General features: G+C 37.9%; 1 protein-coding gene across 1 annotated transcript; it reads right to left on the bottom strand.

Moving 5' to 3' along the window:
• Window positions 1-107,067: 107,067 nt before the first annotated feature.
• ahr2 (aryl hydrocarbon receptor 2) lies at window positions 107,068-267,037 on the bottom strand. The gene is made up of 11 exons (XM_088930166.1): window positions 266,715-267,037; window positions 239,042-239,229; window positions 140,393-140,505; window positions 129,597-129,686; window positions 120,578-120,698; window positions 119,150-119,295; window positions 117,700-117,902; window positions 116,729-116,838; window positions 115,044-115,185; window positions 112,348-114,439; window positions 107,068-111,267 (listed from the first exon to the last, which is right to left on the bottom strand). The coding sequence occupies exons 1-11, from the start codon at window positions 266,771-266,773 to the stop codon at window positions 111,199-111,201; spliced, it is 3,333 nt and encodes a 1,110-aa protein (XP_088786292.1). The 5' UTR covers window positions 266,774-267,037; the 3' UTR covers window positions 107,068-111,198.
• Between the last annotated feature and the right edge of the window lie 14,061 nt (window positions 267,038-281,098).

Here is a 281,098-nt window from a genome sequence, read left to right as displayed (position 1 = left end):
CATTGCGAAGCGAGGTTTTTACAACACTAGATTTGATCAGATATGAACATTTTCTTCACGTCTTAGCATCGTAATTCGTCCATGTATTAGCGTGATTTTTATTTTCGTTTTTATGTGGGTCGGTGCCTTAGTAAAATTGTCTACATTACTGCTTTGTTCTTAGTTTTTGTGCTGGTTAACCGTGTTTTTTTATCATTTTATTGTAACACGGATAAAGGTATTTAGGGATAATTTAACGCCAGTCAACTACGTTATAAAAAACGTAGTCACATCCCAATCTGTTGAGATTTACAAAAAAATGAAGTACCCGTATTTTTAAAATATTTCAAGCCTTGGACACAAAGGGGCATACGACTGTGAAGTAACTGGTTTATTTTATGGAATATATTTTAAATCTAATTTATTTAAAATAACGAACCACGCTCATATTAGATCAAATCGTGAAATGAATGTTACAAGATAATGGGAATAATTGAAACCACCGGGAAAATTGTAACTCGGTTTCGAGAAAAAACTTTCCAGCAATATAAATTAAATGTAAGGCACTATGTAGGACTATCACTGTATAAGGGAGTATCTACTGAGAACATTTGAAAATCCACACAAACTTGCACTTAACCAAACTCAACAACAATTACATATTTTTCGCGTTTATGGTTATACTGTTACAAAAGCAGGAGCAATACCTATGCGGGAAAAGAGGCTAAATATTTGTGTTTTAAGACGATTAACTGGCGAAAATTGTTATTAATGAATTAGGTTATCAATTGAAGGGTTATTTTTAATCAAGACTCCTGTTGTCTTAGTAATTAATTTTATTGTAACATTTATAAATATTGTTTACAAAATTAAACAAACTGAAACTACAAACGCTATTTTCTTCAGTTCAGGCCATGACAAAATATTCATATGTAAGAAAGAAGGCCCTGTTTTGCCTTAACATGTGTTATCAATTACACTGAATTACATTATACTCCAGTGGTGCTTCTGTGGAGGAGTGCACAAATCCTTTAGGAAACCAAATGACTTCTGGCATAAGTATTGAATATTCCCATTAAATATCAGTGGGATACGCTTCAGTTTCGTTTCATAGCTAAGCATTGACACAACATAAAGAATTTAGCCTAAATATAATCTCTTGATTATATTTTATATTAGCAGAAAGAAGCAATAAGGAATACACCCATTTAACATCAGTATGTTTGGCCAGAGTAAATCAATGCATGTGTGTTCTACTGATAACCTTCTTTAAGGAGGTTAAAGTGTTTGTAAACGTATTTCTCTAATTTAAACCTGAAACAGAGTTTTAGAGATTCTTTCATTTAACACCATTATGTTAATGGCCTGAAAACAGAACAAAACAAGGCCCTGCTTGCATGAACACATACATAAAAATATAAGTCTTAAAAGAGAAGACATATATCTGGTGTCCTTTATTGTTATCTGTTTGGTGATCCTTTCTGACGAATTATTGTTCACATAAATAATTTTTTTGTGTAAATAGAAGGTTGTGCTACTGTGCGTTATTGGTATGAATTTACTTACTGAAATATGCTTGTGCAAATGTGTTGAAATCAAATAATCTTAACCAAACATATGTCTGGCATCAATTTAATGTTGATCTATAGAAAATCTGCTGTCTTAAGTAATGCACATTTCTGATATGTTTTTGTATTTTAAAACATTTGCTTATTTTTTCACATTCTTATGTTTTCATCTTATGGTAGATTTATTTCAGCCTTTAAAATCTTTTTATTTCATTTAGTCTAATATACTATTCACTACATTTAATCAATCACTTATTCTAAAAATTTTATGGTTAAGAGTGGTTTGGAACTATCCAGTCTGTGCTAATTCATGAAGAGAAAAAATACCTTAAACTATTTATTTGGGTATTTATGGAATTTTACATCCTTGATTTGTAGTTTATTGTTTATTTGCTTAGGCATCTATGTCTACATGTGAATACAGTAGAATAATATAAACACCCTGTTCATAAGTATTCCATGCAATTTCCAAATTACATTGAGAGTCTGAGAAAAACATTAGTACCACTAATGTTAAAGGTTTTATTTGAGAACTGAGAGATCACAGGTTCTGCATAAACAGCTGTGTCTTGACAAGCCACAAAGGTGGTCAGAAACTGAGCAATTCTGATTTCAGGGGGCAATTTGTTAAACCACAGGGGGGCGAGGGTGTATAAGTCTGGTTGAAGAGTAGGAACAGCAGAGAGGGTGAGGGGTGTGCAGGGAACGTTAAACGAAAGATGATCAGTAGCAAAGTAATTGAGAATACAAAGCAAGAACTGGAACCTTGAATTAGATACGTATAGAAATTATGAGCCATTGTAGAGACTGGAATAATGAAGCAGCATGAGAAAAATGAGAAAGAGAGAAGTCAAAGTAAACATTCTTAAATTCTGAAAGAGTTGGAATAGGTAAATAGCAATGGCAGTTACAATTTTCTAGGCAGGAGCCAAAGAGAGAAGAAAAAAGGGAAAAGGGTCAGATTTTAAAAAGCTGGGTTTAAGGTGAATGGAAGTGCATACAAGCAGTATTTATTATCCTACAAGTATTTAGGGGTACACCTGGATGTTAAGCTGGAATGGACTGTTAACACTGACAACCTGTACAAGAAAGGTCAGAGCCGACTCTATTTACTTAGGAGGCTCATGTCCTTAGGTGTATGTGGAACACTGCTACACATTTATTATGAATCAGTGGTGGCAGTGGCCATCTTCTACACTGTTGTGTGCTGGGGCAGCAGCATCATGGCAAGAGATGTAAATAGACTCAATAAACTCATCAAGAAGGCTGGCTCTGTGTTGGGGCTGAGCCTTGACCCCCTGGAGGTGGTGGTGGAGAGGAGAATGCTGACCAAGCTCACAGCCATCATGAACAACGCCTCTCATCCGCTACACGGGACTGTTATTAGGCAGCGGAGCACTTTTAGTAACAGACTGCTCCAGCTACGGTGTCCAAGGGAACGTTTCTGCAGGTCCTTCCTCCCGGCGGCTGTCAGGGTGTATAACACTGCCCTAGGCTAGGACTGCTAGCCCTTCATCTGCTCATCTATGGATAGCATGTTGCATTATTGTACTTTTTGTACACTGCATTAATTTACTATTTATAGTGTGGTACTTTCAATCTGTATATACTTATTCACATTTTGCACATACGTTATTGTTTTACAGTGACTATGAGCATATTTTGCAAACACCTAACTCTATATTTTATTTCATATTGCTGTATTTATTTTATTTTAAGTTTTAGTCTACTCTGATGTCTGTTTTTGCTTGTCTTGGGCTGGGCCGCTGTAACACCTCAATTTCCTTTCAGAATCAATAAAGTCTTATCTATCTATACAAAATCCAAGCAGATAGCACCCTGTAACTTGAACCTGTGTGCTATGAAGCATCAATGCAAACCACTATGCCACCATTCTGCCCATAATATTTTATAATCCATGAAAATACATAATGTGATTCAGTATTAATACAGATAATTCACTTTTAGTATATCTACAGGAGTATTTTTCTGCAAATCATTGAAGCCTATGTAGCAATCAAATGTAGCAATCAAATGAGCAAGAAAGGCCAAGTGGTCTATGTACATTGTAATCTTTCTTCTATTTTTATTTGTGACAATATGTTTTCCCATGCTCTCCCATTCGTGACTCTTCCAAGAATATATTTGTGATAATTTAGTATGCATAAGCAGAAAAAACAGAGAACCATGAAGCCTATATATTGTAGAAAGTGCAACTTGAAAATAGGTGGGGAATGGCAAAACATTACTCCATTACTTTTTGCTTTTATGACTAAAGGGAAAGGTAATGATTCAAATATACAGTAGGCCAGCCAGCAAGAGGTTTTCATGAAACAACTATCAATGCAAACTAGAGGAAGTATTTCAGCCATTGTTTCTCATTTTGTAGTTTAGTAGCTAAGTAAAACTTTAATTTAATCCAGCTGTGTTTTTAAAAGTGCACACAGTTTAAGCCTCAACTACTAGGCTGGAAAGCTCACAACTTGTTATTTAAAAGTGTTTTCTATTCTTCTTCACTTAATAAATCCACTTTTAGTTTCTGGCTATAACTATGTGTCCTTGTTTCATTACTAAGTGTGAAGTAGCACCTTGGGTTAATCCTATTTATAAAATCTGTGGGTATGTACCCCTTAGAATCCTGTATACTTCAGTCTGATCTTCTTTTCAAATCTAGACTGAGAAGATTTAGTTCTGTTTCTATGTGTATATTCTGAGACCTGGAATATTTCTTGTTTCTGTTTCTTAAATTTTTTTATAAACTATAATATTCTTTTTATGGTATTGTAAAAATCTGACTGTGGCCTGGTCATTACACTTAACGTGGCTTAAGTGCATTTTAAATAAACAACTACTGTTGTATGTGACATCTCAGGAATAACTGAAGGAAGGGATAATGTTATCAGGAATAGCCACTGTGCCATAAGTGGAACCATTTTCTATGAGTCCAATATAATTGGTAATGGTTACTCATAAACTTCATAAACACCAACTCATAGTAATAATATAGGGTGACCATAACTGGACTAGACTGTGAATACTCTGTAACACTGCTGGAATTTGGGACACTCTGGGGGAAGCATCTTGTGTGTGTCTTCTTTCAGTGTTCTCTAGAAATAGATGTTTATTTTACAAATTAAACTCATCTCAACTCACACTGAACAGCTCTGTAACTCCTTGCATCCCTATAATATGGTGATCAAAACTGAACACAATATTATAAGTGAACCCATGTCTGCAATCTGAAGCTCATGTCCCAAATATTGTGAATGTGTATTATTCATACTTACTTATTCATATTTTCCAGATGGCCATTACAACGAAGCTTGGAGTTTAGTTGTCAAATAGTTGGTGACTCATTGTAGTGTACAAACAGTTGCTTCTTGGGACTTTGAAGACTATTTTGGTATATGACAACTGCCATGTTTCAAGTCATTTGGTCTAGCAGTTCCTAAGACAGTAGTAGAAAAAAAGCTTCCTCCATGTTTGAACTGTAGGAGGAAACTGGAGCACCCAGCAAAAGCCCATATATACAGTACATAGGGCCAACATACAAACACCACACAGAGAGCAGCCCAGGAATTGAACCAAGGGCCCCAACACCAGGAAGCAGCAATGCTAACCATTATGTTACCTGATTGTTCCATGCTATAGTCTTGAAATAAAAAAAATATATTTTGTATTTGTGATGACATTTTTGTGATAAACATTACAAAAAAGTGTAAATGGTAAATTCACACAGATTAGTCCTACCGATTCTGGCAGTAGGCTAATGACTACCGTTAACTTTTAATTTGCCAATTTTAACTAATTTCAGTGTCAGTCCAGTGTAATTTTTATGTGCAAAATATTAAGTTCTGGCACCCACTACTTGAGGAAATATCTTGCTGTCAGAACTTATCAAAAAGATCTGGAGGTCCCCAAACACATTGAAATAATTCTAATGTTCAAGTATAATTTTTACAAAGACCCCCTCTCTCCCCTACCTCTAGATTTGCTTTGATCTACATTTTTTATTTCCTTGCATGCACATAATGTGTATACAGCATGCTTTTTTTGGCAAAGACAACATGCAAATGTAAATATTTACTCTGCTAATGCTTACATTTACAGTACGATGATAAATAAAAATGCTCAAACATTCTAACAGACAAGGACTTCTTGCTTTCTGTAACAAATCCTGAGACTAAATATTAAAAAGGATTATTCAATGGAATTATTAAATAAACATTTAGATTAAGTTAAATTATTAAAAATACAAATGACCAGACTCTTCCCCATCTTCTGAGGGGTGAATGTTTTGCTTGTATTTAAAAAAAAAAACACAAGACACATTTAAGCACATGGCTATAAAAAAGAAATCTATTAAATGTGAAATTGAGATTCTTATACCATAACTTAAATTCTTGGTTAATTTCTTGGTAGAAAAGAGCTGACTTCAAATATGACCTGTACTAAGGAAACCACCCAATTTTTACCATCTGCATCCTGTAAACTTCAGATCAGTAGAGTAATTACACTTTGACAGTACTCTAAGGAAATTAATTATATTCATGTTTTTTTATATTTTAAAATTATTTTAATTTCTCTAATATTTTCACTAATCCAGTTAGAGTTGCCTATAACAAACAGGCTTGTATCTGAGAATTTGCACTAGACAGAAATGACTTATACACATATAAAGATCCTTAGATGATAAAAAGAGCAAGATTTCCCTTACAGGATGTTAACATTTTACTCTCCATGACATCAAGAATGGGTGGGCCTGATGTTATCTATTCAGTTAACCTTTGATGCTCAAATTAAGACTCGTTTTTTCATTCTTTTCTTCTTTCACATGTTCCCTTCTTGTTGCAGCTATGCAATCAGTGCCACGCTACTTTTGTGGGTTTGACTTGGGTACCCTGAGGTACATTTCAATGTGATAGACAAAATATAATTGTAAGTAGAAAAAAGTATGAACCATAAACCATGGCAGTGCAAATATAGCTATGTTTTCAAGTAGTGAAGTTGTTTCTAATCAAAGCAGAAAGCATTTTTGTTATATTGCGATGCAAATGAAATATTTGATGAAAAAATGCTACACAACAACTGTTTTTAGAATTTTAATTAAATCAAATCCTCTGTCTCTAGAACTTAAAGGTAACATCTTATAAATGTTAATTTGTTCTTATACATAATACATTGTATTCTAAATGTATTTAAATTAATCATCTTAATAATGTTTTTTCCTTTTTTAAAATGACAGAGGAAGTAGCCCCCTTATTTAACTACAAGGCAGATTGCTTTCCTGCCCTCAAGATTTTTTTTGTTAAATCTTTCTGTTTTTTGTTCTTCTCTCCAGGACATTTGGCTGGAGAATTGCTAGTGATGTAATGCAAGACTCCCAAACTACCCAAGGAGTCCTCTGTGGGAGGCCAGTGAGTGGGTTGTTATACAGTTCAGTCAGCAAAGTCTGTACCTTTTCCACAATATCCATACATGGTAAACATAGGGATCCAATGAGGAAGAAGGAAGAAGTTCCTGGTAGACAAAGTGCAGTCTTGCATTTTTTCACTCTGAGTTACTTTGTGGAGGGGACTCACTTCATCTGCCTCTGACCTGTCTAACAAACAAGGCTGTTTTTTTGAAGTACACAGAAGATAAGGCAGAGAATTGAGTAATTGTTTAGTCATTTAAACTAAAGGGAGGAGTGGGGTTCAGAAATGAATCACACAGTCCCAATGCTGAATTAAATGTAATTAATAGAAGCACTAGGGTTTGTATATCTACTTTTTAAAATATAGCTGTGTCTACAAGTCATGAAGACTTTGGTTTATTGTATCATCCACAAAACTAAAACTACAATTTCCACCAATATAGCAGATGCATTTTTCAAATATACAACTATGAAGCTCTTTTTTAATCAAAAAATGAGATAACCTAACTATTGGAAAAAATGTTGGAATTTTACTGAGGATGTATTACTACCTATAACATATATTATCTGGTACAAATATGCTGTACAAAAAAGTACATCTTTTAGGAAACAACAAACTGGAAAACTGAAATGATTTGATTACAGTTGCTTTATAGAACTGAATAACTTGCTGCAGTCCCATCGGATGAACAGATACCATATTTGGATTATTTAGGATCTAAGGGATAATTTAAATTTATTGAGGTCTGGTTATGACGAACTGAAGTTCATCCATTCAGTTATTCATAGTTTTCAAAAAAAGTTTTAAAGTGTATTAACATACCGTATCTAATGTTTATGAATATCATAAATAATAAGATTGCAGATATTTAAACTGTAAAAACAAAGGGTGGCACAGTGATGCAGTGGTTAGCATTGCTGTTTTGCAGTGTGGGAACCTTGGGTTTAATCTCTGTGGAGTTTACATAGGCTTTTGCTGGATGCTTCAGTTAAGATAAATGTATAGATTCTTTATATCTTTGTGGAGCATATAGTTCTTAATGCATACCACTAAGAAACTTGTGGTCTATATAGGGACAACGTTTTTTCTGAAGCATGAAGCAAAACTGTTGCAGAAATTGTGAGATTAATATGCTTTGATTTGAGAATCTTCAAAATTATAAAGTTGCATTGGGATCTGAGTGTAGAACCAGTTAATTGACAATAGCATTACTTGCTACAAACCAGTAACATTTCCGTTTTCCATTTCCATTTTTTTAGACTTCACGTTTGCTGGTGTAAGTGTTTTTTGTGGACCAGCAGATGTCATTCTTCCCTATGGGCAAGAATTCCATACCAAATAGGAGCAGTGTTATCTAATGGAGGGAACATCATAGTGCTGTGTGTAGTTTTGCATCAAAAGAGCAGTAGACAGCCGTGCGCAGTTTCAGTCTTTATTGAGCTCATATACATTTGGCAACACAGCATGGTTCCCAACTCTCATACAGTATAGATACAGTACATGTGATAATGTGAGGTTCATTTAACACAATAGGTGTTTTTGTACTGTTTTTTTAAATGTGACTGAGGTTTGTTTCACACTTCAGGTCTTTGTCCTGTTCTTTGAGGTTTATGACTTCTACTCTTAACACTTTGTAGGAGGAAATTAGTTGCTGCAGCTGTTAACACAAATAAGCTTTCTTTAACATACCTTTTATAGTACTGGCTTTACAAGGCTATGTTAACAGATTCCGGCAATTATTCTAATACCTTCTGTAGTGTAATTATACTGTTTACATTGTAACCTTGAAATGTGTAAGATGTATATATGCCCCATTTCAATACCAGAAATTATCCCTTTAAACAACTTAGCACAGTGGGAGTTTGTAACTGTATTTGCCAGAAAGATTGGGCTTAGTTGTGAACTAATGAGTCACTGGGACAAATGCATTTCAAATAATTTAAACAAAGCACCCATTTTTCAGCAATCAGTTGTGCCTTTACAAGTCAGTGCTAAACTACAGAAGTGGAATGCAGCTAACCACTCATAAGAACATAAAAGCATAAGAATGGTCACAAATGAGAGGCCATTTGGCCTTTTCTAGCTTATTTGGCTTTTTGTTTCTGATTGAACCAAACTAGTCATTCCTTAAAAGAAGCCAGAATATCAGTTTAGAGAATCTGAGAATGCCCCCCAGCTTTTTATGCACTCTTCCTAAACATTGCTCAAGATGAGGCAGTTACCCCACCCTGTGTGATCCACTTACAGCTGTGCTGCCTACACTTGAGGTTTTCCTTATAAACTACCCTAAACATACCTTGACTCATGCCCACAAGTAATACATTGCTGTAATAACTGAAACAAAAAATGCAGTTTCATTCTGAGAATTTAAAATCATGAAAACTGTTTGTTCTCAGAATCAAAACCTGCCATCAGTAACAAATTACGATATTGTATATGTTAACTTTTTTATTTCAGCATTATTTTACATCAATCAACAGTTTTCCAGTTTTTAAGTTTAATTTATAAATGATATGTACATATTTGTTTATATTTGATTTGTTTATAAATGTCTATCAATATGCATTCACTGGTAGATTATGTGAATCACAACATTATATTATTTTAATTAATCAAAATAGTGTAAAAACCATGTAAGGTAGAAAACTATTTTTTTAAATTATATTTTAAGATCATAAAATTTATTCTGTTGGAAACTTTTTTAAATCACAAATTATGAAACGAGGGTCATGTATGGGGTATTTTAGTTATGACAAAAAATGGCCAGGAGAAAAAGAAAGCATTGGGAATTTTTACCATAGACTATTATATAGATTCATATAAAATGCATTATACACACAAGACTTATTTTACCCAGCTTCATGTAATATATGAGTCTGCTTAAGTCTGATGTTGACTTTTTTAAAAAAAGAAAACAACATACAGCAAACATACAGATACAGCTCAGAGATAAAACTATACAAGTATCCCCAAATTTATCCAAAAGCAGTGCCCTCATTGGCATCCTTGGTAAAGATAAGCAAGAAAGGCTATGAAAAAATGTCTTTGTTGTTTATCAGCTTGATCTTACACTGAAAATATGAGAGAAATCTCACCTTTCAGTGAGGTAAAATTACTCAAAGAAAAACAAAATCCTTATAAAAAATTAACATTTTTCTCAAAAACATGTGTCACAATTATTGACACCCCTAGAAATTCCTATGAACAAAATCTAATCGACATATATTCCCATCTATATTTTACCTTTTACTCACACCTGAGTCTTTAGGAACTCTTAAGTGGTCATCCATGACTTTGTGTTTCACCGGTGTATAAATGTTAGGTGACATGCAGGCCAAACACCCTCAGTCATCCATCAACATAGGGAAGATCAGAGAATACACAAATGAAATGAGATTTATGAAAAGTTGACCTTCATAAATCAGGCAATGGCTATAAAAAATAGGTTCAAACCTGAAAATACCCTTCTCCACTATGAGGGCAATAATTAAGAAGTTTCAAACAACTGGAGCTGTGATGAACCTGTCCGGAAGAGAACACAAGTGTATTTGGCCCCCATACACAGTGAGGAGGATGGTTTAAGATGGTTTAAAACTTTCTCTGAGGATCAAAGTTGGACAATTGCATCCTGGGGTCACCAAAACTACGATTAGACACAACCTCCATGCCAACAAACTATATGGAAGGCTTGCCAGAAGAAAGCCTCTGTTGTCATTAAACCACAAATGTAAGCGCCTGGAGTTCACTAAACATCACTGGAACTTTGATTGGAACTGGGTTCTATGGTCAGATGAGACAAAAATAGAGCTTTTTTGCAACAAACACCAGAGGTGGGTTTGGCATAAAAAGAGTCAAGGTCAAGCAGAAAATAACCTAATCCCCACTGTGAAGTATTGTGGTGGATCTGTTGTAGGGCTGTTTTTCTTCCAAAGCCCTGGGGAATCTTGTTAGGATACTGTACATGGCATTATGGACTCCATCAAAATACCAGGAGGTTTTAGATCAAAATCTGGCTGCCTCTGCCAGGAGGCGAAGACTGGGTCTTGGTTGGATCTTCCAGCAGGACAATGATCCAAATCATACCTCCAGATGCACACAAAAATGGTTCAGTGACCACAGAATCAAGATTTTGCATTGGCTATCCCAGTTCACTGACCTAAACCTCATTGAAACCCTGTGGGTTAAGCTGAAGAGGAGAGTCCACAAATGAGGACCAAGGACTCTGAAAGATCTGGAGAGATTATTTATGGAGGAATGTTCTCAGATTCCTTTATATGTGTTCTCCCACCTCATCCAGCATTATAAGAGAAGACTCAGTGCTGTTATCTTGGTCAATAAATGTGAATGGTTTGGAGCTGACAATGCCGTTGTCAATGGATCAGCTCCATACCTCAGATGCAATAGAAAATGTGTCATTTTGAAAGTGTGTGTTTCTGGTCATTCTCAAATAAAAGTGCAAAAATCTCTTGATTTCTGAAGAATAGCTCTGCCAAGTGTTTCATAAAACAAATTAATTTAATTTGTGCAGGTAACTTAATTAATTGGACACAATGTCTTGGTATAAGCCTTAGATGCCATAAATTGTACAAAAATATAGAACAAATGTATTGTGGTCCTTCAATAGCTCAGATAATCTAAAAATAATCTAATTACAGCTAAACACATTGTGGACAATTTAACCTAATCAAGTGGGGGCACCTTTCTGTATAATCAAGATACTTTTAAGACATAATGTTACCAAATTCTATAACATTTGCAATTCACATCTTATTGCACTACTCAAAGCCTAAACAGACAATCTGAGAACAATGAATAAAATCTGAAATGTTTGCCTAGCTGCAGACAGCTTGGCAAGCCAAAAGCAGATAAAACAAACGATCAAAGGTTTTTTTTTTGGTTATTTACTCTGGTTAATTAACTTTTTGGTATGTTATTCTTCATCATTATGTCCTAAAATACAACACAAAGCACAAAGACAGAATAAAGGACAGAAAGTAATCAGAAGGAAGCTTGTACCATATGAGAGGACTAGGTTCTGATTAGTCTCGGAGACAAGATTCTGGCTAAGTAATCTGAATTTAGTTTTAGAAAGTTTGCTGTCCTATTTATTTTAGGAAATTATTATTTCCTTTATTGTGGAATCACACTAAAAATGACCTCTCTTAATTTGTTAATACATTTGTCTAAGTTTTATTACTATTTCACGAGAGAGCCAAAGCAAGCAATCAGCCAGCAATGTTCCAGAGAATACAAAGAACTCATGCCATTTCTCACATGCTTTAAATTGTTACCCACTGCTTGGGTACATTTTAACATTTTAGTTTCCCACTCCCCCTATTTTGTAACAATATATTAGTTTTCTGTATGATAGAAAATGTAATGGCTCTCAAGGATCTTAGATATAATGTACATACCTCCTTGAGAATATTTCATACATATGTACAAAAAGATAGGCAGTGAAGCTTCATATGTGCAACACAGACAAAAGAAAAAACAGATAAAAATCATTGGCTGGGTTTCTAGTGTTAAAAATAAAAAGCAAACTGTGAAGGAATTCAGTTTGAGAATTGCATACTGAAGTGCTAACATTTGTCACTTGAAAATCAACCCTCAGTGAGAGACATTTTTTTTTTGATAGTGGCAAATGAATAGCCATGGAAAAACAGGAATAGTATCGGTGGACCAGAGACACCAAGTACAAAAACAAAATCCATATCAATAGGCTAGTGTGGTGACAAGGGTAGCTGCTCTCTAGGAGCTCTGACTCGCAGAGAAGATATCCACGATTGAAGTATTGTACACAGTGTTTGCACAAATGATCAAATCAAGATTAAATCAAAGCAAACAATCAACCAGCAATTTCACATTTTAAACCTTTACTCACCTATTACTTGAAGGTTTCCCTTTGCGTAGATGCAAAAAACCTGTAGAAAACAGTTGTATTTTTATTAATGTTTCTCTTGATCTAAGCTCCTGTATCAAATTATTTTAATTTTTGGGGTAGTGCCAAACCCAAATCTAATGTTAAATATAAAATGGGTCTTTCCTATATTTTTTCTGAAGTAATTAAAATACTTTTTTCAGCAAGATCCTAGCAAACAAACAAGCAAGATGGACCCTATGATCTACTAGATATGGAACCACTCAGGAAACAGAAGTTGATTAATTCTGCTTGATGTTTAATTAAGTTCTAGCCTACACTGCTTTTCATGTTCATGTTTTCTAACCACTACCTATGAAAATTTGATGTTTGCATTAACACAATAACTAGTTTTAGTTTATTAATTATTATAAGTTTAGTTTAATAAATAATTATTGATACATTTTCTGTTAACTTAAAGAGGTTCACAAGATGCATGTCCCAATATTCAAAACCTTTGTATGTCTTTTGTTTTTTTCTTTACATCAACCTTCTTTCCCATGCCACTGTACAATGATGAAATGGCCTGGTTTACTATTTTGCTACTACTTTACTGCCCTCTAGAATGGTTTTCCAGAGAAAGAAATATAAATAAAATAGAAAAAACAGAAAATTACTCTAGTCTGGGAGAGGGAAGAAATCAAATAAGAAATTAAGCAGTTCTCACATGACATTGCAGTTACTGAAAATCCACGGTGAAGTAGTCACATCAGTGGTAGTGAGGTAAAACCAACTACCAAACAAGCTAAAAGAATTAAATAGTCTCCTTCATCTGTACCTCTTCTTATGCTCTTAAAAATGGGACAGGGTTGACCCTGCCATCTCAGATTAGGACTATCCCAACAGACTCCTTGGGTTAATGTGGCTAGGTTCCCCTGGAACTAATCTGATTCAAGGTATTGGTGTCATGTTGGTGACCATAGCTGTCCATAGACACTTGTCCATAGCTGATGACTGCATTCCTTATTGTTAGAACTTGCTTTACAATTTTTTTTCTCGACTGAAGCCATTCCTTGGTGCTTGTTTAATTAACTAGCCATTTGTTTTTTTATTTTTGCATATAAGATACTGTATATACTGTACATATCTCACTGTGAATGTGAAACAGCCAAACAAACCGATCCCAGACTTTAAAAGTTATGATATTTAAAACACATATTAATTTACAAGAATTGGACAAATGGAGTTAATATATAACAGACCAATTTTTAAATTGTACCTGGTTAAATAGAGTACCTCCACTTGTTATTGAATACATAGTGAGATCACATGCCTTCTTTAATTTTCTGTGAACAATCTGGTGGTTGAGAAATAATTGAACAAGCATTTAATACACATGGATTTGTTAAATACACACAAGACACAGAACGCACAAACTTTTATTTAATATCACATATTAGTGTCCACACGTACCATTGGAGTGAGCTACAGAGCCCATAGTACCATGTTCAACTTATACTCACTGAATTAGTGACACTAATAAAACCCTAATGTACTCATAGACTTAAATCTTTATAAAGGAAAAACATGTTTATTTTGAATTCAGTAATGCTTTCGTACTGCTGCTGTATATTTTGAACTACACGCCAAACATTGAACCCCATACAAAATGCATGTAAATACATAAAAGTGGCATACTTTGATAGGATACTTTGTCAGGAATGGCATTAAATAACTCGACATATATGAAAAGTACTCCTTTTCTAAATTTATTATGAGCACATTTGGAGGAAGCTATCTGTAAGCCCTCAGTCCAATTTCTTTACCTCCTGCTCCTTATTTCTTCTAAACTGCCTATCCTTTGGGTCTCCTTTTTTATGTAAACTACTGGGTACATGAGCTGACTGGTCTGCACTGGATAATTCCAGTTCCCAAGGATATGGAGTCATCTAGTCTCCTCTCAGCTGGGAGTGCTATCTGATAAGATTACTTCTGTTGTGCAAACACACATCAACCTATATCTTCCCACTCCCAGCTAGCAATTCTGATTACTCTTAAATGCCAGAGCAGCTCAATCAAGGAATCAACCAATCAATTTGGTACAGTGCCCTTTGCAAAACTTTGCTACAGAGCACTTTATAAATTTACAGCAACTGCAAGGCAATAAAATAATCAATGAAGATCCAATATTAGGAGCAAATGACCTGTACATCCAATATCTTTATACCTAGAGCATAGCAGTAGTAAAATGATAATAAAGTAATATATTCAATGCATCTGTCGTAGAAAGCCTGTATTTACTATAATACCCTGCATTTGAATAGCAGTTTTCATTGCGTGGCCTCACAAAGTACTCTGTTAACCTACTTTATCAACTTGTGAGGGGCAGCACCCATTTTACATCAGCAGCCCCTTAGAAAGCAGACCAAACCATAATAAAAGTTACAAATAAAATGAACTTATTCCACCCATGAGTATCTCTTGCCAGTAGCAAACTCATCCAAGGATTTCTTCCAATCATTTTTTAAGGGCTAATGCTTAGAAAAATATGGTAATTTAACTTGTTCCTGATTCCCACAACACATACAATGTGTTGCATTGTTTCAGAAATAATGGAGGCAAAAATAGCAGTTGTTTTCGTTTCCATTATTTCTGTTTTTCATTCTACCTTCTGAAAATAAAAGGTGTTCTTACACCATTCTACAGGAAAGTGTACAGTGGTAACAGATTAATGTAGCACTAATGGCAAATGTGTCTTTTTGCCCAAAGCTGAAGTATAATTCTGAAATATCTAACTCTATAACTCCATATCATTCAGTTTGCTAGAATCGTCAGGATACCAAAATCTCAGCAGAATCATAAGACAAAATACACAATGGTATAAGGTACAAATAAAGGTTACAGAATTCTAAAGCAGATGTTCTAAGATGGATGAATATATTAGTTTATTTTTACACTCCTGTATTCCCCGGAGCCAGTTGCACGACATTGCAGATATCTTGAGGTCCATTAAATCTGTTTGGGTTAGTATTTCCATTCTTACAAATAGTACCTTTGGGTTTAATAATCACAAGCAAACGTAGTTAGGACACCAGTTCTGTGCCTCATGTGAACAACTGCACCCACTACAGCACAGTGCCCTCTGTGACCATGCTGGGGTTTTGGTTTGTAATTTCTAATCTGGTGGGAATTGTGCCACATACTGTTTCACTGACAATACTTCCAACAGTAACCTTATTTTCCTTAAATCACTTTCACAAACAAGAGATACAATGATACAGTGCTCTCCTAAATCAGAGTTGTGTGCTGTCTGTATTTGTCTGTATCTTTATCACTATAGTGTCAAGGGGGAGCCTATCCTGGTAAGCAACAGAAGCAAGTCAGGATACACACTGGACGGGATGCCCAATGCACAGCACACACAGACAAAAACACACATACTCACACTAGGGCCAATGTTCCCAGAAGCCAATTAACCGATGAGTTGGACCCTACCATAAGGCCCATCTCAGGCTCTCTATTGCGTATTTTTATGAATGACAATTTTTATTTGATTCATTTAACATATTTGCAGGTTTTAACAATTTGTAGCATCTGATGAAGGAATTATTGAATGTTGTAGCAAGTTTCATAGTCTGACACACAGGCAACATTAATTTCCAGAAAAAGTCATTAAACCTCCTGCAGTAAGGAACACACTTGGTATAGTTGGTTTGGTATTTCTTACCAAAAAAGATGGGGAGCTCAGAGGATGCATCTAAATGTGTGTATATCATACTACATAACTAAACCTGTGCTCATATACTTTATTTTCTCTTTCATAAAAAAATGATATTTTTAAAAAATATTTTTATAATCAAAGTTTTTTTAATATTTAAGTTGCTATTCCTATTCCAGCATAGACACAAAAATGTTTTTCTTCAGCAAGAAGGACAACAAGCCATGCAGTTTTGATAATTTATTCTTTAGTTCATTTTATTCTCCCAACATCTGCAGTATGTCATACACCACTAGAACTTGGCTTTTTCCTGGAAAAAGCATTTTCCAGATGTTGAAAAACTCAAACCACAAGGAGCATTTGTGGGAAGCTGCCTTATAATTCCATTAAGGACTATAGGGATGAATTGAAATAAAAATGCTTTTAATTTTTACCTCTGTAATGTGTTGAAATAATTAAATAAATAACATAATAAATCAATTAAAACTTCCTATAACCTTATATAGCTGACCTCTATATGCATCAAAGAATTAAGTGATACAACTATTTTTTAATTTCAGTTATAAAATTGCTCTTTATTTATTGATTAAGGATTTTTGTTGATTAATAGGTTATATACACAAATTACTATACACATTCAAACCAAATAAACAAAAACAAAGCGGTAAATAGATTATTACTATAAAAAAATGTAAAAGTTCGTCAGTCAGGTAGTGAATTTCAAAAACATATTCAAACAACTAGACCAATAAACTTTCAAAACGACTCGGGAATAAAGTTGTATAAATGCACAGATTCGGAGAAAGGTGTAGGGTGGTGATTTGTCAGAATCCAAGTGCAAGAGCCCTGAGAGTGAAAAGTGAAAGGTGAGAATGAGATAATTGATTACTTAGCAGCAGGGCTAATCAGGCCAGGCTGGTCAGTAATGGGGAGGACAATCCCAGGAGAAGCTAACTGCATTCCTGCTGAAAAAAGGCTGCTAAAACACAGCCTGTTGTAAAAAGCGAGACTCCTTAAAAAGAAACAGAAAGGGATAAAAGGTCAGCCCTCAGAAGTGTCGGGTGCAGAACATAAGAGTCGACGAGGTGGCCAGTGAAAAGAGAATGCAATATAGTGCAATAAAGTGCTGGCTAGAATCTAAGACTGCTGTGTCAGGCGATGCGCAGTGCAGTCTAGAGGCTGAAGCTGGTGTACCAGGTGAGGCTGAGAGCTGACTTGGAGCTGAAGCTGGTACACTGGGCAACACTGAGAGCTGAGGCTGCTGCACAGAGCAAAGGTGCGCCAGGCAAGGCTGGAGCTGAAAACTGCTGCGCAAAGTGAGGGCTGGCTTGGTGCGCCAGGTGACATTGAAGCAGTGGCTAGTGTTCTGCGTAACAGTGGAGCTAAAAATACTGCACATAGTGAAGTGCAGGCTTGAGGAAGAAACTGCAGCACAGCCCGTGGGTCAGAAAAAATGAAGGGAGGCTTGGAAATGGAGAAACCGAATAGCGAGACTACAAAAAAAAAAGGGATCAAACAGTTTTCAGGGCAGTCATGAAGCTGCAACTTCCGTACAGAGTAAAGACTGTCTAGCTCAGCATAGAGATGTGAAGAGTGCAGTAGTGAAAATCTGGGGTGAAGTGAAAAAAAGACAAAGTGCCGTCCAAGCCGTGCCTCGGCTTTATATAGAAAAGTGGAAATTGAATAATAAACTAAACGAAAAGATGATCCGGTCAGAGCAGCAAACCTTGGAAAACCATGGGCCCTTATGAGAATTTGATGGTTTCCCATGTCATAAAATAAAAAAATAAATAAAGATCCATCATATATCTTTAAGCATGGTAAAGCTGATTGTTAAAAAGTGCCCAAAAACTGAGTAGCCAGGTAAGGAGGAAACTGTTTAGGGAAGCCACTGTGAGGCCAGCATTGATTTTGAAAGAATTACAGAGTTCAATTGCTTAGATGGGAGAAAATGAACCTGGTTCAACAATATCTTGGTCACTCCACAATGGAGGCTTGTATAGAACTGTAATGAAACATCTCAAATTCTGCATGAGTTTTGCAAAAAAGCATTTGATTGATACTAAAAATGTGCCAAAAGGTTCATGTTCTAAATGGAAAAAAGGAAAAATGTGTGGTCTAAATGGAAAATGTTACACCTGTTTCATATCCCATGTAGTGCCTAACCCAATCCACATGAAAGAACGTAACAGACATGAAAGAACATAAGATACTGATAGGTAGGTGGATGCTGCACACTGGTGGTGGTGGAGGTGATCCCCATTACCTGTAAAAAGCTTTGAGTGGAGTGTTCAGAAAAGCGCTATATAAGTGTAAGAAATTATTAATTATTATTAGTAGCAGTATTATTATTATGATGATTATACACCATCCCTACTGTCAAACATTGTATTGTCCTTCAGGAAAATTTACAGTTGCAGATTGTCTTGCATTTGCAGTAGCTCACCTGCCATTATGTTTAAAGGCTAAATTGGCACTGAGAACACAAATCATTTTCATCCATTTATGGAAAATTTATGCAGATCACCATGTGCCAATGTGATGACCTTTGGCCTTCCAGTACATGGCCTATTCCTCACAGAGGCAGTTTCCTGGTTTCTCTGGTCTGCTGATTGTTGAAGCAGAGCATCACAGCTTCTCTCACACATACTGTAGGCTGCCACACTTAAAGAAAGCAAAGTGATCTTCATTGTTTCATTGCTCGGGTAAAGTTTAGTTATACTTTTTAAATTATTGCTTAAAGTTCTGCTTTATTTATGGCTATTTATACAAATGCTTAACCAATTAATTTACCTTAATCAAATTCCAGGCACCTGGTGTTTTAATGAGAATGCATCGTAAGCGTGGTATTTTGTTATTTCAAATAACAATACTTGGAACACTTTTAATCGTAAATCAACACCTGTACATAAATATTAAAATAAAGCTAACATAACATTATGTATGTGCCCATGGTTCTTTTATTGTAAATATAGATAGTTGCACTTTCATTGTTTAGTACATATTTTCTACATTTTGTTTGAATGAAAAATTCAAACTTGCTCTACTAAAATGATCATTTTATCTCTCGCACACACTTTATAACATTTATTATTTTATTCTTATTATTATGTTCTTGTATAACTAAATATAACATTTGTGTGAACTGGAAGTTTGTACTTATTGCACTTTAAAGGAATTGAGACAGCAGCTTTTTCACTGGGGTAAAGTCTGTCCTCATAATCATTGTTCACATGGAATAAATGCTGGAGGCTGTGAAATTAATTACAGGAATTTTTTAATATGTTCATGCATAGTAGATTTGGCAGTAAAAGAGAGTCACAAATGGCAATTACTAATCTAAAAATATTTTCTTGGTGAAACATTTTTAAAGTCTTCTTGTAAAGTCTGATGTATGGCAGGATTACTCATTCATTCCTGTCTAGACTGTCTGTAATTATGTAATGTTCATGTTTGGCTGTGCAGAGGTAAGAAGGACACATTTTGTTTCTCCTCTCTGTTTGAATATCCTATTGCAGCTGGTGGTAATTTTAATCATTGGTGTAAAGTTGAGTTTCAGTTTGTTGTGAAAGAGAAATAAATACAACAAGGGTTCTTTGATTAAAAAGCAAAGCATTTCATGAACCTCACCACAAAGGTGAATTTGAATGGTGTCTGAAAGTTTTTCTGAGGTTTTGGAAAACAAATCTTCATATTAAGAAAAAAGAAAATAAAAGTCTCAGTAGGAAAATAAATGTCAGAATTATTGTAACTGTTTGCTAAGAAGTCTACCTAAGCTGGTTTGTTTAAACAGCAGGTCTTTTTTAGAGACTTCCTGACCTTTCAAGTTAATTGAATCAAGAGAGTTTTCGGTTATTTAAAATAAAGTTCTGCTTTCATTGGTAAGAAAAGGTTCAGTTACCACTTTGAGGAATTAAATTAGAATATACATTGACCACTTATCCTTTTCTAAACTGGCATTGCTTCTGAGTATTATAATGCTAATTTTAAATATTTTAAAAAGAGATTTAAAAATTCTTGACAATTCTGTCATTATTATTTATATATGTTAATTGTATTTGATTATTTTGTCATTACCCAAATTATTAACTATTCATATTATTATTTATTAAAAGAGGAAACACAAAGGACAAAGGGGGGTAGGACACCCTGACACCTGGTCACCTATATACAATCAGTTCAATGGGTATCAGCAACTTGTTTATATCTACCCTTCCTCTGTAAGTAACTGGACATTCCCAACCCTTATTCAAGTCATGGAGTTCTGGGCAGAGGGAGGCAAAGAGGAAAGAGCAAAGAGCAAAAAATAATATAATAAAAAAGGGTGAGCTTAGGAGTGGAACACTTGGATGTTATCTTCTTCCTCCCTATCCTGTATTTGTTTCAGAAAGCAGGGTAGGGGAAGTATAATGGAAAATATTATTTGGGACTGTCTGTGCTAAAAAGCAATTCTCCCCATGTTCACATAAGTTTCCTGCCACAGTCTATAGACATACTGGTAGTTTAACCTGCTCTGGAAAAATTGACCCTGGTGTGAGTGTGCATGTGTTTTTCGTGTGTGTGCAAAGTAGCATCCCATCCAGGGGGTATCCTGACTTGTGGATAAAACAGAATATGAATGGATGGATTTCTTTTGCACGTTCCTTGTGAATCACCTTGTTTTTTCTTTTATGTTTTGATAAATAATTGTGGTGGCTCCAGGGCCACTGCTAGCCCATATGGCGCCTTTCTGCAAATTAGAAAAAGGCGCCCCTTCCTCAAGTATTTTTTTTTAGTTAGTATATTATTTATTTCTCAATAATAACAATTATAACAAACATAAAGTCATTCTGTATAAATTATACAAATCAAATTATCAGAATAATTAGGAACTCAAAGTTACTAGGATATAATAATTTGTTATAAAATACACGTCTTGCTTTGATGGAAATGAAATGCTTTATGACAGTTTAAATGCTTACTTGCTCCAATATCTCATTTTCTATAGAAACGGTCACTAGATTTGACAGTCTTTCATGTGACATTGTAGATCTTGAGTAGTTTTTTATACATTTTAATTTGGAGAAGCTACATTCTCCACTGGCGACCGATATTTGCAAAGTTAAATATATTCTGAGAGCTACAAAAGTATTCGGAAATGTGTCCGGTAAATTACTGCTGCATATATTGCAATACTTCAACAGGAGTCATACTAGATTTTAAAAAACAACTTAAGGTTTTTAGTTCCTCGTACTTCGATGTTCAATATCACATTCCTTACAATGATCATCAGTGAATTTCAATTGTAAATTTTTACATCGCTGCAGTAGTTCACATTCATTATAATTCTTCAAATTACATATGTCACCCAGAAAACTGAAAAGGCCGTGATATTCTTTCAGTATGGTAAACCTTTCTTTTAAAGATGACATTGTTGTATCCAATATAGAAAAAAAGAAATTGCTTTTGAAATTTAGTTTTAAATTTACAGAATGACAACAACAATAAATAAACATAATACACAAGATAAAACACAATTACAATATACAGAGGAGACCGTGGATGGTGGTACTAAGAAAGCAGAGGGGTGAAGAATGAAACCAGTTAAGTAAAGGCTTTTCTAAAGAAGAAGGTTTTGAGTGTGGATTTGAAGGAGTTTAGAGAAGGTGACTCTCTGATATCCTTGGGCAGAGAGTTCCAGAGCTTGGGGGCATAACAGGAGAAGGCCCTGTCACCCATACAATGTAGACGGGCTTGGGGGGACAGTAAGGAGACCAGAATTAGAAAAGTGAAGGTTGTGAGGTGGGGAGTAGGGCGATAATAGTTCACAGGTACTGAGGTGCCAAGCCATGCAGAGCCTTATAGGTGAGCATGAGGATTTTAAAGTCCACACGGAATTTGACAGGAAGCCAGTGCAAGGACTTAAGGATAGGAGTAATGTGATCACTTGCACTAGACCTGGTCAGGATTCTGGCTGCTGAATTTTGGACATACTGCAGTTTGTTCAAAGTAGATTTAGATACCCCAGCGAGTAGAGCATTACAGTAGTCAATTTGAGAGAACACAAATGTGTTGATCAGCTTTTCAGCCTCAGTTAGTGATAGCATAGGGCTATCATAGCATAGGGTAGTCTAGCGATATTTCTGAGGTGAAAAAAAGATGTTTTGACAATATGCTGCACATGTGGGTCGAATGTTAAGCCAGAATCGAATATACTGTAACCCCAAGGTTTTTCAATTTAGACTGAAGCTCAAGTACAGAACCATTTACAGATAGGCTTTGATTGGCTTGAATTGGCTTTACGAAGTTGATGGGGGGTGCCAATAAGCATGAATTCAGTCTTGTCACAGTTAAGATGAAGGAAATTTTGAGTCATCCAAGTTTTTGTGTAAGAGATGCAATTAGATAGAATAGAGACAGCCACATCAGTGTCAGGTTTGGTATGGATGTATATTTGAGTATCATCAGCGTAGAAATGATAGCTGAGGCAATGTGATCTTAAAAGCTGACCAAGTGGAAACATGTAAATGCTGAAGAGCAAGGGGCCCCGTACTGAGCCCTGAGGAACACCAGACTTAACAAGACTAATTTCAGACCTATACCCATTAAGAGAGACAAAGTGACAGTGATCAGTGAGCTAAGACTTGAACCATTTGAGAGCAGTATCAGACACTCCAAACCCAGTCTCAAGATGAGATAGTAAGATGTCATGGTCAACAGTGTCAAAAGCAGCACTGAGATCAAGAAGGATGAGTATAGAAAGAGAACCAGAATCAGAAGCTCATTAGTGACTTTGATCAGGGCAGTTTCTGTGCTGTGATATTGACGGAAGCCAGATTGGAGGGTTTCGAAAAGGTTATTTGTCATGAAGTGGTTATGTAACTGAAATGTGACAGCATGTTATAGAATTTTTGCAAGAAACGGTAAGTTGGAGATGGGGCGAAAATTGTTAAGATTGTCAAGAGCCATGTTAGGCTTTTTTGGCATGAACCAGAAAAGTTGGATAAGGAGGAAGGAGGTATGGAAATGATATGCATAGTGGAGAGAATGTGATGCTGGATATTGTCGATCTTGGAGCTAAAAAAATCTAAGAATGTGTTGCAAAGTTGCAATGAGGCAGGTAATGTGGTGGGGTAGTTTGGCTTTAGCAAGCTGTTGATGCTGAAGAAAAGATGTCTGGGGTTGTTATGGTGCTTTTCAATGATGTGAGAGAAGTAGGTGGATCTAGCAGACTCTAGTAACCTTATATTCAGACAAGTAATCTCTCCAAGCCTGATAATGTACATTTAGGCCAGAAAGATGCCACCTACACTCAAGTCTGCGAGAGGCTGCCTTAATAGATTGCAGAGGGTCGATGTACCAGGGGGCAGGTTGGTGGAGATAGTTAAAGCTTTTAAAGGAGCAAAGGTGTCAAGGGTAGATAAAATTGCACTGTCAAGTAACTGTATTTTGTCCTCTAGAGAGTCAGAGGAAGAGAAACAAGATAAGGAGGACAGAACAGAATTTGCAAACCTTGGGTGATCAATTGATCGCCAGTTGCAGAAATGTACAGAGCGTGAGGGGGAAGTGTTAGAAACAGGTAATTCATAGATGGTTTTGGTTCATAGATGAGCTGATCGTGGGATTTGTAGTTGAAATGAGTCTTCTTCCTCCCTTTTCGAGTATTTTCTACATTGGAGAAGTTGGTGTCAATGTCAAGAGACTCTGCAATTTGTTTAGCATCAATAATATATTTTTTGTAAACATCATCTCTTTGTTCTTCTTCAAAGAATTTCTTAATCACTTCGATGCTTTCAAGGGCATTATGTACATTGAATTTTGGTTCCTGCATCATTTTGCTTACAACATTAATTTTACTTAAAAACATGCTAAATTAGTACAGAGCAAATAAATTTAAAAGTGGATATTTTCGAAAGTATACCTTTGGCTTGCGTTTTTCTAGAATCTATATCTTTATTGATATCATCAACAATTTCTAAATGAGCATTGCATACTGCCTCTAATTGAGTTTTTAGTGGAATGATGGCATCAACTCAACTTTCTCATCGCATATTCGACAATGGTTTCAAATTTATGTTTGGTAAATGTTTTTTCAATATATAGATGTTGTTAAATCAACAAGGTCTTTCGATTATCGAACTTGTTCCTTCCGCGTAAGTTGAAGCGGAACGATATATATTGGCCCTGTTAGTGTCACGGATGTCGGAAGGGACAAACCGTGGAGAGGCAGGAGAGCGAAAAAGACCCTATGCGAGGCGGCGGAACGGGGAGTTAGCCCGGGGTCGGTAGTGCAAAGAGTTTTGGACTGCCGTATAGAAACCTATGCCCTCAGGTAGCGGACGTGGGGCGACCTGGTGCTAGGCGGGTCTCAGGACATCCGAACGTCAATGCCGAGCCAGGCAGAATAAGTGACCCGTAAATATATAGCCCAAGGAAAGAGGGAAACCGGAAGGACAGCAAAGCAGGAAACTAGGGACAGGACAGAGTAGGAGCGCCCTCTGGCTGCAGAGGGCGTGACAGTTAGAACAAGACACTTTACTTCCATCTGTTGGAAAAATGTCGTAATATACTGATTTTGTTAGAACAAGAAACTTTACTGCCATCTGCCCGAAAATTGTCATAATAAATAAATATACAAATTGCCCATCTTTGGAGTCAACACAGTTATAATAAAAATAGGAAAATGTTCTAAATAATAAAGACATCTATGATGTGAATGGCATTCCCTTGGATGTGGTGCCCTTGTGCAGTGCACAACCTGAACCGGTCTTGGGTGGCTCAATGGAATAAATACTGTAATTATGTACCATACCTATCTTGTACTGGTCGGTGTATTAGTGGTTCTGAAGGATCAAATGAATCTGTAAGGGGAGTAGAGTCCTGGCAACTTGTCATATTGTTATATGGCATAGCTGGCTATAGAACATGCATATGGTTGTTGCTGCTATTACACTATGACAGTTGTAAACCCAATCTCAGCTTATTCTTCATTATTGTGTGTGTACAGTCTTTCACAATGATACATAATAACAAAAAATAACCCTAAAATAGGATCCTTGTGAAAGTTCAGGACTAACACCAAGAGTTACAAAATTTTCCATTAAAAAATATTTTAATCCCAAACTATAAAATGTACCCTGCTGACGTTTATCCCTATCTGAATTTTGTTGTGGGGGAGGATACATCATCGATGGGAGGCCAGTGTACATATAATACAGAATTGTTACATTCAAACAGGCTTGCCTGGGGTATGTATGGTTGGATACTTTAATAAACCTGGATAGATTATAGGTCTTCCTCAAAATTATTCTGTTTTACTCCATTAAAGAATGTCTGTGTTGAATACATTAGCTGTATTTTCAGTACTTCTTTCCTGATCCAGTCTTCATTGATTAAAGGGTAAAGTATGAACATTACAGCAACCTCGGATATGGCATTCTGTAGTTGGTGCATATATCAAATTATAACTGAAAATAACCTTTTAATTTTGACCTGCACAGGTGGAGTCATAGTATCTATTTGGGTGTGGATGTTATCTGCTGAATTTGAATTTGCTGGTGTGGGGGATGGACAGAAGAAACCACTGAGTAATGTTGGACACTTAGGGGCAAGGAGATGAGAGAAGTAGGGGTTGAAGGGGAAGAGCACTAGGGCTGAAGGTGCCAAAAGTGATTATTTTTATGTATAGGGGGACAGAGGTTAAAAAAGAGTGGAAATTAGATGAACATTTAGAAAAGAATAAACCTGACGTCTGAGGCTAGTGGAGTGAGGTTTGGAAAGGTAGTCACCAGAGGGCAAAAGAGTCTGGTTATAGTTGAAAACATTTTGTTTTAGATGATAAGGAGAAACAGACAAGCATAAAGCAATGGAAATGGTCAAGACATTAGGAGGTCCAGCAGGTGGAGGCATGGGCACTCCAGTGGACTCCATGCCCACACAGTTCACAGTCTATGCAGAAGATGAATGTGAAGTACAAAAGGGGGCTAACATATGTTTTTTTTTAAATATAGGAAATGATGTCTGGAATCACAACAACTGGGGAGAATTGAACTTACAACTTTCATTGTAAACTCCATAAGTACCATAATTTCAGCATTTCTCTCCCTCCTCCCTTTGGTCATTGGGCCAAAATTGATTCTTTAATTAGGAGGTTCTTGTGACCAGTTTCACATCAGGTTTAACTCTCTGTCTACAAAAAATGGATGGTTTCTATACCAAAATTAAATTGCGATCTGTCAGAGTCTGGCTAAACCAGTGTCTTTTGCATCATGAGAACATGATGAAGAAAACAATCACAACACCGCAAAGTGTCAGACAGCTGCTTGGAAATAAAGGCTGAATCCATAGCTTAAGGCTGTAGCATGGCTGTGTGCTGAAGGCAGCTGTGTGGAGGGTTAGTGGCCAGAATCCAAGCTTGTGAGCATGTGTGTCTTCAGGCATTTTCAGTGAATTAAAGGGGAGGCTAAGCCAGAACTCCAGACTGATAATCACTCGGCCCGAGTTTTCCACTTCATGGGAGAGCAGTTATATCTCATGGGAATGTCGCAGTCTCCTGGGGCAACCAAGGGCTGTGAGCCACCACCTGCCCAGGAGTAACACTGTGACTGAGGGAAGTTTTATTTACAGACCTCAAAAACATGTTCTGATCTCCTCATTATGACTATCAATGCATATCAAGTAGAAATCTTCAGGATATTGGAAAAACGCATCATGCACGGCATGAAATTCTATTGCAACAAAACATAGCAATTTGGTAACAATGCTCTATGGCTAAGTATTTGTGGTCTAACAAAGGCATTAACAGTCTTAAAGATGTTTACTGTAGATTAAGCATGGGTTTATTAATTTCAAAGAGTTTATGTCACATTTTAATGGACCAGGATCTATATATCTTACATTCTGTTGTGCCTTATGTGGTAATTTGAGTCCTTATGTAGCAGTCTAATTGATTAGAATGCATTCTAGTATTATATATTTAAGTAGGTTGCTGTGTCAGCATGTTTAGTCTGTAAAGGAACAAGTAAAGGTTAATTCCATGCTGAAAAGAGAAGAAAAGAAGAACATGTTTCAGCTGTGGAGCCTCCTTCTGGTGTGAGCACAACTATCAAACATAGAGAATTTAAGATTCCTTCTCATACTTATTCCTTACCTTACCTACATACTATTCCCACTGAAATACAATCACACCTTTACCTATAACCACCCCAATTGCAAATCCCCATATTTCAGTCACTTTCAAAATTTATTTCAGACATTTTATCAGACATTGTCACAACATTCAAACACATAATTTACCACAGATATATATTTTTTCCTTGTGAGATTATAACTGTAAATGTTTTGTTTGTACATGAAACAAGTACATGTAATGCAGTTCATTTGTAGCACATAGCTCATCCATTTCATCTGTATATATATGCATGTACTGTATAACCCATTTTATATTTTATGTTCAACTGGGGAGAATCAAGGATATTATTTTCACTTTCTTTGTAATGTTTCTGTTTTAGCTAGATTTTAATGTTTAAAGTACAATTGTCAGTGTAATAAATGCTCAGTATTTATTATACTGACAAATACTGACATTATGTAATGTTATTCTCACTTGAAAATATCAGGAACTTTGACGTTCTGCTAACAGCCAAATAACAGTCACAGTCATTTGCAAGACCTCGCAAGACCTCGTGGTGCAACGGTAGTGCATCTGACTCCAGATCAGAAGGTTGTGTGTTCAAATCATGTTGAGGTCAGCCTCCTTTGGGTGGAGCAGTGGCCTTGTGGCTAAGGATCTGCACCTGTGGCTAGATGGCTGCAGGTTCAAATTCTGCAGCTGGCAGAGGAATCCTACTCCGTTGGGCTCCTGAGTAAGGGCCTTAACCCCAACTGCTCTGGGGTGCTGTACAATGGCAGACCCTCTGCTCTGCCCTCAAGCTTCTCTCTCCCTGTCTGTGTGCCTCATGGAGAGCAAGCTGGGGTATGTGAAAAGACAATTCCTGATGCAAGAAATTGTAAAGGGTTAATAAAGTGATATTATTGTTGTTGTTATTATTATTATTATTTCACATAATCTTCAGTATATAATTGCTTTTAAAAACAACTTTAATAGTGTAAGTTTACATAATTGTCCAATTTACTTGTTTGATATTCCCACTTTTGATTTTGCATTTCCTCCTGTTTCTGATTGAGGCAACAAACTATATTTGTTATTTACTGAATAATTCATGTGTTTACCACTGTTATATGGAAGCCTCCATCAGTAGAATTTCCAGAATGTAGATCATACATTCATAAGTTCAAAACCAAATGTTACTATATATAATTGTGAAGCTTAAAAATTCTAAATTTTAAAAGAAATTAAATAAGAGAAAGTTCTACATTATGAGCATACTGTTTTTTATATATGCTTGTATGCTATTTTCTTATGGTGCTACTGATCACCTTTGTTCACTCAGTATTTGTTTGCTTTCCTTCCCTGTACTGTTTACAGGGAAGACATTGATAGTCTTTAGAGATTCCATGTATGCACTAGTTTTGAATTCACTGAAGATATTATCAAGTGACTTTTAGTCTGTCAATGATACATAGTCTGCTGTTATTTTAACCATTTCTCAGTGCAGTGTTTAGAGCATTCATTAAATGTTAGGTATAGAGAAATATTTACTGTTAAAGTATAAGCTCATAAATCAACTGTCTTCAAATTATTTTTTCTTCACTTCCCTTATACTGAATTGTGGATCTCAAACAATTAATTATTAATGCCTTTTGGAATACTCAGTGCATTTATCTTACAAAGGGTGGTTTTTCTGAAGAGAGAAGAGAACTGTACAAAAAAATCAATGTATTACCTGGAGAAAGCTATCAAACTGGCAAAACACAAATACAAAGAAAAACAACTCAAAGCACATGTGGCAAGGCTTGCAGGCTGTCAAGAACTTTAAAGCTATAGTTCTTGACAAGCTATATATAAGCTATATATTATATATATTATAGTGGAATTTCCTGTCGATGTATCACTACCAGATGAACTGAACACCTTCTACACTCACTATGAAGCTCAGAGCACTGAGCCCGCTGTCAAGGCTCTCAGCGAACCAGGGGTGTTTGTGCTACAGCTCTCAAAATAAGAGGTGTGAAGAGCCTTTATGAGAGTGAAAACCCACAAAGCAGCCAGCCCAGATGATGTTTCACCTCATGTCCTTATGGCCTGTCCAGGTCAGTTATCTCCTGTATACTTGTACAGTATATAGACATTTTTTACCTCTCTCTGTCCCTGTCAGTTGTACCAAAGTGCTTTAAGATAATCACAAGTGTTCCACTGCCCAAGAAGATCAAGTGAACGTGTTTGAATGATTACCACCCAGTGGCAGTCACTTCTATGGTTATGACAAGTTTTATTATATATAAATTGCAGTATCCCACACTCCTTCGACCCACTTCATTTTAACTCTCAAATAGGTCAGATGATGATGCTATATCTCTAGCAGTATGTACAGCCTTTAAATATCTAGACAGGCAGGGCAGCTCTGTTAGAATGCTATTTATAGATTACAGCTTGGGCTTCAACACAATTGTTCCGACCAAGCTGGTTTCCAAAACTCTGGAATATGGGCTTATACAACTCCATCTTCATCTGGACACTGGATTTCCTGACAGACAGAGCTAAGGTGGTTAAAATTGGCAACAGTACAGTACAATACAGAAGTGTTTCTATAAATCTAGGTACAATTGACTTGTATCAACATTTGTTGTATCAACATTTCCAACTTCAAAGCAAAGGGATATTTGGCTGAGATGTAGGGTGTCCAAACTGAGTTCAGTTTATTGTCATATGCACAAGTGAAGTGAAGTTCACATTGCCATGTATGCTCAAATACAAAGACATTGAAGGAATCACCAAAAACATAAACACAGTACAGAAGCAGCAACAACAAGATAATAACATACAAGTTAAAAAACTTGGACAAGCAATTTGAGAAAAAAACATCAATGTGTCCCCTTGGTAGGTTTAGAGTTCAGTAATCTTATGCTCCTATAACACTTACCACAGGGAAGGGGGAGAAAAGTGAGAAACCAGGATGACTACATTAAGCAATTAGTGATGAAGGTACCCAGGAGCTTGAAGCTGCTAACCATCTCTACAGCCACCCCTGTAGAATAGGGAATATATGAATAGGGAATAGTGGTCCCCACCCTGCTTTCTAAAATCGTTTACCAGCTCTTTAGTTTTTGCTGACATTAAGGGAGAGATTCAGTGATCAAAGCAATTGTAAACTTTACCCTGGGTTACCTTAGTTGACAAAGTTCAGGGTAAATGATTAAGTGTCAATCAACAGTCCAGAAAAACACCATCTAAAAGGATGGTGAAGCAGAGGAAAGGGGGAAAAAGGAAGAAGAGACAGAAAGACAAAAAGCGAGAGGGCCTTGTTCCAGATCACCTGGAAAGACCAGATTGGAGCTAAGTATTTGAACCTTAAGAGAGCTTTTCTGTGTTTTTTAGGGAACTTATTTCCTGTGTAAAGAATCCTTGGTTAAAAAAGGCTATATTCTATTTAGTTTAGAAGGCAGTTTATATCTTCTTTTGGTCTTTGTAGGTGTTATTTAAGAATTGAAAACTTGGTAGCAGTTTTTCTTGGTGGTTGGGATGTTAGGCTTCCGGGAAGCCGTATTTGTAAATTTGTACTTAAAGTAACCTGTGTGTTTGTATGCACGTAATTGACTGTGTGTATTGTCATTATTAATAAATATTGGTTTAATGCATGTCCGAATAATTACTCTTTTCACAAAAGCTGTGCTGAGACCAAAGAATTCAGGTACCTCTAATTATACCACCAGTTTGGGTATATTCTTTTCAAAATCATTTACAAGTTGGAGGTTATAATTATTAAAATTACATGTTGATTAATCCACTCAGTCATTCATTTTCTGATTTTCTCCATTTTTGTAACCCCCAAATTTGTAACAATATCACCTGTACAGTGATCCTAGATACTGGAGATCCCCAAGGCTGCTGTCTCAGTCCAAGGCTGTCTCAGTCCTTGTTCACCTATGACTTTACAGCATTTACACAGCAACCACATTATTAAGCTCACTGATGACACCACAGTTATTTTGTTGACAAGCAACAAGGATGTGTGTACATACTGTATAGGAGTAAGGTGGAGCATCTGACAAGGTGGTGCCATGACAACAACCTGGCCATGAATGCCAACAAGACAAAATAAGTCATTGTCTTCTCCCTGTTGTATATACTTCCCAGAAGGAGTCATGCCACAATCTGTATCAAAGGCACAACAGAAAACTGTCAGCTGCTTCAGATTCTGCCAACTTGGCTTGGTCTCAAAACATGTAAAGCAGTCTGAAAAAGGAACAATAGCACCTCCACTCTCTGCAGTGGAACATTCCTAAAGAAATGTGGTATGGGAAAGCAGCTTTGAAGCAGCATGAACTTTTACAGAAGTACCATAGAAAGTGTCTTAACCAGTGGTATAACTGTATGGTATGGCAATACTACCATACAGATGCAGCCATTCAAAACGAGCAAGGTACACTGCGGTAAAACACTACGTGTCATATCACATCATACCGTATCATACCGCGGTTATGATAATGGTATCCGGAATCGGCACCAGGTGGAGCTAATAAAGCTTAACCTCTCATGTACAGCATTTGGGCTGTCGCCAGAAAACGCCCGGTTTCGAATGCCGGTCACTGCAGAGGGACAATCTTTTTCCAATTAAGAATTTAAGTTGTATACTCTTTAGACTTTTAATAATTTTAAACTGTGTATTACAGCATGTTAATCATTAAACATTAAAAAGTCGGTATATTTAATAAAAGCAAGATTGCTCAGTTGGACAAAAGTACACAACCTTCCACCTTCATCATAAATAATTTAATTACTCATAAATATTTTAAGTTAAATTAAGTGATGGTACTATGATTAAGGATTTCTTTGTGAAATTCTTTAAGTTAAACAAAGGAGTTATTTTTACAATTGGCACTCTGAGATTCTGACTTATTTAACTCCTCTCATCAGCTGCCTAAATGACTACTGCCCTGTTGCACTCACATCAGTTATCATGAAGTGCTTTGAGCGGTTGGTCAAAGCATACATCACCTCCTCACTGCCTGGCACCCTAGACCCACTGCAATTTGCATACCGCCAGAAGAGGTCAACAGAAGATGCTATTGCCACTGCTCTCCATACTGCCCTCTCACACCTGGATAAGAAAGGAACATATGTGAGAATGCTGTTTGTTGATTACAGCTCAGCATTCAATACCATAGTGCCCTCAAAGCTCGTCATCAAGCTCCAGGACCTGGGACTGAACACCTCCCTCTGTAATTGGATCCTGGACTTCTTGACGGAACATCCACAGATGGTGAAGGTGGGCACCAACATATCCTCTACCCTAACTCTAAACACTGGATCCCCCAATGCTGCGTGCTTAGTCCTGTCCTCTACTCCTTATTTACCCATGACTGTGTCACCAGGCATAACTCAAACTCCATCATCAAGTTTGCAGACGATACAACAGTCATTGGCCTGATCACAGATGGTGAGGAGTCTGCATACAAGGAGGAGGTTGAAACCCTGGCAGTATGGTGCCAGGAGAACAACCTCTCTCTGAACATCAGTAAGACTAAGGAGATGATTGTGGACTATAGGAAACAACAGGGAGGAGACCACACACCTATTTACATCAATGGGACTGCAGTGGAGAGGGTCAGCAGTTTTAAGTTCCTGGGAGTTAACATCTCAGAGGATTTAACCTGGACCCACCACACCAACACCATGGTCAAGACAGCAGCGCCTGTTCTTTCTCCGCAGGCTAAAGAAGTTTGGCATGCCATCACATATCCAGGCCAACTTCTACAGGTGCACTATTGAGAGCATCCTGACTGGTTGCATCACTGCCTGGTATGGGAATTGCTCCGCCCGGGATCGCAAAGTATTGCAGAGGGTGGTGAAGTCACCGCAGCTTATCACCATCTATGAGCTACCAAGCATCCTGGAGATCTACTCAGCTAGATGTCTGAAGAAGGTCAGGTCCATTCTCAAGGACCCCAGTCATCCCATTCACAAACTGTTTTCCCTCCTACCATCCGGTAAACGGTACCAAAGCATTCGGTCCAAGTCCAACAGACTATGGAACAGCTTCTACGTCCAGGCAATAAGACTGCTAAATAGCAAACCTGTAGCTCCTTAGCAAATCACCTGTAATGGCTACATGGGCACACAATTCTCCCTATATTCAGCATAACTGCACTACATGTATATATTGCATACACCATGGACACATAACAGCTCTACTCACATTGAGTTTTATTCAATTTAAAAAATGTAACCTCAATTTTGTGATTTTTGTGTTTTTGTGAATTTTTGTGATTTTTGTGATTCTTGTAATTTTTGTGAGCTCGCAGAAAAAGACATTTCATTGCCAGCAACTACTGCTGCACGCCGTATTGTTGTGCATTTGATAAATAAACTTTGATTTGATTTGATTTTTGATTTGATTTGATTTTAGCTGAAACGGTTAAAGAAATAATGCAGTAGTTATATTTTTTGGAATGAGTTTGTTTTATTAACAGACACTCCGACTCACACCTGTGTTGTACAGTGATATAGACATGGGTAATGTGATCCCCATTAAACAATGTGCTTATCACACAAATCCTGCTAAACTAGAAATTAGACACAAGAAGAGTATTATTGGACAATTATTGTTGTGCGGCTCCGGCAGAATTTCACTGTAAACTGACGAGTTATAGAGGACACACATTGTGTATCGCCTCATTTTACACTTGTAAGAACATTACAATGTTAATGCAACATGTAAGATATTATTAATAAGCTTTAAAATCTGAAGCTGTTAACTCTACTTCACACCTGTATGTCAAGATCATGGTTTCAAAACAAAAAAACATCAAACCTTTGATTGGATGAGAACATCATGATTGTTTCATAAGGATGTGAAATGTGACAATTTGTTAGTTAACATCAGGAGAAAAAAAATTGTTTTTTTATTTATTTGTGGCTACTGCAGTGGCTTGCAATGGCTGGATAATTAACACTTTCCAATTCTCTAAAGCTTTCTCAGTCAAGTACAAGAATTCACCTAGGGCAGTGGTTCTCAAACGTTTTGGACCAAGTACCACCCCTGATCAAACCAAAGCATCCAAGTACCACCTACAAGTCATTTTCTCATAGGAACCCCAGTGTCACGGACGTCCAAAGGGACTAACCGTGGAGAGCAGGAGAGCGGAAAAAGACCCATATGCGGCGGAACGGGAAAAAGGCCCGGGCTCGTTAGTGCAAAGAGTTCAGAAACCTATGCCCTCAGGTAGCGGACGTGGGGCGACCTGGTGCTAGGCGGGTCTCAGGACATCCGAACGTCAATGCTGAGCGAAGGCAGAGTGCAAGACCCGGAGATATATAGCCCAAGGGAAAGAGAGGGACCGGAAGGGCAGCAGGCAGGAAACTAGGGACAGGACAGAGTAGGAGCGCCCTCTGGCTGCAGAAGGCGTGACACCCAGAAATTCTCAATGACCAACATGAGCACGTGCGCACAAGCACTCACATACACATATAATAAATATTATAATAATAAACTTTATTTGATATGGTGCCTTTAAAGGTAGCTTCTTAAAGCGCTTTACAGAAAAAAAACAGGAACAACAAATAAAAATAAACAATAAAAAAGCACCATTTCAGTGAGAGGGGTTTACCTGTTTAGTCGAGCAAAGCAGATGTGAATTCATTTTCGAGCCTTGATACAATTCACAACATAGTCTAACAGATTTTACATATGCAGCCATTCAAAATGCGCGGGCGATACCGCATTATTTTCCGGTACGCTGTACGCAGTCTACCGCGAGTTACCGGTAAATACCGCAAGTTACCGGTAAATACCGCTAGCAAAATAATAGTATCCGGAATTTCCGCAAGGTGGAGCTAATAAAGCTCAACCTCTCATGTTTGAGCTGTAGCCATCAAAGTCTTTAACGAAGATATTACTAATAGTATTAATAATAAATGACCTTGGACAAGCTGTAAACTCAAAGTATTGCCCTGGTCCACATTCTTTTTTTCATTGACCGTCTTTGTAAAAGTAACACCACAGCATTTCGCAACCACGCATTTTTTTCCAATCATGCAAAGTACAGTAATTTTTGAGAATCGATTCACCATGCCTTTCACATGCTCATAAAAGAGATTGATTTAGGAACATAAACATATTACCGTATGCAAGTATGCAAACTATACTGTATACAGTATGTATATGTATATTTAATGTCTTAACTGTGCCCGTTTAAGTATTGAATATTTATATGGAATTTTACCACTGAAGGGAAATCTTAGTGCCTGAGCATAAAAAGAATAGGAGCATACTGCAACGCGTGTGAAGGCCATAAACGATATTAATTTTGGAACATAAACATACAGTATATGGCTGGTCTCGGTACTTTAAAGAAAACATACACGAAACATGGTTTCATTATGACCAGAATCGGTCTTGAGATATTTTTAACTTGATTTACAGTATTTGAGAGGTATGTCTTGACACCGATACTATGTAAATACTGCTCACGTACTGTGTATGTTTCTAGGTTTATATTATGCATTTCATACGGTCAAATTACTTTTGAGCAACTGATAAGAAGCGCGAAACGGTATGCCCAGGGCGTTTTAGTTTCGTTTTGTGCGGGGACTGCTTTAACTATATCGCCGTGGATTGATTAGAGATATCAAGTACATACAAGTCATATTTTAAATGTTGTAGTTCGTCTTGTAAAAATGTTACGAGAACATCATCTGTCAACAATTACACAGGTTCTGTTTCCATATTGCGGATTTTGGTTACGTAATATTATTTTCTAATTTCACGTTGTGAATATATGATTTGGGCAAACAGAGCCGCAAAGAAGTACATTATGGGTTGTTGGGTTTTTTTGCAGTTTTATCTAGAACAAGCGATCCTTAAACCTTTGTCTGATTCTTGTGAAACTATCCACATGACAGTTACCTACAGTAGGAGTTGACTTCAGTGATGTCACTGATGGGATGTTTCTAAAAATCCATCCTCTGTAAAACGTCTTCTCTAGTTGTCCTGCATATGTATTCGCTAATGAAGCTGTGTGTTCTGAGCCTGGTTCTCTACATTTCTGTATGAACCAGCTTAGAGGGCTAAAGACAGCTAAATGACTTTATTTTTTAACAAACATTTCTTTGAAAAAATGAAACTCTTCCCTTGGTCAGAGATTAAATAAAACCTCACTCGCACCAAACAAATTTATATTTCTAAATATCACAACATGATCGAATTTAAGTCTTTTTAATAACAATGAATAGTCACCTATGCGTTACAAAATAAACATTTATATTGATTTGAATCGCGTTTTGATTTAAATCGTAAACGCGTGTTTAAATATATGTGTTTAAAGGCGATACACTGTATAAAAGCGCTGATTCTTATGGAATGTGTTCCGCCGGGGATTCAAAAAATTTATTTTTTTTAATCGCGTATCTAAGGAAAATTGCAGTATAACTTTGTTCATGCACAAACAGTGGCATGTTACATTATAATTTGGGTGTCTCCTCTTGCAAGAAAGCTCTAAATTGCATTTTGAGTGCGGTTTTTGACTTTTTCTAAATTGCAACCCATAAATAAAGCTGATACAGTTTAGACTTACTGTATTCTAAACTATATTACAACAGCACATTGGACAATACAACGTAAATTGCAAAAATGCACTTGGAATCTGTCCAAGCCCTACTACGAAAATTATTTAAACTGCGACACTTATCATTCATCTTTAAATAAACTTTATTTTATATAGCATTTTAAGCGATTAGGTAATTAGATTGCTCATAAACCTAATTGCTTTTTCTACATAAACACAGCGTGATTGCTCTCTGAAAATGCTTTTCCTTTATATTTAGGCTCAGATTTCAACTATAGATCGTATTATTATAAACTTTCTTGGAAAAATGTCTTTTATGTAAACCATGTTTGCTATTAATTCATTTAGGGCTAAAATACGTTCATTGTCTTCCAATCGAGTCGAGTTGACATTGGAAGCTTGCCACGCCCGGACTGTTACACCAACGCATTAGCATGTTAAAGCGATTTCATTGAGGAGCCTAGCTACTAGTTAACACTGTACTTCCTACTTTGAAAATACCTGTGAAACCGGTTTAATTCGTCACAGCCAGCACTCCGGCAGAAAGGGGGTTGTACTCGCTAATGTCCGATGACATACAAGTGGAAAGATTACAGATTTTAATCGTCTTTTCTGAACCAGGGAAAATCTGATCATGTTTCTCTATAACAATAATAAAAAACGTTATTTTACATATCACCTTTAAAAGTGGCATCTCAAAACAATACAGTAGATGTAAACCACAGATTACAAGGTAAATACCCAGACAAACGCAAACGCGTTTTTAATAAAATGCTTTCATTCATTCAACAGAGAGAGAGAGCGTAAAACCTGGGTGTAACAGCTGTTCCTTTTTCTGATCACTCGCTCTCTGAGATACATGGGAATCCAGGCTTTTTTTTTATCAACGCTTTCTTTTCCCTATACCAGATCTTATGGAACCACTTCAGAAGGGTATCAGCCAGTCAGATTCCAGGAATCGGTACTTTAAAGGAAAAATACACACCGGTATTCCATTTCTCCCTAAACATTTTAAGCATCGAAGTATTTAACTAACATGTGAAATAGCGTGTGAAAAAGTGGTAGTTTTAAGCTTTTCTGCTAATATACTATGGAATCGCGTATCTAAAGAATTTAATAACGATATGATTATATTCGTGTACTGCGACAGGGCTGTGTAGGGCTGTTTCGCCTCTCTCTTCATGCGACTGTACCAGGAAGAGGATTTCTTTCTATTCGAAACGTGTATTTTAAAAGTTTAAGAAGTAAAAACCTTACAGCGTACACAGATTTCTAAACTGATCAGGATCGTTATCTTTGTCTTATGCATAATAATGTTCACCACTCTGTCCAGCAAATTAATAATAAACTTTATTTTATATAGCGTTTTAAACGAATAAGTAATTAGATTGCTCATAAACCTAATCACTTGCTTTTTCTTTTTATTTAGGCTCAGATTTCAACTATAGATCGTATTATTAATAACCATAATAACAACCAACCAACAAAAACAACCATATAAACATAATACCAACCAAAAACATAGATAAAAACCACAATACAAAATCAAATATATCAAACCATTATACCCTCGCAAATTCCTCCAATTATCATAATCCCGCCCCTTATGCAAAACCAAACCCTCCTCCCATCCCAGTTTATCCTCTTTATCATAAACAAAATCCACCTCAATTTTCAACATAAAGCATTACACAAAATCAATACCTCAACACTCCATACTCAACAACGATAATTCACAAACAGCATGTAACTCCACATTCCCAGACAGACCTTATTTCCATAGCCCCGCCCCTTATGCAAAACCAACATCCCTCCCCTGTTCTCTCTCTCCCCTGGCGTTTGTAATCGTTTTTATTTTCAAATAAATTTTAGCAAAGTCATGTATTTTAAAAATCTTAAGATTTTTATATTTATGTCTTTATTTAGTGGTTTCATTAGTGACAAAGGCTAAACTTTCTTGGAAAAATGTCTTTTATGTAAACCATGTTTGCTATTAATTCATTCAGGGCTAAAATATGTTCATTGTCTTCAAATGAAAGAAGGGTTCCTTTCGCCATGGTCGGGTTGAAATTAGAAGCTTGCCACGCCCGGACTGTAACACCAACGTATTAGCATGTTAAAGCGATTTCACTGAGGAGCCTAGCCTTTCTTAACTAGCACTGTACTTACTGGGTTTTTGAGGGGGGGGAGGTGTCTTTCGCTGTGAAACCAGTTCAGAAAAAAGACGATTAAATTTAATAAACGATTAAGGGTATTTACCTTGTAATCTGTGGTTTACATCTACTGTATTGTTTTGAGATGCCACTTTTAAAGGTGATATGTAAAATAAAGTTTTTTATTATTGTTATAGAGAAACATGATCAGATTTTCCCTGGTTCAGAAAAAAGACGATTAAAATCTGTAATTTTTGCACTTGTACAGTATGTCATCGGAAAATACAATCAGTTTCTGCTTTGTGTAAGGATGGTTTCAAAAAGTAATCTAAGTGGTGAGAAAGCTGTGCTCCTCAAAGCGCTTTACAGGATAAAAACAATAACAACAATAGTGGCTGGGCGAACGATTTTTTTTATAGAAATACAAAATGAGATACTGTATAATGACGTGCATGAACAAAGTTATACTGCTATTTTCCTTAGATACGCGATTTAAAAAAATAAATTTTTTGAATCCCCAGCGGAACACATTCCATAAGAATCAGCGCTTTTATATATCGCCTTTAAACACATATATTTAAACACGCGTTTACGATTTAAATCAAAACGCGATTCAAAACAATATACAGTAAATGTTTATTTTGTAACGCATAGGTGACTATTCATTGTTATTAAAAAGACTTAAATCCGATCATGTTGTGATATTTAGAAATATAAATTTGTTTGGTGCGAGTGAGGTTTTATTTAATCTCGTTTCATTTTTTCAAAGAAATGTTTGTTAAAAAATAAAGTCATAGTTCCATGGGATTCGATCACAGAGCGTGTGACATGGGAGTCAGGAACCTAACCCAGTCACATGCAGAGTGCTGAAAAAGCACTACAGAAACATTATCGACAGGCAATGTACAGCGTGTACTATTCTTGTGTTGCGGTACATGAATATAATTATATCGTTATTAATTTCGTTAGATACGCGATTCCATATTATATTCCCTTTTAATCAAATTCTAAAAGTATGCTTGTTGACTCCGGTATCACGTTAGTTAAAGACTTCGATGCTTAAAATGTTTAGGGAGAAATGGAATACTGGTGTGTATTTTTTCTTTAAAGTACCAAGACCAGCCATATACTGTATGTTTATGTTCCAAAATTAATATCGTTTATGGCCTTCACACAGCTACTAAGATTTCCCTTCAGTAGTAAAATTCAATATCTACAACGGGCACAGCAAAGACGTTTACTGTTAGTCTTTCTACGACAGACCAACGGACCACGAGTGCCCCTGTCGGTCAACCAATCACGTACCGCGGTACCAAGCATCATCTTGCGTCACAATGCGCGACGCCACCTGCGGTAAGTGTCTGTAACGCGCACTTTGAATGGCTGCATCTGTAAATTGTCAGGCATTTTCTTGACGGCAAAGGTCTCGCAGTGGATGTTGCAATGCGTCCATTCATTTCTAAAGCAACCTCTCTAATTCGTGCACCTACACCGCTGTGTTGGCTTGTCATCGCTCTAGCACTGTCCGTATAAACTCCGACGCGTTTTATCCAGTCGATGCCATTCTCTTCGATAAATTCATTCAGAAGCTGAAATATGTGCTCTCCTGTAGTTCCTGTTGGTAGCGGCTTACAGAACAGAAAGTCCTTGTGGGACGTACCCTCAAACTCGTATCTAACGGAAATGAGCGAATTGGCCCAATCAACTACAGACTCATCTAATTGCAGTGAAAAGCATCTGATCATCTTAACGCGCTCTATCAGCGTACTTTTGATATCATCCGCCATTTCAATAATTCTATGAGTGACTGTGTCTTTCAGAGGGGACAGCAGGTAGAGCTGTTTAGCAGCTTTTTCTCCACACATAATACGTGTCAGCTCCCTTGCCAACGGTAAATAAGGTTCTTCAAAAATAGTGTGGGGCTTACCTGCTTTAGCAATCTGGAAGCTTGCATTTTTACCCGTTTCCCTTTCAGGAGTCTGTTTCAGAAGTTAAAAGAAGTTTTATTTTATGCGCATGGGAGCGAAACACAGGGATGCTCGGTGTATTTTTCTGAAATTAACCTAGAACAGTTCTTAAATATTTTTCTGTTATCTATCACGCTTTCCTGTGCTCACAATATTACCAGCGTTCGTAGCACGCATTTCTATGCATTCCTGTGTTTACAACATTGGCATTGTTCCAAAATCACGCACATTCTCCTACCTCTCTATTTTTTTTAGATAAGTTTTTTAAATACAATTGGTCACTTACAGTACGTTTGTAGCACGCATTCCTATAGAGTGGTATAGAATTACATTGTAGCTCTGTGTCCACTCAAGTATTAGCGCGTGCTGTATTGTAGTACATAGGCTGCGTGTTCGACACGTATTAAAATAGAAAATATGAAAACCCGTCCCAATTTTTCAGCGCACACAACAAAGTTCCAGGGTCATATGGCGTACCAGCTGGCGGTGTACCACAGTTTGAGAACCACTGACCTAGGGAACTGTGTAAGCATGCTTAGGCAGCAAAAGATCGGCTGAAGAGGGAAGAAAACGCTTTCAGAGAAAACAATGTTTCAGGTGTGAAGAATACAGATTCCCAGTTCAATTGCAGCCTAAACCTTTCCCCACACACGCCGCCCCCACTGCGATTAGAATATACACAAAGCACTGAAAACTTTGCAGTAGATGATAAGGTGTTTCGCAGACGTAGGGATAGCACTGTAACGCATACGGCCGACAGGCACTGTGTAAGAGCCGGCTTACCAGAGCGGTGACGTCACCACCCTTCCCTGTAATAGCAGGACCATAGCCGCTGGGCTGGGGAGAGATCTCTTTAGCTCACCAGGCTGGGTCCCTGTTGAGTGACGCCGGAGGCCTGGGTTTGCGTCCCCGACGGTGCGGGGCCGACCTGTGTAGGCAGCAGGCAAGGGCGCCCACCTGAACCCTGTTGCGTTACATTGGTGTCAGAGTGGGATGGGATAGCCCTTCGCCGAGGACAGCGAGTTAAGCGGGGGAGAGTGTAATGCATACGGGCGACAGGCACTGTGTCAGAGCCGACTTACCAGAGTGGTGATGTCACCGCCCTTCCCTGTAATAGCAGGACCATAGCCGCTGGGCTGTGGAGAGATCTCTCTTTAGCTCACCGGGCTGGGTCCCTGTTGAGTGATGCTGGAGTCCTGGGTTCGAGCCCTCAACGGTGAGGGGCCAACCTGATGCGGCAAGGGCGCCCACCTGAACCCCGTTGCGTTACAGTAAGTAATTCTGGCTTTATGAACTCACACCTGGGATTCGATTAATTTAAAATAAGTTTTTTTTTTAAACTGCAAAAAGTATTAGATCTTGTTTATATTAAAGTGATATCACTGGGCAGTGGTGGATGGTGCACTATTTTGTCAGCAACCTGCTAATCTGCTTAACACAATTTTATTTCTATATGGAACGCGTGTTGCATTTACAAAAAATGTTTCAAATATTTAAGAAGTAAAAAGAACTTACAGCTTACCTAACCTACAGTATCGAAAAACGAATGTTAAGAAAAACAGGACATTTTATTGCTGTTTGCCTTATATTTATTCTAAAAAATGAAATAAAAAATAAGATACAATGACCAGTTCCTGTTAAACTCAAACATTGTGTGACTTTAAAATCTGTAAAAAATGGTTTAGATAGCAGAAAGTCACCTTGCTCTTACAAGCAGCTCTGTTAAGCACGGTTTGTGTTAACACAACACAACTTTGTCTGTCAGTGAAAAAAATACCGTGGACACTTTTCTTCCCTCCATATTCTTATGTGAAAGTAGAATAGGCGAACCTTTCAATGAAACATGTTCCTTTCGCCCAAGACTGGCAGGAAACAGTCGAAACTCGCCACACCCAGACTGATAACTCGATCAACCTTTTTTTAATAGCCTTGCAAATATGTTCACACTTTAGGATATACACTCAACCCGCCACAGGTGTCACATTTACTGTACATGTCAAACCAGTTGCTTTCCGTTGCAGATGCGCTTTTATGCTCAGCTGCTAAAATTTCCCTTTAGTTGTAAAATTCCATATAAATAATCAATATTAAGGGGGTTAAAACATGCACAGTAAAGAGATTAAATGATTAAATCGTTTCACTAACAACCAATGCACCACGAGTTAATTTTGTCAGTGAAAAAAAAAATGACCGCGGGCACTATTCCTTCCCCGCAGGTTGTTTAAAAAAACTCTCAATAGGCTAATCCTTCGGTCATTCTCTCTGATGCAGTAAATCAACTGGTCAGGTGACTGAGGGTGACTGACATTATTTCCCACGGTATTGTGTGGAATGTAGTTTTGACAAGAACCTCCATCTTGTCTCCATCACTCTCTCACAATTCATCATCCGTGAAGGAATCAAATTAAAAATAAAACGTGTTTTGCAAAGAAAGTGGATTGTCATGTCAAACCAGTTGCTTTCCGTTGCAGATGCGCTTCCGTTGTGATATTTTTTTCTTCATAGTCTCCGCTTTATCACATATACAGTATGCCTTTTCCAGAGACATTTTCATTGTTGATAACTATGTGGAGAGAGCATGTAGATTCCAAAACACTCTACGGCAGCAGAAGTTAGCCATTTCCTGCTCGAAAACGAATGTGTTCCCAAAAGCATATACTGTACAATTATCGCAACATTTGCAAACATTCCCGATACATAACCACGCTATGTACTCTACATTGTTCTATTTTATACCGTGACAGGAGAATACACACTGTATTAATTATTGCTGCTGCGCTTCGAGCTTTGAGTCGCCTACTTCTTTGACTAGCTTGCAGAAAGTCATTGCCCTTCCCTCTCCCTGCCTCACCTGTTCCCATTTTTAACCATTGTGTACGAATCGCAGCGGGTTGCAGGCTGTGTCATTTGTTCACAAAGTTATTGACATCTGAAACATCGTGTCTCATAAACAGATATTTTAATAAGCAAAGCTTATGAAAACTAAAAAAAATACTGAAAAAGATACAAGAAGATTTAAATTATTCTTATTAAATTAATGCTGTTAATAATGACCAGACACATTATTCTAGTTTCAGTGGTATTTTTAATACCGCTTTGTTATTCTCGATTCTAATTACAACATATACCATTTCGTTTTAAGGCTTGAGGCGTCTGTTAAATTGCCCCACTGAATAAAGTGTTTTGAATTAAACCGTTTGAACAGTTGACAGTATTCACGTTAGCTAATTCATATTTATATTTCATTATAATATAACTTAACATTGAATATGTTATACTATATATACAAAAAACATGTTCATATAGTGTACATAATACTTCATCATGCGTGAATGAGTCAAATTAAAAATAAAACGTGTTTACAAAGAAAGTGGATTACAATAATACTAATAGCTATATAAGTACATATATTTAGATCCTTAAATTAATATTGTTATTAATTTCTTTAGATACGCGATTCCATATTATATTCCCTATTAATCAAATTCTAAAAAGTATGAGTTTTTTTACTGCGATAACGAGCGCAAATATTCATATATTCAACTTTTACAACTTTTCCAAAATAAGCACAGTATGGAACCGAATGAAAGACTTTGATGCTTAAAATATTTAGGAAGAGAGTGGAATACTGGTGTGTATTTTTTTATGTAAACTACCAATACCAGGCATATACAGTTTACTGTAAACACGTAAAACTCCTAATAATCCCCGTCTATGAATTGGCTTCATTACTCTGCTCTCCTCCCCACTGATAGCTGATGTGTGGTGAGCGTTCTGGCGCACTATGGCTGCCGTCGCATCATCCAGGTGGATGCTGCACATTGGTGGTGGCTGAGGGGAGTCCCCATTACCTGTAAAGCACTTTGAGTGGAGTGTCCAGAAAAGCGCTATATACGTGTAAGCAATTATTATTATTATTATTATTATTACATAATATGTTTATGTTCCTAAATTAATATTGTTTATGATCTTCAGACACGTTATGCTCCTCTTCTTTTTATGCTCAGCTACTAAAATTTCCCTTTAGTTGTAAAATTCCATATATATATTCAATATTAAGCAGATTGAAACATGCACAGTAAAGAAATTAAATGATTAAATTGTTTCACTAACAACCAATGCACCACGAGTGCCCCTCTCGGTCATTTTGGCCAGCCAATCACGTACTGCGGTACAACGCGGTGAACTATAATTTTGCGTGATACGGGGCAGTACTGTGCATTTTGAGTGGCTGTATCTGTGGATGTGTGCTGAATCCGAAAATGTGTTTCAATTGACCCGTAGTGACAGGCTTGGTCTTACTAAACTGCCGGGATATGTTGAAATCAAGCTACATGTGTTATGCTTGTTTAGGGACTGACTCATGTCCTATAGTCGTGTCCTGTCAATCAGTCCCATGTTTTTCCAATCAAACAGCCAATCTATCTCTTGGTCAGTTTAACAAGCTGCCTGTCTAAGGCAGCTAGCTTCGCTGTGTCAATGCTCTGTCGTTGAGCTTCACAGCATTCGATCACTCAAACGCGTTGCCCTATTTTCCTTTTTCTAATGTTTTTTTATTATTAAACAAATTATCTCTGTTTTTTTCCATCAGAACAGTGTCAAAGTGGAAAATCTTTTAGCCAGTGTAATTACCATTCACTGCTAGCTGTGCCTTTTTTTGCCTGGTGGCAATTTCAGCTTTCAAACTGTCTTTTCAATTTCTAGCTAAGAGTCTGTATCATTTTTACTTCAAAATTTCTTAATTTAATTCTTCCCTTCAGCTCCCTTACTGTATCCCTGGCAGTTATTTCTAGAACTCATCCTTCTCATTTTCAGCTGCCTGCACCCTCTCTCTCTTCATAACTGAATAAGCTCCCTGAATCTGCACTTGGGCTCCAACCTTTCTCCACACTGAATTTTCATTTAAACTTCAGCCACAGCATAACAATATGTTGGTAAAGTTGCTGCTAAGGAATTAGGACTAGCTTTGATTTGTGCTTAGGATTTACTCATAAAAGCCTTCTTTCAAGATTTACTCAATAGTACAGCACCCTCATCAGGCGTGGATGGGGCACTGAGTGGACAAGCAATGGGGCTGGTGATGTCAGCCTCAGGAGTGCATGATGGGATAGATGAGAACCTGTCTGGAATAGTGGGGAGATATCAGGGGCATTAACTCCTGGGACTTGAGGGGGAAGGACAGAGGTTTCTGTTCATCCCTCACACCTGAAGAAGGCCCCACGGCCAAAACGTTGTTTTCTTTCTTCTCTTTTTTTCAGCATGGAATAAACATATTATGTTCATGTTGTGCTTGTGTGACTGTTCTATTTTTCCCCATCCTGATTTGTGATCTCGGGTTCCTACCCTGATCTGCCTGGCCTGTATTAGTGAGGACCTTAACACCATATTGCAGCCATTTTATTCTTATTGGCTAGGGAGAGCAGTCCTTTTAAAGATATTTGTTTTATGCTTTTTTGATTAATAAAAGAGTATAGGTGTGTTCCTATAAAACCTTGCAAAAACAAACAATAAAAATAACAGGCCTTTTTAGGGGCACACCACTCAAAACCTAACCAAAGCTTTACCAAATTTAATCATTTCCAGAATAAAAATGTTAGCACGGTTTAAAAACCTCTCCATTTGAATCATATAACAAAAAACTCACAAAATAACCACACATAGCAACATGAAACACAGAAGCCGCGGTCAACTGGCACACTGCTTACAGACTGCAGACTCTCTTGCCTAGTGTCGTCTGACACAATCTAGCTAGGTATCACGCAACTCATACATGCTGTGTGCATGAACAACTGGTTTTGCTTGTAATAAATTGACTAATAATAATAATAATAATTTGGCTGGCAATACCTGTGACACCCCTGACTGACAATGGCACCTCCCCAAGGTGGCGTGATGCACAGTTTGGAACCACTGTGGTAAAATGGTCGTGCGCCATGTAATGGCAAGAATAATGAAATGTTAGAAATGTAGCACCAAACAAAGTGCAATATGGCGAATATTGACTCATTTATTTTTTATCTCAAGGGCCGGTTAAAACTGGCAGCCAATATCGAATGCCTGTATGAGCTGCATACCCGAGTTTTCCCACTTCGGTCCAGAAAGAACTAGCCCTCAAAGCCTTTTTAAAGTCTCTGACCCCAGAGGGACTGCACAGGCATGTGCACCAGGAAAAGCCAGCCTTGTTACAGCAGGCCTTGGATATTGAAATTGAGGCCCTGCTTATGGAGGTGGGCATGGACAGGCAGAAGTGCATGCCCCAGGAAGGGTTGATAGCCAAGGGAACACCGAAACTGAGACATACCAGTAGCAGAGGTGGAGAAGGAATTGTGAGCATATTCCGCCCAGGAGAGTAGGGAAACCCAGTTGTCCTGCATGGTAGAGATGTAATCTCTTAGAAAAGTCTGAAGTTCTTGATTGGTACGTTCTGTTTGCCCATGAGCTTGTGGGTGGTATGTGGAGGTCAAGGAAACTAAGGCTCCAAGAGATTTACAGAAGGCATGCCAGAACTTGGAAACAAACTGAGGACCCCGATCCGAGATGTCCTCGGGAATTCCATGGAGTCTGAAAACATGCTGAATGAAAAGGCTGGCCAGTTCCTGGGTGGTGGGCAAAGACGGCAGGGGAACAAAATTAGCAGATTTCAAGAACCGGTCGATGATGACTAGGACGGTGGTGCAACCCTGGCTGATGGGGAGGTCAGTGACAAAGTCCACCGAGAGGTGGTTCCAGGGGTGCTCCGGATTGGGTATAGGCTAAAGCAATCCAGGGGTCTTAGTGCGAGGAGTCTTGATTCGGGCACAGATAGTGCATGCACGGACGTAGTCACCAATGTCCTTCTGAATTGTAGACCACCAGAAGTCTCTAGAAACCACCTCAAGAATGGGTTTGATGCTGGGGTGTCCTGCAAAGCAGGAGTCATGTGCCCATCGAAGGACTGCGGACCTGACTGAGTTGACCACATAAAGTCTGTCCAGGGGATACTGCTTGGGGTACAGTGTGGATCTCCAGGGCGCGTCTTACTGTCTGTTCAATATCCCATCTATAAGGGATAAGAGTGTTGTACCCCATTGTGCCTCCAATCGGTGTCTCAATTGTTCAAGCGCCAACTTGATGGCTAGGAGTTCACGATCTCTGACATCGTAGTTCATCTCAGCCGCAGTCAACTTTTTAGAGAAAAAGCACAAGGGTGTAGGATGCCTTTGGCCCCGTGGCGCTGAGAGAGAACGGCCCTGACACCATGGCCCGAGGCATCAACTTCAACAACAAAAGGAAGGGTGGGATCTGGGTATTTCAGAAGAGGAGCAGAGGTAAAAAGGTCCTTTAAGCATCCGAGGGCGTCATCGGCTTGAGGGGTCCATTTACCCTGTTGCGGGCCCTTCTGTGTGAGGGCCGTAATAGGAGCCACTACCGAACTAAAATTACGAATAAACCTCCTATAAAAGCTTGTGAAACCCAGAAAACGTTGTACCTGTCTTAGGGTTTTTGGAGTTGGCCAATCTGTAATTGCAGCAATCTTGCTTTGGTCCATCATGACCCCTTGTGGTGACAGGATATAGCCCAGGAATTGGATTTTGGATACATGAAAAATGCATTTTTCCTTCTTAACATAGAGCTTGTGATGAATCAGGCGAGACAGGACCTCCCTTACATGAGAGATATGTTTCTGTAGGTTAGTAGAGAAAATCAAGATATCATCAAGATACACAAGGAGGCATTTCTGAATGAGATCTCAAAAAATATCATTCATAAAAGACTGAAAGGCCGCAGGTGCATTCACAAGACCAAAAGGCATGACAAGATACTCATAATGTCCATGAGTTGTTAGAAAGGCAATCTTCCAATCATCCCCCTCCCGTATTCTAATTAGATTGTATGCCCCCCGGAAAACCAGCTTGGTAAAAATTGTAGTACCCCGAACAGATTCTAAAGCTGAAGGAATGAGTGGGAGGGGATAGCGGTTCTATCAATGCAAGGACGGAGGCCACCGTCATTCTTCCCTACAAAAAAAAATCCTGCACAAGCTGGAGAGGAAGAGGGGCATATGAAACCTTCTTAAATGCCTCCTGGATGTATTTTTTCAGGGCCTCTGACTCCCCATGTGAAAGGGGGAAAATTCTCCCCTTTGGGGCAAAACACCCGGTAGGAAATCGATGGCACATTCACAAGCCCTGTGAGGGTGGGGGGGGGGACAGTGCCCTTTGTTTGCTGAAGGCCTCAGATGGATCAGAGTAACATGCAGGAATGTCAGGAGAGCTACCTGGAGAGAGTTTAACGAGGCGTTAAACACTGAGGACCCCAAGCTAGCAACTCACCCCTAGTCCAGGAAAACTGAGGATCATGTTTTTGTAACCATGGGAACCCCAAGACCAGAGGGTGGTGTGGTGTTTCCAGGAGGTAAAATTGTATAAGTTCCTGATGAAGGGCACCGACCTGAAAAGACAATGGTGAGGTCTGTCAACTAATGACACCCAGGGAAACAGGGGATCCATCGAGGGTCTGCACACGAAGAGGGGGTCGAACAGGGATAAAGGGAATATTCCAGGAACAAGCCAAGGAGACGTCTAGGAAATTTCCGGCGGCCCCTGAATCGATAAAAGCTAGAAGGTCAAGTTTAGACGAGCCCCAAGGGAGGGAAGCGGGAACAGACAAGGCATTAAAAGAGGTAGGGAAATGTTGACTGCGTCCCACCTGTGAACTGGGCTTAGATAGGGGGCGCCGTGGAAGGCGGGAGGGACAGTCCGAACAGTAATATCCTAGATGACCACAATAAAAACAGCAATTCTCCCATATGTGTAACTCTTGTGCAGAGTGAGGTGGGAGTAAGCGATCTCCATAAGCTCCGGGGGGGCGAGGGTTAAACCGGGAGAAGTAAGGGCAGGAAGTTGAGTAGGTGCAGAAAGGTTCCGTTAGTCTCCGTCCTCCCCTTCGGCGAAGGCTGTCATCCAATTTGATCACTAAGGAAACTATTTCCTTGAAGGACTTTCCTCTTAGAGGCAATAGAAACAGATTGTCTTTAACTTCTTCCAAGAGTCCTTGCTTAAAAAGGGGGATCAAGACCTCATCATCCCAGGACAGCTCCGCCGCAATGACCCAGAATTCCAGTGCGTAGTCCGCCACCGACCTCTTGCCCTGCCTCAAAGCCATCAGTCTGGAAGGTGCATCCTGAGACGGGGAGGGGTGGTGAAATACGGTTCTCAAGGTCTCTTGAAAAAGATTAAAATCTGAAATTTCAGGAGCTTATCGGTCTAAGAGCACAGTTGCCCATTCCAGAGCTCTTCCAGAACAAAGGGAGACAATAAAAGCTACCTTAGCCAAGGGAGAAAAAAATTCTTCTGGATGTAAGCGAAAAACCATTAAGCACTGAGCTAAAAAGCCCCTACACTTGCTAGGATTTCCGTCAGACTTTCCGTGGTGATAAACGGTACTACTCAAGAAGAATGGGAAGCTGCAGGGGGGGGCGGGAATGTCCTTCGGTAGCACTAGTGGGACTGCCGCTGCAACTGCCTCTGCAGGGGCAGGTGCCGCTGCTGCGGCTGGCTGTGTTGACATATTAGGCAGGTGAGCAGTAACGCCGTGAATCTCAACACTTTCTGTGGGGTCCATATTAAGGGCTCAGTATTCTGTTAAGAATTAGTAGTGAGGACCCTGTGCAGAAAACCAGGGTGATCTCCAGAGGCGTAGTCAATAGAACAATCTGAGGTCCTAAAGCTGAAGATAGACAAGCTGGTGCAAAAGTACAAACCAGAAGCAAAGCCGTAAACCATGAGGAAGCTGAGAGTTGAAACCAGAACGAGAATCAAAATACCAAAACCAAAAAACCAAGAGACGTAGTCAAAAAACAAGCCAGGATCAGGAAGCCAAAAACCATGTAGTAAATAATTGTGAGAATCGAGGTAGCTCTAGCCAGGAAGAACCCTAATACTGAGCACGGTGGAGAGTGTGAGGCAGCATTAAATAGGCAGGGGTAAATGGGCTAATTGGGAACAGTGCTGGAATGTGAGGTGGAATACTGATTCCTCCGGGGGCGTGGCATAACAACTGGCCTACCATTTGTCATTTGGGGAGCATCACTGTGTGTCCCAAGGATGATCCCCTCCTCCAGGGTCTGCTTGGCAGCTGGTCAGTCACCGGAAGAAGCGCCATCAGGGGTGCAGTGCTCACGCCCCCAGAATCAACCAACAGCCTGCCAGATCGGCAGCACTGGGAGCGATGCCAGGGGGCCCAGCACTCGCACCCCCCTGAAGCAAATGACCACCTACTATTCTGGCAGCACAGACAGCACCATCCCCAACCCTCACTGGTTTCTGCAGGGTTCCCTGGGGACATGAGCAGCCCACATTGGAAGGCTCTCTGTACCCCAGCTCTTGGGGAAACCCCCAGTGGAGCCTCTATAGAATAGGGGGCAGGGCTGGGGCTTTCAGCAGACAAGATAGGCAGTGCAGGAGCTTTTTCAATGCAGCTGTCTGGGACTGCAGCAGCAGCTGCAGGAGTTGTTGGCTGAAAATGTGGACTTGTTTGCAGCAAGGGATGAGGACTGCACTCAAATGGGCCTGGTGTCTTCATGACTTCTACACTGGGGAAGCCCATCCGTATTCTACACCAAACCCATCCGTATTCCCCCCCGTCGCATGCCCTTTGCAAAGAGAGCTGTAGCAGATCAAAGAGATGGCAACTGCTGGGGTTACTGGACCATCAAACAGCCCTTGGTTTTTTCCAGTTGTCCTCATCAAGAAGAAGGACGGGACGGGACGGGACGTGACGGTTTTGTGTGAATTACAAGAAGCTGAACAGCATCACCTGGAAGGACCCCTACCCTCTTCCCTGGATCGATGACACCCTGGATTGCCTTGCATCTCCGTAGCAGTTATTGGCAGGTAGAGCTCACTTTGGAAGCTCGTGCCAGGACTGCTTTCTCACTGGGGCAGGGACTGTGGCAGTTCACAGTAATGCCCTGTGGATTGTGCAATGCCCCTGCCAACTTCGAGTGCCTGCTGGAGATGCTAGCATCTGTTCCCCAGTCCCTTATACTGTAATATTTAAATATTGATAAGAGTTGATTTAGGCATACTTTTTACTAAAGTAGTTCTGGATGTTAACTTTTGCTTTTACTTTATTACAGTTTTTTCATAGTACAGTATTTTGACTAACATAACACATTTGAATACTTTACACACTCTGTCTTCTACAACAGAGTTTATAACAGATGCATAGAGAGAGAAGCCTCATGATTAAATCCCAGCAGGAGCAGGGCATCATATTACTGCCATGGCTAACAAACATATTTTCATTCCTGTTACACTGGCACATTGTAGTTTTGGAGCCAAATAAACAGGTAACAAATTAGAAGACACATTTATTCTATCCCTCCATCCCTCCCCTCCAGGGAGCCTAGCCATTTGTCTTGTATATGACTGTGCCATTTGTATTGCTAGATGGCATAGTCATATACAAGGCAGTAAATAATTCTTGTTTGAGGGGTCACCTCACTGTGACACAGGTATTCTCTTTAATCTTTTCAGAAGAATGTGTGTGAAGTGAACGTGCTGTGACAGACCTGAAACGCAGGCATATTGGCACAATGCTGGCACGATTACTTACTTTGAAATTAGTGCTTAGACTACATTTAGTCTATGGTGATTTTTGACTGAAATAATATGTCAAACCTCACTCTGACAGTTATATTGTATAAGAAAAAAATCATTATGATGTAAAAGTAATAATTCAATGACGTGATCGCAGAATGTGTCTGTAAAACTTAATTTTTAACAGAACGATTGAATTTAACCTGAGAAGTACCACTATCTTTTTAGAAGCACTGAAAAGAGCTATAAAAAGACAATACAATAAAATGTACACATTTCCAACAGGTTTTCTTTTCACCTCAAGAGCAACTTTCTTTTAAGAACGTTGCTTTTGAACTACAGTGCAGTAAGAAATACCAGTCATTATGTTATGTAACATAGATTCAACTGATTTCAGAATGTTTGTGTAATTGTGCACTTCTCACCAAAAAATCTTTATCCTGCAAAGTAAATCTCTTTTCATAGCCATTGCTTCAACCTGAGAAGAATTTCTGTTGCACAATATCACCCAAATCAGTGTTTTATGGAAAAAGGTAATTATATTTTATAAGCAACTACAAGAAAGTGATATCATTGTGGAAGATGTATAAGTGCATAATTGAAGCAGAAAAATTGCTTTTATCCTGTTGAGAAGGTCTTTACGAACTTTGTACATACTTTTTCTGCTGACCCTGCAGTATTTTATAAGGTAGACATGAAAACCTGTTTTGAACTGGAATGGAGGAATGCTGGAAGAAAAGGGCTATTATGTAATTCTATACTGTATTGTATAGGGATGCATTCTACAAAAGTAACCAATCGTACTAAAAGACTCTTTGGCAAATACGGAAGGGAAAGATGAGCATGATTCTGGAATGCTGCCAATCTGAAAAGCACAGGGAAGCATGATAGATAACAGAAAAAATATTTAAGAACTGTTTTAGTTTAATTGCGTTGAGAAAAATACATCTCTGTGTGTTTCACTCCAATAAGCATTAAATAAATAATTCTTTTAACTTCTGAGATGGACTCCTAACTGTCTTTTAAGGGGAAGCAGAAAAAATTATCCAACAATTGGCATCACGAACTGGATTCTTAATTAGGGTAAGTACCTTGGATTTATTAGTCGTCTTTGTTTCATCCCATTACAGGAGAAATCTTTTAACAGATGAAAAAAGTGCTCCAGGCAGTATAAGGAAACCAAGGTTTCTGGCCGAGGCCAGGTTGTTTGTGTCTGAGGGGGGACCAGATCAGTTCTCGAAGGTAGTGGCTCAAGACACAGCCAGGTTTTCTGGTAGTAGGATTTTTTTGAAAGGGCACTATGTACTAAGTTGACCCAGGTAGTTCATAACATAGCTGCAAAGCAATTTTGGAAACTCTACCATCTCACACATGCAGACCGCAGAAATATTGGAAAAACACAATGGGATACTAAAAAAATCCTGTTTCTTTTCGCATTTACGAATTTGCTTTGCATAAAAAAGAAAAATAATGGTCTTACAATTATTGGTCAATACAATTTTTAAATTAATATTTCTAACCTTTTTAAATATGTGGCTTGAAAGACAGGTTGAATCTTTAAATGTCCCTTGATTTGCATATTTATTTAAGAAGGTGCAATGAGAAACTGATTTCTTCTTCAGATTTAAAAAAGGACACAGCTACAAAATATTAAGATGTATTTGTTAAAGCCTTTTTAAGAACATGCAATTGTTTTCTAATGTTAGCTTTTTTAGGCTAAACCCACAACTCTTCTGTTTAATGTATAACATTGGAGACAAATTAAATTTTCCTGTTCACACAAACACACAGAGGACACTGGTATTAACTGCAAAATCAACTGCCCCCCCCCCCCCAGGCAAACACAGAAGCAGCCTTGCAGACATTTTTATCTATGCAGCAGTAACAGAGTGTCTGAATCTTTGACACGGTTTAACTGCAGGTCAAAGTCGCCGCACATGATCACCTGAAAAAGAAGACTATATCTCAGGAATGAAAGCAGCTGGGAAACTACTTTCAATTACACAAACTGGCATAAATGGAGCACTAACGAATGAGACTGGTTCAGTTCTCCTACGACATTGCTGAGTGACATTGCGGCCTCGAAAAAATAAATTCCTATATCTTGCTAAAGAAGACAGCACAAATGTTACTTTCAATGGCACAAATATGGCTCTAACAAATGCAGAGGGTTTTCTTTATCCATTTCAGCTAAATGAGGGGAATCAAATCAGTCAGAATCTCGGAGTGCCAACTGTAAAAATAACCCTTCTTCCCCCCTTTGTTTAACTTTAAGAATTTAGCAAAGAATTAATCAGAAAACCATCACTTAATTTATCCAGATACACAAATTCACACCAGAGCCAACAGCAAGCTATAATAGTGGACTATTTTTATGTATTCACTATATAAGAAACAAACAAAAGTAATACTCTGATCACGCTTTGAATCATTGGGTGCAGTGCTTTGTCCATTACCACTACAAGGACAATACGTTTTTTAAAAAGAAATGGATGTCAAAATGTTTTCGAAATGTCCACCTGTGATATTTTAGCTGCTTAGTTATGTCACGCCCAGTACACCTAGAGGGCGCTCTACTTCTCTCCTGTTCCTAGTTCCCTGTGATTATTCATGCCTTTCTGGTGTGTCTTGTTGTGTAGCCTATTTACTTCCTGCTTCTGCTCTGCTCCTCCCTCAGTATTGAGGTTTGGATGTCCTGAGACCTGCCTAGCACCTATCACCAAATTATTAAAAATCTAAAGAGTATACAACTTAAATTCTTTATTGGAAAAATATTGTCCCTCTGCAGCGACCTGGATTCGAAACCGGGCATTTTCTGGCGACAGCTCAAATGCTGTATATGAGACGTTAAGCTTTATTAGCTCCACCTGGCGGTTTTACAAGGTGATTCCAGATATTATCATTACACGTGGTGTGATGCGTTATGATGCGCCATGCCTACCGCGTTTTGACGCAGCATACTTCGTGCATTTTGAATGGTTGGATCTGTACAATTGTAATTAGAAAGTTTAATTATCACTCAAAGGAAAAAAATCACAAATCTGATAACATTCTATTAACAAGCATCAGTCTTTATTGCATAATCTAATGTATATTGACAACCAGAGAGGTCGAAAATCAAATATAAGAAATGATTGTGCAATAAAAGGTAAATAATAAATTATCTTAAACAGAGACAACTTATCAGGGTAACACTTTATAATAAATGGAGTTTTTAATGAAAGTTCGGGAGGAATGAAGGCAGCCGCGCTCATTCGACACAGCTGCTGCAATTCTCACTAATCCTGACGTAAGCAACCGGTCTCCATAAATATCAAACGTCACCCTCTCCTCTTCCTCGTTCGTTTTCTGCATGGTTTGTTTTCGCCTAGCTCGAATCCGTGCTCCCTTCTCATGGATCTACAAATCCGCCGCTCCGATGAAGACCTTTTCTGCAGCGCAGGAGACTCTCCTACCCCTCTCGTCTAGTCCTCCCCCCACTGCTCCCCTCACCTCCGTCTCATCGCCTCCTTCAGCCGCTGTGCCACATCAGCGCCGCTCATCTCCCAGCCAGTCCTCACAAGATCCAACTCCTCGCCAAAGACTGCGTTCCGCCGTCGTAGTCCCTCTCTCATTACAAACCCAGCCTTCCCGTTCCTCCACGGCAAAGTCTCCAAATAACCCCCGCTTCTATCGAGGATGTCCCTGCCGCCGCGCTTCACGCACATTGGCTCCCCCTTCTCCCAGATCATCTCTCGCGATTTCCAACCGGACCGTAGCAAGCCTCCAGAGGATACTTCGAAAACATGGAGTCCATTTTAAAAGAAACACTTCCAAAAAAAAAAAAAGCTCTGTTTTCCCTGTACTTAACCACAGTCTACACAAGGAAACATCAGCTCCACAGCTTCCCCCGGCGCCCTCTGATGACATCACCCGCGCCGCCGCCACTCATCCTAACGTGAGGACCCCGAGGCCGCCCGCTCCTCTGCCTGTCGCGTCTTCTGTCTTGTCTTGTCCTGATATATCCGTGTCTGTGTCTCTTCCCCAAGCAATCCATTCCTCTGCTGAACAACTGCACCTAGCCTCTTCCACCCAGCCTCCTCCCCTAAACTCCTTGCTGCCGAGTCTAAGGCCCCAGGCTCACGCCCCTCCCCACCCCCTTCTCTGCTTAATCTAATTTCTGCACTCTCCTCTGTCTCTACCTCCGGCGTCCAACACGGCTCAAGCTCCGCCAGCTTGGTGCCTTCGGCCCTGGTTTCTTTTCTTTCGGCCCCTGCTGCTGTCTCCACGGCCCGAAGGCCAGCTAGTAAACGACCCCCAGCTCAGCCAGCAGGCCCTTACTCTCCCCCTGGCGTCCAAGACGACTCAGCAGCCTCCTCAGTCCTTCACGCAGCCTTCGCCCCTGCTTCAATTCCTCAACAGTCTTCGGCTTCCATATCCCAAGCCACCGAGCTTCAGGCCCCAGATCCGTCAAACTCCTCCTACCACAATCTGCTTTCCACCCTTCTTCCCTCCTCATCTTCCCCCTTCCCCAGTGTCCAACACGGCATCCGTCATCCCATGCCTTCGGCCCTGGATTCCAATCTCCCCTTTACTAAGAACAGCCGTTCCTCTCCCAGCTCCTCCTAACACACTAAAGTTTAGTCCTCCTCCCATTCCCTTTTTACTCGGGCAGCAAATTCTGAAGTGCAGACGTCAATCTAGCTCACCTTCTCTCTTCCTCCACTTACAACTCCGATTCTAGAACAGTCGTCTGGGGCTCGATTTCCGTTACTCTCAAATCTTCTGACCCTCACTCTGCTTCAGTCCTTCGAATTTCCGACTTCTGCTTGGCTTTCAGCATTTTCCATGACATCACGTGCTCCGTCTTTCCCCAACGTCGTCAGGAACTCGACAATTACATGCACAGCATCCCCGATCTATCTGTCCTTTTCGAGGGCTCCCTGTTCTACGATACCCATAAGCAGTTCTTGGCTGAGGCCGCTGCCCGCCTACTCCAACGGAACCAGCGCACCTACTGGGGAGCCCTCGATATGCGGCCCTTCCATGCTCGCTCCACCTTCAGCATTCCCAAAAGACTACTGGCTTTTCCGTCTACCCGAATCGACATCCCGGCTCTTGCTTCCGGCATGCTCCGTCACCCCGACCCCTCTTCCACCCACATCTTACTCAACGGCCTTTCCTTCGGATTCTCACCAAGCCCGTGCACACTTCCTTCTTCCTCCGTCTTTTGCAAAAATTTGCAATCTGCCACCACCGATCCCCAGTCCATTGATTCCTTGCTAGCATCCAAAGTCGAGAATGGTTTCATGATCGGCCCACTTGACTCTCCCCCATTCCCTGCATACCACATCAATCCCATTGGTATAGCGGTCCGTCCAGGTGCCTGGCTCGCTAAGGCCGACATCTCCAGTGCCGTTAAAGTTATGCCTCCCGACCCAGACCTCTGACACCTCTTCGGAGTTCATTGGCGGAACAAGTTCTTCGCAGTCCGCCTTGCCTTCGGACGTAGGAGTAGCCCAAAAAATTTTCGGTACCTTAGCCAAAGCTCTCGGCTGGATCCCCTTGAATAACTATAAGCTTCCTTTTCTCGTCCACCTTCTCGATGATTTCCTTACCATAGACTTTCCTCACACCCCACCTGCAAGAGCCTCCTCCACACTTATTTCCGTTTCAGGAAACTAGGGGTACCCCTTGCCACGGACACAACAACTGGCCCCTCTCATATAATCCAATTCCTCGGGATCACCCTCAATTCCATCAATTTCTCCGCTTCCCTGCCTCGCGACAAAATTGACAGGATCCAGATGTATATCTCTACCTATTCTTCCGCCAAATTTTGCACAAAGAGGGAACTTCTCTCTCCGCTCGGCCACCTCAATTACGCCATGCGTATCATTCCTCAAGGATGGTCTAGCTTCTTGACCTCGCCTCTTCCGTGCCCTCTCTTTACCACCACGTAAGCCCTTCAGCCGACTGCAAATCCGAGCTCAGGCTTTGGCAGCTTCTCTTGGCCAACTGGAATGGCATATCTCTCTTCTACGATGACCTCCTCTCTGACACCGAGGATATCCAGCTTTTCACAGACGCAGCCCCCTCAGTCGGTTTCGGAGGCTATTACAAAGGCCAATGGTTTGCGGCCCCTTGGCCTCCCGAATTCTCTCCAATCCCTCTCGCCAACCAGTCCTTGTTAGAAATATTTCGAATTGTCGTTGCTGCTTCTCTTTGGGGCCAGAATTGGAAACAAAAACCGTCCTCATCCATTCAGCCATCCATGCAGTAGTTCATATAATCAACAAAGGAAGGTCTTCATCCCAATCCATCATGAAATTCCTCTGCCACCTTAAATGGATTTCTCTCACACATCAATTCATCCGCGTAGCTGCTCACATTCCAGGCCACCTTAATGAGATAGCTGATTCTCTCTCTCGCTTTCAATTCAGGAACTTGGCACCAGATGCAAGACCGAACCCGTGCACAGTACCTCCCTATTCGGAACTCACGTTCCTCTGAATCATCCTTTCCATTGCTATCTCCAGCTGGCCCAGCAAACTATCCTCTTAGGGATCGCCCCTCGAACTCTCAATTCTTACTCCACTGCCTGGAAGGGCTTCCAATCCTTACACCCCTCCGCGAACATAAAATTCCCTTCTTTCGACATTCTCACCGTATCATCCTTCGTTTGCTATCATAGAAACTCACTCAAGGTACGAGCATCCACCACCAAAGTATACCTGTGCGGCATCCACTTCTTCCGTAAACTCCTTTTCGGCACAATCTGTCCATCCCTTATCCACCCTCAAATTACTCTCCTTGAAGGCTTTCAGCGGCTTGAAAAACCACTTCCAAACCTACGCGCACCACTTACCTCAGACATCCTTGAATCCTGCATCTACGTTGTCAGGTTGGGTTACCACTCACCCTGGGTCGACCGCCCTCTTGAATCTTTATTCTTGTTAGCCTTCTTTATCTTCCTAAGGTGCTCCGAAATTACCACTAATTCCACATCCTTCGATCCTTCTTCTCAACCCTGCTTATCTGACATCTCCATCTTATCTTCCGAGACACTGACCTTCTATCTCAAGAAAAGCAAAACCGACCAACTCAGATCCGCCACTCTCATCTATTATTTCAAACTCTGTTCCTACATAAGCCCTTACGAGCCTCTATCCCATTACGCACATCTTCGCACCTCTGCCGGAGCTTCGCCTACTGCCCCTCTGTTCGCAAACGAGAAGGGCCGTATCGTGATACCCTCCTAAACAATTCTCCGGGCCCTCCTTTAGATCAGGGGCCACATCCTCCGCCGCTCGCCAAGGCATACCCAAGTATCTCATCAAGCAACTCGGCCGTTGATCCTCCGAGGCTTACCATGCGTACATTAAAACTAACCCCGGTATCCTCAAGCAGTCACTTTCTCTCCTCGGCTGAATTGGCCCGATAATCTTTTGTTTTTGTTTTTCTGCACTTGGGGGTCCTATCCTCCTAACTTTCATTAATAAGTCATTAGCAAACATTATATAATGCTTAATAGATCATTAGTTCATGTACATTCATATAGTTATAAATGTCATTAAGTGATCATTCATATCTCATGTGTTTTTAAACATTTACAAATGATTTAACAAATGGCTAATAAAGAATTTTTTCAGTAACACATTATTCATGTTGACAAATCATTTTGTTAATGTCTAGCTGATTAGTAATGTTTTTAAAGACCAGTTACACCTGTTTTATTTATCATATACAAGTTTGTTGTTCATGAGTTGTACAGTCTGTAAAACTAGCTATTTCATGTTTCTGCCTACTTTGTAACATTGAAAGAATTTATGCAGGCTTTTGCACTTTACATCATAACATGTCATTTATTCATTAGTTGTAGATCTTTTTGCAGTACCCAATCTAAAGTTGAAACTATTCATCCATTGTAAAGGTTTATAAACCTTGTAGATCGTTGTAGATCTTTTCGCAGTACCTAATCTAAAGTTGAAACTATTCATCCATTGTAAAGGTTTTCTATCAAGTACATTTATAGGCATTGGGCTTTGAGCTGACAAACTTTGTGCCTTGGTGAGAGAGCAATGTGTCCTAAGGAGTCGTTGGTTAATAAGTTTAGTTGTATGCTTGCAACAGACATTAATGACAAAAAGAATAACCCATTTTAAACCAAAAACATCAGGTTTATTGCCTCAATGACAGATTTATGATAAAACATGACCGTACTGTGTGTTACCAACAAAGCATAGTTTTTTTAGCAAAAATATTTTACAGCTTTTCCTTGATCTTAAATCATTTTATCAACATATCACAATTGCAAGGAACACCAAAATATATATCTGTAAAATGTATTTTTCCCTAAAAATATTTAACAGAATATATGCTGACACACATACAGATACTCAAAACACAAAATAAATATTATGAATTAATAATGAACAGTCTTTATCAGCTGTTGTTAGATGTAGTGATCCTAATCAAACTTTCCTAGTGTATGCAACAATATTATTTTGGTGAAATTAGACTAAATTAGTTTAGTGCAAGTAAATGTGTGTGTAAGAATGAATAAACTAGTCTCTAGACCAGTGGTTTTAACCTGTGGGCCGCGTTCTTCCAGTGGGGGGTGTGACTGACGTGACTGTCATTTAGCACAATTATACAGTACAGATGCAGCCATTCGAAACAAGCGGGGTATGCTGCGGTATAACACGGTGGGCGTGTCACAGTATACCGCATCATGCCATATGCAAATTAGATTATGTTAATAGTATCCGGAATCACCTTGTAAAACCGCCAGGTGGAGCTAATAAAGGTTAACCTCTCCTGTACAGCATTTGAGCTGTCACCAGAAAACGTCGGTTTCGAATCCTGATCACTGCCGAGGGACAATCTTTATTCAATTAAGAATTTAAGTTGTATACTCTTTAGACTTTTAAATTTAAACAGTGTATTACAGCATGATAATCATTAAACATAAAAAAGGCGGTATATTTTATAAAAGCAAGATTGTTCTGTTGGACAAAAGTACACAACCTACCACCTTTATCATAAATATTTTAATTATGCAGGAATATTTTATGCATCAAAGTCTTTACCGAAGATATTACTAATAGTATTAATAATGAATGACCTTGGACAAGCTGTAAGCTCAAAGTATTACCCTGGTCCACATTCTTTGTAACCGTCTTTGTAAACGAAAATAGTTTATTTTTTCATTGACAAAAAGTAACACCACAGCATTTAGTTGATCCGATCATGCATTCGTTTCCAATCATACAAAGTAATTATTGAGAATCTCCGATTCACCTTGCCTTTCACATGCTGATAAACGATATTAATTTAGGAACATAAACATATTACTGTATGTAAACTGTACTGTATATTGCTGGTCTTGGTAGTTTAAAGAAAAAATACACACCAGTATTCCATTTCTCCCTAAACATTTTAAGCATCAAAGTCTTACATTGTTGTTATTTGGGAAATGTTTTTACGTGCTCCTTCTGACCATATTAGGATTATATACTTTGCGAAAAGTGATAGTCTTTTAACCTTTTCTGTGAATTTGCTTGTTATCTAACAAATGCATACTTTTAGAATTTGATTAACAGGGAATATAATATGGAATTGCGTATCTAAACAAATTAATAACGATATAATTATATTCATGTACTGTCTGGCGGAATAAACTGAAGAGGTTAGTTAATGCGACACGGAATTATTAAGAATTATCACCTCTTTTTACACTTGAGAACAAATGAGAACATTCCACTCAGTGGGCGGTGCATTGTTATCTCAATCACCTGCTAATTCCTTTTACACCACTGGACGACAAGAGAATGTGACTGTACTGTATCTGTACAGAATGTGTGTTTCAATCAATACAGTAATTGATTAAAATCGCAATCGCGTGTTTAATTAAATGCCTTTTTTGATTCACAATCTGAAAATGAAAACCGCGGTAAAGTCACCTTGAATGTAAAAAAACGATTTTGGCACGCCTGTAGCATTTTCACGAAACCTCCTAGAGTTGTGAGAACACTTGCTTTGTGTATAAAGTACATTGTGAATGTTTTCACAGCCTTCACTTTGTCGTTTTTATGCCATTTTTTTGACCACGCACAAATATTCCTATGTCCATATCTTCGCAAGGGAATCAGTGTGAATTTTAATACTAATTAAATGACCGCGGGCACTTTCCACCCCCTCTACATTCTCAGAGTAGAACAGACTAACCTTCTAATGAAAGACGGTCCACCCCACACGGACAGGAAGTGTCCACAGGCACTTAAACTTAATATGGTCAGTAACAGTAAACAGTAACATGGTCAGAAGGAGCACGTACAAACGTTTCCAAAATAACCACATGTAAGACTCTGATGCTTAAAATGTTTAGGGAGAAAGTGGAATACTGGTGTGTATTTTTTCTTTAAACTACCAATACCAGCCATATACAGTCTGTAACGTAGGAATTTCTATATGTCTTTATTTAGTGGTTACATTAGTGACAAAGGCTAAACTTTTAGCTTCAGTAACGCGTATGCCATATGGCATACATGTTTGTTTTGGGTTTTGCTTGTTCACATATCTCCCCTTTTTATAAAGCGACATGGTTGAAAACTGTTCCAGAGCCATTGTTGTTTCATCAGTGAATAGAACATCATGAAATGCCTCTCCCTGTTCAATCCACTGGAAAAAAGAAAAGGAGCATAAAGCGTCTTATGGTCATAAACGATATTCATTTAGGAACAGCATCAGAGATATGTTTTTAACTGCACTGCATCGGAGAGAATACCATAGTGTGTTTTTTTTGTACTCCCTGGCGGAAACTGGCTTCCATAAGAATCAGTATGGCTCAGAGATTAAATAAAACTTCACTCGCACCAAACAAATGTATATTTCTAAATATCACAACATGATAGAATTTAAGTCATTTTAATAACAATGAATAGTCACCTATGCGTTACAATATAAACATTTATATTGATTTAAATCGCGTTTAAATCGCCTTTATTTAAAACCCATAAATAAAGCTGATACTGTTTAGACTTTTAATTATTTAAAACTGTATTACAGCAGCACAATGCACAATGCAACATAAATCGCTATCTTTGTCTTCTGTGTAATAATGTTCACCTCTCTGTCCAGCAAATTAACAATAGTAATAATAATGAACTTTATTGTATATGGCGCCTTTAAAGGTGGCTCCTCAAAGCGCTTTACAGGTTAAAAACAATAACAACAATACTGTTAGGCTGGGCAAACGATTTTTTTTTTTAAGAAATACAAAATGAGATATAATGATGTGTTCCGGCTTAGACATTAACGAAGAGCATAACACGTGGGCGGCGTAGTGGTCGGCTCTGGCTTTCCCATCTACTGTATACCGATACACTGCAAGTACAACCCCCCTCTCTGCGGGAGTGCTGGCTGTGACAAATTAAACCGGTTTCACAGGTATTTTCAAAGTAGAAGGGGGCGAGATTTCCAGCGAAAGACACCTCCCCCCTCAAAAACCCAGTAAGTACAGTACTTACTAGTTAAGAAAGCTAGGCTCCTCAATGAAATCGCTTTAACATGCTAATGCGCTGGTGTAACAGTCCGGGCGTGGCAAGCTTCTAATGTCAACCCGACTACGGCGGAAGGAACCCTTCTTTCATTGGAAGACAATGAACATATTCTAGCCCTAAATGAATTAATAGCAAACATAGTTTACATAAAAGACATTTTTCCAAGAAAGTTTAGTCTTTGTCACTAATGAAACCACTAAATAAAGACATAAATATAGAAATCTTAAGATTTTTAAAATACATGACTTTGCTAAAATTTATTTAAAAATAAAAACGATTACAAACGCCAGCGGAGAGAGAGAACAGGGGAGGGATGTTGGTTTTGCATAAAGGGCGGGGCTATTGAAATGAGGTCTATTTGGGAATGTGGAGTTACATGTTCTGGCTGTTTGTGAATTATCGTTGTTGAGTATGGAGTGTGGGGTATTGATTTTGTGTAATGCTTTATGTTGAAAATTGAGGTGGATTTTGTTTATGATAAAGAGGATAAACTGGGATGGGAGGAGGGTTTGGTTTTGCATAAGGGGCGGGATTATGATAATTGGATGAATTTGAGAGAGTTTAATGGTTTGATATATTTGATTTTGTATTGTGGTTGTTATCTATGTTTTTGGTTGGTATTATGTTTATATGGTTGTTTTTATTGGTTGGTCGTTATCATGGTTATTAATAATACGATCTATAGTTTAAATCTGAGCCTAAATAAAAAGAAAAAGCATTTTCAGAGAGCAATTACGCTGTGTTTATGTAGAACAAGTGATTAGGTTTATGAGCAATCTAATTACTTATTAGTTTAAAACGCTATATAAAATAAAGTTTATTATTAATTTGCTGGACAGAGTGGTGAACATTATTATGCATAAGAAAAAGATAACGATTTACGTTAAAAGACATTTAATTAAACACGGGTTTGTGATTTAAATGGGAATGGGGGTGACGGGAACTCTTAATCTAAATAAAAATAAAATAAATAAAACAGGTTTCGATAGTTAATAACCACTTTTTATGCACGAAACACGGGTGATTTTTCTTCCTCCTGATCAGTTTAGAAATCTGTGTACGCTGTAAGGTTTTTACTTCCTAATTAAACTTTTAAAATACACGTTTCGAATAGAAAGAAATCCTCTTCCTGGTACAGTATGTATAGCAAACCAGCACGTCTTTTTTCTCCAATCAGAGGGGTGTCAGATGGTGTCAGCCAATCACCATTCTGAAGCCCTACCATAATCTCTGGTATAGGGAGACCCAAGAATTCTGTCCGATAGTTTATGTAGATAGATGATAGATACTTTTATTGATCCCGTGAGGGAAATAAAGTAAATCATTTTCATTTTAGTAAATTATTAAGCGCTCGGTTAAAAGCAAAGGAGATTGTCTGTTATAGTGGACATAAAAACAAGAGTTTGCTGCGGCGTTATTGGAAACCCAAATTTAACAAAAAATCGCTGGCATTATATCCTAGAAGACACAGACCGGCGCCAGACCGGGAGAATGCCCGCAGCGTAAAAGAAAATGCCTGATGAACTAGGGATTGGACAGTTTCCAAGTGCTTGTACAATCAATGGAAATGTTCAAATAAATGTGCAAAAGAAATAAACAAAATAATAATTTATTTCTTTATCATATTGGCTAGCTAATGTCCTCTCTTTGCTAGTTAGTGGCTGTGTTTCTGCGTTGGGTAGCAACGGGTGACTGTTCTCAGGCGGAAGATGTAAACAGCTTAATTTTCGTGTTAAATAATTTTTTTAAATTAAAATTAATTCTATACAGCAATCGCATATTTGGGTACCGTTTCATAAAACTTTCATGCTTAAAATGTTTAGGGAGAAATGGAAGACTGGTGTGTATTTTTTCTTTAAACAACCAAGACCAGCCATACACAGTACAGTTTACGTACATACAGTAATGTTTATGTTCCTAAATTAATATCGTTTATGACCTTCAGATGCGTTATGCTCCTCTTCTTTTTATGCTCAGCTACTAAAATTTCCCTTTAGTGGTAAAATTCCATATAAATATTCAATACTAAGCGGATTAAAATGTGCACAGTAAAGAGATTAAATGATTAAATCTTTTCACTACCAGCCAATGCACCACGAGTGCCCCTGTCGGTCATTTTGGCCAGCCAATCACTTACCGCGGTGCCCTGCGGTGGCTTGTGGGTAGTTTACCGTACCGCGGGTTTGTACCATGCATTTTGAGTGGCTGCATCTGTATGTGACATGACAACATAGCTAATGCAGAATGTAGGATAACTGCCTAATTACCCTTCATATCATGGATACGTGGCTTGCATTTGGTTCTCTTACGAGGAAAGACACAGAGGAAGGCCCATCATCAAGCAGAGAAACTGCTTCAGTGTCTCATAACCCAAAATCCAAACCCAAACTAAAAAAGAAAATATAGCAGGGAGTACCTGGCTCTGCACTCTACGTGCGTGGGAACTGTGAACGAGCTGCTGCCGCTGTGTGTTGTGTGCTCTGAAATGTTATCAATTTTTTCAATGTAAAGCAGTGACGTTTTTTATGTCCAAAGTAAAATAGAAGCCACAATAAAGAAACTGGAAATGTGGGTCAAACTTATAGACCAGTAAAACCTACGACTCATTTGAAAATTCTGTCAGATTTTCTAACAAAAGAACAAATGCGACTACCAGCGTCTGTCACAAAGTTAATTACAGAGCACATGCAAAGATTGAGGACCCAACTACGTGACTACTTCCCGGCTTCAGATGTTCGGTTAAGCTGGATTGAAAATCCTTTTGTAAACCTATGCGAAGATCCTCTCTTAAGTTTGAGCACACAGGACCAGATAGCCTTGTGGACCTATCCTGTGACAGTGCTTTAAAATTGATTTTTTTCACATAAATTCTTAACAAATTTTTGGCTTTATGTTACTTCGGAGTATCCTGATCTTTCGGCCAAAACAGTGAGATATATACATACATACAACATATCCTTGTAAAAACTGGATTTTCTGCGCTGGTGGCACTAAAGACCAAATACAGGAGTAAGCTTAATGTTGAGCCAGACCTCCGCTGCAGCTTTCCTCTCTGCAGCCCGACATTCAGCATTTGGTATCTGTCGTCAATAGCATGGTGCGTATGTTTACTGCCAGGTTAGATGTAGGCTATTGAGCAACTGTGTATTCATGCGTCCACTGGAAAATCTATGTGTTGAATAGAATGTAATGGATGGGGAGTTATCTGCTTCTGTTTTATTGCTGCTCCCTTGCCAGTCTCTCTGTCTCTCATCCATGGGTCTCTGATGCCCACGGAACTTTCAACCAATGAACGACCGTAGTTCCTCCAGGTAAAACAAGTGAACTATGGTCGGAACTGTGGACAGCTGAATCTCAGGATTCAGGACTAGCGCTACATCAGGAACGAACCGGTCTTCTTCCTGTCTAAAGAGTGTGACCTGCTTGAACCCGTACACTCTTTTCTCATTGCACAAACAATCTCATCTGCTAGTTTCAGCCAGAACTAACTAGTCGGTCTTCAGAGAGCCTACTTCCAGAGCATCGCAGCAGGAATCTTTCCCTCCTTCTCTCCTTCTCTCTCGTTGAAAAAGCACTGCCTGGCACCGGGCCAGAGAACGCCGACTGGACACAGCAACAAGCCTGCAACTGTTTCTTTGTGTCCGCGGGAGATCTGAATCCACATAGATTGGATGAGTATTCAACCTTCTGCATTACAGCTCGAGAATTCAATTGTTACCTCAACGCCAGTTGATATCAATTTAATTCCTATGAGTGATGTACTTGCTTTTGAGTATCTAGTGTAGAAGTTGTAATCCAAGTTCATTTACGAAACGGTCTAAATGAATGGTATACTGAATGTGTGTCCCTCTTGGTTTGTAACTCTTCGTGATTTAATATATACCTTTTTTATTCTGCTAACTCTCACGATAAGATCTGTTATGTTTATATGCACATTTTATGTATTTATAAATGTACTGTCGTGTATTAGCGTCTGTGTGTCTGCGTTGCTGAGTATCCCGCTGGGTCGGTCTTCTAATAGCCATCAAAGAATCATTTTGTAACTTACTACAACAATTAATAATTGTCCCAGTAAATGCACAAAACCCCTACATTTATTGGTGCCTCGTGAGAGGATGCCTACAACATCCACCTGTAACAGGTGTTACCAGAACTGCATACAGAGTCAGCTATTATCAACAATGTTCAAAATGCTACAAAACGTCATTTTCAGCTCAAATAAACACTTCTCTGCACCATTTTTCATCCATATGTAACTAGTGTTACCAGAACTGTATACAGTCAGACATTACCAACAATATTCATAATGCTCCAAAACGTCATTTTCAGCTCAAATAAACGCTTTTCTGTACCATTTTTCATCCATATGTAACTAACGTTACCAGAACTGTATACAGAGTCAGCTATTGTCAACAATGTTCAGAATGCTCCAAAACGTCATTTTCAGCTCAAATAAACACTTTTCTGCACCGTTTTATACCCCAATGTAACTAGTGTTTCCAGAACTGTATACAGAGTCAGCTATTACCAACAATATTCAGAATGCTACAAAACGTCATTTTCAGGTTAATTAAACGCTTTTCTGCACCGTTTCACATCCACCAGTAGCTATTGTTACCAGAACTGCATACGGAGTCAGCTATTATCAACAATGTTCAGAATGCTATAAATCAGAATTTTCAGCTCAAAGAAACGCTTTTCTGCACCATTTTATGTCCCAATGTAACTGTGGCTAAGGATCTGCGCCTGTGGCTGGAAGGTTGCCGGTTCAAATCCCGCGGCCGGCAGAGGAATTCTACTCCGTTGGGCCCCTGAGCAAGGCCATTAACCCCAACTGCTCCAGGGGCGCCGTACAATGGCTGACCCTGCGCTCTGACCCCCAGCTTCTCTCCCTGGCTGTGTGTCTGTGTCTCATGGAGTAAAGCTGGGGTATGCGAAAAGACGAATTCCTAATGCGAGAAATTGTATAGGGCTAATAAAGAAACATTACCATTAACTACTGTAGCGTTTCCAGAACTGTATACAGAGTCAGCTATTATTAACAATGTTCAGAATGCTATAAATCGTAATTTTCAGCTCAAATAAACGCTTTTCTGCACCGTTTTATATGCCAATGTAACAGGTGTTACCAGAACTGTATACAGAGTTAGCTATTATCAACAATGTTCATAATGGTACAAAACGTCATTTTCAGTTGAAATAAACGCTTTATTGGACCAGTTTACATCTACCTCTAACATGAGTTACCACAACTCGATACAGAGTCAGCTATTATCAACAATGTTCAGAATGCTACAAAACGTCATTTTCAGCTCAAATAAACACTTTTCTGCACCATTTTATTTCCCAATGTAACTAGTGTTTCCAGAACTGTATACAGAGTCAGCTATTATCAACAATGTTCCTTATGGTACAAAACGTCATTTTCAGCTTAAATAAACGCTTTTCTGCACCGTTTCACATCCACCAGTAACTAGTGTTACCAGAACTGCATACAGAGTCGGCTATTACCAACAATGTTCCTAATGGTACAAAACGTCACTTTCAGCTCAAATAAACCCTTTTCTGCACCGTTTTATATCCCAATGTAACTAGTGTTTCCAGAACTGTATACAGTCAGCTATTATCAACAATGTTCAGAATGCTAGAAAACGTCATTTTCAGCTCAAAGAAACGCTTCTCTGCACCGTTTTATATCCCAATTTAACTATTGTAACCAGAACTGTATACAGAGTCAGCTATTATCAACAATGTACAGAATGCTTAAAAACTTCATTTTCAGCTTAAATAAACAATTTTCTGCACAGTTTTACATCTGCCTGTAACAGGAGTTACCAGAATTGCATATAGAGTCAGCTATTATTAACAATGTTCCGAATGCTATTAAACGTTATTTTCAGCTAAAATAAACACTTCTCTGCACCATTTTTCATCCATATCTAACTAGTGTTTCCAGAACTGTATACAGAGACAGCTATTATCAACAATGTTCAGAATGCTACAAAACATCATTTTCAGCTCAAATAAACGCTTTTCTACACCGTTTTATATCCCAATGTAACAGGTGTTAACAGAACTGTATACAGAGTCAGCTTTTACCAACAATGTTCAGAATGCTAGAAAACGTCATTTTCAGCTCAAAGAAATGCTTTTCTGCACTGTGTTATATCCAAATGTAGCTAGTGTTACCAAAGCTACTGCCTCTGTCTCACAGTGAGGCTCCACTGGGCTCTGCTTCTCTGTTTTCAAGGACATTCAGGAAACCAGAAATAAAAAGTGTGAACACACATGTCTCTGAAAGTGCAACGTAAGAAATATATAAGGCTATAATGACCATGTCAGAAAACTTGAAGCACATGAACTATTTTAAGATTTTATCATTTCATGGGTCTGGACATCTTAAGAGGACACATTATTGTCCTTAATAAGAAATAAAACAGATTTTCTGAGGATAATCCTCTAGGAATGCGCCACATACTGCAGATCTGAAGTAACGGTAGGTAATTCAGGAGTTTGTAATTCCAAGTGGAGTGAATTGATCACAAGGAAGCAGATCACTGAATGGACACTCTTCAGAGAAAGGAACAAATTATCTGATGATCAGTTTAGGACTAAGAAAAGGACCTGAGGATTAGGAAGAATGTGATCTGACAGGAATGAGATTCTGCTCATCTATTGCTGTGGGTGTTTTCGGATATGTGTGGAGGTGTCACTACTGTTAAGGAGATGTGGGCCAGAGGTGAATGGGGGGTTACCTGGTGATTCTCCCTGCTTGTCCTGAGGGGCTGTAGAAGGTCCTGACTGCAGGCTCTCCTGCAAGCTCATCTGCAGGGCTGCAGCCAGGAGCTCTTCTTCACTGAGCCCCTCTAACAACCTGTACAGACAGCATTGAGAGTGTGAGCTCTGCTCTCAAGCAGACCGACAGGTCAGGTGCTTTCTCCCCAGAGTTACAGCACACAAAGCTCTATCTGCTCTATGTCACTTGCCAGTGGTAATATTTCACTAGTCTCCATGTACTCAGTCTGGAGTTTATGTACTGGGCTATAAATTTACTATAATTATATCAAGTTCCATAACCCAATAATGGGCATATTGGCAACTGTAAAGGAAGTGCAGGATACAAACTTCAATACAGTGCACTACACTACTACCACTACAATAAAAACTAAAAGATTAAAGTATACACTGTTGAAGTGTGAGCATGCAGTGGAAGAAACTGCAAGAATTGTGTTATTCTGCAACATAATATCTTACAGTATATCTTAGAGTCTCATAATGTCTTAGAGCTGGATTTTACACTCCACTGACACAGCTGCTCTGTGCTGCAGACAGTGTGACACTGTGACTATAGTTCACTGCTCATTGTTTCTGGGCCGAAGAGGGACTCGCACTGTGGGCTCTGCTCTCCAGTCCAGAGCACGGGGAAGCTGGACACCACAGCTGCAGTGGGCTTGAGTGGTCAAGCCGCTGGGTATGACCACTGGATCCTCCAGCTTGCTGTTGTACTGCAGCGTGGTGTCGTACCTGAACCTCTTTAAGTGCAGGATCAGCACTCTGCTCAGCAGAGGAAGAGGAAGAGGGACAGAGGGAATATCAGTGAAGAAGCACAGGTACAAGATGCCCTCTGGGTGATGCGGAATTGTCCTGAGGGGCCTTGAATGAGTGTGGTGTTGGATGTATACTTGCAGATGAAACATAATAACAATATGTTATTATTAACATATTAATAATAAAGGTATATATTAGTGATAAAAAAATAAAAAAGTTAATTCTGATATTTGCATACGTTAACGTTACTGGTTGGATAAAAAATAAACTGCACAAAGTTTGGGTTAAAGAGGAAACAGGCACTTCAGTGCACTTTTATTAGTCCCAGTCCCAGTCCCAGTCCCAGGTGTGGATCTCCCTCCTCTTCACCTCACACACCTGCTGACGAGACACAGTGCATTTAAATAGGAGGAGCTCAGCTGTCAGGTTTGAGGACAACAACCCACAGCTGGCTCCTCTTAGTCCATGACCGACACTGACTGCCTGTCACAGTTCAGCACCGATCATACACTAACAAGTCATAAACATTTCGTTAGAGCAATGAATCTGCTTGTAAAACCAATCAGTCAGTACCTGTGCGTGTAGAAGAGGATATACGCATTCCTCTCTCCAGCCTTCAGCACAGACAGCTCATCTGTCCTCCTCACCCTCTGGTCATTAAATTGGAGCCATGTCTGCTCCGCGATGTTAAAAACATCACTAATGTAATGACCTGCAGAGACACAGAGAGATGAGGCTTTTCTCATCAGTGAGACATTATTACACATCACATCACATTTGTAAAGATTTCGTCCTGTTCCCCCTTGTTCTCCTGTTTCCCATTCTGTCTGACCTGAGACACAACCTTAACAGGTCAGAACTATGTCTGTCACCAAATCCAGGGTCCCTGAAGATGCTGAGCTCCCTATACATTGTGCAAGGATGGGTCATTGCAGGACCACACTGTCCTCACCGATATTGTGTCCCTAACATCTCTGTCTGATGTTCTTGTACACACAACAGCAGGAAGCTCCTCAGATAACTGCACTGCTCATAAACGCTGTTTCTCATGTGATAACAGGTCGGGTTTTTGAATTTGTCTTACCAGAGGTGGAAGTTCTCCCAACATGGCTGAGGACACCGACGAACTGATAGTTTGTTGATGGTTCCCCGTTCTGAAACAAACACAGTAAGCAGGGTGAGTGACATTTCACCACTGCCTCACTTGGGCTGCATTCTACAATCTCTTCAATCCTCTTTTCTTCTCTTCATAAACCTAAACTCTCACTCATCTCTCTGTTCTCTTTCAAAGACCCCATCTCTCACTGACTCCAACACAAACTCTTGTCACTCTCTCTGAGCTTCTGTCTGAGTCTGCCCTCATGTTCTCCCTGCTGCCTCTATCTCTCTCCCTCCCCTTCCTCACCAGCTGCTGTCTGTGCTGAGCTACTGCCTCAGCCTCACAGTGAGGTTCCACTGGGCTCTGCTTCTCTGTTTTCAAGGACATTCAGGAAACCAGAAATAAAAAGTGTGAACACACATGTCTCTGAAAGTGATACTTAAGAAATATATATGGATATAATGACCATGTCAGAAAACTTGAAGCAGATATTATAAATATTATATTATAAATATCAGCAACTATTTTAAGATTTTATCATTTCATGTGTCTGGACATCTTAAGAGGACACATTATTGTCCTTAATAATAAATGAAAGAGATTTTCTGAGGATAATCCTCTTAGAATGTGCCACATACTGTTGATTTGAACTAATGGCAGGTAATTCAGGAGTTTGTAATTCCAAGTGGAGTGAATTGATCACAAGGAAGCAGATCACTGAATGGACACTCTTCAGAGAAAGGAACAAATTATCTGATGATCAGTTTAGGACTAAGAAAAGGACCTGAGGATTAGGAAGAATGTGATCTGACAGGAATGAGATTCTGCTCATCTATTGCTGTGGGTGTTTTCGGATATGTGTGGAGGTGTCACTACTGTTAAGGAGATGTGGGCCAGAGGTGAATGGGGGGTTACCTGGTGATTCTCCCTGCTTGTCCTGAGGGGCTGTAGAAGGTCCTGACTGCAGGCTCTCCTGCAAGCTCATCTGCAGGGCTGCAGCCAGGAGCTCTTCTTCACTGAGCCCCTCTAACAACCTGTACAGACAGCATTGAGAGTGTGAGCTCTGCTCTCAAGCAGACCGACAGGTCAGGTGCTTTCTCCCCAGAGTTACAGCACACAAAGCTCTATCTGCTCTATGTCACTTGCCAGTGGTAATATTTCACTAGTCTCCATGTACTCAGTCTGGAGTTTATGTACTGGGCTATAAATTTACTATAATTATATCAAGTTCCATAACCCAATAATGGGCATATTGGCAACTGTAAAGGAAGTGCAGGATACAAACTTCAATACAGTGCACTACACTACTACCACTACAATAAAAACTAAAAGATTAAAGTATACACTGTTGAAGTGTGAGCATGCAGTGGAAGAAACTGCAAGAATTGTGTTATTCTGCAACATAATATCTTACAGTATATCTTAGAGTCTCATAATGTCTTAGAGCTGGATTTTACACTCCACTGACACAGCTGCTCTGTGCTGCAGACAGTGTGACACTGTGACTATAGTTCACTGCTCATTGTTTCTGGGCCGAAGAGGGACTCGCACTGTGGGCTCTGCTCTCCAGTCCAGAGCACGGGGAAGCTGGACACCACAGCTGCAGTGGGCTTGAGTGGTCAAGCCGCTGGGTATGACCACTGGATCCTCCAGCTTGCTGTTGTACTGCAGCGTGGTGTCATACCTGAACCTCTTTAAGTGCAGGATCAGCACTCTGCTCAGGAGAGGAAGAGGGACAGAGGGAATATCAGTGAAGAAGCACAATTCACTCCAGTTATATGACACACTCTCATGATTGCAACAGTGCAGCAATTTACTCTTTATTCACATTCTTTCAGTCCAGAATGACCACTAGAGAGTCTCAGCTGTCATTTCCTATGAGCCTAGTGTGCTGTAGATGGGAAACTGGCTTCCATGCTGCTGCACATAAAGATCAGTCAATGCAGAGTGAATCAGTTACACAGTAACGTCTCTGACACTGGTGTGGGCTTGTGAGCTGCACGCAGACCTACCTGGGCAGTGTGCTGAAGCTTGAGGTGACAGAGGCCAGCTGTCCTGAGCAGCTCTGACACCTCCGCTCAATCTCTACATCCTGGACGAAGGAAGAGACATTGTCTATGATCAGCTGAGACAACCTAGTCGAGGTCACAATTTCGAGAGACCCACTTATGTTCAGACTGAATAACATGTTGAAGCTCGGATTAGGACTGATTCACATGATAGCTTTAAAAGCTGGGAATTTAACATGGAGAAAACAAAGAAGGCTACAATTTCAGTGATACAATCAGGATGTGACACCAGCCAGACTTGAAGAAAACATATAAATAAATAACTGTACACCCTGTATAGCCAGATAGTATTAGATAGTAAGATTAGATTTAAGAAAAAAAATTAAATCTTTGCAGAAATCAGGATGTAGAATAAAAATGCAACATTAGAGCCTGAGGCTTTATCATTGCTTAGAGTTTCCACACACATATTCTATGAAGATACAGTGAACTTCACTTGTGCTGAATCAATCTTATTTCTTCTCTCTCTGACACAAAACCCACGTTCTTCTCTGATCCTGCCCCTAAACCATGATGCCTGTCTCATGAGGCACATGTTAAAAAGCCCCGTGTTAGTCCCGTTGAGCGTCGAGACTGACCCTGAAGTAGAGGTCCAGGCAGTCCTGGATGGAGCCCAGCGGGAGGAGGTCCAGAGACAGGTGGTGAAACACCTCTGTCCTGGTGGCTTGAGTTCCACAGCTTTCAGAGAACAGAGAGGCAGACATGTGACCCATTACTCCAAACACTTCCAATTTCCTTTCAAGGCCAAAATCAACTCTGATTACTAAGACTGACTTGTAGCTCTTTTCCTGAGAAACTGACCTCATGCAGGTGTGTTTCTGCTGGAGCTGAAACTCAAAATTTGCCACCACAGGACAGGTGAAAAATGGAGGCATTTCACCCCCTCTGGCTGGGTGCCCTGGGCACTGAGCAGCCGTCGGGCCCAGGCCAGATTCAGCCCCTCTCCCTCCTCCTTCAGCTGAGACAGGCAGTGGCTCAGGAACTCATGAGCATCCTGCAGTGAGAGAGCTGTGTGTTAGGGAGACACCAGCTCTGCTGTGAAGGAGACCTACAGCCTACCTGAGCAGAGGTCTTTCCTGTCGTGTGTTTATCAACTGTGTGTGCCAGCCCTCCACTACAGGATCCAATTCTGGTGAAGCCTAACAGTATAAATGGGGTTTGGGAGACGAATTGCCCACACAGGCAAATTACAGAGACTGGTTAATCTGGCCAGCATGTCTGTTGGAAGTGAACTGAATCCAGATCACATTGGTGCCACCAGCTGCACAACAGCACTGCCCAGTAGAGCACTGTGTTTTCTTCAAAGCCTTGCCTGAAACTAGAATCAGGAAGCATTTAGATCAGTTTAACTCTGTGGATATTTTTTGAGGTTTTAGTAGTGGAATACATTCTGTGGATTATTCAGGTGCGTTTCAATGTCTAATATATGTGACAGAGTGATAAATGTCTTAGTTTCGCAGCTCTCACTTGTTGCCTGTCTCCACTGAACTCCTCGTGAGCAGCTGAGATGACTGTTTTAATGCATCTCAGCTGCTCCTCCTTCTGACTCAGGCTGCTCTGGTTCCTCCCTGCAAGCAGGTGAGCAAACGACATGCAAGGAAGAGAACAGTCTGGACACTCCTCAACACAGCAGAACAGAGGCAAGTCAGTGGACTAGAGGAGCACAGGTCAGTATTGGCGAACAGGAGGAAAACTAAGACACATGATCTGAACAACAGGTTCAATTTACATCTTTGTTTTCCACTGGAAGTTATAATTTTCACGGTAAGAAGGACTTGTGTGACCTCGCAAGTTTATATTTTTTTCTAGTCCGTCTCGGTCTCTTTAAGCTGCTTCCCCCAGCCCTGGGCTCCAGTACCTGAGCAGCCAAATCTGGGGCATCGTGTCCCAGCTGTGCCCCTCCCTCAGGATGTTGTTGGAGAAGGACGGTAGGCCAGAGAGACACTGCAGGGTAGCGTTCGTATAACAGCTGTTTCCCAGGTTGGGGAACCTGTGGACAGAAGGACAGGGTCAACTGAGGAAGTCCTGGGACAGGCTGGAGTCTGAGCTGCACTAAGGGGACCTGGAGCTGCCCTGTTCCTTCACTCCCTGCTGCAGCAGACACTGCAAAGCACTCTGGGCACTTCCTGTCATGTGTTCCTCATATTATTAAAGTATGATTCTCACAGTTTGAAATATTATCGGTTTTGAATAGTGGATATTAAAAAATGGGATCCTAGCTAGATCAGGAAGAAGATGTCAGTCAATCAAGCTAGATTTCTGAATATATTCTTCACTAAATGTCCCTCGTTGCAGTTCTGCAAGATGTTATTACTTTTATCGGCCATTGCTTGCTGGTGGAAGTAAGCTCACTTATAAAAATCAAGGCACTCAGGAGAGAAGCAACACTGGTCATGGCTTCTTGTGATGAGTGTGTGAATCCGCAGCTGGAACTGTCTGAACGGGCGGGTCCTTACCCCAGGAGCTGGGTGGTCTCTCTCAAGGGCGCTCTGACGCTGAGAGGAGGCGCTGTCTTATCCGAGGCGGGAGAGCAGCACACGACACTGAAGCTGGAAAGGAACAGCATGTGTTCACAGTGACCAGGAAACAGCTCACAGTGTAAACTGACATCATGAAATATTATTTCTTACAATGATTGGAAAGGAATCACTGAGACCTTCTGACTTTCTCATGAGTGCGGCACCAAGAGCTCAGTCAGCTCTTTTGGTTGAAACGAACGTTTTGTACCTGTCCAGTGAGGAAGAGGGCTGCTGGTCTCTGCCCCCTCCTAAAAAAAAGAAAGCAAAACAGAAATTGTGGAACCTGAAGTAGAATTTAAAGACATGAAAGACATTCTTCACACATACTACTGGGCTGCACAGTGTGCAGACAGAAGGACAGGACATAGAGACCTAGACCTGAGCTGCTCTTCTTCTCAGTGTGCTGCTGCTCACCACCTGGGGGCGCCCTGTCAGCACTCCTGCTACTGACACAACACAGGAAACACAGCAGTTAGAGCTCAGGCTGTGACTATCAGTCTCACACATTGGTACTGCATGAGGAGCAGGGCATTAATTACCTTTCTCAACATATCAAATATTTTAAAACCTCAAGTGCATAAAACATGGTTTAGCTGGAAATGGAGATTATTTTAGAGTTTACTGAATTCCTCCAGGAGCTATGACTTAAGATTTTAAGGTCTTTGCATTTATTATGCAGCATTTATTTATACCTATGATTGTTCTTATACAGAGGAGTATAACAGTAGAAGACATGCCTGTTGTGAGCTGTGAGAGTTTGTGACCCAGAAAGCTCTGTGTCAGGCAGGCCAGGAGAAGAGGTCCTGGGGCTGGTCTTCTCCTGGACCTGACGCCCATCAGCAGCTCCTACTTTGTCAGGAGAAGACTGCTGGGTGCTGCTGGGGCTGTTTGAGAACAGAGTGGAGACACTGGGGTCAGTAAAGGCAAGGGAGGATGATCTGGGAATGATGCTCTTCCCATCATCACTAACAGGAGATAGAAAGTCTAGAATAAAGCACTTCAGGTAAGATGATGAGGGTCATTGATAAAAAAACCCACTTTTCTTTGCAAGGACAGCAAGAAATATACAATAGCAGTCAGCTAAACATTGACATTACAGTTGGGCTTCGCTGTAATATAACAACAGAAATAAACCTTCTAGACTATGACAATGGTTGGTGATAGTTAGGACTGACGACATGATCTTGCAACAGTGATTTATTGACACTGGAAAAAATCTGGACAATTGGCTTCAGTAAGTAGAGGGGTTTGACCATTCCCACTGAGATCATGGAGCTGTTATCTGTGAGCTGCTCAGTACCTGTGTTGGGGGAGCTCAGTCTGGACCACACAGGAGACCTCCTCTCCCTGGCTGTAAGGTCGTGTGTCCAGCTGTCCCTTCTGCTGGGCCCCAGGGTCCCCAGTGCTGTCTGGGGTCCCAGCTGTGGACACTGGCTCCACCTTACCTGACCTTACAGCACATCTGCCTTTCTTCCTGTGTGGTGTTTTGCCCCCCTCACAGGCTTTCTGGGGTCGAGTCTGAAAAGACCATGAACACACCTCAGTCAGAATAACCCTCCTCTTACCCACTGCAGCTCACTCTCCACTTTGTGTTGACCCTTCATACTCAGAGGACTCAGAGAGCAGAGAGGAGCTCTACAGAGAGCTGCAGAGGAAGGCTCAGGCATCATCTCCACCCCCCCTACCCAGGATTTGTTGACAGTACTGGGCTATAAGTTCCAACAGTAATTTATTCGTGACACCTCTAATCTGCAGGTTGCCTCTTACATGACATTATGATATACAGCAGTTTACCATGGCCACTAAACATCGTAAGTCTGAGAAATCTTGCACTGTATGTCGGCCATTTCTTTAATATTCTAATACATTTCAACATTAACCATACAAATACCCAGCGTTAACAAGAAGTGATACTTCAAACAGAATAATCAACAATTATTTATGAGTAGGAAACACATGGCATATATCTGAAACTTTTATAAGTGCAGTCCTTGAAACAATATATTTCAGTAACTACAATAAAAAGAAATCTACAGTTTTTCAGTTTCATATAGCAGTGTAACAGAAAAGTAGATTTCAAACCCACTGTTATTCAATTTTAGTCTCCATACGAGATTAAAACGTATTATTTGTATGTTCTGACTCATGAACTCATAAGTATAACTCATAAGTATATAATAATTAGATCAAAATCGAAAAACTGAAAACATACCTTCCGAAAGCACCAAGAAAAACATCCACAACACGGCATTGTGTTCTTGCAGTTAATGAGCTTTGATGCTTTAATGGGCAGAAATAACTAGCGGGCAGGTATTATGACATCATCAGGGTGATGTCAACATTGGTTGCTGTGGGTAACCCTGGAGTCGCCCGACATTTAAAAACAATATTGTGTAGTAATCTGAAATTAATGCATATTTAGAAACACTGACAGCAAATGTCGAGTGTTTCAAGGCTATTAGGACATTTTCGGACAGAATAATGAGCAGCGCCTGCACTCGATTTCAAAATACGCAATATACAATTTGTTAATGCACTGCCAACACATGCAGAGTTGACCAGTTAGAGCAATAATATCTATATACGTGAATGAACCGATCGGATTGAATATAAATAGCCGATCATTCACTGAGGGGTAGTTGTCACGCCCTGGAACCAGCCTACTAATTAGGATAAGTAGTTCAAGTAGGTAGCTGCGTCAGCATGCGTAGGCTGCAGAGGAACAAGTAAAGGTTTATTCCCTGCTGAAAAGAGAAGAGAGAAAACACATTTCGGCCGTGGAGCCTTCTCCACACCTGAAGAAGGCTCCACGGCCGAAACGTTGTGTTTTCTCTCTGCTCTTTTCAGCATGAAATAAACCTATTACTTGTTACTAATTCGGATAATCTGGTTGTTGGTACGAAGCAGTATTGAGTACATACTGTACTGTAAGTATACAGAAATAAGTAGAACAAGCGGTTCAGTACTGTATTAAAATCAATTTGAACATGAAAAAGAGGACACCCTGAGGAACTTTCCTATCGCCTTCTCTGGGAAGGGGGTGGGGATGGAGAGGGTTTTCAAAATATCCCACGTTTTATGTTCATTGGTAAATCTACCTGCATATCAGGTATTAGTAAAGAAGAGGTCTGTGCTTGTAAATAATAATGTCTAATAATTACTAAGATTTTTCACTGGCTTACCTCCTTAGTTGTGTAGAACTTTACTTTTCTTCCCGTTGAAGTGCCAAAGCATATTTCTCTGTAGATGGGATTTCTCTCGGCAGTGGTTGATTACCCTGAAGATGTTTAACTGTGTGAAATGCACAAGTCCCCTCGGCTGCAGTAACAGTAGGCTGGGGAAACGTTCCGAGGTCAAATTCTTCCAGCACGGGGGTACATTTAAAGCGGAGACGACGGCACCGAAATTTTTTGGCGCGCCTTCTCTTTAAAGCCCTGGCCAAATATGAAGACAGTACGTACAGTTATAATTCAAACGGAATTAAAAACTACACATCCCAGTTACCATGGTGGTGCTTGTGATCATTGCGTTTAACCAATGAAACAGGGCGAAAAATCAGTCACATGACTATGGGGCAGAGTTTCGAAAGCTTAACCTATCAGCAACAAAGCGAAATTTACACGATAGGCTACCTCAAACTGTCAGTTACACGACTGTGTATGTCGCTTAAGCCACTCCTATTTGGCATTTTAGTTATGGAGGCGAGAAGACGCCCCCCCCCCCCACCCCTCTGGGTCCGTGATTTGTCGCCATCTTTAACTGTTCCGTGTCCGAGCCGTAGTAGCTACGCGTACGAAATAAAGTTCATCCCAGCTATAAAACATATATATTTTTGTGGTAAGAGGGAGCAAAACATCAGTATTTACTGCTATTAATTACTGTACGATTTATAGTTGAAATCTGAGCCTAAATATAAAGTTAAAATCTCGACAAAGCAATGTAGGAAATACAGAGAAAATAAATCCTTTCTGACATCTAAAATCAGTTTCGATCAAGGTCTCTAAAACGAACAAGAAAAAGAGGATTTTCGGAGGGCAATTACGCTGTGTTTATATAGAATAAGTGATTTATGAACAATCTAATTTCTTGTTCGTTTAAAACTGAAATGTCAGCTGCAAAAGATCGCACCAGAAACAGCACTCTCTCTGCCTGTCATAGACGTTCAGGAAAGGCTGAATGAAGTCATGTCAAGTACAATAATTCGGTGATCAATAATAACAGTTGTAGGACAAGAAACAAAAGATAGTGAAAACTTAAGCTTTTTAAGGCTAAAACTCAAATTCATTCTACAAATTAAGGCAAATGAAAATTCAGGACGTTAAAGTGCTAGAGGTGTAAAAACTACAAAAATGCACATGAGCAAAAAGTTTTAGAAATGGAGGAGATGTTGCTTTGAAATAAGCAAACAGAAAAAAAGCCATGACTATAGTGCAGAAGAGGGATGCAGGAACACTTGCTTAGATATACAAAAAAATCACAAAAAGGTGTATGTTACAAAAGAACATGCAAACATGTTCATCATGTACATGAACATGTACATCAATTTCCCTTCGCGATCAATAGTTTTATCTATAAACATGAAACAGAGTGAGGAATCAGAAAATTAGCATGCATAAAAAACAGCAATTCTGTCAGTGAGCCCTAAATGAATTAATAGCAACCATGGTTTCATGGAGGGCTTCTCAGATAGTTGGGCATTCAGGTAGATTGCCAGATGAAAGGATTTGTAAACATATTTTGTTAAAGCAAGTCAGTTTTTTTCCACAACACATAAAATAAATTTTTCCAAGAAAGTTTAGCCTTTGTCACTAATGAAACCACTAAATAAAGACATAAATATAGAAATCTTAAGATTTTTTTTATTCAATGTTGGTAGCAGGATGAACTGTCAGGTTGAGCTAAGTGTATGTTTTGTCGCAGAGTTGCTGCAAGATGTTAACAGTGAAAAAAGGTATTTAGAAATGAGTTATTTCAAGAAGAAAATTTTCAGAATAATTGCAAATCTAGCAGGATAGAGAAAGCACAGAAAACAGGCAGTTAGATTGATCAGATTAGTATGAAAAGTCATTTAGCAAAGGGAATGAGAAGAGTGACAAACTAGTATACTTTAGATCTTTTTTTCTGAACCAGGGAAAATCTGATCATGTTTCTCTATAACAATAATAAAAAACTTTATTTTATATACCACCTTTAAAAGTGGCATCTCAAAGCAATACAGTAGATGTAAAAACAGATAAAAGGACCACAGATTACAAAGTAAAGGGTACGTGACTGATATCACTGGGAATACAAATTGAGAGCTCTGGGGTGCAGCTAGAGAAGACCCTGTCACCTACAGAATGTAGATGTTCTTGAGGACAGCTAGAAGACCAGAGTCAGACGGACAAAGGTGGGGAGTAGACAGATAATAAGCCATATACTGTAAGTACTGAATGAGGATGAGGATTTTGAAGTTGACTCGAAACCTGATAGGTAACCAGTGCAAGGACTTGAAAACAGGTGTAATGCATCCCTGATAGGATTCTCGCTGTCATATTCTGAACATATTGAAGATTGCTCAGTGTGGATTTAATTTCCCCAGTGAACAGGATGTGCATTTATTAATTCTAGAAAAAAAGCCTTTCTTGATTTCTCTAGTTCCCTTTAAAATAAACTATTATTCCACAATGCAGAGTATTACATGGCCAGTATTTACACATGATATTTGTGATTTAAAGAAATTAACACAAGCAGCTTTTGGAGATTTAAGTGTTGGCTGAGTTATTGCAGGATAAAAGACTAGAGATGTTGGTAAGAAGAAGATAATTTTAGGAAAGCTGGGGAATACACTGATAACAAGAACACTTCCTAATGGGGTTAGGCATACTTTTGATGAAGATGATGAAGTTAACAGACTGTATGTTTACATAGATACTGAAATGAGGATTGTATTTTAGATTTTGTGTAGTTGCTAGCATTGAACTGTGTGTTGGATGCACATGAATTGAAGTAATGGGCAAACATAGCTGATGCGGATCCACAGAGCCAGCATATTAAGATGTTTATAATTAGAGGCAATTTGTTTAAATAACTAGGTATGGATACTGATGTGCAAGAGAGGTGGAAAGGCTGTTTCCTTAAGCTTCCTTATGTTTTGGAGTGCGAGAGGGAGTCATATCACACATATGGAGAAAACCCATGTAACCCAGAGAGAACATGCAAACCCCACACACACAGGATGGCAGGAATTGAACCTAGGACCCCAGTGCTGCAAGATAGCAATGCTAACCACTTCGCCACCATTATAAATGGATGGATATCTTAGTTATCTTTCTAGTTCACAGGTTTGCATGCATAATTTAATTTTGAAAGCCACTGAGACATCAGGCACTACTGTTGTATTTATGAAAAAGAAACAAAACAAAAAGCATACTAACAACTGTGCCATCCTACTCCTTAGTTAATACATTTTATTATTCATAAACAGTTAACATTGTTAGCAAAATATTTTGAATTATATTTAACCCTATTTTTTCTTTAGTTTCGTATTTAACTTATTATATGATAGTCAGATTTAATGTATATTTGAACAATGAAAATATATTTTTACAAGATGCGGGGGAAAGTGCAATAACTTATTACAGTGCTAAATTTAATATTATTGATTGCTAATAGTTTATGCTAACACCTAACTTTCTTAATTAGATGTATTTAAAACAGTGAACTAAGTGTAACATACCATTCAGATATACAATCGAGAATAGTTTTGTGGTGTTTGTATGGATGAAACGTTTCTAAAATGTGTAACAAAATTAAAGACGATTAAAATCTGTAATCTTTCCACTTGTAATGTCATTAGACAGAACAACAAGTTTCTGCTTTGTCTGAGGATGGTATCAAAAAATAGTCTAAGTGGTGAGAAAGTTGTGCTTAATGATAATTAAGGGACTTAAAAGTAAAAAGAGATGGTTCATATTGCTTGATTATTTTAAAAACTAAGTTATAAGTGCAGACGCGATTGGTGCCATAAGCGCTCCAGGCAGTAGAACGTTCGTTCTGTACTGCTGAGCTCCGCGCCTCCTCCCTCTCTCGGTGCCGCGCCCCTCTCTGACGGAGCGCAGTGGGCGGTACGCTGTTTTCAGAGCCTCTGATTGGGAAAAAAAGACCTGCTGATCAGTTTCACACACCAGGAAGAGAAAAGAATGGGATTTTTTCTCTTCGAAACGTGTGTTGTCTTTATGAAATTCGTGTATTTTAAACATTTAATTAAGAAGTAAAAACCTTACAGCGTACACAAAGATTCTGAGCTGATCACGAGGAAGAAAAATCACCCATTTTTCGCGCATAAAAAGTGGTTTTTAACTCTCGAAACCCGTTTTTATAGGTTTTAAAGTCGTGCGATGTCTAAGTTAAGCAGGAACACATCATTATATCTCATTTTTTATTTCTTTTTAAAAAAAATAAAAATCGTTTGCCCAGCCTAGTAACAGTACCGTCTGTTTTGCTGCCAGATTTGACAAAATATTGGTTGACGAATTCTCTCCTCGAATTACCTTCTTGTGTTTGTGTGAGTCAACATGAGCTTGCAAGTCAAGTACACCTTTATTTGCCACGGAGACAAAAGTACCAGGCTTACACACCAAACATTCAGCTTCCCAGTCTTCTCTGCCACTTCGAAAACACTGAAAATTAGTTCTGCTGTGAAGCGAGTGAAGAAACTCTCCGTCTCTCTTTCTAACCTTCTCATCTACTATCCTTAAACTTTTTGTTAATTATTCTTCATTTTTAAATAAAATGGGGTGGAATTCTCGGACATTTTTGGATATTTGAAAATTCCCCCCGGACGGAGATATAAGGATCAAAATGTCCAGGGAAATCCGGACATACGGTAACGCTAATTAAGCGGCATAATGGATCTCCTGGGAAAGATCCGAGTATAGTAGAAGTTTATTACTGAAATAAGAGCGTTACTCCGGAATAATTTGACGCGTTAGTCTCTGGGAAATGTAACTGTTGCACTTCAGGCATGAGGAGAAGTGTCCATCCAGGCCCAACACATGAATTGAGGTTCCTGTAAATCAGTAAATTGACAAAGACTGATGATTAAAGCTGCTCTATATCACCGCAGGTCGACCGTTATATGTTCACTTTTCAGCTGCCGCTCACGCGCTTGTGTGAAAAGCAGCCTCGCTCGCGCCCCCTGCTGGCGGGTCACTGAAACAGCGGTCGGTTCACACGGACACGCGTGTTGATTGTGACTGAACACGGTACTTAATTAGATTAATTTGACCTTTCCGAATGACATAATATTCAACTACAATACAATTCCATCGACTATACAATAGACCTTCGTCGCATGAAGTAATGGTTCCTCAGTATTTCACCGCTTAATACACCTTCTGTTATGTGTCTTGTCAGATCCTTAGCTGTTTGTTATCACTATAGAATCATTTGTAAATGCGAAGTGAATTGGCTGCTTCTTGCTGAGCTCTGGCAGTCTGCAGTTATTTCTCATTAAGAGCTAGTGGACAAACAGCAGGCTGATGTCCGGGCTCATTATTCCATATATACACAGAGTGTATTAAGCAGAGAGAATACACAGAGAGAGATAAACAGCCCGTTGAGGGGAACAAATTCAGCAAAACGCAGAAAGAAACGGGAGGCTCAGTCACTTTAAGTCTGTGTGTATACTTCTTTATTGCGAAGGTCTCCACACTGCTGGTACTCAGGGGGAGCAGGGATATTGAGGACAAGGGATACAGTGTGTTAAATGTGTAATTTCATATAGTTCAGTGTAAGGGTATATTAATGAAAACACTCTTAAGGGGTCTTTTCAGAAGTTATTGATGTGATGATGTGATCTAATCAATGGGAATAATGTTCATTGCAGTAAAAGTAATACAAACGTTAATTCTGATATTTGCATATGTTAATGTTACTGGTTGGATAAAAAATGAACAGCACAAAGTTTGGGTTAAAGAGCAAACAGGCACTTCCGTGCGCTTTTATTATATAGTCCCAGTCCCAGTCCCAGGTGTGGATCTCCCTCCTCTTCACCTCACACACCTGCTGACGAGACACAGTGCATTTAAATAGGAGGAGCTCAGCTGTCAGGTGTGAGGACAACAACCCACAGCTGGCTCCTCTTAGGACATGACCGACACTGACTGCCTGTCACAGTTCAGTATTGATCCTACATTAACAAGTCATAAACATTTCGTTAGAGCAATGAATCTGCTTGTAAAACCAACCAGTCTGTACCTGTGCGTGAAGAAGAGGATATACGCATTGCTTAAGATTTTAAGGTCTTTGCATTTATTATGCAGCATTTATTTATACCTATGATTGTTCTTATACAGAGGAGTATAACAGTAGAAGACATGCCTGTTGTGAGCTGTGAGAGTTTGTGACCCAGAAAGCTCTGTGTCAGGCAGGCCAGGAGAAGAGGTCCTGGGGCTGGTCTTCTCCTGGACCTGACACCCATCAGCAGCTCATACTCTGTCAGGAGAAGACTGCTGGGCGCTGCTGGGGCTGTTTGAGAACAGAGTGGAGACACTGGGGTCAGTAAAGGGCAGAGGAAGATGATGGGAAGATGATGGGAAGAGCATCATTCCCAGATCATCACTAACAGGAGATAGAAAGTCTAGAATAAAGCACTTCAGGTAAGACGATGAGGGTCATTGATAATAAAACCCACTTTTCTTTGCAAGGACAGCAAGAAATATACAATTGCAATCAGCTAAACGTTGACATTACAGTTGGGCTTCGCTGTAATATAACAACAGAAATAAACCTTCTAGACTATGACAATGGTTGGTGATAGTTAGGACTGACGATATGATCTTGCAACAGTGATTAATTGACACTTGAATAAATCTGGACAATTGGCTTCAGTAAGTAGAGGGGTTTGACTCCATTCCCACTGAGATCATGGAGCTGTTATCTGTGAGCTGCTCAGTACCTGTGTTGGGGGAGCTCAGTCTGGACCACACAGGAGACCTCCTCTCCCTGGCTGTAAGGTTGTGTGTCCAGCTGTCCCTTCTGCTGGGCCCCAGGGTCCAGTGCTCTCTGGGGTCCCAGCTGTGGACACCTTCCCTGACCTTACAGCCCCTCTGCCTTTCTTCCTATGTGGTGTTTTGCTCCCCTCACAGGTTTTCTGGGGTCGAGTCTGAAAAGACCATGAACACACCTCAGTCAGAATAACCCTCCTCTTACCCACTCCAGCTCACTCTCCACTTTGTGTTGACCCTTCATACTCAGAGGGCTCAGAGAGCAGAGAGGAGCTCTACAGAGAGTACAGAGTCTCTGCAGAGTCAAAAACACTGAAACAAATAACGTTAAATAATGTTAACATGGTGAATAAAGATTGTATATTGTATAGATCAGTGGTTCTCAAACTCTCAGCGGAGCACTGCCAGCTGGTATGCCATATGACCCTGGAACTTTGTTGTGTGCACTGAAAAATCAGGACAGGTTTTCATATTTTCTATTTTAATACGTGTCGAATACGCAGCCCACGTACTACGATACAGCGCGCGCTAATACTTGAGTGGACACAGAGCTACAATGTAATTCTATACCACTCTATAAGAATGCGTGCTATGAAGTGACCAATTGTATTTAAAAAAAAGCTATCTCCAGCAAATAGGGAGGTAGGAGAATGTGTGTGATTTTGGAACAATGTCAATGTTGTAAGCAAGGGAAAGCATAGTAATGCGTGCTACGAACGCTGGTAATCTTGTGAACACAAGAAAACGTGATAGATAACAGAAAAATATTAAAGAACTGTTCTAGGTTAATTTGAGAAAAATACACCGAGCGGCCCTGTGTTTCGCTTCCATGCGCTAGAGCGATGACATGCCGACACAGCGATGTAGGTGCACAAATTAGAGAGGTTGGTTTAGAAATGAATGGACGCATTGCAACATCCACCGCGAGACCTTTGTCGTCAAGAAAATGCCTGACAAATTAAAATCTAACTCCAAGCTGGAAAGAAAAGACAACGTGTCTCCTCAATAAATCTTCAGTTTACAGACTGTCCAAGGTCATTTAGTATGAATAATATCTTCCATATCGCATTAAAATTGGAACGTTTTTTACAAGTGTAAATCCACCTGTTTTCAAACCGCTTTATCCAGGACAGGTAACAGTTTCACCCTCCCCCTTCCCTCTGCCTGTCTGACCTGTTCCCATTTTTAACCATTCTGTGTCTGAATCGCAGCGGGTGAGAGAGTAGGAAGAGACAGAAAAAAACTGAACCCTGGTTTTCTGATAGTCAGAAGGCTTCAACTGATGCCTAAAAAATATAGCATAATGCCGTCTCGCGTTATGAAGTCACTTGCACCTGGGAGCCGCTTTATTCAAACTAAGGTTTCTAAAAATTCAACCAGGTACTAGATACTGTTTAAATAAAAGCTGTGAAATGTTTCACATATCGTGATCTTTAAATCTGTAGGTTGCAAGCTCTGTGTCATTCACGTTTTTATTTCATTATTAATATCACTTAACATTGAATATGAAAAACACAAAAAACTTTAATATACTGCACATAATATTTACTATTCTACTTTTTAAAAAGTCTTTGTTAGAAGAAAAGCTTGTGCCCGAACCGGGATCGCTTACATAGAAGCCCTGTTGGCAAGCGGGCTGCTCGGAAACACAGATGAGACGAGCAGATTAAAAGCGTTTCGAAAGGAATCACGCGTGAATGAGTCAAATTAAAAATAAAACATGTTTACAAAGAAAGTGGATTACAGTAATACTACCAGCTATATAAAATCATATATTTAGATCATTAATATTGATATTAATTTCTTTAGATAAGCAATTCCATATTACATTCCCTATTAAGGGGATTCTAAAAAGTATTGAGGTTTTTTACTGCGATAACAAGCGCAAGTATTCATAGAAAAGGTTAATCACTTAACTCACTTAACTCTGAACGTTTTGTGATATATACAAAAAAACTCTAAAATGGCGAAAATATTTACTATTTTAGTTTTTCAAAGAAATGTTTATTTGTTAAAAGAAAACTCATGCTGAGAGCTGGGTTCAAACCCCCAACCTCCAGCATGCAAGACACACACCCAACCCATTAAACCAACACGCTGCTTAACAATTTAAGCTGTAGCTGAGAACGGCAGGAAAAAGTTTCCAAGTAATCGCGGGTGAATGAGTCAATCTGATGCAGATGTTTACAAAGCAAGTGTACTCCTGTGATAATGTGAGCTATATGAACATAATTATATTGTAATTAATTTCTTTAGAAACGCGATTACATATTACAGATGCAGCCATTCAAAGCTCGGGGTACAAAACCGTTCCGCACGCATCTATGTATGAGCCACCGCGGCGTACTGCGGTATGTGACTGGCTAGCCAAAATGACCGACAGGGGCACTAGTGATGCAAATGATTAAAAAGATTTAATCATTTAATCTCTTTACTGTACACATTTTAATCCGCTTAGTATAGAATATTTATATGGAATTTTACAACTAAAGCTGGTCTTGGTAGTTTAAAGAAAAAAATACACACCAGTATTCCATTTCTCCCTAAACATTTTAAGCATCAAAGTCTTACATGTGGTTATTTCGGAAATGTTTTTTCATGTTCCTTCTGAGCATATTAAGTTTATATACTTTGTGAAAAGTGATGATGTTTTAACCTTTTCTGCAAATACGCTCGTTAGTAAACAAAAGCATACTTTTAGAATTTGATTAATAGGGAATATAATATGGAATCGCGTATGTAAAGAAATTAATAACAATATAATTATATTCATGTACTGTAGCACAAAAAGTAGTATAAGACTTTCTGTTGATATGTGTACAGCTGTTTCACTTGTCAGATGACTGTGTCAGTGGCGTGATAGCTTAAGTGACTGACTTATAACCCTGAGATTGGTGTTCAAATCCAGTTATTGCCACAAGTTTTCTTTTAACGAATAAACATTTCTTTGAAAAACTAAAATAGCAATAGCAAAATAGCACTATTATGAACACTCTATTGACTTTTTTGTATTTCTAAATATCACAATCATGTTCGAATCATGTGCAACGTGCAACAGTACATGAATATAGTTATACCATTATTTATTTAGATACGTGAATCCATATTATATTCCCTATTAATAAAATTCTAAAATTATGCTTTTGTTTAATCCGATAACAAGCGTATTTGCAGAAAAGGTTTAAACGATCAATTTTCACAAAGTATATAAACGTACAGTAATATGGTCAGAAGGAGCACGTATAAACATTTGGAAATAACCACATGTAAGACTTTGGTGCTTAAAATGTTTAGGGAGAAATGGAATACTGGTGGGTATTTTTTCTTTAAAATACCAATACCAGCAATATACAGTTTACATAATATGCTTATGTTCCTAAATTAATATCGTTTATGACCTTCAGATGCATTATGCTCCTATTCTTTTTATGCTTAGCTACTAAAACTTCCCTTCAGTGGTAAAATTCCATATAAATATTAAATACTAAGCAGATTAAAATGTGCACAGTAAAGAGATTAAATTATTAAATCTTTTCACTACCGACCAATGCACCACAAGTGCCCCTGTCGGTCATTTTGGCCAGTGAATCACATATCGCGGTACGCCGCGGTGGTTTGTGGGTAGATGCGTGCGGTATGGGTTTGTACCGCGAACTCTGAAAGGCATTTGTATACTCGACACTCCAGAGATGTCACATTTTACTGTACATGTCAAACTGGTTGCTGTCTATTGCAGATGTGCTCTCACGGAGACTTTTTTTCCTTATAGCACTTTACACTTAGTTTAAACTACTGAGTGAAATAGGTTTAATACAGGTGGGTAGCCGTGGACAGCATGCGTAGGCTGCAAAGGAACAAGTAATAGGTTTATTCCATGCTTAAAAGAGAAGAAAGACAACACAACGTTTCAGCCGTTTCAGGCTGCGCTGTTCTGCTTCCTATGGTGATATACGGGTTTTTCGCACAAAGACAAACATGCGGTATGATGTCGTATATTGCGCCAGGCCCACCACGTTTTAGAACAGCATGCCATGCTCATTTTGAACGGCTGGATTTTTCCTACTGGAATTGCACTCTTCTAGGACAAACAAATTTCTTCATTAAGTTATTTATAATATGCTTAGCTAATTATAAAGGAAATTATTGGCATTACCTTCCTACTTAAAACCATACGTTATGGTTTGGTTTCACCAATACCCCTCAACAGCTTTTTGGACTCCAATTAACAGCGAATTAGTAATATTACAGCCCTACAATGAGTGAAATGATACAATAAGAACAATCACTGAACCTGATAAATGTCACATCAATACTTTTTAATGTGTTAGAAATTTCATAGATGTGCTCTAAAGAATGTTCTACTGGACAGAATATACCACCACAACAGAAACATACACATGTTCTAAAATGTACAGAAATGTGTTTACATGAAGGAAAAGGTGGAAAAACACAAATAAGGCATAAGGGAAAGTTTGAAAAAATAATTACTTACTAATTATTAATTATTATCTCTCCATTAAATGTTGGATCAAGATTTCTAAGCATGTGACATCATAGAAGACCCTGTTAGAAGACCGTGTTACCATGTCGCCGATGATGTCACTCAAAGAGTCTTGAAGACGACAGTTGTATTAATCTGCTTCTCAGTCTGAACATGGAGCTGCAATCGGAAACACACTGAGCTGTTTGCAGTGTTCCCCTTGTCAATGTACAAAGCCTGAGAGAGAAGAGAAACAGGAGGGCAGGAGGAGCCTGGGTCAAGAGGACTCCTGAAACAACACAGGGGGACAAAAGAGACTCTGCTGCCAACAGCCTAGCTTGGCTGAGTCACTGTCGAGCCTCAGAAATTAAGCCCGCCTGTGGTGGAACGTATAACACAAATAAGATCCAGCAACAGGAGAAAGAGAAAAACAATGACCAGGAACTTTCACCAACTAAGGAACAGGAACAAGAGATGCCGAACCTCACTGTGCCTCCAGAATCTCTGACGGAACTGAAGGACAGGCCTGGGCCTCTACAGGAACCTAGGCTAGAGGAAAACTCCACCCCCTCTCAACTCTCACTGCACAGACTGCTCGGAGAAGGACAGCCCAGGAATCAAACTGAGGACACAAAAGACAATCAGCAGGAAAATGAGCAACAAGTCATGGCTGACAATGACAGTAAATTAAAAGAAGAACGCACGATGAAGATTGAGGATAGGGATGAGGACGAAACTCCTAAAGAAAATCTGGACAAGGGAAACAAAGCACTAAAGAAGGCAGAAGAGAAAGAGCTGGAAACTACGCATAACAATGAAACACAAAAAGAACAAGATAGGCTACAACCTGAAAATGCTTCCAGGGATGAGGATGATATCAAAAAGGACATAGTAACACCTTGTCCAGCCAAGGACAATTCAAAGTCTGAAGCTGAAGACAAGTTCAGCCTAATTCCTTTGCTAGACTTCAATCTTGAAAGCAGAAGACAAATGAATGACTGGACACTTGAGTGCTTTTACCTATCACCCACACAAACACACGGTACAGGGACAACAGTGGACAACATGAGAGGGGACTGTGAAAAGACAACACAAGGACTGCCAGAGCAAAACACAGAACACCCTAGAGACAGCTCTGAGGATGACATGAAGAGACACAAGACAGGAATGGAGAAGGAGGTGGAGAGAAGTGAGGCAGAACTAACTGTCATCAACCAACAAAAAAAAGTAATAGACTCTGGAAAAGAAATTGCAATGCCAAACACAGAAGAGGACATAATTCAGGACAGGATTCAACAAGAAACATTTGCAGAATACACAAATTCAGCTTTGTGTGGAACAGACACTGAAAGAACAACATCAAGTCCATCTGAAGCCCCACCTGTGAAGCAGCAATTCCTGACCACTGCAGAACCTCACAGCTCTGCACCTGACACAGAGGACCATGCTCACCTGAGAGGACAGAAGGGCCACACAAATGGAGCCCTGAGAGATGAAGGGCTAAGAAATACAGAAATACAAAACAGACACGAGCCTGAAAAGGAAGAGACAGGGGAGGAAAAAGTGGAAGCCATACATAACACTGAAACAGAAAGGGAAGAAAATAAGCAACATGATGGAAAAGGTACCAGCGGAGTGGAGGAGACAGAAAAAACAAAGAGCCAGTCAACAGGAAAATATGACAGCTGTGACAAAAATGACAAAAAGGTGAGGAGAGTGTGTTAGCAGAATGTAAAGAAGTGACACTCATCAGAACTGAGCCCATGATGTTGCCTGGAACACAGATACAGGGAACAGTCTGCACTCCTGGAACTTCACAGAGCCCCGTTCCTGCCACACTGCACCTTCACCCACAAGAAATACAGAGCGGGGAGAAAACCCACAAAGCAGACGAAAAACTGTGGATGGAAGATGCACAAAGTGCACTAGACACGCAACATGAAGACATTAAAGAGGACAAAGACACAGAAAAACAAAACGAAGAACACGTCAAGTTTAAGATACAAGAGAAATCATTAGCGACACAAGAGAACAATCTACACATTGCTGCACCTTATCCCCCAAAGATACAATCACAGTCTCCAGCAGAAGGCAAACTCAGCCAACATGCTTTCTCAGACTACAGTCTTGGAAGGAGAAGCCTCATCTGTTCCAGAAGGCAAAGGAATGACTTGAGAGCTGAGGGCTTTTTCCTATTGCCTACAGAGACAGAAGGCAGAGAACTGACAGTGGAGTACACGACACAGGACTCTGAAATAAAGGACAGCGCTGAGGATGACATGAAGAAACATAAGACAGGAATGGAGAAGGAGGTGGGGAGAAGTGGGTCAGAACGAACTGGCATCAGCCAAAAGAAAACAGTAATAGTTCTAAATCTAATGCAAAACACGGTGGAGGACATAGTTAAGGATGGGTTTCAGGAAGAAAATTCTGAAGTAAACACAAATTCAGCTGTGTGTGAAACAGACACTCAAAGAAGGACACCAAGTCCATCTGAAGCCCCACCTGTGCAGCAGCAATTCCTGACCACTGCTGAACCTCACAGCTCTGCACCTGACACAGAGGACCAAGCTCACCTGAGAGGACAGGAGGGACACACAAATGGAGCCCCCAGCACACCTCCCACAGCCCTGAGAGACGAAGGGCTAAGAAATACAGAAACACAAAACAGACACGAGCCTGAAAAGAAAGAGGAGAAAAAGGAGGCAGAGGAGAAAGACGTGGAAGCCATACATAACACTGAAACAGAAAGGGAAGAAAATAAGCAGCAGAGCCCCGTTCCTGCCACACTGCACCTTCACCCACAAGAAATACAGAGCGGGGAGAAAACTGAGGATGACAGGGTGTTCCAAAACCACCAAGTAGACAAAAAACTGTGGATGGAAGATGCACAAAGTCCGCTAGACACGCAACATGAAGACATTAAAGAGGACAAAGACACAGAAAAACAAAACAAAGAACACGTCAAGTTTAAGATACAAGAGAAATCATTAGCGACACAAGAGAACAATCTACACATTGTTGCACCTTATCCCCCAAAGATACAATCACAGTCTCCAGCAGAAGGCAAACTCAGCCACTTGCTGTCTCAGACTACAGTCTTGGAAGGAGAAGCCTCATCTGTTCCAGAAGGCAAAGGAATGACTGGAGAGCTGAGGGCTTTTTCCTATTGCCTACAGAGACAGAAGGCAGAGGACTGACAGTGGAGTACACGACACAGGACTCTGAAATAAAGGACAGCGCTGAGGATGACATGAAGAAACACAAGACAGGAATGGAGAAGGAGGTGGGGAGAAGTGGGTCAGAACGAACTGGCATCAGCCAAAAGAAAACAGTAATAGTTCTAATTCTAATGCAAAACACAGTGGAGGACATAGTAAAGGATGGGTTTCAGGAAGAAAATTCTGAAGTAAACACAAATTCAGCTGTGTGTGAATCAGACACTCAAAGAAGGACACCAAGTCCATCTGAAGCCCCACCTGTGCAGCAGGAATTCCTGACCACTGGAAAACCTCACAGCTCTGCACCTGACACAGAGGACCAAGCTCATCTGAGAGGACAGGAGGGACACACAAATGGAGCCCCCAGCACACCTCCCACAGCCCTGAGAGACGAAGGGCAAAGAAATACAGAAACACAAAACAGGCACAAGACTGAAAAGGAAGAGGAGAAAAAGAAAGAGAAACAGAAGACAGAGGAGGAAGAAGTGGAACCCATGCATAGCCATGCATGCCATGAAACACAAAAGGAAGAAAATAAGCAACATGATAGAAATGGTACCAGCGGAGTGGAGGAGACAGAAAAAACAAAGAGCCAGTCAACAGGAAAATATGACGGCTGTCACAAAAATGACAAAGGTGAGGAGAGTGTGTTAGCAGAATGTAAGGAAGTGACACTCAACAGAACTGAGCCAATGATGTTGCCTGGAACACAGATACAGGGAACAGTCTGCACTCCTGGAACTTCACAGAGCCCTGTTCCTGCCACACTGCACCTTCACCCACAAGAAATACAGAGCGGGGAGAAAACTGAGGACGACAGGATGTTCCAAACCCACCAAGTAGACAAAAAACTGTGGATGGAAGATGCACAAAGTGCAGCAGGCAGTGAACACTGAGACGAGAAAGAAGACAAAGACACAGACAACAAGAACGAAGAAAATTTAAATTTAAAGATAAAAAAGAAACCATTAGCTATATGGGACAACCTGAAGGAGAAATCGCAGCACGGCGAGAAGGGAGTTTTAGTGGCAGAAATCTCCCCGCCTGATAATGTAGCACAGGAGTCCGGCTTAAACACAGTTGTGATGAACTTTCCTCTATCCCCTGAGCCCATTAAGCATCGCAGGAGGAGAAGAATCAGGGGCAGAAAAAAAAAGAAAAATATGGAGGCAGAAGGGGATGAACCTCCCCCAGCAGAGACAACGCAAAATAACTCCAAGGAGATGCAGTTCGATTACCGTGCCAAGACAGAGGGAGAAAGGAAAAGACAGACAACCCAGCCTGTCAAGGAGGAGAAAGTGTCACCTGAGCCCCTCATTCAGACAACAGGCGTCCACACTGGGGACCGACAGGTCCAGCCTCAGATCTCACAGTCAGGTCCATAGCCTGGCATGAGGAACAGGTGTAACACAGAGCACATGTCTTCCTCCTCAGAAAGCCACTCCAATGGATCAGCTCACGGGGGAATATCAATGAACAGGAACACAGTCACATTCAGAAACAAGAGAGAGTTCACATACAGTGTCAGGCAGGGGTGTGGACCTTCACAACAATTCTCAACTCGGGGGCGGCTGCAAAGCTCAGACACAAAGTTGAGCCCCCCTGGCATCTATTGAACTTTAGTTTTCTGGAAAAGTCAGATGAAGGACAGACGAGTAGAGAGATGGTCCACCTGCCCTGAAAGGATCACACCCTGCCCCCAGGCACGCCCCTCCACCCACACAGACAGTGAACAAACAAAAAGAAAGTCAGACAGTGACAGTGCACCATGGAAATTCAGACAAGCTGAACGGAGCTCTAGTGGAGCATTTGCACGTACACAAGGAGGAAAATGTAGAGCTCAAAACATACAGAAGCAGACCCAACACCTGTCAAGTCTTTAAACACAAGAGACCGAAGCCCACCTGACCTACTCTGAGGTAGTGAGAAGACAGTCTGGGCCTGGTGGGAAGAGCACTCCCGAGTCAAACCCCCCCTGTGGACAAGACTCTAAAGTCCAGCTGCAAAAGGGGCTGCTGGCTTTAACTCTGAGAAATCTTCTACCTGAGGAGGTGAGAGTTATTTAATTTAAAGAAAAAAACATTAACAATTGCAAAACAGGTTTAAATACAAACATGAAAAAATAGTTTTCAATAAAAACATTAAAATATGATGTTGATTTTTCATACTTGAGGTTATGACTGTCAATAGTATATGAATTTGCCAACCTAGTTCAGTTGTTAGTACCATACTGATGTAAGAATCTCATCAAGCAGCATACTGGAGAGCCATAAGCTGAATTCTGTATAGTGCTGCTAATGTGGTAGAGCAAAGGTAGCGATGCACTGTGCTCAGTATGATATCACATTAAACACTGAAATTGGCCTTGTGGCTGACTCAATGTCCTCCGTAGACTATTGACTAACCACTGTTTCCATTATTTCTTGTGGGAAATCATTCCCCACTTAACATCGCTGTTTTACGGTGCCCGTCGAAGACGTTTAACGAGGACCCCCCTCTATTACGCAAAAGTCAAATACTGGCACTTCAGATTTTACTACAGTATGTCTGTGCCCGGGGTACCACTACATTGGACTCACGCAAATCCTGTGGTTCCCATGATAATGTTTTCCAGGTGAGGAGAGTTTCCATTACTTGCGCGGCGAGCTCCTCCCGCGGGAGCTTCTGCATATTATCTCACGATTCTTCACGGACATTTTCAACTATCCGTATTTTAACGAAGTCAGGAAAACACCAAAGGGAATTTAATTTTGTTTTTTATTTAGTTTATTTACTGATTAGTATAGAAGGATAATGTATAGTGATGTCCTGCCTGCTTTCTATTACAGTTTAAAACCCGGAATTTTATGTACTGACCAAGATGTTAAAAGCAGCTCATATCCTGTCAGAATTTGCTAACGTTAGCTTTTTACATAAATTCTGCTAAGTGTGAAAGTTATACATTTGTTTTAGGAAGTGAACGTCAAACATCAATGGCATTTTTCCCAAGAATTTCTAAGTCTCTCCTTAATTAAAAGATATATAATTACCTTTCATAAATAAGATTTGTCTTTTGTAAAAGTTGTTATCTTTGCCCCATTGTATCCAGTACAGATGGTGTGGATTGAAATAATCCAATCCGTTTAGTCTAAAATAATTTATATCACTTACATGGACAGTGGCCTTGCAGCTACCGTCAGTATAATGTACGCAGGCGAACATCTCTCTCTTTCAGTCCGACAGTTAACGGCATCAACCAGGGGTTTGTGTGCGAGTCTGTTGTTTAATTCGTGTCAGTGTGCACAAGACGATGAATTCCCGCACTTTTTATCAATTATTAATAAATACATTTTTCCCCCAATATATTGTTTTCATGTCCAGTTAAATAAAGGATGAGTTTGTAATTTAGTTCAGAGTTAACATATTAATAATGTAACGCCTTCGTCTGGTGGCGAGGAGGAAGCGCCCCTAGACGCTCATAGTACCGCTGGGCATGCTGGGAGTTGTAGCCGGGGAGAGTCTGAGGGTCAGCACGATGACCAGCAGCTCACCCTACCTGTGTAAATAATGTCATAGTAGTTCTAGTGTCCTGTGTAGTCTTATAAGTGTATAGCGTGTTGTTAAGTAATTACCACCCTACAGATGTGTACGTGTTCCGTCAGTCTCCTCATGTGTGTGTATATCCTGTGTTTGGTTTTGATGTGGTTGATAAAGAATAAAGCTATCGCTTGGTTCATTAATCGCGTCTCCACTGGTCCTTTGTTCTGAGAAGAACCTGTGAACGCTACAATAATAAAGGTATATATTAGTGATATATTATGATAAAACCTCAGGGGATCTCGCAAGTGCAGATTCCGTGTAGAGAATAAAATTGATGGAAACGAGAAGCTTCGGGATATAAAACGTCTTGACAAGTCAATCGAGAGTTAAGTCCACAGGTAAATATCTATTATGTCCAAGGAGTTTGTGACTAAAGCTTGCTATACGTGTTTTCAGTAGAATGAGAAATACACTTGTAGTAATATATATATATATTCTCTGGACTAACAGTGACGAAACTGGTAGTTAAAGCATATATGTACAGTAGCTTTGAGCCAGAAAATGTCTTTGCGTGAAGCAGAGAAGAGCTCTTTTCATGAGAGGTTAGAGACCTTTTCATAGTGACATATTCTGTACTGCTGTGCTGATCTCCTGATTATGTTGTAGGCAGGTTTGTGGGCTTTTTTTTCATCTGAAGGCAGTTGCATGTGACCCATTGGCATGTTTCTTTGGAAACAAGGTGTTATCAAAGTGTACTTTTTCACTTAGCAGTTCTAAGACTTTAATGGAGAGTATAATTTGAAAGTGTCGAAATGCGTTTTTGAGAGAATGTGATGCCGGGTGTTGTGGATCTTGGAGCTAAGGAAATCTAAGAATCTGTTGCAAAGGTGCGATGAGGCAGGTAGTGTGGTGGGGAAGATAGGCTTTAGCAGTCTGTTGATAGTGGAGAAAAGATGTCTGTGGTTGTTATGGTTATTTTCAATGATGTGAGAGAAGTGGTGGATCTAGCCAACTCTATCATATCCTTATATTCAGACAATATCCTTATATTCAGGCAATTTATTTAATTTTAAAATGAAGAGAATTTTATTTTAGAATTTTATTCTAAAATAAAATAATATAGCAGCTTTAAAACCATACAGCATCATACTGTATTTAAGGGTGAATAAAAACAAAACAGCGTTCAGTTCTCCTGCACTGCTATAGTAGAGCTCAAAAATAGCCCCTTTATCTCAGGAACCAAAGCAATGCAAGTGCTAACTTCTACAGCACAAACTGAGCATATTGTTATTACTAAGTAAAATAAATTACTTTAAACATTTTTCCTTCAACAGTTTTGAATATTTTAACCCATTCTTCTTTACAACACTGCTTTTACATGGTGATGCTTAAATCGTTTGAATTGGGCTCCTGCACTGGGCTGTTCTCGTGAATGCTTGTTAAAAAATTAACTTGGTTAAAAAAATAATGTTGGACTCCCAGAAACAACATTCAGCATTATTCATAAATTGAACAAAAAAAACTGTTGATAAATATGGGCAATTAACCATTAGTATAGTAACAAAGACTAACCTATTCCACATGTGGATTTCTGACAGATTACAGGAAAAATGTTTAAATCAATGCTTATTTCAGTTTTTCCATTACTTTCCATAGTAGCTTGGTCAAAGCTACTATAGAAGCTAGGTCAAGGGTAGGTCAATAGCAGCTTTATTCTCTTTCATGTTGCACTCAAACCAGGAAGTGTGAAATGTTTCAGGTTCAATTTCTTGTCAAGTGCAGTAAAGGTGTGAACACTGCCATAGGAGATTAAAGAAAACTAGTTAAACAGGCCATTTAACCATTAGCAAGTAAAACAGCAGCTTATTGTATACAGTGTCACCCTTTCCACTTTAACTGGCAACCCACTGAAGCTACGCAGGTGTAAGCCTTGCCAGTACCTTGATGTGAGATCATTGCCCACAATTGAAAACAAAAAGGTCGCAACACTTCATTCTTTTCCTGATCTTGTGTAAAATGCTTCCTTTATGTTGGTGGTTGCTGTGTATAAAGTAGTTTGAAAATGGATAGATTGGTGGAAGCCTAATTGTAAAATCATTCCAATTAAAATACAATAAGAAAGTCATTCTCTTCAAATGTTATTTAGTTAATGTACACCATAAGAAACAGATTACTTCTTCAGGTTTAAAAAATGTTAATACACCTACAAAATATTCTGACATGCAAGTTAAAGCCTCTTTTAAAAAATGCAGTTGTTTGCTAATGTTTTCTTTTTAAGGGTACATCAGCAACTCTCCATCATAATTAAGATTTTATTTCATTTTAAAATGATCACATATTGTAACCCTGACAGTGTCTGCCTTGCAAAACAACTGGTTTCAATTCCAAATATTTTTTTCCAATTATAGAATTTTATTTGTATACTGTTTTGACTTTTGTTAGTTTTATACTGTATATCACAGTATGTTAAATATACATTTTCTATTAAAAATGAAAGTAGGGCTGTTTCACGAAGAAATTTTTTTCAGCCAGATATATAAAAAAATAGTTTATTGTTATACGCCGTTGGGGGACGCAATGTGCTTTTTTTCAGGTTTACATGTGCATTAAAATAACCTATATTTTGTCTTAGTGCTAATTTCAGCAACAATTAATTAGGAACCGATTTTAGTTCGATTCTGATTATGAGAAATATATTTTACAATACTGTAGTGCTTTTAAAAGCATACTGTATTTACTGTATATACAGTATATAGCATACTGATCATACAGCAGTTCATTGACTTGTACTCTGTTGTTTCGGCATACAGTATGTTGGGTTATGACTTCATGTGATGCATGTCAAGAATTGTAGTCTTTGTTCATGTATTTGATTCACATGGCTGACATTTTAAAACTACAGTACACTCTGTAAAGCAAATATGTTCCTTTTTAAATAGACCATATCATCTCAAATAATAATGGAGTTTGACCTCCTTTAATTGCACAATGTGCTGTACTCACAAATGGCAATCTACTGACACTAAGCAGTTGTGAGCTTTGCTAGTAACCTGATGGAAGACCTGCTGGGAAAAGCTTAGCTTGCTGCTGGGAGAGATGTTAGTGGAGGAGCGTTATTCCTCATCGTACTATATAGTATAATAATATGAACGTAAGACAAATTATGCCATGAATAAATAAAAATGCATAGTTGATTTATTATAAAATCACTAACATCAACAAGGCAACAAGGGGACAAAGTGAGAATACTGAACCGTATAATTGTAGTAAATGTTAGCTATAACTTTAGTTAGATTTTTGTGCGTTTGTGTGAACAGTAAAATAAATCTGTCTCCAAAACCAACAAGAGTTGCCATTTTAGCCTTAAAAAGGGAACATCAGCAATTGCATTTTCTTAAAAAAGGGCTTAAACTAGCATGTTGTAAAACTTTGTGGACGGGTCAATATTTCTTTTAAACTGAAGGGTTAAATGTACAGTATATCATGTTCAGCAAAACACCAGCTGCAACATTAAATGTATCTACTTTTAATAAGAAACGGGCCCGAAGACACAAAGAATACTTCTTTTAAGAATCCCAAAGAATTATTTTTGTGTAGAAGGCCAATCGCAACTACCTGCTTTTAGAAAACACTGATATAGCTCAGTTATGTAGACATCTTTTGATTGAGGTTGAAGTTTGCTTAACCAATAGAAATTATTTGAAGGTTTCCCTTTTGAAACTTAAGTTCTTTGTCTTCTTATCAAGTAAGTGTATAAAAGTGTATAAAAGAAACCCACGCAAACTCTGAGGAAACATGCAAACTCCAAACAGTTAGCACCCCAGGAACTGAACTCAAGGAAAGCTCATTAAAGGGTAGCTCCCCCTTTGAAACCCACCACATCTGTGTTCCCGAAACACCCCAAAAAATTGTTCCTATTTTTTGGGGTGTGGTGTCACTTTGTGATGTTGCTATATTATATTTTGAATGCTATATTATAATTACGATGCCAGTATTTGATTAATTTAAATTGGATATATTGTTGGAGCTGCAATTTTATTTTAAAACAAAAGTAATTTCTGAAAAAAAAATATTTAATGTGACAGTGAATACTGCATAAAATGAAGAAGCTTATTTTTTTGTAAACGTCATGATTATTACACAAGAGAGTGAAACAAGACATAATTTGTTACAGTGATGATTTTTAATCAAAACAATTGCTCCTGTGTCCAAATTAGGATAAAAAGTTGTATTTTGTCCTTCCCTTGAGGATAATGAATTTATACCATGGCTTCTAATTCTCTTTAGTATTAATTAACCACCTCACTTAAATTTAATTATGATGTTTTTTCTGCTATTCAAAAGGCTGCTAATTGGTCTTAATCAAACATTTTCTTGACCCATGAATGCTGAGGCAAGCCATTTCTTGAAGAATCCCTTCAATGGTACTGACTAAAACAAAACATGGCATATTGTCCATTTGTAAAATATAAAGACCAAACAGTATCATGCTGTATTGTCAAGGAAACTGTAGTATGTTTAAAGTTTGCATAAAAGAAATTACACACTTTTTATACAATTAAATTATGTACAATTTTATTACCTGTAAAAATATTTTTTGTTTAAAGCTTTGTTGGAAAGTGATTATGTTAACTTAATCACGTCAGTTCACAGTGGTTAAGGGCTGGATCAGTATGTTTCCACAACATTACCTGAATAAGAATCTAGTGGAGTACACTTTTGATCAATGTCAGTTCAAATGGACATTTTCACATACCAGCAGATCGATTGCATGTTCATTTTAACCATTTGATTCCACCTCTTATTTTTTGGGAGGACTAGTTTTTTTTAAATAAGTGAAAAATAATTTCACCAAATAGAAAAGCTTATGCATATAAATAAGATGTAAAAAATATGCTGAGTCATTGAATGCCTCTTTAATAATATAAAGATTACAAAGAAGAATAAAAAGGAACAAGGCAGGCCATTATTAATATGCTATATGAAGCAAGAAAGCTACAAGGCCATGTATCTTTTTTAAAGAAACATCTTTTCTTAATAAAAACATACAAGTTAAACTGATGTGCACAAAAAAAATACAGTAGTACGTTAAGGTCTTTAAAAGCAACAAGACACAAAATAACTGTACTGTACATAATACACTGATACTGCATATTAAATGGAGACACTGGGATGTATGAGGAAACAGCATAAAGGCAGGGCTTTGGAAATATTTGCAATAGCATGTGCTTTCATCACAAGCATGCGTAAGATTACTTTGTTTCTTTCTACTCTCTGCAAATGAATCCTAAAATCATGGATGGTTCACAAAACTGTAAAAAAAACAGACCCTGAAAAAGAATGCAGTTGTTACCTCCTGGGAAAGAGCTATATCGCTGCAATTATATATCCTGGTACCTACATTAATGTAATTTATTTAGACCCTGACACATCATCTGGCTCTGCCCTTCTTCTCTTAAGAGGCTGTCCATTACCATTTTCGACAAACCAGAAGCTTTTGATAATGGCCCCAATCTTCTTTTAGGTGGAATGCAATGTCATAACTCTAGGGAAACAGGAGTACCCATTTAACCATGAACAGAAAGGTTAGATTTACAGTGGTCAGAAATTTAACGAGTTTGAAGGTATTTGGGGGTACCGCACAGAATATAATATTCTAGGTAGAGACATTCTGCATCCAATCAAGAACAAGGAAGGCAAAGTCTGTGTCACTTTCAGAAAAAAAGATAATAAAAAATAGCTACAGTCTACAGACTACCCAAAGGATAAAGGCTAGAACTGTTGTAGGTCATATGAATGACTTAACAATTGACATAGCCACAGTAAATGTCCAGCAACATGACAGGGCACAGCAGGTAGAGATAGCCATGATGGATGTGCATAGATGTCCACCAACAAGACTGGTTGATTGACATGGAATGACAATTGTCATGTTTTAGGCAGAAAAAATCTGAAGACGGATATTCAGCTTTCATGAATACCAAGGAGACGCTGGCTAAAAGTATGTGGAACTCCTTTACCCTCCAGACTGATATAGTATCTTTAAGGAACACTGTCATAAAAAAAAACAGAGGATGCAAATCCAACACTGGATGATGTCTTACGGCTCTATGCAGACTCACATGGTGGAGAGTCTATTAGATCCATCCACCTTATCATGGCAGGCTGAGATTGCCACCAGGTAATTGCCACCAAGATTTCCATCCTCCAACAAATAATAAGGGAAACATACAATTCTCAACAGTGGGAGGGAGATGGTATCCAAATTTCTGGCTGCTCAATATGCCACACAAGACTATTTACATGCCACAGTCACTTGACTTCTCTGTTATTCCATACAAGGGAAAATCATCAGCTTAACTAAAGTCATCTGTCAATTTGATTTTATGAAGGCATTGTTTGCCTTCAACACAGAAACAATCGACTGATGCAATGACTTCTTCGCCTTGTGTATACCTTTGCAGTGGCTCATCAAATGCTAGGCTGAAATTGGGGCATTAGTGTGTTGTTTTAAAAGCCCCTGTACCAATGCTTGAGTGAGTCAGGGCTCTGCATCGATACTCAAGGTCATGTCAATGCTTGATATCTTACTTTAAATCCTGCATCATAACTTAAGATCCTGCACTGATGATCTAGGTCATGTCAAAGTTTGAGATCTTACATTGAAACCTGAAGTCACATTAATGCTCAAGACCATGCAATGATGGAGACTGTGCATCTAGTGTCAAGACAATTTGAGACTCTGCATCAAATAAGCTGAGACCTTCCCTTGAGTCAGTATATAGACATTTAAAATTCTGTGAAGGAGCCTACAACCAGTAGTGAGCAATCCACAGAACTCTTAGAGGAAATAGGTTAGAGAAGGAAACAATCCGAGGTGCTGCAAGCCTTAACAATAACACAAAAGGCTGAAATCTGCCAAACCTTAACCACACATCCAAAATCTCAAAAGAAGCTGCACCAGCTGCTAGGAATCTGCAACAGTCCTATAGGAAAAGCCATAAAGAAAAAACAAAAACAGTCACAGGTATCCTAAGCAGTAGATCCAAAAGCTTTCATGTATCCCTTCAGAAAGAAGTAATTTAATGTAAGGTGAATATAGCAATCTGGTGGAGGTGAGCTCTCTGCAGAAATAACTTTTTTCAATGGGCCTAGCAAAACTACTAAATCAGGCTCAAGTGGGGGAAGGCATGCTGTCAGAACAGTTGTGATGTCACTAAAAATGGTGATAAGCTACCCTGTTAACCTGGCCTTGTGGGAAATGAAAGGTTGGATCAGATAAGTTGACAGGATATTTTGTAATAATTTTTGCCTTTAATATACGTACTCAGTAGAAAGGCAGTGATGTGGCACTTCAACAAGAGGTACAGGCTGCATTCTGCCTGAAAGGGATTTATTCCCCAAAATTAATTATGTGTCCTGTTAAAGCAAACAGTATTTTTAATAGAACTCTTAAATTACCATCAATTGCCAGCCATAAAATTAAGGCTCTGTTTGTAATGAAATAATTAAATATAATGGAAACCATTTAACAGGTTGTATACTGGTATATTCATCCACAACAGTATTAAAATATCAAATATTTGCTAAATAAATTGTATGTTTAGTGGCTGAAATAATTAAATGTCATGTTGAAGGTTGAAATAACTGTTCATGCTATTATTATCATATGTGGGTCCAGTTCTTATTCCTTTAAAAATGTTTGAACTGTCTAATGCTTTATTAAGCCCAATTTAGTATTCATAAAACAACACCAAAATGTCAGGTTAATTAAAATTGAAAGGGAAGTATACAAAGGCCTAGAGCTGTGAATTGTTATAGTAACAGTGGGAGTCAAGTCATTGTAAACAATACATTAAATTTTTGCAGACTTGCCCCATTAATGTTGCCATTTTCTTCCAAACTGAACCATGACATGCAAAAGTTTAGTCTCCAAGATTTTTCTTCCTTGTGGCAAAAAGTACTTTTCTAGAAACTTCTTTCAATACTAATCTTCATGTATGGAATATGTATACACTAATGAAGTTATTTTATAAGGCATCAGATTTAAGAGCGGACAATAATTTACAAAAGTTGAACCTAGGTCATACAGGAGAATTGAAGTGCACATTTAATGTCCAATTATCATGAATCAAGTGTGACAGAATAACCCTAAACACATCAATTTGAGGAAGTTCACATATTTATTGTCTTTATTGCATTAATGCATTAATTTAATTAATATTGCAATTACCTTTACTCATGTGTAACAAAATTATTTTCACATTGATCTGTTCCCTTTTGATTCTTAACTATTTTCTCATCCACTAACCACTGTCATATGTATTATTTAACATTAAATATTCCAAAAAGCAAAGAACATAACTCATCAGTTACTTATGTTTGTGATGCCACAAAAATAGATACCTGGATTAAAGCAGGGCTATTTCTAAGACATGTAACACCAATCATTAGGGTCAACTGCTAGTCATCAGGGCAATACTGTATGTCACATCTTGCTTAATGTAACAACATAACTTCAATAGCAAATGCAAAAATAAAAAATGGTTCATGATATTAGAGATATTGCAGTCTTTACTTACTGTCAGTAATGGACAGATCCATTGCAATTATCATGTGGAAAACTATTTGGTAGTCTATTTGGAAATATATCTAGACATTTTGCATTTTTTTTACCAATTAGGTTTTGCCATATTAGCTGAATGCTGTATACTTTTGGGGAGCAGAATGCAACACCTTCACTGTACTTAATGGAAAGGTGGAACTGGACTAAGGTAGGCAATTTTGTACTGAATAACATTTCCTAGAAATGTTTATTTGAAAGTCATAATTTTAATTTTAAAAGGGGCAACTTTAAGAATCATTGGCTCAGTAATATCACATAAAACCTAATAAGATCAAAAGTGCATCAACTGCATGTGAGCTATCTCTAAACTATTTTTTTGGAGCAGACAACAGTATGCATGAAATAGTTGAAGCTACACAGAACTTGTGTGACCTCGTGGATATTAATGTATCCACTGCACCCCCTAAAATGAAAAAGAAACCAGCACATGTCCCTCAATCACAGATTTCCAAATTTAAGGCACATAGAATAAATCATTACATTTTAAAGCATTACACTGGACCTCTATGTGTACATATAATTTAATTTTACAATTTAAAAGTACACCCAATTTCTGGAATTGTGCGGCGCTTCTGGCATACTACTAGCCAACTGCCTGAGACCACAAAGTTATGTAGTGTGATGGACTTTAAACTGATACTTTCACTGTAAAATACAGTATAGCTGCCATTTTTTATCAACATCTTCCCTGCACATCAAAACCATAACATTCCTTCGCAAAGAAACAAGAAACGTAGAAGAATATTCTGTTTTGGTATATAAGCTAAAGTAAAGGGAAAATATTAAAAATGCAATTCCCATTTTATAAACAAAGACCAAAATGTTTAAGCACAATGAGTACAGAAAATACATCAGGTCTTCCTATATTAACAAACCAGCATTTTTTTGAGGAACACTGTTTTGTCTCAATGTGGACCACCTTCACCTACAACAACAATTCTAAAAAAAATGGTGGGAAATGATAATACTAGATAAAAAAATCTTCTTTAGCCTGCTTAAAACCATGCATCATGAAACTTCTGAAGAAATTCCATATATAGGTTCACACTAAGATACAAGATGCACTGCTTACCATAGTATGAGATAATTAATACAAACTTTTTCACAGGTTTTTCAGCCTAGAAGTGAGTCTAATTTACTGTAAGCTGATCTAATCAGCTTACTCTATGCAACTATTGAAACAGCTATGATTGTGGCAGGTCAAACGTTTCTCATGTTCTCAAAATGTTTCTTTATATACACTCTGTACTTTATATACTCTGTTAGTGCTCTAAGTTATATCCCCTGTATTTGCAAGTAGATTTATAAAATCTTACTCTATTCACAGATAGAAAGTGTCTGAATCTTTATATACAGTATGTGTGTGTCTCTAAATAATTATACAGTACATTACTGCCCATGCTATCCCTATGTTTTTCCTTACTTGCTTAACCTTAAATGTTTTTGTGTACAAATTTTAACAGAAAACTTCAGTAATTTCTTCATCAAAATACTGGGTTATGATCATAATTGGCCACTTGCCAGAGTGTCAGGGCTGTTCTGCTTCCTCAAGGGGAATTGCTGTCAAATGTTTTGCAATTCATGATATGACAACCTATTAAAAATGCAATATAAATATATTGACTTTGATGCTAAAAAATGACTCTCAGATACAGTATGTTTGAGAAAAGCAGAATGGTCAACAAAACCATGCAGTTCTTACTTCAGCTCATAAAAAATTCCACAGAATACTTAAACATGAGGGGTATCAGGACACCCAGCTCATAAAAAATTCCACAGAATACTTAAATATGAGGGGTATCAGGACACCCATGATCTCAGTGCCACAATCATAGCCTGCATCAAACCTCAGCCTGGATCCATAAATGAACTTTCTTCAACTTAATGCCTTTATAACATACTACTGTACATGTTGCTCAATATATATATATACACATGATAAATCCATTTATTTTGCATATTTATCTAAGACAAACTCACTCAACAACAATTTAGATTTCCCATGCCCGTTGCTTCCCATGCTTCCTCTCAAGAAAACATGGGACAGATTTATCCAAAGTGCTTAAGAATAAAAGGGGACTGAACTTTAAAAAAAATCCTGGCTGCCTTCTTTTTAGTACTAATTACAACAGAAATAAAAGCAAACACACAAACATCAATGCTTCTGACAAACACATAATGGCTCAATGACATGTAAAGAATTACAACTCAATGCTTATAAAAATATAAAAAGTTGCACATTTTTTTTAAAAAAGCAGAAGAATAATATATTCATAATAACATTTGGACTAACATTTTTTATAATATGATATTTAAAAAAAACATTTAAAAGCCATTTAGATAGCAAGGAGCCTTAGCAGACATTTTCTGGGGATTGTTTTTATGTAGCTCTTTAGAACACATATCTTTTCATGGCAAGTCATTTTACTTACAGTTTTTATTTACATTACTGTAAAGCAAATGCACTGTAGAGGCTATAAATTAGGGTCTATTCAAATTACTTATAATAAGTCCAAGAATTAAGAAAGACTTCATGAATATATGTATTTTTTTCCTTTTACTAGTTTCAGCTGTTGTTGCCTTCTGTCACTGGTCAATCACAGGCTGTGTGGGATGTTATGTCACAGGACACAAAACCTCAGATGGGATGGAGGACATGCTCTTCTGCTTGACTACTTATTTTCTGAGGGGATAGGGGACATGCTCTTCAAATTAAGAATTGTTGTTTACTTCCATGTCTGACTTTGATAGTGAAATTAGGATCAGCTAGAACAGCTTTAGGCCTCTTTATATTAAAAATACATACAAAAATGTGTATTTATAATAATAAAATTGACTCAATTAAGCTAAAATGTAGTAGAGGGCTAGGGTTAGAGTAGAGTTTCACCACCCTTTTATAGCCAATTGAGTACTCTTTGGTCTCTTAACTAAAACAATATGCCAATTATGCCATCAATTCAACAATTCTGTATTATATTTTACCCTATCTATAGTACTAAAAATTAAATAAAGCCAATACCTAAAAACATCCAATACTTAAAAGATAAACCCTCTACAAAGCTACAAGAGTAGGATACTTTATTCCTAGATTTTGGATTATATGATACTTACTGTCATGGCCAGTATTCCAGTTAACTAAGCTACATTCCCAAGAATCTCATCAGAGAATTCCAGGACATGGCTGTGGAATGACAGTCATTTTACTTATTTCTTCAGCTATACTGTAAATCTCCCTCTGACCAAAATGTTTAGCTCCATAATAATAATAATCCTTGTCTTGAATTATGTGGGTGGGGGTTGAAAATAACAAACACCAAGATCCATTCAGGGCTTGGTCCTTTCAATAAACATTTCCAAATTCTTTTCACCCTCATTAATGTGCATCAGGAACATCAGAAGCTAATTGTTTTGCTGCTAATTCACATTTCCAAAGAATGATCCTTTGTATTCCCTTTGTCGGGGTTCAGCAGGATTCATGTCCTCTGCAGTTTTTAATGTCACAGAAATCTTTCATGTTAAAAGTGAAGTATGAAAAATTAATATTTTGAAGGCACCTGCAAGGACACGTGGCTGTGATCTTTGGACTTGGATGAGCATACGTTCAATTTCTTTTCTACTTGCAATGCAGCTAGAAAAAGAAATCCCTTTAGAAATCATAGAAGTTCATTTAACTGTTCTCAGAAAAATGTGTTTCCATTTGGGAGTGGTGGAAAAGAACAAGATCCGTTCTCTTCAACTGGACGGATCTACAAAAAATGAAAAGAAAACATTGATAATGAATACTTAAGAAATCGTTCCAAATTAAGAAATTACCCTTGTCTGAAGTATTTAAAATGTAATCTCAAAGATATTCAATGTCTAAAACATAAATCTCACATTTTCTAACAATTCATGATATGGATATCTCTACTATACATATACAGTATATCTCATATTCTTATGCTAAAATACATTGATCAAGTATAATAACTACAGTATATCTGCATGATTACAGCCTTTTGTTGAGTTATGATATAACTAAATATCCCCTTCTAATTTTTAATGTTTTGAAATGTTCTCCTAGTTTCTATTAATTCTTACATTTTATTTTGTTTAAGCTTTGAAATCTTTTTTTTATTTTTGTTGTATTACTCTGAATAAAAGTATTTTTATTTTTTAACTGCTCTGTTCTTATGAACAGTCACACTTTTAAATCAATTTTCATCTCCTCATCAGAGGAAAACAGATTTGCTTTCCTGTCTTCAGCTTCATCAATGCTGTCAGGTTGTGGTCGTATTGAGACAGACTTGGACATTTTCCAAAATACTTATGTTCGTGCTCAGCAAAACAAGGACTGGAATAGTGTAGTAGGTTACACATGTCTAGCTTATCTCAAGTCACCTACCTCTATATATTAGAAAAAAATTCACAGTGCTTATTTTGCTAAGGTATAACAACATTTCAAACAGTATTTTGTTGATTATTTCACTCATGTACGTTTTCGTTGCACATAGGATGTTTAATTTGAAAATTGTTGCTACACAAGTATAAATTACAGTATATTGTTTGCTGCGACTGGTCTTGTTATTCAACTGGGCCTTAGACTCTGTGTGTAATTCGTAATATCTGAGTTTCACTCAGAAAGTATCAACAAATTGAAGATTCTATCAACACTGAGATCAAAACTGAATATTTTGCCCACAAACTTTTCTACAGTACATAACCTGGATGAGAAATCAGATAAACTACACCTATGAAAAGAGTATATACTTTACATTAAAAAGAAGACATGCTCACAGGCAGATATAAATACACTAAATTTCATTTGAACATGCTTATTTAAATACCTGAGTCTGTCCATTGCAGTTCACAAATTGATGTGATAACAGGCTCTCAGGAATGAAATCTGATTGAACCTGGCATGACAAAGGACTGATGCTTATGTCTTCTTGAGGAATCACAGATGTTCCAACAATGTGCTGGCTGGCATTTCTTTGGAAATAGCAAGATGCCTGTGGGGGGCTTTGGTTGGGGGATGGCTTTAACTTCTGGCACAAAGCCATAGAGGCAGAAAGTCCTGTGTTGCTCAGTTGCATCCCATGTAATGGGACTGATGAGCTGCTTTCAAACATGCAACTGTTTGATGGGGTTATAGGATTAACCATCAGCCCCTGAGGGGACCTGTAGATATTATTTGCTGTTTGAGGTCCAAAACCAACCCTGCAATTTTGGGAATTCTGAGGTAACACCTTGCTTCCAAGGGTATTGCACTGGTGTTCCTGGGCTTTGCTATAACAGCTAGGCAGGTGTGATGTAGTTTGTCTTTCTGGCAGAGGCTCTGTGGGATAGTGCTGGCCATTTTGCATCACCGGTGGTATTTGCTGTTGCTGCTGTGGCCGTTGTTTCTGCTGCCATGGCTGTGTTCTTAGAGTCGAATTGTTTTGGGTCTGAACTGAGAAATGTCCATGGAGTTGGGAAGTTGTAGGTGGTTTTAAGAGCAGCTCTTTCTGAGATGATGGGCATGTCTGTAGCACACTCTGTGCAAAATTAGTGTTAGGAATGGAAGGAACCCACTGTTTATTCTGACTTGAGGCCATATGATTTGGTTGGCCTAAAATTGTCTGCTGTGAGTCTACCATTTGCTGGGCTTGTGATGTAGGTTGAAGTGATCCTTGAGCAGACAAAGCAAGTGAGTTAGGATAAGCCTGACCTGCACTGGCCTGAGAAGCTGCCCTTAATCGGTGTTGGGTATTTATATCCATGTTTTTCAACTGATGCTGATTGGGGCTGGACAAATTCTGTGACTCATGTCCAATCTGGGCATTTTGCGTGCATGATCTTGTCAATGCTTGGTTAAAAGTCAGATAGTTTTGGACCAAGGTGCTTTGAGAGCTGTGTTCAGACAATCCAAGAGAACTGCATTGATTGGGCAGATCACCAGTTTGCGTATGATTAATTATTTGCTGAATCTGTGAGGAAGCATGTAATTCCATAGGGATCTGAGGATCAACATTTTGTAAGTCTCCAGTTCCTTCTATTGACCCTACCAAACTTTGTGGTCCCATTCCAACATAATTGGGTTGACTGTGAGAAACTCCTTGGCTATTTGGAAGTAATTGAGTTTGATGATTGAACTTTTGCTGATCTATCAGCAGGGAATTCTGTATTTCCGTAGTGGGAAACCTTTGAGGACAGAAACTTTGCTGGTTCTTACCCCGTGACAAGGAACTGCTTTGAGAGTCATTATCAAAAAGGTTTTGTTGTACACTGACAAAGGCATTCTGGTTACCTAACTGATTGGCTGCAAAACCGTTTGGCAATACAGTTTGTTCAGAATTGTGCTGGTCAGACCCAGGACTTGCAACCATGTCCCTTTCCTTAAACAAGGCATCTTCCACATATGAGAAAATGTCGTTGGTAAGGATGTCATTCAGCTCGATGGACATATCACTGTTGATGTCCATCTTTAGTAGGGCATTCTCCCAATCTTTCAAACCTAGCTCATCCACATCCAGCTTTTGCAGAGTGTTACAAAGGTTGCTGTCATTAATGAGCTGTTCTAAGGTATCAATCATGGCCAATGTGCTATTTTCCTGCTTAAAGGCACTGTGTTCAGGGTTTCCTTGTTGCCAAGGGTTAAGGTCACCTTGAATTTTAACAACTGAGTGACTGTCCGTAAAAGCTTTATCAAGGGAGTACTGTGGCTCAGAGGCTGCATGTGACACATATATTGACTGGTCTTGTTTAAGCATGGCTCCAAGAAGGGAATCAGGATCCAGTGGCTTCTGATCAGATGTCTTCCTGATTTTAGGCGCTTTACTGGATCCTATGAAGTCATCCAAAGAGGGACTGGTGTCATATAGGACGGCTTCTCCAGTGGCAAAATGAAAGGGCAACTGCAGCTTCCGCTGGCGGAAGTGCTCTTCACCCTCTTCATTTCTGAAAAACATAATGGAATGCAATGCATTGTGGCATGTTTTAGAATGATGTTGGTCATTATGATTAGAAAAAAAAGAACTGATGGTTTTATTGTAGAATTCTTCTATAATAATGTAAAACACCACTCAAATTATACATTTCAGAAAATTCAAGAATCCTTGTAACACAAGTACATACATGTAGGGGTGTTACTCCAGTGTCCTGGCCAAATTTCCCATTGGCCTTTATCAATCATGGCCTCCTAATAATTCCCATCTATGAATTGGCTTCATTACTCCTCCCCACTAATAGCTGATGTGTGGTGAGTGTTCTGGCACACTATGGCCGCCGTCGCATCATCCAGGTGGATGGTGCACATTGGTGGTGGTGGAAGGGAGTCCCCATTACCTGTAAAGCGCATTGAGTGGAGTGTCCTGAAAAGCGCTATATACAGTAAGTGGACGCAATTATTATTATTATTAGTATATTATTATTATAAGTAAGTGTATATACAGTATATATATATATTATTTTTGACTCCCTGCAGCCTTAGATTATATAAAACAACCCATTTTTGTTATTGGCTAAAAGATATATTGTCACAGTATTAAAAGCAGATACTCACGCCAAAGCTCTCTGTCTTGCAACAATGAAATCAGGCCTTCCTCCTTTGTATACAAGTCTTGCATTTGCTTGGACCCATATCCAGCCACTATGCTTGGTTAGGAGTCTAAAGACTGTAAGCCCACTTTCTCCTGTTTTGATCACTGCAATTAACACAGAGAAGATATATATATATACAATATATCACATCTTCTGTATACAAATTAGAAATGTTTTAATATACAGTAGAAATGTATTAAGTATATTATCCCAGACATTTTTATGACACTAGAAGAAACCAAATGAAGTAAAGTTTCATCACATCATCACACCACTTTCAAAAACCTCTTATCCAATTGAGGATCAGAGTGGCCCAGAGCCTATCCTGGGAAGCACTGGGTGCAGCAAGGCAGTGTAACAATGTAGGTTTAAAAGAGCTGTGGCTGTAGCGTAGCCCTGGTAAAAGGTGATGCCCCATCTGGAAGGTTTAAAAAAAAGAAAAAAGAAAAAGAGCTGCTTTACAGTTGGGTCTAGACTACAGTAGAAACACAGCTGCTTGTGACAGCGGGGTCCAGACTGGACTAGGAAAAGAAAAGAAAAAACAAAAACACTGCTTTGAACCACGGAATCCAGACAAGACTAAAAACAGCCAGTTTGAACAGTGAAGTCCTGATGGGAATAAAAAAGAGTGAGGCCTAGAGACTCAGCCTGTCCCAGTGACTACTAATGGTGGGGCAAGAGAATAAAGACTCAGCCTGTCCCAGTGAATGCTCACGGTGGAGCAAGAGAATAAAGACTCAGCCTGTCCCAGTGAATACTCATGGCAGGCAGGAGAACACAAAAGATGGCCTTGCGCTCTCTCCACAATCCCTTCCGGGACTGTCGCTCTAAAACTCTCCCCTTAGGGTGTTAACTGCAGCCCTGAATATGTCTTCCCTTTCTCTCCAGGTAGACACACTATTAGCTCTTAGAGCTCTTAATGAAAAGGGTGACTCTTAGTCACACCAACAGCGTCTTATACCCGCTTTGGTCCTGCTTCGACCCACCATTCTCATATAGGACAGCTAGGCTCCTGCGTTCTCTCTCACCTACAACTGACTCAGGACCTGCTTGCTGGTCCAACCAGGGAAGCATTCTTAAATAACCCACAGCTATGGCTCATCCAAAATGCACTGCCTCAGCTGTGGTTGTCAAGGCAACTCATCACCCTTAGACAAGGGCTCCGCCTCCACACTAAACATGCCCTGCATAATGCCATGGGCAGGATAAACCTTAGATGCAAAGTCAGTCTATTGCAAGGCACACAAACATATACAATCTCTCCAGGGTCAATTTCACAGAAGCCAATTAACCTACCAGCATGTCTTTGGATTGTGGGAGGAATCTGGGGCACCCAAACCAAATTCACATACACAAACAGACCATACAAACTCCACACAGATAGCACCCCAGGAATTGAACCCAGGGCCCCAGTGCTGTGAGGCAGCAATGTGCCACGATGCCACCATGCCAACATGTATGCTTCTTACCATTAGCCAAATTTTCAGCAAACTAGTAGAGTATGGATACTGCTTTATCACAATTTCTAAAACATTTTTGTGTATCTACTGTACAGTTTATAGATGACAAGATAGCTTTCAGATAGCTTATAATGGCAGATTTATATATGGTATGTATTTATGAATGGTAAATTATAGCTTCACTCACTTCTCACATGGTTGTCTGCGCAGTACATCATATCTGCTGCATGAATAAACTGATAGCCAGTTCCTTTCATGCAGAGTTCTACTTCACTGTATCCCAAAACAACTTTTCCTCTGTAAGTGGGAAACAATGAAAGGATTATTCTTGGGATCAATACAAACCTCTGAAATACAGCATTGGTAATAACATTTTTAAATACATTTTTAAAGCAATCTGTCAAAATATTTTTATCTTTTATACATTGTTTAATATTTAATGTGAGTTTCAACATTCAAGGTGCAGATGCTAGGTTGTTTGCTGCTTTTAACTGTAGCTCATAAGTAAATTTCCAGATACTGACTTTAGTCATAAACTTCATATGACTATATCATATACTGACATCAGAATGATAAATTCTATATCAAGACTTATACCATCTGTGTTATAACTCTTTTTGCAGAAATCCTGCAATGATGTGGATTATAATATCAGTAGTTAAGAAATGTTTGTCTGACACACAATACAGGAGGTATAAATATGTGCTTCATATGTTACAAACAAGAGGAGAGCATTCAATTCATCTAGCCTGTTTGATAGTTACAGTATGTGCTAATTGATCATCCAGCCCTTTTTTTAAAAGGCACTAGTGTATCAAGGAATCATCTTCCACAATATGGCTGGGTAGCCTGTTTCATACTCCCACATCTCTTCAACACCACACCTCATTTAGTGCTTTTTGTTGTTTTGATTTTGCTTTTGTTTATCCCAGGATGCACATTTTATATGTATCCTACTCTTTATTGTTTCAGATCCTTAAAGAAAATGCTCAATGCTTAAAATTAAGGTCCTTAAATCTATGATTTATTCATAATGGAGAAAATCAATGATACAGTACATTGTCTCTCCCTTGTGTGACGATGAAAACTGTTTCTCCCGATAACAGAACAGGAATTCTAACTTACAGACTAGACTCTAAGAGTTTAAATATCATTTACCTTGTGTCGCATCCCATTGGGGTAAAGTCTAGCTTGTGCTTTGTTTGAAAGATGAATGTCTTGGTTCTGATCTCCAGTATGGATGGTGGCTGGACAGGCGTGGCAATGGCAAAGAGGGCCAGCTGAGAATGCATCATGGTACCATCTTCTGACATCTTATTTTGACCATGGAGATATTTCAATCGTCCCTGGAAGTTAAGAGCCTAAATGCAAAAGTAGTCGTAGTGATTAGAAAAGTATAGGAAGTTTGCAACTACACATTACATGGCAAACCAGCACATTAAATCCAATTTACTAGAGGGATTATTTTTGAATGTCACTGTAGCTGAAGTTTTCATGAAATTGTTTAGTTTGAATCTTATATCAGCCACAATGTAAATTTATTTTATAGATCACACAAAATGTAGGATCATATAACATATGTACACATTACAGAAACAATTACATTTTTTTAATTTGCAAATCTTCTCGATCAGTAAGAACAGCAGGAGCTGGCATGTAATTTGCAAGATTTTGAAATATTTGCAACCCAATCCCATCCCATTCTTCTGGTAGGATCAGCTTCATGTAAGATTTCATTAAGGCTAACGATGACTGAAATTACCTACATGGTCCACCGGTTTTACTAGTTTTTAACAGTACTTTAATTTTAATTGAGGATAAGTTGATGCCTCATACTCCTTAAGCAAATCAGACATTGCCTACCACAAAGAGTCTTTAATTTGTCTAGAGGTTCCTAATATTTTGGTCAGTGAATGTAATACTAAACATTACACTAGCATCTCTTTAAAGTTTTTGCTCAGATGAAACAGAATTTAGGGCAAAAGATTGAATAAACCAGCGAATTAAGGAGTTAACAACAGTTTTAAAAGGAGACAAAGCATTCAAATATTTCAACATTAAACAAAAAGGACACAGCAATAGTTTGGTTGAAGAAAGCAACACCAGGATACATAATGTACATAATCAAATATGAATAATGTGTCTTTTATACTCTATAATACTGAAATACTCCTCATTTGGTATTGGGGGTGTATGTGCCTATAGTACACAGACATTAATTCTGTGTGGTAATTCTTAATTAAAATACAAAAAATTGTGTATTTGTGAATTTTATGTGCATTTGTTGTGATTTCTTTTAAAAGTATTTACATCGTATGTGCAACATTATGTCCAAGACTACAAACAAGGTGCTTATCATCACTAGTACTCCCTAAAACACAAAGGGCAATATTAATAGTTTAAATAACAACACAATGACACAGGCCTAAGGAAAACCTTGTTTCCCCTGCTGATTATTAAATATGTATAAACAGACTGAGACCTTAAATGTCAATGTTTTCTTATATAGTGCTGATTATTAATGCTTATTAAGTATACTCCTAAATGTTCACCATTTGATTATCAGGATGTTCCAGAGATAGCAGTCTCTTCCAAACCAGAAACTTACCAGAAATCCTGAGGAGTTGTCGAGGAGACAGCGCAAACGGCAGCAAAAGCTCCTCTCAAGGAAAGATGAGTTCTCAGGAGGAATGTGCTGGGGGTCATAGGTCACAATATTGTTGGTAATACCAGCACTGCTGCTATTTTGCATGACTGCAAAAAGGATATGAAAAGGCATTGAATTTACAATGTCAAAAGTTGCCAGCAGAACAAAAGAACAGGGCTGTAAATTGAATAATTGCACAAGCTATTCCTTATGGTGCAATTTGTCCACTTTCATGCAGAGTGAAAACATAAAGGAGAATTGGTTATATTTCACTTTAGAATTTTGATACATTTTGCATTAATATTCCTGGTATGATAGAAAGTACATCAATCTTAAATAATTCAAAAGGACAAGCAACAAAATTACAAATGATGTAAGGCCTTTCATCGTATATTTCTTAGTCTCTCATTTTTTTAAAGTATGGTGAACTATCACTGGTGAGAAGAGTGAGGGAATGTTTAATTACTAATTTTAAATATAATTACTTAATACCACTTTAATTTGTATTGTCCTTTTTTATACTGATCTACATTATTTAATATTTTTCATATGTTTGTATATAGTTTTTCCTCTATGTCCAAGGGCCTAATTTGGCCATCCCCTGGACTGAGCCTTTGAATTGAAAGATCTGCAGTAAAATTGCCTGAATCCTTAAAAAGGCACATTTACAGTATAACAAGAGGGGCAGATAGAACTGGAAACTGGGAGGCAAGTTTTGAAACTTGTACTGATACAATAGACGAGGTGAGAGGATGATTTACTCAGATCCAGAAGAGATCATACAAAAACCTTTTCCTTAACTGCAGGTGTTAGTTCTTCTTTAAGAAGAGTATGACAAAAATTAGCACAAAACGTGTATGTATTCCTATGTTGAGAAATATCGCCACAGCCCTTAAGCTTTTGCTTTTTTAAATGCTTTCAAATCTTTGCCCAATTTTTAGATGCATGCAATGCTTTTAAGGATCTGTAGTTGCTTGCCTGTTTTACTTTGTACTTGGAATTAATGCATGGATATCACAACTGTAGAGTATATACTTGCTTCACTGTTGCCCACTCAGTGTAATGCTGTTATCACTTTAGACACCAATGCTTAATTAAGAAAAGTTTCCAAACTGAGCTTGGTCACTGAAGCTCCTGCCAAATGCTAGCACTAGCACTTTTATATATGACCACAAGCATCCTGAAATGTTATTTGCCTAACACATGAGCCATACTTGTGTGCAAGAACTTGATTTCAATATACAGTAAATTACATTTATCAACATGAAAATACTATTTCTAAGCAAATATCCAAATATCCATTTGTCACTTAATACTTTATTTTCCTTAGGTTGTGCTCATTGCTAGAATTATTCTAAAGGGTTTTCAGAGAGGAACCACAAAACCCACCTTCACTGTTCTGTTCATTGTCATACTGGCTTGGGTTCAGAGCAAAGTGGAGCTGGCGACGGAACATGGCTCGATCATCTGTGTGTATCAACTCAAATACGCTCTGGTGGATCACATCAGACTGAAAAAGTACAGAAGAAAAAAAAGCTAATTTTGACATAATGAAGAACAAGGGACACAAATTAAAACGGTAAAGGAAAATTAGTTTGTGTAGGTCAATCATTTCCAAATAACATATTATATACTAATAATTACATAATATTGTATTTTTCTTTTTGCATCTGTTACTCTTGTCTTATTATATTGTCATTAATTTGGTTGATATCTTCAGCCAAGTAGATTAAAATTTGTTTAATTTTTCAAAGTTATACATAAATCATTTTTGTACTGAAAACATTGAGAACACTGTACAATATACAGTACAAAGACAGTAACACAACATGAGTTTTTCTCTGCAAAATACAGTAGATTATCAGATGAAACTGCACAGACGTTTCGTCTTTTACAGGATTCAGAAGTTACGTGGAAACTGTACTAATGAAGCAAGTATTACATTATGTTTAATAATATTTTACCTTCACACATCAGTTTTCACTAATTTATTCATAGTAAAGTAACAAGCTCACAAAACCTTGAAATAAATCATGCTGCTATGCAATAGAAATCTGCTTGTCTGCAATAACTACTGTATAACCCAACCAAAGTTACACTGCTGTCACTTAACTATGACTGAATTTGGGGATACTATTCAATTTACTTAAAGAATAAGTAAAATCCTGAACCACTGACAACACTCTTGTCTCTATGGCCACTTTATACAAATGGTTTGGGAATGCCCAAATCTGATTATACGGTATTCTTTGTGTTGAGGACTTCCTTGCCTACCTCATTTTTTTTTGCCAAATGACAATTCTGCTCTGTGTTCAATTCAGCATAAGACAATTTAGGTGGGCACCTACTACTGCTAATGAGATTATTTTTTAATTATGGATTGCTTCCTTATTTGATATTCACATGGAGGTTTCCAATGCATAAGACTGCCTATGCAATACTAGTGGATTATAAAGTGGTTTTCTTTTTATATAGACTCCCATTTGAATGTGAAACTCTGCAGTATTTTGAATATGTAAATTATCATAGAGTATTATCTCAAATTCACAACATTGATGGCTTCAGAACAACGCTGGAGCAAATAAATATTGCCCTCTAGTGGAGCTGACTGGTTACAGCATGGCAACACCATGCCTATAACATTCCTAAGCAAAATCCCTCAACTACTACTGCTGTTCACCCTCTTAAGGGCCAAGGAGCCAAATCAAACACTTCTAAAAGCAAATGTCTTTCTGCTCCCCTAAAATGGTACAATCTGTGAAGGAAAGAAACCCTCAGAATAACTCATATACTGAGTTATATGAGTTATTGTCAGCAGCCTTATCACCCTGCAACTCACAACTGGCAACCCACTGAAGCTAAGCAGGTGTGAGCCTGGTCAGTACCTGGATGAGAGACCTCCTGGGAAAAACTAAGGTTGCTGCTGGAAGAGGTGTTAGTGGGGCCAGCAGGGGGCACTCACCCTGTGGTCCATGTGGGTCCTAATGCCAGAGTACAGTGATGGGGACACTATACTGTAAACAGGTGCCGTCCTTTGGATGAGATATAAAACCGAGGTCCTGACTTTCTGTGGTCATTAAAAATCCCAGGGTGTTTCTCGAAAAGAGCAGCGGTGTAACCCTGGCGTCCTGGCCAAATTTCCCCTTGGCCCTTACCAATCATGGCCTCCTAATAATCCCCATCTATGAATTGGCTTCATTACTCTGCTCTCTTCCCCACTGATAGCTCATGTGTGGTGAGTGTTCTAGTGCACTATGGCTGCCGTCGCATCATCCAGGTGGAGGCTGCACATTGGTGGTAGTGGAGGGAAGTCCCCATTACCTGTAAAGCACTTTGAGTGGAGTGTCCAGAAAAGTGCTATATAAGTGTAAGCAATTATTATTACTGTAGTACTCCACATCAAACTGAAAGGTGCCATGAACTCAATGTAATTAAATGTAAATAGGAAATCCCTTTCCACAGCTATATTTAATAGAAAAAAAGTTTTCAGTTAACATTTAGGTATATGTCTTATGATATTATATAATATATCAGGAACTAACATTAGTGAGTTACTAATGGACTATAAAAGAAAATAAATAAACATTAAGATAGAATTCAAAACTGGGCAAACCAGTCAGTTGACAGTTTATGGAGTTTATGTGGGTAAGCAATAAAAAGGAGGTTAGAGGATATATATTAAATGCGGCATTAATATATTTTGTAATATTATTAGTACTCAGTGCTAGTGTCTGAGCTAGCAATCAGTAATATTTTGATAATATATACTCCCTTAAAAAATACAATATTGTGTACTGTAATTTTACATTGTTTTCATTAAATAATTCTCTGTAGCAGTCCATATGGTTGGTGGGTAATGATTTTATGTGAGGCAAAAGAAAAATGAGCCTGAGCTTTGAAGCTATTTGTAAAAGGCAAAAATGATTCAAAGTATTTTTTTCCTCAAAGTCTATTCCTAAAAAGTAGGGACATTTACTGTAAATAATTAAAAATAGTTTGGGAGAATGGTTAGATACTTATCTCACACACATCTGCTTACCTACAAATCTTAATCTTAAATCTTGCACCCTGCACTTTCCTCTGTGTATATCTTTCACATCCCTCCTGCCACTCCATTTACACCCTTGCAGCAAACTCTGTAGTTCACTCCTCGCAACAGGGGAAAAGAATTTGCTCAGCTCAGATAGTTGGGTCACACTAAATACTCTGTACATATGTTGTTCCTTTATTCCATTCATTAGGACCTAGCTGAACTGAAATCAGATTCAAAAAAGCTATTTTAAATGACATTACAATAAAGTACCTGACTAACTCTATGCTAAATATCTAACTCTATATACAGTATCTAGCATTTAGTCAGATTTTATTTATAAGAGAGATAAGATAAGATTACTTTATTGGCCATATACAATTTCTTGGATTAGGAATTTGTCTTTTCGCATACCCCAGCTTGCTCTCCTCGAGACACACAAGGTCTGTAAACTCTTAGTAAACTCTTAAGTAAAAAATACAACAATCTAATCCTAAAGTCTGTGGATTTATCTATTTCCTATTTGAAAAACCCTGTCTTACCATTAAAATGATTAATACACATGATGTGCGAACCTCATTCCTGTGTCTGATGTCTAAGGAAGTATGATTCCTTTTATACTTTGCTTTTTTTATGAACAGCCTAACAGAAACGTGTGTCCAGAGCACAACTACCTGAGTTTTACATTTAAACACATTCTGGAAATAAAATAATCAAAACAACAGCTTTGCATGTTTTTCAGTATTTTAAAATACTCTGTCACTACTTGTATTTAGTAGAAACAATGCAAAAGTAGTATATTTCTATATATACTATATTTACTATATTTATATACCCTATAAATGTTTCTTAAACAGGACTGCAAATTATTAAAGTATTAAAAACAATAAAGACATGGATTACAGTAATAAATGTACTGTATATGCATAGTTGTTACTCAGATTTGAGCAGTGTAACATGAATAATGTTTTGAGATGTGTTGATATAGTTCAATAATTGCATTGTTATATGACTAAGTTAAACTGACAGCAATACCAATACACCCAATTTTTGCTATCAGATTAGAACTATTGCATTTCAGAAATTAGAACATTTTAAACACACCTCAACACATTCTGGAAATGAAATAATCAAAACAACAGTTTTCCTTTTCCTTAGGAAAAAATACTTGTTGTGTATAAATTTACATGTTGCATGTTGGTTTTCATAAAAACAAGCATGATTTAATTAAATAAGAACTAAGAGCATCCAGGAAAAGCATCCAGGGGCTGCTCATTACCATGACATAAATGTTAAGCAAGTGCAGCTCAAAAGGTCTTTTCACTGTGTGGTAATGTCATTAAATCCTTTTCAGAATCTTAATGCTTTTTGTTTATAGCCCAGCAACTTGACAAATTTCTACATTAGTGTTAAACAGGGAATAAAACAAAAAATATTGCCAGCAGCCATATCACTCTGCAACTCACAACTGGCAACCCACTAAAGATAAGCAAGTGTGAGCCTGGTCAGTACCTCGATGGGAGACCTCCTGGGAAAAACTAAGGTTGCTGCTAGGAGAGGTCTATGTGTCTATGTGCAGTCTATGTGGGTCCTAATGACCCAGTATAGTGAGGGGGACGCTATATTGTAAACAGGTGCCGTCCTTTAAATGAGATGTAAAACCAAGTTCCTGACTCTCTGTGGTCATTAAAAATCCTAGGGCATTTCTCGAAAAGACAAGGGGTGTAACCCTGGCGTCCTGGCCAAATTTCCCTTGGCCCTTACCAATCATGGCCTCCTAATAATCCCCATCTATGAACTGGCTTCATTATTCTGCTCTCCTCCCCACTGATAACTGATGTGGGGTGAGCGTTCTGACGCACTATGGCTGCTGTTGCATCATCCAGGTGGATGCTGCACATTGGTAGTCATGGAGGGGAGTCCCCGTTACCGGTAAAGCGCTTTGAGTGGAGTGTCCAGAAAAAGTGCTATATAAGTGTAAGCAATAAAAGCTGTAAATAAAAGGGCAGAAGACATAATGGTAAGTAAAATTTGGGCACATTATGAGAAAGATACATATCATGTAATTTTTCTGAAACACATTGTATTTAAGAAGTCCAGGATCTTTCTTACTAAACATGTTTGATCTGTCCTTTTACATAAACTTCAACCAACCAACTTCAAACCAGTTTCTCTGGAAACTGTGTGTACGGTCATGTGTCATACCACGGTACGTGATTGGCTGGCCAAAATGACCGACAGGGGCAGTCGTGGTGCTTTGGTCGGTCGTGGAAGGATTTAATCATTTAATGTCTTTACTGTGCATGTTTTAATCCGCTTAGTATTGAATATTTATATGGAATTTTACAACTAAAGGGACATTTTAGTAGCTGAGCATAAAAAGAGGAGGAGCATAACGCATCTGAAGGTCATAAACGATATTAATATAGGAACATAAACATATTACTGTATGTAAACTGTACTGTACATGGCTGGTCTTGGTAGTTTAAAGAAAAAATACACACCAGTATTCCATTTCTTCCTAAACATTTTAAGCATCAAAGATTTATAAAATGGTCCCCAAATATGCGACTGCTGTATAGAATGAATTTTAATTTAAAAACTTTAACACAAAAATTAAGCTGTTTACGTTCCTCTGCCTGAGAATATAGTCCCTCGTTGCTACGCAACGCAGAAACACAGCCACAAGTAACTTGCAAAGAGAGGACATTAGCTAGCCAATATGACAAAGGAATAAATGACTTTTTTTGTTTATTTCTTTAGTACATTTATTTGAACATTTCCATTGATTGTACAAGCACTGAAAAACTGTCCAATTCCTAGTTCGTCAGGCATTTTCTTTTACTATAACAGACATAAAAACTCCCTTGTTTTTAACAGAGCGTTTCATAATTTCTAAGAATGAAAATGATTTAAACTATGTGACTTTTATTATTCAACAAGAGCTCAAAATATCACAAGGATCCTCAAGTGCGCAACAAAGACAGCAGAAAAAAATATGTGTATCAGATACATGAGAATCCAAGCTTTTTATCTACGCTTTCTTATCTACGCTAAGAAGTAGTCTTTAAAATTTCTTTATCACACAGTAAAAATTCAAAATACTGGGGTGTGCGTATACCAGATAATATGGCACAGCTTCAGAAGGGTGTCAGCTAATCAGATTTCAGGACCGGAATTATCTGTTCTATAATCTGGAATATAATATGGAATCACGTATCTAAAGAAATTAATAATGATATGAATTTAAGGATTTAAATATCGAAATCTATGTATCTATATAGTTGGTAGTATTACTGTATTGCACTTTCTTTGTAAACATGTTTTGTTAACACCCGAATCGCAACAGAAGAGAGAAAAAGTCTGTTTTTTGTTATGGTCTGTAGCAAATCCTGCTTAACTAAAAATTAGACACAAGAAGAGTATTACTGGACAATGTTGTGAGGCTCTGGTGGAATTTCTCTGTAAACTGAAGAGTTATAGATGAGACACGTTGTGTATCACCTCTTTTTACACTTGTAAAAAAATAATTCCAATGTTAATGCAACATGGAGGATATTATTAATAATGTTGCGCTTTCGGGCTTGTGGTGTATTGGTCGTTAGTGAAAAGATTTAATCATTTAATCTCTTTACTGTGCACATTTTAATCCGCTTAGTATTGAATATTTATATGGAATTTTACCACTAAAGGGAAATTTTAGTAGCTGAGCATAAAAAGAAGAGGAGCATAACGCATCTGAAGGTATAAGCGATATTAATTTAGGAACATAAGCATATTATGTAAACTGTATATTGCTGTGCAATGTCTAAGCAATGTCTTTATAAATATAAAAAATGTCAGTATAATGCCAATAATAATTGCTATTTTAGTTTTTCAAAGAAATGTTTTTGTTAAAAGAAAATTGATGGCGACAGCTGGCTTTGAACACTCAACCTTATAAATCAGTCACTTAACCTATCATGCCACCAAGGCACTCATGTGACAAGTGTATATCAATGGAAAGTCTTATACTACTGTTTGTGCAACAGTACATGAATATAGTTACACTGTTATTAATTTATTTAGATACGCAATTCCATATTATATTCCCTACTAATCAAATTCTAAAAGTATGTTTTTGTTTAATCCGATAACGAGCGTATTTGCAGAAAAGGTTAAAATGAACAATTTTCACAAAGTATATAAAGGTACAGTAATATATGGTCAGAAGGAGCACATAAAATGTTTCTGAAATAACAACATGTAAGACATTGATGCTTAAAATGTTTAGAGAGAAATGGAATACTGGTGTGTATTTTTTCTTTAAACTACCAAGACCACCCATATACAGTACAGTTTACATAATATGTTTATTTTCCTAAATTAATATAGTTTATGAGCATGTGAAAGGCATGGTGAATCGGAGATTCTCAAGACTTACTTTGTATGATTGGAAACGAATACGTGATCGGATCAACTAAATCCTGTGGTGTTACTTTTTGTCAATGAAAAAATAAAGTCTTTCCATTTACAAAGACGATTACAAAGAATGTGGACCAGGGTAATACTTTGAGTTTACAGCTCGTCCAAGGTCATTCATTATTAATACTATTAGTGATATCTTCGGTAAAGACTGACAGCAGGAACATTCCTATTCTTTACTCAGCAGCTTATTAAAAACAGCAGCCACAGTTTTCAAACCATTTTTTTTTTACACAGAAGAGTGACACAGCTTCAAATATCATTATTAATTTCTTTAGATATGTGATTCCATACTATATTCCCTATTATAAAACGGATAATTCCGGTCCTGATATCTGATTGGCCGACACACATTTGAAGCCGTGCTATATTCTCTAATATACGCACACCTCGGAATTTTGACTTCACTGTGTGATAAAGAAATTTTAAAGACTACTTCTTAATGTAGTTAAAAAAGCTTGGATTCTCATGTATCTGATATCTTTTTCTAATGTCTTTGTTGCGCTCTTGAGGATCCTTGTGATATTTTGAGCTCTCGTTGTATAATAAGTGTCGCATAGTTTAAATCATTTTCATTCTAAGAAATTATTAAATGCTCTGTTAAAAGCAAGGGAGTTTTTATGTTTGTTATAGTAAAAGAAAATGCCTGACGAACTAGGGATTGGACAGTTTTCAGTGCTTGTACGATTGATGGAAATGTTCAAATAAATGTGCTAAAGAAATAAACAAAAAACAAGTCATTTATTCCTTTATCATATTGGCTAGCTAATGTCCTCTCTTTGCTAGTTACTTGTGGCTGTGTTTCTGCGTTGCGTAGCAACGAGGGATTATATTCTCAGGCGGAAGAACGTAAACATCTTCATTTTCATGTTAAATAAATTAAAAAAATTAAAATTCATTTTATACAGCAATCGCATATTTGGGGACCATTTTATAAAACTTTGATGCTTAAAATGTTTAGGGAGAAATGGAATACTGGTGTGTATTTTTTCTTTAAATTACCAAGACCACCCATATACAGTACAGTTTACATACAGTAATATGTTTATGTTCCTAAATTAATATCGTTTATGAGCATGTGAAAGGCATGGTGAATCTGAGATTCTCAAGACTTACTTTGTATGATTGGAAACGAATGCGTGATCGGATCAATGAAATGCTGTGGTGTTACTTTTTGTCAATGAAAAAATAAAGTCTTTTTGTGTACAAAGACGGTTACAAAGAATGTGGACCAGGGTAATACTTTGAGTTTACAGCTTGTCCAAGGTCATTCATTATTAATACTATTAGTAATATCTTCAGTAAAGACTTTGATGCATTCAATATTTCTGCATAATTAAAATATTTATGATAAAGGTGGTAGGTTGTGTACTTTTGTCCAACTGAGCAATCTTGCTTTCATAAAATATACCAACTTTTTAATGTATAATGATTAACATGCTGTAATACACAGTTTAAATTTAAAAGTCTAAAGAGTATACAACTTAAATTCTTAATTGAATAAAGATTGTCCCTCAGCAGTGATCAGGATTCGAAACCGGATGTTTTCTGGTGACAGCTCAAATGCTGTACAGGAGAGGTTAAGTTTTATTGGCTCCACCTCCTGGTTTTACAAGGTGATTCTGGATACTATTAACATAATCTAATTTGCATACAGTATGATGCGGTATACTGCGACACGCCCACCATGTTATACTGCAACATACCCCGCTTGTTTTGAATGGCTGCATCTGTACATCACCTTTCTTCACAAACTTTTAAAGAAGAAAAATATTAATATAGTTGAGCTTTAAAGAATAAATTACTTGTTGATTTATAAACTTTAATGTTGTTTTGCAGTACGTTAAAGTCTTTATCATTTCTATTTTCATATATGACAAAAAATGGTACCTCAAATGTTTACATGATACTGACCTGATGGAAGCCAAGATAGTCCTGTATGGTAGGTGATGCATAGAACACATATCCTTCAGCAGTGACAACTAAGACAAATCCATTCAGAGCCTAAAAATAAAAACAGGTATAGCATGTCACTCAGCTGTGTCAGTTGGAATGTGATAACAGCACTAGCCTATTTGGCTATGCTTTTGAAAATATATCAACTTAGAAAAAATCACATTAATTTACTTATTAGCAACACTGACAATGATGATTCCCTTTTTGATTAGTATTGTTTAATACTAAGTTTAATACCACCCACTATTATGTCTTCTGCTTCAAATGCTTAAATCCTAATTCTTATGCAAAAGTGTTGTTAATGCTTGCCTCCAGGCAAGCAACAAGCCCAAGGTAGGATACACCCTGGACAGGACACCAGTCCATTGCAGGGTAGATAGACACAAACAGAGGCATGCACACAGTCACTGTCATGCCCGACATCCCTCCCTAGAGAGCGCTCCACTACTACCGTTCTTGTTTCTGTGATTAAGCTTCCCAGGTGTACCTTTTTAGGTTTATTATTTAAAGACTAGCTCCTCCAATCCTCGGGGCTCATCTTTAGGGTAAGGATGTCGTGAGGCCCGCCTGGCACCAGGAAACCCTATGTCTGTCTCCTGAGGTCATAGGCCTCATCCCCGACACCTCCCGCTTCTTGAGCCCGGGGTCTGGAGGATCTCGCCCCGTCTCCCTTGGACCTCCATGTTTTGTCTCTCTGTGTGTTCCCCCCTCCCGGGGATTTTAACCTTGTCGCGTCCCAGGATGGATTTTTTCGCTGATGGACTCTGGGACTGTGCCCTGACCTGCCTTTGGACCCGTTTGGATTTGGATGCTGTTCTTTGTCTTCCCCGTTCACTGTATCACGGATTGTCACTATTATTTTGTGCACTATTAAACCCCTGTGTGTTCCCTTTTACCACTCCTTCTGTTTTCTCCAGCTCTTACTGCATCGCATAGGGTCTACTACAAGATCTGACACGGATCTCAGTCTGTGTTCGTGACACTCACACAAGGGCCCAATTTTCCAAGAAGCCAGTTAACCCATGAGCATGTCTATAGACTATGGGAGGAAACCAGAGCACTCAGAGGAAATCAATGTGAACCTGGCAAGAACATACAGGTTCTACATCAGGGTGGACAGGGTGCCTGGTCCAGAACGGAACCCAGGGCACCTGCACTATGAGACAGAAATGCCAACCACTGCACTTCTGTGCCACCTCTGGTACCAGTACTTGTACAGATGCAGCCATTCAAAGTTCGCAGTACAAACCCGTACCACACGCATCTACCCACAAACCACTGCGGCATACTGCAGTAAGTGATTGGCTGACCAAAATGACAGACAGGGGCACTCGTGGTGCATTGGTCGGTAGTGAATAGATGTAATAATTTAATCTCTTTACTATGCACGTATTAATCCGCTTAGTATTGAATATTTATATGGAATTTTACCATATAAGGGAAATTTTAGTAGCTGAGCATAAAAAGAATAGAAGCATAATGCATCTGAAGGTCAAAAACGATATTAATTTAGGAACATATTATGTAAACTGTATATTGCTGGTATTGGTATTTTAAAGAAAAAATACACACCAGTATTCCATTTCTCCCTAAACATTTTAAGCATCAAAGTCTTACATGTGGTTATTTCGGAAACATTTTTAGGTGCTCCTTCTGACCATATTACTGTACGTTTATATACTTTGTGAAAATTGATCATTTTAAACTTATCTGCGAATATGCTCGTTATCGGATTAAACAAAAGCATACTTTTATGATTGGATTAATATGGAATATAATATGGATTTGTGTATCTAAATAAATTAATAACGGTATAAGTATATTCATATACTGTTTCACAAACAGTAGTATAAGTCTTTCCATTGATATGTGTATGGCTGTTTCAGGGGTTGTTATATGACTTGCCTTGGTGGTGTGATAGCTTAAGTGAATGATTTATAACTCTGAGATTGGGTGTTCAAACCCAGCTGTCGCCATGAGTTAACTCTTAACAAATAAACATTTCTTTGAAAAACTAAAATAGCAAATATTATTGGCATTATATTGACATTTTTTATATTTCTAAATATCACAACATGTTCATACTGTATGTACACAGCGGTACAGCAAGGTGTAAAGCGCAAATCCACGTGAGTCGGAAAGCCCTACATTAATGTTGTGCATTTGCCTGGCGCTGTGCGGTTTTCATCTCTCTCTCTCTCTGCGGGAGTGCTGGCTGTGCCGAATTAAACTGGTTTCACAGGTATTTTCAAAGTAGAATAGGGCGAGCCTTCCAATGAAAGACAGTCCACCTTCCCCAACGGACACATGTTTTCTTAGAAAAACAGATTCACAATGCGAAGCTGTCAGTCTTCTGTGTAAAAAAATCGGTTTGAACACCGTGTGTGCTGTTTTTAAGACACTGCTGAGTAAAGTATAGGAATTTTCCTGCTGTCAGCAGTATTGTGTATATAGTTGACCCTTACCTGAATGAAAACAGGACATAAAGAAAGGGTTTCAGAAATCAAACAAAGCTTTATTTCTGTGCTTACAGTCTGGGTAATTGGAGGCTACGCTGTTATGCTTCCTATGGTGATATACGGGTTTTTCGCACGAAGCCGTATTGAGCAGTATTTCTCGCGTTGTGAATGTGTGTACACAGCAGTCCCCCCGGGTTCCAGTTAGTGCGTAATTACGCATCGATGAAAAACTGGAGGTTTAAAAAAAGAGAATTAGCTCACTGATAGTTTTATGTGGAGGCTGTGAACATTTTCACAAATCGTGGTCTTTAAAATGCATTTGGTTTGAAGGTTTTCTGTGTTTCCCTTGCGAAGATATGAACAAAAGAATATTTGAGCGTGGTCAAACAAATGGCTTAAAAACGACATAGTGAAGGCTGTGAAAACAGTCACAATGAACTTTGTACACACAGCAAGTGTTTTTGTAACTCTAGGAGGTTTTGTGAAAAAGCTACAGGTATGCCAGAATAATTTTTGAACTTCAAGCTGACTTTACCCCAGTGTAGGCACCGCATTGTTATCTCAATCACCTGCTAATTCGTTTTACACCATGGGAAGACAGGAGAATGTGATTGTACTGTATCTGTACAGAATGTGTGTTGCGTTTTCAAAATTAAAGTGTTTAAAATGTATAATTAAAAATTAAAAAAAAAACTTGCAGCTTACTCAAAGATTCTAAGATGATCACGAGAAAGTGTATTGTATGTCTAATGATCTTAATGATACTTAACAGTTGTTAAACTGTTTTTTATTTTTTGGCACAGCCAGCCGGCCCGAACCACACAGACACCAGCTAGCCTGCTAGAGTGCCAAAATTCACACTCAACCACATCACAGATCACAGATCAGTCCCAGTGTATGAGATATTGCTGTTTGATCTTTGATCTGAGCTTTAATAGAGGGCTTATCTCTATTTATATAACTATCGAGTGGTATTAAATGCAACTTTTTTGTATAAATGACACTTTTCTAAAATTTTTTTAAAAATTAAAAACGATTACACTCTAATCTTTCCACATTTGATCCCATGAGGAAGTAGTATACGCTCCTGCTTTGTTTAACAATGGTATAAAAAATAAATCTAAATAGTGAGAAAGCTATGCTTAAAGTGAATTAAGGGACTTAGAATGAAAAGATAACGATTTACATTGGATTGTCAGATTGTGAATCAATAAAGGCATTTAATTAAACACGTGTTTGCGATTTTAATCAAAATGGAGAAAATGGGGTTAGACCATTAGACATGCAATACACTTCCTCGTGATCACCTTAGAATCGTTGAGTAAGCTGTAAGTTTTATTTTATACATAGCATTCAGAAATACAATCGAGAATAGTTTTGTGGTGTATGCATAGATTAAACTTTTCTAAAATGTATAACAAAATTAAAGACGATTAAAATCTGTAATCTGTAATCTTCCCACGTGTAATGTAATTAGAAAGTACAATTTGTTCCTGCTTTGTCTAACGATGGTATCAAAAAAGAAACGATGATAATTAAGGGACTTAGAAGTCAAAGAAAATGATTTATGTTGTTTAATTTTAAACACTAAGTTATGAACGCAGACGTAATTGGCGCTTTACAGCCATTGTGCAATACTGAGCTCCGCGCTTCCTCCCTCTCGATACTACCTCCCCCTCTGACACAGTGCAGTGGGTGGCACGCTGATTTCAGAGCCTCTGATTGGGGAAAAAAGACCTGATGATCTGTTCTACATACCAGGAAGACAACAGAATATGATTTTTTCTATTCAAAACGTGTGTTGTTTTTATGAAATTTGTGTATTTTAAACGTTTAATTAAGAAGTAAACACCTTACAGTGTACACAGAGATTCTAAGCTGATCACGAGGAAGAAAAATCACCCGTTTTTTGCGCATAAAAAGTGGTTATTAACTATCGAAATCAGTTTTTATAGCTTTTAAAGTCATGCAATGTCTAAGCAGGAACACATAATTATATCTCATTTTTGTTTTATTTTTTAAGAATTAAAAAATCATTTGACCAGCCTAATTTTAAAGACCTCTACTTGTGAAACTTTTCGCAGCCTGTACATAAAATTATATACACAATACTGCTGACAGCAGGAAAATTCCTATTCTTTACTGAGCAGCTTCTTAAAAACAGCACCCATGGTGTTCAAACTGATTAGCAGGTGATTGAGATAACAATGCGGTGCCTACACTGGGGTGAAGTTAGCTTGAAGTTCGAAAATGATTTTGGCACACCTGTAGCTTTTTCACGAAACCTCCTAGAGTTACGAAAACACTTGCTGTGTGTACAAAGTACATTGTGACTGTTTTCACAGCCCTCACTATGTCGTTTTTAAGCCATTTTTTTTTACCACGCTCGAATATTCTTTTGTTCATATCTTCGCAAGGGAAACACAGAAAGCCTTCAAACCAAATGCATTTTAAAGACCACTTGTGAAAATGTTCACAGCCTCCACATAAAACTACCAGTGAGCTAATTCTCTTTTTTTAAACCTCCAGTTTTTCATCTATGCATAATTACGCACTAACTGGAACCCGGGGGGACCACTGTGTACACACATTCACAATGCAAGAAATACTGCTCAATACGGCTTTGTTCGAAAAACCTGTATATCACCATAGGAAGCATAACAGCGCAGCCTCCAATTACCCAGACTGTAAGCATGGGAATAAAGCTTTGTTTGATTTCTGAAACCCTTTCTTTATGTCCTGTTTTCATTCAGGTAAGGGTCAACTATATACACAATACTGCTGACAGCAGAAAAATTTCTATACTTTACTCAGCAGCGTTTTCAAAACAGCACCCATGGTTTTTAAACCGATTTTTTTTACACAGAAGACTGACACAGCATTGGATTGTGAATCTGTTTTTCTAAGAAAACATTTGTCAGTGGGGGGAAGGTGGACTGTCTTTCATTGGAAGACTTGCCCTATTCTACTTTGAAAATACCTGTGAAACCAGTTTGTTTACAAACAATGTAGACACAGACTTTGTGGAGTGAAATTCGGCACAGCCAGCACTCCCGCAGAGAGAGAGAGAGAGATGCGAAAACCGCACAGCGCCAGGCGAATGCACAACATTAATGTAGGGCTTTCAGGCTCACGTGGATTTGCATTCTACACCCTGCGGTACCACTGTGTACATACAGTACGAACATGTTGTGATATTTAGATATATAAAAAATGTCAATATAATGCCAATAATATTTGCTATTTTAGTTTTTCAAAGAAATGTTTATTTGTTAAAAGAAAACTCATGGCGACAGCTGGGTTTGAACACCTGATCTCAGGGTTATAAATCATTCACTAAAGCTATCACACCACCAAGGCAAGTCATCTGACAAGTACTGAAACAGCAATAAACATATCAATGGAAAGTCTTATACTACTGTTCGTGTAACAGTACATGAATTTAGTTATACCGGTATTAATTTATTTAGATACATGAATCCATATTATATTCCCTATTAATCCAATCCTAAAAGTATGCTTTTGTTTTTGTTCGCAGAAAAGGTTAAAACGATCACTTTTCACAAAGTATATAAACGTTTAATAATATGGTCAGAAGGAGCACGTAAAAATGTTTTCGAAATAACCACATGTAAGACTTTGATGCTCAAAATGTTTAGGGAAAAATGAAATACTGATGTGTGTTTTTTCTTTAAAATACCAATACCAGCAATATATAGTTTACATAATATGTTTATGTTCCTAAATTAATATTGTTTATGACCTTCAGATGCGTTATGCTCCTATTCTTTTTATTTTTAGCTACTAAAATTTCTCTTATATGGTAAAAGTCCATATAAATATTCAAATGTGCACAGTAAAGAGATTAAATGATTACATCTTTTCACTACCGACCAATGCACCACGAGTGCCCCTGTCGGTCATTTTAGCCAGTCAATCACATATCGCAGTACACTGCGGTGGTTTGTGGGTAGATGCGTGCGGTATGGGTTTGTACCGCAAACTTTGAATGGCTGCATCTGTATATTATAATCGAAAATGACAAAGTGGTATTAAAAAGACCACTGAAACTATAATAATGTATCTGATCATTATTAACAGTATTAATTTTTTAATAATAAATAATAATTTCAAACTTCTTGTATCTTTTTCAAAGTCATTTGTTTTCTCCTGTTTTCATAACTTTAACTTTCTTAAAACGCCTATTTAGGAGACACTATGTTTCCGATGTCTATAACTTTGCGAAAAATGACAGAGCCTTCAAACGACTGGCATTTTAAAGATCGTGATTTGTGAAAATTTTCACAGCTTTTATTTAAACAATATCTAACACCTGGTTGCATTTTTAGATACCCTAGTTTAAATAAAGCAGATCCCAGGTGTAAACGAGTTCATAACGCGAGAATACATTATGCTATGTAAGAAACAAACCAAAAGTAATGCTCTGATAGGGCTTTGAACCGCCTGGGTAGAGTGTGCTACATTACAGTCCATGGGCGTTTCATTGTTCTTTACCACTATAAAAACAAAACTATTAAAAAAAACAACAACAAATGTCAAAATGTTTCCAAAACATCCACTTGTTATATTTTAGCTGCTTAGTTACACGATTTCATATTAAGTGGTTCAGGTGCGTAGCTGTGTCAGTATGCGTTGTCTGCAAAGGAACAAGAAATAGGTTTATTCCATGCTGAAAAGAGAAAAGAGAAAACACAACATTTCTGCTGTGGAGCCTTCTTCAGGTTCAGGTTTTCTCTCTTCTCTTTTCAGCATGGAATAAACCTATTACTTGTTTGATTCCATATTAATATTACTATCAAGTGGTATTAAATCAGTACAACTTTTTTTACAATAACAGCAAGTGATGTTCTAACTATGTATTCTTAGAAAAGGATAAAACATTATACACAGTACAGTATGAACAAGCACATTACAACCATAACCCTATGTAAGTCATCAAGTTAAAGACTTTGATGCAGAAAATGCAGATGCAGAAAAGATTAATGAAGAAGGTGGAATACTGTTGTGTACTTTTTATATTTAGCTACCACTACCATGTACTGTGTGTACATTAGGTATGCATTACGTTATACTACTGTTTTTATTTTCAGCTACCAAAATTTACCTTTGTATTTTCTGTATGTGGATGGAACCTGAAAGAGACCCATTACGTTCACAAGCTACAGTATAATACTAAACTCTTTTTTATATATCCAACTCAGTAATCTTGCTTTTATAAAATGTACCTACTTTTTAATTAGCTTAATTAACATGCTGTAATATACAGTTTAAAATTAACTTGAAAAATTGTCCCTCAGCATTGACACTGATTCGAAACCAGGCATTTTCTGGCGACAGCCCAAATGCTCCACATGCCATTTTAAGTTTTCATTGCTCCACCTAGCGGTTTAACAAAGTAGTGCAGTCCCACAATTGAGTATTTCTAAAAAGCTGCAGTCTCCTGCAGACCATGAATTGCAAAGCACTGTACTGTAGTATCCCTTGCTCATTCTGAATGGCTGGATCTGTACATACTGTACATATTTATTATCACATGCTTACTCAATAAACTACATGTATATTCTTTACTAAAAGTCTTGTACAGAATCGTGAAATTTTAAAATGTGAAGCCTTGACAGAGGGAAAGTATGTCACACAAAACAAAATGCAAGGAGAAAAAAGAAAAAAGCTAAGGATAATCTAACTATATTCCCTGAAACTCATCCTAAAAGGTGATATCATTTAGAAGGAACTGTGGGACAGCTAGACAATTCTAATGCATTTAGGTGTACTAATTTAAATCCAGCAGGAGTTTTACCTGTACATTACAATGCATAATGCTATATGTATATAGCTGTGTTGTTCAAGAGTAGACTTATCTTATTCTACTGTAAGACTAAAAACAAGCTTCTGACCACTGTACATCTAAGATGGGAGGCAAATTCTGTGCACCCCATTTTTGGCATTAAAATCAATTAAATAACTTCATATTTCACTTTTACATATCTCTAAACATGAGCACAAAGATCAAATGAAATAAAAAATCAAGGTAAATATTAATTGATCAAAATATAAAATATCCAAATCAAAATACAAAATATCCAAAGACAACAGACTGTAGAAAGCTCTGATGTAATCCATGACCTTCTCTTTTTTAAGTGCTTGGGTTACAATCAAGAATCTGAGAGGTCAGTGATTTCAAAGGATTCAGAAAAAATCATGCAATACTGTAGCAAGCAGAAACATGTACCCTGCTTTAGCGAAAGGCAGTCACTGTTTCAATTTGGATCTTAACAACTACAGGCCTGTCTCAAACGTCCCATTTCTATCTAAAATTCTTGAGAGAATAGTTGTGGTCCAATTTCAATCGTATCTGGACTTACATAATATACTTGAGAAATTCCAGTCTGGTTTCCACCCAGGTCACAGCACTGAAACTGCATTAACAATGCATTAAATGATATTCTGTTAGCTACTGAGGTGGAAAATGCAACTGTGCTTGTGCTTCTAGATCTTAGTGTTGCCTTTGACGCGGTTGACCACTCTGTTTTGTTACTCAGGCTTGAATTTGAGGTTGGCTTATGTGGAACCGTCTTTAAGTGGTTTACTTCATATTTAAGTAATCGTTTTCATTATGTTCAAATATCTAATAATTGTACTGCTTCGTCAATGTCACCAGTTCAATTTGGGGTCAGGTCTGATAAAACTGAGGTTCTGTTGTTTGTAGGCAACAATACTGTTCAAAAACAGTATCAAAAACATGCTTCCTACAGTTAAGAAATATTGCAAAACTAAGGCAGTTTCTCTCCACTCAAGACACAGAGAAATTAATACATGCTCTTGTATACAGCAGGTTAGACTACTGCAATGCCCTATTATCAGGGAGCACCCACCACTCTTTCAACACCTTACAGCAAATTCAGAATGCAGAAAGTACGACCATATAACTCCCATACTTAGCTCTCTTCATTGGCTTCCTGTCAAGGACTTCAAAATCCTTCTACTTACTTACAAGGCTCTCAGAGGTCAGACACCTGTCTATCTAATGAAACGTATTAATTTATGCCATCTAAGTCGCCTGCTTAGATCACAGAATGCAGGTCTTCTTCATATTCCATGAATTAATAAAATAACAGTTGGCGGTAAAGCCTTTAGTTACAGGACCTCTAGCTTATGGAACAGTCTCCCAACCCATATTCGGGATACTGAGTCAATATCAGTATTTAAATTCAGACTGAAGAGCTATTACTTCAGCCTAGCCTACTCACACCTTACACCATAGCCTGCTGTAACCATGGCTGCTGGTGCTTCTGTACATGCCATTGTATGCCTCTATGTTGGCCCACCAGGTAGATACATCTGTTCTGACCAAACTATCCTATGCTCCTCCCCACATGTCTGGATTGTGCCCGGGCTGGGCACTATCTGAGTTGGATGCTGCATCACCGCCATGGATCCATTAGGGACATTGTGGATATAACTATCATTTAGGAGGATTTTGTTGGTCTACAGAGATCTGCATGGAGTACTGACTTACAGAAGACATGATGGATGGATTAATACCCTCATTCATTTATTTCCTTTTTTTAAATTATATAATGTTAGCATGCCCAAAGGGGTTGGGCAGCCAGTTGACCTTGGGGCCCTGGAGGTTTATTTTCTCCTTACTAAGGAGTTTTTGATTCCTCTCCTCTGTTGTCTTCTGGTCTTCTGTTCTGTATTCACAAAATGTATAGTTACTTGCATTGTTAAGCGCCTTGGGGCAACCTTGTTGTGAAAAGCACTATATAAAAATAAACTGAATTGAATTGAATATTTTTAATTGTTTTTATTTTTCCTTTAAGATGGATCCAGTGTTGTTGTTTTCTTTTTAAAGATAAAATAATATTGTTTTGTTCATCTTTAGGGTATATTGTATGTCTTCTTACTAACTAGAAAACCATCAGTAAAGATGTGACTGTATACAGTACTTGCACAAGGAAAGTATGCAAAAGAGAAAAGCTGATGACAAAATTCAGAAAATCAAAATATGCAATGTAAATATGTTGTCATCCAGATGCTATGTTACACTGTGCAGTATCTATTTTGAGAAAAAAAATTAAAGTTTGGGAGAAATGTTTGTGCATCAAATTGTAAAACCTGTAAGTATATCTGTATTTGGAATTGTATGTCTTCAAAGGTAAATGACCATAACAAGCAGACATTTGCTGACCACATGGACAATCTTTTATTCTTCAGCAAAAGGGAGAAGAAGAAAGATTTAAGAAAAAATAGGCTTCAAATCCTGTCACCTACTTGGAGTAGGAGATCCTCTTCTGAGAAGCTGGTGCCATCAATCATTGGAGCACTCTGACCGTTCCCTCCAAAAGGTCTCTCTGCCAACCAGCCCATGTGTTTTTTTATGGTAGCTGCAACCGAGAAAAGAAACAACTTTACACTGGCACGCAACCCTGAAAGCAATATGAAAAGGAATTTGGAACAGTCTACACATTTGTACAATATTTACAGTATATACTTAATTGAAATTTTCCTAAAACTTTTGTCCAGCCAACCCACCCATCATTCTCATTTTCTTCCTTTAAGAACCACATATTCCTCATTAAATTAAAAGAAACTGAAAACTAGCTTATGGGATTAAAGAGAATAGTTTTGTCTTTATTTTTTGTTCCTGAAAGAAACCAAACAGATTGGAAAAAAAGAAAGCAATAACAACTGGATGCACAGAAGTACACAATAAACTCACATATGAGGGAACTGCTGCCTAACTGTTTTTTTAAATATCTTTATTTGGGTGGCATGGTGACACATTGCTGCCTTGCAGGGATAACTTTCTGTCACGAACAGTTCTTTCCGGGCCCTATGCAGATGACACGATCCGGTTGGTGAGGACACGGTAGGGAGAAAATCATGCAGGAGAAGGGTATGGAGACAGGGGGGCGTGTCCAAGGTGAGCAGGTATCCGGGGGAAGTGAGTCCGGGGCGAACAATCCAAGACGAAATCCAAAACGGGGAAGCCAAAACAGAAAAGTAGTCCAAAGCCAGACAATCCATCCGAAGGAATTAAAAACCAGGAGCCGGGTCGGGACCGGCGGGGGGAATCAGGAACGAAGGGTTAAAACCATAACGGAGCTAGACGCAGCAGGACCCCGGGTTCTCATGAAACGGGATTCAATGAGGAACCTCGGGTGACGTCTGCGTCTGGCATTTAAGGGGGAACGGAAATCAGAAACAGGTGCAGGTAATGGGTCAGAACAAGGAAGGGCTGGAGCACCCTTAAGAGGAGGAGTAGCGATCGTGACACTTTCTAGGTACAATTCTTGGGGCGTTATGTGTGTTAAGTTTGCATGTTCTTCCCATGACATGTGGTAGGTTAATTGGCTTCTGTAAAATAAGCTATGGTGTGAGCGTGTGTGTTTATATCTGTATGTGTCCTGCAATGGACTGGCGACCCATCCAGAGTCTATCCCATCTTGTGCCCCGTGCTTCCTAGGATGAGTTCCAGGACACCATGACCTTGAATTGGATAAGTGATTATTGCAAGTGATGTGATGATGATCGTCTTAATTAAGCAGGACAAACTCTACCTTAATATCTATTCAAAAAAGAAAAAACATTTATAGTAAATATTTTATTTTCAGCTACTGTAGACATATGTAGGACAGCTAGCACTGTATATTTTTTTTCTGATAGAAGAAACAAAATCAATCCAAAATGACAGAAGTTGATGTTATTATTTCCTCTTTTAAAAGGATAAGATATGTTTGTGAAATACAGTGCCTTGCCAAACTGTTCTATTTGGTTAAATGAAAAATGCTAATATACACACTTTAAAAAATATTTTATTCAAAAGTTGAATGCTCAAATTGTTTCTAGATTTCTAAAGGTAAAATAAGTTACAGTAAATATCAGCAAAAACAACAACAGACATGTTGAATGCATAAGTATTCAGACCGGTGAAACCAATACTTAGTAGAAGCACCTTATTATAGCAACTTTTAGTTTACCAACTTTGCATATTGGCTTGGTCCAATTTTTGTCCATTCTTCTTGGGAGATTTGCTCAGGCTCTCTCAGGTTGCTTGGGGATCACTTATGTACAGCGGTTTTCACATCTGTCCTCAGATTCTCAATGGAGGTCAAGGGAGGACATTGACTGTCACTCAACGACATTCACTTTCTTATCCTTAAGCTACTGAATTGTAGGTTTGGCCTTGAGCCAAACCTACAATGCCAGCAGCCATATCACCCTGAAACTCACAACTGGCAACCCACTGAAGCTCAGTGGGTGTGAACCTGGTCAGTACCTGGATGGGAGACCTCCTGGGAAAAACTAAGGGCTGCTGGAAGAGGTGTTAGTGGGGCCAGCAGGGGACGCTTACCCTGCGGTCCTAATACTGTAAACAGGCGCCGTCCTTCGGATGAGACTTAAAATCGAGGTCCTGACTCTCTGTGGTCATTAAAAATCCCAGGGCGTTTCTTCAAAAGAGTAGGGGTGTAACCCCAGTGTCCTGGCCAAATTTCCCATTGGTCCTTACCAATCATGGCCTCCTAATAATCCCCCTCTATGAATTGGCTACATTACTCTGCTCTCCTCCCCACTGATAGCTGATGTGTGGTGAGCGTTCTGGTGCACTATGGCTGCCGTTGCATCATCCAGGTGGATGCTGCACATTGGTGGTGGTGGAGGGGAGTCCCCATTACCTGTAAAGTGCTTTGAGTGGAGTGTCCAGAAAAGCGCTATATAAGTGTAAGCAATTATTATAATTATTATTGAGCTTTTGATCTTTGTATGCTGTAAGCTGCATTTATACCCTAGTTTTTATTAAAGCAAAGGAGTTTTTTCTCTAATTTGCCTGTATTGTGCTGTATCCATTTTCCCTCAGTCCCTGCTGATGACAAGCAAACACATAACATAAAGCTGCCAACACTATGCTTGACAGTAAGAATGTCAGTAAGGAACTCACTGGCTGTAGTTCCCCCAGGTTTCATATTCCTTTTTGCCAGCAAGTGGATTTCCCTATACAACTACAGATCTGTTGCTAGTCCCACCAGGCAGGAGGATCATTACTTAATGTCTCTATGTGTACGGCAGGTTTGAGGAAAAGTGCTGTTTTAGTATACACTTGCCTATTGAAACAACTGTCTACTGTATTACTTATAACTAAAGAGAAATGTGTTCTGCAAACAAAATGTGTTAGTCTAGCAGTATAATTTTAACCATTTTGAATGCCCCTTCTTTTAAAACTTCTTGAGAAAGCTTGGGAATGATAATACCCATGCCTAAAAGCAGTTACTCTCAATGAACCATGATTGTGTTGATTTGGAGCTGAAATTATCAGACAAATTCCAGGTCTCTTTCAGGAAATGTTGCAGAATCAACTGATTAGCAGCACTCTTGGTTTTTAAGGTAGCATTTCACACAGGGTGGAGTAGGTTCTTATTTCCTTACTACTAAATGTAGACAGGCTTATCAACTTCTATGCATAAAAAACATTTTCTACTTAAAACCCAAAATATATTTCCACAGCAGACAGATGTTTTGAGATTATTTTGGTAAATGCAGACCGAAGAAAAAAACACTTAGAAGGCAAACTATCAATATAGTTGGTTAGTGACCATATGCTTTACCAAGCATATAAAAAAGCCCTCAAGGGATTTGGCAGACTCAGATGCGCTTAGTGTGTTTTTGATGTTTACTTGAAGTATTGATGTTTTCTTCAATAACCATTAAAAATAAGATGAAAAGCTTTTTAATGATAATTTTCAGAGTTAAGTACAGTACATGGTGACTGACATTAAATCCAATGAAAACACATGGACAAAAGAAGAAAAACTTAATCTTCCACTAAAACATTTGTAATTTTTGTGTTCTGCTTAGTCTCACAACACAGTGTATCTGTATCTTAGTGTATCTGCTTAGTGGCAGATAATCGTACAAGGCACTGCTTTTCAAATGGTTTCAGACACTCCAGGAACAACTTAATTTAATATAAGAAAACTTTCAATTAACTTGATTGTTATTTTTATGAAAGATTTTCCTCTGAAGTCTTCTTAAAGGCTTAAATGTGTTTTTTATATTATCTGTGGTACTCTACCTTGGTTTCCAAGGTTAACCTCAAAACACAAGAAAAGCTATGTCACCACAAAAGAGACTTCAGTATAAGTCTCAGTATTAGAGCAGATTTTAAAATGCTTCAGTGATGATGTTTATTAATAAAAATGTATTTATTTTGAATATCTGAAAAATCATAACATCTTACAAGTATTTTTTATAAATGTATTAACAACTTATTTTTAGCCATTAGTGACTTTGTTCCTTCTTACTTCCACCTTTTAGTACATTCTTAAAAATGATGTACTAATTTTGGAAATGGTACTTAAAATCCCATAAAATCAATATACAATTAAAAATAATTCTGCACATAACACAAACCCCCCTCATCTATACCCCTCAGAGGTACATTCCTTCAGGGGGACCCTTAAATACTGTCAAACTGTTATAATGGAACCACCAGTCAACAAAGCTCTGACTGTGCCATTCCCCCACTAACACCATGGATTACTAGCAGGCACATATAAATAATATCAAGATAGATCACTATCCAGTGATCTCAGGAGAAGGACATGTGGATGCTTCCAATACAATGCCAATTGTCTGTTAGTACTAAACATAAATTAGAAAACTGGAAAAAAATAGAGACCTGTTTTCACCCCAAAATGTGTAACATTTTACCTACAGGGCTGTCAGGACAGAGTTCACAGGGGAGACTAGAACTTACCTTCAATCGTACCTTCTACATGTGATTATAAGTACACTCGGTAAAAGTTATGCATTTTGGAAAACTTGAATTATCTCACATGTAGTCCCAGGAATATGGTCTTATCTGCAACACTCACATAGCTATTGCAAACAGTAACTGCTTTGAAGGGCTTATATAAAGTCTGCCTTAAAAAGACATTATAAGAATCCAGACCCTTTGTACCATGCCTGATATCAGACATACAGATACAGCCATTCAAAATGCATGGTACAACCCCGTACCGCGTGAAATTACCCACAATTTGCCGCGTTGTACAGCAGTACGTGATTGGCTAGGCAAAATGACTGACTGGGGCACTCATGGTGCATTGCTTGTTAGTGAAATGATTTAATCATTAAATGTCTTTATTGTGCATGTTTTAATCCGCTTAATATTGAATATTTATATGGAATTTTACAATTAAAGGGACATTTTAGTAACTGAGCATAAAAAGAAGTGAAGCATAACGCATCTGAAGGTAATAAAATATATTACTTTAGGAACATAAACATATTATGTAAACTGTATATGGCTGGTATTGGTAGTTAAAATTAAAAATACACACCGGTATTCCACTTTCTTCCTAAACATTTTAAACATCAAAGTCTTTCATTCAGTTACATTCTGTGGTTATTTTGGAAAAGGTTTTACGTGCTCCTTCTGCCTATATTACGTTTAGATACTTCGTAAAACGGTATAATGTTTTAACCATTTCTCTGAACACTTACGCTTGTTATCGCAGTAAAAAAAACGCATACTTTTTACAATTTGATTAATATGGAATATACTATGGAATTGAGTATCTTAAAAAAATTAATAATTATATTCATATAGCTCATATTATCACTGAAGTACACTTTGTAAATATCTGCATCAGATCCACTGGGGGATCAAACCCAGCGCTCCAGTCACTCAACAGGGAACCAGCCAGTTGAGCTAAAGGGAGATCTCTAATGCTATTCACAGGGAAGGGCAGTGAAGTCACCGCACTGGCAAGCCGGCTCGCACAACCTGTATTGTCGGCCGTATGCGTTACAATAACCCTTTAAATCTGAAGCTGTTAACTCTACTTCACACCTGTATGTCAAGATCACGGTTTCAAAATAAAAAAAAACATCAAACCTTTGATTGGATGAGAATGTCATAATTGTTTCGCAAAGATGTGAAACATGACAATTTGTTTCAGTTACCATCAGGAGAAAGAAAAGTGTATTTATTGTGGCTGCTGCAGTGGCTTGCAATGGCTGGATAGTTAACATTTCTCAATTGCTTTGTCAGTCTGTCTGTGGGGGGAAGGGGGATTCGTATGCTGGAATTCAAGGTCAGATTCTTCCACGAGGGGGGTATCTTTAAAGTGGAGACGATGGTACCGAAAATTTTTATTTGCAACACATAAAAGACATTTTTCCAAGAAAGTTTAGCCTTTGTCACTAATGAAACCACTAAATAAAGACACAAATATAGAAATCTAAAGATTTTTTTATTCAATGTTGGTAGCAGGATGAACTGTCAGGTTGAGCTAAGTGTATATTTTGCAGAGTTGCTGCAAGATGTTAAAATGTACCTGAGGCGTACCTAAAATGTACCTAATGTACCTGAGGTGGCAGCGGCGAGGGCACATACCCACATGAACCCGAAAGCGCTACATTATTATTAATATCTTCCATGTCACATTAACATTGGAATGTTCTTTTTTACAAGTGTAAAAAGAGGCGATACACATCGTGTCTCCTCTATAACTCTTCAGTTTACAGAGAAATTCCACCAGAGCCTCACAACATTCTCCAATAATACTCTTCTTGTGTTTAATTTCTAGTTTAGCAGGATTTGCGCGATAAGCACATTGTTTAATGGGGATGACATTACCCACGTCTATATCACTGTTCAACACTTGCTTGAGTCGGAGTGTTTGTTAATAAAACAGAGCGCCTTGCAATACATATACTGCAAATACTTCAGGTGGGTAGCAACTTCAGCATTCGTAGTCTGCAAAGGAACAAGTAATAGGTTTATTCAATGCTGAAAAGAGAAGAGAGAAAACACAACATTTCGGCTGTGAAGCCTTCTTCAGGTATGAGGGTCTTCAGCTCAAAATGAAAGGCTTGGAGTTTGTAATGTAGGAGCTCAGAACGAGTTAAACTTTGGTGCAGGACAAATAAATGTATTTTCCACAAGCTATACTCTAGTGGCAGTACAGTAGCAGTTTGAAATTATTCATTGTTATTAATAAATTACTTGGCTTTGAACATGATATTTAAAAATATTTATATTTGATATTTAGAAATAAAAAAATGTCAATATAGTGTCCTTAATATTTGCTATTTTAGTTTTTCAAATAAATGTTAATTTGTTAAAAGAAAACTCATGGTGATAGCTGGGTTCAAACCCCCGATCTCTAACACACAAGTCACAAACCTAAGCCATTACACCTGTAGCGGCAATGCTTGTTAATAAGACAGAATTAAGTGTAGCTGTGCTTTCCCAAATGAGGCCCCATCTCTCTCTTCATCTCTGTGGTGCAGCCACAGAGAAACTATTCATGCAGGCTGATTTAAAGATGTTTTCTTTTGATAAGGGACAGCTCCCAAATGGGGATGCACTTAGCTAAGCCTGGCTATCATGATCAATGGTCATCCATTGGTGCCTAAAAGTCTGCAAGATTCCAAGGGAGAGCCTCATCCCAGTGGTTTAGAACCCCAAGGTCAGAGGGCATGGTTACTCATCATCAGCCAATCAGGAACTGGTAGGGCCGAGTAACCCACGTGGGTCTCTGATGCCCATGAAACTTTTAGCCAATGAACGAGCTGAAGTTCCTCCAGGTAAAAACAGGCAACACAGAGCTCCAAGACTATTCTAAAGAGAATTCTAAGGAGAATTCCAGGGGTGCGAGACAATTCCAGGGCAGGACGGCCCAGGAGCAGAAAGGCTCCCAAGGGCAGGACATTCTCGCAGCGCGCCTCCTGACCATCCTGAGACTCGGCCCGGACAACCACGTAACGGCCAGTGTGTCCGAGTGCCAGAACTTTCCTTTGTTCTAAGAGTCGAGAGCGGAGGTTGCCAGAGAGTAACCAGAGGATCCACCCGAGGTTAGCATCAGCAGCAAGCCTCGTGAACAGGTCGGAACTGTGGACAGCTGAATCACTATTCAGAACTAGCGCTTCATCAGGAACGAACCGGTCCTCTTCCTGACTTGCTGGGACCCACAGTCATCTTTTCTCCTGTGCACAAACTTTGCTAGTTAAAGCCAACACTAACTAGCCGGTCAGTGAGCATCAGCAGCGCACCGTCGCAAGCCGCACAGCACAGCCTGACACGGAGCCAGAGAGCCCGCAGGAGATCTGAATCCCCAGAGATTGGATGAGTATTCAACTTCACTGCATTACTGCTCGAGAATTCAATTGTTATCCCAACCAGTTGATATCAATTTAATTCCTAAGAGTTATGTACTTGTTTGAGTATCTAAGGTAGAAGTTCTAACCAAGTTCAATTACGAAACGGTCTAAATGAATGATATACCGAACGTATGTCCTCTTGATATGTGTAACTGATTGAATATATATCTTTGTATTCTGATAACCCTCACGATAAGATCTGTTAGGTTTACATGCATATTTTATGTATTAATAAATGTATCCTCGTGTATTAGTACCTGTGTGTGTGCGTTGTTTGAGTTATATCGCATGGTTGGATTCTAAGGCCATTAAAAGAATCAATTTCGTGATTTACTGCTACAATTAATAATTGTCCCAGTAAATGCCCAAACCCCTACAGAAGTGGTGCCTCGTGAGAGCATACTACACACCACACACGTAATCACGTGGGAATGAGTTATACTGATTCAGACATTTACAAAGAAAGTGTACTACTGTGATAATTTGAGCTATATGAATATAATTATATCATTATTAATTTCTTTAGATACGTGATTCCATATTATATTCTGTATTAATCAAATTCTAAAAAGTATGCATTTTTTTACTGAGATAACAAGCGTAAGTATTCAGAGAAATGGGTAAAACATTATAACTTTTTACAAAGTATATAAACTTAATATAGTCAGAAGGAGCACGTAAAAACTTTTCCAAAATAACCACAGTGTGCAACCGAATGAAAGACTTTGATGTTTAAAATGTTTAGGAAGAAAGTGGAATACTGGTATTTTTACCATTTACCATTGGTAGTTAAACTACCAATACCAGCCATATACAGTTTACATAACATGTTTATGTTCCTAAATTAATATAGTTTATGAGCAATCTCCAGGAAACCATTATAGGCATGGTGAATTGGAGATTCTCAAAACTTACTTTGAATGATTGGAAATGAATAAGTGATTGGATCAATGAAATGCTTCGAAGAAAGAGGCGCTCTTTTCCTCTGGTTTAATGTCTGTGCAGCAACAAAACATTCTGTTTAAACAAGAGAGTGTGGTGTTACTTTTTGTCAATGAAAAAATTCAGTCATTTCGTGTCGCAACTGTTAAACTGATGCAGACGGTTACAAAGAATGTGGACCACGGTAATACTTTGAGCTTACAGCCTGTCCAAGGTCATTCATTATTAAAACTATTAGTAATATCTTCCGTAAAGACTTTCATGCATAAAATATTTATGCATAATTAAAATATTTATGATGAAGGTGGAAGGTTGTGTACTTTTGTCCACTTTAGCAATCTTGCTTTTATAAAATATACTGATTTTTTTATGTTTAATTTAACATACTGTAATACACAGTTTAAAATTATTAAAAGTCTAAAGAGTGTACAACTTAAATTCTTAATTGGAAAAAGATTGTCCTTCAGCAGTGACTGGGATTCAAAACCGCACCTTTTCTGGCGACAGCTTAAATGCTGTACATGAGATGTTCAGCTTTATTAGCTCCACCTGGAGGTTTTACAAGGTGATTCCGGATACTATTATCATAACACGCGGTATGATGCGTTGTGATGCGTTATGATGCGCCATGCCTACTTCATGCATTTTTAATGGCTGGATCTGTATGTAGATTATTTTCATTCTTTATTATATTTAAATTAATATTGTTAATGACTTTCAGAGACATTATTATACTTAGGTTATTTTTATGTTAAGGTACCAAAATTTCCCTTTAGTTATATGATTCCATATTAAGTGGAATTAAAGATCATAAACAGTAGGGACACATATTAAATGAACCAACTGTTTCACTTACAACTAACACACCAGAAGTGCCACCTATCGACCATCTTTGGCCAGTGAATCACTTAACATAACGCGCTGGGTTTCAGGTGCAGTGGTTGGAAGAAATGACGTGCACTCTGAGTGGCTGCATCTGTACATTGAAGTGGGGTTTCTGTTTAAAATACAATAGCTATCTGATGACCACTATGTTCTGAAAGTTAAAAAAAACTGGAGAATAAGACTTAGCTGGTCAGTAATGAATTAGTGAATTAGTAATTAGCACTCGCAAGAAGTGAAATTAAACATGAGAGAAAGGAGCCAATGGGACAGGCTCTACGGGTAATTCACCACTCCTCTTTGCTAATTACGAGGCTTATAAGACTAGCTAGGATAAATAAAGGGTGGGGTGTGCATCTGGGTTTCAGCCTGGAAGGAGAGAGAGTAAGAGTTCTCAAGAAGAGCTCTTGTTAGCAATGGATTGGGTTGGTTTACAGGCTTATGGGAATGAGTAAGCTAATGACACTTGAAAAATATGGCTTAGACTGTTATAAGTGTATCACAGACATGCTAGACATGTGGGCTGTGTGGTTGTTTTCCAGTATCAATAAGAATAAAGTGCGCTGCCAATGAACAGGCCAGCTGAGCTAGGCTGTATAGAGGCATTAGAACCTGGAGATGTTGAGCACTGCTTGGCAATGTATCTGAGTACTTTATCCCCACAATCAAGAGAAAGAGAAGTCTAGATGGCTCCCTGTTTCAACTCACTGAATACTCCCTGTACCTTACCATCAGCAGAAGGACAAGTGGTTTCAGAGTGTGAGATGAGAGAGAGAAAATAACAAACCAACTGCTGCTGTGTCAGGGATGCAAGTTTTGGTTACAGAGAGTTGTCCCTGGAAAAACAGTATCAGCCAGGAAAGATAGTGATCAAAAACATTAGTGGGTGTTAGTGAAGATCAGGTGCTTGATGAAGAGTAAGATAGAAGAGCTGTGTTTAAGTGAGTAAAGACTGAATAGGGTGACTCAAAGTTAAGCTGAAGAGTATGAGAAGCAGGTTGTCATGGAGAGAATAAAAGTGATTATCAACGTATTAACCTGAAAAGTAACAGATACTAGATGTAATGTGTGTTATAGAACTTGAGAGATGTGGAACAAGCAGATAAGTAACCTAGAAAGAAGATGACCATGCAGTGTTCCCTTTGTAGAGACCAACAAGTGAGAACTAAGATCCCAGAGGTAGTACAAAAGAAAAGGACAGACAACTTAAAATGTGAAAACCAAAGTGACACAATGCCAGTATCAGTCTAATTCTGCAGTGTGCCACATTCAGATTTTTTCTCCACATTCAGGAAAGTTTTTGATCTCAAGTGGCTGTGTTCAAAGATCAGATAGTTATTGTATTGAATACAACTAAAAACGGTCCCCCAGCTAACATGATTTTATAAGCCCTCAAACACCTATTGATAAGTCCATAAGACAGAAATTTAAACGTATATCATAGTTATCACAATATTATTATGTTTTCTAGAAAATCAGCTTCAACACCATGGCTATGTAGATTATTTCATACACCTACTGTATAGTTCACATTATAAACAAGTGTCTTCACTTTTCAGTACTAAATACACCTGCTCTTAATCTACAATTATGACACTGAAACCTAAAAAATATTACTTAATATAGACAGCTTTTTCTAGTTGCATTACTGGATATGTCATGACTAGTATTATACATAAAATATAATTACAAAATATTCTCCTTTTAAAGTTAATTGTTTTAAGTTTAAGTTTACACCTGTTAATTGTGTTTTTATTTTGACAGGGGAGGGAAGGCTTGTATCATAATTGTATAAATACAATTATTTTTCAATTTATTTATTGTGTTAAAATCATTTTACCTGAAAAATGCAACAGTATTGAAACAATTTAAATTTTTCATTTTCAAAACATCAATGTTTTGTTATGTTGTTATGTTTGTTATGTTGTTATAGAAAGAGGTTTTAAACTGCACCTTCTGTGCAAACATTTAAAAAGGGGACAATAATAATATTAAAATAATTACTCTGATTTAATTAAGAAATAGTGTAATCTGTCCAAATTAATCAGTCCATAGAACTAAACCACAAAAAATAATGAATACACATATTAATATAAAAGATAGCTCAAGGGACATTACATTTGTTAAACTCTAGAAATTCTCTGAATGACTATTTCTTTTTACACTTAAAGGAACAGCAATTGGATGTCTTTAATAAAAGAGAAGCTTTATCCCTGTAGTGGTTTTAAGCAAAACAGTTTGACAGCTTCAGGCAAAACTGTATACACATTGCACAAAAACTTCAAAGTGCTCAACCACATAAAAAGAATAGTTTTATATTACCAATATGACACATATTTAATTAATTTAAGTTAAAAGACGCTTCAAAGATTACAGATAATTTCTGGCAAACAAGATATACAGTATTTTCAGAGTGCAGAGCTACTCTTTAATATAATGCTGCAAGTTCATCTTTAAATCCTTAATTTCTATTGTTTTCTTTCACTCTCAAATTGTCTTTGTTTTCCTCACTCTCCTTGGATTGTTAGAACCTGTACTAAAATAAATATTTTGTCATTCTGAGTCACTCTGTAGAGTTGAAATGCAAAATGTCTTCCATAGCCTTGCCGAGAATAATATGACCATTTGCGCAAGTCCAAGATGAAGGGAACAGATCTATTTGCTTCTGCTTCTTTTGGTTGCCATCCTATTACAATTGTAAGTCTACTGATTCAATGTGATGGTGCTCTATTTCGTTATGTGTTTTTTTAATTAAAATATAATGGTCTGTTCTTGTACATGTTCAAGTACATTTCTTGCAGGATGGAGCAGTGGCACTGTGGCTAAGGATCTGTGCCTGTGGGTGGAAGGTTGCTGGTTCAAGTCCCATGGCTAGTAGAGGAATCCTACTCTGTTGGGCCTCTGAGCAAGGCCCTTCACCCCATCTGCTCCAGGGATGCTGTATATATGGCTGACCCTGTACTCTGATCCCCAGTATCTCTCTTCCCCATCTTTGTGCCTGTGTGTCTCATGGAGAGCAAGCTGGGGTATGTGAAAAGACAAGTTCCTAATGCAAGAAATTGTGTATGGCTAACAAAGTGATCTCCATAAATACAATTAAAAAATAATTTTTTTCATGTTTGTGCAAACACTTTTCATCTGAGGATTTTCTTCTGAGACAGAACATTAAAGAAGAGCAAAGTGTACAGTAATTTCAAAATTTGGTTGTCTTTAGAAGAAGAAAGAAGTATTTTGCATTGCCAGCTCTGGCATGCAAAATGTTGTACAAGAACATTCAAAATAAAGGAAAAAATATGGTATTTCTTATTACCTTTCTCATAATTTAATCTAATTTCAGTATAAACAATCCTTGATCTTTGCAGCTAGAATGGGTAGAGAATTCTTTAGTTCTGCACTGAACCCAAGATAGCCAAATTTTCAAGATATTGTTTTTCTTTGGATAATCCATTCTGAGTTTTCAGACCTCTAGAAATTTCCTGGATTTAGATCCTAAGGCAAAAATAATGCTTTACAAGCATCACAAAAACAATTTGTTTTGTTTGATGTGTTCTCAATACCCAAAAGGGTCTATAAAGAACATGCAGTAATTTGGGATAAACAAGTCCGATTATTCAACATTGCAGCATTTCATTGATCACACAGAAGGTGCTCAATCCTATCAGAAAAATAATACAAAATTCATAATCGATTATTAGATATGTTAATAGAGTATAAACAAGTAAAGGTTAATGCCAGGCTGAAAATTTAAAAGAAAACATGTCTTAAAAAATGATTTTTGCATTATCAGTATGCAGTACAATTGTACTACATTGTACACTGTAAGAATATTAAAAATGCTACTAGACAGCAAAATTAATAAAGCTTTATTACTTCAATGTGCTATTAAAGAGTCTTTAATCTTATAAATCTTAAAACATGTACAGCTACAGCTTGTTCTACTTGTACATGTTCTACTACTGTTTTAGTAAACAGCACACTACCAAAAAGATATAACCATCACTGGTGCTAGGATGTGAAAAATAAAGCAGTTAATATTATCAGTACAATAATTAATAAAAATGAAGTACTAGGCTACTGTAGATTGAAATCCTGTTCTAATCATAAATGTACTGCAATCCACTTTCAATATCATCCTTTATCCGGTTCCACTGACTTATACAGCTTTAGGGCTAACTCCCATTTTTCAATTTGTAGCTGGCTGCTACCAGGTCCCAGGTTCTCTTTATGGCTGATACTTCCCAGACAGAATTAAGAAACTTCAATTCATTCACATTCGTGGAGAGAAGGAAAATGTATTTGTTTTTATTTGGCCTTGTACTTAATGACCATTGCGTGCAAAGAAAGCCTGAATCCTTGAAAGCACCTGAACCCCATTAGCCAACAAACTGGAAGACTTCCCAGTACTCTTTTTAATTCACTTCTTAATGGTATGCAGTACTAATAGTCTCCTCCCCCAAGAAAATTTAATTAAGTTAATAAATCTCAGAATATAAAAGCATGTTGAAACTCTGGCAGACATTATGTGTAAAGCATCCAACATTGTAAGGCTAGTGTTGATATTAAAAGACAGTACAGTATTAATGTGACTGTGTGTCATTTTCCAAAATGTTTCTTGAGACTATTGATATTGTTTTGTAGTTTGTTTTCATACCAGTGAAGTACCCATATTTTGCAGATTTGACATACGTATTCTTGTTTTTCTGCCACAGTAAAAATAATTTTACTTACATACTGGTCTTTGCAATTATGTGCAAAAAAAACATTAGCAATAAAAACTATAAATACCAAATAAAAGCTTCTGGTGGTGTACATGACATTATACAAGAAGTAGAAGAAACAAATCAAAAAACATGATTTGCAATAATTTAAAAACCTAGGCTGCATACTACATACAGTATATTGAAAAAATATAATCATAATGAGTATGGTTACTAGAATCCAGTGACAATACTTTTAAGATCCCTTTTTAACATTCTCACAGAATCTCAAGGAGTCCAAAAGAACTGTACCACTGTTCTGATGGCAAAGTGCCCTGATAAGGGTTAAAACAATGTGGATTCAACGTGGCTATAACTGTCTGTGTTGGCGCCAATGTTATCTCAAAGGATGCCATCAACAAAAATATGGCTACGAAGCTCTTGTTTTGAGGTTTGCATTTGCTCTGAATGTGGTTTTGGTGTGCAGTTTCCCATTGTGTAATATTTCAAATGAAACAAAAACTGACCAAAAAAAATAAAGAGAAAAAATGTTTCTTGGTACCCTGGGAGCTATACTGGTTCAAATTCTGAAATTGCATAACTGACTTTCATCCCATACTGCCTACCTTATGACTTTAATTAGAACCAGCTGGTACCAAACATTAGACTCTTTATAAAAGAAAATCTACCCTACCCCCTCCTCTCTTTTCTATGTCTGATCTTTTTTAGCCATTAGGTTTTCCCTTAGTTTCTACAACAGAGCCACACTCCTTGCTCTAATGAAACCGGGACATTTAGTTCCCTTGATTTCCCTTCTAGTTCCCTCAACACCCACCCACTTGGATTTTTAAAGACTTTGAAACCATGGAGTTGAATTGAGCCATTGTTTTCCAAAGTCTGGGGAGTGCAAGATCAGCCACACTCTTTCATGAAGCAAGTGTAGGCTTGCAGACACTGTCATTCTCTTTTTCTGAAAGTATGGGGTATCTGTGTGGGTTTGATTACACTTTTAGACTAACACAATCCCTGTACTACCAGCAGGATAGATTTATGCTATTTTCTGCAGAGGTTACAGGTTATCACATAAGAAACAAATATGACCATATATTAGGCATCTAAGAACATTGTGATTTTTTAGATGTCAGATTTTTTTATATTAATGCAGTCAGATAATATTTATTATATTATTATACTTTTCATTATTATTATTATTATTATTATTTGCTGACTACATACGTACCTGAGACATATATATAGAGAGTCAGCTGGTCTACTATTCCTCTTATTCTTTAAAGGCTATTTATTGTTAGGTGCAAAAAAAAATGAAACTGAATGTAGATCAAATGGTGGTAAGTATTCAGTCATGATGTATATGTATTAATCCAGATATACTGAGTTATAAATGATATACTGTATTTATGTTTAACTGCATTGTAACATTTCAAATATTGAAGCTGAGTTAGGTTTATTAAGTACATTGATTGTGTTGCTACAGTATATTGTGTTGAATACACATTCTTCTGTAGTTAATTCTATCACTAGATGTTTTGACTTTTATATTAACCTCAAATCTTTAGGGGGATTCAAAGGAAATACTGTAGCACAGTCTAACTGCACTTATTATCTATTCAGTGGGAATTACTTTTTTCTCTTACTCATACTAGTAAAAGCTTTTTTCTGCATTGTACGCAGTGCTCGAGTATTGCATGTCTGGGTTCTGGCTGAGATCTCTGCATGCCCTTAGGCAGTACAGGTGCGTCAGAAACCTAACCTGCAATCTTCATGGCACTAAAAGACAAACAGTACATAGTTTATCCTTGAAACTTTTTTATTCCTCTGTATAACAGTATCAAGTAACATGCTACCAAAAGGTAAGCTCAAACAGCTGAGCTCACATTATTATCTGATACTGTTAATAACAAATACTTAACTCATAGTATTATTGACATAATATTGATGACATTAGTAACGACAGTAAACTTGTACAATATTTGCTTTGTCATTAAATTATTCATATTTTGGTACTGTTTTTAGAATTGTATTTGAGAAATGTATGTAGGTGCCATGTATGCTATGAGAATTTAGCAAGACTGTTTTGGCTTTCTCAGCAAATTCACTGTTTTTATCCCTTTGATAGGTGTTTGGTAGCCATGTGTCTTTAATGAACACTTAGATCTCACATTCAGATCTGAGAGCTGAGATCTGAGTATTTGTCATATGAACTTTACATGACATGTAAAATGTTAAATATAAACAAAAACAATATATTAAAAACAAATATGTATCATACAATCACAGCTGGGCTTTTGAAAGGATACACATACTGACTGCTTTAGATATCTTGATTTTAAAATAACACCTGGTATGCAGCAACTCACAGGTGTCACGAATGACCCACTGAGCAATCAGGAGGACAGACCCTGTGCGGTACCTCGGGTGGTCAGGAGACAAGGAGGTAGCTTCCAGAGAAAGCGAGGGCTAGGCGAGAGACGTGGTCAGTGGCAAGTTCCATGGTTCATATCATGAAGAGCAAAAAGAAGGTTTAGAAATAGAAAATGAGGTAGGAGCTCTGAAGGGCGAAGAACAGAGGGTTTTGTAGGGTTTAAATATTGTGAGAGGAGGAAGGTGTGCTGATTGATGGAGTGTCATGGTTGGCTGATTGATAGAAGTGGTGTCGTTTGGAAGAAGTGCTCAGAGCTGGAGTGTAATTACTGTAGCATGAGTGTGCTTCCGTGTGGGAATCTGGTTGGATGAAGGCATGACAACAGGTGCTTTATGAATCTAATAGCCTACAATAAATGCCTGTGGGAGATTAGTGTCAAGACGACTGTACCAGACAAAACCACATATGGGTTAAAAAGCAGAATATTAAAATGTTATTTAATTAACTCAAATTCTAGCTAAATGAACTACAGTACAAGTCTAAGCTTCAAATGTGCTGTATGGCTAAGCCCCTAAAGTGAGGACAGTGTCTTACAAAATTATTCAAACACCAGCGATGTTTACACAATTTGTGTAATGTATGCTTACAATTTGTGCTTGCAATCACCGAATAGGACTTTTTCAGATAGGATATTTAGAAAGTTTACAATGTACACCAAATTGACAAAACTAAAAAATCTAAAAACATGCAAATAATATTTTCTAAATCTAATTTGCATAACTACTCAGCCACTTTGCTAATGCTACAGTAAATCATTTCAGGTGCAAAGCTGAAAGGTAATCGTTCAGGCACGTCACTTTTGCCTTTTTGGGGAGTGGAACAATAGTGTTTTGAAAGGTCAAAAATTAGAGAAATGGTCTCTATATGTGCAATCAAATGTTTAACTTAAATGAGTAAATGCATCTGTTTCTGTAAGAGACAGAATTCCCTCCAATATTGAATTTCAAGCCACAGACACACAGTAATATGAGAAATCAACCAAAGAGCTTCTGAAACAAGTTAAGAATGAACAAGCAGAGAGGCACTGATCAGGAAAAGGTTACGTATCCCGTTATATACAGTGAAATCTATCAAGTCTATCCAGTGGAACATCATACTATATCATCATACCATCCAGATAGTACTTCTATCAGTTCACTCTTCCAAGCTGAGCAGAAGGATAGTGACTTGCAAAATTCAAAATCTGAGATGAGAGTCAATGTTTATAAATTGACAAAGTACTGGTCCCAAAACAGTCAGCACCATCCTAAATGTCAAACATGGTAGTGACAGCATTATGCTATAAGGGATTAATTGATGAGAAGTATCTGCAACTGAATGATGAATGAGTAAAGTACTGGCAAATCCTAAAGAAAAACTTGCTGGAATCACTAAGGAGTCTAAAACTAGGTCATCTACTTTTTAGTAAGATAATGATCTAAGGCACAAGGCCAAAGCCACATTTACAGTTAGTACAGTAGGTTGACAAGAAGATAGTTAATTTCCGTGACTGACCCAAAGTCTTGACTTAAATCCAGAAAACTTTGAAGATTGCTGTCCATCAACGATCACTAGGAAACAGCAGGAATTTTGCCAGACAAAATGGACAAACTTACATTGTCCCATGGTATAAAGCTGGTAAAGAATGATCTACCAAGAAGGAGAGCAGTGATTGCTAGCTCAGGTGCTTCTAACAATAAATAGGGGGCTACGCAGCAGATACATTTCACTTTCATCTTTGCAACTCTGCTGATATACAGCATCATTTGCACATAGTAGTTTTCAATTTTATTGATACAGTTTAGAATAAAATCTATTCATTTTAAAAACTGTATATGCTATTTGGCATTGAAAAAATTTGCTAATATTAACAGTAGGTGAATATTATGTCCATTGGTACAGTTACAAACAAGGGGGCACCATTTGTCATGGCAAGTCCATTTCGTTGACTGATTAAAAAAAAAGCCAGGGTAATGGATTCAACAACATGACTAGGTGTCTTATTCCATACAGCCACTGCCCTTTAGATGCCTCACATTTTTAGTTTTAAATGCACATAGTTTCAAATTATGTCTCTGGCTTATGTTTCACTGTTCATTCTAAAGAAGCCCACTGGGTTACCTTGCACCCAGGCCCCTTGTAATCTTCTCTGTTCAAAACTAAAAAGGTTCAGTGGAGTGGAGGATGTTCTATAAAGCTCTATACATTATTTTGATGGTTTATAGAGAAAACATATCTTCTATAGTGTGATGCAGACAATTGTACAATTTTAATGTACTGTAATTTAAATTCTACACTTTTATCCTAATATTTTGTTTTCCTTTTTTTGTTTTCCCACATTAGAAGATGTAAATGATGTGTCAACATAAACACTTGAGTCTTTTTTCATAAACAGCCTCTTCTATCTCAAAGATTCCCATTTGATGGCCAGAATTCTACCACGGCAGCGGTCCACATAGAGCTGTTTAATCTCGGTGAGACCACAGCCGATGATCTTCTGGGCCATATTGACCATTCTCTGCAGTGCCTTTCTTTCTCGAGAAGAGGTGTTGCCATACCACACAGTGATCCCGTTGGTGAGGATGCTCTCAATGGTGCAGAGGTAGAAGTTCACCAACACAGGTACTGGCATCCCCCATTGCTTGAGGCACCTCAAGAAATAAAGGCACTGCTCAGCCTTCTTCATGATAGAGTCAGTGTTCACAGTCCAGGTTAGATCTTTAGAGATGTGAATTCCCAAAAACCCAAAGCTGGTGACTGTTTCCACTTCTCTCGAATAGAAAGTCCAGCAGCCAGTTGCAGACAGAGTTGCACAGACCTAATCCCCTGAGCTTTGTCACCAGTTGACTGGTTATGATGGAACTGAATGCTGAACTGTAGTCCACAAATAGCATTCTCACATACGAGTTCTTAGTGTCCAGGTGTTCCAAGGCTGTATGTAGAGCCAGGGAGACAGCATCATCAACTGATCTGTTGTTCTGGTAGGCGAACTGCAAGGGGTCCAGGGACTCCTTGATGAAGGAGTTGATGTGTGACAACACCAGCTTTCCCAGGCATTTCATCACCACAGATATTAATGCTACTGGGCGGTAATCGTTCAGGCACGTCACTTTTGCCTTTTTGGGGAGGGGAATAGTGTTTTTTTTAAGCAGGTGGGGACAATGGACTGTGACAGGGAGGAGTTAAAGATGTCCGTAAACACTGTGGTCAGCTGGTCTGCACATGTCCTCAGGGCACAAGGTGGTATCCCATCAGGTCCTGCAGCCTTACGGATTTTCACTCTGCTCAGAGTCTTCTGCACGTCCTGCTCTGAGAGTTCAGAACAAACTTACCCTGAACACTTGGGGTCTTCTCAGCAGTGCCCGTGTTCAGAGCATCAAAGCTGGCATAGAAATGGTTCGGCTCATCCGGCAGGGATGTGTTGTTTGTGTCGATCTCCTGGCTGCAGCCCTTGTAGCCAGTGATTGACTGTAATCCCTGCCACAGCCTCCGGGTGTCAATGCACTGCGTTTCAAGCCGCACTCTGTAGCTCCGTTTTAGCACGTTTTATGGCTTCCTCTAATGCATACCGTGATTTCCTGTACAGCTCTTTGTCCCCCGATTTGAACATGGTGGATCTATCTTTTATTTTATTGCGAATGTTGTTGTTGAACCATGGTTTCTGATTGGGAAATGTTCCAATTTTCTTTTCTGGTACACAAATGTCGGTGCAGTATTTAATATAGCTGGTGTCGGGAGCTCTGAATGCGTCCCAGTCTGTACTATCAAAGCAGTCTATTAACCTGCTTTCCGCCTCCTCAGACCAACAACGCACAGACCTGTTCGCAACGGGGGAAGTCTTCAGCTTCTGTTTGTACCCAGAAAGCAACAGGAGAGCGATGTGGTCCAACTTACCGAAACTCGGTTTGGGAAGCGCTTTGTATGCTCCTTTTATTGTTGTGTAGCAGTGGTCCAAAATATTGCCTCCTCTTGTCGGTACAGTGACATGCTTAATGTATTTTTGCAGTACTTTCCTCAGATTGCAGTGGCTGAAGTCCCCGACTACAATTGAGATGGCTTCCGCGTGGGAGTTTTCATGCTTGTTGATAATGTCATGGAGTTCGCTGTGTGCTGCTTCCACGCAGGCTTGAGGTTGAATGTAAACAGCTGTAATAATGGTGGCGGAAAACTACCTCGGCAAATAAAAGGGTCGACATTTTATGGTCAGGTGTTCCAGATTTGGTGAGCAGGATTTAGAGATTACCTCTGTAAACCATTGCCGTCTTGCCGGCGCCGGAAGAAATAGTCTCTTCTTAGGCTGGCCTACCAGAGTCTACATTAAATGCCAAGTGTAGGCGCAGTCCTGAATTTTATCTGAATCATTTTTTAATTAATTTGCTGCTTCCACAGTGTTTGTAAATCCACCTAATGAAGTATCATCTGCAAACTACACAAGAATATATACAAAATATACATTGGGAGGACTAGTGGTCCTAGTACAGATCCCTGTGGCATTCCACTAATAACATTACTCCAATGTAAGCATTCACCCCTTCTGTTTCCTGTAAGCCACACTCTGTTTTCTATTTATTAACACATTCTTGGTTCAAACGTGTTTCTCTGAATGCCTGCTGCCAGGAATTTGAAAGTTATTTTTATAAGGAACTATGCAAAAAGTCTTGCATATCTAAATCTATCACATCATATGCTTTGTGTGCATCCATTATTGTTATTGCTTAAAAAACTCAAACAAGTTGATTAGGCAAACCTTTTTCTAAATCCATTCTTTCTCTATTTTTTCTCTATCCATTCAGAGAAAAACATATTTATCTTAAAAAAAGAGAATGTTCTGATTGAATTACTACAGGAATATATTAAAATGACAAAGAATGAAGTTGAAGAGATAATGCACAGACCAAGTGTATTATTACTTTTTAGGAAAGTGGTGGCTATTCTGATGTGCAGAACAGATGATGCATCTTAAAATCATGCCATAAAAATTAAGGGGTTAATGACATACTCCACTCCATATTTTCGAAAGCTTAAATGTAATGTTTAAGTATGGAATGACATACATGACATACTGTACAATATTATTATATACTTTTCCTAGCATCAATGCAAGTATCTGATGCATTCTTTTGAGCTGAAAATTGATTTTTTTTATTTCATCTACCTGAAAGGTTTCATATGTGTCTTAAATTCATTTGGTCTGTCAGTCATTTTTTAGTTACTATGTGCAACTGTTAACTGCAATTCTTACATCTCTTCACTATTAGAGGAAGACCAGACAGAGGAGTTTCCCCTCTCACTCTTTTTATGTGTTCTATTTATTGAGGTCTTATAGGTCTTTCTCTGAGAATCTTCCAAAAACTCACGCTTCATGTCTTTGAGCATGTTGGTTGGTTGCTCGGTATGCTCCAGTCATTTGCCTTTTGTGCAGCACATAACTGCTCTGCTAACTCCCTAGCCAGTGAAAACCTCAGCTTCCTGGTTTTAAATGTCACGGCCTTCCACCAATTAGCCAGGTGACTCAGGACAGAAAGTCATTCCCACAGCATGGATCAACAAGAACTACACTCTTTTGTCCACTTAATGGCCTCTTTCAGGAACATAACATGTATTTGTTTTCAGATGATGTATTGCTATCCTTTATAAAAGCAGAAACTTCTGTATTTGGTATTTTACTATAAATCATTTGTATGTGATTATCCTTACTTTCTTATTGAATTTCAGTTCTTGTACTCCAGAGATGGATTATTTTATCTCAGGAAATTAATCTTCCCATCATTTTGTTTTTCTGCATGCGTCCTTTCATTGTTACTTCTGCACTCTTGCTCCAGGAAAACATTAGAAGCCATGTATCTATAAATATCTTTTCACACCTTTCCCCCAGCTTTCAATGAATTCCTTTGGAAGTTTTTTCCAATTATTTAAAGCCTTTAGTATTTATCTTGAAATATCTCTCCCAGATTTGTATCTCTCTGAGCATCCTTTCTTACCTCATGTACAGATTTCATTATGTACTCTGTACCAACCCCTTTGCCTCTCTTTTCAACAGTACACTTGAAGAAATCTCCACAGTTAAAATGTTGTACTATTCCTTCTTTCTATTTTCAGCTTTTTCTACTTGTTCTTTTACAGGTTGCATGTTGAGGCAGCTCCCCATTCTAATATAATTAAAACCACATGGTCTACAATATATATCCTGTATCAAAGTGCAATATACTTTATTCTGTCACTGTTCGTGTTACGGACAGTAAAAAGGACTGCAAATCATGTTACCATATACACAACACAGAGGTGCTGATGATCAATGTGTAATTTGCAGAGTGTCATCTGTATTTTAAGACTAGAAAATACTGAGAGTTCCTCTGAGGTAGTACAAAAACAACTAAATTTAACTTGGAGTAAGATTTATCCATCAATCCATTTTCTAACTGGTATATCCAATTTAGATTGGGGGAGAGCTGGAACCTATCCCAGCAAGCAATGGGTGCATGCTGGACGGGAAGCCAGCCCATCTCAGGGAAGAAAGACGGAGACAAACACAAACGCACCATACGCTCACAAAGCAGTTAACCTACCATGTCTTTGGACTGTGGGAGGAAACCAGAGAACCCAGAGAAAACCTACGCAAACACGGAGAGAACATATAAACTCCATGCAGATAGCACCCCATGTCTGGAATATGAACCTTGGACCCAGTGCTGTGAGACAGCAGTTCTAACCACTGTGCCACTGTGTTGCCCTCAGCTTACTTTTAAAGTACCAGAATCATCAGAGAAATCATCTCAGGAAGATATTTACTAATTTATAAACTCACTTTATAAATTAATAATACCACTTTGTAGCGCAGTTCTCCTGGGGGGAATAAGCAATGAGTGAACAGAATATTCCAGTATTCTGACTGAATTGCCAGGGAAAAATTGCATTTTTCACATGTAAAGGAGGTATTAGAGTTCAGGTCAAACGCTCTTAAAGGCATTCTGACCTAAAAATTGGCTTAATTGAAAGGAGTTTTCAGCACAAACATTTGTTGTTTTCCCATTAATTATGGAAATGAATTAATGCAATTGCTTTAAGCATAAATCAAACAAATAACATTTGTGACACAATAAAATTTAACAAGTGGAAGGTTGTTCCATATGCTCCTAAAACCTTATATGAATTTCTAGTACTGAATCTCTCTGAAACTCACTTCCCTTTTGTTTTTGTTAAGTTCTTTAAATTCTCAAAATATTTTTATGTTTGCTTTATACATTTTTATTTTTTATTTACACCTAATTACAGACTTAAACATTCTAAGTTTGCTAATCAGAATTAGACCCAGTTTCTTTCCTAAATTACCTACACTTAGTCTACACTGATTGAAACCTTAAATGCAAAAAAGTGGTTTATGCAACTTGTCAAGTGCATGCATCTACGCACAGCTTGATCTATAATTCTTGATTTTATTTTTTATCCTTTTTTCATACTTTTCATATTCTGTTTTCAGAATTTGGAAAAATAATAAACAAATATTTAAAACAACGATTCAACAGAAATTATGATGAAGGTGATATACTATACATTTTCTATTTGCTCAATATAAACAGTTAAACATGATGAAATATCCATCAACATCTCATTAATATTTTTAATGTTTAATTTTCCATCTATCCATCCATTTTATAACTGCTTCATTCAATTCAGGGTTGTGGGAGAACTGGAGTCTATCCTGACAAGGGATGGGCACAGGGAAGGATACATAGGTCCTGTGCCCACAGACATAATAACAAACACATAATCACACCAGGGCCAGTTTTGCCACAAGACAAGTATCCTTGCAGTATGTATTTAGACTGTGGGAGGAACCCAAGGTACCCAATGAAAACCTACCTGAACAAAGGAAAAACAAATGCCACACAGATAGCACCCCAGGTCCAGAATTGAACTCAGGGTTCCCATGCTGCAAGGCAGCAATGCTAATCACTGTGCAACCCTGCCACCCATGTTTAATGTTTTGACATAAAAATCTGTATTATCCTTTGCCTTTGTGTGTATTTTATCCAAACCTAAAATGGCTTTTTTACTTTGTTTTTTTGCCAAACCCCAATCTCCAAATTCCACATTCTTACACAGAGTCTTATAAGATGACATAATGATACCTAGGTATTTAGAATCCTTGACTGATCAATTTAAATTTTTCCTTAAGGTGGACAGATTTGACATTCTGGACTTGATATCTCACCAACAATAATACTCATAATCAATCTCCATGGAACACAGAAATGTAAAATTCAAGTCACATATGAATAACGTAAAAAAATCATCCCCTTTTACTTACAAAGAGCAGCAAACAATTACAAAGTATCAGCAGTACAAAAACGCAAAACTCGTGCTGAGCAACTGCTCATTAAACATTATTTTGCTGATATCTCTGTGTTAAAAAATAAGATAAATACTTGACTTTGGTAAAAAAACAAAAAAAAATGATGTATGTAACATATATAAGAATTTTAGCCAAAAAGGAGTAAAAGTTTCACCTTTAAGGAGCCCTTTCTAACAGACAACTGCTATAATGCTTCATATTCGGTAGATGTGGATCCAATCCAGCCCTGTATTTATACAAAAAAACATAACCTTCAACTATGATATCAATGCAAGCATCAAAGGACTGTTTCCTTTGCCAAATCTCTCCTAGCTCGATCTTTCTCATAATGACTGATAGAACCTGTGGAAGATCACCTTTTGTCTTTTTCTCCACCGGTAATCTTGTCAGGTTTAAGGGCTAACTTAAAAGGTTATTTTTTTCCTGATCCCTTTAAAAACACGCTCATGGTATACTGTGGCACTGCAGCCTTAGAAAGTGGCTATAATTACAGAAAAAGGGGCCACTAGAAACTTTTGATTTCTGTGCATAGTCTCACTGTTGATTATTTATGAGATTATTGGTTATCGGTGAAGAAATGCACATTCTTACATGTAATTAGTGGTTTTGTTTTTTGTAAGGGTACGAATGGTGCTAGTTGGTTGGATTTTTAATTTAGATTACTGTTTTTGTTGTAAATCTCAGAAAATTATTAAATACAGCCTCCTGCACCTAATTTACATTATCAGGCCTGGAGAGATTACTTATCTGAATATCAGGTTACTATAGAGTCTGCTAGATCCACCTACTTCTCTCACATCATTGAAAATCACCAAAACAACCCCAGACATCTTTTCTCCACCATCAATAGACTGCTCAAGCCAAACTGCCCTACCACATTACCTGCCTCATCACAACTTTGCAACACATTCTTAGATTTCTTTAGTTCTAAGATTGACAACATCCGGCATCACATTCTCTCCACTACGCATATCATTTCCATACCTCCTCCCTCCTCATCCAACTTCTCTGGTTCCCATCTCTCCAGCTTCTCTCTTCTTGACTCAGCATCCCTCAACAAACTAGTTACATGCATGAAACCCACCACATCTATTTTAGATCCCATTCCCACCACTTTATTCCAGTCCTGTTTCTCTTCTCTCTGTCCTATTGTCCTCAATATTATACATGAATCCATGAGGACTGGCATTGTACCAACGGTCCTCAAAACTGCTGCCATTACCCCCGTGCCAAAAAAGCCTAACATGGCTCTTGACAATCTTTACGTTAACTTTCGCCCCATCTCCAACTTACCCTTTCTCTCTAAAATTCTAGAACGTACTGTCACACTTCAGTTACATAACCACCTCATGACTAACAACCTTTTCGAACCCCTCCAATCTGGCTTCCGTCAACTTCACAGCACAGAAACTGCCCTGTTCAAAGTCACCAACGATCTCCTAATAGCTTCTGATTCTGGTTCTCTTTCCATACTCATCCTTCTTGATCTCAGTGCTGCTTTTGACACTGTTGACCATAACATCTTACTTTCTCGTCTCGAGACTGTGTTTGGAGTTTCTGACGCTGCCCTCAAATGGTTTAAATCTTACCTCACTGATCACTGTCACTTTGTCTCTCTCAATGGGTACAGGTCTGAAATTGGTCTTGTCAAGTCTGGTGTCCCCCAAGGCTCAATACTGGGCCCCTTGCTCTTCAGCATTTACATGTTCCCACTTGGTCAGCTTTTAAGATCACATGGCCTTAGCTTTCATTTTTACGCTGACAATACTCAAATATACATCCATACCAAACCTGACACTGATGTGGCTGTCTCTATTCTATCTAATTGCATCTCTGACATAAAAATTTGGATGACTCAAAACTTCCTTCATCTTAACTGCGACAAGACTGAAGTCATGCTTATTGGTACCCCCCATCAACTTCGTAAAGCCAGTCCTGTAACCCTATCTGTAGATGGCTCTGTACTTGAGTTTCAATCAAAATTGAAAAACCTTGGGGTTATATTTGATTCCAGCTTAACAATTGACCCAGCATACTGTCAAAACATCTTTTTTTCACCTTAGAAATATCGCAAGACTATGCCCTATGCTATCATTAACTGTGGCTGAAAAGCTGATCAACATATTTGTATTCTCTCGAATTGACTACTGCAATGCTCTACTCGCTGGGGTATCTAAATCTACTCTGAACAAACTGCAGTATGTCCAAAATTCAGCAGCCAGAATCCTGACCAGGTCTAGTGCAAGTGTTCACATTACTCCTATCCTGGAGTCCTTGCACTGGCTTCCGGTCAAATTCCACCTAGACTTTAAAATCCTCATGCTCACCTATAAGGCTCTGCATGGCTTGGCACCTCAATACCTGTCTGAACTATTATCGCCCTACTCCCCACCTCGCAACCTCTGCTCTTCAAATTCTGCCCTCCTTACTGTCCCCCAAGCCCATCTACATTGTATGGGTGACAGGGCCTTCTCCTGTTATGCCCCTAAGCTCTGGAACTCTTTGCCCAAGGATATCAGAGAGTCACGTTCTCTAAACTCCTTCAAATCCAGACTCAAAACCTTCTTCTTCAGAAAAGCCTTTACTTAACTGGTTCCATTCTTCACCCCTCTGCTCTTCTTAGTACCACCTTCCATGGTCTCCTCTATTGTTATTGTTGTATTGTTGTAATTGTAATTGTGTCTTATCTTGTGTATTCTTCTTATTTATTGTTGTATTCTTCTTATTTATTGTTACTGTCATCCTGTAAAGCGCTTTGAGAAGCCACCTTTAAAGGCGCTATATAAAATAAAGTTTATTATTATTATTATTATTAATTTGATGGCCAATGTGAGTTTTCATGGGTGCAGATCCCTGGGATCTCCATAAATGAGGGTAGTCTGTCACATATACCATTTTAAAGTGACATGTTTTAAAGAGATTACTTTTTTGCCTTTAGTTTCTCACAGAACATGAAGAGGAGTTAAGTTTAAGTACTCTTGCAAACAAAGGCCAGATCCTTCTCATGATGACATGTGGATGATCACCTTTTGTACAGTATTTGTATATAATCAACACTTGTTAAGACCAGCAACATTTTTCAAATCTAATGTTGTATATCTGCCAGGAGTTGAGTGGGTCATTTGCTACTCTAAAATGCTTAATAGCAATGCACTCCACAGTCTGAGCAAAGGCCAGAGTGTCTCTCTCTATCTCGACCACAAGCTGAAGCGGAAAGTACAGCTTTAAATAAAAAAGCTCTTTTCTTGGCAACTCAGTTTGGAGCTTAGTTCCCTGCTGATCTTAATTACCAAACTCCATATCCTAGTGTAACCAACACCCTTCTATGACCCCAACTCCACCCTCCTCTGCATCTCCCCCCACTGCTCTCTTTCCCAGACTTCACTGCTGATTGCCACGGTTTAAAGTTTGCACGCATTCTCCTCACGCAAGGAGAGGGTCAGGGTAACTCCAGTACCACTCCCTCCACTGCATATCCAACTGGCTCTTTTACAAACAGGATTGCAGCATGTTAGCAAAAGGTAGACAAAATGCCACTGTTATAATTGTTATATAATTAAGAAAGACTTGATAAAACCACTGTCACATACAGTACACTTCCAATTCATCATCAAGATTGTATTGCCTTCTTTGCACTATAGCTATTATACTATAGCATGGAGTGTAGCCCTATGAAATACTTATAGGCTGCCTCCTTAAGGATTGACCTTTTAGTTGATTAAATTAAATGTCTTATTTAATAAAAAAGTTAATAAATATAAATAAATACCTCAAACTAAAGTATGGGAGCATATTGAAAAGCTCAAAAATGTCTAATCTAAAACAGCAGAAAAATAGTTCTCACATTATTTTTGGTAATATTCATATTAATTAGAAACATTTTGTAATAGACAAAATGTATGTCGTACTGACAACTCCTTAGATAAAAAATTTACAAATTATTTTTTATACATACTTTTTCTTTCTATTTTTCTATTCTATTCTATTCTATTTTCTATTCTATTTTTCTATTCTAGAAAAAATACACACCAGTATTCCACTTTCTTCCTAAACATTTTAAGCATCAAAGTCTTACATGTGGTTATTTTGGAAACATTTTTCATGCTTCTTCTGACTATATTAAGTTTATATACTTTAAAAAGTTATAATGTTTTAACCTTTTCTGCGAATATGCTCATTATCACAGAAAACAAAAGCATGCTTTTAGAATTTGATTAATAGGGAATATAATATGGAATCACGTATCTAAAGAAATTAATAACAATATAATGATGTTCAGGTATGGCAGCGCGCATGGACGCAGCGGCTTCATTGGCTCTCAAACAATGGTGCATTTTGTTAGTTATTTTTATGTTATATGTCACATTATTTACTCAAAAACTGAAGCTCACATCTCCTACGACCGGAAAACATTACTGGACATCGGAAACAGCTGCAGGGATTTCTCCTTTAGTTGGCTTGACCTGGATTACATCAGCTCGCCCATCCTCTAGACCGCAGACCCGGAAGCTGCGGAGCCGCCTGACTGTGACTGCCAGGAGAGGAGACGGCGCAAGTGGTGCGAGCGCAAACAGAAACGTGGTAAGAGAGCCGGGCTGCAAATAAAACTAAAAGAACAGCGGAACAGACCACATATACCCAGCCTGTTCCTCGCTAACGTACGGTCCCTACGTATACATACCTCCTAACGCTAATGCTAAGGAAGCAGTCAAAATGCTATCCAAAGCTATTAGTAAACAAGAATCAGAACACCCTGATGGTGCTTTTATTATTGCAAGCGATTTTAATCAGGGAAATCTGAAATCAGTCCTGCCTAGCTACCACCAACACGTTGACTGCCCCACCAGAGGAAACAACACACTAGACCTTGTGTATACTAATGTACCTGGCGCTTACAAAGCAGTACCTCATCCCCCCCTCTTGGACAATCTGACCACATCTCCCTGTTCCTACTCCCAACCTACAGACGACTTCTCAAACGCACCAAGGCTTCAGTTATAACTGTAAAGACATGGACCAAAGAGGCAGAATCAATGCTTCAGGACTGTTTTGAGTGCACAGACTGGAGTGTGTTCAAAGATGCAGCCTCCCACGGATCCCACACCAATATCGACATGTATGCATCATCAGTCACCAGCTACATCAGCAAATGTTCTGATGATGTGGCGAGCATTAAAAAGATATGCAAACTCCCAAATCAAAAACCTTGGATGAACACTGATATCCGCTCCCTGCTCAAAGCCTTCAAATCTGGTAATGAGGAAGAACTGAGAGTGGCAAGGAAAAAATTAAGAGCAGGTATAAAATCTGCCAAGAAACAGTACAAATCCCAGACAGAACACCACTACAACACCAACGCTAACCCACGACGCATGTGGCAAGATATAAATACAATCACAAGCTACAAGAACAAAACAAGTCCTGTTAGTGCCACTGACCCCTCTCTTCCAAACAAGCTTAACATCTTCTAAGCACGCATCGACGCTCATAACGCTGAACCAACCACCTGGACCACTGACTCCCCTGCCACCCCCCACACTATCCATGCTAGATATGTGGAAATCACTAAGTAGAGTGAACACACAAAAAGCTGCTGGACCTGATGGTATCCCTGGCCTGGTACTCAGAACATGTGCCTAGCAGATAGCTGATGTCTGTACTGACATCTTCAAGCTGTCCTTGGCCCAGGCCACTGTACCTAGCTGCTTCAAGACGACCACCATTGTGCCAGTACCAAAAAAATCAGCACCCACATGCCTGAACGACTACCGCCCTATTGCACACACCCCCATCATAATGAAGTGCTTTGAAGAACTACTTATTCCACACATTAAAGCCAGCATTCCAAAAACACTTGATCCTCTCCAGTTTGCCTATCGCACAAACCGCTCCACGGAGAATGCAATCTCTACAGCTTTACACACCACACTATCCCACCTGGACCAAAGGAACACCTACACAAGAATGCTATTCATTGACTTTAGCTCATCATTTAACACCATCATACCCATAAAACTTTCTACCAAACTCAGAGCTCTAGGTTTAGATACCACCCTCTGTAGCTGGATCCTAGACTTCCTCACCAGCAGACCCCAGACTGTCAAGATTGGCAACCTCACCTCCAACATGCTCACCCTTAACACCGGTGCCCCTCAAGGCTGTGTGCTCAGCCCACTGCTTTACTCCCTGTTCACCCACGACTGTACTGCCAAGTTCAGCACAAACACAATCATCAAGTATGCTGACGATACCACAGTCATGGGCCTGATCACTGACAACGATGAGACTGCCTACAGGGAGGAGATAAAACAACTTGCAGACTGGTGCCGAACCAACAACCTATGTCCCAACATCAGCAAAACCAAAGAGCTGATCGTTGACTTCAGGAGACAAGGGAAAGTCCACTCCCCCATCTACATCGAAAGGTCTGCAGTGGAGATGGTGAATAACTTCAAATTCCTAGGTGTTCACATCTCTAAGGACCTCACATGGACACTCAACACCTCCAGTCTCATCAAGAAGGCACAACAGTGGCTGTACTTCCTGAGAAGGTTGAAGAAAATACGCCTGCATCCACAGATCCTCACCAACTTCTACAGATGTACGGTGGAGAGCATACTGACCAGCTGCATCACAGTCTGGTACGGCAACTGCACCGCATCCAACCGTAAGGCACTGCAGCAGGTGGTCAAAACTGCCCAACACATCATTGGCAGTGCCTTACCATCCATCCAGGAAATGTACAACACCAGAAGTCTGAAAAAAGCCACCAAAATTATGTCTGGCCCCACTCACCCCAGTCATAACTTGTTTGTCCCCCTACCATCTGGCAGAAGGTTCCGGACACTCCAGTCGCACACAACTAGACTCCAAAATAGCTTCTTCCCCAGAGCCGTCAAGCTGGTGACGCCCCCACTCCCTCCCATCATACAATGATCTCTCCTCACTTCTTCCTGTACCCACAGTGACTGTATTCCAACACCACTACATACGACAACTGAATGTAAGTCGAAATTGTACTTAAAACTGTATTAGTTGTAATATTTATGAATCATCGTACTATTTTTGCACTGTTCCCCGAATTACTTTTGCACTGTTTTTGTCCTGTTGTATTCTTTCTCTGTCTGCATATTTGCACAGTTTTGATTACACTGTTACGTTATTGTGTTACTGTCTGTTATTGTGTTACTGTCTATTGTCTTATCTTCTCTTCTATTTATATACTGCACCTGAGTGACAAATGAGAAACACTTTTCACTATACTATGCACCTGTGTAAGTATAATGACAAATAAAGTTGAATTGAATTGAATGTACTGTAGCTCTAATTATCACAGTAGTACACTTTCTTTGGATATGTCTGCTTCAGTATTACTCCTTTCCATGTGGTTATGTCTGTGGTGTAATGGCTTAAGTGTGTTCCTTGTATGCCTCAGGTTGGGTGTTTGAACCCAGCTGTCACCATATGATTTCTTTAAATAAATAAAAATTTATTTGAAAAAGTAAAATAGCAAATATTAAGGACACTATATTGACATTTTTTATATTTCTAAATATCACAACTTGCTCGAAGCTAAGTCATTTATTAATAACAACGAATAATACAGACTGCTACTACTGTCGTTATTACTGATAAATATTATCGACACTATATCGAATTTGTTGGTAAATATCACAAAACGTTCAAAGTTAAGTGAGGTAAGTGATTGCCAATTTTCATGAATACTTGCGCTCATTATCGCAGTAAAAGAAACTAATGCTTTTTAGAATTTAATTATTAGGGAATATAATATGGAATCATGTATCTAAAGAAATTAATAATTATATTAATTTAAGGATCTAAATATATGTATTTATATAGCTGGTAGTATTACCGTATTCCACCTTCTTTTTAAACATGTTTTATTTTTAATTTGACTCATTCACACATCCTGAATTGTGAGACAGTGATAGATGGAGACAAGATGGAGGTTTCTTGTCAAAACAACATCCCCCAGATCGTTAATCGTTAAACAAAGCAGGAGCCTATTCTACTTCCTCATGGGATCACACGTGGAAAGATTAGATTGTAATCGTTTTTAATTTTTTAAATATGTTTTTATTTGATAAAAGTGTCATCTATACAAAAATGCTGTATTTATTTAATACCACTTGATAGTTATATTAATAGAGATAAGAATTTAAGTAATATACAGTTCAGACTTGTAATAATTTTAAACTGTATCATTTTCAACATTAAATATGAAAATGTCGGTATACTTTATAAAAGCAGGATTGTTCAGCTGGACAAAAGTACACAACCTATTATTTAACACAAAATATTTTAATGATGCATAAATACTGAGATGGATAGTTTGACAAATATCTGAATTTTTGCAAGATAAAATTGTATCCAGCTGTGAATCAGCTACGTGACTTGCCCTTTGTGAAACTGTTGAAAAGAGGTTTAGTGGGCAGCATTACTCAGTGTAGTGACCATAGAGTGATTTAATACACTGTACAGTATAACAGTATAAAGCAAGTATGTTTTTTTCATGTTTGTAATCGCTATTCTTGCAAGTACATTTTGTATTCTATTTGCTTCTGTGTGTTACCTGGTGGGCAAACATTTGAGGTGAAAATTCTTCCACAAGGTGTGTACATTTAAAGCAGAGAAGACTGCACCAAGTTTTTCGGCTCTGTATGTTGCTCAAGTCATTTCTCTTTGACACTTTCTTTAGTCATAGCGGTGGGAAGACGCTTCCCCCTCCCCCTTCTCTCTTCCCTCTTCCCTCTTCCCTCTTCCCTCTTCCCGTTTGACGTGTTCCCATTTTTTGTGTGTCCGAATCGCAGCGGGTGAGAGACAGAAAAAGAGTGAACCCTGTTTTTTTATAGTCAGATTTAAAGTATGTTTGAACACAGTCTTGCAATTTCATGCTTTTACAAGATGTGGAAGTGCGACAATTTATCACAGTGTGAATTTTAATACTAATTATTGATTACTTATAGTTTATGAACCTGTCAAAAAAATGGCGTAAAAATGAAGGCTGTGAAAACATTCACATTGTACTTTACACATAAAGCAAGTGTTCTTGTCACTCTACGAGGTCTCGTGAAAACGCAACAGGCATGCCAAAATTGTTTTCGAACTTCAAGCTAACTTTATCATGGTTGAAAACCGAGTAAAAAACGACTCTGAAAAAGTCACAAGAAGCTTGAAATTATTATTATTTAATTAATACTGTTAATAATGACCAGACACATTATTATTGTTTCAGCTGTATTTTTAATACTGCTTTGTTATTCTTGATTCTACTTACAATATATACGATTTCATTTTAAGGCTTGAGGCATCTGTTAAATTGCCCCACTGAATAAGGTGTTTTGAATTAAACCTGTTGAACAGCTGTTAAGCATACTGTAGTTTTTGTTAACACAACACAACTTTGTCACCTTCAAAAAATGACCATGGGCACTTTTCCTTCCCCCCTAACCCTATTCTACTCGTACATGAGAATATACTGTAGGGGTATGTACGAGTAGAATAGGGTTAGGGGGGAAGGAAAAGTACCCATGGTCATGTTTTTCACTGACAGACAAAGTTGTATTGCCAGTATGCTTAAAAGCCGCTTGTAAGAGCAAGGTGACTTTCTGATTTCGAAACCATTTTTTACAGCTTTTAAAGTCACGCAATGTTAGGCAGTTAGGCAGGAAAACGTCATTGTATCTTATTTTTTATTTCATTTTAAAAAATAAATGTTAGGTAACCAGCAATCAAATGTCCTGTTTTTTCTTAACACTCGTTTTTCCATACTGTAGTTTGAGTCTTTGTGTAAGCTGTAAGTTCTTTTTACTTCTTAATTAAACATTTGATATATAATACATTAGGTTGTGTTCTCTTTCTTCTTTTTTTCAGCATGGAATAAACCTATTACTTGTTCCTTTGCAGCCTACGCATGCTGACGCAGCTACCCACCTGAACTACATTAGGTATTATACCACTGTCCAGTATAACTTTAAATGAACAGGAAAAAGAGCACTTTCAGAGAGCAGTTATGTTGTGTTAATGTAGAATAAGTTATTAGATTTATGAGCAATCTAATTTCTTATTCGTTTAAACAGTGACATTTCAGCTGCATACCCACGTGAGCCCGTAAGCGCTACATTATTAATAATGTCTTCCGTGTTGCATTAACATTGGAATGTTCTTTTTTACAAGTGTAAAAAGAGGCAAAACACGTGTCTCCTCTATAACTCTTCAGTTTACAGAGAAATTCCGCCAGAGCCTCACAACATTGTCCAATAATATTCTTCTCGTGTATAATTTTTAGTTTAGCAGGATTTGAGCTACATACCATAAAAAAACAGGTTTAACTTTTTTCAGAATGGTTAAAAAGAGGTCAGACAGGCAGAGGGAAGGGGAAGGGGTGAAACTGATTTATACCTGTGAAAAGCATTCCAATTTTAATGCGATATGGAAGATATTATTCATAATAAATGACCTTGGACGGTCTGTAAACTGAAAATGTATAGAGGAGACACATTGTTTATCGTCTCTTTTTACACTTGGAAGAAAACTGCAATGTTAATGCGACACTGAAGATATTATTAATAACCTTTTAAATCTGAAGCTCTTAACTCTACTTCACACCTGCATGTCAAGATCATGGTTTCAAAATAAAAAACATCAAACCTTAGACTGGATGAGAACGTCATGATTGTTTCGCAAGGATGTGAAATGTGAAGATTTGTTACAATTACCATCAGGAGTAAAACGCCAATTTTCCACTGCATTCTGAGGACTGTTGTTTTGACAAGAAACCTCCATCTTGTCTCCATCTATCACTCTCTCACAATTCATCAGGCGTGAATGAGTCAAATTAAAAATAAAACATGTTTACAAAGAAAGTGGAATACAGTAATACTACCAGCTACAGATGCAGCCATTCAAAATGCACGGTACAAACCCGTACCGCAGGCATCTGAATCACCCATACCGCAGAATTCCCAAGATGGCGCCGTGTTAGTGGCAGCCTGCTACAGCAGCTCTGTGTCTCTTTGTTGTCTTTTTGTTTCTTTCAGTTAGTGCTAGTGTGTTAGTGTTTTTTTCTTCATACCCTTGTCGGCAACTAGATTTGAGATCACAACATGATGGATACTAGGAAGCTTATTTTTTCTGATACTCGGACCTCTGTTTCTATCGGGTTGCAATGCCGATAGCCACAGAGGCATTCTCTACACACAGGACCAGCTGATCGCGCTAGTGCGTCCGGCTTTACTACTGGAGAGAAGCCATCGGTTGCGGAGGAGCTGAGGAGGAGAAGCCGAGGCTGTAGGGCTGGTGCGACGCGAAAGGCGAAGAGAAGGAGATTTAAACCCTACCTTCCTTCGATCATCATGGGAAATGTGAGGTCCTTAGCGAACAAGATGGACGAACTGGGAGCATTGGTGAGGAGCCAGAGGGAGTATAGAGAATGCAGTATCATGTGTTTCACCGAGACGTGGCTGCAGGAACTTATTCCGGACTCGAATGTTACCATCGGCGGCTTTCAGACGGTGCGGGCGGACAGAAACACAGAGAGTGGTAAGAGGAAAGGAGGGGGGCTTGCAGTGCTTGTCAACAACAGATGGTGTAATCCTGGACATACTCATGTTAAGGAGCGCGTCTGTAACCCGGACATCGAACTGGTAGCCATAGGACTGCGTCCATACTATCTGCCGTGGGAGTTTACATGCGCCATCTTTGTTGTTGTTTACATTCCACCTACGGCAAACGCAGAGGCAGCGTGTGACGTCATAAACACAGTTACAGCCAGGCTACAAACAAAGCACCCTAGCGTTTTTATAGCTATTTCAGGGGACTTTAACCACGTCTGTATTTCCACCACTTTGCCTACTTTCCACCAGTTTGTTAAGTGCCCGACCAGAGAAAACAAAACACTGGACTTATTATATGCCAATGCTAAGGATGCATATAGTTCCACAGCCCTTCCCCCCCTTGGCAGATCAGATCACAACCTTGTCTTGCTTACACCACTATACACGCCTATTGTCCAGCGTCAACCTGCGACCATGAGGACTGTGAGGAGATGGTCTCAGGAGGCTATGGAGGATCTACATGGTGCTTTGGAGGCTACCGAATGGGATGTGCTGTGTGAACCACATGGGGAAGACATAGACAGCATGGTGGACTGTGTCACTGACTACATTAACTTCTGCGTAGACAACACCATCCCCACCAAAGACGTACACTGCTTTTCTAACAACAAACCCTGGATCACCAGCGACCTGAAGGCTCTTCTGAATGACAAGAAGAGAGCCTTTAGGAGGGGGGATAAGGAAGAGGTCAAGCATGTACAGAGGGAACTAAAGCAGAAGTTAAGAGAGAGCAAGGAGGAAGGTAGAGGACAAGCTGCAAAGGAATAGGGTGAGAGATGTATGGAGCAGCATGAGAGAGATCACTGGCTTCAAACAGGCTCGGGGTGCAACGGAGGGGAACCTGGAGATGGCCAACGAGTTGAACCAGTTTTTTAACAGGTTTGATTCAGGGCCCTCTGTGGCTCAACACCCATCCCCCCACAGCCACACGCTCCCTAACCCTTCACAGCTGCGACTGCCCAACACCTCCTCCATCCCCCCACAATCATGGCCGCCTACAGCTACGACCCCCAACAGCTACTCACCCCACCATCCCCCAGAGCTGCTATTCTCCAACACCTCCACCATTAACACCTGCAGCACTGACAGCGCTATGAGCACCATCCCCCAGGCCAGGCTGACCATCACGGCTGACCAGGTGAAGAAGGAGCTGAAGAGGCTGCACCAGGGTAAGGCCACAGGACCAGACAACGTCTGTCCCAGAGTTCTGAGGGCCTGTGCTGATCAGCTGAGCGGAGTGCTCCAGCGACTGTTCAACCTGAGCCTGCGCTTGGAGAGAGTCCCTGTGCTCTGGAAGACATCATGCATGGTCCCGGTACCAAAGAAAGGGCACCCCTCTGTCCTCAACAACTACAGACCAGTTGCACTGACTTCTCACGTCATGAAGACACTGGAGAGGCTGGTCTTATCCCACCTGAGACCCCTGGTTAGCTCATCACCGGACACCCTACAGTTTGCCTACCAGCCCAATGTTGGTGTGGAGGATGTGATCATCTACATGCTGCAAAGGGTCTACTCACACCTGGACAGGGCTGGCAACACCGTAAGGATAATGTTTTTCGACTTCTCCAGTGCCATCAATACCATCTAGCCCTTACTTCTAAGGAGGAAGCTGGAGGAGATGCAAGTTGATGCCTCCATATCCTCGTGGATCACTGACTACCTGACAGGCAGACCACAGTCTGTGAGACTTCAGAACTGTGTGTCTGAACAGGTAGTGAGTAACACAGGGGCTCCACAGGGGACGGTTTATTCTCCATTCCTCTTCGCCCTCTATACTTCGGACTTTAAGTACAACTCAAAGTCATGCCACCTGCTGAAGTTCTCAGATGACTCTGAAATTGTAGGATGCATCAAGGGTGGGCAGGAGGAGGAGTACAGAGGACTGGTCAGCAGCTTTGTGGAGTGGTGTGGGGAGAACCACTTGGAACTGAATGTAACAAAGACAAAGGAACTGGTGGTAGATTTCAGGAGGAAAAAGGTCAAACCTACTCCTGTCTATATCCATGGGAGTGGCGTAGAGATGGTGGACTCGTACAAGTACTTGGGAGTGCACATCAACGATAGACTGGAATGGTCTAAGAACATCGAGGTCATCTATAAGAAGGGACAGAGCCGACTTTACTTCTTGAGGAGGCTCAGGTCCTTCAATGTATGTAGTAAGATGCTACATATGTTCTATCAGTCGGTGGTAGCGAGCGCCATTTTCTACGCAGTGGTATGCTGGGGCCCTGGGATTAGAGCAGTGGATTCTAAAAGGCTGAACAAGCTCATCAGGAGAGGAAGCTCTGTCATTGGGTCTGACCTGGACCCCTTGGAGGCAGTGGCTGAGAGGAGAATGGTGTCCAAACTAGAGGCCATCATGGACAACAACTCCCGTCCCCTCTATGACAGGCTTGTAGAAATGAAGAGCACGTTCAGCGATAGAATGATTCATCCACGGTGCGACAGGGAGCGCTACAGGAGGTCATTCTTGCCTTCTGCCATAAGACTGTACATCACATCCACCTCGCGTCTGGGCAGAGGCAACATTGACAGTGACCTGTTTCTGGACTGAAAACATCTACACATCTACTGCTACATCTGTTCTTTTTCTTTTCCCATTTACAACTGTTTTTTGTGCAATATATGCCAGGGACCCGTGCAGTAAATTTATATTTATATCTATATTTACATCTATATTTATATTCATATGTGCAATACGATTTTTCTGCGTACTGTTCTGTTCTAGTTTGTTCTTTGTTTGTCCTGGACTGTGATTAACTCTTTTGGTGCACCCCTCACTGTACTGATTGTATTGTATGTATTGTATTACTATTATTATTGTATCATTCGTTACACTGTGGCTGTGTTGTCTGTGTTAAGCTGCTGTTGCACTGCAATTTCCCTCACGGGATCAATAAAGTATCTATCTTCGCGTGGGCCACCGCACCGTACCGCGGTATGTGATTAGCTTGCCAAAATGACCGACAGGGGCACTCATGGTGCATTGGTCGGTAGTGAAAAGATTTAATAATTTAATCTCTTTACTGTGCACATTTTAATCCGTTTAGTATTGAATATTTATATGGAATTATACCACTAAAGGGAAATTTTAGTAGCTGAGCATAAAAAGAATAGGAGCATAACGCATCTAAAGGTCTTAACGATTTTAATTTAGGAACATAAACATATTACTGTATGTAAACTGTACTGTATATGGCTGGTTTTGGTATTTTAAAGAAAAAATACACACCAGTATTCCATTTCTCCCTAAACATTTTAAGCATCAAAGTCTTACAGTACATGTGGTTATTTTGAAACGTTTTTACCTGCTCCTTCTGACCATGTTACTGTACGGTTATATACTTTGTGAAAAACTGATTGTTTTAACCTTTTCTGCGAATACGCTCGTTATCAGATTAAACAAAAGCATACTTTTAGAGTTGGATTAATAGGGAATATAATATGGATTCGCGTATCTAAATAAATTAATAAGAGTGATGTCGGGTGTTCAAATCCAGCAATCGCTATGAGTTTTCTTTTAACAAATAAACATTTCTTTGAAAAACTAAAATAGCAAATATTATGGACACTACAGTATATTGACATTTTCTATATTTCTAAACATCACAACATGTTCGTACTGTATGTACACAGCAGTACCGCAGGTTGTAGGGCGTAAATCCACGTGAGCCCGAAAGCCCTACATCAAAGTTGTGCATTCGCCTGGCGCTGTGTGGTTTTCATCTCTCTCTGCGAGAGTGCTGGCTGGGCTGAATTAAACCGGTTTCACAGGTATTTTCAAAGTAGAATGGGACGAGTCTTCCAGTGAAAGACACTCCAACTTCCCCCACGGACACGTTTTCTTAGAAAAACAGATTCACAGCGCGAAGCTGTGTCAGTCTTCTGTGTAAAATAAATCGGTTTGAACACCACGGGGGCTGTTTTTAATAAGCTTTTTAATAATAGTTTTATGTACAGGCTGTGAAAAGTTTCACAAGTAGAGGTCTTTAAAATTAGGCTGGGCAAACGATTATTTTAATTCTTAAAAAATCAATCAAAAACGAGATATAATGATGTGTTCCTACTTAGACATTGTATGACTTTAAAAGCTATTAAAACAGGTTTCGATAGTTAATAACCACTTTTTATGTGCGAAAAATGGGTGATTTTTCTTCCTCCTGATCAGCTTAGAATCTCTGTGTATGCTGTAAGGTTTTTACTTCTTAATTAAACGTTTAAAATACACGAATTTCATAAAAACAACACGTTTCGAATAGAAAAAAACATATTCTGTTGTCTTCCTGGTATGTAGAACAGATCAGCAGGTCTTTTTTCCCCCAATCAGAGGCTCTGAAAACAGCATGCTGCCCACTGGGGGAGGCGGCACCAAGAGAGGGACGGAGCTCTGAGCTCAGTAATGCACAATGGCTGTAAAGCACTTTAATTTTTCATTGATAAAAAGTAACACCACAGCCTTTCGTTGATCCGATCACGCATTTGTTTCCAATCATACAAAGTGATTCTTGAGAATCTCCGATTCACCATGCCTTTCACATGCTCATAAAAGTTATTAATTTAGGAACATAAACATATTACTGTATGTAAACTGTACTGTATATGAATGGTCTTGATATTTTAAAGAAAAAATACACACCAGTATTCCATTTCTCCCTAAACATTTTAAGCATCAAAGTCTTACATGTGGTTATCTTGGAAACGTTTTTACGTGCTCCTTGCTCCTTCTGACCATGTTACTGTATGTTTATACAGTATACAGTACTTTGTGAGAAAAGTGATAGTTTTAAGCTTTTCTGCGAATACGCTCGATACCGGAGTAAACAGAAGCATACTTTTAGAATTTGATTAATAGGGAATATAATATGGAATCGCGTATCTAAAGAAATTAATAACGATATAATTATATTCATGTACTGTAGCACAAACAGTAGTATATACACATATCTATTGATATGTGTACGGCTGTTTCATCACTTGTCGTCTGTCCATATCAGTGGCGTGATGGTTTAAGTGTCTGACTTATAAGCTATACAGTAGTGCAGCTAGTTGTCTGTACTGACATACAGTATGGTACAGATAAACGTGTACTATGCTGATGAGCTAATACCTGGGAAAGACACTCTCATCTTCTTTAAAACACAATACGCCAGGAAATGTGTTATACCCATTAGCAAGTTAAAGCAATTCCGTTGAAAAGCCGGGCGTAATAATTGTTTTCTTCCTTGATTTTCTGATCTGCAAGGGCGTTTGGCCGCAGTGAATGTGAATTCTATCTGGCATTGCCAGATTGTGAAAAATAAAAGTATTTTATGAAGCACATGTTTGTGTGTGTAATCAAGATGGGGGTAAGGGAGTCTTTTCTATGACATTCTCCCTTATAAAATTAACGTGAAACAAAACAAAAACTAAAAATAAGATACAATCTACAGACATTCACAACATAGATATATCATAAAACATTTACATATATTGTTCAATTATTACTTTAAATATATACTTTTAAGTTACTGAAACAGCCTGTTAATAAAATTGTTGCAATTTTGTTCTTGTTTGGAGGGGGGGGATATTCTGACAACAACTGATCTGTCAAAGTGCAATGAAATACAATATTGTTGTTGTTATTGTCATTTTCCTGTAAAGCGCTTTGAGAAGCATACTGTCCAGCATATTGTATTTCATTGCACTTTGACAGATCGTCTTATAATCACTTGTTGTCAGAATATCCCCCCCCAAAAAAAAAATCCTTTTTTTTTGTTTTGCTTACAGTGAGGTCAATGTAAACGTCATACCTCTGTAATAAAAAGTTCTATACAAATGCAGAGAATCATCATTACATACTGTATCACTACATATGTGTTTGTTATCTTAGCTTGTAATACAAAGTTCTCAAATGACTGATCTTGTATCATCTTGTATTTTGTCAATGAAAAAGTGTGTGTGTGTCTCTCTCTGCTGGCGCGCGGGCGCGGTGGGGTGCTGTACCAGCTGTACAGAAAATTAAAGTGCCCTTTTTCATTCGACAAGTGTCTGAGTCACTGTATCCGTCCTACTGTATATAACAATGCCACAATATTATAAACGCCCCTTAAGCTGGGCAATCGAATTTGTTAATTAAAAAAAAAATGAGATGTAATGATGTGTTCCTGCTTAACTTAGAAATTGCATGACTTTCAAAGCGATAAAAACAGGTTTCGATAGTTAATGACCAATTTTTGTGCACGAAAAACAATTCGGGCACAGAAGGGTTAAAAAGAAAGTCAGACATGCAGGGGGCAGGGTGGGTTGTTAAACTGTTACCTGTCCTGGATGAACCGGTTAGAAGATAGGTGGATTTACACCTGTGAAAGGCATTCCAATTTTAATGCGATATGGAAAACATTATTCATAAAAAATGATCTTGTACGGTCTGTAAACTGAAAATGTATGAAGGAGACACATTGCGTATATTTTATAAAAGCAAGATTGTTCAGTTGGACAGTATAAAGCAAGTATGATTTTAATGTTTGTAATCACTATTCTCTAACATTCCAATGTTAATACGACACTGAAGATATTATTAATAACCTTTTAAATCTGAAGGGAGATCTAAAGGGATCCACACGGTACAGGTCCCTGCTAGAAATTCAGAGGGAAAGTGACGTCACCGTGCAGGCGAGTAGACACACCCGCTAATGTCAGGCCTATGCATTAAATATATTTAGATCTTTGAATTAATATCGTTATTGATTTCTTTAGCCTCACAGCATTGTCCAATAATACTCTTCTTGTGTCTAATTTTTAGTTAAGCAAGATTTGAGCTACAGACCATAAAAAAAAAATAGGATTCACTTTTTTCACATATTGATGATAATGAAATCGGTAACAGTTTGAAACTATCTGTTGTTATTAATAAATGACTTAGATTCGAACATGTTGTGATATTTAGAAATATAAAAAAGTCAGTAGAGTGCCCATTATATTGCTATTTTAGGTTTTCAAAGAAATGTTTGCTAAAAGAAAACTCGTGGCGATAGCTGGATTTGAACACCCGACCTCTCGCTTATACAGATGCAGCCATTCAAAGTGCGCGTTACAGACACGTACCGCAGGTGGAGTCACGCATTGTGACGCAAGATGATGCGCAGCACCGCAGTACGTGATTGGTTGACCGACAGGGGCACTCGTGGTCCGTTGGTCTGTCGTAGAAAGACTTACAGTAAACGTCTTTGCTGTGCCCGTTGTAGATATTGAATTTTACCACTGAAGGGAAATCTTAGTAGCTGAGCATAAAAAGAATAGGAGCATACTGTAACGCGTGTGAAGGCCATAAACGATATTAATTTTGGAACATAAACATACAGTATATGGCTGGTCTTGGTACTTTAAAGAAAAAATACACACCAGTATTCCATTTCTCCCTAAACATTTTAAGCACCGAAGTCTTTAACTAAAGAGATACCGGAGTCAACAAGCATACTTTTAGAATTTGATTAAAAGGGAATATAATATTGAATCGCGTATATATTTTATGAAAGCAAGATTGCTCAGCTGGACAAAAGTACACAACCTTCCTTTATCAGAAATATTTATGCATCAAAGCCTTTACCGAAGATATTACTAATAGTATTAATAATGAATGACTTTGGACAAGCTGTATACTCAAAGTATAATTTCTTTAGCACATTTGTACAAGCACTTGGAATCTGTCCAAGCCATACTTTGTCAGGCATTTTGTTTTACTTCAACGGGCATAAAAACTCCCTTGCTTTTAACAGGGCGTTTCATAATTTCTAACTACGAAAATGATTTAAAATGCGACACTTATCATTCAACTAGAGCTCAAAATATCACAAGAATCCTCAAGAGCACAGCAAAGACTGTATTAAAAGATACTTGTATGAGATACATGAGAATCCAGGCTTTTTTTATCAATGCTTTCTTTTCCGTATACCAGATTTTATGGAACCACTTCAGAAGGGTGTCAGCCAGTCAGATTCCAGGAATCGGTACTTTAAAGGAAAAATACACACCGGTATTCCATTTCTCCCTAAACATTTCAAGCATCGAAGTATTTAACTAGCATGTGAAATAGCGTGTGAAAAAGTGGTAGTTTTAAGCTTTTCTGCTAATATAATATGGAATTGCGTATCTAAAGAATTTAATAACGTTATGATTATATTCGTGTACTGCGACACGAACGGTCCCTGCTTCTGCTTCCTGCTTCTATTGTGTGTGTGTGTAATAGAGTAAATTTTTATAGAGAAATGGAGGCTGGACAGTATGCGATACAATATAAACATTTATATTGATTTAAATCGTGTTTTGATTTAAATCGCAAACGCGTGTTTAATTATATGTGTTTTTTTAATCATAATCAGGCTAATGCAACATAAATTGATACAGTATCTCTGTCTTATTTTTAGTAAATAAAGTGCATTTTTGCACACTATATGTGCAAACGTTTTATGATATGTCGCTGTTGTGAATGTCTGTGGACATGTGCTGGCTGGACAGGAGGCTCCACTGTACACAGAGAGCTTAGAAGACAAAGATATCAATTTATTTTAGTCAAAAATTTATATATCACCTTTAAAAGTGGAATCTCAAAGCAAAGTAAATACCCAACACTGATTGAACCCATCTGCCATGCTAATAAAACACCTTGAATTGAATTGAATTGAGGGAAAGAGGGGGGGAGGGCGCGTGGCAAATAAGATACACTCCACAGGCATCCACAACAGCAACATATGAAACGTTTGCACATATAGTTAAGTTATTACTTGGTTTTCAAAGTCGGGAGACATTAGAGGCTTGCCACACCCGGACTGTTAAACCAATGCATTAGCACGTCAAAGCCCATTGAGGACCCGGGCGCAATAATTGTTTTGTCCCTTGATTTACTGATCTGCATTAATTATGGAAATCGAGTTCCTGCTCTGTGCAGACGACCTGGTCCCGCTGTCGCCCACAGAACAGAGGCTGCACCAGAACCTGGCACTGCTGGAGCAGCACTGTCAGACCTGGGCGTCGACAGTCAATCTGGACAAGACCAGTTATGGTTTTCCAGAAAAAAAGCCAGACCCCAGGGAAACAGCTACAAATTCACACTTAACAACACATTAACACCTAACAAGGGGAGCAGGGACGAATTAGGCCAGTACCCACTATTGTTAAACATACAGAAAAGGATATTAAAGTATTGAATATTAGTATTGGCTTTAGTATTAGCCATACAGAACATTAAAGTGCCCCTTTTCCATTCAGCGGGTGCCTGAGCCGCTGTGTCCTATCTTCTGACAGTCGCCGTTGTGAACAAACATTTCTTTGAAAAAATGAGACGTTTCCCTTGGTCAGAGATATAAATATATAATATATAAATAAATTAAATTTAACTAACATGTGAAATAGCGTGTGAAAAAGTGGTAGTTTAAGCTTTTCTGCTAATATAATATGGAATCGCGTATCTAAAGAATTTAATAACGATATGATTATATTCGTGTACTGCGACAGGGCTGTGTAGGGCTGTTTCGCCTCTCTCTTCATGCGACTGTACCAGGAAGAGGATTTCTTTCTATTCCAAACGTGTATTTTAAAAGTTTAAGAAGTAAAAACCTTACAGCATACACAGATTTCTAAACTGATCAGGATCGTTATCTTTGTCTTATGCATAATAATGTTCACCGCTCTGTCCAGCAAATTAATAATACACTTTATTTTATATAGCGTTTTAAACGAATAAGTAATTAGATTGCTCATAAACCTAATCACTTGCTTTTTCTTTTTATTTAGGCTCAGATTTCAACTAAAGATCGTATTATTAATAACCATAATAACAACCAACCAACAAAAACAACCATATAAACATAATACCAACCAAAAACATAGATAACGACCACAATACAAAATCAAATATATCAAACCATTATACTCTCGCAAATTCCTCCAATTATCATAATCCCGCCCCTTATGCAAAACCAAACCCTCCTCCCATCCCAGTTTCTCCTCTTTATCATAAACAAAATCCACCTCAATTTTCAACATAAAGCCTTACTGCTTACTGGGTTTTTGAGGGTGGGGGGGGAGGTATCTTTCGCTGGAAATCTCGCCTGCTTCTACTTTACGAGTACAACCCCCTCTCTGCAGGAGTGCTGGCTGTGACGAATTAAACCGGTTTCACAAGTATTTTTAAAGTAGGAAGTACAGTGTTAACTGGTAGCTGGGCACCTCAATTAAGTCGCTTTAACATGCTAATGCGTTGGTGTAACAGTCCGGGAGTGGCAAGCTTCTAATGTCAACTCGACTCGATTGGAAGACAATGAACGTATTTTAGCCCTAAATGAATTAATAGCAAACATGGTTTACATAAAATACATTTTTCAAGAAAGTTTATAATAATGCGATCTATAGTTGAAATCTGAGCCTAAATATAAAGGAAAAGCATTTTCAGAGAGCAATCATGCTGTGTTTATGTAGAAAAAGCGATTAGGTTTATGAGCAATCTAATTACCTATTCGCCTAAAACGCTATATAAAATAAAGTTTATTTAGAGATGAATGATCAGTGTCGCAGTTTAAATAATTTTCGTAGGAGGGCTTGGACAGATTCCAAGTGCATTTTTGCAATTTACGTTGTAATACAGTTTAGAATACAGTTAGTCTAAGCTTTATCAGCTTTATTTATGGGTTGCAATTTAGAAAAAGTCAAAAACCGCACTCAAAATGCAATTTAGAGCTTTCTGGCAAGGGGAGACACCCAAATTATAATATAACATGCCACTGTTTGTGCATTAACAAAGTTATACTGCAATTTTCCTTAGATACGCGATTAAAAAAAATAAATTTTTTGAATCCCCGGCGGAACACACTCCATAAGAATCAGCGCTTTTATACAGTATATCGCCTTTAAACACATATATTTAAACACAGGTTTACGATTTAAATCAAAACGCGATTCAAATCAATATAAATGTTTATTTTGTAACGCATAGGTGACTATTCATTGTTATTAAAAAGACTTAAATTCGATCATGTTGTGATATTTAGAAATATAAATTTGTTTGGTGCGAGTGAGGTTTTATTTAATCTCTGACCAAGGGAAACGTTTCATTTTTTCAAAGAAATGTTTGTTAAAAAATAAAGTGATACTGTACAGTAGTTCCATGGGATTCAATCACAGACCATGTGACTTGGGAGTCAGGAAACTAACACACAGCGCCACCAGATTTGATAACACTATAAAAACGCTATAAAATAATGTGACTAGGCACAGAACAAGTTTACAGCACAGTACAATAATAAATGCTGACCATGACTTTAGAAGCATAAATTACCTTATACTCAATTTAAACACAAGCTGTCTTTAGCCCTCTAAGGTGGCTCATACAGAAATGTAGAGATCCAGGCTCAGAACACACAGCTTCATTAGCGAATACATATGCAGGACAACTAGAGAAGACGTTTTACAGAGGATGGATTTTTAGAAACATCCCATCAGTGACATCACTGAAGTCAACTCCTACTGTGGGTAACTGTCGTGTGGATAGTTTCACAAGAATCAGACAAAGGTTTAAGCATCGCTTGTTCTAGATAAAACTGCAAAAAAAAACAACAACCCATAATGTACTTCTTTGCGGCTCTGTTTGCCCAAATCATATATTCACAACGTTAAATTAGAAAATAATATTATGTAACCAAAATCCGCAATATGGAAACAGAACCTGTGTAATTGTTGACAGATGATGTTCTCGTAACATTTTTACAAGACAAACTACAACATTTAAAAAATGACTTGTATGTACTTGATATCTCTAATCAATCCACGGCGATATAGTTAAAGCAGTCCCCGCACAAAACGAAACTAAAACGCCCTGGGCATACCGTTTCGCGCTTCTTATCAGTTGCTCAAAAGTAATTTGACCGTATGAAATGCATAATATAAACCTAGAAACATATACAGTACGTGAGCAGTACTTACGTAGTATCGGTGTCAAGACATACCTCTCAAATACTGTAAATCAAGTTAAAAATATCTCAAGACCGATTCTGGTCATAATGAAACCATGTTTCGTGTATGTTTTCTTTAAAGTACCGAGACCAGCCATATACTGTATTTTTATGTTCCAAAATTAATATCGTTTATAGCCTTCACACGCGTTGCAGTATGCTCCTATTCTTTTTATGCTCAGGCACTAAGATTTCCCTTCAGTGGTAAAATTCCATATAAATATTCAATACTTAAACGGGCACAGTTAAGACATTAAATATACATATACATACTGTATACAGTACAGTTTGCATACGGTAATATGTTTATGTTCCTAAATCAATCTCTTTTATGAGCATGTGTAAGGCATGGTGAATCGATTCTCAAAAATTACTGTACTTTGCATGATTGGAAAAAAATGCGTGATTGCGAAATGCTGTGGTGTTACTTTTACAAAGACGGTCAATGAAAAAAAGAATGTGGACCAGGGCAATACTTTGAGTTTACAGCTTGTCCAAGGTCATTTATTATTAATACTATTAGTAATATCTTCGTTAAAGACTTTGATGGCTACAGCTCAAACATGAGAGGTTGAGCTTTATTAGCTCCACCTTGCGGAAATTCCGGATACTATTATTTTGCTAGCGGTATTTACCGGTAACTTGCGGTATTTACCGGTAACTTGCGGTAGACTGCATACAGCGTACCGGAAAAAAATGCGGTATCGCCCGCGCATTTTGAATGGCTGCATCTGTAAGTCGGGCACTTAAACCATCATGCCACTGATACAGTCACATGACAAGTGGTGAAACAGCCATACACATATCAATAGATATGTGTATATACTACTGTTTGTGCTACAGTACATGAATATAATTATATTGTTATTAATTTCTTTAGATTTGGGATAGAGTGGTGGCTCTGTGGTTAATGATCTGTGCTTGTGGCTGGTAGGTTGCTGGTTCAAATCCCACAGCTGGCACAGGAATCCTACTCCATTGGGCCCCTGAACAAGGCCCTTAACCCCAACTACTCCAGGGGTGCTGTACAATGGCTGACCCTGTGCTCTGACCCCATGTTCTCTCCCAGTCAGTATGTCTCATGGAGAGCAAGCTAGGGTATGTGAAAAAATTCCAAGAAATTGTAAAGGGTTAATAAAGTGATGTTAGATATGTGATTCCATATTATATTCCCTATTAATCAAATTCTCAAAGTATGCTTTTGTTTACTGCGATAACGGGCATATTTGCAGAAAAGGTTAAAACATTATAACTTTTTACAAAGTATATAAACTTAATATAGTGAGAAGGAGTAAAACTTTTCCAAAATAACCACATGTAAGACTTTGATGCTTAAAATGTTTAGAAAGAAAGTGGAATACTGGTGTGTATTTTTTCTTAAACCTACTAATACCAACCATATACAGTTTACATAATATGTTTATGTTCTTAAATTAATATCATTTATGAGCATGTGAAAGGCATGGTGAATCGGAAATTCTCGAAACTTACTATGTATGATTGGAAACAAATAAGTGATCGGATCAACAAAATGCTGTGGTGTTACTTTTTTTCATTTAAAAAATAAAATCTTTTTATTTATGAAGACAGTTACAAAGAAAGTGGTCCATGGTAATACTTTGAGCTTATAGCCTGTCCAAGGTCATTCACTATTAATACTATTAGTAATATAATAATAATAATAATAATAATAAACTTTATTTTATATAGCACCTTTAAAGGTGGCTTCTCAAAGCGCTTTACAGTATGACAACAACAATAAATAAGAAGAATACACAAGATAGAACACAATTACAATATACAGAGGAGACCGTGGATGGTGGTACTAAGAAAAGCAGAGGGGTGAAGAATGGAACCAGTTAAGTAAAGGCTTTTCTGGAGAAGAGGGCTTTGAGTCTGGATTTGAAGGAGTTTAGAGAACGTGACTCTCTGATATCCTTGGGGAGAGAGTTCCAGAGCTTGGGGGCATAACAGGAGAAGGCCCTGTCACTCATACAATGTAGATGGGCTTGGGGGACAGTAAGGAGGGCAGAATTAGAAGAGTGAAGGTTGTGAGGTGGGGAGTAGGGCAATAATAGTTCAGACAGGTACTGAGGTGCCAAGCCATGCAGAGCCTTATAGGTGAGCATGAGGATTTTAAAGTCTACACGGAATTTGACCGGAAGCCAGTGCAAGGACTCCAGGATAGGAGTAATGTGAACACTTGCACTAGACCTGGTCAGTATTCTGGCTGCTGAATTTTGGACATACTGCAGTTTCTTCAGAGTAGTTTTAGATACCCCTGCGAGTAGAGCATTACAGTAGTCAATTCGAGAGAACACAAATGTGTTGATCAGCTTTTCAGCCAGTTAATGATAGCATAGGGCGTAGTCTAGAGATATTTCTAAGGTGAAAAAAAGATGTTTTGACAGTATGCTCCACATGTGGGTTGAATGTTAAGCCAGAATCAAATATATAACCCCAAGGTTTTTCAATTTTGATTGAAGCTCAAGTACAGAACCATCTACAGATAGGGTTACAGGACTGGCTTTACAAAGTTGATGGGGGGTGCCAATAAGCATGACTTCAGTCTTGTCGCAGTTAAGATGAAGGAAGTTTTGAGTCATCCAAATTTTTATGTCAGAGATGCAATTAGATAGAATAGAGACAGCCACATCAGTGTCAGGTTTGGTATGGATGTATATTTGAGTATTGTCAGCGTAAAAATGAAAGCTAAGGCCATGTGATCTTAAAAGCTGACCAAGTGGGAACATGTAAATGCTGAAGAGCAAGGGGCCCAGTATTGAGCCCTGAGGAACACCAGACTTAACAAGACCAACTTCAGACCTGTACCCATTAAGAGAGACAAAGGGACAGCGATCAGTGAGGTAAGATTTGAACCATTTGAGAGCAGTGTCAGAAACTCCAAACACAGTCTCAAGACAAGAAAGTAAGATGTTATGGTCAACAGTGTCAAAAGCAGCACTGAGATCAAGAAGGATGAGTATAGAAAGAGAACCAGAATCAGAATCTATTAGAAGATCATTAGTGACTTTGACCAGGGCAGTGAAGTTGACGGAAGCCAGATTGGAGGGGTTCAAAAAGGTTGTTTGTCATGAGGTGGTTATGTAACTGAAGTGTGACAGCACGTTCTAGAATTTTAGCAAGAAAGGGTAAGTTGGAGATGGGGACGAAAATTGTTAAGATTGTGAAAGCCACGTTAGGCTTTTTTGGCATGGGGGTAATGGCAGCAGTTTTGAGTACCGTTGGTACAATGCCAGCGCTCATGGATTCATGTATAATATTGAGGACAATGGGCCAGATAGAAGAGAAACAGGACTGAAATAAAGTGGTGGGAATGGGATCTAAAATAGATGTGGTGGGTTTCATGCGTGTAACTAGTTTATTGAGGGATACTGAGTCAAGAAGAGAGAAGCTGGAGAGAAGGGAACCAGAGAAGTTGGATGAGGAGGGAAGAGGTATGGAAATGCTATGTGTAGTGGAAAGAATGTGATGCCGGATGTTGTTAATCTTAGAACTAAAGAAATCTAAGAATGTGTTGCAAAGTTGTGATGAGGCAGGTAATGTGGTGGGGCAGTTTGGCTTGAGCAGTCTGTTGATGGTGGAGAAAAGATGTCTGGGTTTGTTTTGGTGATTTTCAATGATGTGAGAGAAGTAGGTGGATCTAGCAGACTCTATAGTAACCTTAGATTCTGATAAGTAATCTCTCCAAGTCTGATAATGTACATTTAGGCCAGAAAGACACCACCTACGCTCAAGTTTGCGAGAGGCTGCCTTCATGGATCGCAGATGGTCATTGTACCAGGGGGCAGGGGGAGAGAATGAGATGGTTCGAGTTTTTAAAGGAGCAAAGGTGTCGAGGGTAGATAAAAGAGCACTGTATTTTGTCCTCTAGAGGGTCAGAGGAAGAGAAACAAGATAAGGAGGACAGAGCAGACTTTGAAAACCTTGGGTGATCAATTGATCGCCAGTTGCGGAAATTTACAGGGCGTGGGGGGGAAGTGTTAGAAACAGGTAATTCCAGTTTGAAAAGAATGGCTAAGTGGTCAGAGAGGCCTAGATCAAGGGGAGAGCAGTGGGAGACAAAAGAGACATTTGCAATAATTAAATCTAAGGTGTGTCCTTTGTTATGTGCAGGGGTACAAGTAAACTGAGTAAGACCAAAGCATCCCAATAGAGAAAGGAAGTCTTTAGCCAGACTGGAAGACCTTGAATCGATGTGTATATTAAAGTCCCCTAGAATAAGGATCCTTTTAAACTTAAGGCATAAAAATGAGAGAAAATCAGCAAACTCATCTAAGAAGGCTTCACTGGGTTTGGGTGGTCTATAAACTGTGGCAATAATAGTAGATTGGGGGATAGAAACATTTGAAACAAGACACTCAAAAGAAGAGGGGGGAGGTATAGTAATAGGACTTAGACTGTAAAAAAGGTTGTAAATAAAAATGATGCCCCCGCCTCTGCCTGAAAGACGCGGAAGGTCAAACAAACCATACCCAGGAGGGACTAGTTGGTTGAACAGGAGTCCATCGTTTTGTTTGTGCCAGGTTTCGGTTAAGCACAGAAGGTCCAGTTTTTTTTCTTTGATGATGTCACATAAAAGAAGAGCCTTGTTGTTTATGGAGCGGGTATTGAGGAGCGCTGATCTGGCCAGTCTCGGTGATTCAGGGGGAAGTGTAGTGCGTTCCAGGTGCGGTAGTAAGAGGAGATTTTTTAGGTCGGCGCCGGTACGGGTTGGACTTACAGTCGTGCACCGAAAGGCAGGGATAGAGACTCCGCTGGCAGACGAATTAAGTAAACGGCGTCCTGTGCTGCGATGGATGTAGCAACTCGGTTGTAAAATCCCAGTAAAACGGCAATAATCGAATGTGTCTTTCACAAATAAGTAGCTTTGTTTTAGTGGAAGAAGTTGCAGTGCAGTGTACCTCAGAGACATGATCGATGAATCAAGATGGTGTAACAAGACGGGAAGGAAATCCAGGGTAAGGCGGTAGCAAGTGGTAAAAGTCTTCAGTTGAGTAAATTCACAATGCAAGTGGAAGTAGCATTTGTGAATTTGTAACGTGGAGCGGATAACGTGAAGCGGATAAAAATAGATAAATTAGAAATCAGTGTTTCAGAGAAGAAAAAGGAAAAAAAAGACATAAATAAGTAGATAAAAAATGAAAAACTTCTTCCGTAAAAATATCTTCCGTAAAAACTTTGATGCATAAAATATTTCAGCATAATTTAAATATTTATGATAAAGGTGGTAGGTTGTGTACTTTTGTCCTACTGAGCAATCTTGCTTTTATAAAATACACCGATTTTTTAATGTTTAATGACTAACATGCTGTAATACACAGTTTAAAATTATTAATAGTCTAAAGATTATACAACTTAAATTCTTAATTGGAAAAAGACTGTTCTTCATGGGATTTGGAACCATGCGTTTTCTGGTGACATCTCAAATGCTGTACATGAGAGGTTAAGCTTTATTAGCTCCACCTGGCGGTTTTACAAGGTGATTCCGGATACTATTATCATAACCGCAGTATGACACGGTATGATGCGATATGACGCATTGTGATGCAACACGCCCACTGCGTTTTACCTCATTCATTTTGAATGGCTGCATCTGTACCTGTGGTGCCGAAGAGTAGTAGTCTAGCACTACTGTTGTGAAGAACTTACTTAAAGCCATGCAAGATATTTTCCAAGCCATACAAGCTTTTTGACGGTCGATTACAGGTTAGGTGTAGCTACGTTTTCATGCCATGACTCAATCTAAAACTACATTTAACACTTCCCTTCCTTAGTCTTCTGGTTTCCAGTGTCCCCAGTGCTAAAATAAAAGTTCACTGAGCCACTGCCTGCTATAAAAGTGAACATCATACTTTAGAAGGACTTTATATTTAGCAAAAAATCACTACTATATTCCTAGGTACTTTATAGGAGGCTTCAATTACACAATGGCTTGTACTATAACTTAAACCCTCATGGAATGTGGCCACAATATCTCAATGTTTTCTAGATTCACCTGGGGTCATTAATTCTGCTTTTTTTATCAATAAAATGCATGATTTGTGTATGTTTGAGTTTTTTTAGTGTATAATGACATTAGAATATGTTTACAATTATTCTTATATAAAAACTGCCATTTATTAAATAAACAATCAACTATGTACTGTTAGATCTACAGATGAACACTACTTACAGATAAAATGGAAGTCAGGGAAAATTAGGATTATACTTAAATCAAGAAATATCACAGCATTTAAACAAGGATAACTTCAAAAAAGTAAAAGGATCAAGAATTGGTACATATAATTACACCAGAGTTGAATTAAAACTAAATATGTAATTGTAGACTAATAGGTGTAAACAGTATCACCTGTAAGAAATTTATGGAATAGTTATATTCATTTAGGCAAGGTAAGCCCTTCTTATTCAACTTGCTAAGAGTTCTTTGAACAAGTAACAAAATTAACTGATGCACACAGACCACACAGTATGGAGTTTTTAGATTTTCAGAAGTCTTCTGAATCACAAAAGATTAATGATAAAAGAGTTTTAGTCGCGGATGATCTCCAAGTTACTTAATTGAACAAATCACCTGATAATTGATCACAGAGGAATAGTTTTATATATTTAGAAATTGGTGATAGGCTGAAGGAATTTACCTCTTAACCTCTGTAGGGACCCGATTAAGGTATTAATAATCATCAAAGACATTGACAAAGTGAACCCACTGAACCTCTTCAGAATAGTGACATACAACCCAGAGGACAAAAGTGGAAAAGTGGAGACTATATGGACATTTAAATCAGAGAATAGGAGGTCCAGTACTTATGTATGCAAAGTGGTGCTGGAGTATGGAACAAGCTTTCTACAGTAGCCATCATGGATTGGGATTCTGGCTTCTTTCATGAAATGGGTGGATAAGAATCAATTAGCTACTAACTACCACACAGGCTAGATCAACATAATGGCTTCCTCTCATCTATAACCTTTCTTATATTCTTATTTTTTCAATATCATAGAGTACTACTGGATTGTCAGGTCACAAAGGGCAATTAGGCAGTAATATCAATTTAGTAAAGGTTAAGCACTCAGTTTATAAGTTATTTTATAGGATTATAAATGTATAATTCATAGGAAGTCCTGTTCTGTTTCAATTTGTCTGAGGACATGGGGCAAGATGGCAACCTTAGGGCAGCAGAATGGTGGTCCCTAAGTCATTTATGTAATAGTGTACCACAGAGGCCTAGACACTTTGTGGGCACAGGCCTACAGTGGGCCTGTTTCTCCCATTTGTCATATGCTGGATTTTCCCTTTATCTAAAGTTTCATACAAGTCATGTCATGCTTTATGTTTTCTATATCTCTCTGTGCTTCCCTGAGCTTGTTTTTAATTTGATCAATGTGCTTGTCTATCAAGGCAGAACATAAAAAACTTTGAAAGGAGTGCGTTTATACGTAATTATACAGTATGTATGCCATAAGATTGGAGTACAAATTTATATAGAAACTACACTAGTTTTGCACCACTCAGCAGGAAAATCTATCAAAATGGCAGGACAACGCAGTTGATATTTTTAAAAATCTGATTGTTTCCTTTTGATCTCCTCATGTAAAATGTATATCAATGACAATGTATCTAATATTAATGTTTTTTAGACAGAATATAACTCAATTATTTTACACTCTCTACAACAAATTTAGGTTTAGGCAAAATTCACATTCTCAGTTTATATACTAAAACTGATTCTAACTTCTGCACCAGAAATGTTGTAAAGTGGAATAATTTTCAATGACATTCTTTTCAATTAAGATATATTTTCATTTTTCATTTTTGCACTCATTTTTACAACATTTAAATATTTTTATGACATTGTAGTATAAAACGAAAGGCAGAAAGAAAGGTTGTATACATGCCAGAAAAACAAGAAAAACGTTGTACACATCTAAAGAATCTGACTTGTAGCAAAGCTTTGAATTTATCAGGCCCATCAATGAAGTCAACCAACAAAGAATAAACCTAAATGGATAATTTGGAAATGTTGACTACAGTGTCTAATAAAACAGGAAAACTTGATTCTTAAAATCAATAAAACAACAGAATGGAAAAAAAATCTACATAATACAGTGTAACACCTATTTTATTTACAAATTGCAGACCTTTTCAGAGCTCAGTCAGAGACACTAAGAAACACCTTTACCACTTAAAATGAAGAGAAGAGAACATAACACGTCATAGAAGATCAACTGATTATGGGCTGGTAGATGATACTTAGCAAAATGTATTTTGTAGTAAAAAAGAAATTTCTGTGAAAGGCCTGAAGGTTAGCAAAAGGGTTCTCTGCTTGTGTTGGTTATATGTACAGGTACTTAGATAGGATGACCTAAAAACAAATATTAACAGTAGACATGCATTTTTATATTTTCAAATTGTAACATAGTGCAATTACATACCACAGGATACTGCACCCTCAAGTGTTTTTCAATGTTTTTGTTGGAAAACCACAGCTTTCCTGGCTCAGGCTGCATGCTTCATGGCTTTAGAAATTACAAACAATTTCTCTCTTCCCCCCCCCAATATCTCTCTCTCTCACTAAATAAACTCTTTACACGCAATGCCACTGGCAGACCAGCCACTTCCCAACTGCATCTGCCAATTACTGTCAGTCAGCAGTATTGGCTTTCTTGGAAGTGAGCAGACCGCCAGGGAAGCTCAGCCAAAATTCCACTCCTTTCCCTTTAAAATGGTCCTAAAACGTGTGTGTGAATCTGGGAGAGGATTGTCTAAAATTGGATATGAAAAGAATGTATGGAAAGAGAGAAATGTTAATTTCAAACAGTATGAAGCATTTGGCCTTGTGGTTGGTGCGCAAGGCTGGACACATTATACTGTCATTACAAGTGTGACATAACGTGACTCTCAATCTCCAACCCTTTTTGTTAAAAAAAGCTGGACCTAACTTTAGAGAGTAGCTATAGACTGTGTTCACCTAGGACACAGATGTGACTTTTAATGGACCAAAATCCAAATCTAAGTCTCAATGCCAGTTTTTTCTTCATTACAGAAGGTTTATTCTGCAGGAGATGTGGATCTGGATAAAAATGCTTATTGTATTATAAGGTTCAAATGCATTGTAGTCAGCTGCTATGATGCTTTATTTAAAACAAGCACTGGCTTCCTCCAGGTTACTAAACAACTGTTTCCAGTTCTCTTCACCCAAGGTACATAAAGCTAGTAGTCTGAATATAAAAATGACTCTTTTACATGAATAAACTGTTAAGCTTCACTTCAAGTGTTTATCAGTAAGGAAGTTACAAAATACAAACACGATTACTATGAAAGCAAAGTATGTGAAAATTTCATGCTGTCACAAAATGTTGGTGGATTGGAATGCCACCTGTATTTCACAACTTCACATGTACAGTAATATCAAGGATGTTATACTGTACAACTGTCAACACTACAGGCCCTATAACTCCTAAAAAAACCTGCTGCACAGTTAGACATACATGCAAATTACATTTGAAAGAACGGCTATGTGTTAAAATATGGTATGTATTCTACAAAAATGTAGTTTTGTATTTATTGAATTTATCAAGATTTGGTTTTAACAGTATATTCCAGGGATTCTGTTATCAAAGTTTTTTATTATCATGAATATAATTATTATTTTACTACTGGCTATTGTTTGTGTATATTACAAGGAGATAGGCTGAAGTCTTTCATTCTTTCTGTTTATACAAAATGTATATCTAAAAGGAAAACTAAATTAGAAAATGAAACTAATTCAACTTCATTCAAGCTAATCAGTAATGCTGTCTTTCAGATGAGGCATGTTAAACCGAGGTCCTGACTCTCAGTGGTCATTAAAGATCCCTGGGCATTTCTCAAGAAAAGTAGGGAGTTATCCCTACTTCAGGTCAAATTTCCCCCCTCGGCCTTTACCATGGCCTCCAAATTGTCCCCATGTATGATTGGCTTGCACTTGCCCTGTGATGGGCAGGCGCCCTGTCCAGGGTGTACCCTGCCTTGCGCTTGTTGCTTGCCATGTAGGGTCCGGCTTCCCGCAACACCGTATGGTATAAAGCTGTATGGCAAATGATATGACATAATCATTAATTAAATAATCTTATTGTCTAATTGTTACCAATTTAATTTAAAAACTTTGTAACAGGTTTTCATTTTTATTCATATTTATGAGATTATTCGATTTTTCTTGGATTTCTGAATGAACATTCCAAAAAAATGTTTAGATCACTTTTTTATTTCCTTTGTGTATCAATGTAGGAGTAGATGTAAACCAGCAGTTCACTGTGATCCCTGCCACTGTCTCTTTTTAACTTTTACTTTTAGAATTAAAACATTAGATTTCAGTTGTGTCAAAGTGACCTCACATACTGTAAGTGACCTTGCATATTTTAATGTTTAAAAATGTAGTAATGTGTTTCTACAAGTATCCAGTCTGGGGCAAATATGTCTGCTTTGTTTTTTTATCTCAACACTCTGTTAAGACAGGAGTTACCAAGGAGTGCCAACTCTCCTGGAAGTCTTCTAAAGTGCTGAATACTCTTCTGGATACGGCAGGGTTTTACAAGGTGAAACATTCTCTATTTCATCTTCACAAATCAGGGACCTCCAATTCCTGGATCTGACAGGATTCAACCCAGTCTGCAAAAGCTGTTTTCTATGACCAAAATAATTGCAAAATAAAGGCTTTCTTTAAAAATAAAGCCATGAACTACTATACATCAGCCCAGCAGCAAACTTAACATCTAAACAGTTTGGCTGTTCTCTTTAAACACCATAACACAAATAAAAATAGGCTTTGAGATATCAAATAAAAACACTTAGTATCTCAAGCATGCTTCTAACATGTGTGAGTTCCTGTTCCGTTGCATTTTTTATGTAGCTGGTAATTCTGATTCTGTACAGAAGTTTATGCAAAGTATAATTCTAATGTCTTATTAAGCAAGTAACATGAGTTCCTCAACTTCATTCTTTCTTTGTTATCAACATTATAACATTATAACAACATAATATTATAGCAATGACACTGACAAAACTCTATAACCAAACAACATTATACATCAACTACAGTATACAAGAGATAAAACTGTTTAATAATTAAATTTTACTTTAATTCCATTTGATTACTGTCATCTATATTAAATAAAACACTTAGGTCTATGAGCACTTGCTCCTAAAAGTTAACAATAACTTTGAAATGATTTTTAATCAAATTTGTTTCTCACATCAGCCAAAGATTGTCCAAAGACAGAGCAGGGATATCTGTGCTTGTCACCACCTCTGCAAGCATCCTATGATTTTTTCTTTTTTTCTTAGGGGTAGTGGACTGTTGGAACAAGATAGTAGGATGGTATAATTAAAAAAAATGTTTTCTTTGAAGAATAACTAAATCAACTGTTGGTGAAATCACCCACAATCTCCACAGTGCAGAGATGAAGGTATCACAATATCACAATGTACTGTTCGCAGAAGACCTCAACAGCAGAATTACAAAGGGTGCACCAAATCTCGCATCAGCACCAACCATAGAAAGGCCAGATCTACAATATGCAAAAAAAGTAGAGATGAGCCAGTCTAGCTCTGGAACATAATGTTACGGACAAATAAAACAAAGATAACCTCTACCAAAGTGATGGCAAGGTGAAAGTGTGGAGAATGGATTGCAGATAAAAGCAAAACACTTTATCTGAGAAAAGTGATAGAGGAAGTGTAATAGCGTGGTCATGCATGGCCGCCTCTGGAACTGGGTCACTCATCTTTATTGATGATGTAACTAACAATTGTAGCAGCAGGATGACTTCAGAAGTGTAGAGAGACATCTTGTCTGCCTATGTACAAGAAAATGCCTCCAGACTCATTGGCCAGCTCTTCAGCAAGACGATGATCCAAAACACACTGCTAACTACAGGTTGGAACTTTATCTGCTTCTTTGCAGCCTACACATGCTGATACAGCTATGTACTTTAATTTATGCCCATTCGTCCTGGCTAAATTGCCCCAATTCTAGGGACAGCTGATGGACAGCAAATGTCAAGCCTAGACAGAGATTTTCTATTGGATTTAAACCAGGATTTTGACTAAGCCACACGAATGCAGGCTGTGTTGGCTATTTGCAAGACGTAATGCTTTGCAATTAGACCAGGTTCAGTTTTTGTCTTGGCTAAACATAAAACCTTATGCTACATGTCTGTGGTATCTCATAAGAAATATTTATTGCTAAATATCTATTGCTGGCTCAGGCTGTACATTATTATGTTTGATTGATTCTTAGATGTCTAATATTCTCCCAATTTACAGTTAAAATTTCTGATTCTTACAGTATTTTTTACATTATAAAATATAATTTTATATTACATTTGTAATATAAAATAAAAACTTTAATAATAATATATACAGTGGACTCTGAAATTATTGGCACCCCTTGATAAATATAGGTTCCGTCTGCATGGAACAGGCTGAAGAGTGATACATACATGAAGAGGACCTGATGCCACTGCTGATGATCCATCGCAGCCTCTGTCTGGCCCTGATGATGATGTCTAGGAGATGTGAGCAGTGGGCCTCTGACAGGTCACCTTGCTCTAAGCCCAGCAGCATGAAGCCTCACTGTCCTGTCACTGATGCGGGCATTGTGTCTTGTCTACTGCCAGTTTCAGCAGCAGTACGGGTGGCAGATCTGAAACTACCTCTCAGATGGACCAGTCTGATGTGTCGGTCCTGCTCTGGTGATGTCACTCGAGGTCTTCTTGGACGGTCATCTGTCCTGCTGGCCTGCTGAAATCTTCTCTGCAGTTGGGACACAGTGGAGCGGCTTATTCCATAGTGTCTGGCAACACTGGCACATGACATGCCTGCCTGCAGTATGCCAATGGTCCTCTCCCTTGCTTCTGGTGACATTCGAGGCATTATGGAATCCACAGAAAACTAAGTGTGGCCTTTTTCTTGCAGTGACCTAAGCTTTGAATTAAGGCCTTTTTAAAGATGACCTGATCAGGCAATGTTCCACCTGGACCTCGTTGGGTAAAAATGCACCTAACAAGCTTTTGTGTGATTGGCAAGTTGCAATGCCTCACTGCACAAGCTATATTGCTTGTCAGAGCGCTTAAAACAAATTGACAACTTTTTGTGAAAGTACATAAGCTATAACTATAGTATTCTCATTCCAGAAAATGTTGCGTTTCTTTTTTCCATGAGTATATTTAACTGAGAATTTTTGCCACTCATCAACACAAAGTACTCTATAACGTCAAAGTGAAAAAAAATCCAGACATTTTGCTAAATTAATTCAAAATAAAAAACAGAAAATAATTGAATGCATAAGTATTCGCCCCCCAGAATTAATACTTGGTAGGACCACCTTTGGCAGCAATTACAGCTGTGAGTCTCTTTGGGTAAGTCTCTATCAGCATTCTACATCTTGACACTGGAATTTTTGCCCATTCTTCTTGGCAAAATTGGTCAAGCTCCATCAAGTTGGATGGGAACCGTTTGTGAACAGCAATTTTTAAGTCATTCCACAGATGCTCAATTGGATTGAGGTCTGGGCTTTGACTGGGCCACTCTAGGACATTAACCTTTTCGGTTTTAAGCCACTCCAGTGTGGCTTTTACTGTATGTTTCGGGTCATTGTCCTGTTGGAAAATAAATCGTCTTCCAAGTCCCAGTGCTCTTGCGGATTGCAGCACATTGTCCTCCTGGGTTTTTCTGTACTTTGCTCCATCCATTTTTCCCTCTATCTTTATGAGTTTTCCAGTCCCTGCCGCAGAGAAGCATCCCCAAATCATCATTCTGCCACCACCATGCTTCACTGTAGGGATGATGTTCTCAGTGTGATGTGCTATTTTAGGTTTGCGCAAAAATAAAGTTCAATTATGGTCTCATCAGACCATAGAATCTTCCTCCAAATTGTTGAGTCTCTCACATGCCTTTGGACAAACTCCAGCCAAGATTTGATATGAGGTTTTTTCAACAAAGGCTTTCTTCTTGCCACCCTTCCATACAAGTCAGATTTATGAAGTGTGTGTGCTATTGTTGTCTCATGCACAGTTTCTCCCATCTCTGTCATGGAGGACTGTACCTCCTTTAGAGTTGCCGTAGGCATCTTGGTGGACTCCCTTACTACGGCTTGCCCGGACACTCAGTTTTGGAGGACAGTCATTTCTGTGCAGATTCACAGTTGTTCCATATTTTCTCACCTTCTTAATGATGGACTTCACTCTGCTTTGATGTATAAGCAATGCCTTGGAAATTTTCTTATGTCCTTGCCCTGACTGGTATTTTTCAAGAAATTTGTCTCGGATCTGCTTGGAATGTTCCTTGGTCTTCATGGTGTACTGTTTCCTTGGAAATGCACTAACTAAGTGGGGAAGCTCCCAGACACAAGTGTATTTATTCTGAAATCATGTGAAACACCTCAGCTGCACACAGGTGGACTCCAGTCAAGTAATTATATGACTTGGAAAAGAGAGCTGGTTACTTCAGAGGTAATTCAGGTGTGTCAAAGCAAGGAAGTGAATACTTATGCATTCAGTTATTTTCTATTTTTTATTTTTAATTGAGTAAAATGTCTGGATTTTTTTCACTTTGACATTATAGAGTACTTTGTGTTGATGAGTGGCAAAAATTCTCAGTTAAATACATCTTACATCATGGTTCCATGCTATAACACAATAAAATGTGAAAAAGTCCAAGGGGGTGAATACTTTTGCAAGGCATTGTATATTTATGGTTTACTGAATAATGCACTATGCTGGGTTTGTATCAGATGCAACACATTACATTTAGACTAAAAAGTTACAATGTTATCTTGTCAGATTACAAAAACTTTAGCTACATATTCAATGTATCACATAGATGCTCTGTTGTAAATCCCATGTGGGATCTGAGATGTGTTTTTCCAGTCATAAAACTCTCTGGGATATTGCCCTTGACATTTTCTCCAATCTTAGCCACTGTGCTCTGTAATTCTTTCAAAGTCACCCATGGCATTAGCATGGCATTCCTAACCAGTTATCTTGTTGTCCAACTACTCTGTTTGGAGAGATAGCCTGATCTAGGTGTCTAATACTTTTTAATTACCACTTTTACCATGCTCAAAGAGATATTAAGGGTCTTTGAAATATTTTGTATACTTGTCCTGATCTGTGCCTGTATATAACTTTATCCCCGTGTTGTTTTGAAAACACCTTGGACTTCAAGTTTGAATATTTGCTTCAAGTTCACTGTTTCACTGAGGGACCTTACACAGATTTATTCTGAAATCTAATGAACCACTATTGTTGGAAAGATACAGTATGCCATACAACTAATTGTGTTGTTTGCTAATGTAAGTTTATGCACCTCAATTAACTGACATTTTCAACAACAGACAGTTGGAATACTTTTGCAATCTTGTCTTTTGGATTTTTATTTCATATTGTTATTTACTTCTTTATTTTTTTGCTTCAAATATGTGATGCAGGTTGTGTACATGACAAATATTAATTACTACTTCAAAGTGTCATGACTGCAAGCTTTAAAGAAAAATAAAACTAAAAACTGTCCTAGAATCCGAATACATATGCACGGCATAGTATATCATTTACATCACTGGATGGATGACCTTTCAAAGGCCCATATATTTGGGACTACCCTTAACAATTAAGTTTAATATTACAAAAACAGAACCTATTTTTATTTTTTAAATATTAAAAGCAAAACTTTGCACAGAACATCTGGAACTCTAAAACCATTGTGACACAGGCCTGTCTCTCTGCAATTTGGGAGTTTCTGCCAAATCGTATCAAAGAAACATGTTTATTTCAGTTGAGGGAAAGGTTCACAGAGGGGAAAAAAGAGAGGGGAGGGGGGATTAAAACATGCCAGCTATGCAGAGGGATATTATCTTAATCTGAAAACATTTAGTTCCAGTAGATACAACCCACAGATTTTCCCTTGCACGCAGGGGCTTGGGAAGCATATACACTGTACCATAAAAGATTAATAGCAGCCAATAATTAAAGGAAAGGGAGACAAAAAAGAGCCCAGTCTCGCTTCTTGGTCTCTCTTTGTCACTCCTGTGGATACATTGCATGATTACTGGCATGGTAAATAAATATATACAGGGGAGAACTGAAAACATTTCTTCATTTCTGGCATTTCTTCTTGTGCCAGATTAGTCCTGTTTCTTCTCAGCTTCCAAAACTATGCTGAAGTAAAAAAAAGAATATGTTTCTGCTATTTTATTAAATTGGTATTCTTGGACTTTTACATTTTTTTAAACTTTTGCATTAAGCAATGTACAGTACATAATGTATTTTTGACACTGGCATTTGAAAAAAAATAGGTATTCTGAGCACAATAAGTAATCATAACACAAATTGGATTTCAATATATCATATTTATATACTATAACAGAAATGACAAACATGGAAAATTGTCTAACTGACAAGAGGAAACCAGTCTTGAATAGTGGAGGTATCTGTGATAGTTGCCAAGTTACAATAAATGACACTTCTAATATCTCAAGTTTTGGCAGCTGGAATCTGTTTGTAAATAGTTCATTTCTATAGTTTATTATAGTGCAGCATATCATCCCTGTGTGGACAGTACATACACTGCATACAGTACATTACGATATGAAATTAAAGGAAATCAAATACATATACAGATTCAAAATTCAAATCAGCCATTCAAAATGCACAGAGTACACTACGGTAAAACGCGGTAGGTGTGGCGCGTCACAGTGCGTCATAACGCATCATTTTAAGTTGTATACTCTTTAGACTTTTAATAGCTTTAAACTGTGTATTACAGCATGTTAATCATTAAACATTAAAAGGTCGGTATACTTTATAAAAGCAAAATTGCTCAGTTGGACAAAAGTACACAACCTTCCACCTTCATCATAAATATTTTAATTATGCAGATATATTTTAGGCATCAAAGTCTTTACGGAAGATATTACTAATAGTATTAATAATGAATGACCTTGGACAGGCTGTAAGCTCAAAGTATTACCGTGGTACACTTTCTTTGTAACTGTCTGCATCAGTTTAACTGTTGCAGCACGAAAAGACAATTTTTCCATTGACAAAAAGTAACACCACAGCATTTTGTTGATCCAATCACATATTCATTTCCAATCATACAAAGTAAGTTTTAAGAATCTCTAATTCACCATGCCTTTCACAGATTCGTTAACGATATTAATTTAGGAACATAAACATATTACGTAAACTGTAAATGGCTGGTATTGGTAGTTTAAATAAAAAATAAACACCAGTATTCCAATAAACACCAGAAATATTTCTTCCTAAACATTTTAAGCATTAAGTCTTGCATCCGGTTACATACTGTACTGTGGTTATTTTGGAAAAGTTTTTACGTGCTTCTTCTGACTATATTAAGTTTATATATTTATAAAAAAGTTATAATGTTTTAACCTTTTCTGTGAATACGCTCGTTATCGCAGTAAACAAAAGCATACTTTTTAGAATTTGATTAATAGGGAATATAATATGGAATCGCGTATCTAAAGAAATTAATAACGATATAATTATATTCATATACGGTAGCTTAAATTATCACAGTAGTACACTTTCCTTGAAAAACAAAATATAAATGAAACGTCTTTACCAGAAAAGTTATAAAACAGGTAAATTCAGAACAGTTCATGACAATCAACTTTACTCAATGGCATTCAAACAGTTGAATTTTAACATTTACACTATTATAACATTATTTATTAGTTTCTCATTTTAATATAAAGTATCTTTATGTAATAGGGTACTTACCAGCCCTTTGAATGCGAGCAAAAAAGTCTATTAATATGTTACACCATTATGTCGCCTACACCTTGACATCATTTTACATAATCAAATTTCTTGCAGGATCATGTGAATGCAACAAAAACAGCATGCTGCAATTTATAATAAGAATCAGTAAAAATTAATGTGAAATCAGACAGATTAGTGACATTAAAAATGGATCACATCAGTAGAAATCAGAAATGACTAGGTAACTTAATGGGTACATTGTTTACAATTTCAAGAGATCAAAAGATTTTCTCTAAGAAACCTTGTGCTTTTAAAATAATATCAAATACTATTTCAAATTATTTTACCATTGTTTTTATTCACATTTTGTCCGGAAGATCCGGGATTGTAGGGCTTCCATTTATTATTTTAAATATTTCATATACAGTTTTTTTTCAACTAAACTCAGTATCCTGTTTACATATTTTTGTCTACACTTGAAAGAAATCCCAGAGACTATGAGAGAGTCTAAACTCCATAACAACTAGCTTGCTGAGTTCAGAATCTGAAGAGGCTTGTTGGGAAATTGCTCACACAGGCCCACTTCGCCTGAGGCAAAAACATCAAAACAATGGCAGTGTTGTGTAATCTGTCCACAATGGTGCTTCTATTAACCCCTTCTAGGCTGAGAGAAGGCAACACCTACACCTGACAGGAGATTTAAAAAGTCTAAACAAGAGATCTTCATATCAACCAGCTGTTAAGGGAAGGCTGTAAGAAGTACAGTAGTTTGCAAGTGAAAATGAATATAAACATTTTATGTGAAATATATCTGAGATATTCTTAACTGTTACATTTTTAAAATATTTCTGCAGTGAAACTAAATACCTTAGTTGAGTTTATTTTTCTTAACCAATGCCTGCATTTAAATCTGGGGAAAAACGTAGTCTAAAACGTATAACCAGCAACAGAATTAAACTATACTTGGACCTTTAAAATATCACTTTCTGCCACTAAAGCACATCACTAAAACAAGTGAATATTAAAATTGTAACTTAAGGAGGATTAGAAGCAAAAGCAAATACTTCAGTTTTTGTTAAACTGATCTCCCTATTTCACAGTTTGTCAAGTCCAAAGCTTCTAAAAAACAAAATGACTTGTAAAAATACTGTAAATGTTTGGAGAAAATCCATGAAGTTATTTGCCCTTAAGTGTCATTAGCATCAAATGCTTTACTTGCAGTGAAACATCCATTTTGGTTTCAAATCTTTAAATAAACAACTGAGGAATTTAATTCATGGTTTTACATGTTTATTTCAAGTTGACTATACTGTTAAAATTTTTGGAGAACAATGAAATAACAGTGATATTATTTAATGACAACATGAATTATTTATGTTTTAACGGTTCTAAGAATACTGAACAGAAATGTGACATTGTTCTTTTATGCATGTCACTAATCAGATTAAAATAATTCTAAATAATTGTGCTTTTTTCAAGAACACTCTGGAATAAGGATTTCATTGTCCATTTTAGGTCAACTGTCTCTAAGTCTCTCAGATTCTATTTCTGACTAATCTGATTTAAAATTTAATGTTTAATGTTTTGTTATCCAACCATACATCAATTGCATGGCTGTCTTTTCACTAAAATAAAACAAAATCTGTTCTGTTAGTCTGTATACTTTTAAGCAAGTAATGGAAATCACCACATTCTCAATTATTTCCTGAGATGAAGATCCAGGCTATGCATTCAAAGGATGTCCTTTGGAATTATTTGAAAAGGTCTGTGCTACATCGGACTGCATTAGTGAAACCATTTTCCCATGGAAGACAGACAGGAAAGCTCCAAACTTCAACCACTGGGAGAAAAGCACAAAGCCAGCTCTTGGTTTTACAGCTACAGCTTTCCATATATAACTGATCAGGTTTGGTCTAGTGAGTTTTGCAAGCCCCTTGGAAAAAAATATTAGTACCCAATGAGACCTTGAGTAAGATTAATACTGGTCCCTTTGCTTGAATTTACATTTACAGAACCATTTTGCATATCCTTGCAATTTAGTTTAGGATTTAGGATCAGGCTGATGTTATTTATAGCCAGATTCAAGGAAGTCTTTCATAGGAAAAGGAAAGATCTAACATAGATATAAATGACTCAAATTAAGAAACTGACATCACAAATAATCACAAAAATTGAAGCAGTTTTTACAGTATGTTTAGTGTTTTTTGTTTCACAGTCAGTTACTATATTGAACTTAAACACCTATATATTGTATTAATTAAACCTATATATTGTATTAATTAGTAAAGAGTGTCAGGAGTATTTTTTACCACTTGTTAGCTAAGCAATGAATGGAAGAACAACAACATGGATACATTCCAGCATATGCATACACGCAAATCTAAAAGCCATAGAACTTTTATTGAGGTCAAACTGCCCCAGACTAGGGTCCATACTAAAAACAGCACTGATTTTGACACTTCTACCTGAAATTCTGATGACTGCATTCTGTCTTATACAAAAATAGTCAGAGCATTAATATTGGTCACCTTGACTAGCCACAGGTCTGATTACAGATCTATAGTCTTTCAATCATACATATTCTTTGCAGGGGATGAAGAGATGCAAAAACAACTATGTTTTTTTTAACTATGGATTTATAAACAAATAACACTTTACAGTATATGTACTATATACTATGACTCTGCAGACCACAAGCAAGAACTTTCAAAAATCAAACCAAACTATGGAAACAGTGAGTTTCTTCCTCTCCCATTTCACCCCATGCTCAAGATTCTCCACAGGTGCCCCCTCCTCTTATCAAAACTTCCTTCCTGTCCAGCTGGCATCCCCTTAATCCTTAACCACAAAGGATCACAAGGACCCCTATCATACAGCAGTATTTGGTTGTGGCCTGAACATTTTAAGGATGCCTGCCACAATCCCCTCCACAGATACAAGGATCTTAATGCAATGGAGATTTCAAGGTAAATATGTAAAATATCAAGGGGTTAAGTTATATGTTAATCAACAGTAAAAGTTTTCTTCACATTTTTAACTTTGTTCTTTGTACTAAATGTACTAACCTACACAAAATGTATGATATTATTTTGAGTTTCTTAAAAGTAATACAATGCCATTGTAATTCCTGGGTATTACATGCAGTGGGTATGCAAAATCAGTATTAATTTAGTAAAGGTCTAATGCTTGGTTTGAATATCTATCACTTTCAACTTAGAGCTATTTTTGAGAAATTTAATTTTTAGTTGTTGGTATCAACTTCAGCCACTTGCTGACTTTGTAAGTCTAATATGGCTAGCAACCTTGCAACTCACAACTGGCAGCCCACTGAAGCTAAGCAGTTGTGAGCCTGGTCAGTACTTGGATGGGAGACCTCCTGGGAAAAACTAAGGTTGCTGCTGGAAGAGGTGTTAGTGGGGCCAGCAGGGGGCGCTCACCCTGTGGTCTATGTGGGTCCTAATGCCCCAGTATAGTGACAGGGACACTAAACCATAAATAGGTGCCGTCCTTCGGATGAGATGTAAAACCGAGGTCCTAACTCTCTGTGGTCATTAAAAATCCCAGGGTGTTTCTCTAAAAAAGAGTAGGGGTGTAACCCTGGCGTCCAGGCCAAATTTCCCATTGACCCTTACCGATCTTGGCCTCCTAATAATCCCCATCTTCATTACTCTGTTCTCCTCCCCAATGATAGCTGATGTGTGGTGAGCGTTGTGGTGCACTATGGCTGCCGTCGCATCATCCAGGTGGATGCTGCACATTGGTGGTGGTGTCCCCATTACCTGTAAAGCGCTTTGAGTGGAGTGTCCAGAAAAGTGCTATATAAGTATAAGCAATTATTATTATTATTATTAATTGGCAAAATGTCCTAGATCAAACAACTGTGGATGGATCATACATTTAGTAAGAAGGAGTTCCCATTCTAAATGAGTCAGCTGATGTAATATATTATTCCTAGCTCACAAGGGCAAAATGGTGAATGCAAAACTCTATATGTAAGTACAAGTAAGTGGTATTGTATAACTAGTGATCTTTTACAAAGGCAAGCCCAGGAAGCATATACAAACACAGTTGTAAGGTATAAACCACTGCACTTTATTTACAGTGCTGGAAACACAAAACAAAACACAGACCAAGAAACTAAGGTCCCTTCGAAAATGCTGACTGTCTTTCTTCAGTCCTGTTTTAACCACAGCCAGACAGGTAAACTGCTTAACGGCGTCTTAAACAATACCTTAACATAGGTCTCTCTCTAAGACTTCCACAAAACCCTTCTCAATACTTACAAACACCACAGTTTCTCTGGTGGTCGCTTAACTCTCCTTCTGGTGAGTCTTCAGATAGTGGATCGCCCATCTGTCCCCAGAGGTAGATCAAACCAACTATGACAACCTATGGTTTCTGACTGCATATTTATTACCTGAGCAATCATATTTTCAGAACTGGTAAGGTGTAAGGTCAGCACCTCTTTCCCTACAACATTATAGGGAAAGTGGTTAAGACAAGAATCTCCATATGAACCTACTCTCCTGTTACAGTGCATAGAAATATAATTTGCAGCCATAGGCAATGAGTTCATTAATACTTATGTCCATTACTAATTTCAAATTCTGCTTTTCACTCACACCCAAACATGGAAAGGTGTTTTTTGTTTTTGCTTTGCAATGTTTATAAACACTGTCTGGGGTTACAGAAGAAGTACTGAATAAGTGCAGATATTCACTAAGCATACCATTGCCAGTTTCATTTAGGCACAAAAAACATCATTCAATCGCTCCTTCTCATTACTTTCCTCTGTCAAACCTCTCCATTCATCTTGAAGAGCAAGGGTTAGCAGGCAGCTTGTTTTTAGTATCAGCTACAGGCATCTACATTTAAGAACACTTCCTAAAATCTTTTTTTGTCAGAACAAAGATAACCACCTGTATACATAAACAAGATCAGTCAACATGTTTTAAAGGGTTTCCCATTATTAGAATCAGGACACAGTTCCAAACATATACTGCACATAAAAGTTAATGTTCTAGAAATAAAAAATAAAAACAATGTTTTCTGCACTCTCATCTACTGTAATGTCATCTCAAATTTTGACAAAAATGTTTAAAGGTGTAAGCTCATACAGCTATGAATATGTCCAATTTAGCCCCATTTTTTCTGCTTGATCTCTGCTCTACTCCTTCAGAATATTTCTAAAGGGTATCTTCACTGTCTTCATAGAAACATGGGGGCAAAACTGTTTCATTTTTTCATTTTTGTCTTTGCACAACATTCACTTTGTATGAACCCATATAGCTATTACACTAATTTAAGCAGATTTTCCAGCACCCTATACCAGACAGTTAATTTACTAAATAAAGCAGCAGGTGATTAATAACATTAATTAATCTACTCATTCCATTCAACTTCCTCCTCACTCTTTCCTAGATTGGAAGATATTAAAACAGAAAAACATTGAATAAATTATTGCCTAATAGTTTGAGCCATAAAACAAACATAAAATACACAAGCACACATCAGCTAGCTTTAGGCTAAAGTCAGTTGGAGCCCTGCCAAGTTTGAAAGGTGACAGCAAGTTTTTTTCAAGTGAATCAACGTGAAGTTAACCATGAGGAATGGAATGAACAGGATGTCTTCTGTAAGAGCTCTTAATTCATAGAGGATGGCTTTCATGCATTGTCACAGTAATAGCACAGAAGCATTCCAACAACCAATACCTCTTTAATAAGCTTATTCCAAAGCACTACACTCAACAAGCCTGCCTCTCTAGACTTCAGTTTTTTTTTTATTTTTTCTATTTCCTTGACTGTTGTTGAATAAAAATAAAGACTATTAATAATCTGAAAATTCTGTACAATAGACTTGCAACCCACACATCTTACACCCTACGCTTCCAGGATAGGCTGTGGGTTTTTGTATCCACATGTGGCTTACTTGCTTTGTTCTTTCTTTCCTGTGGATTTTATTGTGAGATTAATAATTAAATATTATCAAAATACTGTTATGACATGGTGGGTAGATGGAAAAGAAAACATTGGATAGACTGAGGAATCCAAGTGCTGGAGCCTAGAGAAGGCATGAGGAGTTATGAGAACTGGCAGAGATAGCCAAACAGAACAGGTGCTATGAAGGTGGGCAAAGATTGCCAAGCAGGTTTTGCTCTGCAAGGGCTGATGGATATTGCCCAGCAGGATATGCTCTAAGCAGTCTGGCTGATCCAAGACTGAAGTGTAGGCACAGCTACTGTAATAGGGCAGAGCAGAACAGGGAAGCTTCGTCATCAAGCAAGACTGGAATACAGGGATTCAGCACAATGCCGCTGGTCCAGTGTTAAGCTAAGGTAAAATGGTGATGGAAGAAAGAAGGGAAGCCAACTGGCAGTGTGGTTCATGAATGGACAGATGCTCAGGATGAGATCAGGCATGTTGGCATATTACCGTTCCCTGAAGCAGGCTTATTGTTCTACAAATACTTTTCTAGAAGAGTTAACTCAATGACAGAGCACCGAACCACAGGCAGATCAAGGCTTAAATATCCTGGACTAAACAGGATGATTACTGTACCTGTTAGATGAAGGCAGGTGCCTGTAGCAGCCCAAACAAGTTCTCATGGCACTAGGAGGTGTTCAACTACTCGTGCAAACATGGACGGTTTCTGTGGAGACCGAGGGCTGCAAGCTCTGGCTCTCCTGGGTGTAACAAATACTAAATAATGTTGAATGATTCAGTACTTTTTCCTCTGGTCTACTAGACAGATTCATTTGCAGTTTCTTAATTTTGTGCATTGTCTTACTTTTGCCACACTCTTTCTGCTGTCATTGTTTAAATTAATGTAGAACACAGTAACTTAAAGAAAAAGAAAAAGACTTTAAGTACTGTTTGTACATCCTGATCTATCCACCGAATCATAAAGAAAAGCTGTAGAATATAACAGCTTACTTGAATTTCATAACGTAATGAGTCCACATGTTTAATAATAATATTTACAAGGATTTATTTCAGTATACATATAAACCAACAGTATATGGGACACTTAACAGAGTAAAAATATTTAATTAATATGTCAGTTTTCTTACTTTCCAATTTGAAACATACAAGTAAAATGATGTTATGCCAAAACTGTACAGAACACACAGTTCTGGTCTCCTCTTGACAAAAGTAGTTCTCCAAGAAATTGGAGAAAGTCCAGAGAAGAGTAACAGCAATCATTCCAAGGCTTAAAGCATGTGCCTCAGACTTCTGGAGAGCAAAGTGTCTTCTAGTATTTGTTTCAACCTGAGAAGTCTATTAATGTATAATTTTCTTAGCCATATATATGATTTTTGCTTTAGGTTTATTGTACTTTATTAGTTAAAATATTTAGTTTCCTATAAAACACCCCAGAGCCTGGTCACAAGCATCATAATTTGGCTGATAATTAAACACTTAGACCAACTACATAACTGAAAGTTCAGCTTCAGTAGACACTATGATAGACACAAATTCAGTAGACACTATGCCAATTACATCTTCTCACTTAATGCTTATCCTAATAGTTGTAACAGGCTTTGTGTAGTAAAATTTTAAACTGTAACCTTTCACAGTCTTGATGAATGTTAAAACAGTTAATAACCAAATTCTTAGTTATTCTTTTTGATAAATTGGCAAACTAGATAGGAATCCAGAAGTTTGGTCTAAACAGTTTTATTCCTTTGTTTTAGCCCTTCAAATTTCTTTGTTTTCATTCACATATTTCTATCACATATTTCTATAATATAATGCAAAATGTTTTGTCAAGGGTAAGCATTTAATACAATATCCATTGAGTGCTTTAAAATTGGGTAACATTTAAAAAAAATAACTGAAAATCAAGACAATGAAATGTGAGACAAGGGCAATACTTAATTCTGGACATACAGTACGCACTTTCACTAGAATATAAATACAAGTTCCAGGGATGAATGGGACCATTCTATCCCAGCATTCATCATGGTAACACCCCTCCACCATCTTCAATGCCACCACTACCAGTGCAAAAAATATCTTGGTTTCTCATAGGGGTTACAGCTGCCTTCTCAATCTGGCCAAGCTCTCATCCCTCCAATCAAATATATACAGTACAACCAAGATATATTGATACATTTCCTCTCTTTATCCCAATCACATTTTTCAGATTTGTAACTACTGAAATTCAGTTGAAACAAGATAATACAGAAGACTTTTACTTTCTAAAGTGATTTCCTGAAGCTCAGCTGTAAAAAATCAGCCAAACTATAAGAAGTGTATACAAACTTGGATTTTCAAGTTCATATTACCAGAAATATCAAAACATGATGTAAAAGATTTTAAAAGAATAGGGATTTCAATGGCTTCACTGAACTGCATGCATATGAAGAAGTATTTATCACTGGATTAATTGCATTACCTGAATAAATAGACTGTTTGTCTTATAATATTCTCATACGGTAAATCATGAGTGATCAAAAGTTACATTTTTCTTACTAAAGTGACATATTTAACATATAGGCTTAATGTTGCCAACAGTGAAATCCTATGCTCTGTGCATCAAAAGCTTTCACTAAGAAATCAGTTTTAAATGCTGACCATCAATGTCATTCTGTACGAGTACCGTGTCTCCAAAATTATTTTATTATCTTGTGAAACCAGGGCACAAGTTTGTTTGGACAGGCTACTTGAGCTCCAAAGAGCTGAATTCTTTGCCTTAAGGACAGTTCCGTCACTGCTATCATAAAGAGCACTGAGTTTGACATTCATCACTCTACTCCTGTATTTAATTAGTCAATTTATATATGGGATACTCTGTAACAGTTACATACACTTAGTAAGTTTTTATTTTTTTAACAGAGGCTTAAAACTGTGCACATAAAAGCTGCTCCACCTTAAAGAGGGGGAGAGCAGAAAGGAGAGGACAGAGACTAAAGAGATGATAGGAAGCAACATTAAAAAATTTTGTTGTAAAAACAAAGAAACTCAACAGGAAACACTTGAAGCCCAGCTCATTTTAGACTAAAATACAACGGTTTACTTGTCAAAGTAAACACCAGTCAGAAATTATTATATGGACATAATATGCCTTGACCCGGTATTATACAAGGCAAAAAAGAACTGAACCCTAGCTACTACAAGATGTCTTTCAGATCCATGATCAGCTATTGGCAGATAAAATAGTAACCTCAAGATAATTCTTGTTTCTACCAAGCTGCTGGTTAAGACCCATTGCTGTTTCCCAGAAGGTGTTCATAACAACACTTTATGCATTCGCATAACTCTGGATTCTGTAAATACTCTTTTATCGTTTAATGTTGGTGTACAGATTATGTGTTTGTTTAGGATGTTTGGTCAGTGTTTATTTTGTGGTTTTTTTGGTCATTTTGCTCTGGACACACCAACCAGTGACATTCACCCATTATTCTTTTATGTTACTCTGGAGGCATTGGATTACATGTATCCTGTGACCATTACAACTCCAACTATTTATTGGTGTATTTTGTGCTTGAAGATATAAAAAAATAAAGTATTAAAAGGATTGTCATTTTACCATATCTTTCTTAGCCAGATACAATGTAACTCCCACCCCACTACTAAACACCTGAAGGAATGTTATAAATTTTATAAAAGCTAACTAACTGCTTCTCTTTTAGCTTTCTAACTGCTTATAACCCTGGCAAGTTGAAACATACCAGGGGACATCTATAGGTCAGTGGAAAAGTACAGCTTATGTCTTAAAATATAGTAAAAAGGGAAGCCATATGTCTTGTTTTGCGAATATAAGCAATAACGAAAGTCTTAATAGGGAGTTGTTTTTCTCTACCCAAGCTTGACTGAAAACGAAGGATTCGTTTTAGGGATTAGGTAATCTATGTCAAAAGTAGGAAGCTTGTCTGTTACTGTGTATAAAAAGCACTGAGCAACATCTTTCGGGGAGACTAGCTTTTGCAAACTGATCCCCTGTATGCATACGAATAAACAGCTCTTCTTTCACCAACACCCGGACGGACTCTGACATTTTAATGTTTCTTCACATCTTAAAGAAAACTCGAGGGACTGTATTATCAGGCAGTATTGTCAGGAAGATAGAATGTATTAAAACTGAGTGAAGGTGATTATAATAAAATACAAGAAGCTTTCAAAGACTGATTTTTAATTAAATTAAAATGAAGACTAGGTGGCATGGATCCACAACTTCTATTACCATATTTTATGTACAGATGCAGCCATTCAAAATGCACGGAGTACGCTGCGGTAAAACGCGGTAGGCATGGCGCGTCACAACAAGTCATAACATGTCATACCACAGTTATGATAATAGTGTCCGGAATCACCTTGTGAAAGCGCCAGGTGGAGCTAATAAAGCTTAACCTCTCATGTACAGCATTTGAGTTGTCGCGAGAAAATGCCTGGTTTTTAATCCCGGTCACTGCTGAGGGACAATCTTTTTCCAATTAAGAATTTAAGTTTTATACTCTATAGACTTTTAATAACTTTAAACTGTGTATTACAGCATGTTAATCATTAAACATTAAAAAGTCGGTATATTTTTTAAAAGTAAGATTGCTCAGTTGGACAAAAGTACACAACCTTCCACCTTCATCATACAGTACATATTTTAATTATGCAGAAATATTTTATGCATCAAAGTCTTTACGGAAGATATTACTAATAGTATTAATAATGACTGACCTTGGACAGGCTGTAAGCTCAAAGTATTACCGTGGTCCACTTTCTTTGTAACTGTCTGCATCAGTTTAACTGTGGCAACATGAAAAGACTTTATATTTTCATTGACAAAAAGTAACACCACAGCATTTCGTTGCTCTGATCACATAATAGTTTCCAATCATACAAAGGAAGTTTTGAGAATCTCTGATTCACCATGCCTTTCACATGCTCATAAACGATATTAATTTAGGAACATAAACATATTACATAAACTGTATATGGGTGATATTGGTAGTTTAAATAAAAAATATACACCAGTATTCCACTTTCTTCCTAAAAATTTTAAGCATCAAAGTCTTGCATTCGGTTACCTTCTGTGGTTATTTTGGAAAAGTTTTTACGTGCTCCTTCTGACTATATTAAGTTTATATACTTTGTAAAAAGTTATAATGTTTTATATACTTTGTAAAAAGTTATAATGTTTTAACCTTTTATGCAAATATGCTCATTATCGCAGTAAACAAAACCATACTTTTTAGAATTTGATTAATATGGAATTGCATATCTAAAGCAATTAATAATGATAAAATTAGATTCATAGACTGTAGCTCAAATTATCACAGTAGTACACTTTCTTTGGAAATGTTTCCATCAGTTTCACTCCTTCCCCGTGATTACGTCTGTGGCATAATTGGTTAGGTGTGTGCCTTGCATCCCTGAAGTTGGGTCTTCAAACCCAGCTATTGTCATGAGTTTTCTTTTAACAAATAAACATTTCTTTGAAAAACTAAAATAGCAAATATTATGGACACTTTATTGACATTTTTAGAATTTGATAATTACAGAATATGAAATCGCGTACCTAAAGAAACTAATAACGATATAATTATATTCATATACTGTAGCTCAAGTCCCGCTAAACTAAAAATTAGACACAAGAAGAGTATTTTTACACTTGTAAAAAAGAACATTCCAAAGTTAATGCGACACGGAAGATATTAATAATAATAATAATAATGTAGCACTTTCAGACTCACGTGGGTATGCACCCTACCCCACTGGGGATCAAACCTGAGCCTCCGGCATCACTCAACAGGGAACCAGCTAGTTGAGCTACAGTGAGATCTACCCTCATCCCACCAGATCAGGTCCCTGATATTCACAGGACCTGGAAGGCAGTGACGTCACCACGCTGGCAAGCCAGCTCGCACAATACCTGTAATGTCGGCCATATGGCGTATGCGTTACTGAAGCTGGAAGTTTAGCCTTTGTCACTAATGAAACCACTAAATAAAGACATAAATATAGAAATCCCTACATTACAAACTCCAAGGGTTTCATGTTGTCTATTGCAACAATATCGATAGCAGTGTAGTTACAAGGAACATGTCAAAATGTTTCCAAAATAACCACAATTGAACAAGTTGAGGGTTTTGATAATAATAGAGAAATAATAGAGAGTCCGCATTACCCCCATTTTGATTAAAATCGCAAACGTGTGTTTAATTAAATGCCTTTATTGATTTACAATCTGACAATGCAATGTAAATCGTTATCTTTGTCTTCTAAGTCCTTTAATTAACTTTAAGCATAGCTTTCTCACCATTTAGATTTATTTTTCATACCACCATTAAACAAAGCAGAAGCATATTGTAATTTGTCGTGGGATCACACGTGGAAAGATTAGATTGTAATTGTTTTTATTTTTTAATACATTTTAGAAAAGTATCATTTATACAAAAAAGTTGTATTTATTTAATTTCACTTGATAGTTATATTAATACAATTCAAGTTGTATACTGTTTAGACTTTTAATCATTTTAAACTGTATTACAGCATGTTAAACATTAAACATGAAAAAGTCGGTATATTTTATAAAAGCAAGATTGCTCAGTTGGACAAAAGTACACAACCTTCCACCTTCATCATAAATATTTTAAATATGCATAAATACTGAGATGGATAGTGTTAATAAATATGTTGACAAATATCTGAATTGTTGCAAGATAAAATTGTATCCAGCTGTGAATCAGCTACGTGACCTTGCCCTTCGTGAAATTGTGGAAAAGAGGTTAAGTGGGCAGCATTACTTACAGTGTAGTGACCATAAAGTGTTTTAATACACTGTACAGTATAACAGTATAAAGCAAGTATGTTTTTTTAATGTTTGTAGTCTTGTATTCTTGCAAGTACATTTTGTATTCACTTTGCTTCTGTATGTTAGCTGGTGGGCAAATGTTCGAGGTGTATTTATATAGCTAGTAGTATTACTGTATTAAATAAATTAAAAAAGGATTCACAACCCAAAGCAAGGCTTGGAAGGGTCAGAGGACCTGCCTAGTTTGTCAAATTCTTAGTTGCAGCATTGTGGGTGTTGTGGTTTAACTGCTATTGGCTCGTGAACAGCATCCCCCTATCCCAGTGCATAGTGCCATATTAAATAAAACCACGAGAAAAAGAGATTCACAATGGAAAGCTGTGTCAGTCTTCTGTGTAAAAAATCAGTTTGAACATCATGGGTCCTGTTTTTAAAAAGCTGTTGAGTAAAGAATAGGAATTTTCCTGCTGTCAGCAGTATTGTGAATATAGTAGACCCTTACCTGAATTAAAACAGGACATAAAGAAAAGGTTTCAGAAATAAAACAAAACTTTATTCCCGTGCTTACAGTCTGGGTAATTGGAGACTGTGCTTTTCTCCTTCCTATGGTCATATACAGGTTTTTTTTCACATTGTGAACGTATGTATATAGCGGTCCCCCAGTGTTCCAGATGGTGCGTAAATGCACATCAATCAAAACCCTGAGTGTCAGAAAAAAACTTTAGCTCACTAATACGTTTATGTAGAGGTTGTGAAAATTTTCAAGGTCGTGGTCTTTAAAATGCATTTGGTTTGAAGGCTTTCTGTGTTTCCCTTGCGAAGATATGGACATAAGAATATTTATGTTCGGTCCAAAAAATGGTATAAAAATGACAAAGTGAAGGCTGTGAAAACTTTTGTCAGTCTGCTCGTGGGGGGAAGGGGGGCTGTCTTTCATTGGAAGGTTTGCCTTCTACTCCTACATGAGAATACGGGGGGGGAGGAAAAGTGCCCACGGTCATTTTTCCAAGTGCCCAAGGTGACAAAGTTGTGTTGTGTTAACGAAAACTACAGTATGCTTAACAGCTGTTCAACCGGTTTAATTCAAAACACTTTATTCAGTGGGGACATTTTAACAGACGCCTCAAGCCTTAAAAAGAAATTGTACAGATGCAGCCATTCAAAATGCACAGTACAAACCCATACCATGGGCATCTACGCATGCGCCACCGTGCCATACCGCGGTATGTGATTGGCTGGCCAAAATGACCGACAGGGGCACTCGTGGTGCATTGGTCAGTAGTGAAAAGATTTAATCATTTAATCTCTTTACTGTGCACATTTTAATCCGCTTAGTATTGAACATTTATATGGAATTTTACCACTAAAGGGAAATTTTAGCAGCTGAGCATAAAAAGAATAGGAGCATAACGCATCTGAAGGTCATAAACGATATTAATTTAGGAACATAAACATATTATGTAAACTGTATATTGCTGGTATTGGTATTTTAAAGAAAAAATACCCACCAGTATTCCATTTCTCCCTAAACATTTTAAGCATCAAAGTCTTACATGTGGTTATTTCGAAACGTTTTTACATGCTCCTTCTTACTATGTTCTATATTCTATATTGATATGTGTGTTGCTGTTTCAGTATATATCATATGACTTGCCTTGGTGGCATGACAGCTTAAGTGATTGATTTACAGTATAAGCCTGAAGTCGGGTGTTCAAAGCCAGCAATCGCTATGAGTTTTCTTTTAATAACTAAGCATTTCTTTGAAAAACTAAAATAGCAAATATTATGGACACTACAGTATATTGACATTTTTTATATTTCTAAATATCACAACATGTTCGTACATAGCAGTACTGTAGGGTGTAAAGCCTTGCATTAATATTGTGTATTTGCCTAGTGCTGCACAGTTTTCACATCTCTCTCTCTCTTTCTCTCTCTCTCTGTGCTGTCAGCAGTATCGTGTATATAGTTGACACTTACCTGAATGAAAACAGGACATAAAGAAAGGGTTTCAGAAATCAAACAAAGCTTTATTCCTGTGCTAGTCTGGATAATTGAATCCTACACTGCTATGGTGATATACAGGTTTTTCGCATGAAGCCGTATTGAGCAGTATTTCTCGCGTTGTGAACATGTGTACACAGCGATCCCCTTGGATTTCAGCTAGTTCGTAATTACGCATCGATGAAAAATTGGAAGTTTAAAAACAGAGAATTAGCTCACTGATAGTTTTATGTGCAAGCTGTGAACATTTTCACAAGTCGTGGTCTTTAAAATGGATTTGGTTTGAAGGCTTTCTGTGTTTCCCTTCCAAAGATATGAACAAAAGAATATTTGAGCGTGGTAAAAAAAATGGCTTAAAAAACAAATAAAAAATTAGTTCTGAACGAGTTAAACTTGAATGCAGGAAAAATGTATTTCCCAGAAGCTATACTGATTCTTATTGAAGCCGTTTCTGCCAGGGAGTAAAAAAAAAACACGCTATAGTATTCTCTCCGATGCAGTGCAGTTAAAATAATATCTCTGATGGTGTTCCTAAGTTAATATCGTTTATGACCATCAGACGCTTTATGCTCCTTTTCTTTTTTCCAATGGATTGAACAGGGAGAGGCATTTCATGATGTACTTTTCACTGATGAAACAACAGTGGCTCTGGAACAGTTTTCAACCATGTTATTTTATAAAAAGGGGAGATTTGTGAACAAAACCCAAACCATCCACCGAAGGTTAGCCTATTCTACTCTGAGAAGAGTAGAGGGGGTGGAAAGTGCCCGCAGTCATTTAATGAGTATTAAAATTTGGACTGATTCCCTTGATTCCGATCAAGTATTTGTTTCAATCATACAAAGTAAGTTTGATAATCTCAGATTCACCATGCCTTTCACATGCTCATAAACGATATTAATTTAGGAACATAAACATATCATATAAACTGTATATGGCTGGTATTGGTATTTATAAAACTTCTTAATTAAACATTTAAAATACACAAATTTCATAAAAACTACACGTTTCGAATAGAAAAAATCTTATTCTCTTGTCTTCCTGGTATGTAGAACAGATCAGCAGGTCTGTTTTCCCCAATCAGAGGCTCTGAAAACAGCGTGCTGCCCACTACGCTGTGTCAGAGGGGGAGGTGGCACCGAGAGAGGGAGGGAGCTCAGAGCTCAGTAATGCACAGTGGCTGTAAAGCACCGATTGCGTTCATAATTTACTGTTTAAAATTAAACAACGTAAGTCATTTTCTTTGACTTTTAAGTTCCTTAATTATCATGAAGTACAGGTTTGTTTTTTGATACCATCGTTAGACAAAGCAGGAACTTATTGTACTTTCTAATGACATTACACGTGGAAAGATTACAGATTACAGATTTTAATCGTCTTTAATTTTGTTATACATTTTAGAAAAGTTTCATCTATGCATACACCACAAAACTATTTTCGATTGTATTTCTGAATGCTATTTATAAAAAAAACTTGCAGCTTACTCAATGATTCTAAGATGATCACGAGGAAGTGTATTGCATGTCTAATGGTCTAACCCCATTTTCCCCATTTTGATTAAAATCGCAAACGCGTGTTTAATTAAATGCCTTTACTGATTCACAATCTGACAACGCAATGTAAATCATTATCTTTGCATTCTAAGTCCCTTAATTCACTTTAAGCGTAGCTTTCTCACTCTTTAGATTTATTTTTTTAATACCATTGTTAAACAAAGCAGGAGCGTATACTACTTCCTCATGGGATCAAACGTGGAAAGATTGGAGTAATCGTTTTTATTTTTAAAATAAATTTTAGAAAAGTGTCATTTATACAAAAAAGTTGCATTTAATACCACTCGATAGTTATATTAATAGAGATAAGCTCTCTATTAAAGCTCAGATCAAAGATCAAACAGCAATATCTCATACACTGGGACTGATCTGTGATCTGTGATGTGGTTGAGTGTGAATTGTGTTTACAAACAATGTAGACACAGACTCAGACAGTGGCATGAAAATCGGCACAACCACCACACCAGGGGGAGGGAGAGGGAGATGCTAATGTAGGGCTTTCGGGTGCACGTGGATTTGCGCCCTACACCCTGTGGTACCGCTGTGTACATACAGTACAAACATGTTGTGATATTTAGAAATATAAAAAATGTCAATATAATGCCAATAATATTTGCTATTTTAGTTTTTCAAAGAAATGTTTATTTGTTAAAAGAAAACTCATGGCAACAGTTGGGTTTGAACACCCAACTTCAGGGTTATAAATCAGTCACTTAAGCTCTCACACCACCAAGGCAAGTCATGTGTAAACCACACACATAGCAATGGAAAGTCTCATACTACTGTTTGTGCAACAGTACATGGATATAGTTATACCGTTATTCATTTATTTAGATACACGAATCCATATTATATTTCCTATTAATCAAATTCTAAAAGTATGCTTCTTTTAACTCCGGTATCGAGCGTATTTGCAGAAAAGCTTAAAACTATCACTTTTCTCACAAAGTATTATATATAAACGTACAGTAACATGGTCAGAAGGAGCAAGGAACATGTAAAAATGTTTCCGAAATAACTACATGGAAGACTTTGATGCTTAAAATGTTTAGGGAGAAATGGAATACTGGTGTGTATTTTTTCTTTAAAATACCAAGACCAGCCATATACAGTACAGTTTACATACAGTAATATGTTTATGTTCCTAAATGAATATCTTTTATGAGCATGTGAAAAGCATGGTGAATCGGAGATTCTCAAGAATTACTTTGTATGATTGGAAACAAATGCGTGATCGGATCAACGAAATGCTGTGGTGTTACTTTTTGTCAATGAAAAAATAAAGTATTTTCGTTTACAAAGTCGGTTACAAAGAATGTGGACCAGGGTAATTTGATTTTTGATTTTACAGCTTGTCCAAAGTCATTCATTATTAATTCTATTAGTAATATCTTAGGTAAAGACCTTGATGCATAAGATATTTCTGCATAATTAAAATATTTATGATAAAGGTGGTAGGTTGTGTACTTTTGTCCAACTGAGCAATCTTGCTTTCATAAAATATACCAACTTTTTAATGTATAATGATTAACATGCTGTAATACACAGTTTAAATTTAAAAGTCTAAAGAGTATACAACTTAAATTCTTAATTAAATAAAGATTGTCCCTCAGCAGTGATCGGGATTCAAAACTGGGTGTTTTCTGGTGACAGCTCAAATGCTGTACATAATAATTTCAAGCTTCTTGTAAGTTTTTTAAAGTCATTTTTTTCTTCGGTTTTCAACCACGGTAAAGTTAGCTTGAAGTTCAGAAACGATTTTGGCACACCTGTAGCATTTTTACGAGACCTCCTAGAGTGTTACAAGAACACTTGCTTTATGTTTAAAGTACAATGTGAATGTTTTCACAGCCTTCACTTCATTTTTACGCCATTTTTTTGACAGGTGCATGAACTACTAGCAATCAATAATTAGTATTAAAATTTGCAATTTAGTGATAAATTGTTGCACTTCCACATCTTGTAAAAACATAAATTTGCAAGACAATTTCACGAAGGGCAAGGTCACGTAGCTGATTCACAGCTGGATACAATTATATCTTGCAAAAATTCAGATATTTGTCAACATAGTTACTAAAACTATCCATCTCAGTATTTATGCATAATTAAAATATTTATGATGAGTGCCCCTGTCGGTCATTTTGGCCAGCCAAATCACGTACCACAGTACAATGCAGTGAACTGCGGGTAATTGCGCACGGTACGGGATTGTACCATGCATTTTGAATGGCTGCATCTGTAGGTACTGCTATGAACATTTATGGAAATTTTATGTTTTGAGCCATGCAGATTCTTCTAGTTGTTCACTGTTTCACTTTATTAGTACACCCAACCCCCTATTTACCAAAACCAATGTAATGGATTTTTGAAATAACAAAGCATTCTTTTCCATTACCATTTTTTTGTAGTTACAAAGAGATTTTTTTACTACAATAAAGGTATGTCCTTCACTTTCAAATGAAAGACTCCATCCTCATGGCACTAGAGCTTTCTACAACAGGATTTCTCAGTGCTTCTGTATTCTTAGATTTCTTACTCATTTTATTCTTCTCTATTTATCTTAGGGACTGTGCTAGAGTAAATATAGGGATGGATATACAGTAGACTCATTTTACATAGCGAGTATACCCAAAATAGTGTATAATCAAAACAACCCTCTTAGACCTTCCTGGTCCCCTCCCTTAAACAAGTAATATCAATTGTAAGTGTATTATTAATAAGAATAATTTCTTACCCTTACTTAGCACTTTCAGCGACATGTGGACCGTGGATGCAGCCATTCCGCAGCAACTGCTAGCCAGAGAAAAATGTCGGTGTCAGAGTACTTCCTCTCACCACTTCAGTCAGTGCTGGCTACTGTGAAATCTCAGCTTTCAGACAAGAGTGTAGAGTTTTGTTGTTGGGATATTAGGCCCTTCCACATGATTGCAGGAAAAGGTTTTATAGATCTAGCGCAGGAACTAATAAACATGGGAGCTATCCATTGTCGTGTCCCAGTTGAGTGTGTGCTACCGGATCCCACTACCATCTCTCGGAAATGTAAGGAGATCGCAGCCACGTTGAGACAGGATGTGCTCAGAGAAATATCAGGGATTATGTCTGATATTAATGTGGGGGATAGCATGCTTCACAGCAGACGGTGAGCCATCCAGTGAACCCTCCGCCAAGAGAAGAACGACTATAGTGGCAGAGTTTGAGGAGTGGGTGAACATCCCCCTGAATAAAATTGGAGATGCAGTTCAACAGTACATCAGTTGCAATCACACCATGAAAGATGACAGGGATATGTTGGGTTGGTGTAAAAGTCATAGTGGATCTTTCCCCTTGCTTGCTAGACTCGCATGCAGTGTGATCAGCATTCCTGCTAACGGTTGACAAGAGGAGGACAGCGCTGAAACCATCAACAGTGGATGCGATTCTCTTCCTCCACAACTCCTACTGATGGAGAGCATCATGACTGTAAATAGTTTTGGATTGCAAATCAAGTGGATTGCAAGACAAGTACTTCTTTGAACAGTCAAGTTCAGTTCATTTGAGTGTTCAGCCTTGTTTATTTGGCGAAGATAATTGGCAACTAATGTTCCCATGTCAAGTCCTTCAGTTGGCAAAGTTTCAGTGCTTGATCGCTACTAACTGGTAAGACAAATGGTTTATACTCTGCTGTGCTGTGTTTAAGGGGTGTCGTGCCTTGTTAAGTTGTGTAGGTAGGCTACTGTTTACTATCCCATATGGAAATAAAGTACAGCCTATTGCAGTATGATAATTATTGCCAGGTATAATAAATATTTATGTGCTGGTGCTTTGGCTTGCACAACGTTATGACAGAGAAGTTAGCTTAAACCAGTAACGCCTGCATGCACATTCACTTTGCCTATAGCTCTAGCTTTTTAAGTAGGTCTATTACGTTCCCCACTTTTAAACAGTTTTTGTCAGCGCACAGCATTTTCAATCAACTCAAGCACATAGCAGCCGAGCAAAGCATTGTAAAACTGTGTCTGTGAGAATCTGTCTCTGTGTGTGCATGTGTGTCTACTCGATCTGAGAGGAAAAAAGCGAGTGACCGATTTCAGATTCGGGTTCAAATTTAGCAGTACCATTCGGGCTCGTTCGGGCCGGGTCTCAAGGTCTCTGGTACAGGCTTTAATTTCATGCCAGTGCAGACCTCCACTTCACTATACTGGGGCATTAGGACCCACACAGACTGTAGGGTGAGCACCCCGTACTGGCCCCATTAACATCACTTACTGCAGCAATCTTAGGTTTTCCAGGAGGGCTCCCATCCAGACTCACACCTACTTAGCTTCAGTGGGTTGCCAATTGTGAGTTGCAGGGTGATATGCCTGCTGGCAATTAGTATTGGTATTAGAATGTTATGTACTGTATGTAGTTTAAAGCATTTTGAAAATTGTAATTTAACTGATCTTTTTTGTATATTGTACAGTGCAAATACAGAACTGTAAAATATACAAAATAGATCACATAAAATTTAATAATAAATTCAGGTAACAAAGCAGATGCATAGTTATCACAAATAGCCTTCTCTCTGTATCTAACTGCATCAATTGCAGATTTATTCTTGCCATACTTGCAAACCAAACTGGTCACCATTATCCCACCCCTTAACTTGTTCAAAATCATGATTTGTAACACCAAATCAGGCACTTTTCATGATTTGCCTTTCCCCTTTGTACTTGTTTTCAGTTTACAAAACATATCACAGGATTGCAATAAAAGTCAGACATTTCTTGTCTTTATTATATTCCTAGAATTATACTTACTTGAAAAGATGCATCTCTGTTTTGACTTTAGATACGTTTATATGCTCAGGGGTTATCTTGATTAAACAAAACTCTTGATGATATCTGACAGTGGTATAGGATTTTTCATGTATTTACAGTTGCAACCACAGCTATAAAACTTTTCTCTTTTATTTTAAGGCAGCTAGGTTCCTAGGAGTATGATATTATGGATTTTTTTAGACTTTAGAAAAAGATGTTAAGATGTTTAAATACTGTTTGAAGACAAAACTGAATTGGTTAACTCTCTTTCTTTTGAGGTTATTGCTATTCATGGAATTTCAGTAGCTCTTTTCTTACTCAGGATCTTAGGAATCCAAAATTCTGAACAGTACACACATTCATCTGGTTAATAAATACAACTTTAAACCTGCTAAACGCCTTAAACCTAGAAATCACTGTTTACTATATCTCTGAACAGGGAATTTTAAATATTTTAAAAATCTTGTCAAGCTCACACGTGCTGATCAGCTATTGTATTTTTTAGTGTTGTCAGATCCTGATAAGGTCCAACTGTCATTATGAAAAAAACTTGTATTACAAAAATATCTGACTATTATAAAATGCATTCTTAAAGTTCCATATTACTTGTAATAAACTTTCAACATCCAGCTTCATACAACTATATCTAGCTTCTTAAAACAAAACGCTTCTGGAAAATAAGAAATCTATACTGCAAAGGAAAGGCAGTAATAATTACACCAAACTGTAAATTCCATGATTGCTGATGTACAGTATTCCAGTGATTAAAATATGGATCATAACAAAATACACTACAGTACATAAATTTCTACTTCATGGCAAAAGAAGATTTTGCAGTTTGAAATGTGAAATAAACCAATTTAGTCATTGTTAGATTAGTTCTGGTCTTTTTCTTCACTACAATAAAACCTAAGGATCTGTAAGAAAAACATGAATAATTGAAACAAAGTTCATGTGAAGCACTCTTCTCAGATCAGATTGAGTTTTGTACAAATGTCATTGGCTGTCAACTGAAAATTTACTATTTTCAAATAGTATAGGTATAATTTTACTATTATAATCAAATTTCTTAGCTATGCACTATTTAACCAAGACAGTCCAAGTCTTAAGCCATGTGTGTTTATTTAAATAACACTTTATAGTCTAAGTCACATCCTGTGCTCTGTGTCTCTCATCTGTTTTGGCACACAGCCACCCTCAAGCAGAACTTCCCTATTTTCTTATCAAACAGTGTCATTTGGGATATTTTCAGCCAAAACTCCAGACATTCCTGTAGTTCTACTAATGGAAAGAAAAGCTAAAATCATTTAGTTGTTTGAATTTGGAAAGTAAAATTAAATGGCTTCAATAACTTCACAAAAATTGATTCAAGTGCTCTTTTCATACCTACTGCACAGCACCTAATTTTTCCTTTTTTTCAATGTGCATGAACACAAACATTTTATACACAGTACCATTTTTATATCTGTATTTATGTCACAGATTTTGTGCTCCTTTTATTTTATGTGGCTGAACAATACCATTCATGGTAGATAAATTAACAAGATTATACCCCACCTCTTTTCTCTCTGAAGTATTCGAAGTGTGTAGTGAAGGCCAGGTAAATTACCGTTACACTCTCAACAACTGCATTTATCATGCCTTTCCCTGTCTTTAATATAAAGTAATAATAAATAATAAATATCTTTGCTGCAGTCAGGAACAGACTTTTGTAGTATGCGGAAATGTGTATCTTCAAAATTGAATTATTTGGAAATATAAGATCAGTAAGACATAGAGTAGCTTCAGTGGGTGCCTCACATCAAATGAGCAAATGAATATCCTCTTTCCTGTATTGACTACTACATAAGAATTATCTCTATGAAATCTTAAGTATCTACAGGCACTGGCTGCTTGTACCATACCTGACAGTTTTTCAAACCTTACACACTAACTCAGCACACTATAACTCAAAATATATTACCTTAAACATTCATACTTAAAGCACATGCCTTCTTTGTTAGTTGTGCAGAACCCTGTAAAACCATAATGGCTGTCAGCATGCTCATGGTACTCTTAGTGCTTGAGTGGTACCCTAAAATTTAGTTTACATTGCTTAAATGGAAGATAAGTGTTTACTGAATAGTAAAACAGATAATTGTTAACAATCACTGTGATTCCTTCTGAAAACTACTGCAGTATACTAGACATAGTCTTTGTCTCTTTGTCCAGCAACAAAGAGAAGCCAAATCATTCTCTTTCAACCAAGAAAATCTACTCGTCAGTTTTTTTCCTTTTCTTTAATAGGATCACCCATGTGGGAGGATCAAATACTGTACGTGTTGATTTAATTACATACAGTAAGAGCGCAGATTTGTGTTTACTGTGGACACATACAGTAGGTTTTGACTCTTCCCTTCCTTTCTACCAGAAACCATAGCCAGCAGCCATATCACCCTCCAACTCACAATTGGTAACCCACTGAAGCTAAGCAGGTGTGAGTCTGGTCAGTACCTGGATGGGTGACCTCCTGGGAAGATCTAAGGTTGCTGCTGTAAGTGGTGTTAGTGATGTTAGGGGCCAGTATGGGGAACTCACCCTGTAGTCTGTGTGGTCCTAATGCCCCAGTATAATGACAGGGACACTATACTGTCTTTTGGATGAGATCCTGACTCTGTGGTCATTATAAATCGCGTATCATCTCTCGAAAAGAGTAGGGGTGTTACCCTGGCATCCTGGCCAAATTTCCCATTGGCCTTTACCAATCATGGCTTCCTAATAATCCCCATCTATGAATTGACTTCATCACTCTGTTCTCCTCCCCACTGATAGAGGGTGATTGGTGAGCTGGCTGTTGGACCATCCAGGTGGGTGTGGCACATTGGTGGTGGTGGAGGGAAGTCCCCATTGCCTGTAAAGTGCTTTGAGTGGAGTGTCCAGGAAAACTCCTATATAACTATAAGGAAATTGTAATTATTATTATAAACATATATACATATAAATATAATACAACACAGACATTTCAGAATGAATAGTGAAATATGAATCAGAGGGCACAAGTGAAAACTAAAAGGAACTACATTTAAAACCGAGAACAGGAAGCTCTTCCTCCCAAGGAAAAGCTACCTAGCCATGTTGCTGAAACTAAAACTCTTCTTTTTTCAAGAATTGGCTGCACGAGATCCTTGAATCAATTAATTATTAATTAACGAATGGGTTAGATGGGCCTCCTCTCTTTCCTCATTTATTTGTAAACTTATGTGTAAACTGAGGTCACATTAAGTATTGGGACCTTTAGTTGCAAGGAAGGAGATACAGAAATGAAAGTTCTTTGTTGCTGTTTAAAAAATCTAAATGTTCACTGTCCACATGTCTTTCTAACTAATGTAGCTGCCAGATATTCATCAGTCTTGAAGACATTTGGTGTCTTTTTTTTTTGTAGTGGAACTACAATTAAGAACGTTCAAATTAAGAATTACTTGACTCCATTCTCGATTTCATAAACATCACGTTGTTAAATGAAGCCATAGAATTAAAGATGGCAGTTTCTATCTTCTTAGTTTCTGCTGTTTAGCTTCTTTCTTTTTTAATACCCCGTTGTAAGCTGTACACACATACATATTGTTGTTTAGGCTGATTTATACTTCCCAAAATATACACTGTCAAAACTTAACATAAGTCAGATATTTCTTTTTGTTGGTATTTTATCTTTATCTGTTAGCTTGTTAATACATTTCCTTACTTTATTTTTTCCTCTCTTATTTACATTTTAATTTAATGGCAATAATAATCAAAAGTGGTAAATTTATATTTCTACAATATATTTCAATCAACAGTAGTTATTTAATAGAATTCCTAACGTTCCTAACAAAACTGCACTCACGTTAGATGTTCAGAGTAAAAAGATAGTCTGACTGATGCATTTTAGGACATGGAAGGTTTATTTTCATGTTATTCCAATTGACTATTTTAAAGTTATCGCTCACACAAAACATTAAAAATCAACATTTCAAAGGAGTGCCATTAGATATGATATAAGAATGAGAGGGTGATAGAAGACTCTTTCACCTCATACAATTCAGGCTGATTCAAGTGAAAAAAAGTAGATGGCTCACAGAAAGCCCCAGCATATCCCAGGTAGTACTGTAATTTTTAGCAGGGAAAATTTGCACTTCAAACCAAAATCCACCATAATGATATCAAAAGTTTGTGATCTCAGTGCATTGGACCTTGGCAATACTCAAATGTCAGTGCACCACTTTACTATGGACAAAACTACAGCAAGTATCTAATTGTGGAACAGGCAAAAAATAAAACTTACAACTATAAGACTGTACAATGCATGTGAAACAAAATAATAAATAGCAAATATGCTATTATACTTTATGTTGCAGAACATACTGTTACAGTATACAACTTTTTTATACTTTATTTTTGTTAGATGGCACTGAGCCTGAAAAATGAATTTAATATCTGTGCTATAACCTGGATTTATTAATCTGGAAAGGAACGAGGAAGTCTGTTGCTTAATTTTGTGTTGCTTCATGTGGAATGAATAAAATAAGAAAGAAGAAAGCAAGACATTCAATCCATGATTTTATGTTCCACTTTAAAAGACTGAAAGGGTGAAGCAGAACACAAGACAAAGACATCAGTACCACTAACCCTGAAAAAACACAACCACCTGCAGGGCCCACATTTCGTGCCACTATCCTTTACAGGCAATACGCCCTCCCAGTGAGGCAGTTGCAGTCAGGAAGAGCATAAGATCAGGCTGACGATAAGGGGGCTTCCAGGATAAACAGAAAAAAAGAGAGATTTCTATACTGACCTAGCGAAAACAGGGAAGCTTTAACAATATCTTCTGAAAAATACACACACAGTAGGAATATTAGCTACTACTCTACAGAGACTACTGCTGTAATTTACATTTAAAGGAGGAGAGTTAAGAGGTGTGTCACACACCTGAAGAAGGCTCCACGGCCGAAACGTTGTGTTCTCTTTCTTCTTTTTTTCAGCATGGAATAAACCTATTACTTGTTCCTTAAAATTTTAGTGTTTGGCATTAACCTGCTAAAAAATGACACCCTGACCGAAGGTCAGAGCTGTTACAAGCTCTCACTGAAAATCAAGTGAGGAGTATTGTGACAGCTGTGATCTATGGCTAGGGTTGTCATTTCCCTAGCCAGGTGAGTTAACACGAAACACTGAAGCATTAAGTGTCCTATGCCTTTTTATTCTGTGGCTACTTCTGTGGTAATTAGAATCTGACCAAACTACTGAAATATGTCTGGTATCATCTCTGTGTTGTTAAGATCCTTACAAGGACTACAGAGTTTTTGGATGATGGATGGAATGTACAACTAGATGGTAATGGTAACGGCCATTACTTTTATGGTAAAACAGATAGTGGTATTTATGAATAACCCCCAAGGCCTACTTGTAATTAATTCTAATTTTAGGTATTAAGTAGAAAAAGCAGTGGAAAACAGCGGAACATCTGGATTTGTCTTGTCCTGTTTTTTGGTAAAACTTTGGTAAAGGTGTAGCAACTGTATTGTTATCTCCTAGTGCTCGTTGTAATGCCAGTCCATCACTTAGTATACAGTATATACAGATTCAATTCAATCATTTCTTTGAAAGGCAGGAAGAAACAGAGTACAGAATACAGGGAGAACATACAAAATTCCAATTAAAAAAAACCAAAACTGAGTTTTTAGTTCAAAGAATTACAGTACCAATTCCATTATTGTTCCTACAATGAACAAGGGAAAGTATGAAACCTTGGTATTAATATCCATTAGCTCATGATTTAAATGTGAAGATGGTGAGTATTATTTTAACCATATAAGCATTGTTTATGCCAAATGTGTTGACTCTTCTACAGATGCTTCAGATATTTTATCTGTTGCAAGTGCATTTCTTAGAAATTCATGAGTGAAAAATGTAAGCTTTTTTTTACCTTTCTATAATCTTAATTTGAAATGTCCGCTTTATCAGGATTAGTTTCTGTGGAAGACTTTGGAAAATAGATGATTTGTGAATAGTAATAATAAACATATTTAATAAGCATTTTGCTTTAGAAATATAGCATAACCTACATAATACACCAACAGTTATTACAATACTGCTAGCTTGTCTCACACCAAATGAATGCATTATGCACTAGCCCAGGATTTCAATTTTTTTCCAGGATGCCAGGCTGAGAGGGTGAGTCAGTACTAGAGTGCAGAATTTTGTAGAGTTTTACAAAGATATTGTTTGTAAAACAGGAGAAATCTTGTGTTTAAGAATCCACTGTCATTTTTGCATGATCAACGAAATAAGACATTTGGACTATCAGAACAATACCAAGCTACAGTAGCGATGAACAGAGTTCTCCCACCTGTCTACCTTGTAGCCGGACGCAAGAAGACAAACTGCGTACAGACTGTTTTTGTTTTTAAAAACTGAAGTTCAAATATTCCATCTTCTGTCAGAGATGCTTGAAAGCCAATGCTAGTTGCTGAGCCCCAAAACAAGGCAAAGCTCTCTCTTCCTCTTTTGTCTCTGCACCAAAACACTGCCAAGACAGAGGGAACAGATATCAAGTTGGACCACGGACCAATCCAGCCAGCACTAATTTCTCAGTAGGAAGTCTGAACTCATCAGGGACGTATGGCCAACTAATTTTTTAGTATAAAACTATATTCACATTATAATTCTCGAGGGTTGAATTACTTAGTGACTACACGCTGGCTCTCTACCTCGGCTAGAGGTATTGACCCTCTGCCGGTGAAACAGGCAGCCACAAAAAAACCCCACTCTGTTACAGTATACAGTACTGTAGTGTCCATAATATTTGCTATTTTAGTTTTTCAAAGAAATGTTTATTTGTTAAAAGAAAACTCATAGAGATTGCTGGATTTGAACAACCGACTTCACGCTTATAAATCAGTCACTTAAGCTGTCACGCCACCAAGGCAGGTCATGTGACATGCACTGAAACAGCAATACACATATCAATATAGAAATATAGTTCTACCGTTATTAATTTATTTAGATACGCGAATCCATATTATATTCCCTATTAATCCAATTCTAAAAGTATGCTTTTGTTTAATCCGATAACAAAAAAAGTATGTTTTTGTTTAATCTGCGTATTCGCAGAAAAGGTTAAAACGATCAATTTTTCACAAAATATATAAACGTACAGTAATATGGTCAGAAGGGGCAGGTAAAAACGTTTCAAAATAACCACATGTACTGTAAGACTTTGATGCTTAAAATGTTTAGGGAGAAATGGAATACTGGTGTGTATGTTTTCTTTAAAATACCAAAACCAGCAATATACAGTTTACATAATATGTTTATGTTCCTAAATTAATATCGTTTATGACCTTCAGATGTGTTATGCTCCTCTTCTTTTTATGCTCAGCTACTAAAATTTCCCTTAAGTGATAAAATTCCATATAAATATTCAATACTAAGCGGATTAAAATGTGCACAGTAAAGAGATTAAATGATTTAATCTTTTCACTACCGACCAATGCACCACGAGTGCCCCTGTTGGTCATTTTGGCCAGCCAATCACGTACCGCGGTATGGTACGGTGGCGCACGCGTAGATGCCCACGGTACGAGTTTGTACCGTGCATTTTGAATGGCTGCATCTGTATAATGCTAAAATTGAAAAAGGTCTCCCTCCAAAACAACAATTATTTTGGGAGATTAATGTTCCTTATACACAATACATTTGTCTCTTATACTGTATCACGTTTGTGACAATTGTGGCTCATAGTAAAGGTCACCAGAAACATTAGACATTATACAAGAGTCTCAAAATAATCTTTTCTTTTAACAAGCTTAATTCAGACACCCCTCAGGAAAAGCAGGTTTCTGTTTCTAATTGCTGCTATTTTAGGCAGACATAAAACAATATAAGGAAACTAAACTGGAAACTGACTGGTAACATTGACCCTATCTAGCCTGATACCGATCCAAAAAGGTGGTTAATTAAGTTTCAAACAAGGAAGAAAAGAAAAGCCTTTTCTTTTTTACTTCTACAAGCTCAGTTGTGAAATAACAACAAAGAAAACAGTCTCACAGATATATTTATGAACATTTATGGTCCCAGTTCCTGTTAGGAAAAGGATGTTGCCCTCTCAGTCTGTGACAGCTTAGGTTCAAGAAGAAGCAAAACTTTTCATAAAATTTACTAATGTTTGATTTCCTTAAAACATCTCCTTCCTATAACCATTACCATTTCCCTGAAAACTAACATAAAAACGACAATATATAAAATAAATATTTTACAAAATCACAAAATAAATAGAATAGTATATACTTTTCTTCAAAGTATTGCTCTTCTAACATCGTAGTTAAATAAATTATGTAAGATAGTGCCATGATGAGCATAATCTTCAATATCTAAGATACTAGCCTTTGTTACCTTTAACCATGATCTACTGGGCTCAGCTCAGGGGTGTTACATAACATTTCTTGATTATATTCTGCTGTTTAACCCTAATTTCCTGCCAAATATCAAAAAGAGTATTCAGGCTCAGGACCTAAACCTGAGGAATCAAGAGTCTCAGAAAACTTGAGCAGAAGTGTTTTGAGTACTAGTAGCACTTAATATAATCTAATAATAAATAAAAATAATAATAAAATCTTCAAATTCCATTACCCATTACCTGAATAATGTGCCTAACAATGATAAATGTCCTTACTGTGAAGTAATAAGAACCACTAAACTACAGTAATTATGTGGCTCTGTAAGGTAATTGTGTGTACCTACATTAACTTAGATTTAACTGCAAAGTGTTGATGTATAGTATGTATCCAATTATGATATTTTCCATTCTTCTTTCCTATAAATGATCCATTTACTCTTTCTTTTTATTTTTCGCTTTGTATATGTGGGGTAGACAGGGAGTAGGCTGTGCATTTAACAAATATTAATTGCTACTTCAAAGTGTCATGACTGCAGGCTTTAAAGTTTCAAACCAAAAAATGCAAACACTGTGCAAGACACTGTACATATATAAACACCTGACACAAAAGAACAGTTTTAGACATTTATAAATCATAAATCTTTGTTAAATTATAAATTCCAAGGTAAAACAAAGATCTCATCAACTAGATAGGAAGGTAATAAAAACAGATTCCATAACAGATTCTATTAAATAGATTTTTTCTTTCTATATTCTTAATTTTCTCTCTAAATCATTCACACTCAGGTTAAACAAACACAGAAGATGCCTACATCAAAAACAGTTCCTGATGTACAATTTATATTTTAAAATGTTTAATTAATTTACAGTTTAAAATGTATCTTTAACAGAAAAGTGATGTGTTTAAAAATATAAAGAACAAAGAAATCTAAGGTGTTATTGTTGTTTAAAAGAGTTGCAGGGAAATAAGGAGGAACATAAGAGCATGCACACTGTTTTTGTGTATCAGAAATAAAATCACAATGCACATTCCCCTTACAGGAAACAACTTAAAAAGCAGTATTTAAAAAAAATGTTTCTTTTACATAAGAGAAAATAGTTTCAACAGCAATTGTGAAACAAAATCAATATCCACTTTATCTTCTCAGGAGATCGGGGGGTGGGTTTTTTTTTACTGTATGTGCAAATTATAACTCTATATATTTCTATATTTAAAATGGTCCATTTTTCTCATTTGTTTAACTGTACCATAAAGATACAGAAATTCTAGCAGAACAAACAAGCCTGCAAAATCAGCTTCAACAGCCTGGCTGGGTTGTTTGTTCCTGACCCTATGAATCTCCTCATATAATGTACTGTAGAATTACCTGTTTTCTATACTTAATTCCAACTCAGGTTGAAATACAACAGACATGGCTACCCCCAGTCCCATAGGGCCACAGTCAGGCAGGCTTTATAGATCACCATTAAATAACCAATTTCTAGAGACACAGAATGATTTAACATTCAATAGTTAATTAGGATTTTGCTTTCAGTTAAGTAGTTTAAAATTGGGGGAATAGAATAATAGAACTTCTAATGAAATCCAACATCTTTCAACAAAGAGATCTGACTGATTCTAACTTAATTATACATCTTGCAAAATTAATAATAAAGTTATGTAAGCCATATGTATGTTAAGAAACTTTTGATTAAAGGTGACCTATATAAATAGCTGGCATTTTAGGATTATGTTGGTGACCCTTTATTTATATATTTCCATTTTAACATACTTTGAGCATTAAGGCAAGGCCATCCTTCAATTAATAAAAATATGATAAATAACATAATGTATCAAAATAATTCAGAGGCCTTGACTCATCAGGAAAGGATATGAAAGCTATCTTGATACAAACCATGACAACCATGGTTTAGACATTTACCTTGAGGAAACACATCTTAGGTCATAAAGAAGCCAAACACGTACATTTTTAAATAGAACAGAAATGAAACAGCATGTAAAAAAGAAGCATATCACAAGTAAAGATAAGACCTGAGTACATAGTTACATAGCCATTTTAACAAAACTTAATGTCAAGCACATTGGCTTTCTCTTTTTTTCCATGATAGACTTTACAGGAATATAACATAATACCATGTTTCATTTTAATTTAAAATATTATTTTTAAGAGAACACAAGTATAAATTAATCTGCATACATACTTGTAACAACCAGCTTTCAAAATTACACAAACTCAGTTTATTCTGACAACTACCTTGTCCTTTAGAGCTTAAATCTTGAATTTCTTTTTGTGTCATACCATTCAAATGCTTTGGGGTAAACACTAGGAATCTACCGGTTACAATCATTAATTAAAATGAAATCTGAAAATACTTATGGGATTTTCAAGATCATTTTTGTTTTATCAAAATTCTAAATAACTGTATTATATCTTTTCATCAAAATAGCTCTAGCACTTTTAACAAGATGAGATTATATTATTGCTAAATATATTGCTAAAGGAATGACTTGTCTCCTGTGTAAAGACTGCTAATAAACAAGAGTGCTCACTTACCATTGAAGAAGCTCTTGACCTTCAGATACCCCACACTGAGCCTCAGCACAGAAAGCTTGTCAAGTCGTGCTCTCACATCCTCAGAGAATGGCAGAAGGCTGGTCAGTTTGTCCAGCTCACAATTTAACCGATCTCGGTGACGTTTAGAAGGGTTTGATTTTGCTCCATCAGGAGGTGGTGGTTTGGGTCTGAAATGCAAGCAAGAATAACAAGATGAATATGAACTGCCTTTCCAGCAACAATGCAGTGTCATGGAATGGGATGATTGTACTGTATATGCATGAGAGCTTCTTTCCTACATTTAAATAATTTAGACACAAAACTTAGACAAATCTAATCTCAAATGATGACCAGGTATTTGTCAGGTTATGGGGGTTTTTATATCAATACAATTCCACAGATATTGCAACACAAGTACTAACATCTATCTTATTTAAACAAAATAAAAATTAGTAAAAAGAATAAATAATTCAGCCACATGTAATATTGACGACATGTACTGTATATAATTTAAATAAAACTCTGAAATGTTCCACGTGAAACTTGAAATAGGCAAATATAAAAAGGCACATATATTGTCAGTGAGAAATATTTTTATGCTTTGTTGAGTGTCATACATGGTGAAAATTAAAGTTTTGTTTTGTTAGATATTTGAATAATTTTCATATTACTACTGTATAACAAAATTTAGCATTTCAAAATTAGAGCCAACTGAGTTATACACTGTTTTTCACTTCTTTAGAAGGCATAATTTCAACACTCTTTACAAATGTTTTAGTTGAATACTTTATACAACACAGTCAGAATACTTTATATCACACAGACAGACAATAAATGTATCATTTAATCAGATTTATTTTACATCTTAAACTTAATGATAAACTGTTATCATACTATAGCCCTTTTAAGTATGCAAATTGTGTTTTGACAATTATTGTGACAATTGATACAAGTTGCAAGTGCTATCAACTGCATAGGTCTGTGTGTGTAGAAGTGGAGGTAGAGGAATTACAAATGAATAATAATAATTAAAAAACACAAGCTTTGACATTATGATTCATACAGCTTTAAATTAAACAATGTTGTGAATTAACACAAAGGACTTGTGGATCCTACAATTTCATACTACGGATATCAAGAATTTGACATCACACAGCAGAATATCTTGCACTGATCTAAGAACAAAATGTGGTGATCTTTCAAAAACACTTCTTTCATAAATAAAAGTGTACACAAAGCATCCAGAGACTCACTGACTCTCCATCTTGTTCTAAACTGTACAGACATGTTTCACATTGCCACTTGTAGCAAAGCAGAAAGTATGTGCTAGTCTGCTGAGAGCTGATCAAGCATTTCTCTTAAACACTTCAGGAACAGTTTTTGGAGGTAACCAGACACAATTTATTTTCCTCTCCTACAATACCTTCATATGCAAAGCTGTAAATTTCACTGCCTAGCAAAGCAGTCTAGATATAAAAATATAAAAATGTGTTTGTAGTGTTTTTTTCTCTACTCTATTGAGCATTTGCAGGCCAACTGGGGAGTGTTTTTTTCTCATTCTTAAATTTGCCTTGAAATGTATTGCTTAAAAATAACTTGGAAGCAGTTGCTGCATTGAAAAGCTGTGCACTAATGCCCGTGTAATCCATGATAAACTCCTTTACCTTACGTTTTTCAATGATTGTGATTCTGCTGTTTTAGGATAAAAGCTGTCCAGCCTTACAGTATGTGCATATAATAAAAACATACTAATAGGTTAATTGTAATTACAAAAGACTTCTTTCCTCTTGCAAAAGACATGTACATTTTGCTTAAATGTTTTCAACAGCAAATCAAATGCTTCAACACTTCTTTCTTTCCCATTACTGAACAAAGAAATACGAGAAAAGAAAACAAAGCTTATTGGCCTCTTCTCTTGTCCTTTTCCACAAAAAGTAAAGGTGTGGGAATGAAACTTAGTTTCCAGGGTGAAAATAAACAATAAGAGAACTTCAAAATACAATTTTTCTGTCATTGACAAGCTACTACTGACTCAGTTCCTCCTTTGGCTTTCTTTTTCTCCCAGTTGCGATATTGTACAGATATTATCCCTATATTATCCCAGTATTATCCCACTCCATGCATTACCTAACATTCTGTACCTGTGCATTATCAGTGTTCCATGTTTGACATTTTGGCTCTGCTCCATGATTTGGACCCCGTATCTCCTCCTCAAGGTTTCTAAAACCTTACAGTATGTTTACCATATAGATATAAACCCCATCAAAAGTGATCATTTCATAGGAACTTTTATACAGTACATGGAGATAAAACAGAAAAACTCAGTGACAAGTCTGAAAAGCAAACTACTTCATGAATAAAGACATTAACATTAGTTTACCAAGACAGACATTTCTAATAAGTGAATATCCTTTCTTCCATTAATCTATGAGAACTGTTTCAAGGGGGTCCACACTAAATGACAGACAAACATAATAAAATGAGCTATCAGATTTTATAGTAAGTATTAATTATGATAAAATAATAAATAAAATGATTGGGTTACAAATGTTGAAAATAAATTAAACACGCTGAAAGAAATCAACTGATACCTGGAATGTACACAGGGTGCCATACTTTTTTAAACAGCAAAAGTTATTTGAAGATAAAATATGAAATTCAAAGACATACATTTTAAAACATTTTGACACATTTGAAATATGTCCAACTCTAAAATATACTATGAATTACCAGGATTCTTTATTTTTGTCTGATCTTGTGCAGCAGACGTTTCAACCCAGAAATGTTCGAATATGATCTGCATGCTGAATTATCAATTAAGTAGTATTTGTCTGCAAAACCTTCTCAAATTCAACCATCTGAATTCACTTCAATTGTACTCATTCAATCAGCTGTTTAGGCAACAGCACAGGCTGTCGCAGCAAATCCTCCTGCTAAGCTTTTTCTTTTATGTGTGATTTACCATAAAATAACCACCAATGTAAATGATAGAGCACTTTTGCAAAACTTGAAAATGAATGAGTATACCTTGATATCCTAAAATAGAGGTGTCCAGGCCAATACTGATCCTGGAGAGCAAGAATGAAGCTGTGGAAATGAAGCTCAATGGCGACTCGGACTTGGAGCCAGAGAACGAGAGTGAGGAGGAGTGAAGACCGAGCGACACAAATATAAGGACGTAAAGAAAGGAGAATTTATTTATTTTTTTCATTTCTTTGGATTTTATTTTAAAAAGTTCAGTTTTATATAGTGCTAATACCTAGATAAAGCATCTAAAAATTTGCTCGATCTAAAGAATGTTTACAATGTAATAGGGCCGCTTTCGAGTCACCATATGTTTTGTTGTCTTATTCTAACTTGCAGACAATGATGGCAAAATGGCACTACACGTGCATTGAAATTTTGCTCTTTTGTGATTGTACGTTACATGTTACTGTGCACTTGGTAGTTTCATTGTGGTTTGAAATGCACTTAATGTAGCCAATTCACTAAAACCCCAAAATGTAAATTTGAATAGTACTGCAGTTCCCCTTTAAGTGTATTCCATCACACCTGAAGAAGGCTCAATGACCTTACCCACGAAAGATTAAGCTTTGCTGTTCAATGCACGTTCAAACGACTTTGCACAGCACATGCACTTTTCCAGGTCTTAACTTCTAAAGTGGAAACATCTGTCCTCAACCTGTTACAGACTTCAGATTCAAGTTTCCACATTGTGCTTTTTCTTAAATGATATTGTGGGGATCATTACACTTTTTTATATTCAATGCAGGCTAGCTAAAGCAGTTATTGACCCTTCGCTGTTCTGAAATATTGTTCACTTCAGTTGGGTCCCTTTTAAAAGCTTTAAACTTATTTTTTTCAGTTTTCTGTATCATTCATGTTGTTGAAATATTGCTTAAATATATATTTTTACATATCTCCAAAACTAGTACTTTTCCGCAGTTTATAGGATAATACTGTATATAAAGAACAGGCATTGAACAACAAGGTATACACAATAGTGTTTGCCATTGTTTTGCTTTCTGTACATTCCTACTAAAAGTGTAGCATACCTTACACTTGTAACAATCACTTACAGAAATGCTTCATCATAGCAAGAAAAGAAATGCCATAAAATAAAATACTGATTGCATAATTCCAAATAACACTAAACAAATAACGGCAGCATAGCAGCACAGTGGTTCGCATTGCTACCAGACAGCGCTGGGCCTTGGGTTCAATTCTTTGGGTGCTATCTGCATGGAGCTTATATGTTCTCCCTGGGTTTGTGTGCGTTTGTTCCGGGTGTTCCAGTTTCCTGCTACAATTCAGAGAGATACTGGTAGCTTATTTGGCTTTTGGGAAAACTGCCCCAGGTGTGAGTGTGTGCCAGTTTGTGTTTGTGTGTGCCCTGAAATGGGCTGGGGATACTAGGGTAGTACATCACGGACAAGATTTTGGGCTTCCCCATGACCTTATATCAGATAAAATGGATCGATGAAATTATAAGAGAAAATAAATTGACCAGAGTAAGTCTAATAATTACTGCCCAATTAAAAAAAGATTGAAGCATAACAAAGTAAAAAAAAAATTACCAAAACCTTATTAAATGTTTAATGATTATATTAAATGGTTTTAGGGCATCTGGGTTAGTGCAGGAATGCTATAATATACTGTACTCAAATGTATTCAGGTACACTCTAGTAGAGATGTTAAATATGATGTGATACACTTAATTTATGGATTTATGATATAACTAAAACAAATATTCCAGTATGTTACAAATCCATGAGGTCCATGAAATATCTTGTTTTAACTTGGGTATAAGCTCTCTGGATAGCCAAAATTATTCAAGCATGCAAAAATCTTATTAATTAAACCACACATGAATGCAAACATAAAGAAACAGCACAAGAATTGCAGGTATCCTTTGCAAAAGAAACATTTGTGGACATTTCATACATCTCATTAACTGCATTATATTGCAGAATATAACACCCCATAAATTCACAAGCTCAAAACGCAAAACGGATTACTTTGAGTGATTCATTGAGTGAATGCGACCAGCTTGATTAAGGAAACCTAAATTACTAATTATCTAATTTCCCCCAATCAAAACTGAAAATACTATATATGTTTATCAAACTAAAACCAAGATAAGAATGATGAAGTCCAGCAGGATTAGCCCTATATGTTTTTTAACATATTTTTATTTTATTTTTTATTTTCAACCAAAAACAGACAGATCCCCCCCCCAATAAAAGAAATTCCAACAACACATCCAAAGTAAGTCACAACATCAAGACAACATCCCCCCCATTCCCCTCCCAAACTAAATATAGTACCCCAACATCGCCACTGGCCACCGTCCACAGTCCCACCCACAAGGCCACTCCACTCTTATTTTTTAACATTTAAAAATGTCATCTATATGTATTTGTGTTCCTGGAAGTATAAACTGGTGTTAGTACCAGGATCTATTTCCACAGTCCACACCTCTTCCATTTTTTACTAATGCTGCTTTTGATAATTGCGCCAAAGTTTCTCTTCATCTATTACCATTAACAAGAATCATTCTTGAAAATAATATTTAAACCATACGATCAAAGGCCAGAACATTGAAATACATACAATACTCCAAGCTCACAGGCATTTAGTAAACATAATACTCGTTTTTCTTAGATATCCATCACTCTCCCGGTCAGACCAATCCACAAATTTTAATCCTACTGAAATCTGATGGACATTGCATTTCAAATGCATCTACTACAGCATTATCTGAAGATGATCCAGCTAGAAGAATGGAATCGGAGTGGACTGAAAATATTTCAGTCCTTGTGCCTTGTTTAATACATGGACTGGATCAATCAGTTCTAGCTGCTTAAAGAGAATCAATAATGTCACAATCTGAAAATATTATTTCTTTATGAGCATCATGGTAGCATCAAGGGGGAAGTAAACTTACATTCTTGTAACCTATGTGGATGCAGATTCCTTTAGGAGTAGTGCATAATAAGTATACACTGATTACTGTATTCCTACAGTAATGTGATCTGGTCTTCATCTATGTCATAATAATAGATTAACTCAATCTGGTTAAAGAAATAACACACAAACAATTGGCTGTAGAGGCTGCTTTGCTGCCTCAGTGCCTGAATGGGTTGCCTCATTGAGGCAAAATGAATTCCAAATTGTATGAACAAATTCTACAAGAGAATGTGGGATAATAGAAGTTGGGTCATGCAGCATGACAATGATCCTAAACACAGAAGTAAATCTACAGCAGGACATTTCACATTTTGGAAGGGCCATGTCAGTCTTGACATTAACCTAAATTGAAATGCTGTGGCATGATCTGAAGCAAGCCATTCACATAAGACATCACAAACATATCAATGAATTGAAACCGTTATGTAAAGAGGAATGGGCCAAAATACCATCTACAGCTACAAGAAATATTTGGTTGAGGCCATTGCTGCTAAAGGAAGTTTCACCAGTTACTAAATCTAAAGGTTCACATATTTTTTTCATCATAGAAAGTGAATGTTAAAATAATGTGTTCAATGTAGGCAAGCAAAAGCGCAATTGCTTGCATGTTGTTTAATCAGACTGTTTAATTCTGCAATTAATGCATCTTTAAAGATGATTAGACAGCCTAAACTAAGTAGAGATTTTTAATCAAAGTCACAGCCTTTATAGCCATGGACTAGTTTATCAGTACCTTGTACACAAGCTTTCTGTCTCTGTAGTTTAGGTTGGGACCTTCAGAGGTCAACAGAGGGAACTTTGATTCAATCTGTTTTCCACTGTAAATTCATAAAGGGTATTGCCGCATAAATAAGGGATGATGTAACCCCATTCAACTGCCAACAATGATGGCATTCTTATTTGCTTTCTCTAAGAAGGAGTTGCTTGAGGTGGAAAAACAGGTCTGAATGCAATCATTTGTCCCCATAAGACTTCTAGTGAGGTCAGTTTTGTTTATTAATAGGAAAGAATTATTTGGGTCTCTAGATCTGGCTTATATTATAAATAAAGTTTCTCAGTGCAGTTTTTAAAAACTGAGATTGCATTACACATACATTTTTTTCATACCAGCATAACCCAAGCAGGCTAAAAAAGATCAGGAAAAATAAGAGACTGAAATATAGCAGGATAGTAGTGAACTAGAAAATTAAAATACAAGAATAAAGTTACAAAAGAGAGGAGAGCATTTAGTCTATCTTGATTGTTTGGTTACCCTAAACCCCTATAATTGCATAATAAACATCCATTTTCACACATTCCCACTATTTGCACTTGTCAATAAACGAATACTCATTTATTGTGAACTCATCTATTGAGTAGTGTGATTGAATCTTGGATAAAGGAATTCCTCATTTTGTTCTATCTGTTTTGACAGACTCTAAAATGTCTGTTTGAAGTTATCAGTTGGTGTTCTTCATGAGAGCATGTGAGTGATCAGAGGAGATATTAACAGCTAGTCTCAACACATTCTTAATGTAAGCAGTTTGTAATGTAAGCTCTGCTAAAGTGGCTCCTCCACTATCTTAGAACATATCCTCAAGTCTGTACATCTTGGCTTGCAAGAATCTGACTACTGGAACCAAAAATCTGTAACCTTCAAAGAAAGTAAATTTGTTGCTGTACTTCATTACAAATAAAGTGTTCCTTTCAAGACATCTATGTATATCTATGTAACATCTATGTATATTCCTAGATATAAATACAGGATTACAAAATACACACAAGATGTTTCAGCATTTAACAGATAACAGATCATGGGCTTCATTTACAAAAGAATGGTAATTAATTTTGCCAATGGGAGATACCATTACCCCTCGTTAAGTACACCTCCAGCATTCACTAACAGCAGCACTAGCCTAACATGAGCCTTTTGTCTCAGAATAAGGAAAGCCTAAGCAGTAACGAAACCAGATAGTGCTTGTCATACTATGGCCTTGTATCACAGAATAAACTAGGTGAAGTGGCACTGTGTGCCCTGTGATGGACTGGTGTCCCATCCAGAGTGTATCCTGCTTTGTGACCACTGCTTGCAGGGAGAGACTCTGGCTCTTCTCCAGCCCTGTATTTGATAAAGTGGTTAGAAAATAGATGGATGGAGGTGGTACGTATCACAGAATTTTGAGAAGGTCAGAAGAGCACAAAACTGTGATCAGCAAAGTACCCCTGAAATGTTACCCTTTTTTTGCAGATGACACTAATATAACAGCATTAGTGAACACAGAAGAAGCTCCACAGGAAATTCAAAAAGAAAGCCTGGCAAACATCTAGCAGATGACAGGCTTTCTTTTTGAATATGCATGTGCAGAGTAAATGTAAAGTAGCAGAAACACAAACTACAACTACAAACTATCAGATGGAAAAACACAAGTTTCAACAAGCTATTTATGAAAAAGGCCTAGGTGTCTATGTTCACATACTGTAACTTTCAAATGACCTCTTATCCAATTCTGGGTCATAGTAGCCCAGAGCCTATCCCAGGAAGCATTGGCAGGATACACCCTGGATGTGACTCCAGTCCACTGCAGGGCACACACAGACAAAAATGCTTAGACACACTAGGGCCAGTTTTTTACAGAATTAAATTCAACTATCAGCACATTTTTGCACTGTGGGAGGACACTGGAGCACCCAGATGGAACCCGCATGAACAAGAACATGCAAACTCCATACAGATATCACCCGAGGGCTTGAACCTAGGGCCCCAGCACTGAGAGGCAGCAATTCTAACCACAATATCACTTCCCCATTGCTTCCCCATTGTCTATGTAGAAGCATTTTCCAATAGTCAAACAGAATATTAATATAGTTGACAGTGTTAAACTTAAATCAAGTAATTTTAAATTAGAATTGTACAATGCAGGAGGTCTCCCAGATGGCTCAGCCATAAAAAAGGCACTCACCCAAAGACAGGCTGAATTACTTAAACTAGATGAGTTCAAGACTGGATTTTGTCACTAGAAAACTATAATTGTGATTCCCCAGGCACTGACAGATGTTCTTCTCCTCCAGTTGGGGCTGAACCAATAGTGAATAGCTATGTAAACTGTGGGCATATTAAAAGCTTCCAATGTTTTCAGACAAACATGTACAGTATTTGGGTGGGTTAAATACTTCCAGTATATGATATAAATTAGGGAACAAAGACTGAGTGAGTTGTCTTTGAAATTGCACTATATCTTGCTGGTATTTTTTTGTACACCAGCAGCCCAGGGTATAGCCATGCAATGGAATTCGAATCCAGCAGGACCCAGCATACCTGTATATGGTGTGGGACATTTTATCTCTGTTATGGGCAGGTGCAGGACAAATTTACTCTGCTGCAGGTGGGGGCAGTTGGTCAGATTTTAAGGAGTGCAGGACAGTATAATATACATATTAAGTACTGAGAACAAGCTTTTAATCTGGAAAGAGTGCACCTACAGCACACAGCTAGGGAGTAACATTCGAATTACTGTGACATAGCAAATGAGCTGCATTTAAGTACACTGTGTGACAGCACTGATGATGTATTTCCAACAGCAGAATTGCTGAAGGCGCAGTCGTGGTAACCTTGAGTAAGCTAATTTAGCAGATTCACAATATTGTTATTTTTGTGTTTACATGCTTTTCCATAACACTTTACCAAAAAAGACTGTTTGAGAGCTGTAACTGACAATTAAAACTGTGGGTGTTTAAATGTGCATTAGCTTATTAAAATATTACATATTGCCTAATGGATTTTGGTTAGATATGCCTACTAAAATACCAAATATCAACTTATAATTTCTTTATTAAAAACTGAGTTAGGGTGTGAGGTGATATTGTGGGATAGTATGTGATATGAATTAAAATAAAAATTATTATGGCTGCAGTCCTGATTTCTTGTTGGAGTGGGAGAGTGCATTCAACAGTATTAGTGGCAGCAGTTAAAATGTTGTGGATGCTGGTGTGATTGAAATAAATAGCCTTACAAAGGGCTCTAGTTTACAGTTCCTGAACAGAAAACTATGAGGGAACACAATGTCTTCTCTGTTTATTACTTTGAAGACCTACAGTACCACCTACAATTTAAGAACCAATCCTCCATGGGAAACTTTATTTAAAGCCATCTAAAAATCTAAATATAACTTATCATATGTTCTTTGTAGTAATTTTCTTGAACAGCTTTTGCACACTCAAAGGACTCTTCTAAGTTATTTTGAGCAACACCTACTGTACAGTACCAAATGAATTCCATAATGTAGTCAACTTCTCCAGATAAATAGTATGTGAAGCACATTTTTATTACATAATAAAAAAAGGTTTTTTTTTATATGCTTTGGACTTGCATCTCAGGAACCACAAGTTAAACGTTTTTGGCAAAACCTTTTGAAACTAAATGTTAACCACAGTACAACAGACTGTACAATTATTATCCTCTGGCAAGTTTGAACGTGCTGAGAGAACTGTTATTTTACCCCTAAAAGTCTCAAGTCTTAAAACCTCAATGCTTTTTTTTTTGCTTAGGCTTTTTATTTCTGAAGAAGCCTCAACCTCAAACAGATTCCAAATCAATCAGCAACACCAAAGCAAATGTTCCCATACTGAAAGGTACCCACTCTGCAACATTTCCTAGAAACCATTCTTTTCGCTTACTGAGGTTGCCTAGAAAACAAACCATAGATTTGAATCAAGTGGTCTTTTCATTGCAAAATGACAGTGTTAAGAAAGGCATGCATAAACTAGGTGTGATTTACTGAATCATTTTTGAGTTATTAATATACTGTATATACATACAGTTCTATCATGTAAATGTTTAAAACGCAATTACACCTCAGCGAACAGACCACTGAGTAGTTCCTATTATTATTATTATATTTTCTTAATAATTAACACAACTTTTGCTTTTCATTTGTAATATGGAATTTTGTGCACTTTTACAGAGAAAAGTAATTTAAAATATACCATTTTATAAATTATTTTATTTTTTAGATTTTTTCATATGGCATGGAATCAAATATTTCAGATTTTTCTGTATAATTATTTTGGTGTACACTTGTCAATTACTATGTCAGAAAAGTATTTGGAAAGAAACTTCTCATGCCTAACCAAGTTGCATTTTCATTTGGAGTAGGGATTTTACTTCTCACTAACAAAACCCACAGTGATGGCTGTTCATTCTTAATATGCATCTCAAATATCAATATCTCTATTTCTAGATTTTTAGAACTGAACTCAATGTGACTTAAGGTGTACAAGTTGTTATTTATTTGGAATCAGTGTGATTTAAGGTGTACAACTTGTTGCTTATTTGGAAGTGAAAGGTGATTTAGCAGTTTACTGAATTGTGGTAAAACACTGTAAAGAATCATAGATTTTACTAAACAAGTTTGGGGCTTTCCACAGGACAAGGTACAGGCAAAACAATCCATGAAATTAAAAATGGAATGTAGGCTAGAAAATATCTGTGGCAATCCCATGAGTATTATAGCCACTTTGTAATTTTGAGCCACTATTTTACAGACAGATTGAGCTCAACCTGAGGCACTACAGTATACAGTACAGATTCATATAGAGTATTATATGCGCTTCTTAAAAGCCTAAAGAAATGACAATTTGTCATTAAAAATCCATCACCACAGACATAAATAACATCTAATGTTAAATGAAAAAAATAACTGCATACGTTGACCTGAGGTCTACAAAACCATACATACCATAATTATGAAATGTTAAAAAAAACATTCATTTTAAACATAAAAATCAACATGTAATTTTTAGGTGTCACAAACTTTTCAGGATGTGAACTAAGTCCCTTTTTTCCATTTAGGCATTTTAAGATTTCCTTTAAGGCTATAACATTGTCATTGTTACAATTACATAAGAGTACGATAAGTACATTTGATAGGCCTGGAACCCTCTGGTACTTACATGAAACACTTAATTACATGAAAAATTATTATCTAACTCTTTAGTCTCATTTGCCTCCCATTGGTTACTCTCAAATCTAACTTATCTTGATTGGTGGGCTATAAAGTTAATTTAAGCCTGATGTTAAAATAGCACCAAACAGGATAAAATCCATTGCTTAACATATTAAATCAAGTCTTCGTCCAATTCTTATAAAGCCTTTAAATAATATTTTAACTAAATCTGAAAAGAAGAGTACACTTTTACTTTTCCCTCTACAATATACAAAAAAATAAACCATTGCAGAGACAAATGTTTCCTTTTAGCATCTTGTTATTTACTGAATTGCTAACTGAACTGATATTACAGTATTTACAGTTTCAACACAATTATACCACATAGGAAATATCTCCCAGTTACCTGTTTCACAAAAACACTATTACCTGTACATTTAATTTGAAATCCAAAACCACTTTAGTAGACCGATACTACATTTTTTAATGACTGTATTTTATCATTATAGTATTATAAATAATACTTTCTACCATCTATATATCACTTTCCATCGCAAAGACATGAAGCTCTAAAGGAAGCTCTAAAGTAAAAGGAACAACTACAATCTTTTATTAAGTATTAGAGAAATTTTAAATACAATCAAGCCACAAACAATGTTTCTGCCCTTTTTATAGTATATTATACTTTTAAACCACTGAAAGGCAACTTAGATAAGGTTGTCTTATTTATAAACACGTAAATTATTAATGAAAACATTAATAATGAAATGTGTGTTTATAGCCAAATACACTATACAGTTACAGTTCAAACATAACTGGGATAAATCCTGGCGAAAGTAAGAAAGATACCACCTACTGAGGAAGCCTCTAGGGCAAGGGCTGTAAGGCAACAGATCACTTGTATGGGAACAAGTAATAGGTTTATTCCATGCTGAAAAGAGAAGAGAGAAAACACAAAGTTTCTGCTATGAGGCCTTCTTCAGGTCTGAAGAAGTCTGAAGAAGGCCTGACCTGACCTGAAGAAGGCTTCACAGCCGAAACGTTGTGTTTTCTCTCTTCTCTTTTCAGCATGGAATAAACGTATTACTTGTTCCTTTGCAGACTATGCATGCTGACACAGCTACCCACCTGAACAAGATCACTTGTATGTGTGTTCCATTAACCCCATTTAAGTTAAGTATATTCATCCTTAACATAAAGCTTATATGTGTAATACTGATATACTGTAAGTAATAACTAGTAAAAGTAATATACAGTACACTAAGTATTCAGGAGTTACTGCTAACAATGCTGAGGTGAACGAGCATGGCAGAACAGTTGCTCTCAGGATATTGTCCATTTGACATGATCAGAGAAATTTACCAATTTTTGTGTCCTCCAGTACTTAATTTCTGAAATATATTCATTGACAAAGGATATGATGTAAGAGACCTATGACAATCAAGCAGGTTTTTTGTAACAATTCTAATGGCCAAAGCTGCTAAAAGCATTGACAAACTGAAATCTGTTTGAAAAACCCTTGAAAATTCTGTAAAAAATGACTGTATCAATCAGTGGTGTCATTAGCAGGATTTAAAGGGTAGACTTGAATCCTCATTAAGGATTGATTCAGAAGCTGTACCTTCAGCACCATCTTAATTTTTAAAAGGTTTTGCTGCTTTCTGTCTGTGCATCTATGCACAGACGTGTGTACACATCTGTGCATCCTTGATACAAAATCATTCACACAAAAGAGAACTGATAAAATAATAAAAGGTTCTTTTTAAAATCTAAAACCATCCAATTCCAAAATAAATATTTTTTGGAATATAATATTTAAGAACAAATCAACTTTATATAGCTATTACTACTGGTACTTTCAACATACAATCACTTATAAAACAAACCATGAACATGGTCAAAAGAAGTGTTGCTCAAGAATATTTTCCCCTAAATTACATGAGAAGTGTATATTTGAATTTTATATGTATATCTATTTTGTTTTTAAAATTGAAATTAGTTTTATCTCACTAAGCATCAGTTCCTGTTTCTTGAGTAAAAATCATCCATATTCCATTTCATGTTGCACAACACACAATCAAAAGCAGAGAATGAGGGAGGGCATTCATCAGACGAAACTTGCTCAGCAAGAACCTGTACATGAGGTTTCTCTTTATTTTCTGCTAGATAAATAGCCAGAAACCATGTTCAACAGCAATATCTTGTGCTTCAATGAATGCTGACAAAACTTTTACAGAATGTAATAATTTATTAAGGATCAGTATGTGAAATAGACTTAATTACAATTTGACCTATTCATTTTCACTGAGTCACAAGCTCCGACGCAAATACATTATTTCAATATTCTGATTTTTTCAAAGTGTTCCCTCACTTTAAATAACTGCATTAAATGTCTACTTTCTGCATTGTCAGAACAACTTTACATGTGCCAGCAGATCAGAACACACAAAAGAGTTAAAAACTGTAAAATGTAGTGTCGAGATTGCAGGTTTGAATCCAGGACCACTTGTGGACTAGTTATGACTACTTTGTTTTGGTTCAACATTGACCCAACTAAGTCAACATCTGTTCAAAACAGGTAACTACTAGTCACTCACCCTACAGTACACCTACAGTAAACTGTTCATGGTGCGTTCTCTTTCAGTAGCAGCTGGATGTGTTGTTTCAAGTTGCTGTCACTGAAAGGGCTCCACTGAAACTTTGTTATTTTTTTCTTTTCTAAGGATGGTATCTTTTCTTATTTGGTATGAATACCTAGAACAAAGAACAAAGATAATTTGTCTATGACTGCACTTGCTTTTACCTAATCACAAATGGAGAAGAAAGGAGATTGCAATGTAAAGTATTCATGATCTTCTCTATTGCTGGATATGAAACTAATATTAATCCCTTGCCTCAAAGCCAAAAATAACCCTCTCACCATCTCATTGTAGTAAGTGGTTTCATAATAAGCTTTTGTTTTTTGTTGCAAAAGAAACTGTGTAACATCATTTCCAAGTTACAGTGTTGTAAACTGACACTGTGGCTGATGAAAGGAGTACTGAAGCAATATCATATGCCAAGCTCTCTCCTTCAGGAAGATTGCTATCTGCTTTCAGAGCAATGACTCTATTGTTAACTTTTTGTAAGTCATTTACCTACAACTCTCAAAGAGTAGCTTCTCATTATAATCAGTAACATCAGTAATATACAGTAGCACTAACCCCAAAAACATATTCTTTGTGGCAACTTGCATTACTAGACACATACAGATGCAGCCATTCAAAATGCACGATACAACCCCGTACCGCACGCAATTACGCACAGTTCACTGCGTTTTACCAAGGTATGTGATTGGCTAGCCAAAATGACCGACAGGGGCACTCGTGGTGCATTGGTTGTTTGAGAAAAGATTTAATCATTTAATCTCTTTACTGTGCCTGTTTAAATCTGCTTAGTATGAATATGTAATGGAATTTTACAACTATAGGGAAATTTTAGTAGCTGAGCATAAAAAAGAGGAGCAAAACGCATCTAAAGGTCATAAACGATATTAATTTAGGAACATAAACATATTACGTAAACTGTATTATGGCTGGTATTGGTAGTTTAAATAAAAAATACACACCAGTATTCCACTTTCTTCCTAACCATTTTAAGCATCAAAGCCTTTCATTTGGTTACATGTGGTTATTTTGGAAAAGTTTTTATGTGCTCCTTCTGACTATATTAAGTTTATATAGTTTGTAAAAAGCTATAATATTTTAACCTTTTCTGCGAATATGCTCGTTATTAATGGCTTGATTGATTAATAGGGTATATAATATGGAAATGCGTATCTAAAGAAATTAATAACGATATAATTATATTTATATACTGTAGCTCAAATTATCAAAGTAGTACACTTTCTTTAGAAATGTCTGCTTCAGTTTCACTTTTTCCCATATAATTATGTCTGTGGTGTAATGGGTTAGGCATGTGCTCTCCGTGCTGGAAGTTGGCTGTTCAAACCCAGCTGTTGCTATGAGTTTTCTTATAACAAATAAAAATGTCTTTGAAAAACTAAAATAGCAAATATTATGGACACTATATTGACATTTTTAGAATTTGATTAATACAGAATATAATATGGAATCGCATATCTAAAGAAGTTAAGAACGATTTAATTATATTCATATACTGTAGCTCAAATCCCGCTAAAGTAAAAAATAGACACAAGCAGAGTATTATTGGACAATGTTGTGAGGCTCTGGCAGAACTTCTCTGTAACCTGAAGAGTTATAGAGGAGACACGTTGTGTATCGCCTCTTTTTACACTTGTAAAAAGAACGTTCCACTCAGTGGGCGGTGCATTGTTATCTCAATCACCTGCTAATTCCTTTCGCACCACGGGAAGACAGGAGAATGTGATTCTACTGTATCTGTACGAAATGTGTGATGCGTTTACAAAATTAAAGTGTTTAAAATGTTGAATTAAAAAGTTTAAAAGAAACTTACAGCTTACAGAAATATTCTAAGATGATCACAAGGAAGTGTATTGCATGTCTAATGGTCTAACCCCATTACCCCCATTTTGATTAAAATCGCAAACGCGTGTTTAATTAAATGCCTTTATTGATTCAAAATCTGACAGTGCAATGTAAATTGTTATCTTTGTCTAAGTCCCTTAATTAACTTTAAGCATAGCTTTCTCACCATTTAGATTTTTTTTCATACCATTGATAAACTAAGCAGGAGTGTATTGTACTTCCTAATGGGATTACATTAATTACTAATTACAAAGATTAGATTGTAATCGTTTTTATTTTTTAAAATAAATTTTAGAAAAGTGCCATCTATACAAAACAGTTGTATTTATTTAATACGACTTGATAGTTATATTAATAGGGATAAGAATTCAAGTTGTATATTGTTTAGACTTTTAATCATTTTAAACTGTATTACAGCATGTTAAACATTAAAAAAGTCAGTATATTTTATAAAAGCAAGATTGCTCAGTTGGACAAAAGTACACAACCTTCCACCTTCATCATAAATATTTTAACTACTGTATGCATAAATACTGAGATGGATAGTTTGACAAATATCTGAATTTTTGCAAGATAAAATTGTATCCAGCTGTGAATCAGCTACGTGACCTTGCCCTTCGTGAAATTGTGGAAAAGAGGTTTAGTGGGCAGCATTACTCACAGTGTAGTGACCATAGAGTGTTTAAATACACTGTACAGTATAACAGTATAAAGCAAGTATGTTTTTTTCATGTTTGTAATCACTATTCTTGCAAGTACATTTTGTATTCTGTTTGCTTGTGTGTGTTAGCTGGTGGGCAATCGTTTGAGGTGAAAATTCATCCACAAGGAGTGTACCGTTAAAGCATAGAAGATTGCACCAAGCTTTTTCAGCTCTGTATGTTGCTCAAGCCATTTCTCTTTGACACTTTCTTTAGTCATAGAGGTTGGAAGACGCCTCCCCCCTCCCCCTTCCCTCTTCCTGCCTCACCTGTTCCCATTTTGTCTGTGTCCGAATCGCAGCAGACAGACATGGAGAGACAGATAAAGAGTGAACCTTGTTTTTTTTATAGTCAGATTTAACGTATGTTTGAACACTTGCAATTTCATGTTTCTACAAGATGTGGAAGTGCGACAATTTATCACAGTGCGAATTTTAATACTAATTATTGATTACTAAAAGTTTATGCACCGGTCAAAAAAATGGCGTAAAAATGACAAAGTGAAGGCTGTGAAAACATTCACATTGTACTTTAAACATAAAGCAAGTGTTGTTGTCACTCTAGGAGGTCTTGTGAAAACGCTACAGGCAAGCCAAAATCGTTTTCGAACTTCAAGCTAACTTTATCGTGGTTGAAAACCGAAAAAAATAACTCTGAAAGTTACAAGAAGCTTGAAATTATTATTATTTAATTAATACTGTTAATAATGACCAGCCACATTATTATTGTTTCAGCTGTATTTTTAATACTGCTTTGTTATTCTTGATTCTAATTACAATACATACGATTTCATTTTAAGGCTTGAGGCATCTGTTAAATTGCCCCGCTGAATAAGGTGTTTTGAATTGAACCTGTTGAACAGCTGTTAAGCATACTGTAGTTTTTGTTAACACAACACGACTTCGTCACCTTCAAAAAAATGACCGCGGGCACTTTTCCTTCCCCCCTAACCCTATTCTACTCGTACATGAGAATATACTGTAGGGGTATGTACGAGTAGAATAGGGTTAGGGGGGATGGAAAAGTGCCCACGGTCATGTTTTTCACTGACAGACAAAGTTGTATTGTCAGTATGCTTAAAAGCCGCTTGTAAGAGCAAGGTGACTTTCTGATATCTAAACCATTTTTTACAGCTTTTAATGTCACACAATGTTTGAGTTAGGCAGGAACACATCATTGTATCTTATTTTTTATTTCATTTTTTTAGATAAATATAAGGTAACCAAAATTAAATGTCCTATTTTTTCTTAACTCTCGTTTTTCCATACTGTAGTTTGAGTCTTTGAGTGTAAGCTGTAAGTTCTTTTTACTTCTTAATTAAACATTTGAAACACTTTAATTTTGCAAACACAACACACATTCCGTACAGGTGTTAAGCAGATTAGCAGGTTGCTGACAAAATAGTGCAGCGTACACCACTGCCCAGTATAACTTTAAACGAACAGGAAAAAAGATCATTTTCAGAGAGCAATTAAGTTGTGTTAATGTAGAAAAAGTTATTAGATTTATGAGAAATAAATGAGCCCGAAAGTGCTACATTATTAATAATGTCTTCCGTGTCGCATTAACATTGGAATGTTCTTTTTTACAAGTGTAAAAAGAGGCGATATTTGAGCATTCAGGTAGATTGCCAGGTGACAGGATTTGTAAATATATTTTGTTAAAGCAAGTCAGTTTTTTGCAACACATAAAATACATATTTCCAAGAAAGTATAGCCTTTGTCACTAATGAAACCACTAAAGTGTTTCCTTAAGCCAGCACTATTAAATAATTTATCCTCAGTGAGATGCTGCCATCTCATAGTGGGTTTCTAACACTGTGTATATTTCCAACCACACAGTGCCTTTACTTCCATCAATTTTTAATTTGGATCCTATCCCTAGCGATGTAGGGCGCATACCCACGTGAGCCCGAAAGCACTACATTATTAATAATAAAGTATCTTCCGTGTCACATTAACATTGGAATGTTTCTTTTTGAAAGTGTAAAAAGAGGCGATACACATTGTGTCTCCTCTATAACTCTTCAGTTTACAGAGAAATTCTGCCAGAGCCACATAACATTGTCCAATAATACTCTTCTTGTGTCTAATTTTTAGTTTAGCAGGATTTGCACGAAAAGCACATTGTTTAATGGGGATTACATTACCCACGTCTATATCACAGTACAACACTTGTTTGAGTTGGGAATGCCATACCATCTCTATTGGATTTAAATCTGGGGATTCAGCTGGAGTTTTCACAAGCTGTCTCTTGTGAAAACAGCCAAAACATTGTGTTTTATCTCTTCTCTTTTCAGCATGGAATAAACCTATTAGTTGTTCCCTTAGTGTAACTACTGCATGATTTCTTTATCCATTTCAGCTAAATGAGTGAAATTAAATCAGTCAGAATCTCAGAGTGCCAACTGTAAAAATAACCCTTCATCCTTCATTTGTTTAACTTCGCGAAGAAAGTTCGTAATGTAGGGCGCTCTGAATGAGTTTGTCCAAATCACGGTTTCAAAATAAAAAAAAACATCAAACCTTTGATTGGATGAGAACGTCATGATTGTATCGCAAGGATGTTAACTTTGAACGTTTTGTGATATTTAGAAATACCAACAAATTCAATATAGTGTTGATAATATTTATCAGTAATAACGACAGTAGTAGCAGTTTGAAATTATCATTGCTATTAATATATGACTTAGCTTTGAACATGTTGTGATATTTAGAAATATAAAAAGTCAATAAAGTGTCCATAATATTTGCTATTTTAGTTTTTCAAATAATTTTTTATTTGTTAAATATGAATATAATTATATCATTATTAATTTCTTTAGATATGCGATTCCATATTATATTCCATATTAATCAAATTTTAAAAAGTATGCTTTTGTTTAGTGGGATAATGAGCATATTCGCAGAAAAGGTTAAAACATTATAACTTTTAAAAAAATGTATATCCTTAATATAGTCAGAAGGAGCACATAAATACTTTTCCATAATAACCACAGTATGTAACCGAATGCAACACTTTGATGCACTTTGATTAAAATGTTTAGGAAGAAAGTGGAATACTGGTGTATATTTTTATTTAAACAACAAATACCAGCCATATACAGTTTACATAATATGTTTATGTTCCTAAATTAATGTTATTTATGAGCCTGTGAAAGGCATGGTGAATCGGAGATTCATTCATTATTAATACTATTAGTAATATCTTCCGTAAAGACTTTGATGCATAAAATATTTTTTGCCTAATTAAAATATTTATGATGAAGGTGGAAGGTTCTGTACATTTTGTCCAATTGAGCAATCTGTCTTTTCTAAAATATACCGACTTTTTTAATGTATAATGATTAACATGCTGTAATACACAGTTTAAAATTATTAAAAGTCTTAAAAGTATACAACTTAAATTCTTAATTGGAAAAAGATTGTCCCTCAACAATGACTGGGATTCGAAACTGGGAGTTTTCTGGCGACAGCTCAAATGCTGTACATGAGACGTTAAGCCAGGTACTGACCAGGCTCACACCTGCTTAGCTTCAGTGGGTTGCCAATTGTAAGTTGCAGGGTGACATGGCTACTGGCTAATACCCTAACTGGACCTATTGGAGCTAAATACCATTTCCTCCAGTAAAATGACATGCTGCTTCTATAAATTCTTCTTGCAAACAAGAAAATACCAAACCGCTCAGAGGGGGATGTTCAACAGACAACATAGATCTGCTGAAGTCCTTTCCAATCAGGAAGGCATGCATTAAGATCAGCATGACTTTATTAGCCTTAGCTACCTGTGAGACAGTCGTCAGTGAAAAGCATATTAACTACAGGGCCATCAGCCATATCGCCCTGCAACTCACAACTGGGAACCCACTGAAGATAAGCAGGTGTGAGCCTGGTCAGTACCTGGATAGGAGACCTCCTGGGAAAAACAAAGGTTGCTGCTGGAAGAGGTGTTAGTGAGGCCAGCAGGGGGTGCTCACCCTGTGGACTATGTGGGTCATAATGCCCCAATATAGTGATGGGGACAATACGCTGTAGAAAGGCACCGTACTTCGCATGAGACATAAAACCAAGGTCCTGACTCTCTGTGGACATTAAAAATCCCAGGGCATTTCTTGAAAAGAGTAGGGGTTTAACCCCGGTGTCCTGGCCAAATTTCCTATTTCCCATCACTCCCTTACTAATGATGGCCTCCTAATAATTCCCATCTATGAATTGGGTTCATTACTCTGTTTTACTCTCCATGAATAGCTGGTGTGTGGTGAGCATTCTGGCGCACTATGGCTGCCGTCGCATCATCCAGGTAGATGCTGCACATTGGTGGTGGTGGAGGGGAGCGCTTTGCGTGGGGTGTCCAGAAAAAGTGATATATAAAGGATATGAAAACAAATCACACTACTTTTCAAAATGCAATGTGACACAAATGCTATATATAAGCTCAACATACAGCCAAGGATTAGTAAATAATTTAATGTTTCAGAATTTGGACTGGATAGCTATATTTTATTTCTGTTAATTCTGTGAATTTAGTATAAAACCCATGCTTCTTAGACCTGTCCAAAATGTCCAAAGCACACTGCTTTCAAACCATCAGGAGAGGTCCTGATAATACTCTGTGTTTATTTTTTAGTGCTTTAAAATATAACCATACACTGTAGTTTGCAGTTGGATAATAAACAATGCATGGTCAACATTTCCAAAACACTGAGGAAACAATGCTTTTATGAAAATGCTAAGCACTTTTTTATAAAGGCTGTACACTACCAAACATACAAAGGTATGCCTGACCTCTCCATGCTCAACTAATTGCAGACCACACTTATGTACAACTACCCACAGAACACAATGTAAATTCTCAGCTAGTATTCACAGAACAATCTTGTGGGCTATAAATGTACATTGCTACAGAATACATTTGTAACTGGTATGGGAATTAATTAAAACCTGCTTTCACATTGCATGGTTTAGAAAAAATCAGAACAACACGGATCAGCCACCAAACAAGAATTTTACTGTAATGTCCATAGTTATTTAAGCTATAATGGAAAATTGTGTCCCTTTTACTGCATTACAGTTTTCTACAGTATTGAATCTATTAAAAAAACAACAAAGAAGTATCAAACATGAGGATGTAGGTTAATTTTGTATTGGAACAGTATCCATACGAACAAAATACAATTAACTGTCCTTTTTCCAGATAGTAAATTAAATTTTGAACTAAAAGAACCCCTCTTAAGGTCAATAGCTAATCTTTCCAAACTCATCCTTTCTGTGACCTCCTGAAACACAGTAACCTGCGCATTTAACAGTCTTTGTGGAACTGTACTTAAGTGTTTACAAAAAAAATAAGAAATACATTTTCCCTATGGATTCTGAGCCTAACTGCATTGTAGTGAGTTGTCAAAAGGATTGAAAATTCAATTGAATTCAATGAACAACTTTTACTGATGCCTCTTCTCAAGTGCAAACTAGAAATATGGCAATTTTGATTAATCGAACCCATATTAAAATAACATTTTACATTTTTGATATTTGCAATGAAACGTGTTTAGGCCATTCTGGAAGAAGCAGAATAGAATTACATTTTAGGAAACTTTGGTATAATCAATCCAGGATTATATTTTCAACTCTGAGCCTTACAATATCTAGAGTGTTAAAAGAGACTTACAGAGAATTAGTATTCTTCAATAAGTGAGAAAGATAATAAGTGCAAACATATTTCTGTAAGGCTACTATATAATACAGTAGATCTGCCCTAAATTTAAATGTATGCAAACTACTTTGTTCGAGAACAATATAAACAAAATATCCATAGAAAATGTTGAAGAAGCATGTACTGCTTTTGCATTACTTGGTAATACATAACAAAAGGTTTTAAAGACAGGAACGTTCCATTTGGTCCATTTTGCTGGTTTGCTAGTCCTAACATAGCATATGAGGTGTTTTATAAGGTTAATTTAGGCAGGAAATTTAGATTGATTCGATAAAAGAGAGTGTAGATAAGTACAGAGAGTAGATAAGTCCCCATTTACAATATTTTGTACAATTCTGATCATCACATTAGGTCCTGAATCTGTCTAGAGAAAAACAACCAGATATAATTTCCAATTTAAAGGAATGTACTCTGACATGCTAAAAGATTTGTATCTTTGAACTAAGTCTTAAACAGAAAAGATGACAAGGGACCTTATTCAAATCCTAAAAGTAACTTACAAGGTCAACCCAAAGGATTTCTTATTATTACACTATTTTGAACAGAGTAGACTCTGAGGAAGTATATTGTACTTGTTCAGAGTCAACACTGAAACACGAACCAGAAGATGCAAATGAAACCAATGGGAAAGTGCATTTAAAACTGACAACAGGAGGTGTGTTTTTATAGAAAGGGCTGTGCTAGTCTGAAACTTGCTGCCCAATCATTTTGTTGATGCTGTATGCTGGTTCCATAAGGATAAGTAGATCAATCAACTTAAAGCAAGAAAAAAAACTGAATACTTTTTTGTGACCAAACAGCCTTCTCGTATTTGTAACCTTTCTTATATTTTTTCATGTAGTGCTGCCTCCTAAAATATGTCACATGAAATATAAAATAGTTCAAGTATGTAGCTACATCAGCATGCGTAGGCTGCAAAGGAACAGTAAAGGTTTATTCCATGCTGAAAAGAGAAGAAAAGAAACAACGTTTTGGCTGTGGAGACTTCTTCAGGTGTGAAATATAAAATGACAACTGAAAATTCATCGTTGTAATGAATGTGTGCTTGCAAGACTGCAAGTGCCTAGGTGATATTTAGACACAAAAGCGACAATATCACAGATTTAATCCTATTGCAATGATGCCATGGCTCAGTGAAAGACAAGGAAAATGGACTCACAAAATATTGCCTGCAGAAACATTACTATGTCACTATGTGATTTTGCTAGGTCTTCAGACTCTTTTACTCACCATTACTAGACTCCCTAGACACCTCTAGATGCCTTTATTCAACAAAAAAATCAATAAGTCACATGTTTTAACCTACAATAAAGCATCATCAAAACTGGTTGCCATAGAAATTGTACAAACTCATTTATAATCATGAGATGACTCGGAGCTGCCAGTATTTGATGCAGTACTACTACATTGTTGACATCTTAATTCAATGTTACCATGGACAGTAATCCTCTGTATAATGCCAAAAGGTGACCCTAAACAGTACCAAATTACTACAACTTGCATTAACATCAAATAGTCTGCGACCATCAGTAACTGAGGTGCAAGTGACCATCAGTATTCTTTAGTGGACTTACTTTCAGTCTAAATATTCTCTCTGAACTACCAGAAAACCTGCAAAAATATTTTTCTCAAAGTGCATTATTAGACCAAATAAACAGAGGCAATGATGAGGCAAATAAGTTAATTTTAGTACCAAAGATTTTATTTAAAATGTGTGACTTAATTTTCTTTAATGGTGAGGGAAGTACACTGTTGACAGTTGATGGGGCTAGTTTAAAATGTACGGAGGTACTTAGTACTTTTAGTCTTGACTGAGTGTATTTGGTAAATGCAACATAGACATACTATGTATAAAAATGAACTGGCAATAAACCTTCAACTATATCAAACAATGCACGTCAATAACTTTTTTTCAGTTCTAAAAGACTTTTTATCTCAACTTCTCCTTACAAAATCATTAAAAGGAAAGTATAGTAAGAATAGTTCAAAATGGGCCTTTTTTTCTTTTTATACATACTGGTTAAACATAATTCAAAACATATTAATGCAAATATGTTTCAAAGCGATCACAAAATTGTGGCGCCTAGTATTAAGACATAATTAACCATTACAATGGCCCTGAGAATTTTGCCTTAATTCCTAAACAGTTGAAAGAATAACTTTTAATTGCCCATAAAACATTTTTTTCATATGGTAACTTTTGGTTACTTTTTGGTTCAACAACTCTGGGCCTATGACTGAAAATTTAAAGTACTTCATTTTTACTAAACAGTTTCAAAAGACAAATGGGCATTGACAAAACTAAATAAGCAAAGACAAACCAGTCTTTACAGTGAATACACCTCCGTATTTTTACAGTCTGTAAATTGAGTGGATTATAAAGGAATCCAACACTCCAAGCTGCAACTGCAGTTTAAGAACAAGTTATGGAAAATAGTTAAGAAAATGCAAGTCTTAAAGTCTTGGATGCCTGATTTTACACTGAACCCAAACCACATCTATATTGTACCATAGACATTATCAGATAGTCACCCATTAGCCAATAGAGGCTCTACAATTCATCGCACCCTCCTCCCTAATAATCCTCCCTAATAATAATCCCTCATATTAAACTTAACTCTCCGATTCTCTGCAACTGTAGAATTTCATATCACTTTTAAAAAGGACATGATTGTAAAAAATACTGAATAAAAACGAGTGTTAAATATTTAGACCTAGGTATATCAATATATCCGTTTTCTAACCGTTTCTTCCAATTCAGGGTCGCAGGTGAACCAGAGCCATCATCAAGCAACGAGATCGAGGCAGGGCGCAAACTACAGTAAGTGGCCGAGACAGCCGTCCAGCCCAAGGCACACAGACACACAGAGACTCTCACATTCAAACCATGGCCAATTTTCTCAGAATCCAGTTAACCTACCAGTATGTTTTGGTCTGTGGTAGGAAACCGGAACACCCGGACAATCCCACATGGACACGGGAAAACATACCAACTCCATGCAAGTAGCACCCTAGGTACGGAATAGAACCCAGGGACCCAACGCTGCGTGACAGCAATAACGAACCACTGCGCCAAGTGTTTATTAACATCGTTATTGAAAATCTGTTATCGACTTTCTGTTAGATAAATAAATAACGTAACTCGCATCTAATACAGATGCAACGCAAATACAGGTCAGTACGTGAAGAAAACCCTTACATCTGGTGTTGGCAACCGAAAAGTGTACAAAACCAAAGTTTAGATTTTAATTATATAAATGACATATAACGACGTTGTGGATAAAAAGCATATTTTAAATATTTAAATATTTGAAAATGACACGTTTGTAACGAGTTAGCTAGATATGTGTGTAATGATCTGATTGTAAGTCAAATGTATTGTCATCAGGTTACTAATAAAACACTTCAAGTATTCGCAGTCACCTGTGTGGGGATTGGTGATGGTGTGGGGATATTTAAATGCATGAACTAGGAATTTCACCTCCCTCTCCGACACAATGCATGAGGTTCACCTGTACTAGCATTAACCTCCGAATAAAATTCTAATGGGAATAGCCGAGACCAAGAACGTAAACATGATCCCCCCCGAAAGTTACTACATTATATGTATAAATTCTGATTCTATAGTCCAGTTCCACCTCTTATTTGGAAATTCCACTATTAGAACATCGCTGTGAAACGAATAAAGTAACGTTCTAAATGGACTTTCCGAAAGGCATGATGCATCTTTGCGTGTAATCGCTACTCAAAATACAGCATAACATACAGATAAAGCAGAAAAAAGGCATTTAACTGTATTACGTTTACCACCGCAATTGTGCAACTTGTTTGCGTGACTTAAATAGAGATGTTAAGAAAAAAAGGACAAAAAAGTTTGTTCTCGTTATGAGAAGAAAGCATATATCAGATTACAATAACACGCTTCGAGCCAGCAGTCCCTCCTCTTCCCCCTCCCTCATGTAAGCATCGCGTGAGAGCACCGCCAACTCTCAACTTGACTACAGTATGATTAATGCAAGAGTACTATTTCCATGCCAAACCAAAACTACACACCAATGCTGGCTCTTAAGGTAACCCTTAGAGAAAGTGAAGCACAGAATAATACGCTCCACATGCGCGGAGTTGCTCACATTCAATGCACAAACCAAAAATTACGCATCGAATATATAATCACGCATAAAGACGTTACTAACTTTACACATAAAGTTACTTTACACAGTAATTTAGAAGTGTTCTTAAACAGCAGTAGTAAATATAATAGTTCTCACAAGAGAAATATAGCATAAAAAACAAAAGTAACATTTGATCAAATTAACGATTTGCGTTGTAAACACTGAAACTTGTTTTGTACATTTATTACGTAGATTACCATGATTTCATAATTACCGTATTTTTAAAAGTTAAATATGAAAAGAATACTTGCATAACATGGAAAGACAGCTATAATACATATCAAATACAACACTTGGGGATATGTACATCACATATTCTAATGATATATACTGTATATGTAGGGATCTTTGTCACTGCCTAAATACTGTACTTTACAATTTACTGTACCCAACATTTTACAGTTAAATAAACAGGCTATAGCATTGTGAAAACAACTCTTACAGCTACATAAAAACTAAAAAGTACACTGTTATTCCTATTAAATACCTTTAAAACTACTCTAGCATTCTGATTTTCATTGTTCTAAAGCTTAAGTTAGAAAACATTTTTCTTTACTCTGAAGAATTACTTGAAAGATCATACGTCTTTAAATAACCACAGACTGGAGTGAATTAATAAATTATTTCTTTAGATAAACATGTAACTAAAAAACAAAATTTAAATATAATAAGCTTTGGCAATAATATCTTACATTTTCTGCACGGGCTTCTTTCGTTTCTTGGCAGCATAGATGCCTACATTAGCCAACATGCTGCGTTCGTCCTGTAAAGGTATGGAAAATGTATCCAAAAAGCTTTCTTGTCTTGTTTGCACGCACTTTTCGAAGAAAAACGATCAAATGCACTGATAAGTAAAATCCCCAAAGAGAATGTGCTAGTCGACATGCAGATCCACCTCAAATATAAATGACAAATCCAAGCAGTAGTAAATAAGCGCATTCGATCCAAGAAGAATCCAGAACTGCTGAAATGGTGAAAGGTTTTGGAAAGTTTCCTGTTCCAGAGCGGATTGTAATGGCGTGATCAGAACAAATTTTCCTTCTTCCTTTCTATTTTTTTAAGCTGTCACTCTCTACTGCCCCCAAACAATCTGTACTTAAGATCTTTCAGAGCTGTTTTCACTTTGTTCGAACCAATCCTGACAACTTTAACAGTCGGGAACTAGCAGCATGTAAGAATGTGTCTTCGCTATTGGTGAAAATTGAGATCAGGAAATTATATACGTAGGAGTGCTTTCTTAAGGTGGACCAAAAGCTAACCAGAACTGCATAGTTTTTGAGCACGAAACTCCCTCCTTCGGTTGCATTTTCAACCACTAGTACTGGTAATACTGGTCAGACTGTCATACATACAGTACATTTAGCACAAGCTTTATGGAAGACTAGTATAACAATAGAAAAATGGTAAAGATTGAACAGATAACCCATATTACCCATTTAGATCGATAGATAAGACTTTATTGATCCCTAAGGGAAATTGAGGTGTTACAGCAGCCCAGCCCAAGACAATAATAATAATTGCTTACACTTATATAGCACTTTTCTGGACACTCCACTCAAAGCACTTTACAGGTAATGGGGACTCCCCTCCACCACCACCAATGTGCAGCATCCACCTGGATGATGCGATGGCAGCCATAGTGCACCAGAACGCTCACCACACATCAGCTATTAGGGGGGAGGAGAGCAGAGTAATGAAGCCAAATCATAGATGGGAATTATTAGGGGACCATGATTGGTAAGGGCCAATGGGAAATTTGGCCAGGACGCCAGGGTTACACCCCTACTCTTTTCGAGAGACACCCTGGTCATTTTTAATGACCACAGAGAGTCAGGACCTCTCATCCGAAGGACGGCACCTGTTTACAATATAGTGTCCCCGTCACTATACTGGGGCATTAGGACCCACATGGACCGCAGGATGAGCGCCCCCTGCTGGCCTCACTAACACCTCTTCCAGCAGCAACCTTAGTATTTCCCAGGAGGTCTCCCATCCAGGTACTGACCAGGCTTATACCTGCTTAGCTTCAGTGGGTTGCCAGCTGTGAGTTGCAGAGTGATATGGCTGCTGGGACAAGACAAGCAAAAACAGACATCAGAATAGACGAAAAATTTAAATAAGTACAGCAATACAAGATAAATATAAAATAAATATAGTTAGGCGTGTGCAAAATATGCTCATAGTCACTGTGAAGCAATAAAATATGTGCAAAATGTGCATAGGTGTATATACAGATTGAGTGTCCAAAAAGTACTATAGTGCAACATGCTGTCTATAGATGAGCAGATGAAGGGCTAACAGTCCTAGCCTAAGGCAGTGTTATACACCATGACAGCCGCTGGAGGAAGGACCTGCGGAAACGTTCCCTTGAACACCGTAGCTGGAGCAGTCTGTTACTAAAAGTGCTCCGCTGCCTAATAACAGTCCCATGTAGTGGATGAGAGGAGTTGTTCATGATGGCTGTGAGCTTGGTCAGCATTCTCCTCTCCGCCACCACCTCCAGGGGGTCAAGGCTCAGCCCCAACACAGAGCAAGCCTTCTTGATGAGTTTATTGAGCATATCTTTTGTCATGATGCTGCTGCCCCAGCACACAACAGCGTAGAACATGGCCACTGCCACCACTGACTCATAAAAAATGTGTAGCAGTGTTCCACACACACCAAAGGACATGAGCCTCCTAAGAAAATACATGTAAGAGTCGGCTTTTTACCTTTCTTGAACAGGGCGTCAGTGTTAACAGACCACCCCAGTTTATCATCCAGGTTTACCACTAAGTACTTGTAGGACTGCACCCCCTCTATGTCCTCACCTTGGATGAAAACAGGGTTCAGCGGAGACTTATTCCTTCAAAAGTCCATGACCATTTCTTTAGTCTTGCTTGTGTTTAGCTGGAGATGGTTAAGATGACACCACTCCACAAAGTTGGTAATCAAGCTCCTATCTTCCTCCTTCCTCCCCTCACTAATACACCCCACAATTGCAGAGTCATCCGAAAACTTCTGCAGATGACATGCCTCAGAGTTGTACCTGAGGCAGAGGTGTAAAAAGTTAACAGGAATGGAGCAAGGACAGTCCCCTGTGGAGCCCCAGTACTGCTAATAACCTGTTCGGACACAGCTCTGTAGCCGTACATACTGTGGCCTGCAGGTCAGATAGTCTATAATCCAGGACACCAGGGGAGTGTCCACCTGCATCGCCCTTAGCTTATCTCTCAGTAATGGGGGATTGATGGTGTTAAAGGCACTGGAGAAATCAAAGGACATAACTCTCACAATGCTCCCTGTCTTCTCCAGGTGAGAGTTACCTCTGTGTAGCAGATAGATGACTGCATCCTCCACTCCCAAGTGTGACCAGTAGGTGAACTGCAGCGGGTCCAGTGCTGTACTCAGTAGGGTTCTGAAGTGGTCCAGTACAAGCCCTTCCATAGTTTTCATCAGGTGTGATGTCAGTGCTATTGGTCTGTAGTCATCCAAGACTTTAGGGTGCCCCCTTTTGGGTACTGGCACCAGGCAAGATCAAGATGTCTTCCAGAGCACCAGAACCCTTTCTAATCTCAGGCTCAGAACTGCAGCACTCCACCCAGTTGGTCCGCGCAGATCTTTAGCACTCTAGAGCTGACACCGTCAGGACCCGCTGCTTTCCCTGCACGGAGTCTCCTCAACTCCCTTCTGATCTGGTCAGTTGTAATGGATAGGCCGAGGAGGGCAGGGGAAGATGGAGTAGGAGTAGGAGGGATCTTATGATGGGGTGACTGAGGACATGAAGAGGGTCTCTGGGGTGAAGGCCTGTGAGGTGAATGGACAGCGGACCCTGTATCAAATCTGTTAAAGAAAAGATTCAGCTCATTGGCCCTCTCCAGGCCTCCCTCACGCTGTTGGCCGCCAGGCAGTTTGTATCTGGAGATCTTCCTCATGCTGTTCCACACTTCTCTCACATTATTCTCCATCAGCCTGTCCTTTATTTTCCTCCCATAAGCCACCTTGCTCTCCCTAACTCTCACCTTCAGCTCTTTCGGCACCCGCCTCAGCTCCTCCTTGTCACCTGCCCGAAAAGCCCTCTTTTTCCTATTTAGGATGGCTTTCAGATCTGGTGACCCAGGGTTTATTATTGGAGAAGCAGCACACTTTCCTGGTAGGCACTGCACTGTCAACACAGAAGTTTATGTAGTCAGTGATGCAGTGGGTAAGACCATCAATGTCATCATCATAAGGCTCACAGAGTATCTCCCAGTCCATTGTTTCAAAACAGTCCATCAGTGCATCATTAACCTTAGCTGCCCAAATTTAGAAGTCAACTAATCAAGCTCATTTAATCAATCCTATTGTGATAATGGAATTCTGCTAGTCAATAAAGTTCCTACCACAAATAATGTTTAAAACAATGTTCAACATCGTTTCCATTATTATCCCTTTAATTGTGGCAAAGCTGATACAATATGTCTATGCTGATGCCTAAGGGTTCCTAAGTCTTTGGTGTAATTTAAAATGCAATGACAGATGAATTATGAAAGTTTAAAGGCTGGTGAATTCAGAATAAAATAGCAATATGTGTATTACATTCAACGTGTTTTGCTATATTAAAACAGTATTAATATTTAAATCTAAACATTAAACAGTTTATGGTTTAACCTCTATAGTTGAAACTCCTCCTTCTAATTTTCTTATCACTGAACTAGGGTGAGTTTCCCAAAAATGATTAATCTTAGAGACTAACGAGAAACTTTACGATGTACGTACGTGCTACTTTTTCGTGCGTTTCTCAAAACCCCTCTTAACCGGTCATTTTATGAGCGAGTAAAAAGTACTTCTTTGTTAACCTGAAGTCGATTAGCAAAAAGCATCACAAGTTGATTAAAAAACAATCGATTGACAATAATTTCATTATTTGGTGTCTGTTTTGGTCCTTCGGTGGGATGAAATAAAGTTGTGAAAAGGAATATGAAGTAAACATGAGATCATAATTTAACAACCAATTAAGCAAAAGTGAATAGATAGGCACAAAATGGGACAACTATTGTTTCTAAGAGAAAAGAAAATAAATGACTGATGTGCTATAAAAGAAAACCAAGATTGGCTGCGTGGACAATGTAGTAGTTCAGGTGGGTAGCTGCGTCAGCATGCGTAGGCTGCAAAGGAACAAGTAATAGATTTATTCCATGCTGAAAAAAAAGAAGAACGAAAACACAACGTTTCGGCCGTGGAGCCTTCTTCAGGTGTGAGAAAGACAAGAAAGTAGGCAAAGGTAATGTAGCGGGAGGCTGGGAGAGAGGATGAGCGAGAGGCGGGAGCAGGGGACAGAAAGAGAGGCCAATCAAGAGGTGTGAAATCAGAATAGGTGTAGAGAGGTGTGAAATGAAACCTTCAATGAATGGAGAAAATTTAGAAGAAAAGCAGTCTGTCATTAAGAGAAGGGGGAAGGTGTGATCCTAGCTGCAGGATAATTTTGGTTTCTGTAGTCTTTCTGATGTATGACTTCGGAAAACTAACAAAAAATGTTAATCTGCAAGCACTCTTGAGGACTAGGTAGTGTATACCGGAGAAAGCCTCAGCTTTCTAAGCCACTGGAAGCCTTTTTATAAGCATGGATACAAATCTGTTCCAAAATGACATATTACAACTGAATGAGATTGGCAAGTGTTAGCATATGGAAAGAACCCACAGATGTACTGTAGGTGGATTCTGAAGAACAGTGATGAACGGTGGAAGAGGTGGATGTGTAACACTATACTGTACATCAAGAAAGCATCTGCTGTGTTCCTGTAGAAACCAAATGTATGAAGCATAAACTAAAATGATTGGCAATAATCCCAATAATCTAGCACTTTCCAGTAATCAAGATAGTATAAGGAGAACACAGATGAGAGAACAATATAGGTACTATGATCATATGAATAAATAATTAAAAATAAAATATAATAATTTCATAAATTTACCTGGAACATTTCCCCACGCACCGGGACTGTATTGTTTTTATTTTTGCGCTCCTTTCTGACAGAGCTCTGGATTGGGCTTCTGCTTTACTGGCCAGGAATGGCCATGAGGTCTCTGATTTTTAGCTCTTTATCGAGAAACTCAGAGCAACTTTTGACCATTCCAGCTCCAAACTAATAAACCTACATCTCTCTTCCTTACAGCAGGGGGAAAGACCTGTACAGGAATACGTCACCAAATTCCAAATGCTGGCGGTGGCCTCTGGCTGGAACACCGAAAGGGTTCCGTAAGGGTTTCTCTACTGAGTTGAAAGATAATTTGGTTCTGATTCCCCTTAGCTCCCATTCGCTGGAGACAGCTATTTCTCAAGTCATGGAACTTAACGTCTGTATCCACGCTACGAAAACAGAATGAATACATATGGGGTGGTTCTCCCCCTCCAGACCCGCCCAGCCACTCAGGACTGTTCACCTCTGACTCACCTTGGAGCTCTGCTCTGATTCCCCAGGAGCTTGCAACTTCCATTCCACTGTACTATGCTGATTTACACCAGGCTTTTTGTAAACAAAAAGCACAGATACTTCCGCCACACCGCGACTGCGCCACTGATTTACTTCTGGGCACCTTACCACCCAAGGCACGTGTGTATTCCCTGACACATACAGAGTCAGCGGCTTTCGAGGATTACATCCGGGAATCCCTGAAAACCAGATTTTTTTGCTCCTCTGCGTCACCAGCATGTGCCGGATTTTTCTTTGTTCAAAAGAAACACGGTTCTTTAAGACCCTGTATTGACTACAGAGGACTAAATAACATCACTGTGAAGAATCGCTATCCCTTGCCTCTCATACCAACTGCCCTGGAAGCATTGCGAGGTGCATCTATCTTTAAGTTGAATCTCAGGGGGGCTTATAACCTTATACAGATTCGTGGTGGGAATGAATGGAAAACTACCTTTATGACAACACATGGTCATTATGAGTACCTAGTTATGCCCTTCAGCCTCTTTTATGCTCCATCTGTGTTTCAAGCCTTTATGAATGATATATTCAGGGATATTATCCATAAATATGTTCTAGTGTACCTGGATGATATACTTATATTCTCCGACAACCCCAAAGATCATGTCTGGGAAGTCCTTTCCCGCCTCATTAAAAATAAGCCCTATGCAAAACTTGAAAAGTGCACTTTTCATGTCACCAAAACTCAATCCCTTGGTTACATTATCTCCCCCCTTGGGATAGAGATTGATCAGTCTAAGACCTCTGCCATTAGAGACTGGCCCACCCCACACAACCTGAAGCAAATACAGTGTTTCTTGGGCTTCGCGAACTTCTACAAGCGGTTTATCAGGAGTTTCAGTTCTGTTGTGGCCCCCATCACAGCTCTCACCCCTAAGGGACTGAACCTCGGTAGGTGGAATTCTGAGGCTGACCAGGCATTTCTTAAACTCAAACACCTGTTCACTACCACACTATTGCTTCAACACCCAAATCCCTCTCTTCCCTTTGTAGTGGAGATTGAAGCTTCAGCTTGTGGGGTTGGAGCAGTACTGTCCCAATGCCACGGTGAGAAGCACATACTGTACTTCACCCCTGTGCTTTTTTTTCCCCCCGCATTAATTAACTACGACGTGGGCAACTGGGAACTGCTGGCCATCAAGTTGGCCTTGGAGGAATGGTGACATTGGTTGCAGGGGGCACAGCACCCATTTGTGATTATAACCGATCATAAGAATTTGTCTTATATCCAGTCTGCTAAACGACTGAATCCCCGGCAGGCAAGATGGTCCCTGTTCTTCACGAGGTTCAATTTTATTATTACCTACACACCTGGATCCAAGAATTCCAAAGCTGATGCCCTCTCCCATCTCTACGATCCTCCTAATCTTGAAGAATCTCCATAACCCATCATGCCACCCAAGAAGATCATCGCTGTAGTCCGCAACTCCATTGATGATCTGATCCGACGTACCTTGAGCAACAACGCTGTTCCCCCACAGTGCCCCCCTGACAAACTTTTTGTTCTGAACTATCTGTGCTCAGCCGTCTTGCAATGGGGTCACAACTCCTGCTCGGCAAGCCACCCTGGCTTCAGATGCACTCTCGATCTAACAAGCAGAGATTTCTGGTGGACTTCATCACCGATCTTCGCAGTAGTCAGGGAAAGACCACGATTATGATTGTTACCGACCGTTTTTCGAAGGCCGTCCTCTTCGTTTTACACATATTCCGAAGGACGTGGTATCCGACTGGGGCCCACAATTCATCTCTAGATTCTGGATGGCTTTCTGTTTGTCCCTGGGTACCTCCATTTCCCTCATGTCTGGATTCCACCCAGAAGCTAATGGACAAGCAGAAAGAACCAACCAAAGTCTCCTAACCTACCTGAGATCCTACACTTATGCCACGCAGGACAATTGGGCCTCACTACTCTTCAGGGCAGCGTATGCCCACAACTCGTTGCTCTCCTCTGCCACCAGTATGTCCCCTTTCTACTGTTCTTTGAGTTATCAGCCCACCCTTCCTCCTGATGCCTCTCTGAACACCGATGTACCTTCTGTCAAGGATGACCTCCGCAGGATCTGCCGCATTTGGAGGACAGCCAAGTCCACCCTCAGGAGAACCTCGCAACGACTGGCCAGAGTTGCTAACCAGCACCAACGTTGACCTCCACACCTACAGTATGTAGAGACCAATTCGTCTGGTTGTCAACTAAGAACGTACCTCTGCGTCAACCTTCAAAGAAGCTTGGACCCCAGTACCTCAGCCCATTCTGGATCCTCTCCAACCTCACCCTTGTCTCCTTTCGTCTGGCTCTTCCTCCCTATCTCAGGATTCATCCAACTTTTCACGTCTCCCTCCTTAAACATTTCTGTTGGTCCCCCCAGTCCAAGCCCCAACCACAACCACCCCCTCCTCGCCTAATTGCCGGCCTCCCTGCTTACACTGTTCATAAAGTCCTGGTTTCCCATTGGCACCGTGGCTCATTATACTATCTCATAGACTAGGAAGGGTATGGCCCCTGAGGAGCGATCATGGGTCCCTGAAAAGGATATCCTTGACCAGACCCTGTTAGTGGAATTTCACCGTGACTTCCCAGACAGGCCAACTAGGTCATCCGGAGCCGCCCTTGGGGGGGGGAGGGGTACTGTCACGTCCATCAGTTCAATGTCGGTACAATATGGCGCCTTGCGTGCGGTAGCCTGTTGCAGCAGCTCCGGTTACTTTGTGATTTGTGTGTCTTTTTGTTGTTAACTACCTGGAGTTTACTACCTGTAGCTACAGTAGTTTTAATTTTATCGTTTACTTTAGGTTTTTGTTTGTTTTTTTTTCTCTGCATTATGACGGTCTCTGAGCAACTTTTTAAACCGGCATGTACTACGGGGAAACCGGGCTATTTTGTTTACACCAGAGACCACCTCTTCATGTTACGGAAGTCAGCAGTGTTCTCGGGTGAGCGATTGGAGGCTGTAGATCCAGAGCAAAGTGTCAGGCTAAAAAAAGAAGGTATAAACCTTCTTTAAGCTCCATCATAATGGGGAATGTACGATCTCTTGCCAACAAGATGGAGGAGCTAACAATGCTGACGAGGAGCCAGTGGGAATATTGTGAGTCCTCTATTATGTGCTTCACAGAGACTCGGTTGAACAAACTGGTTCCCGACGCTAACGCTACAATAGAGGGTTTTCAGATGGTGCGTGCGGATCGGAAAATCAAGGAGAGTGGTAAAAAAAGAGCAGGAGGGCTGGTGGTGTTTGTGAATAACAGATGGTGTAGCTTTAGTCATATTACTGTAAAAGAACAGCTATGCACCCTGGACATTGAGCTACTAGCAGTTAGCCTGCGGCTTTTCGGGCAAGTGGCAAGGAGGAGCTGAGGCGAGTGCCAAAAGAGCTGAAGGTGAGAGTTAGGGAGAGCGAGGTGGCTTATGGGAGGAAAATAAAGGACAGGCTGATGGAGAATAATGTGAGAGAAGTGTGGAACAGCATGAGGAAGATCTCCAGATACAAACTGCCTGGCGGCCAACAGCGTGAGGGAGGCCTGGAGAGGGCCAATGAGCTGAATCTTTTCTTTAACAGATTTGATACAGGGTCCGCTGTCCATTCACCTCACAGGCCTTCACCCCAGACACCCTCTTCATGTCCTCAGTCACCCCATCATAAGATCCTCCTACTCCTACTCCATTTTCCCCTGCCCTCCTCGGCCTATCCATCACAGCTGACCAGGTCAGAAGGGAGTTGAGGAGACTCCATGCAGGGAAAGCAGCAGGTCCTGACACTGTCAGCTCTAGGGTGCTAAAGATCTGCGTGGACCAACTGGGTGGAGTGCTGCAGTACATCTTCAACCTGAGCCTGAGATTAGAAAGGGTTCCGGTGCTCTGGAAGACATCTTGCCTGGTGCCAGTACCCAAAAAGGGGCACCCTGAAGTCTTGAATGACCAGTGGCACTGACATCACACCTGATGAAAACTCCGGAAAGACTTGTACTAGACCACCTCAGAACCCTAGTGATTACAGCACTGGACCCCCTGCAGTTCGCCTACCGGTCACACTTGGGAGTGGAGGATGCAGTCATCTATCTGCTACACAGAGCTAACTCTCACCTGGAGAATACAGGGAGCATTGTGAGAGTTATGTTCTTTGATTTCTCCAGTGCCTTTAACACCATCAATCCCCCATTACTGAGAGATAAGCTAAGGGCGATGCAGGTGGACACTCCCCTGGTGTCCTGGATTAAAGACTATCTGACCTGCAGGCCATAGTGTCCGAACAGGTTGTTAGCAGTACTGTCCTTGCTCCATTCCTGTTCACTTTTTACACCTCTGAGTAAAACTCTGAGGCATGTCATCTGCAGAAGTTTTCGGATGTCTCTGCAATTGTGGGGTGTATTAGGGAAGGGAGGGAGGAGAAATATAGGAGTTTGATGACCAGCTTTGTGGAGTGGTGTCATCTTAACCATTTCCAGCTAAACACCAGCAACACTAAAGAAATGGTCATGGACTTTGGGAGGAATATGTCTCCGCTAAACCCTGTTTCCATCAAGGGTGAGTGGTGGTGCAGTCCTACAAGTACTTAGGGGTACAGATAGAGACACACCAGAAGGACACAGGAACCTAGGCACAGGACAGAGTAGGAGCGCCCTCTAGCTGTAGAGGGCATGACAGTACCCCCCTTCATGGGCAGCTCCTGATGCCCAACAAATAAATGAGCTGCACAGCACTGGGGGGAGGACAAATCTCATTTAACTCAAAGGAAATCTCTGGGAGTCCACGGCTGAGAGCTGCCCCCTCCTCCAGGGTAGAAACCTTTATTGACTAGAGGAAGGGGAGGCCGTATAGAGATTCGGGGAGTAAGCCAAAAACACGTACAAAAGCACAAACAACAAAATAAACCTGAGAGACCAGGGTAACAAACCACACAAAACAGGTAGGAACCAAGAGTTCCACAACACAGGGATCAGGGGGACCAGAGAGAAGGGGAAACCAGGAAGAGAAAAACCAAAACACCAAGAAAAAACAAAGTAACAATGCATAACTCGGGAATAAAAAATAGAAAAACACCTCAAACTGTCCAAAAAACACGTTCGACATTCTATCACTGATACAGGAGTAGATAACCCGAGGAAAGCCACCCACTAGACCCGCTTACAGGCACAGATGTCCAGAGTGATATCCAGCAATGAGGATAGGAAAGCCAGCTCAACATTCAATCACGGATGCCGGGAATGACAACCCAAAGAAAGCCAGGTATTCATACGCGGATGTCGGGAAGGCATACCGCTGAATGACCTGCTCACAGGCACGGATGTCGGGAGTAGCATCCCGCTATTAGAATAGAAGAACTGGAAAAAAAATGCCCAAAACACTGTGGAAAGACAAAAAGCTCCACTCGTGGGGTCAGGAGATGGCTCAGCATTCTGAACAGATGTTGGAAGGGACAAACCGTGGAATGGCAGAAGAGTGAAAAAAGACCCTATGCGTAGCAGCGGGACGGGGGTTAGCACAGGCTCAGCTGTTCAGGAAATATCTTATAGAAACTTATGCCCTAAGGCCATGGATGTGGGGCGACCTGGTGCTAGGTGGGTCTCAGGACATCCGAACCTCAATGCTGAGCGAGGAGGAAAGCATGACCCAGAAATATATAGCCCCAGACAGAGATACATCAGAAGGACAAGAAAAGCACAGGAAACTAAGGACAGGACAGAGTAGGAGCGCCCTCTAGCTGTAGAGGGCATGACACTGGCTCTGTGTTGGGGCTGAGCCTTGACCCCCTGGAGGTGGTGGCGGAGAGGAGAATGCTGACCAAGCTCACAGCCATCATGAACAACGCCTCTCATCCGCTACGTGGTACTGTTATTAGGCAGCGGAGCATTTTTAGTAACAGACTGCTCCAGCTACAGTGTTCAAGGGAACGTTTCCACAGGTCCTTCCTCCAGCGGCTGTCATGGTGTATAACACTGCCTTAGGCTAGGACTGTTAGCCCTTCATCTGCTCATCTATAGACAGCATGTTGCACTATTGTATTTTTTTTGACACTCAATCTGTATATACACCTATGCACATTTTGCACATATTTTATTGCTTTACAGTGACTATGAGCATATTTTGCACACACCTAACTATATCTATTTTATATTTATCTTGTATTGCTGTACTTATTTAAATTTTTCGTCTATTCTGATGTCTGTTTTTGCTTGTCTTGGGCTGGGCTGCTGTAACACCTCAATTTCCCTTTGGGAAATAAGGTCTTATCTATCTGTCAGCAACTGTAAATGACGTTTCACTAAACCAACCACAGCTATGGGTAATTCCAGCAAGTGCCAGAGCACTGATCAATTATCCAATCACGACACCACACTAAATTACCAAACCCTCCACTTCCCGGGATATTTAAACCCTCATTTCCCTCAGGTCTGCACTTGGTATCAGCCTCTATCCCTGGAGCTCCTACCTCACTGTTGTTATAGAGACATTCTCTTTTAGATTGTTACTCAGGTCTTTGAAATATCTTCCTTCGTCCCTTGACTCCGACTACAGACCCGCGATTTGAATATCTAGCGTTTGAACCACTCTGACAGAAACCCTAGACTTCGACATCCTACCTTCGTCCCTTGACTCCGACTTCAGCCCACCGATTTGGAAAAGTAGCCAACGATCTCCTGAAACCCTCAGAACAATGCACAGGGTCCTTCCTCTACCTCATGGACACTGTGTCCGTTACATTTTTAACCTCTTTTTATGGACTTAAGTTTAGTAGCAATAGGAGAACAAGAGTGAAAGCTATTTTTTGCCGACTGGTTATGACCTGTATGAGTTAAGTATGTTAAGATTGTTTTATTCTCACTCTCCACTCTGCAAAGTACTTTATTGTGATTTGAATAAGTTTTATTTTGGGGTTATTTTTGTTTGTACCTTCAATTTATTAGTTTATGGTTGTCGCTGGCTCTATTTTAATTTACTGTAAATCTAGTGAATTATATTCCTCCCAGTTCTGTGGAGTAGTTGAATTTATTTCTATTAATGTGGAAATATTTTTGCTGTATGTGAGATTACTTTTTTGTGAAATTCTCTGTAAGCAATTTTTATTGAAGAAAAATCTTGTAGTTTTAAAAACTATTTTTGTTTTCTTTTCATTGACACCTTGATTCTCACCTAAATTATATATCCTGTGCTTTTGGAAACCCCCAGACTAAAACTGAGAGGCCCTAGTCCTCTATAGTATAGGTTACATAGTCAAGATTATTTTGCCCCATTTTTACTCAAAGTTACTAAATATGCACCACAATACAACTATAAAATGCACTAGTTAAGACCTCATGGCAGAGTAACTAAAGAAGGGACTGTAACTACAGTACAGCTCATATGCCACTAGAGACCACCAAATGGTCTTTGATCTTTGTAAATAGTCTCACAGTAGGTATCGGTTAGATTATATTGTCTACACATTCTCACATGGTGTTAATTATGATTTGTTTGGTATTTGGTGCTCATGGTGACAGTGGTGGTTGATTTTTTAGGGCTGTTTTTTTTGTTTATTTTGTTGCCTTAAAAGAATTAAAATAAAGCCTCTTGGGCTTAACCTCTTGTAACCACCCTCTAGTGGCAGGTCTGCTGTAATCACATCCCTTTCTTTAGCATTTTAACATTTAGAACAGGGGTGCCCAACCTTTTTTAATGCAAGATCTACTTTTTCATTTGCCAGTCCAGTGCGATCTACCAGTGTGAATTTGAATCTCTGATAAAGGGAAAAACAGACTCTGGGCACATCAGTACAATACCCACCACTAAAATAACAGGAAATAAAAGCAAGTGATTCATGCTACAGTGAACAAGTACTGTTTCTCATTTTAGAAAAAGAATATCCTACCTTATAGTGAGCATTGGCACTGAAAAGCTTACTTGAGAATACTTGTGATTTTTTTGTTAACGTGTTGACACTGCTGATCATGTCGATGACATTTTTATTTTGTCCCTGCAGCTCGTCAACTCATTTAGCAATTCAGTCAAGTCTGTGAGGAATGCTAAATCCAGAAGCCACTAATCATCCTCTAATTGGTTATATTCACCATGTTTAGACAACTTCATTTGATTTCAGGCAACAGCTGTCTCAACCTCGCCAAAAATGTTTGTTTTTGAAATCTCCAAATAGCAAGTCAGCAGCCTCAGCAAATGCTTTTTTAATTTCTTGATCCTTGAATGACCTTTTGTGTTTAGCCAGGACGTGGCTCACTTGGAACGATGCGATTATTGCCGCTTTCTCTCTTGTATTAGGCCTCGTGAAAACCGACTGCAGCTAGTTGAAATTTTAATTTTTCTACTTTTCTGTTCCATAACTCACTTTTAGCAGGAAAGTCCACATCATATGTTTTGTATGCAGTTTTGAAATGTTGTTCTATATTTCCCTTTTTCATGTAGATTTCATTGCAGATTTGAATGCGAAAATACAAAAAAATAATCATGCTCCCATTTCTTGTTATAACGGTAAGTTTTCGGTCTCTTTGCTTCATCATTTTCAAACACTACAACTATCAAATAGGCAATCAAACTTATCAAACTGTTGACAAATTTGTCACGGCCAGTCTGTTTCGCTCAACTATGCACCGTAGCAAATGTGGGGTTCGTTCGGCAATAACCAAGAGAACGT

This window comes from Atractosteus spatula, chromosome 13, assembly GCF_055471065.1.
Source record: "Atractosteus spatula isolate fAtrSpa1 chromosome 13, fAtrSpa1.hap1, whole genome shotgun sequence".
NCBI lineage: Eukaryota > Metazoa > Chordata > Actinopteri > Semionotiformes > Lepisosteidae > Atractosteus > Atractosteus spatula.
The sequence above is the reverse complement of the archived record's forward strand: the minus strand, read 5'-3'. Positions and strand labels throughout refer to the sequence as shown.

What these genes read in the sequence shown, in the direction of transcription:
- ahr2 (XM_088930166.1), bottom strand. Translation starts at nt 266,773, where the DNA reads ATGTTGGCTAATGTAGGCATCTATGCTGCCAAGAAACGAAAGAAGCCC. An exon ending in AAGAGGATCTCCTACTCCAA is followed by an intron (nt 129,687 to 140,392) that starts GTAGGTGACAGG and finishes TTTTATTTTTAG; the next exon opens with GCTCTGAATGGATTTGTCTT. An exon ending in CCAATGGGATGCGACACAAG is followed by an intron (nt 116,839 to 117,699) that starts GTAAATGATATT and finishes TCCCACTTACAG; the next exon opens with AGGAAAAGTTGTTTTGGGAT.